Consider the following 255,742-nt stretch of genomic DNA (forward strand, 5'->3'; position numbering starts at 1 on the left):
GTATTATGTTCGCCCTGGAGGAATAAAATTTCGCTTAGACATATAAATGTGTATAGATTAATACCAATAAATAAATTATGTTTTGCATTTTATAGCCTAAAATAGGTTTTAAATGTTTTTATTTTATTTCCTTTGGTGCTGTACAGGTACGTAAAACCTGTATACCAATACATAAAGCCAAAACTCTTCAACATTGCTTAGGTTCTTTGTCTTTTTTTTTTGCAATTGTTTGTCAGTCTTTGTGTGCAGATTTTCAATGATTCTGTTCTTTGCTCTACTGTGAATGTCTGCAAGAAACTGAATCTCAAAGTAGTATATGGTGACATATATGTACCTTAAAAATAAATATACTTTGAACTATGGGTGCACTATAAATTGCTTGAATATTGCGCAGGCAACTTAGGCCTGCAAGTGTTTATATCAGTACCCAGATATCCAGGGAACTGAACTCTCAACCTTATGACTAAAAAGTATAGTAATTAAAAGGTTTACACAAGCTTTACATCTTAAAACTGACGTGCAAAACAGAAATAGTGATCAGTGAACAGGGTGGAAGTTTTTCTGATTAAAGAAACACCTGCGTTCCATGCCTCACTATTAAGTACCTGGAGGGACGTCTCTTGAATGCTGTGATTATATTTGCCTCGACAACCTCCCCTGGCAATGCATTTGAGAGATCAACCACTTTCTCTAGTAAAAACTTTCCACCATAAAAATATGCCCTCTTGTTGTAACAACCCTGCTGTGGGCAAAGAATAATCTTTCTGCCCAATCTGTGCCTGTTATAATCTTATATACATTCATCAGGTCACCCCTCAGCAACCTTTGGTACAGGGAAAAGAAATCTAGCCTATCAAATCTCTTCATACAAAAGCCCTTCAATCCAGGCAACATCCTGGTGAACAGAGTCGTTTCTTTAATTAAGCAATGTCTTCTTTTTGACCTCTAAAGAGAAATGTACCTCTCATTTGGCACCTTTTTGATTTTATACACCTCAATGAATATAACCATGAGCCTCCTTGGTTTCATAAACAGCAACCTGAACCTATCCAATCTTTACTCATAACTAAGATTTTTTCCAGGCACGGCAAGAGCTTCTTGAATCTCTGCACACTCCTCATATCATAGAGAAAAAGATAAAATGAAATGCAATCTAATCTTTCCGATGATGTGGTGTCCAGAACTGTATGCAGTAATTAAGCAGAAGCATAACTAGTGTTGATAATTCTTGTAGCCCTTATGTTTACATTTAATGGCATATATGGTATTGATATATTATGGGTGGCTTAATATGCCACCCAAAATATACCAATACTACCAACACTAGCCTGCAGGTCATCCTTGGGCAAGGTGTACCACCCCGATCAGGGCCATGTGAACCCATGGGACCAGGTGGTGGGTGACCTTATGAGCAGCTGGTACATTTCACAAGACCTGGTTATGCGACCACTGACACCAGGTAGACAACCTCTGAAGAGTATTGATAATGGCCAGGGTCATCCATATTGTAAAGACATTGCTCAAAAGACGACAATGACGACTTCTGCAGAAAAATTTACCATGGCCATGAAAAAACTATGATCACCCACTTCATATAACATAGCACATAACGAACAAGTGATTGGTATATTATTGTCACATGTAGCACAATACAGTGAATAGCTTATCTTGCAGACTGTTTATACAGATTAAATCATGACACAGTGCAATGAGCCAGAATAAGGTAAAACGATAACACAGAATAAAGTGTAAAAGCTACTGAAAAGTGCAGTGCAGGTAAACAATAAAGTGCAAGATCATAATGAGGTAGATTCTGAGGCGAAAAGTCCAACTTATCATACAAAAGGTCCATTGATGAGTTTGGTAACAGTGGGATAGAGGCTGTCCTTGATTCTGGTGGCTGATAAAGAAAAGCACATTTTTATTCACCTGTATTTGTGAACATAGTGCCCAAGAACCTCATTCCTCCAGATTTCACTCATTTGTGGTGTCATTAGTCATGCAGGTTACAGAAACCACTGAGGCCGGGAATGACATTCTGACTGGTTACATCATGGCCTCATATGGAGCCTCCAAAGCACAGGATTGAAAGAGGCTGCAGAGTGTTGTAGATTCAGACAGTTCCATTACAAGCACAACACTCCCCACCATTGAGAACATCCTTAAGAGGTAGCGCCTCAAGAAGGAAGCATCCACCATTGAAGATCTCATCACCTAGGTCATGTCTTCTTTGCATTACTACCATCAAGGAAGAGGTACAGGAGTCTGAAGACACATGGTCCTGAACCAGCATGGATAACTTCACTCACCTCGATGCTAAATTGATTCCACAAACTACAGATCCAGTTTTAAGGATTCGACAACTCATGTTCTCAGTATTATTCTGCTAGTTTTTTATTTGCAGTTTGCCTTCTTTTGCACATTTATTTGTCAGTCCTTATGTATAGTTTTCATAAATTATATTGTATTCCTTTATTTTTCTGTAAATATCTGCAAGAAAATGCATTTCAAGACAGTATATGGTGACATATACGTACTTTGATAATAAATTTACCTTGACGGGACTCAATATTTTAAGAACAGCTTCTTCCCATCCACAACAAGATTTCTCAGTGATCCATTAATCCATGAACACTTGTTATTCATCTTCTGCGCTATTTTTTGTAACTTAATTTTTACACGTTGCACTGTATTGCTGCCACAAAACATATTTCATGACATATGTCAGTGATAATAAGCCTGATTCTGATACTAAAAACTGCAAAGGCATTTAGGTATCAACCACTCTATAGACTTACTTTCTATCAAAGCTTCAGCCTGTTTTAGTTGCCAAATCAAGCTTAGATGTGTAAGCACTCTGGGCAGCTTGGTTACTCTACAGACTCTGTAACTCTGGTACAGACTTACCCCAGGTTCCATACTTCCAGAATTCTTGACCCTGATGATGCCTCTGGCTGGAGATTGACAAGTAACATTTCACTACTTACCATCACAAGGAATGAATTAAAGTTTATCTTTAGGACTCACCAGAAGAGCTCTGGGGGAGCATTCTGTATCTATTACCATTTCCAGTAATACAAAGCCAAATTTATAAGTAAATGACCTGTGGATATTAAGCTGGTGGATGAAGAGGAGTTATTAAATCTTTTTATCCTGCATCACTTTACATTTCTCGAGCAAATTTCTGCAGATGTACTATGGAGTGCATTTTGACCGGTTACATTGCTGCTTGGTATGGAGGCTCCAATGTACGGGATAAAAAGAGACTGCAAAGGATTGTAGACTCATTCAGCACAGTCTCCCTACCATCATCAGCATTCTTCAAAAGGCAGTGAGTTAAGTTGGCCTCCATCATAAAGTATGCTTATTATCCAGGACATGCCCCCTTCTTATTACTGGCATCAGGAAGGTGGTACAGGAGCCTGAGGATGCACACTCAACATTTAAAAAAAACAGCTTCTTAACTTCTGCCATCAGATTTCTATATGGTCCATTAATGCTATTTTGCTTTCTTTGCACTATTTATTTAGTCTTTTATATATTTCTTACTGTAACTTACAGTGGCATGTAAAAGTCTGGGCACTCCTGGTCAAAATTTCTGTTACTGTGAATAGCTAAGCGACTAAGAGATGACCTGATTTCCAAAGGAATAAAGATGACACATTTAATATTTTAAGCAAGATTACTTTTTGATTTCCATCTTTTAGAGTTTCAAAATAACAAAAAAGGAAAAGGGCCTGAAGCAAAAGTTTGGGCACCCTGCATGGTCAGTACTTAGTAACACCCCTTTTGGAAAGTATCACAGCTTGTAAACACTTTCCGTAGCCAGCTAAGAGTCTATTAACACACACAAAATGCTGGTGGAACACAGCAGGCCAGGCAGCATCTATAGGGAGAAGCGGTCGACGTTTCAGGCCAAGACCCTTCGTCCTGATGGGTCTCGGCCTGAAACGTCGACAGTGCTTCTCCCTATAGATGCTGCCTGGCCTGCTGTGTTCCACCAGCATTTTGTGTGTGTTGTTGTTTGAATTTCCAGCATCTGCAGATTTCCTTGTGTTTGCTCTTTAAGAGTCTTTCAATTCTTGTTTGGGGGATTTTCATCTATTCTTCCTTGCAAAAGCCTTCTAGTTCTGTGAGATTCTTGGGCCATCTTGCATGCACTGCTCTTTTGAGGTCTATCCACAGATTTTCGATGATGTTTAGGTCGGGGGACTGTGAGGACCATGGTGAAACCTTCAGCTTATGCCTCTTGAGGTAGTCCATTGTGGATTCTGAGGTGTGTTTAGGATCATTATCCTGTTGTAGAAGCCACCCTCTTTTCATCTTCAGCGTTTTTACAGTGTGATGTTTGCTTCCAGAATTTGCTGGTATTTAATTGAATTCATTCTTCCCTCTACCAGTGAAATGTTCCCCATGCCACTGGCGGCAACACAAGCCCAAAGCATGATTGATCCACCCCTGTGCTTACAGTTGGAGGTGTTCTTTTCATGGAATTCTGCAGCCTTTTTTCTCCAAACATACATCTGCTTATTGTGGCCAAAAAGTTCTATTTTAACTTCATCAGTCCACAGGACTCATTTCCAAAATGCATTAGGCTTCTTTAGATAAACACAAAGTACACTGTAGATGCTGGGGTCAAATTCAGATGTTCCTTTGCAAACATCTGACGCCGAATTTTGTGGTGAGGACGCAGAAAAGGTTTTCTTCTGATGACTCTTCCATGAAGGTCATACTTGTGCAGGTGTCGCTGCACAGTAGAACAGTGAACCACCATTTCAGAGTCTGCTAAATCTTCCTGAAGGTCTTATGCAGTTAAACGGGGGTTTTGATTTGCCTTTCTAGCAGTCCTACGAGCAGTTCTCTCGGAAAGTTTCCTTGGTCTTCCGGACCTCAACTTGACCTCCATCTTTCCTGTTAACTGCCATTTCTTAATTACATTATGAACTGAGGAAACAGGTACCTGAAAACATTTTGCTATCTTCTTATAGCCTTCTCCTGCTTTGTGGCATTATTTATTTTAATTTTCAGAGTGCTAGACAGCTGCTTAGAGGAGCTCATGGCTGCTGATTATTGGGACAATGTTTGAGGAGTCAGGGTATTTATAAAGCTTTGAAATTTGAATCACCTGGCCTTTCCTAACGATGACTGTGCACAAGCCATGGCCCTAACAAGCTAATTAAGGTCCGAGACCTTGGTAAAAGTTATCTGAGAGCTCAAATTTCTTGGGGTGCCCAAAATTTTGCATGGTGTTCCTTTCCTTTTTTCACTCTAAAATTGTACAGAACAAAAAATAATACATGAATCTTGCTTAAAATGTTGAAAAGAATGTTTCATCTTTGACTTTATGACTTTTGGAGATCAGTTCATCTTCTACTCACTTAACTATTCACAGTAACAGAAATTTTGATCAGAGTGCCCAAACTTTTGCATGCCACTGTAAGAGTAATTTTTTAAATGCATTGAACAATGCATTACAATGAACAATGAACTACTGCCATGAACAAGAAATTTCACAACACGAGTAATAATAAACCTAATCATTGAAATCCATTTGCTAGTTTTCACCTCTCAGCCCTAAGACTTCCATGTCATCTGCATCCTTGCTGAAAGCCATTCTGCTTGGCCTGTTAAAACTTTTTCTAGTATTTTGTGTTTTATTTTAGATTTCCAGCATCAGCTGTTTTGTTTCTATTTTCACCCTTTTCATGCCCTTACATTTATGAATCAACTCACTGTTAAAAGAACTGTGCCCTGTGGGACTGCAGTTGTGAGAACCTCCTTTGCACACCTTCTTGACTTGGAATTGGATGAGATGCCCTTCATCATCACTGGTTCTAAATCTTTAAGTCCCTATCTAGCAGTACTGTGACAGTACCTTCACCAGGAGGTCCAAAGTAGATTGAGATGTCTCACATCACTTTCTCCGAGACAGATGTGTGCGCCTGAATGGTGATGCCCTTACCATAAAAAAATAATAAAAATTCCATTATTCTACCTCAGTGCACTGTGCAAGACAAGATTTTCAATGTATCTTGGTACGTATAACAATAATAAACCAGTATCAACACATACAGCATTAAAGAGATAAAAGAAAGATACAGAGATTAGCTTTATTTGTCACATGTACATCAAAACATCCAGTGAAATGCGTCATTTGTGTCAAATCAAACCAGCAAGGATTTTGCTGGGGGCAGCCTGCAAGTGACACCACAACTTACCAACCTCAACCTAACATACATCTTTGGAATGTGGGAGAAAACTAGAGCACCTGGAAAACAACCCATGCAGTTATGGGAAGAACGTTTTACAGACAGCAGCAGAAATCAAACCGATTGGTGGTTGTGAAATGTTAAATATTACGCTACCATGCTGCCCGTACCATTATTCTTAATCAGTTTTGTACCCGTGCTGTAGCTTTCACTGAATGGTACATTTGGACTTTTAATGCAGATTGTTTTCCTCACTTAGATGAATGGACTCATACTTGTACTCAGCCTCTGTAATCTTGTCCACTCATTCCAAGTAAGAAATTGCCTATCTTTTTCATGCATAGCCTCCTCCAGATTGATCAGCCCCTCTGCATGCCTTCACCAGTATATGTTTGCCAGGAGCAACGTCAGCAGCAATGTTGGCAGCCAGAAGTAGCCCCATTAGCTGGGAATACCATTGATGCATCCAGTGTTCAGGCATCATGGTGCCACATGCAATGGGATCTAAAAGAGGAAAGAGGTACTGTCAATGGGAACAGGGCTGGTAGCCCTGGGCAAACTTAGTGCTCTTTATTGAGTTGGCTAGCCGTCAAAAGAAATAGATATTACAGAAAGAATAGTAAAACACAGGAAAGCAAACATGAGCAAATCATTTTTTGTACATTAAAAAAGTACAGTTGCATCAAAATAGACTACAGCTATAAAAGTAATGAAGATGACTTAAGAAAATAGTGTAAATATATAAATCCTACTGTATTTACCATTGTTGATGCATATATTTCAGCTAGCAGGTTCCCTATCATTTATACAATACAGCAAGTGTCCATATTAAAGACTCAGAATTAAGACTTTAAGAACTATGGTAAATAATTACATATTTTAACAATATTAATTTTTCTGCAATTCCTTCAAGCAAAGAGTTAGAAATTAACTTGCAATTTATTCAAGTCAGAATGTATCTAATATATTGATAATTTAGTTTGCACATTTGAAGTATATATATATATATATAAAATATATTACACACATATACAGACAATAGTGTTGTTCCACTTACATGTAATCAATGCCAGTTGTAATATGTTTGAATCAGTGTTTTAAGTTATTTTAAATGTTTTTGCCAGTGTTTTCTACTCTGCTGACATGTTTTAAAATCTAAATGACTCCAGCCACAATCAAAAGTGTACATTGAAGCATTTGTTTCTGTTCATTTCTACTTGAAACCATAAAAAAGTCAAAATAGCATTTTTATTCTGGGATATATTAGCTACTTAGCCATATTATTAAAACAAAGGCCAAAATCTCAAGACAAAACCACAAAGCAAACTGGTCCAACCCCCACCTTACCCCAGTTCAAACACCGTGACTTTTAACCAACATAATGTGTTATTCATAATCAAGGAGTCTGCAATTCCAGCACTGTTTCTACCATTTAATGTGTTGAAAAAAACTGAAGGATCAATAATTCCTATGAATATCTTCAGCTGCAAACTGGTGTAATTGACAGAGTAAAAGGTAAAAAGATTAACCTATTTTTTTCTGCAAATTATCTACCATGATCCACCTTGGTATTGTTAATTGTGAAGGAAGAACAAATGTGTACTAATATTAAACAATATTTGCTACTTTTCCTTTTGTTGTACTTCAATAAACTCATTTTAATATTTTATTCCCACTAATGTAACTCAAGTGTGATAGCACTGATCTATCTGCCTTCTTCAATTTACATGAGTAAGTTTAGGAAGAAAGTATGCAGTTAGGTTTGATGCTAGTATTCTATCAGTCTGGTCAATTTGGTTCAAAGGGAAATACAGTCCAATTACCTCTTTTGCTTCTTAAAGTTACTGAATAAGATTATCAGAATAGTGACCTGGGAAAAATTATAATACTCTGAGATTTGAGACCAAAATCTGCCAAAGATGTTATAAAATCAACCTTTAAAATTGTCACATCATGGCTACACAGCAACAACCAGAATCAACCTACATAATGAGAGAAGGCAGAATATCGACCAACTGTTCAAAAACATTTTCAGGAAATTTGTGGAAAATTACTGAGGCGTTTGCTTCAATTTGGTACAGGACCGTGTTCAAATCTCATTGCTCCCAATACTAAAATATAAACACAAGCATGACAATTCTAAAAATTGGGCTGGTTTTCAATTTCAATTGGTTTCCTGATTTTGTAACTTTTAGTAACAAAATACCATGCATATATTTTTAGACCTTTTCCCAAATGCTTTAGACAAGATTATAAGTGACCTTTTTATAATACAGTGGTCATTTTAAAAATTTGTTTTTAATACAGTGGACATTTTAAAATTTCACGAATGTTCTTCACATCACTTTTTAAAAAGAAGGCAGACATCTTAAAGCAATACTGATTCTGGGATGGTTCTTCTATCAGTCTGAGGATTTCCATAATGCTGGGGACCATACGGACTTGAATGTGGATATTGTGTTTGTACATATGCATCAGAATATGGTGATGTAATTTTATAGATATTACTGCCAGTTACAGGCACACCTGGGTAGCTAAAGTCAGGGATGGGAGTCTGTTGTGCATTCCGGAAACTTGGTGATCTCTGCATATTTCCTCTGGACCTCGTATCAGTTTCCTGGCTCCACTGCCGTTCATATTGCTCTTGCCATTTTTTGTAATCGTGTTGATATTCTGGTGAATGCTGCTGTGCACCTTCATACAGAACTGCATGCCTTACGTAATTTGTTGTGTTTATTGAATCATATTGTCCACTGCGATCTAAAGTGGGTATTGCAGTTCTGAAAGGCTGTGAAGAGTTAGAAAACTGACGACCAATGGTGCGGGAGTTCATACTGGCCTCTTCATAGTTTGGCATATGTGCTACCTTTGTAACATATGGCTGATTGTCATGACTAGGCCGGCCTCCAGACATATTGTAACTGTACTGTGACGATGCAGGCATGCCTTTAGGTCTGGTTGGTGAGTACTGAGGGAGGTTACCATGATACTCAGGAGGACCATTGTAGGAAGGTGGAGAAGAGGGCTGTCGCTTTACTGTAGACCTTTGGTTAGAATTTACTGATGCAGAATGAGTCCGTGCAGGCCGTGCTTGAGAACCTGCACTGGCACTGACTGCCTTGTTTGGAAACTGTGCAGATGACATCTTTGAAAGACTTGTATTTTTCAATGTAGCTGCTTTAGAGAATGAGTTATTTTGTGCTATATTCAATTCCCTATTTTCTATCATTTCCTCAGCACATATCTCATATTCATGATTAACTCCAGGAACATTGTCATATTCCGAAGCATTTGAGTCTCTCTTTGTCTCATCAACTTCAATAATCAGTCCCTTTGTCCTGTCTAAAAACACATCCATCTCCTCTGGACTAGAATGGGAACTTGGTGTATTGTAACTTCCAGTTCTGCCCCTGCTGCCATCTGCAGAATGTTTGGAAATAGCTTCTGAGATTTTCTGACCTGAAGGTTTGTTCCACTTTGGTGCAAACTCCTTTCTGACATTTGAATTTGCATTTGAGTTCTGGTTGGCTGTGGCATTGTAAAGCTGTTTGGGATTGCCATGTGTTGGTACACGCTGTGATGGCAGCCCATGCTGCTTTAGCACATCAAGATCTGGCAAGACTTTCACCTTGCCTCCTTGATTTTCCACAAACCCTGTCTTTTGGGATTTCACAGTTGGCTTTTCCAAAGAGCTTTTCTTGGGCCTGATATCAGGCTGTTTCTCCTGGTGTTTCTCTGGTGATGCCTTTTTATCTTTTCTCCTTGAAGCTGTTGGTCCTCCTTTAATTACGTTATTCTGTCCATTGGTCATGTGATTGAGAACCAGTGGCTCATGGCACTCAGCAGGCAGTTGGCCAAGTGATTTTTGTGGAAATTCGTCAGGTTTACCTGAAAATAATTGGTATAGAAAAATATTGTTACATTGACCCATCCATTTCATACAGGTGAATATTATTTCTTGACAAGCAGGCAATCCAGATAAGAAATATATATAACTGATAGCAAAAAGCAGGAACAACAGTAAGTATTTTCCAATTCTTTGTGATTTTCTCAATATGAGCCTCCAAAGTTGTTCCTGTGAGAGTGGTCTGTGACAAGTTGAGAAAGTAGAATGATACCTTAAGTAGTTACTTCAATGTTTTCAACATGTTTGTTAACATCTCAATGTCAACTAGTTTATACAATTGATCATAAATTACAAGGTTGCATACTTTAAAATATGAACATGAGAGGTCATAGCTTGGGACAACTATCTCAGATGCAGAATCATCTAGACATAGATCAGAAACTAACCTTCAAAATACTCTTATCAAGTTTATGGGGCAGCTTACTTCAGCTTTAAGGGATTGTCATGGCAACAAGAATAATATGTTGCCTTTTGACAACAAAAGCACATTATACACAAATGATGCTGTAAGTCATATAGTCCAATAGCAAGACTGAGATTTATTTTAATTGGAAATACAGTATGCTTCAAGTTCACCAGATTCGTCAGTGAATAAGAACATTACATTGCTATTATATTGAGTACTAAAAGCCCACAAGTTTTCATCATTTGCTGTGTTGGTTTAGTCACAGTTAACAGGTGCTTTAAATGAAATCCAGGTCTTGGAATAGCAATCAACAAAAATAAATTAACACAAATGAAGATCCTGTCCCAGTTCCAATAGTCCAAAGACCAGGTGTGCAAGCCAAGAGTAAAATAAATCGTATATTGGTAACCTTTATTTTAAAGTATTGATTAATTAAAATGGAGGACAAAATCAGTTAGAATGTGTCTCCAGTAAATAAAGCAATAAAGACTAAGTTAGCAAGAAGTGAAGGTGACCACATACAAGGGTGGTAGGGGTAGTATTCTCAGAAAACAGCCCATATCAAAATCTGTGCATGATTTTTAAAAATGCAAGTTAAAACAAGTAATGTTGTCTACCTTTCTTTGTATTTTTTCACATAAATTCTAAGAGTGAATTTTATTCTACATCTCAAATTTTTGGGTAGTGATTTGTGAATTCCATGAGGACAAATTTTCCACCACCCAAACAGCTGCAACACAGAGGTAATTTGTATAGATGTATCAGTTTTAGCGCATTCACTTCAGTACAAGGGCAACTGGTTAAGACTATCGAAATCAGCAGCTAATCAAGAATGATGCCATCAAAGGTGCAGGACGAAATTGACTCTGGGAAATTCGGGTTGGAGGACTGAAATTCTCCAGCATCTCAGATGACAATCATCAATTATTCTAGCACTGGATAAATTAAATAAGAATAGAAAAAAAAAGATGGCATTTGGGGAAAGACAAGCTGATCCAACATCACAGTTGGAAACTGATCAAATAGATGAGACATCCATCTGTGATACTAGAGTTTTTTCCCCTCCCTCTGGGACTTAAGAACCTGCCCACCCTGAAATGCTGGCCATGTCTACATTCTCTATATTCTGCACCTCCGATATTTATTTTTGTCTCTGTCACTCTGTAAACATGCCCAATCACTCATTGATCAGGTTAGCTTGTTTATAGTTAATCCCACCATGATCATCGTTTTACCCTATTAGCTATATCCTCCTCTACCTAACTTCATTGCAGCTTAAAAAAAAACGCCTCTATTCTCTCCTTCCCAGTTGACAAAAGGTCTTTAATCTGAAACATTAATTGTTTCTCTTTCCTCAGATGCAGCCTGATCTGCTGAGCATTTATGGCATCTCCCATATTGGTATTAGATCCGCAGCTTCTAGTTTTAAATTTTTTAACTGCTCATCTATCGCAGTGTCATTACGTGGAATATAGAAAACAAAGAAACATAGATAACCTACAGCACAATACAGGCCCTTCGGCCCACAAAGTTGTGCCGAACATGTCTCTACCTTAGAAATTACTAGGCTTACCTATAGCCCCTATTTTACCAAGCTCCATGTACCTATCTAAAAGCCTCTTAAAAGACCCAATCATATCCGCCCCCACCACTGTTGCCGGCAGCCCATTCCATGCACTCACTCACTCATCATCATCTCATCATCTTGTACACCTCTATCAGATCACCACTCATCCTCCTTCACTCCAAGGAGAAAAGGCCAAGTTCACTCAACCTATTCTCATAAGACATGTTCCCCAATCCAGGCAACATCCTTGTAAATCTCCTCTGCACCCTTTCTATGGCTTCCACATCCTTCCTGTAGTAAGGCGACCAGAACTGAGCACAGTACGCCAAGTGGGGTCTGACCAGGGTCCTATACAGCTGCAACATTACCTCTTGGCTCCTAAATTCAATTCCATGATTGATAAAGGCCAATACACCATATGCCTTCTTAACCACAGAGTCAACCTGTGCAGCTGCTTTGAGCGTCCTATGGATTGGGACTCTGATCCTCCACACTGCTAAGAGTCTTACCATTAATGCTATATTCTGCCATCATATCTGACCCACCAAAATGAACCACATCACACTTATCTGGGCTGAACTGCATCTGCCACTTCTCAGCTCAGTTTTGCATCCTATCAATGTTCCGCTGTAACCTCTGACAGTCTTCCACACTATCCACAACACTTTCAACTTCCTCATCCAGGTCATTTATAAAAATCACGATGAGTAAGGGTCTCAGAACAGATCCCTGAGGCACTCCACTAGTGACCGACCTCCATGCAGAATATGATCCGTCTACAACCACTCTTTGCCTTCTGTGGACAAGCCAGTTCTGGACCCACAAAGCAACATTCCCTTGGATCCCATGCCTCCTTACTTTCTCAATAAGCTTTGCATGGGGTACCTTATCAAATGCCTTGCTGAAATCCATATACACTGCATCGAACTGCTCTTCCTTCATCAATGTGCTTAGACACATCCTCAAAAAATTCATTTAGGCTCGTAAGGCACGACCTGCCCTTGACAAAGCCATGCTGACTACTCCTAATCATATCATACCTCTCCAAATGTTCACAAATCCTGCCTCTCAGGATCTTCTCCATCAACTTATCGACCACTGAGGTAAGACTCACTGGTCTATAATTTCCTCGGCCATCTCTACTCCCTTTCTTGAATAAAGGAACAACATCCGCAACCCTCCAATCCCCCAGAACCTCTTCCGTCCCCATTGATGATGCAAAGATCATTGCCAGAGGCTCAGCAATCTCCTCCCTCGCCTCCCACAGGTAGCCTGGGATACATTTTGTCCAGTCCCAGCCACTTATCCAACTTGATGCTTTCCAAAAGCTCCAGCACATCCTCTTCCTTAATATCTACATGCTCAAGCTTTTCAGTCTGCTGCAAGTCATCACAACAATCACTAAGATCCTTTTCCATAGTGAATACTAAAGTATTCATTAAGTATCTCTGCTATTTCTTCTGGTTCCATACACACTTTCCCACTGTCACACCTGATAGGTCCTATTCTTTCTCAACTTATCCTCTTGCTCTTCACATACTTGTAGAATGCCTTGAGGGTTTTCCTTAATTCTGCCCGTGAAGGCCTTCTCATGGCCCCTTCTGGCTCTCCTAATTTCCTTAAGCTCCTTCCTAGTAGCCTTATAATCTTCTAGATCTCTAACATTGCCTAGCTCTCTGAACCTTTTGTAAGCTTTTCTTCTTGACTAGATTTATTACAGCCTTTGTACACCACTGTTCCTGTACCCTACTATAACTTCCCTGTCTCATTGGAATGTATCTATACAGAACTCTACACAGATATCCCTTGAATATTTGCCACACTTCTCCCGTACTTTTCTCTGAGAACATCTTTTTCCATTTTAAGCCTCCAATTTCCAGCCCGATAGCCTCATAATTCCCCTTACTCCAATTACACACTTTTCTAACTTGTCTGTTCCTATTTCTCTCCAATGCAATTGTAAAGGAGATAGAATTATGATCACTATCTCCAAAATGCTCTCCCACTGAGAAATCTGACACCCGACCAGGTTCATTTCCCAATACCAAATCAAGTACAGCCTCTCCTCTTGTAGGCTTATCTACATATTCTGTCAGGAAGCCTTCCTGAACACACCTAACAAACTCCACCCTATCTAAACCCCTTGCTCTAGGGAGATGCCAATCGATGTTTGGGAAATTAAAATCTCCCATCACGACAACTCTGTTATTATCACACCTTTCCAGGATCTGTTTCCCTATCTGCTCCTCAATATCCCTGCTACTATTGGGCGGCCTATACAAAACACTTAGTAAAGTTATTGACCCCTTCCTGTTCCTAACCTCCACCCACAGAGACTCCATAGACAATCCCTCTGTGGCATCCACCTTTTTTGCAGCCGTGACACTATCTCTGACCAACAGCGCCATGCCCCCACCTCTTTTGTCTACCTCTCTGTCTTTCCTGAAACATCTAAAACCTGGCACTTGAAATAACCATTCCTGTCCCTGAGCCATCCAAATCTCTATAACGACCACCACATCATATCTCCAAGTACTGTGTTACATATTCACAGCTTCAACATGGGACAGTGGGATGATGTAATTGTCTCATAACTGTGGCTTGGTGTTATGTCACGTGATGGCATGTTCCAAACAGTACTTAAAACACGTGACTGTGACGCAGTTCTCATTTTTATTTTTGTGCAACGTTGTTGTTGCTGGTTGGAGGTGTGCAGGCTGCACCAGTTTTGTTTGTTGCACATTTATTTTTCCCCAAGAGTCCAGTATCGGAGAGTGAAGGCATTACCAGAGTTATCAGAGTTGAACGGACTGGATAAAGTTAATGTCGTTCAGCGTCTTGGGAATGATAGACCTTTGTGACTTCATTCAGGAATTGTGGCATGCACATTTGAGTTAAACCCCTGCAAGATCGAGAAGGTTTGTGCAGTGACCATCCTCCAGTCAAAAGGTCAGTCCCTTTTATTTCCTTGTGATTTCTTCGAACAAGGCATCTCGCGGCTGTGGGATCGGCAGATTCGTTGTTACTTCAAAGGAATCATTTCGATGAAGTTTCTCCTTAATGACTGTATAAATCACATGGACTTTTGAATTTATCACTTTAAGTCTGTGTTTGGATGAGAATTCGTTAAGAACAGGTTCTACATTTGACTGTTTGTTCGATATTGCTGCTTAACTGTCAACTTCCGGCTAAGTTAGTCGTTTGTTTACTTTTCTAAGATTTGAGCAGAGGTTAACAAATCTCAGGATTTGTTTTTGAACCCTGTCTCAGTTTCATATCGATTGCTGTTGCATTCGTAACAACTGATCCACACTCTAAGCTCATCCACTTTGTTCACAACACTCCTTGTGTTAAAATAGACACATCTCAAGCCTTCGGTATGAGTGCATCCCTTCTCTATCACCTGCCTATCCTCCCTCTCTCACTGTCTACAAGCTTTCTCTATTTGCTAACCTCCTCTTCCCCAGTCTCTTCAGTTTGATTCCCACCCCCCAACAATTCTAGTTTAAACTCTCCCCTGTAGCCTTAGCAAACCTCCCCGCCAGGATATTGGTCCCCCTGGGATTCAAGTGCAACCCGTCCTTTTTGTACAGGTCACACCCGCCCCAAAAGAGGTCCCAATGATCCAGAAATCTGAATCCCTGCCCCCTGCTCCAATCCCTCAGCCACGCATTTATCCCCCATCTCACGCTATTCCTATTCTCACCATCGTGTGGCACAGGCAGTAATCCCGAGATTACTACCTTTGCGGTCCTGCTTCTCAACTTCCTTCCTAATTCCCTGTAGTCTTTTTTTCTTCACTTTTTCTACCTATGTCATTGGTACCAATATGTACCACAACCTCTGGCTGTTCTCCCTTCCACTGCAGGATATCTTGGACGTGATTGGAAACATCCCAGACCCTGGCACCAGGGAGGCAAACTACCATCCATGCTTCTTTTCTGCATCCACAGAATCGCCTGTCTGAGCCCCTAACACTACTGCCTTCCTCTTCCTTTCCCTACCCTTCTGAGCCACAGGGCCAGACTCTGTGCCAGAGGCGTGGCCACTGCCGCTCCCCCCAGGTTGGTTGTTCACCACCCCCCCCCAACAGTACTTAAACAGGAGTACTTGTTATCAAGGGGTACAGCCACAGGGGTACTCTCTAGTACCTGACTCTTCCCCTTCCCCCTCCTGACTGTGACCCAATTGTCCATCTCCCGTGGCCCTGGTGTGACCAACTCCTCTCTATCACCCCCTCAACTCTCCCTGACCAGGCGAAGGTCATCGAGCTTCAAATATGGCTGTCCAAGAGGCTGGGAGACTCCAGGACACCCTACATTTGACACTGAACACAGAAAACTGGCCTTACACACATACTTCCAACCTTGCCTTGTTCCGTTACCGGCTAAGCCTGTTCAGCCAAAGCCCAACCACTCTGCTGCCTCTCACTCTGCTGCCCGCTGGCTATGGTGGTCTTCTTTTTAAACCTTTCGCGCTCTAGTGGCTGACGTCATGCGTTGCGCAGTCTCCCCTCTCTTTAACTCAAATAGTAAAAAAAAACTCCCTATGCTCCGAAAAAATCAGCCATTCATTTGCAGCGTTCTTGCTCTGAATATGCTGGTGTAGAACTGGTGTAGGGCATGGCTAATAGCTCCAAGTAATCCATCTTATGAAAAGCTACCCCAGACAATTTATTATGTTTTGGTAAAAACTTCAAAGCAAAACTCATATTTATTGCTACAGACCTTAAGGCCATTTCTGTAATAGCGTTTCATGAGATTATTGTTTTCCAATATGACATCTTTTTACCATGAAAATATCAGGACAAACAAAAATTTTACTAATGAATGTATAACCACACCTAATGCAAAATTATCACAAGGTAATATAAAATTAGAAAATCTGGGCATGCAAAATCAAGATGTAAAAATTAATTAGAATGCTTGACTAATGGGGCTGCTGAGAAGTGAAGTGAATCAACACAGTGCATTAGTGCTCTCGTTTAAACCAGAATATTAACTTTTCCCGACACAGCAAGATCCTCATTTCAGTCTGACTACCAAGGTAGACAGCAGTTGGAAACAGGAAAAATAAACGAGAACTGAATACAACTGTGTTTCACTTAAAAACACTTCTTGTATAGACTGACTCAGAGTGATGATACCACAACAGCTCCAAAGCCTCACTTCAAAGTTTGTTTCAATGATCATTGATGCACTGGATACTGCCTTACTCCAGAAGTTAAAATACCTTATGCGCGACTTCCCTACAAAAACCTTTAAAACATTTTCCAACTCAACAAGAATGATTCCTGTCTACTTCTCCCATTATATTAGGATCTGATTTTTATCATAAAACTACCTGAAACATTTAAATGGCTATATTGAGAGTTATTTTCCAAGAAAACTGGATTAATAACAGGCATGCAAGTTAAATAAATGGCATCACTCTTTGAAGAAGGTTGCATGGATGATAAAGAAAAATTATTTTGCCTATGATGTTGTTTTCATTAAACATGTTTTATTACAATGGTTACTTAAAAGAGGTAACAAAGGTTGCTACCATTCTATGTATTTTACATTTGAAGCCTGTTACCTTGTATTGTGTTCTACAAAATTCAGAACCATGCATCTTCTAATTGATGACGGACCTTGGTACTTACAAAACTCAATGTTAAGAGCCAGATAGCCACATAAGCCACAAAGCCAAAACTGTCAATCACTACTTGGAATGCTGACATTTCCAATTAAGGGATTGTGTCACACAAATACTTTGCTTTTCTCCTGAGTAATCCATGAAGTTGATGGGGAAACACAAGAAACAGAGTACAAAAAAGCCAGTGACAGAAAGCCAATAATTCTTGAAGCTAGAGAACATTTATATGTTCAATGACAACAAACAGAAGCACACAGAACGGAAAAAATGTAGTCTAGCTTCATGTGATCAACATGAGTTTATACATTTTTTCCAACATTAATTAAAATTCTTTTGCTTCAAAACCTACAAATATAAAAACTATTTTGGAACAACAGGAACATCTTAAAACATAGATTCATATCAACTGATAACTACTCTGAAAATAGTAATTATTAAAGTATGATGTGTGGATTCCAAAACATCATTCATATTTATTTATTATTCAGAATTAATTCTTGCATCTGACTGAACCAAACCATTGAAACAAAAACTCTTTTGTGACCTTCTCCTTTGTTTTTCCTGCTCAGCAGCAATTGGGATTGCCAGAACGATCAACCCACTCAACAATGCTAATTCAATGTTCAGTAACAACATAGTCCACAGATTTAAAAATGATTAAGTGAAGAATGCAAAAAAGGTGACAGCAACCCAGAGAGAGCACTCTACTGCTGGTGTATCATGACTTCAGTATCTGAAACTCATTATATTTAGAGCCGGTTTGAAAAATTGGAATACAGTGGATTCTGGTTAATTGGGACACATCAGGACCAGTTCATTTTGGCCCAATTAAGTAGCTGCCCCAATTAGCCTAAGTTTCATGGAAATAGTTTAAGAAAGACAAACTACATTAAACTGAGTAAAATATTATGTATTTAACTGAAATACAGAACAAATTGAACACTAATACAATTACTTAAGTACGATAAAATTGTGTATTAGTTCATAATAGTTACAAGCAGTCCCCGAGTTACAGACAACTTGTACTTACGAACGGAGGAAGGAGAACGCCATCCGCCCTTTTAAGTCGGATCACGACGCTGTCCGCCATTTTAAGTTGTTGCCGTTAACAGTGTGTTGAGTGTGTAACTTTGTTAAATATTTCTTAGCAAGATTCACCCTGACTCCCCCCCGGCCCCTTTTCCAGTCAGCTCCGCCCCCACTTGTCCCACTTAACCTGTCTCAGTGCGGGTGGATTTTAGGACCCGGGAGAGCAGGTGACCTGCCGCCCGCGGCTGCTGCTGTACTTTTTGTTATTAAGTGCGATCATGAATAATAGCCAGATCAGAAATGCTGATCAAGTCAACTAGATCCTAAAGAGAACTCTGATAGGCCAATCAGACAGTTCACTGCTGCTCAGCGATAGAACATAAAATCCGCAGTTTTCTGTTCCGTTGATGGAAAATGATCGCAATTGAAAATAAAGTGGAAATAATAATGCGATTGGAAAGAGGTGAAACACCATCGGTCATTGGAAAAGCTTTAGGCTACAGTCGGTCAAAGATTGGAACAACTTTAAAGGATACCGGTAAAGGATAAAGTAAGAATAATGAAGCATGTGAAAGGCCCTGCACCGATGAAAACTACAATTATTACTAAGCAACACAGTGGTTTAATTATTGAAATACATATGTTTCTTAAGTGTTTTATATGCATAGAAAGGTAAAATATATACTATATACTAATACAAACGTTTGACTAACTGACGCTAAATAATACCGGATGTACCTGTTCTGACTTATGTACAAATCTGACTTAAAGACGGACTCAGGAACAGAAGTCATTCATAACCCCCGACTGCCTGTACTGATGGAGAATTCAAACACTGCATGTTGCCATGTTCTTTTGATTGAGTGCAAATCAACAAAATCAATGCCGACACATAGTGCAGATAACTTTGCCTTCCTGCATGAAGTAGTGTCAAAAATCACTGCTTTTTAATTCAGCATTGGTTACCCCAAATGAATAGCATAATGCAAGCATACACTGTTAATGCTATTTAAAAATCGTTCACTGTGAGCACAGTGTAGTGTCTAACGACCACACAAGTGCACAAGTCTGACGCTAGTTGGAAATGTTTGGCAACAGTCTCCTGCTCAATTAAGTGGTATTGTGTACCAAATAAACAAAAGGAACCCTGGCTATTTTCTTGATTAGTCTGTTCTTTAAATGGTGTTCCAAATAAGTGGCTGGCCCGATTAACCGATGGCCCAATTAAATGGAATCCACTGTATTTTCCAATGCTATGCAATAACATTATGCAAAAATGAGCATGAAACATTATATTACCTTTTCAATTATTACTTACAACTGATCCTGAAGATAAAGCATGTAACTTTTACTTCTCTGGATAATACTGAATAAATCTTAGGTTTAATTTACTATCTCCTTCAGGATCATGCCATTTAGAAATAATAAAGAATTCTACAGTTCAATTGGGATACTATGCTATGAAATTTTTAGTTCTGATTCTAATTATACCAAAACTAAGGTAAATATTATATGATTTGACTGTATGATATCTCAAAACCTTAGAAAATAGACTGGTCTCAGTACTCGAATGATTAAAGCCAGTGATTTAAAAATGAAAGCTAACCCTGTAGATACAAATTTAGTGCTTCCTTACCTTGATTTTTCAAGTATAATTTTAAATATCAGAGGTATTTTTTATTAATAACCTCTACACAAATGCAAATACTTGTTAGCACAGAGTATTTGCCTTTTGGGATTTCAGTAACTACATTCTGATTTTTGATAAATATCTACCAAAACAAGTAAGTGAATAATAATTGTTGCAGTAGAAATTAAAGGGACCCAACAAGCAGACAGCTTGCCATACTCTCCTCCAAAATATCAGGGCTCCAGATCCTGACTTTCCTTTAAGATTAGCTGGTTCACTTGAAAACTTATAATATGATTTAACATCTAACATAACTGAATTAGAAGTGCGTTTGGATTTTAATAGGAACAATATACAGTAGACCAAAAAATCTGATAGTTTGGAATCACCAATTCCCAACAATTGGGAGTTTTAGGGTACTGTGCTGTTTGCTTTAGGAACATTCTTGTGGGAAGGAAATCTGCAGTTCTTGTTGTCCTGGAGTACATATTGGAGTGATGCTATAGTGGATCATTCAGAAATACAGTGCAAAAAACTACTCAAAAAATCAGTTCAATAAACTCGTTCTAATGGTTCAGAAGGAACACAAGACAAACATTTCACTCACTTTTTCACTGCCACCTACTGGAAAAGCATTTAACTGCTTGTGATACATTTATATTCAAAGATTTATCTGTGAACAAATTACACTTTTGGAATAACTACAAAACTTGTATGCTTTGTAAGATATTTTCTAAATGTTAAAAAAGCATTTAATTAAAATCTTATAGTTTCAAAGTGGGTCTGATGCTTGTATAATCAAAATGACTAATTAGGATTCCAAATAAGATTCAAATTGTTAAAGATAGGCACTTCACTTCCATTACTTTTTAAGATATTAGAAAATTGAATTGCATCCCAAACTGGAATCAACAAGCAGGTACAACACTTACTTTTTTCTTTAACTTTGTCAAACAAAATCCCTATATTACAACCAATACTTGTCAAGGCAATATAATTTTTAAAAATCTTGTATGCCATCGCTTATAGCAGTATGTTTATTCCACATTTGGAACATTTATTGCTAATTATTAGCCTGCTACTTTGGTTGAACAGACTTAGATTTTTATCTTCTCAAAGTGTTAACCTTTTCTTCATTTCACTGGAAGAAGACTGTCAACTTTGTTTGACTGTCATTGTCCTCAGGTTATAATCTTTTGCTAGCTGTCATATAAAACCAAGCTCAGCCAATTAGTTTAATGGATTAAAAATTAGATTAAATTAAAACAAAGTCAATTTAGAGTATCAGGTTCATTGAAGTTGAAACATTCATACATTATTAAAATGCCTCAGCACAAATGGAGGAAAAAAATCTGAATGCCATCTGCGAGATGCATTAATTGATAACATTGGTCTGTATGATACTATAATCACCAGACCAAACAGAAATCAGTTGTTGTTTCAACACAAAGAGGAATAACAACATATAATGTACCTATAAATGGTTATTTTTCGAAATCATTAAGGATGTGACCACACGGGAATCTTTATTTTGATCACCTGGGTGATATTCTCAAGATCAGGATTTAATGGCACTCCTTAATCTCCCTTGTTGCAAACTTTTGAATGGCTGCAATCCTCATGGCAAAGCAGAGATCAGGCAGAGATTCCAAGGTTTTAACTGAATACATCAACAAGCTGGCAATATTCTTTGAAGCAATTTAGGGTAGAGTTGTAGGAAAGATTTTAAAGCTAAAGATGAACTTTATTTGTCATATGCACATTGAAATATCCATCGTTTGCATCAAATCAGCAAGTTTAGGCTGGGCAGCTCGCAAGTATCGCCACGCTTCTGGAGGCAACATAATATGCCCACGACTTACTACCTTAACTGTATGTCTTTGTAACGTGGGAGGAAACTGGAGCAAGCGGAGGAAGCCCACGCGGTCACAGGGAGAAAATCCAAATTCTCACAGTTGGTGCTGGGGATCAAACATCAGTCTTACAGCTGGCACTAACCACTATGCTACCATGTCAAAGGCTGTAAAACAAAAGGTGTATCTAACTGCTGTTGTGCAGGACAGAAGAATGAAAATGTATATATCACTCAATTTTCAGATGTTAGTTTAGAAGAATGCTCTTCAGGCACAGCTCTCTACTTCTATCATAATCAACTTACAGTGGTGTTAGAAAGTTTATTTTTTCTAAAGTCCTGCCGAAGGGTGTCAGCCCAAAACATCAACTGCACTTTTCTCCATAGATGCTGCCTGGTTTACCGAATTCCTCCAGCATTTTGCGTGTGTTACTTTAGAATATTCTCTATTTCGGCATAAATATAACTTAAAATGTGATCAGATCTTCACACAAGTCCTAAAGCTACATAAAGAGAACCAAATTAAACAAATAACACAAAAAACATTACACTTTTGCATTTACTTATTGAGAAAACCAATCTAATATTACATGTACTTGTTGAAAAAGTAGGTGAACCTTTACTTTCTGTAGGTGGTGTGACCACCCTTGTACAGCAATTAACTTCAACCAAATGTTTCTGGTAACCGTTGATCAGTCCTGCACATTGGCTTGGAGGAATTTTAGGCCATTCCTCCTCACAAAGCTGCTTCAATTCTGGGACGTTGGTGGGCTTCCTTGAATGAACTGCTTGCTTCCGGCCCTTCTACAACACTTCTATACGATTAAGGTCAGGACTTTGACTCAGCCATTCCAAAATGTGAAATTTCTTCTGCTTTAACCATTCTTTGGTAGACCGATTTGTATGTTTAGGGCTGTTGTCCTAACCCTTTCTCTTGAGCTTCAGTTCATGGATACATACCCTTACATTTTCCTATAGAATTTTCTGCTACAATTCTAAATTCATAGTTTCCTCAATGATGGCAAGATGCCCTGGTCCTGAGGCAGCAAAGCAGGCCCAAACCACGGCACTGCCACCACCATGTTTCACAGATAGGATGAGGTTCTTATACTGGAATGCAGTGTTTGCTTTTCACCAAACATAATGCTTCTCATTTATGTAACCATATAACAATTACAGCACGGAAACAGGCCATCTCAGCCCTTCTAGTTCGTGCCAATACTTACTCTCACCTAGTCTCACTGGCCCGCACTCAGCCCATAACCCTCCATTCCTTTCCTGTCCATATACCTATCCAATTTTACTTTAAATGACAATACCGAACCTGCATCTACCACTTCTACTGGAATTTCATTCCACACAGCTACAACTCTCTGAGTAAAGAAATTCCCCCTCGTGTTAGCCTTAAACTTTTACCCCCTAACTCTCAAATCATGTCCTCTTGTTTGAATCTCCCCTACTCTCAATGGAAAAAGCCTATCCACGTCAACTCGATCTATCCCCCTCATTATTTTAAGTTCCTCTATCAAGTCCCCCCTCAACCTTCTACGCTCCAAAGAATAAAGACCTAACTTGTCAGCCTTGCCCTGTAACTTAGGTACTGAAATCCAGGTAACATTCTAGTAAATCTTCTCTGTACACTCTCTATTTTGTTGATATCTTTCCTATAATTTGGTGACCAGAACTGTACACAATACTCCAAATTCAGCTTTACCAATGTCTTGTACAATTTTAACATTACATCCCAACTCCTAAACTCAATGCTCTGATTTATAAAGGACAGCATACCAAAAGCTTTCTTCACCACCCTATCCACATGAGATACCACCTTCAGGGAACTATACACCATTATCCCTAGATCACTTTATTCTGCTGCATTCTTCAATGCCCTACTATTTACCATGTATGTCCTATTTGGATTATTCCTACCAAAATGTAGCACCTCACACTTATCAGCATTAAACTCCATCTGCTATCATTCAGCCCAGTCTTCTAACTGGCCTAAATCTCTCTGCAAGCTTTGAAAACCTACTTCATTATCCACATCACCACCTACCTTAGTATCAGCTGCATACTTACTAATCCAATTTACCACCCCATCATCCAGATCATTAATGTATATGACAAACAACACTGGACCCAATACACATCCCTGAGGCACACCACTAGTCACCGGCCTCCAACCTGACAAACAGTTATCCACCACTACTCTGTGGCATCTCCCATCTAGCCACTGTTGAATCCATTTTACTATTTCAATATTAATACCTGACGATTGAACCTTCCTAACTAACCTTCCATGCGGAACCTTGTCAAAGGTTTTACTGAAGTCCATATAGACAACATCCACTGCTTTACCCACATCAACTTTCCTCGTAACCTCTTCAAAAAATTCAATAAGATTTGTCAAATATGACCTTCCACACACAAATCCATGCTGACTATTCCTAATCAGACCCTGTCTATCCAGATAATTACATATACCATCTCTAAGAATACTTTCCATTAATTTCCACCGACGTCAAACTGACAGGCTGATAATTGCTAGGTTTACTGTTAAAACCCTTTTTAAACAATGGAACCACATGAGCAATACGCCAATCCTCCAGCACCAGCCCCGTTTCTAATGACATTTGAATTATTTCTGTCAGAGCCCCTGCTATTTTTACACCAACTTCCCTCAAGGTCCTAGAGAATATCCTGTCAGGACCCAGAGATTTATCCACTTTTATATTCCTTAAACGCTCCAGTACTTCCTCCTCTTTAATTGTCACAGTTTCCATAACTTCCCTACTTGTTTCCCTTATTTTGGATTTATCCATCCACAGCGCATTCTTCCAATAGCCTTCTGACTTATCCACATGGTCTTAAGCAAACTTTATAACCATATAACAATTACAGCATGGAAACAGGCCATCTTGGCCCTTCTAGTCCGTGCCAAATGCTTACACTCACCTAGTCCCACCGAACTGCACTCAGCCCATAACCCTCCATTCCTTTCCTGTCCATATACCTATCCAATTTTACTTTAAATGACACCGAACTTGCCTCTACCACTTCTACTGGAAGATCATTCCACACAGCTACAACTCTGAGTAAAGAAATTTCCCCTCGTGTTACCCCTAAACTTTTGCCCCCTAACTCTCAACTCATGTCCTCTTGTTTGAATCTCCACTACTCTCAATGGAAAAAGCCTATCAACATCAACTCTATCTATCCCCCTCATAATTTTAAATACCTCTATCAAGTCCCCCCTCAACCTTCTACGCTCCAAAGAATAAAGACCTAATTTGTTCAACCTTTCTCTGTAACTTAGGTGCTGAAACCCAGGTAACATTCTAGTAGACAGGCAGCAATGTTCTTCTTGGAGAGGAGTGGCTTTCTCCTTGCAATCCTACCAGGCACACCTTTGTTGTTTAGTGTTTGCCTGATAAAACTCATGAACCACTGACAACAGCCAATACAAGATAGGCCTGTAGCTTCTTAGATATTACCCTGGGGGGTTCTTTATGACCTTCTGGAATACTACCACCTTGCTCTTGGAGCGATTTTTGTTGGTCATCCATTCTTGGGGAGAGTAACAACGGTGTTGAATTTCCTCCATTTGTGGAGCCTAAACTCTTTAGAAATGGATTTGTATCCCTTTCCAGCCTGGTGAGAATCAATAACTTTTTTTCTGAGGTTCTCAGAAAACCTCAGAAGTTTTTGGCACACTTCCAAAAGCTTGTGGTGAAGATCACACTTTGATAGTGAAGACCCAGGTTTATGTTCTTTAAATAGGACAAGGCCTCCCACACTCATACCTGATTGTCATCCCATTGATTGAAACACCTGACTCTAATTTATCCTTTAAATAAACTAATAATCCTAGAGGTTCACATGCTTTTTCCAACAAATACATGAAATATTGAATCATTTTTCTCAATAAATAAATGAACAAGTATAATTTTGTTTTTTATTTAATAGGGAACACTTTATCTAGTTTTGATAAAATGAAGATCTGATCACATTTTAGGTCATATGTATGCAGAAACGGAGAAAATTCTAAAGGGTTCATAAACTTCTACCACCACTGTAGCTACTAAGTCCTGTTTTCAATAATTTATCAGAGTAAATTAACTTTGGAAGAAATATTGTAGCAATGAAACACTGACTGCCTATTGGAAAATACATAGAATTGGCAATTTCACTTCTAAATCTATAATTTATGTTTTTGATGTTATTATACAGAGTTCACACAGCTGGACTCTATACACTCCATTTAGTTCTAGTTACAAAGCACTAGAGATGCATGTGTCTTTCCAGTAGTGAGGCTCCAAGTGAGTTCTACAAGCACAACTATAGGGAGGTGTCCATTATGGCATCCTGCATGCTGAACAGTTTACTGGTCTTGAAAGGAATACCCAGCATAAACAGGGAATGGCCACAAGGTCGATCCCTTGTATCAGAGAGGACAGTTATCGAGACAAACAAGAACATCTCAGACTTCCAGCTTAAATGATAAACAGAAAGAGATGTCAATGGTTTCAGTAAAACTTTGTCAAAGGAATTTTAACTACAAACTAGAGAATATCATCATCATTGTATGCTGCGTCATATGATTGTTCTTGGCAAATTTTTCTACTGAAGTGGGTTGCCATTGAATTCTTCTGGGCAGTTTCTTTACAAGACGGTGACATCAGCCATTATCAATACTCTTCAGAGACTGTCTGGCATCACTGGTCACATAATCAGGACTCGTGATACGCACCAGCTGCTCATATGACCATCTACCATCTGCTCCCATGGCTTCATGTGACCCTGATCGGGGAAGCTAAGCAGGTGCTACACCTTGCCCAAGGGTGACCTGCAGGCTTGTGGAGGGAAGCAGTGCCTGACACCTTGTTTACATTCTCCACATTTATATTCTCTAGAGGATATAGAGAGGCAAAAGCCAACCAACCAAAGAATGACAACAAAGCATATGCTCATACAACGATTATGCTGGGCAATAGTCCATCAAGTGGAAAGCAGAGGCAGAAATTCCAGAAACATTCAAGAAACGGATGTTCTGAGATAAGATTTCTATGGGTAGTTCAGCTGGTTGGCACAGAATAGCATCCCTTCCCTTGATGACTATTTCTAAATATTTTCATCTCAACTCTAAATTTCTGAATTTATTTGCATTAATCTGGCTTGCTGTAGAGGGCTTCATGGATGTTTTCCATGAAAGCCTCAACTCCATGGAAAACATCTTGAAGTTCAGAGAATTCCCAGGAACTGTACAACATCAAATAAGGCAAACTGTCATACCAGCAATGAACTGAAATCAACAAGTCAACAGACTCTCAAAAACAGAGCAAGAAGCACTTAATAATCTCAGCAAGGACTAGAACATTGTAATACTGCCAGCATATAAAGGACGCACGACAGTCGTGTTAGCAAAGCTGACTGCATCAAAAAGTCCAAAGGGTTAGTCAGAGACACTACCACATATCGACCAATTGACAACAAACCACCCTCAAAACTGAAGTCAGATCTATGCCAGTTGGAAGCCGCAAAGGAAATAACTGAACAGGAACATCTCAGAGTGAAGGCGGATTACATGAACAACCCAAAATTCTACGGACTACTGAAGGTCCACAAAGACGTCATTCCCACCAGAAATCCAAACTTACAAACTGGCGGAAGAACAATAAATACGACTGAAACATCTTGTTGCTTGTTCAGACTATTCAATAAACAACATATGACAGTTTCTACAGAAGCTGCAGAACATCCAGCTGGACAACAATGAATTAATGGTCTCATTCAACATCATCTTGACCACAAATTGGTGAAAGATACACGATCTACTTAAACAACAAACAACCCAGTCGATGAGACTCCAAAGTATACACGAACTTCTGAACTTTTGCTTAAAAACATACTTCCAATTTAACGGACAATTCTATTAACAGCTAAAAAAAGCACCATGGGATCTCCGATATCCGAGTTCATCAAGGAAGGTGTCCTGCAAAAACTGGAGAGTATTACAAATTATCACACCAAAACTAAGGGTGCGCTATGTCAATGACAACTTAGTTATATTCAAATGAAATACGATAAAAGAGGTGCAAAATTCATCTGGGAAACTACAAAACTCCTGGCATAAGCACAGAACAAAAAATAAAGAGAATTCTTAGACATTTGGTTCTTAACGGAAGACTCTATTAACAAGCATATTGAATAGATGCAATTTATGAACCTATACATCTGCAGGATCAAGACTGAAGGGTGAAGCATGGGCGCCTGAGGAATCAATGCTCACAACGATGGATACAGTCAGTGGTCATCACTCAGCTATCCAATTGGCTGGGACCCAGCAGAGACTAACAGCCAGCACAACAGCCAACCAATCAGAACAAGTTGGACCAATATAAATGAGGGCACTCAGCAGAAACAACACCAATTGTAGACTGATGATGTCACCTCAACTGGTGACAGAATGCCTGCGACCTATCTCCAGACCTAGTGAACGACTCTGCAAACAAGCAGTTAACCTGAACACAGAGATGGGTCTCGGTCCGAAACACTGACTGTATTCTTTTCTACAGATGCTGCCTGACCTGCTGGGTTCCTCTAGTATTTTGTGTGTGTTGCTTGGACTTCCAGCATCTGCAGACTGTGACTTGTTTGTGATTGGAGCACCTTATCAAACACCTTTTTAAAATCAATATATCCATGAACTGCATTTCCTTATTATCCTCTCTGATAGGTTATCAGTCTAACTTCTAAAATGTCTTCCCATCGCAATGTTAAAGTCTCTTTCACTGTTTCATCAATCATATAACCAGAGTTTCCACTATTTGAATTTCAAAGGCATGCACTTGAATGCAGGGCAGGCATACAAACCAAACTTACTAGCCTTTTTCCAATTTCAGTTGGTGTTAAGTAAATTCACATTAAATGAAGACTGATTTTGAACCTGGATCTCACAGCTAGGGCTAATATTCTTGAGTTCTCCAGGCGAAAAGACTTTTGTATGCAGAAGAGTAAAGTGGGAACTTAGCTGCTGTGAAATGGTGAATTCCTTATTTACCCAAATAGACATTCAGACTGTGTTACGAGTTAAAGTGATGTCAGGAACCTGGCTTCTACATGCACTGAGACTATCAAATTCATCCAAGTTCTCCAAACTGCCATTAGCCCTTGTATGTATTGAATAACAAATTACTGATATAATTCCCAGAGTCTAGAGTCAGTTTAGGTTGGACTTAAAATCAATAACTGCTAAGTGTTTAATTATTACCACATCTTAATAATTATTGCATTTACAGAATAGAGAGTAAATAATTTAAACATTCACAAAAATAATGAGTGCCAATAAAAAGTTAGTTGCAAAGCTCTACCTTTATTAAGGTTCTTTTGGCTGCTGTGCAAGTTCATTAAATGAAGACCATGGGAAGAAGGGAGGCAGAAGGGGCACCAGAGAGAGGTGACAGGCAGGTGAGAAGAAAAGTAGTTAGAGGGAATCCCAAGGGAGGGCAAGGAGTAAAGGTGGGAGGGGAGAAAGGGAGGAAGTGGGGGTAAGGGATGGCAGGAGGTGGAAAGGTGGAAGGGGAGGGGCTGAAGGTGGGGGCATTGGTAGGGGTGGCAGGGGGGAAAGGGGGAAGGGGGAAGGGGAGGAAGGAGGGGAGTGGGAAGGAGGTGTCCCAGATGGAATACAAGGTTTGGTTCCTCCAACCTGAGTGCTCTCACTGAGGGAAAAATTGGAGAGTATTACAAATGATCACACCAAAACTAAGGGTGCGCTATGTCAATAACAACTTTGTCATACTCAAACGAATTAAGATAAAAGAGGTGCAAAACTCATCTGCGAAACTACAAAAATCCTGGCAGAAGCACAAAACAAGAAATGAAGGAAGCCATGAACTGACACATAGGAATGGGAGTGGAGATTGCAATTAAAATGCTTGTTGCAAAATTTCCCGGTGGCCAACAATTTTAATTCGAATCCCCACTCCCATTCCAATATGTTGGTTCACGGTGTCCTCTACTGCAATGATAAGGCCACTCTCAAGTTGGAGAAGCAACATCTCATGTTCCTTCTGGGTAACCTCCGACCTAATGGCACGAACATCAATTTCTCTAACTTTCTATATTTACTCCCTCCCCTTTCCCTCTTCTTCAATTCCCCACTCTAGTTGACTCTCTTAGCTCTTCTCTTTTTCTCATCTGCCTAACCCCCACCCCCCCCCCCCGTGCCCCACCTCCTCCCTTTCTTCCATGGTCCACTCTCCTCTCCTAATCAGATTCCTTTACCTTTTCCACCTATCACCTCTCAGCTTCTCATTTCATCTCTCCTCTCCCACACACCTTGCTTCACCTATCACCTTTTAACTTGTACTCCTCATCTCCCTCCTTCTTATTCTTGTTTTTAATCCCTTTCTTTCCAATCCTGATCAGGCTCTTGGGCCAAAATAATGACTGATTATTCCTTTCCATCCTGCCTGACCTGCTGAGTTCCTCCTCTATTCTTATATGTGCTCTCATTGGAGATTCTCCACTAATGGAAGCATCTTGGCAGGCACTGTGGAAGAACAATGCAAAGTACTGATGTAACTTATCCACAATTCCTTTGCTATCAATTCTGCTGTCTTGCTCTTTCAGTCTTACAGTTACTTTAGCTATCCTTTTCCTTTTTAAATATTCATAAAAATCATTGCTATTTGTCTCGATATTAGCAGTTGCATCTCATAGTCAATTTTCTCCTTCCTTCAAAACTGTTTACTTTGTTTGTTCTAGTCTTGGATTTAGTATTTCCCTTGATCTCCTTTGATAATATTGGTTCCTATTTCTCCTGAGATGCCTCGTTCTAAATGGAATAAATTTCCACTGAACACCATGAACTAATTGTTTAAATGTCTGTCATTGCTCATCCACCAACTTACCTCATAGCCAGTTTGCCCAATCCACCAGAGAATTCCTTACTTTTAAAATTGCCCTTACACAAATTGAAGATATTGATAATGAACACAGGGCGCTTATTCTCAAACTGTATCTGCCACATTGCAATCAATATTCCCACAGAATCGTTAATCATATCTTTTGCTAAATCTACTTGTTATACAGATTCAAACCTCAAACAGCCTGGGACTCACTTACACTAGGAAATGATCCCTAAAACATGCCATAAATTTCTCTTCCATGGTACCTGTCTCAGTCTGGTTCATCTAATCAAATGCAAATTAAAATCATCCATGATAACTGCAGTTCCTTTCTTACACAATATTGCTTTGTCCATTTTGTTTCATCTTATTATGAAGCAGCACCTTGGCTGTCTGCTTTACCCTGCTATTCAATATTTTCACCCACACAGATTCCACATCATTACCCTGTGCATTGATAATTGCTACACAGTAAGCCTGATTTCTTTCTTGATAAACAAATCTTCTCCACACTCCCTTAGCCTTTACCAAGCAAACAAAAATCACAAACCGCTGAAAGAACTCAGTGGGTAAGAACTATCTGTCTGTAGGGGCTAAAGGATAACCATTACTTCAAGGAGAGATCCTGCATAATGATGATATGACCCAAAAGGTCGGCCAATCATTTGCAGTTTACATTTGTGCTTCAGATCCCAGCATCTGCTGCCTCTTGCGTCTCAACTCCTTTTTGCCTCTTAGAAACATAGAAAATAGGTGCAGGAGTAGGCCACTCGGCCCTTTGAGCCTGCACCGCCATTCAGTATGATCATGGCTGATCATCCAACTCAGAACCCTGTACCTGTTTTCTCTCCATACCCACTGATCCCTTTAGCCACAAGGGCCATATCTAATTTGCTCTTATATATAGCCAGTGAACCGGCCTCAACTGTTTCCTGTGGCAGAGAATTCCACAGATTCACCACTCTCTGTGTGAAACGTTTTTCCTCATCTCCGTCCTAAAAGGCTTCCCCTTTATCCTTAAACTGTGAGCCCTCCTTCTGGACTTCCCCAACATCGGAAACAATCTTCCTGCATCTAGCCTGTCCAACCCCTTTAGAATTTTATACACTTCAATAAGATCCCCCCTCAATCTTCTAAATTTCAGAGAGTATAAGCCTAGTCGATCCAGTCTTTCTTCATACGAAAGTCCTGCCATCCCAGGAACAAATCTGGTGAACCTTCTCTGTACTCCCTCTATGGCAAGAATGTCTTTCCTCAGATTAGGGGACCAAAACTGCACACAATATTCTAGGTGTGGTCTCACCAAGGACTTGTACAACTGCAGTAGAACCTCCCTGCTCCTGTACTCAAATACTTTTGCTATGAACGCCAACATACCATTTGCCTTTTTCACCACCTGCTGTACCTGCATGCCCACCTGCAATGACTGATTTACAATGACACCCAGGTCTCGTTGCATCTCCCCTTTTTCTACTCGGCCACCGTTCAGATAATAATCTGTTTTCCTGTTCTTGCAACCAAAGTGGATAACCTCACATTTATCCACATTAAATTGCATCTGCCATGAATTTGCCCACTCACCTAACCTCTCCTTTTGGACCCTCCAATAACCTAGAATTTAAGCTCCCATTTCTGATCATCCTGTAGTTAAAACATCTGACTTGTAGCAAACACAACATGCATTTAGATATAGAATTAAGCTTAAACTTTTTATACTTTTTTCTTACTTTCTGCTTATCTTTATCTTACCCATTTGGTTATATTTTGCCCTTTCCCATCATATTTTTGATTTTTGTTTTCCTCCTCATCTTGAACACTACTCTCTTATTTTGTTAATTTATTAAACTTCCCATGACCAGAGCCCCTCTAATTAGGTTAAAGCCATTTCTAGATTTCCACTTACTATCTCAATAGTAGCTCAATCTGCCTGGATAGTAAGCCAAGTTTTTTTAAAAACTGTATCTTGGTAACATTGTCCCACTGGATCAGCTTCCTCCTTCGTGGTATTTGCTGCCAGTGTCCCATGAATCAGAAAATCATTTATCTCAAACTAATTCATGAGCCATGGTCACTCATTGTGTACAGGGTCATTGCTATTTATTTCTTCACTGATTCCAATTTGCTGCTCTATTGTTCATCCCACAGATGGAAGAATAAAAGGAGATCCAACTCCACAGATTTCATCTGAACTGCCTTTAACCAATTTCCTAAAAGCAGAGTTCATAAACATGCAGGAATGCAAAAAAACTGAATTTATTTAAATGTTCTCTTCCAACAATACAATCGCTCTGTTTAATGTTCAGTACCACATGGTACAGATCTGAAAAATTATGCCTAGAATGACCTTTACATTTACACATGAGCAACATTGCTCTAATCTTATTACTGATAATTTACTTGCAAGTTGTTGGATTTGGGCGTAAAACTGTTATTGATCTCACAGTTTAATCTTACAATGCTTCCTCATATTTTTATATAATCATCTATACAAGTGTAGTTATTCAGGGAATTAGCCAGTAATTGTAGTATGGCTGATTCTGTAATTTTCCAGAAGTTTCTTAGTTTTTCCACACCTCTTGAATCTTGCTATTTTTAAAGTTAATTGTTATGATTGTCTTAAGTTTTCAGTCTGAATTAATTTTTGTATAAGATGACCATGACTTCTTTGTTCTTTGTCTTTCTCCTTTCTTTGTTCTTTACTCTTATAACACTCAATGAACAGCTATAACCAACAGGTTTAATGTCTCATTCTTGATTTCCAAATTGCTGGATCACAAATTTCACTATGATCCAACAAAATATAGAAGTGCAGTCTGTTTAATGTTGAGGGTTATATTGGAACACTTACCTGGTGGAGGCAAGTCTAGTTTACTACGTTTTAGCTCAGACATTGAATTCTGAAGCTGGTCTATAACAAAGTCATCTTCAAAGAAGAAATCCTTGGCCAGAGATTCCTGCAGAAACTCTATCAAATCTTCCATTGCTAATTTCATCATATGTTCTGTAAAACAAATAGACTTCTCTTACAATTTTGAAGGGAATGGATTTTCCTGCCTTATCTGAAAGATTTACCATGTTTTGTCTGACCACGCCAGCAAAGCATGTACTCTCATATGCAGGTGATTACTGGTTAGATCTGTTTTCTACTTTTATCATACCTGTAATAAATGCCAAGCTTTTGTTTAGAAGCTCTACTTTACAATATTACAGAAATCAAGATCTCCACATGGGAAAAGCACCACTATGAACATATCCTAACTTAATCTGAGGAAAAGATTACTCACAACAAAGATGACAAGGAGACAGGAATCCATTATCATTCATCTATCGTACTCAATCCTATTTTATAAGAATTTTTAGATGTCCCACAGCTAAAAGTCACTTAAAAATCATCAAGCCATCACAACAACCCTGTTATCATTACACCTTTCCAGAATTTGTCTCCCTATCTGCTCCTCGATGTCCCTGTTACATAAAACAGAGTGGTCTGATGGTGGAATATAAAAAAACCCAGTATTTTCATACACAAGAGTCTCTACAGTTCACAGAGAATGGTGTGAAAGACAAAAAAATACATAGTAAGTTGCAGTTCAATGGGTGAAAATGCCTTGTTAACACAATATCAGAAGAGTGTGGCCAAGGTGATCACTCTGTGTTACAAGCGTAGTGTGCAGAAGCACAACATATTAAACCTTGAGTGACTGGGCATGAAACACAGGATAAAATATTAATATTCCTTGTGCCAATGGGTCATGAGCATTTGCTCGAGACTGTCTTGATGCTGGGAGTGGCACAGGGTTGACTTGCAGGGTTTTTCAAGTGGACACCCTCCTTCCTTGGTACTTTCATTGATTAGTCCCCTACATCTCAAGAGGGTTCAACTATGACTTCTGGCGTTCCAGAGTCACCCCCCCCCCCACCCTATTGCGTCCTCCCACTCTCTTGATGCTATCTTGGAACCCAGGAGAGGTCTTTTCACTTGATCCAAAGCTATTGACTGCTTCTTTCTGCTGCCTCTGAAGTGGCTCTGATGGTTTGCCATAGAGTCTGACTATGGATCCCTATCTCCCTAGGTGGATGTGGCTACAAATCCCCTGCAACCCATTTCCAAAGGACAAACTTTCATGTTCTAGCCCTGTCACTGAGCTTCAGCTGCTAGGTCTGCATAGCATAGCCTTTTGTGCTCATATGCTTCAGCCACCGAATCCTCCCATGGGACTGAGTTCCACAATGTAGATGAGCTGTACTGAAATGGACCAGAGAACCAATTCTGGCCTAATATTGTTGGTAGCAATTTCCAGTGGAAAGGTGAGTTTTTTTTTTAATTGATACCCATCTGCATTTAGTCATGGGCCACGTTTATCTGTCCTGTTTCTGGCTTAGGAGGGAGATTAGTTGGTCTTCTCCCTCCCTTCCGGATGAATGATGCTGGTATCAGAGCATTAGTCATTCTTGGGGTCAAGGAGTTGGTTGCTATCCTCTTGGTCTCATTTGCCACTGCCAGACTCTTCAAGACCTGATTGTGACACCACATGTATCTGCCTATGTGAGGTTGATTTTGTAGTTTGCCATGATATGTTTTAGGGCTGCCTGAATCGGTAACCCTGAAGCATATCCTGAGCTGGGTCCTGACCAAACCACTGGTGGAGGTTTTTTTGTGAGGGAAGCATATTATATTTAGCTCTGATGAGAAAGCCAAGTCTGTTTGTTTCCATCTCCCATGTCCTTCCAGCTGATTTTCCTCCTCTCTATGTTTTCCAACCATATCCATGACCCTTGCTTAGCTAAGGAGTCAGCCTTTGCAGCTCTGCCTGACTCTTCTTGTAGCTAGACTTCTTCGACAACTATCTACCTTCACTCTGGAATTGTGGCTCTGTGCCAGGTGGGTCCACTTGCTGCCAAACCAAAGCCAGCCCTGCTCTGTTGGACCTGCCCCACAATGTCTCTATGCCTAAGGGCAACTGTTGCTTGCTGCACTGCATCAGCTGGGGTCCATTTCTGCCTAGTTGAAAAGGTCCATGCAGTATTACTGATGGTTTAGTCATGAGTGCCTTTGTGCATCATCAGTAGTTGCACCTTAGAACACATGAAATCCTCTGTAAGGACAGTGAAAGGTAGTTCAAGGACTCCTTTATCATAGAGACTGATGTTACTGATACATCTTGGGACACCGAGCCACTTGTTTACAAACAACGTGATGGTTCACTCAAGAAGCTTCTTCACGGTTGTTGATGGGACCTTATAAGCAGTGAGTGGCCACATCGCCCGGGGTAGGAGCCCAAACTGTAAGCACCAGAACTTCAGTTTCCCAGGCAGTATGGTCTTGTTGATATTATCCAGGCCATTGGTGATGTGGTACTTCAGTTGCTGCACCTGCTCTTTGTCCATGAAGCTGGCGTTGTACCATCTACGCAGGCTTTTGACTGGCTGTTCAGACACTGTTGAAATTGGGCCATCACCAATAAAGAACTTTGTCTTTCAGCATTCCTTTGACTATGGAGATGCTTTGTGACTTGTGGTACGATTTTCATTCTGGCCCACTTGATGCCTTCCTGCAGCTTTCCAAGTAGTCACTTGGTGCATGCTGCAGTAGTGGTCAGTGCTGTTATATCATCCATGTACACCCAAACAGGGGGAAGATGAAGTCCAGCACTTGTTCTTTCACTGCCTACCACCCATCTCGAAGCCTTGATAATGACCTCCATGGCCATTGTGAAGGCCAGGATGATATAATGCAACCTGCCATATTGCCTACTTCCAGTCTCTGCCATGTTGTGGTAAACTCTGCTATTGTGAAACACAATTGCAGGACTTGAAAGTACAACTTTGCCAGCATTGTGATGGGCTCTGGTACCTGGAAGAAGTCAAATGCTTCCCAGAGGAGTGCACGGGGTACTGAGCCAAATGCATTGGTGAAGTCTACAAAGATCACACAGAGATTTCTTTTGTCCTTCCTAGCTGCTTGGATCTGGTGCCATATTGTACTTGCATGTTCCTAACACCTGGAGAAACCTGGAATTTCTATTTTCTGTACAGATGTATCAATGTACTTGTTTCTCTCCAGATAGCTGGCCAGCCTCTGTGCTATTACAGTGAAGAAGATTTTCCCCTCAACGTTTAGAAGGTAGACTGGTCAAAACTGACATGTTCTCTGCATCCTTTCTTTCAAAACCAGGATGCTGCCAGCCCTTCATCATGTTTTGGGTATTATTTGCCTCTGCTACACTACCCTCAATAAGCCTCCAGCGAAACTACAAGATGTCTGGGTGCATTCTTATAAAGCCCAAGTGCTACTCCATTAGGCCTGGGAGCAAATGCTACTCTTGGCATTGTACTGCCTTTTCTACTTCTCTCCATTTTGGAGTGTCAGAATCCTGGTGGGGGCTGAATTGACGGAACTTTGGATGGAATGATCATATGTTCCTGCACTTTCAAGTCAGTGTGAATCTTTTCTAAGTGCTCTTCCAGTTCCTGTTTGGATGTTTTCAAAGTTCCTCTTTTTTCCGGTGTGAAGAGACCGTTAATGAACTTAAAAGGGTCTTTGTAGGGCCATATTCTTGTTTGTTCTTTCTTTCTGTGCAGCTTCCTTAGATTCTCAGCTCTTTGCAACTTAAGTCAACCAGCTCTTGATGTCCACTTGAGGTCAGCTGAGGCCTTTCCTCTCATTAACTGGGGCTTTCTTCCACTATTTCCTCTGCATAATGTAGCCTCTTGCACTCATATGCTTCAACCACTGAATCCTCCAACAGGACTATGAATTCCATGATATAGAATACAGAACTTAACTTAGTGGTACTTCATTAGGTTCCTCCTGTACTTTATAAAATGGCCACTGAGTGCAAATCCATTGCTATGCATTTAAAGTAAGACAAGACTAGAGACACTAGCTTTATAATTTACATAGTTTGTTCCTCAACTATTGAACTTATTTGAGGAGGAGGTTGGTTCTTACTGTTGATTAATTTCTGGTCTCAATGCCAGTTTCTTATAAAAGCTGACACATTACATTACTTGACTCTGTACTTTTCAACAGTGGAATATTCTTTGCTTGGCAGCTGTTAAGGCTTGTCCTGGCATTAGCAAAATTCTTTTGAGAAACAACCTAATCCAACGAAATCTCTCAAGGCACTTAACAGAATGATTATTAAATGAAGCACCAATCAAGCTGCTGGAAAAATTTGGAAGGTCAAGAAGTATCTGTGGGAGGAAAGGAATTGTCAACGTTTGGGTTGAAATCCTGCATCAGGACTCATTAAAATCCAGCTTATTAAATGAAAGTCACCAGGTCATAAAGATTTATGTAGACAGCTAAAAATTGGGACAAACAAGTCTACTTTAGGATGTATGTTAAAAGAATCACAGAATATTATGTTATGTACTCGTGACACATGACAGTGGTGCCCTTGTCACATGACTGGGGTTGAAACTTTACTGTACTTGAGGAAATGGTCTTGTGATGGTGGAGTGACGTCATTTTCCCGCCAGTAGAGATCATGTGACAGGTTTTTTTTTCAGGTTATAAAAGGAAGACCTCACCCTGTGAGGAGGGGCAGTTCGTGGCTGGATTTGCCAAGTTGACTTCATGCCACTGCGTGATTTAATGTGATGACGCAGTTTAGTTGAAGGATGAAGTTTTTATCTAATGCCTAAAGTTTAAAAATTCATTGCCAGCAGGTTCTTTACGATTCTACTAGTTCGAGAAATCAGTGGAGAGTGAAGATCGAAGTTCGGGAGTTAAAGATCGAGGAGAATAGCTTTCTACGGTGAAATGGGTTTCGACCTTTTTTTGATCCTTATTTGGAAGGATTTCGTTGACTATCTTCGCGTTAATCCCTGGGTTTACCAGAAAGGATTGAGGATAGTGAGGAAGGAAAGGTCAGTGCCTTTAAGCCGCTCTGTTTCGTAAATTCTTCGTGGGAAGTTCGACGTCTGGGATCGAAGCAAAGCGACGTGAAAGAGAATTTAAATCGTCTTATAAAGTCTCTCCTTTTAAATGGACTGTGAGCATATCGAACTTTTGGCAATACCACTTTAAAGAACCGTTTTTGCAATATCGCTTTAAGAACTGTTTGGGCTGCCACACAGCAGCTGTTTCTGGTTGCGTTAGTGTTTGTTTACTTTTGGGGGGTTTGTTTTCTGTGTTTAATAAACGTGTTGTTTGTTATAAAAAACCCTTGCCGAACTCATATATTTATTGTTGCCTGAATACGTAACATAAATATGGGGGCTCGTCTGGGATTGGATCATTTGAGTTTAAATGCTTGCTGACTTTTGAATCGGTGTTTTGGAAAAAGGGGAATACTTGGTTCTTTTGTGTGATTGGCTTGTGAGTGGTATTCGGCAACAATGAATATTGATGAGTTTCTGGTTTCGCCAGGTGCAGAGTTGTTGGCGAAGGCGAAAAAAACTGAGGTGTTTGAAATAGCTCATAGATTGCAACTTAAAGGTATTTTGACGACTGCATCAAAGGCTGTTATACAGAGAAAAGTCGCGTCACACTATGTGGATTCGGGTGTTTTTGATGATTCGGTTTCAGAGTCGTTTCCAATAAGTAATCTGGAGATGCAGTTGCAAATCGAACAAATGAGGTTGGAACAGAGTAAAGCTGATTTGGAGAGGTGTAAATTGGAGGCGGATCAAAAGAAGAGGGATTTTGACTATGCAATGGAGGAATTAAGGTCTGGGAAACAGTCTTCTGGTTCAAGAAAACCGTTTGTTGCTAGTCAAGAAATTAAATTGGTCCCTCCATTTAGTGAAACAGAAGTGGAAAGATATTTTCAACATTTTGAAACTATTGCTCGGATGTCAGAGTGGCCGAAAGATAAATGGTCAGTGTTGTTACAGAGTGTAATTAAAGGTAAAGCACAACAAGTTTACACAGCTTTAACTGCTGCGCAAGCACTTGATTATGATATTGTAAAGAGGCATATCATAAACGCATACGAATTAGTCCCAGAAGCTTATAGGGAAAGATTCAGAAGTTTGAAAAAGTCTGTGGAAAAAACTTATGTGGAATTTGCCTATGATAAAGCTATGTGTTTTGAGAGATCAGTTTCTTCTAAAAATGTAAATGGGGACTATGATACATTGAGAGAGCTGATTTTAATGGAGGAATTTAAAAGAAGCATCCCTGTTGAAGTGAGGACCTACTTAAATGAGAAGGATACTGATAAATTGCAGGACTGTGCTAGATTAGCTGATGAGTATGTTTTAATCCATAAGAATAAATTTCCTCAGGGCAGAAATTTTAAGAGGAAAAATAACATGGAGACTCAAGGTAAATCAGAAATTAAATCAGAGGTTAATGAGAAAGGTAAGGAGGAAGGAAAGCCTGTGAAGGAAAGACAGTTTGGTCTTATTTGTAACTGTTGTAGGAAGCCTGGCCATGTAATAGCTAACTGTTTCAGATTGAAAAAGAAAGAGAAGGAAGCAGTTCCAGATGCTTGTGTGCAACATACTGAAGCACCTGTAAAGTTACAGGGTTTGATAAACACAGAGGCTTTGTTAGAGTCTGACCAAGTTAGTAAGGGATATGATCATTTTATAACTGAAGGGTTTGTATCCTTGAAAGAAGGATCTACTCTGGTGCCAATAAGAATCCTTAGGGATACTGGTGCTTCTCAATCACTGATGTTAGACAGTGTGTCGAAGTTTAATGAAGAGTCTGATACTGCTGAGGTAAATTACATAAGAGGTGTTGGGAGTGATTTTATGCCTGTACATTTACATAAAGTAAATTTAAAGTCAGGGTTAGTTACAGGATTTGGTAAAGTAGGATTACAGCATAGCTTATCTGTGAAGGGTATTTCTTTATTGTTAGGTAATGACCTGGCGGGTGGACAAGTTTTTCCTGAAGTGCATTTGACAGTGGAGTCAGAGGAACCAGAGTTGAATTCTAACACAGATTCTTCCTGTGTTGTGACTAGAGATATGGCTAAGAAGATTGATGCGCAGAATGAGGTTGTTACTCAGGTCTGTTCAACTCAGGATTCGAGTTTTGAGGATGTGTCAGAGACTTTCTTATCTTCGTTGTTTGAACAAGATTCTGGGAGTAAGTCTGACAATAAAGATTTATCTCTGTATCGGAAGGAGATGATAGCAGAGCAGAATAGAGACTCTGAGATTATAAAATTAAGAGAGCAGGCTTTACTAGATAGTGAAATTGCGAAGGTGGCAGTAGGATATTACTTGGAAAAAGGAGTGTTGATGAGGAAGTAGAGATCGCCTACAATTCCTGCAAGTGAGGATTGGAATGTTGTTTACCAGGTAGTTGTCCCGAAAGTTTATCGAAATGAGATTTTGACTTTAGCTCATAGTGTGCCTTTAGGTGGACATCAAGGGGTAAGGAAAACTGTGGACAAGATTTTAAAACATTTTTATTGGCCTGGTCTAAGAAAAGATGTGGCGATGTTTTGTAAGACGTGCCATCCTTGTCAAATTGTGGGTAAACCAAATCAGGTTACACCAGTAGCTCCATTACAACCTATCCCAGCATTTGGTGAACCATTTTCTAAAAGTTATTGTAGATTGTGTTGGTCCATTACCAAAGACAAAAACTGGTTATCAGTATTTGTTGACTATCATGTGTGCTTCGTCTAGGTTTCCAGAGGCAGTACCACTTAAGAATATAAAAGCTAAAACTGTGACAAAGGCCCTTATAAATTCTTTTACTTATTTTGGATTACCTAAGGAGATACAAACTGATCAAGGCAGTAATTTTATATCTGGATTGTTTCAACAGATAGTTTATAAATTGGGAGCTAAGCAAATCACTTCATCTGCATACCATCCAGAATCGCAGGGTGCCTTGGAGAGGTTTCATTCTACCCTCAAGAATATGATTAGGACATTTTGTGTGGAAAATAAAAGTGACTGGAATGAGGGTATAAACTTACTTTTATTTGCAGTAAGGGAATCGGTACAGGAATCTTTAGGTTTTAGTCCATTTGAACTTGAGTTTGGGCATCGAGTTAGAGGACCTTTAGCTTTATTGAAAGAACAGTGGATTAGAAAGGAAGTACACACTAATTTGTTGGACTATGTTTTGAAATTTAAGGACAGGTTACATAAAGCTTGTAGCTTAGCTAAGGAAAATTTAAAGTTGGCTCAGGAGAAAATGAAGACTTGGTATGATAAAGAAGCTAGGATGAGGATGTTTAAGCCTGGAGATAAGGTGTTGGTTCTTTTCCCAGTGCCGACAAATCCTTTACAAGCTAGATTTCATGGTCCTTAAGAAATTGTGTCCAAAATCAATGATGTGGATTACGTGATAAAAACTCCAGATCATAGAAGGTCAACACAACTTTGCCATATAAATATGATAAAACCATATTTTAAGAAACAATCTGATACTGTGACTGTTGTGGTTAGTGAGAATGAGTTTGATTTAACTAGGAACATGATAGACGATTCATCTGACTTTCATTCTAAATCCAACATTGTTTCTGTTAGATTACCAAATTCAATCATTCTGGAAAATATTGATGAGAAATTAGCACATTTACAGTTAGAGCAGAAACAACAGATGAAGAAGTTAATTTTTAAATATAGGGAGTTGTTTCCAGATGTTCCGAGAAGGCTTCACATGATGTAGATGTTGGAGGTGACAAACCTATCAAACAACATCCATATAGGATGAACATGGAAAAATGTGAACTTGCTGAGAAAGAAACTGAATATATGTTAGAGAATAATATCATTAGACATTCTAACTCGAATTGGAGTTTGCCATGTGTTATGGTGCCAAAACCAGATGGTAGTATTAGGTTTTGTACGGATTATAGGAAGGTGAATGCTGTAGCGAAAAGTTGCATATCCAATTCCTAGAGTAGATGATTGGGTAGATAAAGTTGGAAAAGCAAAGTTCCTTACAAAGATTGATTTATTGAAAGGGTATTGGTGTGTTCCATTAACGGACAGAGGTAGGGGTTATATGAGTATAATGTTCTTCCATTTGGGATGAAGAATGCCCCAGGTACTTTCCAGAGGATGATTAACTCTGTGATTCAGGGATTGAAAGATATTGATGCTTATATTGATGATTTAGTGACAGGAAATGATACTTGGGAAGCACATATTATTGCGATGGAGAAATAGTTTGAAAGGCTTTCAAAAGCGAACTTAACTATTAATTTAGCTAAGAGTGAATTTGGACATGCCACTGTGACTTACCTTGGTTATGTTGTGGGTCAAGGTAAGGTAGCTCCTGTTCAGGCAATTTTAGAGATTCCGACTCCAATGGGGAAAAAAACTCTCAGAAGATTTTTGGGAATGGTAGGATATTATCGAAAATTTTGTAAGAATTTTGCTAATGTTGCCCTTCCATTAACTAACCTTCTGCAGAAGAATGAGAAGTTTGTGTGGACAGTGCCTTGTCAAGAAGCATTTGAAAAATTGAAAACAATGATATGTCAACAACCTGTGCTTAAGGCACCTGATTTTGAAAAACCTTTTTCATTGGCTGTGGATGCTAGTGATGAGGCTGCAGGAGCAGTATTAATGCAAAGGAATGAGGGTGATGAGGTTGATCATCCAGTAGCTTACTTTTCTAAGAAATTTAATAAGCATCAAAGAAACTATTCGACAATAGAGAAAGATTGTTATCTCTTGTTTTAGCTTTGGAATATTTTGAGGTATATGTTGGTACAACTCAAAAACCACTTATTGTTTACACTGATCATAATCCGTTAGTTTTTCTGAGTGAGATGAAAAACAAAAACAGAAGATTATTAAATTGGAGTTTGATGTTAGAAGAGTACAATATTGTGATAACTCATATTAAAGGTAGAGATAATGTGGTTGCTGATTGTCTATCTCGATGTTGAATGTACACTGTAATTTTTTTAGGGAGTGGTTTTTTTTCAATTGTAACACTCCTACTGTATTGTGAGTTATAAGCTGTTATATGATGGTATTGTATATTGTGTATGTTATAAAATTTATACCTTTGTTTTTCTTGTAAGCAATTGTTAAAAATTTTTCTTCTTGTCAGACCAAAAATGTTTTTTTTGGAGGGAGGTGTTACGCACTCGTGACACATGACAGTGGTGCCCTTGTCACATGACTGGGGTTGAAGCTTTACTGGACATGAGGTAATGGTCTTGTGATGGTGGAGTGACATCATTTTTCCGCCAGTAGAGATCATGTGACAGGTTTTTTTTTCAGGTTATAAAAGGAAGACCCCACCCTGTGAGGAGGGGCAGTTCGTGGCTGGATTTGCCAAGTTGACTTCATGCCACTGCGTGATTTAATGTGATGATGCAGTTTAGTTGAAGGATGAAGTTTTTATCTAATGCCTAAAGTTTAAAAGGTCATTGCCAGCAGGTTCTTTACGATTCTGCTTGTTCGAGAAATCAGTGGAGAGTGAAGATCGAAGTTCGGGAGTTAAAGATCGAGGAGAATCGCTTTCTACGGTGAAATGGGTTTCGACCTTTTTTTGATCCTTATTTGGAAGGATTTCGTTGACTATCTTCGCGTTAATCCCTGGGTTTACCAGAAAGGATTGAGGACAGTGAGGAAGGAAAGGTCAGTGCCTTTAAGCCGTTCTGTTTCGTAAATTCTTCGTGGGAAGTTCGACGTCTGGGATCGAAGCAAAGCGACGTGAAAGAGAATTTAAATCGTCCTATAAAGTCTCTCCTTTTAAACGGACTGTGAGCATATCGAACTTTTGGCAATACCACTTTAAAGAACTGTTTTTGCAATATCGCTTTAAGAACTGTTTGGGCTGCCGCACAGCAGCTGTTTCCGGTTGTGTTAGTGTTTGTTTACTTTTGGAGGGTTTGTTTTCTGTGTTTAATAAACGTGTTGTTTGTTATAAAAAACCCTTGCCGAACTCATATATTTATTGTTGCCTGAATACGTAACAATTAAGAGAGGCAAAGTTAAGCTATGCTCATGGTAGAAATCTATAAAATGTGCACTGTTAAAGAAGTTACTCATTCCCTGCGCTCACTAGTGCTGTGCTTTCAGTCTTCTGAGTTTTCATTACAAACTGATGAATTGTGAACATACTAATTATTTTTTTAAAAAGTTAAAATTCAGAATAAGAGAAAAACTGACAAACTAATATATAATTTCTACTTAACAACCTATTTGGCCTGAAAATTAATTTGACATGTGGAGCCAATTCCCTCACTGATTTGAAAAATCAAATTATTTACATAGAATTCAACAGCTTATAATATTTGATCTTCTTGATGAACTTGTACATTTTATGCTCATTCAAATGTTAATGTGACAGTTAAAGTGCAAGCAGCTTGTCTGAGCTTAATAGCTCCCTAACTGTCACACTGCAGTCTCACCCTATCAGATATGCTCTCTGTATTCCACCAATGCTCATCCTCCCCACCTCATTTGCTACCTAAAACTAACTTATTATTTTTGTTATTTTCCTGTTCCAACAAAGGGTCTCAGACCATTTCTCTTTCCACAGATCTTGCCTGACCTGCTGAAAGGTTCCAGCTTTTTATTTTTATTTCAGAATTTCAGCATCTGCAGTTCTTTTCCTGTTCACTTATGGGGTACCATAAAAGATTATTGAACATAGATATTTTTCTTTTTCACAATTGTTGTTCAACGAGCTATTTTCTGTTTTTATTTCAACCATACACAGACTGTAGCAGTTCTTAATGCATTTAACAATGTTATTGCCCAGACTAATTCATTATTCCAAGTATACCTTCCAAAGATTTTATCAAAGACCTCTAACAACAAAATTGAGTTTTGCTAGCTTGTTAGATAGGATATTTTACAAAGAGTTAATTGCAGTTTACTGAAGGTACAGCTTCCTGTCAAATGGATAGCATATGGGCCAAAAATTACAAAGAATTCCGAACATTTCACCTAACCTCCCACTGAATCGTCAAAATGTCAGAAACCTTAGTTAGCAGCTTATTGGTCTAGTCCAATTAAGATATAAAATATATAAATAATTGCTCCTTCAAGGCTTTGAAAAATTAAAATATATACTACACTAATAGTGGATCAAGGTTCAAACCCTGGCCATTGCTGAATTTGTAAATTTTATGTTTGCATGGGGCATTGCAACTGGCTTCATTAGACCATAATAAAGGTTTTACAAAGCACAGCAAAAGCATCTAGTTTCCAGTTGCTACATTCTAAAATTACTACCATACATAAATAGACCATACTATTATTTAAATAGTCAAATTACATTTTTAAGGCTAAAAAAGGGGGCTACGATTCCTTAGCATTGTGCAACTGAAGCTTTGGAAGGAGAGCAGAGGTAAAGAAGAAAATTGGCAAAAGAAGCATTTGAAGAATACTACACTTCCATTTCTGCATATTCCTTTTGAGTTCAGTACAGGCTAGATGCAAGTATATTGCACTGTTTAATACAAGCATCCCAATTAGAGTGAAACAATACTAGGTTTAGCAAAGTCAGCCATTAACCAAGATAACTAGACACCATTTGCCATTAATTACACATCATAGTTGAGAATCAGCACATGTGACATGTTAGTGATGCAGTTTGTGGGGGATGGGGACTACATAGCTTTACCTTTCTCTTTTTTAAAATTGAAGATGATAAAACTTCAAACCATAATGCATAATTTCAAATGACTGATGTTATATAACTAAATCGGATAACTTTAAGTGGAAAGACATGTCAATAATGAAGTGATCTTACTTTTGTGCAGTTTAAGAATTGTATATGACATTGCTGTAAGAATCCGGTCTCCTTCTAACATGTAGATATCCCATAGCCTCAGTGTTAGAGTGAAGGGAGTCTGTGTGACAAGGCAAATAAAACAATATTAGGTATATAAATTTATCTTAAATTGGTTTAAGTTTTTGAAATATTGTTCTATAAATCCATTAAAATTTTAAAAATTATTTCCCATCTATTCAAAAATCTGCATTACTTTTCAGCTGTAAGAATAGATAAAATGTACAATGATCCCATTTATCAAGTAAATGCAACTGAAACTAAAATTCATAAAGAACATTCGTTAAAACAGAGAAATAATAAAAGTAGTTACAAACAATGCAGCTCCTACGACTCCCCCCACCCAAGGAAAAAGAGTTGGCCCAACTAATAAGGCACGGGGAAGTGGCATGTCAAGTAGACCATCAGCCTATTTAAATCAGTACAAAGAAAGTGATCTACCCAAAAGCAAAAAGTTATTTTACATTTGATATAATGATGCCTAAAATAGATATTTCACATGTATAAGCTAAGGCGGCAATGTGGCTGCATACATTCATCACAACACAATTATTGACCAGCGGAGACCACCAACTGTAGTGTCGTGATCAAAGTTAGAGACAAGCATAAAAGACAATTTAAGAACAAAGTTCATTGTGATCACTGTAATTTATTTTTCCTGTAAACTGAATTGAGAAATTTTAATCTCTACAAACATATTCTAATAAAATCACCCTCGCGCAAAACTCAATTTTTAGGCATCAAGATTCTCTGATTCATTTCTACTGTACTACTTCGAAGTTACATGATGGAAATAAATTTTGCAATATTCAATGGTTTATATACTTGAAATAGTTCCTGCCTTTAATTCAATACTTAATTTTCTTAACATTACATTGTTCTGTAGCGGTGTGCTACAAGCAGCGCTAAAATTACGACACGGAGTCGGTAACTGCAGTCGAAGGAAAAACTTTATTCGAAAACCTCAGCCTCATTTTTAAGCCTCTGTCAACCGGCCCCCCATGGCGAAGAGGCTCCAAAGCTCTGTGCTCGCAAACCCCTGTAGGCTATCTAATTGTGAGTCGGTTCGGATACGCTAGGAAATGAGGTGCTACATAACCGCCCCCCAGAACCGGCGATACACCCCCCAATGTCCACAGCCTGGGCCAGAACCTGCTTGGGAGGTCGGCCTCTGCGCCGAGGCGCCGGAAACTCGGCCGGTTGCGCCAGGTCCACATGGGCCGGCTTGAGGCGGTCCACCGTGAAAACCTCCTCCTTCCCCCCAACGTCCAGCACGAACGTGGACCCGTTGTTCCGGAGCACCGTAAACGGCCCCTCGTATGGCCGCTGCAGTGGCGGCCGATGCCCGCCCCTTCGTACAAACACAAACTTACAGTTCCGTAGGTCTTTGGGTACGCAGGTCGGGTGCCGCCCATGCTGTGACGTGGGTATGGGGGCCAGGTTACCGAGCTTCTCGCGAAGTCTGCCCAGGACTGCAGCGGGTTCTTCCTCTTGCCCCCTCGGGGCTGGTAGGAACTCCCCGGGGACGGCCAGGGGCGCGCCGTATACCAACTCGGCCGACGAGGCGTGCAGGTCGTCCTTGGGCGCTGTGCGGATGCCGAGAAGGACCCTGGTGAAATCGTTGTCGGACAGCGTGATGGAGCCGAGGTGAGGGGCTGGCAACTGGGCCGCGCCCAGGGAGAACGTCTGAAAGGTCTCGGCGTGTACCAGTCTCTTCCTGGGCAGGTCAACCAGCAGGCTGTGAGCTCGCAAAAAATCCGCACCCAGAAGCGGTTGGGCTACGGCGGCCAGTGTGAAGTCCCACGTGAACTGGCTGGGGCCGAACTGTAGCTGCACCTGACGGGTGCCATAGGTCCTTACTGTGCTGCCATTCACGGCCCTCAGGGGGGGACCCGGTGCCCTGCTGCGGGTGTCGTAACTCGTCGGAGGTAAAACGCTGATCTCGGCACCAGTGTCGACCAAAAACCGGCGTCCCGACCTTCTATCCCACACATACAGGAGGCTATCCCGATGGCCAGCCGCCGTAGCCATCAGCGGCGGCTGGCCCTGGCGTTTCCCGGGAACTTGCAGGGCGGGCGGCAACGGCGGGCTTCTGCGCCCCACCGCTGGTGGTAGAAGCACCAGTGGTCATTGGGCCGGGGGTTAGTGGGCTCTGCGGCCGGGCCTGGACTGGTTTGCTGCCGGGAGCGTGGCTGGGAGATCTGTGCGATGGACGCCCCGCTCACCTTTTTGGCGTTCCACAGCAAGTCCGCCCGGGCTGCCACCTTCCGGGGGTCACTGAAATCCGCGTCGGACAGCAGCAGGCGTATGTCCTCGGGCAGCTGCTCCAGGAATGCCTGCTCAAACATGAGGCCTGTGTGTCCCTCGGCCAGAGACAACATCTCATTCATTAAAGCCGATGGAGGTCTGTCGCCCAAGCCATCCAGGTGCAGTAAACGGGCAGCCCACTCGCGCCGTGAGAGTCCGAAAGTCCTGAGGAGCAGGGCTTTGAATTCCGTGTACTTGCCGTCTGCCAGGGGCGACTGTACGAACTCCGCGACCTGGGCAGCTGTGTCCTGGTCGAGGGAGCCCACCACGTAGTAGTAGCGGGTGTCTTCTGAGGTGATCCGGCGAACGTGGAATTGGGCTTCGGCTTGCTGGAACCATAGGTCCGGGCGCTGTGTCCAGAAACCCGGCAGTTTCAACGAAACCGCATGAACAGAGGCGGCGTCGGTCATTTCTGGTCCAAAAATCGTTTGGACCGTCGGGGTCACCAATTGTAGCGGTGTGCTACAAGCAGCGCTAAAATTACGACACGGAGTCGGTAACTGCAGTCGAAGGAAAAACTTTATTCGAAAACCTCAGCCTCATTTTTAAGCCTCTGTCAACCGGCCCCCCATGGCGAAGAGGCTCCAAAGCTCTGTGCTCGCAAACCCCCGTAGGCTATCTAATTGTGAGTCGGTTCGGATACGCTAGGAAATGAGGCGCTACAGTTCCATATTAAACTTAGGACAAACATTGGATGTCTTTTTTTGCAATTTTTGCGACTTTATATAGACAACTGAGATGTGATAACCAAAAGTGAAAAAAGGAATACAATCGGTGATAATTGAGTCACCATAAGATCTTAATCAACTTTAAAGACAAGAAAACTTCTAATTCAAATGTTAACTGTTTTATAACAAAAGCAAAGTCTTTAGCAGCATGCAGATTATTAATGCAAATTCTATAAATATCCTCCTGCTAAATTCACTCCATTATAGCAGTTAAAAGCTATATTCTCATCCAATGTGAAAGATGTGACTTTTATGATTTAAATCTGCAGGGAGGACTTAAAAAGAAATTCGTTATGTAAAATTATTGAACCTTCAGTCATCTGCTGTGTTTCTCAAAATTGGGGAGCAATATTGTAGAATTATGGCAACACACACAAAATGCTGGTGGAACACAGCAGGCCAGGCAGCGTCTATAGGGAGAAGCACTAGACCAGGCATGGGCAAACTACGGCCCGCGGGCCATATGCGGCCTGTTAAGCTTTTTAACCCGGCCCGCAGAACTTGATGAAATTATATTAATAAACCTTGTTAACGTGTTTTCCCAATAGATGACGCACTCTATATACATTTGTGGCGACCCATTTCCTGGCACATCCGAACCGGCTCACAATTAGCCAGTGTTCCGGCTAAGGGAGATAGCCTGCAGGGATTTGCGAGCACAGAGCTTTGGAGCCTCTGCGCCACGGGGGGCAGGTTGAGGGAGGCTTAAAAGTGAGGCTGGGGATTTCGAATAAAGTTTTTTTCTTCGACTGCAGTTACCGACTCCGTGTTGTAATTTTAGCACTGCATGTAGCACACTGCTACAAATTGACCTTTGTTGAGGTGCAGCGTATTACTCCACATTTACGATTTACTCTTTTTTTGGCTCGACCTATTTGTGTGAACAGGCGTTCAGAATCATGAACATCAACAAAGCCAGCCACAGATCCAAGTTAACTGACCAACACCTCAGATCCATCCTGAGAATCGCCACAACAAAACTAAATCCAGACTTTGATGCGCTGGCTAAAAAGGGAGACCAACAACACTGTTCTCACTGAAATTAAAAATAAGTTTCTTCGTTGTGTTATGTAAAAAATGCATTTGAAAATATTTTTTTCAATAAGTCTTACATGTTACATGTCATTTCTGTTAAGTGATGGACATGAGTAGTGCGCAGGTGCACGTACGTTCTCAAAATAAAAAATGTGCTCCAGATCAAATAACGCGCTCTGCATACTGGCGCGCTGTCACTGTACTGTCCTTGTGCTGGTCGTTGTTGAGTTTTGGCACAGGGGACAATTGAATAAGAAGGAGCAGGACAAGTAGACCTGCATCTCCTACCGTTTTTGAAATAAAGACAGGCAGGAGGAGAGTGATGATGATAATATCCTGAAGGATAACAGAATTTTCAGTGCTTTAAAATAATAACTGTTACTATTAAAAAAAGCTGTATTTTATTCATTTAATTTTCAGTGTTTTAAAAGTCATTTCAATAAATAGCTAAATACCATGGGACTTCAAAGACAGATATTTTGTTGTAATGCATTTGTTCATTTTCAATTGAAATTAAAGCACATGTTTTCTACATATCCCATGATATTTTATTTTCTCTTATGAGGTGTATTACCAAAACACTCCGTCCATCTGCTCCTGGCCCGGCCCCCCTGTCAAATTTTAGAACCCTTTGTGGCCCACAAGTCAAAAAGTTTGCCCACCCCTGCACTACACATTTCAGGCTGAGAGTCAGGACAAAGAGTCTCGGCCCGAACTGTCCAGAGCTTCTCCCTATAGATGCTGCCTGGCCTGCTGTGTTCCACCAGCATTTCATGCGTGTTGCTTGAATTACCAGCATCTGCAGATTTCCTCGTGTTTGCTTGTAGAATTATGGATTGAATTAGGTGCAAGGAAGTGGGTTACTTTAATTTTCAGCTAATTAAAGTAAATGGGAATTCAATGACCTGTCTCAGCATACCACCTTTTTAAAATTTGATCAAGTAATTCAGTGGGCTGCAATCATTTTGAGAGGTTGCCTGTTGGTAAGCAATGCAAAGTTTAAAAACAGCTCAGGGCCTTTCAGAACTCTTCAGCACACTGCAATTATTATGACCTTTTAGGAATTCAGCAATTCAGCAAGGGACAATAAAAAAAGAGCGAGGAGTAAGCAGAGTGGCCACTGTGGGAGTAGCATTGTGAGAGTGGGCCAGTGTTAGAGTGATCAGGTTTTGGCTCAACATGCTTCAATGAGAACAGGTGCAGGCTAGAAATTAAGCTTGAGAAGTTAAGAGATATGGCAAACATAGGCAAGATGGTCGCTCTTGTGAGATGCAGGATTTCAGGGTATCTAATGGTCTCTCTAATTACTACATCTACAGGCAGTGCACCCAACTTCATCTCCTAAATAACAAGCTCAAAGAACTGAAGATTTAGACGGATCTACTCTGGCAGACTGATGAATTCACAGATGAGACTTTTACTGAGGTGGTCACACCCAGAGCGCAGGCTTCAGACAATAGCTGAGTGACCACCATGAGGAGTAATGGGAGTAAGCTGTCAGTGCAGGGTACCCCTGTGACTATTCCACTCATTAACAAGTATGACCCTTTAAATTATGTTATGGGGGAATAACCTATTAGGGTATAGTAGCAGCAGCCAGGCCAGTGGTACTATGGGCAGCTCTGAGGCTCATCAGGGAAGTCAGGCAGAGCGATAGTGAGAGGAGACTCAATAATCAGAGGGACGGTTAGCTGGTTCATCTACTGCCAGGTCAATTAAGGACAGCAAAGTTTCTTCCCAAAGTAACTTCAGTTAATCAGGTGTGTGCTTAAGGCATACTGATAGTTTTATGACTGCTGCTCTTGAAATTACCTTTCTAAAGAAATCCATAATTTCTTCAAACTTGTGTCATTGCATCACGGTTCAGAAATCTAATGTAATAATACAATCAAACAATAGTCCTATACTCATGCAACAGGAGCACAATGCCTCTAACTGCACTAAAGCATGAGCCAAACATGAATTTTAATTAGTAGCTAATTGAGATAACAGCAGACAAAAGACCTTACATATTAACAGGAGTAAACCAATTAGGCCTTGGAATAAGCTCCCCCATTCAGAAGTAAATTTGATTTGATATTCTTTCAGCTCATTCTTGTTCTCTTTTCCTTTTACCTGTAATTCCTTCATTTATTATGTTTTATCTATCTCAACCTTAAATATACACAGAGGCAAGGCGTTCCAAGACTAACAACCCTCAGTGAAGAAACTCTTCCTCATCACAGTCTTAAATCAGTTAGAAATGCCAAAAGATAAAGGCAAGTAACTTATTTCTACCTATGTGAAAAAGGTTCTACATCCTCTTTTTTTTTGCATGCACATATATTAAAAAATGCCTTAGTTAATCTTTTGAAAGTTCTGACATTTTACCTCTTTTACAATCATATGTTCAGAAAACCTGAATAAAGATGCAAGCAAATGCAAAAGGAAAATGTCAGTGATCCCCAGATCCCAGAAACAAGAAAATAAACATTTAAAATTTCAGAACTGCTCTATTACCTGCAAAGTGTTACTCAATTCAGCCGAACGAATGGTAAAGTAAATTCACAACAAAGAGAATTTACAAGCTAAACCCTGGGGATAAATCTTTTTGTGATTTTTCCTGCAGTGCTTAATTATGAATCATTCAGTGATTCTCTTTTGCAGAAGAGGGGGTGGGGTTTAAACCACAAAGAGTGCTGTACTTCTATGATTCTGTTCTTTATGTTCAAGATACTGCTTATACATTGATAAACATTTAGAAAGGTAACTAATTTTGCATGGTGAATATGATTCTGTATAGTAACCAAAAAAAATGTCATAAGATCAGTGCTAACATACCAATAAACCAAGCAATGCAGAAGGCAATGATGTTTTATAAAACAGCATTCTTAAAGTTTAGAGAGGGGGCAAGTCAATGCAGGTCAGCAATGCCAGGGATACAAGTACAGTCGGCCCTCCTTATCTGCGGATTCCGTATGCGTGAATTCAACCAACTGCAGATCGGGGAAACCCGGAAGTTCTCTCTCCAGCACTTGTAGCTTGAGCATGTACAGACTATTTTTTCTTGTCATTATTCCCTAAACAATACAGTATAACAACTATTTACATTGTATTAGGTATTATAAGTAATCTAGAAATGACTTAAAAGTACAGGCAGTCCCCGGATTATGAATGAGTTCCATTCCTGAGTCTGTCTTTAAGTCGGATTTGAAGTCGGAACAGGTACAACTGGTATTATTTAGCGTCAGTTAGTCAAACATTTTTCTTAGAATATAGTACATATTTTACCTTTCTATGCATATAAAACGCTTAAGAAACATACGTATTTCAATAATTTAACCACTGCGTTGCTTAGTAATAATTGTAGCTTTCTTTGGGGCAGGGCCTTTAACATTCTGATTGTTCCAATCGTTGACCGACTGTAGCCTAATGCTTTTCCAATGACCGATGGTGTTTCACCTCTTTCCGATCACTTTATTACTTCCACCTTATTTTCAATCGCGATCGTGATTACTTTTGTGAACAGAAACGCTGCGGATTCAGAGCTCACCGCCAAGTCCTAATGTCCACCACATGGAGACATGTTAAATAAAGTCCAGGGTTCTGCTGGGTCCTAAAGACCACCGCACTGATACATGTTAAATAAGGGACTTGAGCATCCACGAATTTTGGAATCCGCTGGGGGTTCCGGAAACAATCCCGTGCAGATAAGAAGGGCTGACTGTACAAGAAACTAATTTGAACACAAACTCTGCTGCTTAAATAAGACACAATACCATTATTTGAAACATTGGTCAAATTACAAAAAGTTAGAAGCCAACATTAGAAACGTTTTTCTAAATCAAGCAGTTAAAATGCAAAGGAATACTTTGATGGAAAATAAAATCTATTTTAAACAGATTTTAAGGAAAATGTAAAAGAAAATTTTATTTTATTTTCCTTTACATTTTTGGGACTACTTTATTCCCATTGCCATAATGCACGTACAATTGTTTTGCCCATGTTTTCATTGTAATTAACTTAAAATAGGCTTTTATTTACTCATGCCTATTACTATTTCATTAACTTTTCTTCATACATACCTATTTGTGAAATTTTAATATTTTCCTTATTTTTGTTTATGCTCTCACTAAATTTATTTGCTCTATGATAATATACTAACCTTCAGAACCAAGACTATTTCCTCAAAGTGAAATCTTCAAAACCAAGTTGAATTCTGCTACCTGAAACTGCAATTTGAAAGTATCTTCTTACTGGATTGAAGCCTCAGTCTAAGCTACCCTGATATGAAAAGAATCCTGTAGAAAGCAATCAAATTGAAGCTGCCAAGCTGGATTCTCAAAATAAAAGTTCCAGAGGAGGTACAAAATGCAAATCATAAATTATCCTTGCTAGTTAATAATGTACAGTGATTAAAATACCTTATAATATTCATATGTGAATTAGAATAAAACTAACGAAAATTTCTGCTTGACTGCTATCCATTAGCATCTGTTGGAAAATGTGAGCCACCTGATGTTGGATGAAAATGCTTGATTGGACCTTTCCTCATTTGCCATAGTTCTGCAACTATTTGACAGTCATTGCTTTTTATGAATAAGGTAGTCTGTGATAAAAAATACAGAGCAGCTGGATTAAATTAATGGAAAAATATCATGGGAATCGGTGCTAGAACAATGCACACAGAGGCATTCATCAGAGACTATATCTCTGGATCATTCAGAAGACTGAGAGGTAGTTACACCCAAGGGTCAGGTCACAGGAAATTGGGTGACAGTCAGGAAGGGGAAAGGGGTTAAACAGCAAGAGCAGAGTAACCCTGTGGCCATCCCCCTCACCAAAGGTATATTATTTTGGACCGTTCAGAGGAAAGTCACAGCGGCCAGGTCTCTGACACAGAGTCTAGCCATGACCAACCTCTCAAAGAGTTTCATCACCGTAGATGTAAGTACTACTTAGCAATAGTCATTAAGGCAGCTCACACTACTCTTCTTAGGCACTGGTATAATTGTTGCCTTTTTGAACCAGGTGGGCACTTCAGGCTGCAGCAGTGAGAGATCGAAAATGGCCTTGAATACTCCTGCCGTACTCCATTGTGGCCTGCCACCCAGTGAGGGTTCATCCTCCTTCAAGACCGCCTAACATTGGCCTCCGAGACAGATCACAGAGTCACCGAGTGCAACCTTGTATCCTGCCTAAATGAATATTATCCAGTTGCACTTAAATCCACAATGATGAAGTGCTTTGAGAGTCTGGTAATGAAAGATATCAGTTCGTGTCTGAGTGGCAACTTGGATCCACTCCAATTTGCCTACTGGAGCAATAGATCCTCAGCAGATGCCATACTATTGGTATTTCACACAACCTTGGAACATCTGGACAGCAAAGATGCCATTTATCAATTACAGCTTAGCATTTAATACCATCATCCCCTCAAAATTAATCAGTAAACTCCAAGACCTGGGCCTCAATACCCCTTTGTGCAATTGGATCTTAAATTTTCTCACTTGCAGACCCAGTCAGTTCGGATTAGTAAAAAGATCTCCTCCACAATTTCTATCAGCTCTGGGCTGTGTGCTTAGCCCTCTGCTCTACTCACTTTATACCTATGACTGTTTGGCCAAGAACAGCTCCAACACCACATTCAAGTTTGCTGATGACACCACTGTTATGGGCCATATCAAAGGTGATGATGAATCAGCAGGAGATTGAAAATTTGGTTAAGTAGTGCCTTAACAGCAAACTGTCACTCTATGTCAGCAAGACCAAGGAATTTATTGTAGACTTCAGGAAAGCCAATCCAGAAGTCTCATCGGAGGATCAGAGGTGGGGAGGGTCAGTAACTTTAAATTCCTAGGTGTTACTATCTCAGAGGACATGTCCTAGACCCATCATATAAACGTAACTGCAAAGAAAACACAACAGCGCTTCTACTTCCTTAGGAGTCTGCAGAGATTCCGCATGATATCAAAATCTCAGACAGACTTTACTATAGACGTGTGGTGGAAAGTGTATTGACTGGCTGCACTATGGCCTGGCATCAGAACACTGATGCCTTTGAGCGGAACATTCTACAACAATTCATGGATTCAATCCAATACACCACAGGCAAAGCCCTCCCAACCACTGAGCACAGCTACATGAAACACTGTCATTAAAAAAAAGCAGCATCCATCATCAAAGATCCTCACCACCAAGGCCATGCTCTTTTCTTGCTGTTGCCATCAGGAAGGAGATGCAACAGCCACAGGACCCACACCCCCAGGTTCAAGAACAGTTACTAACCTTCAACCATCAGGCTCTTGAACAAAAGGGGGTAACTGTGCTCACTCTATTTCTGGTGTTCCCACAACTGATGGTCTCACTTGTAAGGACTCTTGATCATGTCCTTTCATGCTCTCATTAGGTGCTAACTATTTATTTACATTTGCATTTGAACATTGTTGTCTTCTTTGCTCTTGCTGTTTCATCCGTTCTGTTTACAGTTCCTGTTGAACAGATTTGCTGAGTATGCCCACAAGAAAAAGAATCTCAGGGTTGTAAGTGGGGACATACAGTTACAAGAAAATGTTTGTGAAGCCCTTGCAATTACCTGGTTTTCTGCATTAATTGCTCATAAAATGAGGTCTGATCTTTATCCAGGTCACAATAACAGATAAACACAATCTGCTTAAACTAATAACACATAAACAATTGTACTACTTCTCATCAATAATGAGTGCACCATTTTAAATCACAATCCAGGTTCAAAAAAGTATGTGAACCTCTGGGGTTCTACTTTTGCCTTCTACAAAAGTTATTTGGATTTAGGTGTCACAATCAATGAGATGAGATTGGAAGTGTGGGTTGTAGAGGTGCCCTGCCCTATAAAAGACACACAAAGGTTACTGACAGAGCCTGCTCTTCTCAAGAAAGATCAGTTTATATGCAGCACGCCTCAATCAAAATAACCTTAGAAAAAGAATTGTAGAGATGCCTGAAGCTGGAAAAGGCTACAATAGCATTTCTAAAGACTTGAGTGTGCCTCAGTCCTCAGAAATTGTCTGTTAATGGAGGAAATTCAGTACTGTTGCCACTTTCCCTAGGACTGGGCGTCCTGCAAAGATTACAATGTGCACAAACGTGCACAATGTGCAATGCTGAAGGAGGTGAAAAAGAGCCCAAGGGTAACAGCAAAAGACCTTGAATCTCTAGAACTTCCCGCACACCATAAGAAAAACACTTAACAAGAATCGTACTCAAGGAAGGACACCACAGAAGAAACCACTGCTCTTCAAAAAAGGTGACAGAAGTTTGTATAGGGGAACACTTTGCATCCAGTCTTGATCACAATGCTTTAGGTTCAAAATAAATAAGCAAAAAGATAGGTCTGTTCTGCTGGTTGAGATTCCATTTGGAGAAAGGCCAATTTTGATGGTATCAGAAAGAGTCTGGCAAGTGTAGATTGGGTCAAGTTGTTTTCAGGCAAAGGTGTACTTGGAAAGTGGAAAGCCTTCAAAAATAAAATTTTGAGAGTACAAAGCTGTATGTGCCTGGCAGAATAAAAGCTAAAGGTAACAGGTGCAGGGAACTTGTTTTCAAGAGATACTGAAGCCCTGGTGAAGAAAAAAAGGTGCATAGCAGGTATAGGTAGGTAGGAACAAATGAGGTGCTTATGGACAAAAAGTAAAGCAAGAGAACACTTAAGAAAGAAATCAGGAGGGCTAAAAAAGGGTACAGGGTTGCCCTAGCAGACAAGGTGAAGGAGAATCCCAAGGGTCTCTACAGATATGTTAAAGGCCAAAGAATTGCAAGGGGGAAATATTGGTCAGAATGGTATTCCATGTGTGGAGCCAAAATATTGAATTGACTTTATTTGTTACATCCTTCACATACATGAGGAGTAAAAAATCTTTGTTACGTCTCTGTCTAAATGTACAATGTGCGTAGTAATTTACAATAATTTATAATAAAAAAAATAGAACAGTCTATGTAACACAGAAATACACTCAAATCAATGTGAGTTAATCAGTCTGATGGCCTGGTGGAAGAAGCTGTCCCGAAGCCTGTTGGTCCTGGCTTTTATGTTGCGATACCGTTTCCCGAATGGTAGCAGCTGGAATACACTGTGGTCAGAGTGACTTGGGTCCCCAATGATCCTTCAGGCCCTTTTTTCACACCTGCCTTTGTAAATGTCCTGAATCATGGGAAGTTCACAACAACAGATGCGCTGGGCTAATTCACACCACTCTCTGCAGAATCCTGCGATTAAGGGAGGTACAGTTCCCATACCAGGCAGTGATGCAGCCAGTCAGGCTGCTCTCAATTGTGCCCCTGCAGAAAGTCTTACGATCTGGGGGCCCATACCAAACTTCCTCAACCTTCTGAGGTGAAAGAGGTACTGTTGGATCTTTTTCACCACACAGCTGGTGTATACAGACCACGTGAGGTCCTCAGTGAAAAAAGATTGAGGGAGATCTTAAAATGAATTTTTTTCATCTTTATTTACTCAGGAGATGGACAGAGTCTACAGAAGTGAGGCAAAGTGGCATTAACTTCGTGGACCCGATAAAAATTACAGAGGAAGTTATGTTTGCTGTCCTGAGGCAAATTAGGGTGGATAAATCCCCAGGGCCCTACAAGGTGTTCCCTCAGGCTCTGAAATCAAACCAGGAAATTACAGACCAGTAAACTATACAGAAGGAGGTGAAAGATGCCTCCTTCAGTATAGCTTACTGGAGGAGATGAAGGAGATATTGGAAGGTATTCTAAGGGACTGGATATAATATACATAAACACAAAGTGCACTGCAGATGCTGTGGTCAAATCAAGACGTACAAAAAAGCTGGATGAACTCAGCAGGTTGGGCATCAAGGGGTGGGGGAGGGGAAGCAGGGAGGGGATAGGCAGGAGAGGTGAAGAAGGAATCTAAGGGGAAAGCACTATGGGTAGTAGAAGAAGGCAGAGTCATGAGAGGTGATAGGCAGTTAGAAGAGGAGACAGAGTAGAGGTGGGATGGGGAAGGGAGAGGGAGGGAATTACCAGAAGTTGGAGAATTCGATGTTCATACCAAGGGGCTGGAGACTACCCAGACTGTATATGAGATGTCGTTCCTCCAACCAAAGTTTGGCCTCATCATGGCAGTAGAGGCGGCCATGTATGGACATATCCGAATGGGAATGAGAGGGAGAGTTGAAGTGAGTTGCAACCGGGAGATTCTGTCTGTTGTGGCGGATGGAGCATAGGTGCTCGACGAAGCGGTCCCCCAATCTGCGTCAGGTCTTGCCAATGTAGAGGAGGCTGCACCGGGAGCAACAGATTACCCCAACAGACTCAAGTGAAGTGTTGCCTCACCTGGAAGGACAAAGTGTTGCCTCCTCTACATCGGCGAGCCGGTGCTCCCGGTGCGGCCCCTCTCCCTCTCCTGCCTATCCCCTCCCCCACCCCTTGATCTTTCCTCTGATTGGTTTTCCACCCTCTCCCCACCTTCATTATAGGGCCCCTGCCCCCCTCCTTCTTTAGTCCTGACGAAGGGTTTCAACCCAAAACATTGACTGCTTCTTTCAATGGATGCTGCCCGACCTGCTGAGTTCATCCAGCTTTTTTGTAATAATATACATAGACTGATTAAAGATAGTCAGCATGGCTTTGTGCACAGTAGCTCACATCTAAGCAATCTTATGGAGTTTTGCAAGGAAGTTACCAGGAAAAGTTGATGATGGGTATGTAGGGCTATGGTCCCAGTGCAGGATGAAGGGAGTAGATAGTTTTTAATGGTTTTGGCATGGACTAGATGGGCCGAAGGGCCTGTTTCTGTGCTGTACTTTTCTATGACTCGATGTTCCCACCTTTTAACCAAAAAGTACTCAAACTGTTTTCAGATCTGCTACTTAATAGAAGTTAGTACAAGTCAATGCAATGCCTTACTGTAGGTATGCAATTTGCGTAACAAAACAAAGATGAGTTGTATTACAAATACACAAAGTACTATTTGAATTGAAAATCATTCATGTAGATACAGACCTGCAGTTTTAGTCAATTTTCAACTCTGCTACTGGTCACAAAAATGGCAAGATTCCCAGATTTGAAATCCTGTAAATCAATGCATCAAACTACTATATAAATAATTTAAAAATTCCTATTTCCTACAGTTTAGTGTTTTAAACTTACTCTGTCCAGAAAACACTGAAAGAACCATTTCATTGTATACAAAGATGTAAAGACATCCTGTGCATCCTGTAAATAAAAGAGAAAGCTTTTAATAGTTAAAAGTCAGTGATACTTAGTGACATTTAGAACTTTTAACATTGAAGAGTATAATTAATATTTTTTTTAAATTGGTGAGCAAAGTTATAAATTAAAAACTTGAAACTAATATGGAATAATTAAAGAAACTGCCTTCCCCTTGGCTTACAACTACTATGGATATCAGTCAGATGTCAGATCCTGCCCATGATACAGTCTGGCACAGGATCCAAGAAACAGTTTCACAATGAAAGAGCTGGGAACTTTGGCAGGACTGAATGCACTATTGAATTATTTAGTGAATATGCAGTGATCCCAGTCTTGCTTCCACCTAATGTTCCTGTTCTATGTTGAAGTCAACTGCAAGCCAATCTGATGCCCCAAAATATTTAATAACTGAATAAAGTTTATCAACTACATGAACATACTCACCAAATGTTGTTTAAGTTTTGGCATAAACTTCTTCAAAATCCGGTCATGATGTTCTTGAAACCGCATAAGTTTTGGGAAGCCAGGCACAAAGAAACCTAAAAGAAAAATTAAAAAAAAAATTAAGTACGTATTTAACTTCCTTGCTATGCACCTAACTGGATTGGATCTTTAAAGCTAAATTTGCTAGCTGAAAACTGAACCAAGATACTAGATCCTGCACATGCTAGGGAGCTTGTTGATATAATCTTGCTACTTTAGATGGCTAGAAAACAACTAACCTAAGAGACTGCCAGCAAAACATTTGGTAAATAACCATAATGCTTCTGAATATCCTCAATATGCAGAAGCATTCAAAACCTATTATTAATAAGTCACAAAGAAACCAGGCACAAAGAAACCTAAAAGAAAAATTAAAAAAAAAATTAAGTACGTATTTAACTTCCTTGCTATGCACCTAACTGGATTGGATCTTTAAAGCTAAATTTGCTAGCTGAAAACTGAACCAAGATACTAGATCCTGCACATGCTAGGGAGCTTGTTGATATAATCTTGCTACTTTAGATGGCTAGAAAACAACTAACCTAAGAGACTGCCAGCAAAACATTTGGTAAATAACCATAATGCTTCTGAATATCCTCAATATGCAGAAGCATTCAAAACCTATTATTAATAAGTCAAGAATAATAATTAAGTAATTTTTAATACAAAATTGCCAAAATAGTTTAAAAAACAATCCTAACAATATAATTTATACAAGCTGTAAATTACCTTCTGCACATTTTCCTACAACTCTGGAATCTCTACTGAAGTGACTTGAGTAAAACTGCTGCAGTGGATTCCAGCAATAGATTGGACTGATAGATTCACAATATTTAAATATGTATAAGCCAGTATCTCACATTTGCTTATTCTTATGTGGCTAAATTGACTGTAGTTGGTTGATGGGCTGAATGGCCTAATTCTGCTCCTATGTCTTATGGTCACAGACCTAGTAGAACTTACCAGACCGGCCCTATGTTTCCACTTAGTTATATGTTAGCTGTCAAATCAAATAGCTAATCTGTAACAATTGTATTCCACACTGAAAATATTTCAGGGACCATTTCAGAATCAGTCCTAATGGACTTTGTTCCTTTCCACAGATGCTGCCTGACCTGTTGAGCTCCTTCAGAATTTTCTGTGTTATTTTACATTTCCAGCATCTGTGAAATCTCTTGTGCTTATCAGAATCAAAACCAGGTTTAAGATCACTGACCTATGTCATGAAACTTGTTGTTTTGTGGCAATTTCTTAGTGTATGCACGCGCATGCATACCATCACTATTGCCCCGATAACGCTAAAGCATGAACTGATTTATTAATCACTCAAAAGGAACCCCTTTGAATTGGCCATCAAACATAGTTAAAATATTTCAGGAACCTTTAGTTGCTGGCAACGTAAATTAATACACCACTGCAACGTTCTGTCTTAATTTCATAGAGCCTTCTGGATTGGCGTCATGCTTTCACACATTGCAGTATCAGAAATACAAGAATAACTTCTCATTAACTTACTCAATTTCTCCACTTTCAATTCCACTCTACACAATATAATTCCAATTATAACACGGCAAATCAAATGTGGCATGCATGTATAAATCTATGGTGATTTAAGTGATGCATGCAATAGACTTAAATTCTGTCAGTTTATCTTGGGATTCAGATTAAGTTTTATAGGATAGATGTGAACTTGGGGAAATATGCTATCCAATCTATTCATTCTGGCAACACCCCTGATGGACATGACTGAAAATATTCCAATTTATTAAGAAATAACTTGGTCATTAAAAATTAAACTACATAAACTTTAACTGTTATAATAGCTTTATAAATTGAAGTAGAATGCTTTGCTTTAGATTTCTGGTGGGGAGTCTTTGGTTTGATTATCATGTTGGTTTAAAAAACAAATGCTTAGAATTAGCACTTTCACAATCAAAACCAATTGTCAAGTTTTCAGTATCCTCGTGTACAAAATCAATAGAAAAATTGCTGATTTATTAGGGGATTCGGGGAATAAGCAATCTTGCTGTATGACATAGCAATTCATTTGAAAAATTGAAGTCTGAAGCATTGCAGCACCACAAAAATGAAGCCAGTTCCCAAAATTCACTGACCTTGCCTGTCACGTGTTTAAATATTTAACACTGATAATTATCAGGTATTGATTGTAATCAATTGAAGAAAAAGATGTATTTTTCTGTAACAAAATTAATTCTCCAAGCACCCTTCCATAGCAGTCTCATCTCTCCATGTGTATAATGTCAGACATTATGGCACTTTTATCTCTGATGAAAGTACGTTGCATTTCACCATCTGCCTGCTTTAGCTCTGTTTAAGTCCACGTATGTTGTAAGTACTCCAGTTCTGAGGCTAATCTGACAACTCTACTAAATTTAAATTCAACCTTACATTTTTTTTAGTCTAAAGCCACTCATCCCAACAGTTAAACTCATTCATCCCTCACTAGCTACTTAAACCAATGTAATGTAAAATGTGGTTCAATTCACTGCTTCAGCATCAGAAAATTAATCTAGATCATAATTCCTTTACATTCAATTGTGTTCTTTGCTCACCCCCAGCCCTTTAGTCTAACCCTGGTTTCACTCACTTGTGTATTTCTATATATCCTGGATAAAAGAGCATTTACTGCCCTGTCTTTTTCCAGCAGTATGTTGTCATAGCAGTTCTTAAGCAACTTGACTACTATAATGATGTAGTTCTATAAATATTAATTGGTTAAAAAGGTTAAAAAAAATCAAGTATTTAAAGAAGTTGTTTTCTGTCGCATAAATAACGAAGGGCTCAACAATAGAGGATCTGTAATTTAGCAGCCATTCATTACTAAAATAGTCACAAGGAAGTTTCCGAGAAGGGATCCCCTTTGAAAAGCAAAATAGACACACGCAAAGAACAGAAGTAGTCTATTCCCCCACCTCCCAGCCCTTTATCTGCACTGCTTTCCAATATCATGACTATTCTTCTGCAATACCACTTTCCTGTATAAGTACATTACTTGATTCCTTTAATAACTGAAAATCTATCCCTCTTTGCCTCAAGTAAATTGAACTGAGCTTCCATAGTCTAGCTGGCCAAAGAATTCCAAACATGTATTGTAGAATGGATTAAGAAATATGTTCTCACCTTAGTCCTGAAATACTGAGACTGTAACTCCTGGTTCTAGACACCCAAGCCAGGGAATCATCACTTGTACATCTTGGTATGTTTCAATGACCTCAACTCTCATTCTCGTGAGGGTATGCACAGAATATACTTGGTGATAAGATTATAATCCAAATAAAAGACATTGCAGGTGGCAATATGGCAAATAGAGAAGATATGAATGAGCTGCCAGATGAAGTTGTAAATGCAGGCTCACTTTTAACATTTATAAAAAAAACCTTGGACAGGTACATGGATGAGAGGTATATGGAGGGATATGGTCCAGTGGGACTAGGCAGAAAAAAATGGTTCGGCACAGCCAAGAAGGACCAAAGGCCTGTTTCTGTGCTGTAATGTTCTATGGCTCTATATGCTAAATCCAAGCACAAGAAAGCTGGTTAATGAGGGAGAAGGACAATGGAATCACTATAATTGAGGACTCATTGGCACTTGTACCGATATACAGTGAAAAGCTTGTTTTGCATACTGATCATATAGATCAAATCATTACACAACGTGTTGAGGTCAAAGTAAAACAATAACAGAATGCAGAATAAAGGCAAACAAGTTAAAGGGCCCTAGCGATCCCAGACAAGCAAAAAGCTGTGGTGATTACGTTCCAGTCAATGGTTCTGATTAGAACTGATATAAACTATGAAATTAACAAATAAAGTCATTCAATTTTCCCTCCACTGACGGTCAACAAGTTTTGTCTTGTATTTTAATGGAAATATCCAGAAAAAAAATCTCACCATGCATGCTATGTTTTGGACCAGACAGCAGTCGAACAAGTGCCCAGAAGGCATCCTCCTCATTCAGATACATAAGAAGCAGTGCAGTGATCTGACTCATTCCCTGGCAATAACCTACTTCCTGCAAGTCAACAAAATGTACAACAATGAAATTGAAAGGTTATTCAGACACAAGTCTTTTCTTTTAGAGAAACAAAGTTGGGTATATGATTTATAAAATTTTGTTTATAAAACTGGCTGATAGATATTAGATAAACACGAGGAAATAGGGAGAAACATGAAAGGGCAGTTTCTTTCAAATTTCTTCATAAGTCTAATCTGTGAATTTTGTTTCTATAGTTGTGGTATAGATGTAACACAAGAACTGCTGCTGTCAAAAACTGGAAGATGTGTAGAAAGATGGTGGTGAAACTTGGAGTAAACAGAACAGCCGGACATGTACTGACCACTGAATGAAATTACTTTTCCCTAAACATAAACCACTTGACTTGCACATACTGTGATAAGGCAATTATCAGAGATTAAATTGGAGTAACATTGAAAAAAACCATGAAAGCAAAGCAAAACTACAAAACAAAAATCCTTGTGGAATGAAGAAAAAAAAGAGGAACAGTATTCCACAATTGCATTACCACACAAAAAAAAAAATCAGAACAGTTATACAATTAATTGGGATGCTTACCATAAGGACCAAAAAAGTTGCAGAACTTTTCTCTGGAAAAAGAAGGCCAAGGATGAACAAGCTGAGGTTCTGAGGGATGGAAGTGTTTGACAGGGAAAATTCACACAGAAAAAAAAATTCAACTGCGGGGAACCTCAAAGCAGATTCACAAATGTAATCATCAAGCAGGAAATTCAAGAGACAGTTCATCACCTAATGGACCAGTTGGAATGTCTAACACTGAACAGTGGAAGTAAAAACAACACTTTGATTTAAGAGCAACCATGATAAATTCACGGGGAGAAAAAAATATAAGTACATGATATTGAGTGTAAATTAAGAATTATGTGGCAAAGGACATATGGAGCTTAAACAGTTACAGTACACTTTTAGGACTAAATGCACAGAAAACATTTTGGAACACTTTGAGAATGTTTGTTATATGGTGGAATAGGTCTAAAGATTCTAACTCACCCTTACTTCGAAAATCAAATTATTGCTTCTGACTTGCTTAAATTCAAGATTTCTGTATTATAACATGAACTTCTTTTACACAATGATTTTGTGCTGCTACAAATAAGCCTACTAAGAATAGGGAACAGTTAGCCAAAAAAAATCACACAATTTCTTCATCTAAGCAATTTCCACACAATGAATTACCAGACCTCATTTCAAAATCAAAAGCTGCAACTATCACTTGACAGAAAAAGTGTAACTACCGTAATTGTGCATTTTGAAAGCAAAACTAAATAATTATATTCATTATGAAAATTTATGTATAATACTTTAGGATGAAAATATGAACCCAAAAAACATACCGTGTTGTACATGGAATAAGCTGCTAAAACATGGAACAAAGCTTGCTGCCTGTAGAAGAGAGTCAAGGCACAGAAATGATGTAAAAATTCCTTCAGATGTCACAATTAATACATAAATATATTTTGAATCGTAGTGTTAAAAATATGGTGGGAGCAAGAGTTTAGGGTGTCTGGATATGTAAATATTCCAATGCACAGAAGTAGCTGTTAAGAAAAGTGGCAGTGATGGATAGATCCAAAAGGATCAACATACTTCACTACTGTATTCAACATTGAAATTAAAAAGGAATGATTTTGCTTTCAGCTCAAGGGGATCATATTGCCTGCTCTGTATGACATGACACAAGGGAGCAATGTAAATAAGATCATAAAGTAAAACTGTTAATGGGAAAATCTTAGCGGTTTTAACAATTACCATAAATGATAAGCATTCTACTGTATTATGTTAAATAGTAAAACCACTTTAGATTGACTAATATGCAGTTTATACTGGATTACACCTCCAGATGACAAGATTAAAGCATTCAGAAACCAAAGTCTAGATCTAAACATGGCAACTAGGGAGTTTTAAATTTAATTAAATAACAATGAATTAAAAACACTAGCATCAGTGATGGTGACTTCAAAACTACAACAGTATCATAAAAATTCCACAGGTTTCACCTTTAAGCAGCAAATAGACTATCTTTAACTTTACTGGTTTACATACGACTCCAGACTCTTCAGAACATGGCTGGTTCTCATCAGCTCATGAATAAAACTAGATAAGCCATCTATCACAGAATACACAGGAGAACAGCAAAAAGTCAACTGACCAAAACATAGCCACAATCATTCCTACCACATCAAATTATGAATGGAAGTGGCTAATAATAGAAGGGCACTCCCAACAGTTAAGTGCAAAAGACAAGATAATCATTCACAATCACAGTAACTGCTGTCACTTCGATTTGAATACAACCACTACTGATAATAGGACTAGCTTTCACACAGAGTATAAATGAACAGCATGCTTGGAGAAGTACATATCATCATTTATTATTTCTGCTGGTCAGGGTGACATGGTGATATTCTGATTCTTGTTCTGTTTCCTATGCATTAGAGTCCTAGGCTCTTCCATCATGGGTTGTATTCTTCCAAGTTAATGTCTACGAGGGTTAGTGCACCTATGGTATGCGAGGTCAAGATGGTACATGCAAAAATATGTTTCTTCTGCCTCCCCTCTTTAAATGCCACTCATAATAAACAGATACATAATGATTATCTTTACTGCCAAATGAAGCAGCAAATGGTTTTTTACAACCTGAGAACAGCGAGATGTTTTCAGAGGAAACAGCTCATGCTGGCTTGGCACCAGCAAGACACAGGTCCAGTGTACACATTAATATTTGGATAGTAAATGTTACAATAACAATACTATTTAGAAATGATGCTATTTTTCCAATTGTCTTTATAAAAATTAATATTACTAATTGCTGAAAGGTTTTCTAAAATGCTTATTTTATTTCAATTTGTCTCTATTATTTAAAAAGTCCATAATTATTTGTACTAATTTGTTAATCAATGATAATCTCTGCTCCAAATTACTATGGAACATGAGAGAATTTTCTAAAAAAAATTTAAACTCAGAAAGGTTTACTTGCCCACTGGTCAAAACTGTCAGATTAAATGTGACACTCAATGCCATCCTTAAAGTACTCATTGATCAACACATTCTTCTAGCTTGTCTTTTTCTCAAGTTCCCACCACAACACAATGTTAACATTCATTTTGAGAATATTACAGTAAGGACGCAATGTGAAGATCATGTTTGGAGAAGTGTAAGCAGTTCTGGGCCCTTCATCTAAAAAAAGAATGTGCTGGCATTGGAAAGGATCTAGAGGAGGCATATACCACTGGACTAGATGTGCCTAGGCATCATCCCTGAAGAAGATGGCAGAGCCTGTCATCGAAACATCAGTTAAAATTGATACCTGCACCCGATCGGAAGCCCGAGAAGGGTTTATTAGACATATACATTGGGAAAACACGAGATCTATTTTCATCTAGAGGAGGTTCATGAGAATGATTCTGGGAGTGAAATAGTTAATGTATGAGGAGCATTTGGTGGCTCTGAGGCTGTACTTGCTAGAGTTTAGAAGAATGGGGAGGAGGGTGAGGGAATCTCATTGAAATTCATCGAATATTGAAGGCTTGGATAGAATGAATGTGGAGAGGATGTTTCCTATAGCGGGGAGTTTAGGACCAGAAAGCACAACCTCAGAATAGAGGGATGTCCTTTTTGAACAGAAACTTCTTTAACCAGATGGTGGGAAATCTGTGCAATTCATTGCCACAGACGACTACAGAGCGAAGTCAATGGGTATATTTAAAACAGAAATTGATAAGTTCTTGATTAGGAAGGTTGCAAAAGGTTACTGGGAGAAGGCAAGAGGGATAATAAATCAGCCATGATGGAATGGCGGGACATTCTCGATGGGCTGAGTGGCCTCATTCTGCTCCCATGTCTTTTGGTTAAAGCCAGTCTTCAGTCAATTTATTTTACTCTATGTGATCACAGGAGCTGGTAGATAACGCTGATAATAGACAACTTTGTGATGAGAAAGATTTACACTTAATCAATTGTGCCTTAAGGCAGGTTGTTACTGCACAGTTACAATGGAAGCATACTCCTGAAGGTGAAAACTATTCACAGAAACAGAACTTGTTCAATTCTGCCAAACACATCACAGGCTCATGCTGTTCTTAGCTCAAAAGAAGATAGTGTAGTCACCAGAGGTCAATCTGAGCTCCCAAACACCAGTGCAGAAGCTCCACAAAGCAAAGTCTAAAACTAACCACCTTCAGTGCTGCATCAAAGGTTTCCCTTCCAAATAAAATCAGGGATGTCTCCAGATTTACACTTCAGCAATGGATATTAATACACGGGCCTGTGGGGCTACTGTGAAAATGGCAGTGGCTGAGGAACAACTGAATATGTGGCTTTACACTAGGAGGCCAAGGTAGTCAAAAGCTCTAATATAATTTTCCCCCCAAAAGCAATTGAGAATGAAGTGAGGTGGGGTAAAGCATCTCCAGTCCAGCCCAACTCATTAAAAAAAAACAAACAGGTGGTAACATTGCCTAGCTACTATGCACTTTTAGCTGTGTGGCAAAAGCGATGTTAAATAAACAGAGGTCTGTCAGCCCAAGTCTCTGCTGACCATCAACCACCTGTTTACACTAATCTTACATTAATTCCACATAACTGGCCACTGTAAATTCCTCCTGTCAGTGGTAGAATCAGTGGGGGGGGGGGGGGTTGTTATGAGAATATGGATCTGCGTTTAGTTTGTTGGTGAAAAGGAACTAACATTAATTTCTTTCAATTTACAACATTTTCAGTAATGATAATAAATGAAGGAGCATCACAATTAAAATGTTCTTATCATTTTACAATGCAATAGCAAACTAAAAGTTCACATAGTTGGATTGTAATTCCAATACCTACATCTAATTCTATGCAGGTTCGAAAATAACTGAAAATTGATTCTCATTCATTTGTTCCAAGAATTGCCATCATACAGAATTATTACTTATTTTTTCTTTTGTGCTAACTTGAAATCATTGTTGACATAATGTTGCTGATAACATTATAATTTATATTAAGCCTGATATGGAAGGAAATCTAAATAAAGACCAATCACAGCAAACACACTGGAGAGTTTGAAGGGGCAAAGAGTAATGTTAATTAGTTTCCTGAGAGACGTCAATACCACCCACCATTATCTTTGCCCTAACTAATGAGGTCATTAGTATTCACTGTTCAAATAAAACCTTATAAATATACACAAAAAATGAAGTTCAGAAAGCTGTAAATAAAATGAAATACAGAGACCTACAGTAATTTAATGAGGCTACAATATTTAAAAGAAATTAAAATGAAAGCAGCATTTTTAAATTTCTTGGCAGTACAATGTGCAGCAGCAAGTCACCAAATCATATCCACAATTCTGAGAAGAATCAGGTTCCAGCCACTGCATTGAGGAACTTCAAATCTAGTTTGAAATTAACAAGGGTATAATATGAATATTTAGAAAATAGATGCAAAACAATCTTATGCACAATTTGAAGCCACTTTGCCAAGCATCTTTTTTTAAATTCAAAAGCATAATGTAGGCACTGCTGATAAAGTTATTTCCAATTCCTAATTGAGCTCAAGGACTTTAATAGCACCCTGACTTCTACTGTTGCAATTTATGTGATGAAGATATTCAGGAACAGCAGAACCTTAAGTCAGTTGCTCTTGTTGCTATGTGTGGCAGTGGACACAGGCTCAGGAAATGCAGCTAGATGAAGTCTGCAATGCATCAGTGGATGGAAGAAATAAATACTTATTGTGGAAAATATACATAAATGGAAGTCATATAGTTTGCTGTTCCCTGGCCTGACTGTTATTGGAGCCACACTCATCTAAACAAGATGGATATTTCAATTAAAAGACAATCAATCCTGTCTGATTGATTATTTTTCCCTTTACATGTAAAGACAAGGAAGCAGTTACATCTGTGTGAACATTCTCAAGGTGAAAAATAGTACAATTACTATGACAAGCATATTGTAATTAAATGAACAAAAACAAATGGATAAGATAAAATTCCTTACTTGACTCCATATCTTTCCCTGAACATGATATGGTCCCTGTAAGTACGGTTCACATCGAGGTCAATCTGCCTGATATCAGGAGATGTTGCCCGTGCTCTGTTCTTAAGTTTCTTTGTTTTTTATAAAAGAAGTTAAGGAGAAAAGAAATAAGTTTATAATTTGACCACAACGTTCTTAACAAAATAAAGCAAAGTTAAAATATTTAAAGCTAAATCATTTTACTTTTAATGGACACAAGTTAATGCTTATTTAATAAGCTTCAAATCATTCACATTCTATAATAAACTTCTGTGTAATTAAAATGTAGTATTTGATGTTCTTTAAGCAACCCACACAAAATGCTGGAGGACGCTGCAGGCCAGGCAGCATCTATGGAAAAGAGTACAGTCAACATTTCGGGCCAAGAGCCTTCATCAGGACAGATGTTCATTACTAGTTTTCTTCCAGCATTGAATCACACTAAGTTGCACGTTCATGAGCTTAGTTATCCTTCGCATGCCTTACAGCAGTCAGTAACTTCTGTCATGCTTGAGTCAAGGACCAACAAGTAGGTAACATCAAAGAAAGGGTGTGTGTGTACATCTGTGTACTGCAACTGAAACTGGTTTTCATTCAATATAACTCTTTATCAATTGAATAAAATAACCTCAAGACTTTCATCTCAATCCTCAATTTAGAGATAGGGGAAGTAACAAATTAGCAAATGTGGGTGTGAGAAAAGTATGAAATTAACGACTAAAGACCAATTATAAAAATGCTAACAAAAAGGCACAAAAATCCATAACTACCATTTTATTCTTAACTTATACTTTCAACAGTGAAAGTAAAATATAACATTCTATCACAGTTCTAGCGGTTAAAAATATCAGACATTGCTGGAAACTTACATCATACAAGTCATTTTTCTCCTGTTTTATTTTTTGTATTTCCAGAAGTAATGACCAGACCTGCCCTCTCAGTTGCAGTGGGATTCCCTTATAAATTCTCCTTACCACCTTTGAATCAAAGTTAAAAACAAATAAATTGTCTTCCATCATAAAACTCAGGCAATTTACTCAAACAGCATTATTGTATTTCCTACCTTGGAATGCTGCAAAATGATCCATCTTTTATTAATATAAATCACAGGTAGTTCCAATTATAAAATTGAGACAAGGAAATTTTACCAACTAGAGGGCTTATATCAGGCTACTTAATAATCTTAATATGCTTAGAACAACATTTCGGCGTGAATAGTTTTTCCATTTTCTAGTCTCACTAGAGGCTGGGGCAAAAGAAGTGAAGTGTGTGGTGTGTGGTGAACTATGTGCCTGTCTGGACACGCCCCCTTCTGACTGCTCCTGTGGCTCCTCCCACAGGCCCCTGTATAAAGGCGATCGAGGTCTGATCCTCTGCCTCATTCTCCAGGATGTAATATGATGGTCACTCACTGCTGGTTCCTTCTTCAGTCAATAAAAGCCGATATCTCGCCTTACGTCTCAGAGTGAGTTATTGATGGTGCATCATGGTGGATGGAAAGAGGAGAGTTAAAGTAACTAACATTAGCATGATAAACGGGTCTGACATGGAAATCAAGTTCTCAGCGCTACTGGGTTGAAAAAGCTCCTATAAACTCAAATGTTCTGGTCAATGGAGCCACGCAACACAGAATCTCACAAGTTACCAATACTTCCACTATATGTGTTCTGTGTCTTTTGTTTCCTGGAAAGATTTCCTAGATATTTTGCTAAGGTTTTTTTAAACTTTGCAGTGCCTGTTTAAACAAAGCACTATGTTTTAGGAAGGTGACCTATTGATCTCATCAGCTGTTTAGCTTTTCCAAGAGCAACATTTTGGAATCATGACTTGATTAATGACTGCTTCAGCAGCAGCACAGAGTTACTAAATAGACAGTCTACTCACTGGCCATCAATGGCTGGAAAACTCAAATGACTCTTAATTAACAAACTTACCATCTGGAAAATGGCGTAGGTTAAAAATGACTCCACAACTTTTGTTCTCAATATCATTCATTCATTCATTTATTTAGATTTGGATTTTTATTTGCAGTTTGTCTTCTTTTGCAGATTGGTTGTTTATCTGTCTTTGTGTAAGATGTTCATTGATTTGATTATGCTTCATTGATTCAATTATGTTTGTATATTTATATTTTCTACTGTGACTGCCCATAAGAAAATAAATCACAAGGTAGTATATAGTAATACAAAGTCTATGTGCTTTCATAATAAATTGACTTTGAACTCTGAAATAACAAAAGACCTTGGTTAGACAATACTCTCATATGGAATATAATACAAGAACTAGAAACAGAATGGTCAAATGCTTATTAAGATTGCTCCATCATTAAATAAATTCATAGCTGTTCTAATGTAGGCACCGACTCCACCTGTTCAACATAATCCCTGAATTCCCTATCAAACAAAATCCTGAACACCTATTTTGGCATAGATTCAATAATCCACCCTCCAGAGCTCTCTGGGATAGAAAATTTCAAAGATTCATGGTCAGGTAATAAATTCCCTCTCATCTCCATCTTAAATGTGCACTTCTCACTCTGAAACAAAGCCTCTTACTTCCAGAATCCCTCATGAGGAAAGATCCTCTCAGTATCAACCTTCTTTCTTGTCTGACAGGCTTAGTATCCTATAAGTTTTAATAAAATTACCTCCTAAAGCAGGGGTCCCCACTCTTTATTATGCCTTGGAACTGAGGGTTCTGTGGACCTCAGATTAGGAATATCTGTCCTGGAGGCTCAACCTGCTTAGCCTTATCTCATTAGGCAATCCCTTCAACACAGGAATCAGTCTTCTGAACCTTCTCTGAGCTGCCTCTAATGTAAGTTTAAAGTTCAAAGCTGTAAGTAAATTTATTATCAAAGTATGTATATGTAACCATATTCATTGTCTTGCAGGCATACTTAATAAATCCAAAGAGTAATAACCATAACAGAGTCAATGAAAGACCACACCAACTTGGGTATTCAACCAGTGTGCAAAAGACAACAAACTGTGCAAATACAAAAACAAAGTAGTTCAAAGTTCAAAACACATTCATTATTATACTTTATACAACCTTGGGATTTGTCTCCTTACAGGCAGCTACAAAACTAAGAAACCCAAGAGAACCCATTAAAAACAAAAGAAGACCGTCAAACACCCAGTGTGGGGAGGGGAAGGAGAGAGAGAGAGAGAGAGAGAGAGAGAGTGGGGGGGGGGGAGAGGAGAGAGAGAGGGAGAGAGGGAGAGAGGGAGAGAGGGAGAGAGGGAGAGAGGGAGAGAGAGAGAGAGAGAGAAAGGGGAGGAGGGAGAGGGGAGGAGAGAAAGAGAGAGAGAGAAACAAGCAATATACTGTAATAGATACATAAGCAATAAATATCGAGAACATGAGATGCAGAGCCTTGAAAGTGAGTCCATGAGTTGTGGGAACATTTCAATGTGGCAAGTGAAATTCAGTAGGTTCAGTGAGGTTTTCTCCTTTGATTCAAGAACCTGATGGTTCAGGGCTAATAACTGTTCCTGAACCTAGTTGTGAGAGTTCCAAGGCTCCTGTACCTTCTTTCTGATGGGAGCAGCAAGAAAAGAGCAAGTTCTGAGTGGTGGGGGATCCTGATGATGGATGCTGCTTTCCTGCACCAACATTTCATATAGATGTGCTCAGTGGTGGGGAGGGCTTTACCTGTGATGGAGTGGGTTGTATCCACTACTTTTTGTAGGATTTTCCATTCAAGGGCATTGGTGTTTCCATCTTTCCTCAACCATTGAATCCAAAATTGAACACTTTACCTCAGATACTGCTAACACCCAAAACATATGCAGTAAAGACTTCCTCCATTTTATACACCATCCCTTTACTATAAAAGTCAATATTCAATTTTTCTTTCTCAATGCTTAATTCACTGTTTCATACACAGGAACACCTAGATCACTCTGTACACCAACAATGTGTGGCTTTACAATATTCAAACAATAATGTTTTCCTATTCTTTCTACCAGAATGGAGAATCCATATTGCCCCACACTATATTCCAACCAACTTTTACTTAATGTGTTTTATCAGTATCCTTTTGTAGAGTTTTATCCTTGCAGCTTGCTTTCCCATCCAACTATGTAACTTCAAAGTAGATACAGTGCACTTCATGCTTGCATTGAAGTCAGTAATAAGATTGTAAATAATAGAGGCCCCAGTACCGATTCCTTTAATATTCTACTAATCACAACCTACTGCCCTAGAAAAGGCCCACTCACCCTATCTCACTGCTTTTTGTCAGTAAGCCAATCCTCTATGTTCAGGTATCATTTTCATTGTAGACCTTACCAGCTCAGTCCACTGGAGCTGACTTCACATGCCAGGACAGGCATATCCCTATCTCACAGGGGCATGATTCTGCTGGCTAACCTCACCAGGTTTAGCCCACCTGTCGAAACGGCATTCCAAGGTATGGCCACAGAGGTGCTACCCAATAATATGGCAATGTTAAGAAAATGATGATTATTTCTAAGTGCAATGAAAAGTATCAGGAGCTAATACTGAGAGAATGGAAATAAATTATTTGGTTAAACAGTAGTTTGGCTTTTTTTTATACCTTTTGAACTATTTCCATGAAATGTTGGCTAATTGGAGCAGTCAGTTAATTGGGCCAAAATGTTAATGTGTCCCAATTAACCAGAATCCACTGTACTTGTAAATGTTGTTTCTTTTGTCTTTGTCCAAAGTCACTGAAGAAAGGTGGAAGGAGGTGCATCCAGTAATGACTCCAGCCTCTCCAAGTCCATCAAGGGTAATTTCCACAACACTGCTTGTGATGTAATTTCTATCCTTAATGATGGCTTCCCCTGTACCACAGTTACGACTCTCAACAGTGCCTGTTCCATTTCCAAAACTGCTGATCTCAAACCCCACCCCCTTCTCTCTAGAGGAGGGGGAGAGGTATCTACTGGTCCTCAGCTTCTACCCAACTAGCCACCACTTCAATAACTCTGCTTATACCATCACCTTGGGTTCCCACCAACAGATCCGATCTCTTCTCTGAGCTTTCCAAAGTATACGTTACCTTGGTAGTGCTCTGGCTCACCCTTCCATTTCCACTATCCCATGTAACCATAGGAGATGCAATATGCGTCCATTTACCTCTTTTTTTCTCATCACTGAGGGATTCAAAAGCTCATTCTTTAAAAAGAAGTTCACTTAGACTTCTTTCAATTTAGTTTACAGCACTCCCAGTTCACATTGTTAATACTATTCTGGAGAAACTCTCACTGAGGAACTCCTTCATAAAGAAACCACTTGAACTCATAGAAACATACAAAACCTACTGCACAATACAGGCCCTTCAGCCCACAAGGCTATGCCAAACATGTGCCTACCTTAGGCTTTACCCATAGCCCTCTATTCTTCTAAGCTCCACATAGCCATCCAGGAGTCTCTTAAGAGACTCTATCGCTTCCACCTCCACCACCGTCGCCGACAGCCCAATCCACGCACTCACCACTCTCTGCGTAAAAAACTTACCCCTGTCATCTCCTTTGTACCTACTTCCAAGCACTTTCATCATACACATGAAACTTGTTGCTTTTCTCCCATCCCCCTTCAAACAGATTTTCACTGCAGTGGGAAATAAAAAAGTGGCTTAGTGTGATTGTAAAGTTTGGAATGGCTGGCAATTCACATGTACTATTCTTGAAAGTATCTACATTATTATGAAAATTAAATATGGAAGTACCTGCTAAATTTCTCAAGTACTCCCAAAATTTTCAAATTATATTTGCTTTGGATACTTCACCCTAATACGTGTAAGCTAAATGAATTTCAGATTTCTAAATTTATTTCGCATTTAGACTTCAATTTGAAATTGCCCCTCATATTCATGTTACATTTTTTCCATGTCACTTTAAAACTATACCCTCTGGTTTTCGATTCTTTAACTCCGGAGAAAAAAAATCTATGAGTTCTAAGTATAAAATCTGTCTTTGAGCTTGGTGGTACATACATCCATATTTTTGCTTCTGCTTGAAAGAAGGGTTTGTGGAGAGAAGATGTTTGGTATGGATATGGTCTTTGATTATGCTGGCTGATTTACGGAGGCAGTGAGAAGTGCAGAGTCCAGGGAAGGGAGGCTGCTTTCCATGATGAGCTGAGCTGCAACCACAACTCTCTGCAGTTACAGGCAGAGAAGCTACCATACCAAACCATCATGATCCTCAACTCATTTGGATAATTCCACACACTTCAATACCGAACTAACTCCACAACCAATAGACTTACTTTCAAGGACTCTACAACTCATGTTCTCTGTATTATTTATTTGCACGATATCTTATTTTGCACATTTGTTGTCAGTCCTTGTTATTTATAGTTCTACCATAAATTTTATTGTATTTATTTTTACTGTAAATGTCTGTAAGAAAATTAATCTCAAGAGAGCATATAGTGACACAGATGTACTTAGAAAATAAATTTATTTTGACTTGACTTTGATGCTTCTGAATAGACTGGTTTCTATACTGCATTGAATAAATACCACTTCATAGAAAAAGGCCTTTCAGCCCATCTAGTCCATGTTGAACTATTATTCTGCCTTGTCCCACTGACCAGCACCTGGACCATAGCCGTTCCATCCATGTACTCATCTAAATTTCTGTGAACTGTTGAAATTGAATCCACCACTGCATCCACCACTTCCACCTGTAGCTTGCTCCACATGCTGACCACCCTCTCATATGCTCCCCTTACAAATTTCACCCTTAACACATGACCTCTAGTTCTAGACTCACAGAACCTCAATGGAAAAAGCCCACTTGCATTTACCCAATCTGTACCTCTCATAATTTTGTATACCTCTATAAAATCTCCTCTCATTCTCCTATGCACTGGGAAATAAAGTCCCAACTTATTCAACCTTTCCCTATAACTCATGCCCTCAAGTCCTGGCAACATCCTTGTAAATTTTCTCTGCACTTTTTCAATCTTATTGACTTCCTTCCTGTATGTCAGTGACCAGAACTGCTCACAATACTCCAAAAGTTTTCTTTACGACTCTATCAACTTGTGACGCCACTCTCCTTTCCCTTTGATCCCTCTGTTCTACCATATTCTTCAGAGCACTACCACACTGGTTTTGTCCTCCCATTTATGTCCTACCCTGCTTGTCTTCCCAAAGGAGAATACCAAATTTCTTTAGTCTCCTGAGGAAGTAGATGTGTTGGTGAGCTTTCATGGCTGTGGCATTAATTGGTTGGACCAGAACTAGTTATTGGTGATACTCATTCCTAGGAACTTGAAACGCTTAACTTTGTTGACTTCCGATGTAACAGAAACGTGTCGAATTTGAACTTTCCTGCAGCTAATGACCAGCTCTATTGTCTTGCTGACATAGAGGGAAAGGTTGCTGTCACAGCACCATGTCATGAGGCTATCTCCTTTCTGTGCTCCTTGTTTGCAATCTGGAAAAATTCTGGGAAAGGTTGCTGTCACAGCAACATGTCATGAGGCTATCTCCTTTCTGTACTCATTTGCAATCTGGAAAAATTCACCTCTTGGCCAGCACCATCACCATTTGCACTGCTCAGTTTTTCCTCAGTCTCCACCCCAGCAAAAATTCCTTTTGTTCTCAGCATTCTCCTTCCTCCTCTGCAACTAAGCTTTCCACATTCATTTGAGATTAACTGTTTTTCTCTTTACATGCTTCTTCACTGACTTCACTTTTGTGCTTTCAGTTAATATTTCCAGCCTTTGCAGTTTTTTTGCTTTTAGACTATAAAATGCTTGGTGAGACTGCATCTACCAGGGAATTAAAGAATTCAATGCATAATTAATGATTCTATTTTATTGTGTAATGTGCCTAACCATTGTGTGTGGCAAAGGGGATTATATAAATGAATTAGGTGATAGCAATTTCCGTTTCACTAGAACATTTGCATTTGTGACAATATGTGGATAAGCTAACTACATTAAATTTTCCAATCTTTATTAAGTTCATTTTTGGTGAATATTCAAAGTACTTCATAGATTTTTAAAACTGAAAAGGAAGTAAATATACATCCAACAACAGCCAACTTATTTTTTCATTTTTCTTGTATCAATTCAGGAACTGATTTTAATAAAATATTACTAACCTAGTGTTGAATGTTGTAATTCTTTCATGATTTGCAACAGGCCTGATCACAAAGCTTCAGAACCAACTGAGATGATATGTAACTACTTGCTTGTTTATCAATTCACTACATCATATGCTCAAGAGTGGCCAAGTGGTTAAGGCGTTCGTCTAGTTATCTGAAGGTCGCTAGTTCGAGTTGCGTGTGTGTCCTTGAGCCAGGCACTTAACCACACATTGCTCTGCGACGACACCGGTGCCAAGCTGCGTGGGTCCTAATGTCCTTCCCTTGGACAACATTGGTGGCGTGGAGAGGGGAGACTTGCAGCTTGGGCAACTGCCGGTCTTCCATAAAAAAAACCTTGCCCAGGCTTGTGCCTGGAAACTTTCCAAGCCGCAATGGTCTATCGAGACTAACAGAGGCCTACATGCTCAAGTATGTATATTTAAATAATATTTCCCAAGTTTAGCAATGAGAACAATAGGGTTCTGTAAAATCCTGAAAAATCAAATTGCATGATAGAGATTAAATCTTTCAAGCATCACTAGATTCTGGAATGGTTCTGGAGGATGGGAAAATTGCAAATGTCACTCTGCTCTTCAAGAGAGGGAGGGAGACAGGAAAAAGAAAATTATGGGCCAGTTAGTCTGACCTCAGTGGTTGGGAAGATATTGGAGTTGATTGTTAACGATGAGATTTTGGGGTACTTGGAGGAAGATGAGAAAACGGGCCATAGTCAGCATGGTCTCCTCGAGGGAAAATCTTGCCTGACCAATCTGTTGGAATTCTTTGAAGAAATAACAAGCAGGAAGGTGCCACACATGAAGCTGCTTAGCAAGATAAGAGCCCATGGTGTCACAGAAAAGACACCAGCATGGATAGAGACTTGGATAATACACAGGAGGTAAAGAGTGAGAATAAAGGGAGCCTTTTCTGATTTGCTTTCAGTAAATAGTGGTGTTCGACAGGGGTCGCTTCTTTCAAATTTTGTACTGTCAATCATTTGGATGATGGAATTCATGGCTTTGTTGCCAAGTTTGCGGATGATACGAAGATGGGTGGAGGAGTAGATTGTGCTGAGGAAGCTGGGAGCTACAGAAGGACTTAGATTAGGAGAATGAGCAAAGAAGTGGTAGATGAAATACAATGTTTGGAAGTGTATGGTCATGCACTTTGGTAGAAGGAATAAAAAGTACACTATTTTCAAAATAGAAGAAAATCCAAAAATCTGAGGTACAAAGTCCTTGTGCAGGATTCCCTGAAGCAGTTTGAGCCGGTAGCGAGGAAGGCATATGCAACAATGGCATTCATTTTGAGAGGACAAGAATAGAAAAAACAAGGACGTAATGCTAAAGCTTTATCTGAGTTGAGGCCTCCATCAGTTACCAGAGTTAACCATGGATATTGCATCCTAGCTGTCTAGTTATGCAGACCTGGGAAGTACGATATAGATAGCAAGCTGTTGCTCCTGTAGCAAGCTCCCCCGCCACGCATCTGATGAGGCCAAAGAAACTGCAGAGACCGATACAGTTTGGTACCAGCAACAACACAGGTGTTGTAACATTAAACTCTATCTAAAATTGTCTTAGGGACTCCAGGTCCAATTTTTCCCCCTCCGGATTTACTCGAAGTTTTCCCCATAAGTGGATATAGCAGCAACGCAGTGGAGATTTGAGATCAGAGTTTCCCTTCTCCTCAATGAGCTGCCAATCACAGCTGATGAGCCCAATCTGCCTTAAGCAACTGGTTTAAAGGCACCAGTAAACCATCTTTAACCTTTCTCCTGTCAGTAGAAACAGTTCTGCTGTTTCACATGTGAAGGCAAGGAGCTGGACTTTATAAGGGACTGGCAAGATCTTACCTGGAGTATTGTGAGCAATTTTGGATCTCTTATCCAAAATTGGTGTGCTGACATTGGATAAAGCTCAAAGGAGGACTACAAAAGTGATTCTGGGATTGAAAACCTTATCATGTGAGGAGCATTTGATGGCTCTGGGCCTGTACTTGCTGGTATTAAGAAGAATGAGGGGCTGGGGGGGGTGGGGTGGGGATTATCTCTCTGAAACCTATTGAATGTTGAAAGGTCTAGACAGAGTGGATGTGGAGATATTTCCTATAGGTGGTAGTTTAGGACCAGAGGGCATAGCCTCAGAATAGATGGACTTCCATTTCGAACGGAGACGAGGAGGGTGGTGAATCTGTGGAAGTCGCTGCCAGGTCATTGAGTGTATTTAAGGCAGAGGTTGACCTATCATCGCTAGGTTAGGGCATGAAAGGTAATGGGGAGAAGGCAGAAGAATGAGGTTGAAAGGGAAATGCATCAGCTATGATAAAATGGTGAAGCTGACACAATGGGCCAAATGGCCAATTCTGCTCCAATGTCTTAAGGTCTAAATATTTACACAATATCATTGATACCAGCAGAATTCAGTTGTGAAAAAAAGGAGAATTACCTGTCAGAGCAAACTTAACTTTTAGCTCATTTCATTCTTCTTCAATGTTAATCTTGTTCACAATAAAAGTCATGCAAAACTTCTTCAACACAAAGCAAAACTGTCCAGATCATTTATTTTACTTAACTTGAACCTCCACCTTCACTTACACATTAACAATGGAATAAGATTGTGTGTGCTTCAGATCAATTTTGTGAAAAACTTTCATGATTACATATTAGAAACATAGAAACCTACAGCACAATACATGCCTTTGGCCCACAATGCTGTGCTGAACATATTAAACAGCATTTGAATGACAATGCAACTGTGAAGTTTCATAACCATTGTTAGCGTATTAAGTGACCCTTCTACTGTGAAACTTTCCATGAGACAAGGGGCAAAATTAGGCTACTTGGCCCTTCAAGTCTGCTCTGCTATTCCATCAAGATTGATATCCTTCCTTTTTCATCTCCATTCTCCTGTCTTCTCCCTGTAACCCTCTGACAAAAGTTGCTTTGTAGAACAGAATGATGCAAGCTAGCACACTGGTAGACTGACATTAATTGCTGCAACTTTTATTGTGTGATCAAGATTACTGCAGTTCTTTCAAGATCAAGCTGGAAATTTATATTCTGCCTTCATTGGAATACCTGTTTTACTCTTAGATGGGCAATGGTCCAGAGTTTAAAAAGAATTTCCACAAAACAAATTCTGAACTAAAAAGGAAACTATAAATTTTTGAGCTACACTTAAAATTCTGGAGGAACTCAGCAGGTCAGGCAGTACCCATGGAGGGGAATAAACAACTGAAGATTCAGGCCAAAACTTTTCACTGGGACTGGAAAGGAAGCCAAAATAAGAAGCTTGTACTCCTCCTACCTTCATAATCTTGCTCCAAATGACAGCACATCTTTCCTTAAATAAGGAGACCAAAACTTTGTACAGTACTCAAGATCAATTTCTCGTACCCTTATAGTAAGAGTTCATCATTTTTATATTCCAACCTTCATTAAGTCAAAGCTAGCACCTATTAGCCTTTCTGATATCTTTCAGATCCATATATTAGTGTTTTGCCAAAGGAGCAAGCTTTTAGCATGCATGAGGATTCCGGAATCCTTTGCTTCTGTAGATTTTTGCAGCCTTTCACAACTTATGTAATAATCAGTTGCAATAACAAAACTAAATTAATTAGTTTTATCATTTCTTCTTTCCAAACAAACTCATGTTTTCCTGCATTATATTTTATCACCTTTTTGCCCAATCACTTACCTTTTCACTGTTCTTATACTTGTCCCAGCTTTTCAACATTTTTAACCATTTTCCCGTTCTTTCGATCTCAATTTGTTTTAGCTATAAATACAAGTCAACAACTCATTACAAAGCACTAAAAGTAGGTAAAACTTAACTATGAATTATATACAGTGCCTTGAAAAAGTATTCAGACCCCAACCCCTTGTTCACAAAAGTGAGTATTACAACCATAGATTTGGATTAATTTAATTAAGAATGTTTATTTGTGATTCACACGCTTTTTTTTCCCACAATAAACCCCCCAAAGAGAAAATTGTAAAACATGAAAACCTAAAAATTGAAAAACTGTAATGTCAGCAGTTCAAAAGTATTTACTCTCCCTTGCTCAGTACTTAGTTGAACCAACTCTTGCAAGCTAAGTCTTTTTGGGTAAGTCTCTGTTAGCTTTGCACAATGTGATGGGAGCAGGATTTGCCCATTCCTCCTTGCAATATTGCTCAAGCTGTGCCAGATTAGTTGGAGAGTGGCAGTGGACAGAAATCTTGAGGTCTTGCCAGAGATGTTCTTTCAGGTTAAGGTCAGGACTCTGACTGAGCCATTCAAAAAAAATCAATTTTCTTCATTTGAAGCCACTCCATGGTTGCTCTGGCAGTGTGCTTTCGGTCATTGTCCTAATGAAAGATGAACTTCCTCTTCAGTTTAAGCTTTTTGGCAAAGGCTAGCAGGTTTTTATCCATGACCTCTCTGTATTTAGCAGCATTCATCTTCCCATCAATCCTGACCAGATTTCCAGTCCCCATAGCATGGATCTACCTCCATCATACTTTATAGTAGGAATGGTATTATCAGGCTGATGCACAGTGTAAGATTTACGCCATTCATACCCCTTTGTGTTGAGGCTAAAAAGTTCCACTTAAGTCACATTTGCCAAAATACCTTCTTTCATATCCTTGCAGTATCTTTTAGTTGATTTTTGCAAAGTCTTTATGGGCAAGAATATGCTTTTTTTATAGCCAGGCTTCTTTCTTGCCACTTGTCCATAACTACCCATTTTATGCAAGGCCTCATAGATTGTGGAGCCATGAACTTCATCTCCAGTTGTAGCAACTGCCTTTGGCAGCTCACTCAGTGATTGTGTGTGTCACAGTAGTCTCTCTTATAAGTGCCATTCTTCTTTGGTGACTAAGTTTAAAGGGGTGGCCTGACGTATTGTGGCCATGGTTTCATATTTCCACTTTTTCCACAATGCATTCCAAAATATGTTCAGTACCTCTAAGGTGATCTTGTAGCCTTCCCCATATCTATTATCATTTTGCCTGACTTGTCTTGAATGTTCTTTTTTCTTAATTTTTGTTTGGTCTGTTGAAAATCTATCTTACTGGTAGACCTTACAGACAGTGGGGGTGTTTATTCTTATGAATTCATTGAAAGGAGGTGATCCACCAATTTTCTACATCAACAACTAGGTGAACTGATAAGGTAATGCTATACTGCAGCTGAGGAAAATTAGCATAGTAATTACAAAGGGGATGAAAAACTTTTACAAACTCACAATTTTGGTTTTGAATGTTAAGTAAATTGTTGAGAGGTTCTGGAATTGTTCTTTTGATTTGACCTAATGCACAATGTTTTGTAGATCAGCTTCTACATAAAATGAGACAGTAAAATGTGAAAATAGTTGTAAGGGTTGAATATATTTTCAAGGCAAGGGACTTGTTTCATATTGCCACAAAGAAACAGTTAATACCACGCCAACATTCAAGCACTTGTATAATTATTTAAGGATGATTCCCAGCACAGCTACTGGGTCTAATAAAATATTATCCAAATACACTAAATTAAAAGGCTACATTTCACAAGCTTTTGATTTGTTGCATTGAACACAGGATTGCTAAAAATGTTAAACTGAATTGAAGTCAATGGGCCCTGTAAATTTTAACTGGTTTCACAATTCTGGATATTCACGTGTACCAATAAAAATTTTTCCTTAAGATGAACATGGCATTGTGTTAGTCTTTGTTAGAGTGCCATTATCTTTCCATTCTAATGTAGCTAGAGCAAGCCTTTTTTCGTTCCTCACTTTACTCACCAACATAATCTTTTTCTCAACCAGAAGTTGCAGAGACATTGAGAATAACCTACAAATTCACCCAGCTTGTGCTTATTTTAAGTAACTGTCAATAAAACCCATGCAAATCTTTGTCAGCTATGGCTGTGATTATATAGTGCTCTCTGAGTGACTTGCTCATTCTCTTTGGTCCAAAATCTCTAATATTATCCTGTTACCTACCAAATTTCACTTGCAAATCAATCCATTTTCTTTCCAGTCATACATTTACTGAATGTCCCAAAGTTATTTTTTTCTCTCTCGGTTTTAACATATTTTCTCTTACTCCTCCTCATCCATTCCCCTTCAATTTTTCCCATTCTTATTCACTCTGTCTGCCTACTGACATTTGTTTTTGAAGGATCACATTCTGGAAAATATTCCCAATACTATTTCATATCTCAAACTCCTCTCTTCCTGAATGAGTTTATTTGAACTATGCAGATCAACTATGCACTAGACTATTATAATATTGCACAAGAGCAGCGCAACTACTGATAATCTTCTAAAATAAAAAAGGTATCTTGGAGACCACATAGCAGAAAAGTCATTAATGCTTATAACCTGAAGTTATGGACCATGCAACTGAATCTGCACAACTGTGAGACACATCTGAATAAGAAACGGATGTACTACTGTTGCAGGCTCCCTTAAAATAATTTGATGACTTAAGGGAATCTAATAAACAAGATAACATAATTAAATAACTTGTGATGACAACCACAAGAGATTCTGCAGAGCAACACATACAAAATGACAGAGGAACTCAGCAGGTCAGGAAGCATCTATGGAAATGAATAAACAGTCAACATATTGGGCCAAGACTCTTCAACAGGACTGGAGAGGAAAGGGAAACATTGCCAGGAAAAAAAAGCCGGAGGGAGGGGAAGGGGGAAATAACTTTATGACAAACTCCTCATATTACTTAACATAAGGCATAAGCAGAATTATGCTTGCCACTAGAAAGTAATTTGCACATCTCCTGACTATTCTGTCAATAATAATGAAGTATGCATTACTACTCAAAATTATGAGCACCGACTACAGTAAAGTTATAAATGTTCTGATAATTTTCTGCCTCAGCTATCTAAGAGATTTAGTTACAGAAAAAGTTCCCAGGCCACCTCAATTACTTGGGGTTGCCAGGGAGATGTGTTGACTCTACTTACTCTTTCTTCTAAAGCATCAGGCATTGGTAGCTCCTTCTCACTGTTTATAAAACAAAATATGAATCATCAACAGAACACAATTTACTAGTGTGAACAAAGTCAAGTGCATTATTTTAACCCCTATAACACTTTAAAAGAATGTGATCTTTTATGCCAAGAGCAATTAGCAAAGGCTTGACTCATCGCATTGTCAAATGCAAAAAGCAGTATTTCCTCACAACACATGAACAAAAGTCAGAGAGGTATTCCACAACTTATGAATGTTTGGTTAACAAATTTCTGCTATATGGCATTGATTTTTTGGGCTATGTGTCATTGACAGTGATTTTTTCATATAATAGCCATGCCAGGCTCCATTCATAGTGCAATTCGTAGTACTTCCTCACATCTATTTGATTTCCATGTAACTTTCAAGACGACTTCAAACTTTCTTAGCAGTAGGTGAAGAAGGGAGCTATCCAAATGTCCATCTACAAGCTCTAACCTTAATTCCTCAACCACTCAGGAAAGTCGCAGAAAGAACTCTTGTCAACAATCAAGTTCTGACTAAACAGTAGTACCATTATCGAAATAATAGTGACAACTTTGTCTCTCACCTCTTCCACCTCCAACTCAACATATGAAGCCACCAAAATAAGAGATGGTGGTAAGGAAATTCAAAACATTATGTATGGAGAATGATACTCATTCCACAGAGAAAACTAGCTTCGTAAACCCAGGGCACATTCAAAGACTTAATAGTGTTAGGGTGATAATTAGTAAATCAAGGATTTTTAAATCTTTTTTTTTAAAACCTTGTGTGAAACCATCAAATATAATCAAAGAATGTGGACATTACTGCACTTCACTATATGGTTCAAAAGATACGTGATAAGTAAATGAATGCAAAAATCGAACATCTACGAGCAGGATCAGAACTTATTGCCTTTTGAACCAAGACTCCAAAACATGTCAAGGAGCCAATAAGGGTCTATTGCATGGATGTGACTAGATTCACATTCAAGCCAGAGAGGGGAAAAATGGAAGATCACCCTCCTCCCAAATATATTGATGAACCAAGTGAGCATTTTATATCAAATTCATGGCCATTAAATTCCTAGATATATAGAACTACATGAAATGTCCAAAACACATCCCAGGCAGATAAGAAAAAGGTTCAGGTCAATAGGACCATAATGAAACTCTTCATTAAATATGATTTTGAAACTAAAAAAAAACATGATTTTAAAAAAATGTGCAATGAAATCTGATAAGCATGTTATTTTTCAGAAAAGTAAACAAAATCCAAGGGAAGCATATTTTAGTTAGATAAGTTTATTCCTTAAAAGGGATTTAATTTCTGTCAGAAATCAATTGAAGTGAATGAAGCACATTAATGGAAATAAATTTGTAAGTTTTTACAATAGTTAAACACAATAGAAAATCTGTTCATTTGGAAATGTTGTGCATTATAATGGAATAAATCAATGATTTGACTAAGAATTCATGTTGGATTAGTGACCTCAACTGTAAATGAACCAGTATTCTGTGAGAAATTAAAGTACTATATACTAAGCTCCTGAATAATTAAAGATTTTCTTTGACAATGTACTTCCTTTTATGCACAAATTATAATACCACATTAATCATCATATGAAAAGCATACAGCTTGAAAAGAACTCCTGTGCCTTACTGTAGAAAGCCAAATCGATCAGTGATTTTATAAATATGGAAGTCTGCATCTTCCCATGGATCAATCTTTGCTCCTTCCCGGCCCTGAAATAAACAACAAACATGATCATCAATAAGGTTTCCTGGCACTTAAGTTGGCATTTAGTTCTAAAAGACGAGGGTTAAGGGGGAAGGGATTGCCAGAAAATAAAGCTCGTTTTAGTTTTCAAGTTTCCTTATAATTCAAAAGATAAATGAGACACAAATATCAGAGGTTCAGTCATTGCAGATGAACACAGCTGCCAAGAAAGAAAAATTGTCCAGACTCTCCATTCCTTTTGCATTGTTCTAAGGCTTACATAGCTCCTGCAACTATACTGGACTTTTAACTTGCAAAGTTGTTTAACAAGCCTATTTTTCCCCTACTACACATCTTCCTCAGTTTTAATTATTTCATCAGCCCCTTCCAATTGCTTCTGCCTTGGTCGCACCCTTGGAAAATATTTTAAACTGACGCCAGTGGGTCACTTGTCAGGGGAAAGATTTCCCCTCTTCTATCTTAACTCCTTAGAAGCCAAAGTGAAAATAATCGCTCCAATCTGTTCATAACGAGAACTAAACACAGTGCTGACATGAGAGAATTCAGTTTTAATTAGCTTGACTATTTCATTCTCCATAAATGTGCTGACAGTCTTCATCCTTAAGGACCTACAAAATATGATGCAGCATTTTGACACCATGATTTCATCCTCCACAATATTCAATCCCTCACTATTGAGGAATGGACATCAAATCTTTCATTTAAAAAAAAATTACTTATTAAAGTTCTTACTTTTGCCTTCAATGTTAGTGAATTAGCTTTTCTCCATCAACTATAGATTATCGTTCCCAACTACCCACTATGGTTACATCATTCACAATTACTTTATGTAATTGCCCTAATTCCAAAATTCAAGTTAATTAAGTATTCCATAAAAAATTAACCCACCAGCTTTGCGGGAATGAATTCTACGTATTATATTTCCTAGGCTGCAGAGCTATTTTCTCAACTTATTAGCAAAGTAAGGAGCAGCATTATAGCATAGCAGTTAGTGTAATGCCTTACAGCATCAGTGGTCAAGGTACAAATCTTGCCACTGTCTGTGAAGTTTGTACATTCTCATTGTGACTTCATTGGTTTCTTCTGGGTGCTCCAGTTTCCTCTCACATCCCAAAGACAATATATGTCAGTAAGGTGTGAGCATGCTATGCTGGTACCAGAAGCATAGCTACACTTGCGGGCTGCCTCCAGCGCAATCCTCATACTGTGCTGGTTGTAGATGCAAAAAAAGCATTGTACATGTGACAATGAAAATTAATTGCTTTATATTAAAAAAATCTTTATTTTAACCAGTTATCTGGATACAGATACCTTGCAGTGCCTATAAAAAGTACTCATCCCCCCACCCCCACCCCTGGAAGTGTTCCGAGTTTTATTTTTTGACGTCATTGAATCACATTGGATTTAATTTAGCTTGTTTGACACTAATCAACAGAAAAAGACACTTTTGCGTCAAAGTGAAAGCAGGTCTCCACAAAGTGATCTAAAATAATTACAAATATAAAACACAACACAATTGATTATTACACACACACACACACACACAGACATAGACTTTATCGCTGTCCAGATGTAACTTTCTTCTATATAATCCATGGAAAGAATATGGCACAGCCGTAAATCTGCCTGGAGCAGGCAGTCCTCAAAAACTGAGTGACCGTGCAAGAAGAGGGCTAGTAAGGGAAACCACCAAGATTCCTATGACAACTCTGGAGGAGGTACTGAGATGGTAGAGTGGCTGAGATGGGAGAGACTGCACATACAACAACTGTTGTCCAGGTGCTTCACCAATCATAGCTTTATAAGACAGTGGCAAAGAGAAAGCCACTGCTGAAAAGAACTCACATGAAATCTCAGCTGGAATTTGCCAGAAGACATGTGGGAGACTCCTAAGTCAGCTGGAAGAAGGTTCTGTGGTCTGATGAAACCAAAATTGAGCTTTTTGGCCATGAAACTAATTGCAATGCTGGCATATGCCAAACACCATATATCATCAAAAACACACCATCCTTACCGTGAAGCATGGTGGTGGCTGTGGGGCAGCTTCACTGCAGCAGGCCCTGGAAGCTTGTGAAGGTAGAGGGTAAAATAAATGCAGCAAAATATAGGGGAAATCCTGGATGAAAACCTGATGCAGTCTGCAAGAGAACTGTGACTTGGGAGAAGATTTGTTTTTCAGCAAGACAATGACCCCAAGCATAAAGCCAAATCTACACAGGAATAGCTTTAAAACTTGTCAATGACCTGGACTGGCCAAGTCAAAATCCAGACCTCAATCCAACTGAGAATTGATGGCTGGACTTCAAAAAGAGCTGTTCACTCACAATCCCTATGCAATCTGACCAAGTCTGAGCAGTTTTGAATGGGGAAAATTGCAGTGTCCAAATGTGCAAAGCTGATGTAGACCTATCCACACAAACTCATGGCTATAATTGCTGGCAATGGTGCATCCGCTGAATACTGACTTGAAGAGGGTGAATACTTAAGCAACCAATTATTTTGTCTTTTACATTTGTAATTAATTTAGATTGTTTTGTAGAGGTCTGTCCTCACTTTGACAAGAAATAGTCTTTTTTTGTTGATTAGTGTCAAAAAAGCCAAATTAAATCCAATGTGATTCAATGTTGTAAAACAAGAAAACGTGAAAACTTGTGGGGGGAGTGAATACTTTTTATAAGCACTGAACACTGTATTGATCTGAATTTTGTCACCTTCCATATGAAATATTTACTTTTGATACTTAGTTCCCATGATCTATTCTTAGATTGCCTGTGTGTTACCACATTACTTCTGTTTTCTCACATCAGTTACTTGTTCCACTTTATGTGCCAGAACTAAATTCAACCAGACTTCTTTCCTGTTCACTAGAAACTTATTGATCCAGGAACCAAACTCAAATGTATTTAAAAGGCAATTTACAATTGAAACAAAAACATTATCTTCAGTCTGGTCAACGACCAGTTAACAAAAATCAAAGTCACCACTTTGTTGCTGCATATCCCACTGGCCTGTCTGCAGTACTCCAGCTCTGCCTCATTATTACTCGGTTTTCTTGCATATTCTTCAATATCATTACCCACACTCTTCTGTTTTGACAGCACTCTGAAAATATTACAATCCATCACTCTTTCCTTTCCTTCCTTTAATCCTTGAGAAAATTATGGAACCAGGAATATTAAGTTCCCTTGTACAAATTTACACTACCTGCCAGTTTTTCTTCCATATTCTACCCTCCTATCATATTTCTTTCACTTTTTATCTGTGCTTCTTAACTGATAATTTTTTTCATTCATTGGGTTCAGGCCAAACTCAGAATAACTGCAGGAGAAACTACCCATATGAGTTGTCAGACTGGCAGACACCGTCCTTCTAGCCTTGGCAAGTAACTACTGTGAATTTTGTAGATTGCCCGCAATGCAGCCATTATGTGTCAATGCTGCAGGAAATGAAAAAGTTGTTGGCAGTCCATTAAGTAGTTCTAAAGAATACCAAACAAGAGTACTGTTTTCTCCTGGATGGATTTGAACTTCTTGAGTGTTGTTAGATCTGCATTCATCCTTGCAAGTGGAGATTATCCCACCATACTTAAAATGTGCCTTTGAGATGATGGAAAGCCCCTGAGTATCAGGAGATGAGTCATTCATTGCATAATATCCAGCCTGTGCCTGTATTTTATGCAGCTTGGTCATTTAAGTTCTGGTAGAGATTCCCCAGGATATTGCTGGTGGGGAACTTTGGACTGGCAATGCTAGACAAGTTTGATAGACAGGTCTGTTGGTTAGCTCTCCCACTTTAGTTGTCACTGGGCTAGGATTAACATTAAGGGAGGTGGTCTGATTGTTCATCAAGTCAGCATTGTTATTGTTGGACAGGTAAAATAGGATTCTGAAATATTTTATTAAACAGATGGATTTGTAATGATTCTATTTTCCCAAATTTCAGATGATTAAATTAAAATTTCACAGTTGCAATGATAGAATCTCAACATTGGATTATTTGCCCAGGCCACTGAATTACTTGTTCAATAATAACTGCTGCACCACCACTGCAGTTCAGGAGTGGAAATACTACAAGTGGACTAGCTTTCTTTCTCTTTTATTTCCCATAATTCTCCACCTTTCCCCTAGCCCATTTCCCTCCAGCCTATCACTTCCCAGCTCTCTACTTCACCCCTCCCCCCACTTCTTATCCCCTCTCCACCATCCCACGTTACTTCACTCCTGAAGGGTTTCGGCCCAAAACGTCATCACTACCTCCTCCCATAGATGCTGTCTGGCCTGCTGAGTTCTGCCAGCATTCTGTGTTTTTATATATTTATTTATATTTAAATTTATTTTCAGCATCTGCAGATTCACTTGTGTGATAAAATTGTCAGGTTAAATGATTGACAGATTACTTCAGTTTAACAGACTCAACAGTAAAATAAATCACCATTTGCTGTAAAAGCTTGTCCCACTTGCATGTGTGTTCAATGAAGAAATTCTGACATACTTATCTGCATAATCTAAATCTTATGATGTCTTTCTCATGGTAGATGACAGAAGACTTTAGGTTGCCACCTTTTTCTTGGTTTCTCCTTTTAATTTTCATTTTCTTCCTTTGTTTTGAGATCAATCACTTCTTCAGCTGTTTTGCTCTTCCTTTCTTCTAAGGCTGTATTTTATCTAATATTCATTTAATGTCAATCTTGTGTGCATATTCAAATAGCTTTATTAATTCTGGCATCGGATGCTAGTCTGAAAGCTTTACTTTTAGATTGATACACGTAGCCTTGTGTTACTCACAAAACGAATGGTGCTATTTTGATTCAGGTGAGAGTTGCTCAGTTGCAGAATCAACTCAGGAACACCCAGAGAATATGAACTTTTTTCAAACTCAGCTATGAAAGTGATGACCAGCCCAATCCGATCATAGCCACTCTGAATTGAGCTTAGTTACTTGCAGAAAGAAACTATTTGCTGGAGGAACTCAATGGGTTGAGCAGCATCTGTGGGAGAAAAGGAATTGTCATCTGAAATATGGTTCTGACCCGAACCAACAGTTCCGGCATCAACAGTCTCTTGTGTTTCCATGAGCTACTTGCAGTTTTATTCCCCCCCCCCCCAAACAACACAATCATTAGCCTAGTGTGCAGGGTGTGTCTAGTCTGCAAAGTCCACCTGTAATAATGCTAGATGGATCCTCATGAACTGGATGGAATGCTGTACCAGATGGCAAGATCCCAGCTTACCCCACCATTTTGTTCGATTATACCCACTATCCATGTCCAACGCATAGTTGACTCCATCACAATTGAATGGGGTGGCCAAGCTTTGCATGGAACCATAGTTCCACTGCTCAGTATTTAACATTTGCCTGTCCAGTTTAAAATGAGTAAAAGTTCAACTTGCTATTGTTCAGTCAGCTTCCTCCTCACCCAGCAAGCTCCAGATTGGAGTGGAGAGTCATGAATATTTCAGTTGGGTCTGCAAAGCCCCACAAACACAGTGACCAGGTAGCATGGCGCTAATGTTACTGTGCTTATATTAAAGAGATCTTTATTAACAATTTGGAAGAAATTATAAAGATTTCTGGAATATTTACTAACAATGAGGTTGAGTTAATTAAATAATCTGCAACGGGTCATTTCAGTAATATTGAAAACTAAATCACCATTTACTGTAAAAAGCTCATCCTGTTTATACCGCATGTTCAAAGAAAAAATTCCGACATGTTTACCTAAATGATCTAAACTTTCCAATGAAATGCCAATCAAGTGCTTAGTTCATAGGAAATTTTAAATGGCATTCAATACTAGACCTATCGATGAACAAGTCTCTTTTAAATATATTTCAGTTATTTAGTTTCACGTGAATGAAAGACTTTTTTAAATCTTACCTTGGGAAAATTAAACCAGAACCTTCTTTCAGAATTTAGCAAGAGACTTGCACATCAGCATTTAAATTGTAAACAAAGATACTTCCTGTACTAGTTCTAGTTTCATAGCTTGCTGTTAATGCCCTTTTATGGATTAATGAGATCACAGTAACTTGCAACATTCCTTTGAAGTGAAGTAAGCTTATCAGATTTTTCTTCCTACTGGTGCAACAATCTTTCTGCATTAGATCACAAATTAAAAAAAAGAGTTAATCACAGCACAAAGGAAGTTAGCCCTGTCAAATACATAAACCAACAGTTCTGCTTCACTATCTTGGTCTTTAAGCCACAGAATGTTAGCAAGTCTTAAATTAAAAAAACATAGTTTGTTTAATTTGCTTACTCAATGCAGGGCATTGAATAAAGAAACCAATAGCAGAAGACGTTGGCAACAGATAGCCAGCTGAGCCATCCCAAAACCAAAAAGATAATATTAACCTTTGGAATCTTCATACATTCAGTGGTTGATGCTGCTGGCCTCTGTTCCCTCTAAGCTGCACGGGTGCTCCTGCACACATAGCTACACACACACAAAATGCTGGGGGAACTCAGCAGGCCAGGCAGCATCTATGGAAACAGTTCAGTCGACTTTTCAGGCCTAGACTTTTCTTCAGGAGTAGAGTAACAAGGTGAGGAGAGGGGAGGAAGAAACACAAGGTGGTAGGTGAAACCAGGAGGGGGGAGGGGGGAAGTAAAGAGTTGGAAAATTGGTTGGTGAAAGAGATAATGGGGATGGAGAATGGGGAATCTGCTAAGAGAGGACAGAAGTCCATGAGTAAAAGAAAAGGGGTAGGAGCACCAGAGGGAGGTGATAGGCAGGCAAGGAGATAAGTTGAGAGAGGAAAAGGGGATGGGAAATGGTGAAGCTGGGTGGGGGGGAAGGGGAGTCATTACCGGAAGTTCAAGAAATTAATGTTCATGCCAGCAGATTGGAGGCTACCCAGATAGAATAAGATGGTGCTCCTCCAACCATTTTGAGTGTGTTGCTTGGATCTCCAGCATCTGCAGATTTGCTTTCGCTTGTGCCCGCACACATAAGACTTTATTGCCATGCAGATGTAATTTTTTTATACATATAATTGTGAAATACTCTGCAATTGTGTTAATGAATATAATCCATAAATAGTAATAAACACAGAATGGAAGTTAGCTTATTGTTAATAAACCGCCAACCCGCTGAACACTGACATCGTCAAAACATTTCACTTATGTCATTTTGCCTTTCAGTTGTTTTGACTGCCTGACCTCATTTACTATGTTGCAAGTTGCAGTTTGTGTTTGCTTGATGTGAAAAATTTTATATTCTAATATTTTTAAATTAAAAATTCATTAGAACAAGGTAAAAACTCATTTCTAAAAAATGTTCAAATGTCATTATTTTATGAAAATTATAACATTCTTGACTCGTTAAATTTTTTAAATAATTATTATTTTTAGTATCCCGAGGCTGTTGAAAAGAAAAGCAGAAAAGTTGAATGCTTTGAACAACATAGGTTGTACAAAATTTAAGGAAGAATAGTCTTTGCAAATCATAGATACTGAATTACCATCTTCACATCAAAAACAAAAGTTGGCAATATTTTTACATGGCCACATTGTACAGGTGGCCCCCATTTTTTGAATGTTCACTTTATGACAGCTTGCTGTTATGAAAGGCCTACATTAATACCTTTTTTCGCTAACCAAAGAGGATTTTCGCTTTTACAAAAAAAAGACGCACGTGTGTTTACCCCAAGAAAGACTACAATGACTGTGAAGCCTTGTGCGGGAAGTTGTGTGCGCATGCGTGTACGTGAGCATGCGTCTACTTGCATAGGCGTGTACGTGTCGATTTCTTTTCTCCAAATCGATTCTGGCTCGCTGTCTTCCCGATTTTGATAAGTGAAACTACACTGTCCATACAATACTTTATATAGGCTGTGTATTTATCTTACAATTCCTGCTTTTACTATATGCTTGTGTTAGGTTTTATGTGCTATTTGGTATGATTTGGTAGGTTATTTTTCTAGGTCTGGGAATGCTCAAAAGTTTTTCCCATATAAATTAATGGTAATTGCTTCTTTGCTTTACGACATTTTGTCTTACAAACAGTTTCATAGGAATGCTCCACCTTCAGGTAGTGGGGGAAACCTGTATACACTATTCGCATGGAAGTGAAGGTTGGGGATGAGTTCAGTAGTGGGAAAAAATGGGAAGCAAGGAAGTGAGATTATTTAAAACGACATTTTAACCAGAGAATTCAAAAAGATGCAGTTACCAAATTATGCAACCAGAAGAAATGCAGATTTTTGTGCAAGTTAACTGAAACTCCAAGAGTGTGAAGCAAGAGTGAAACAAGATACTTAAAAGAAGTCTAAATCTGATACAATCAAAGTGGTAACTGACAACATTATCTTAGCAAAATTAATGCTTCTGTGCAAGAAATTCATGCACACGTGGCCAAAGATGTAAATATTCCAGAGAGTTGATGCAGCAAGAGCTATGTTGAACAGATAATGGAAGAATTACAGAAATATGCTTTCCATATATTAACCGCTGATGAAAGTACAGACATTCGTGTACAGAATATATCTATTTTGTATTTCAAGTTTCGACTGGAAAATGAAACTTCCTCTAAGATTGTGTTGGACGGTATTTTGAAACTAACTGCATGTGACAGTATCACTATTGTTGAAGCAATTACTTTTTTTGATATCAACGACAATCTTGATATTCAAAAGATGGCAATGCTTATATCAGACGGGGCAAATATTATGCTTGGAAAGAATATTGGAGTGGCAGCAATTCTTCAATGAGAAATACAGCATCTGCCTGAGCAACACTGTATTGCATACAGAGAACACTGGATTAGAAGGCGTATGGAAAAAAGTATCAATTATGCAGGATATAGAAACACTGCGACAGTGCACAAGTTCACGGTTAAAAGAGGAAAACTAAAAGAATTAGCTGATGTCACAGAAAATGATGTGGCATCATTTAGAGCACTAAACGGAATAAGATAGCTGTCAAGACATTTTGCCATTACTGCTTTAATGAAGGATTACTAAGTTTTGATTCAGTATTGCAAAAAGCAAGCTAATGAATGTAACAATCCAATCAGCAATTACTGACTGACAATTTACACCAATACACAACATTGAATAGCATTAACTGTCCTTAATGATGTTTTAAAAGACCTGGCATCTCTTAGTAAAAACTGCTTGAATACAGCTGAAGCACTGCAATATGTAAAAGCAAAAATTAACAAGTTACAGTCACAGTATCTTGGCAATATCATTTATTGGAATGCCAGTGAAAGATCTGCTTGCATAAGTTCTACGCCTATATTTGATTCATACAATGTGTGTGTAATCACTTTTATAATAGATTTCCATACTGTTATGATCCCAGCCCCCTCCTTTGTGAGAATCGCAAGAGCACCCGTTGAGGGGGAGGGGTCAGTAGACCCAGGAAGAGAGAGAGAGGGAGACGTGCTGAATAGCCTCAGGAAGTGGGAGAGAGAGAAATGTGCCGAAGAGCACGTCCCACCCGGGATGCAAAATAAGGCGACAGTGACTATTGTCTCATGGAGACCACGTGAAAAGCCCTCGGGCAAGGTGGGCTGGTTGAGAGAGAGATTGCATCATCCCAACCTGATTGACACCTGCGACCCCGTGAGGAAGTATAAAGGAGGGTCTCAGGGGGACAGCTCCTTCAGACGCACCAAGAAGACACGAGAGCGATCCCGCAGCAGCGGGAAGCCATTCTGAAGGAAGCCACGTGCATTAGATTCCGGGATTGGAATTTGTGCTGGAATCACGGAAAACCGCTTTTAACTAACATCGGGGAGAGGGAACCAACGCTCCCCCGATTTCACGGAAGCTTCATAAAGACTCGGCAAGTTTTTTCTCTTCTCCCCAATCTCTCTCTCTCGGTCGCCCCACGTGAAACCCAGCGATTCCCAAAAGGCTGAAGCCTGCAGACTTCTGAGTGACTTTTATATTTCCAACGGACAATCTATTAACCCCTAGACAACAGTAGAGCTCACTTCTTAATGATGATTATTACTATACCCGCGCTTTAGATTTAGTATTGACGACGTGCATTATCTGAATGTTTGTATTAACCTTACTTTTGTGCCCTTTTATAAATAAAAACATTTGAAAATAGTGACATCAGACTTCAACGGACCTCTCTATCTTTGCTGGTAAGTTATCCAATTACAGGATACGTAACTATACAAGTTAAGAGAGTGGCAAGTTTTTGACCCTGTGGCTACTGCAAACACAACTAACTTTGAATTCATAAGAGAATGTTGTATGACTGACAAAAAAATATTCAGCTATTACTACAAACTATGATGAAAATGTTGCCTCAAAAATATCGCAGCAATATTGTGATTTCAAATGTTTCTTCTGAGAAAGTTATGACCAGTTCAAATTAAGATATCCACTGATATATTGAAATAAGTGCTCAGAAACGAAGAACTTGAAGAACTGTCAATTTTTAATGACACCACTGGAGCATTTCAAGCTTCTGACCGCGAATGCTGATTCAGTCTTATGAATTTAATCAAATGTAAATCCAGATACAGACTACAAGTGGAACATTTGGATGATCTAATGAGGATTAAGATGTATCTTTCATCTGGATGCAAAATTAATCTGGACAGTGTTTATAGACAATAGAAACAGAGAAAACCTACAGCACAATACAGGCCCTTTGGCCCACAAAGCTAAGCCGAACATGTCCCTACCTTAGAACTACCCAGACTTCATCCATAGCCCTCTATTTTTCTAAGCTCCACGTAGCCATCCAGGAGTCTCTTAAAAGACCCTATCGTTTCCACCTCCACCACTGCCGCTGATAGCCCATTCCACGCACTCACCACTCTCTGCGTAAAAAACTTACCCCTGAAATCTCCTTTGTACCTACTTCCAAGAACCTTAAAATTATGCCCTCTCATCCTAGCCAATTCAGCCTTGGGGAAAAGTCTCTGACTATCCACACAATCAATGCCTCTCATTATCTGGTACACCTCTATCAAGTCACCTCTCATCCTCCGTCACTCCAAGGAGAAAAAGCCAAATTCACTCAACCTATTCTCATAAGCCATGATCCCCAATCAGGCAGCATCCTTGTAAATCTCCTCTGCACCCTTTCTATGGTTTCCACATCCTTCCTATAGTGAGGCGACCGGAATTGAGTGCAGTACTCCAAGTGGGGTCTGACCAAGGTCCTATATAGCTGCAACATTACCTCTCAGCTCCTAAACTCAATCCCACGATTGATGAAGACCAATGCACTGTATGCCTTCTTAACCGCAGAGTCAACCTGCACAGCAGCTTTGAGTGTCCTATGGACTTGGACCCCAAGATTCCTCTGATCCTCCACACTGCCAAGAATCTTACCATTAACACTATATTCTGCCATCACATTTGACCTACCAAAATTAATAGATTTGTAAGAAAAGACAGACAGGAAAAAGTTTATGAAATGTGAAAGAGTTTCTCTGCTGTACTACATTTTATTATATCCTTCAGATAATAAATAAAACCAAAAGTATGTTATTTTTAGACCTGCATTCTAAATAGTCATAGTATGCACATTACAAAAGTAAACATTTAAAGTTTTCAGGCTGTGTAAAAATGTCTTGCTCAGAGCAATGGTTTTATAGCTCACAGCTATAAAAAAATTAGAGGGAACGTTGATGCCGACTTAGAATTGATGGAGATGGCTTAATCATGATCCTAATATTCCAATAATAAGAGGTGTACAAGATGGTAAGAAGCATAGATAGAGTGAACAGCCAGATACTTTTTCCCTAGAGTAGAAATGGCTAATATGAGAAGACATAACTTTAAACTGATTGGAACAATGTATGGCAGGGTGAGAGTGGGGTGTCAGAGGTAGGTTTTCTTATACAATGTGATCAGTGTGTGGAATGCACTGGCATGGGTTGTGGGAGAGGCAGATACATTAAGATTTAAGAGCATCTTAGATAGGTATATGGATAAAGGAACAATGGAGGGCTACATAGGAGGGAAGGTATTAGGTTGATCTTAGAGTAGGTTAACAAGTTGGTACAACATTGTGGGCTGAAGAGCCTGTGCTGTGCTGCACTGTTCTATGTTTCATTGATGGCAGACCACATCATGCAAAATTTTGCAACTATCTCTAACCAGGTTCACCAAGAGGATGAAGGATCTCAGTTGTCTCCATAAATTCCCACAGTGCAGAGGCCAGTTTCCAGCAAAGAAACCAACCTTCAGCACTCCCAATTCATTATACAACAATATTGCAGCTCTGAACCCTGATTTCTCGTTTTGTTCCAATGCAAGGTGCAGTTCTTGTCAAACTGCTCCAGCACAACAAACACACTGATGTGGATCTAACAACCTGGAAAACTGCCCACCAGGTATGTCATGCTCTCAAGAAAAATAAATCCATTCTGGTTAGTGACTCACTTGGCATTCTACTCACAACCAGTAATTTGACAAGAAGTTTCATTGTTGATAACAAGCAGCCCTTGTTCACCAACAACCAGCTGTTCTGTTCAGGTTTCACCAGGAAGAGTTGATACAGACCTTGTAATAACCTCAAGATGGTGCTAGTGACATTTCAGGCAGTTCACAAAACTACTAGATACTCTTTCAGATAGACATCTTCTGCATTACAATTATTGTTTTCTGCATCCTGTAATTTCCCTTTGAGAATGCACTTTTGAATTGTCTAAAAGAACTAGTGATTTTATGATCTCCTGAAGGATTTGGTGAACTTGACTCTCGAGAATGCATGTACACCATTGTCAGGGTAGCCATCGCTGTGGACCATTGCTCTGCTGAGGCCTGAGAGCAAAGAACAAACCTATGCTTAGCTCCATTATTCCATTCCAATTAAAGCAAAGAGCCAGATTAAAGCATCAAGGCCTAAGAATTGAAATAAACAATGTTCAGCGACATCAGCCTGTGCTTGATCCAGCTCTCTCTCTTCTCACTACCACCACTGGGCTGGAGGTCCCACACTGTCAGGCTCAGGAGCAGTTGTTACCCTGCAGCCATCAGACTCCTGGACCAGTTTCACTCGCCTCAGCATTCAACTGACTCCACAGTATTGCATTTTTAGCTGGGCATATCTCTCGGATTTATTTCTCAGCAATTACAGTACATCCATGTCTCTTCAGGAAGATGTCTGCGCCAACAGCTGGAGAACATTTGGACAACAGCACAGGTGAGGGAGCAACAACTGCTACAAAAGTGCTAGCTCATGATCACACTGAACACAATATTCCTTGGTCTTTAACTGGAATTGCCATCACCAAGTTGGAGCATTCTTGGCAGTCACCACTGGATAGCCACAAATGCAGAATGAACAAATAAGAAATTAGACTTTGACTGACTTCTAACCCAACTTACTGTTTGAAATTCTACATACAAGAAGCTCAACTTCATGCAGCACAAAGCTACAAAACTGGACATTTATTACATCCACTACCATCAAACCCAGGCTACTTTGCAAACCCAAACCACAAAATACAACGTAACAACTTAAAAGTTTATTCAACAAGAATTCTCAAATCTGTTAGATCCACTTCCTGAAACACAAGTTCCCATCTAAATCACTTAACACCACTAGGAAATGCATCACCAGTTCTTCATTGTTACCAAATCAAAACCCTACAACTTTTACTCAGCAGCACAGTAAAAACTATTTGACTAAATGGACAGCAGAGGCTCAACATGGTCAGCATCACCTTCACAAAGACTGAATATTAAATGCTGTTCTTATTAGCAAACATCTATACCCGAAAAGAGAACTTAAATAACACCCATCATTTTCCTCCGATGTTGGATAAAAGGCTTCTTTGTTAATAAACCTCATCTGAATCATTAATTGCAAGTACTATTGATGTTAGGATGCTGTTCTAAATGTCAAGGGGATTCTCAAGGGGAAAAGGGGGAAGGTCTGGGGGAGGCAAGGTCTTTGATTATACAGGCTGTTTTAATGATGCAACAAGAAGTACAGACAGAGAGGAGGCCAGTTTCCATGTTGTGCTGAGTTGCAGATTCCTGTAGATATATGCAGTGCAATTGCCATTCAAAGTCATAATGCATCCAGTAATTATACTTTTTCTGGCGCATTGATGTAAATTGGTAAGGCTGACAGGGACATGCCAAATTTCCTTAACCTCCTGAGGAAGTGGAAGCATTGGTGAGTTCATTGGTGTACACATTGTTAATTGTTAAAAGGCTTAACAATGCCTCCTTCATAAGTGTAATAGTCCAGGTCAGGTCACAGATCTGTCGGTGGGTGAGCATCTAGGGGACAGTGATCATCGCTCCCTGACCTTTAGTATTATCATGGAAAAGGATAGAATCAGAGAGGACAGGAAAATTTTTAATTGGGGAAAGGCAAATTATGAGGCCATAAGAACTTGCGGGTGTGAATTGGGATGATGTTTCTGCAAGGAAATGTATGTACTATGGACATGTGATAGAGCCTGATAGAGTTCTTTGAGGAGGTGACCAGGCATATAGATGAGGGTAGTGCAGTGGATGTGATCTACATGGATTTTAGTAAGGAATTTGACAAGGTTCCACATGGTATTCAGAAAGTCAGAAGGCATGGGATCCAGGGAAGTTTGGCCAGGTGGATTCAGAATTGGCTTGCCTGCAGAAGGCAGAGGGTCGTGGTGGAGGGAGTATATTCAGATTGGAGGGTTGTGACTAGTGGTGTCCCACAAGGATCCGTTCTGGGACCTCTACTTTTTATGATTTTTATTAACGACCTGGATGTGGGGGTAGAAGGGTGGGTTTGCAAGTTTGCAGACGACACAAAGGTTGATGGTGTTGTAGATAGTGTAGAGGATTGTCGAAGATTGCAGAGAGACATTGATAGGATGCAGAAGTGGGCTGAGAAGTGGCAGATGGAGTTCAACCCGGAGAAGTGTGAGGTGATACACTTCGGAAGGACAAACTCCAAGGCAGAGTACAAAGTAAATGACAGGATACTTGGTTGTGTGGAGGAGCAGAGGGATCTGGGGGTACATGTCCACAGATCCCTGAAAGTTGCCTCACAGGTAGATAGGGTAGTTAAGAAAGCTTATGGGGTGTTAGCTTTCATAAGTCGAGGGATAGAGTTTAAGAGACGCGATGTAATGATGCAGATCTATAAAACTCTAGTTAGGCCACACTTGGAGTACTGCGCCCAGTTCTGGTCGCCTCAGTATAGGAAGGATGTGGAAGCATTGGAAAGGGTACAGAGGAGATTTACCAGGATGCTGCCTGGTTTAGAGAGTATGGATTATGATCAGAGATTAGGGGAGCTAGGGCTTTACTCTTTGGAGAGAAGGAGGATGACAGGATAGAGGTGTACAAGATATTAAGAGGAATAGACAGAGTGGACAGCCAGCGCCTCTTCCCCAGGGCACCACTGCTCAGTACAAGAGGACATGGCTTTAAATTAAGGGGAGGGAAGTTCAAGGGGGATATTAGAGGAAGGTTTTTCACTCAGAGAGTGGTTGGTGCGTGGAATGCACTGCCTGAGTCAGTGGTGGAGGCAGATACACTAGTGAAGTTCAAGAGATTACTAGACAGGTACATGAGGAATTTAAGGTGGTGGGGGGGTTATTTGGGAGGCAGGGTTTGAGAGTCAGCACAACATTGTGGGTGGAAGGGCCTGTAATGTGCTGTACTATTCTATGTTCTATGTTCTTTTGTCCCTCTGCACATAACCTGTAAAGTCGATGGTAGTCCACTCTGTTTCTGCAACACAATGATATTAGATAGGACTTGAACCAAAATGAGAAGAAAACAGCAACATCATCAGTTGAAATCTGAATCTGGTGTGCATTGGGAGAAGAATGCAGAATTAATGGGATACAGCTTGCTGAACCAAGACAGCTAATGATATATCATTCCAAGTCCAATCTGTTCACCAGTTGATAACCCTGTAACACTAGAAATATGGTACTTAAGATCACAGTTAACTGGACAAGCAAAATGTGCAACTCCATTAGATCAAAGTAAGAAAACAAGGACAACAAAAGTATCACAGACTAAAAGTAACTGAGCTCCATGACAAAATCTGGTACACAAAAAGGATGTACAAAAAAAAAACAGCCAGAAAAAGAACAGAAACATACATGAAAATAATAAAACAATATTTTAAGTTTGGAAAAGGTGTCACCTTAAAACCAAGAACAATTGAGGCTGAATAAAAATAATTTTCAGTGCCAGAGCACCTGATGATCAGCAGTAATAAACACTTAACATTTCATTAAAGGTTAACTTGGAATTATAATGTCATGACAATTTGGAAGATATTTAGTACATCTTTATCATGTAAACACTGCAACCAACACCAATTCACATGTACTTCCATGGTAACATAGAAAGCAGGGTGCCATTTTTGCAAAACCTACTGATAAGCAGCACAGCAAAAAGCAACTTTACAATGTAGCTCTTCAACCATGAGTTTGCTCTTCATTTTAAGTTGCTATTCCTTTTGCACATGACAATGACAACTATTCAATCTTATTATTACTCTCAGACAACGACCTTATTGTCACTTAATTCTTTTTGCTGGAAATGCATTTTAAGTTTTTGTATTACTTTCCATGACTTTGTGCATGTAAGGCCAACGAAATGACTGCTATGCCATGCACAGCATCAACTTTCTTGTCTTGCTGTGAATCCTGGCAGATATTCTATTGAATTCCTACTAAATATTTTTTGTGAAGAGATCAAATGAACCATGACTTAATACAACACAGCTCAATCTCATTCTTATTGAGAGCACATACCAAGGTAGCTCCTGCTTGTGCAGACCCCTCATATGCTAAAAGACAAACTCTTCATTGCCTGATTTACTTCATTGTGACCATTGCATACTATTTTCCAGAGTCATAGAGCACTACTGCAAAGAAACAAGCCCCTTGGTCCATCCAGTCCATGCCGAACTGTTATTTTGCCTCGGCTACCTGCATTACATCAACAAGGAAACACAATATTCTGAATTCTGTTTTTATTTTTTTAAAACCACCTCAATACATAGATGTATGGAATTATCTATCTGCATGATACAATAAAAAGCTTTTTTGTTTGTGTATATGACAATAATAACCAATTTCATATTCCTGTTCTTTATTTTGATCAACATTGGTTCTCATACACTTGGGTATTTGGTTATGGTACCTGATCATCATTCAAGTTAAGGAGGAAAGAGTTGGGACTTTCAAAGATTCCCCGTGGAATGCATGGGCTTTCTCCTGGTCCTCTTTCCTCCCACTGTCCAAAGCTGTACAAGGTAGGTTAATTGGTCATTGTAAATTGTCTCATGATTATTAAGGTTAAATTGGGAGTTGTTAGACTGGTATAGCTCTAAGGGCCAGGAGGGTCTACTCCACAAAAGATAGATAAACAGACAAAATGCTGGTGGAACTCAGCAGGTCAGGGAGCATGTACGGAAATGAATAAGCAGTCGACAGTCGAAATCGATCTTCATGCCATCAGGCTGAAGATTGTCTAGACCGAATACAAGGCATTGCTCCTCCAACCCAAGAATGGCCTCATTGTGGCAGAAGAGGTGGCCATGAACTGACATATCAGAACTAGAATGGGGATAGGATTTTAAATGGTAGACCAGCAGGAAATTCCATTTTTTACAGATGGAGCAGAGATGCTCAGCAAAGCAGGTCTCTCCTCCGTTGAGGAGTCTGCATCAGAAGTACCGGATACAGCAGATGACCCCAACAGATTCGCAGGTAAGGTGTTGCCTCATCTGGAAAGAAGTGTTTGGGGCCCTGAAAGGTTGAGAGGCAACAGATTGGAGCATGTGAATTTAAGGGCAAGGTGGAAGTTGGAGACAAAGTTGTTGAAATTGACAAGTTCAGCATGGCTGCATGAGGCAGCACCAATAAATGTCATTAAATATTTAGGTTGACTGCCAGGGTTTGGTAATACACTATCTAAATTTTTCATGCACCAGTAGTCATAACATGCAAACAACATGAAAGCTGAATCCTATATTTTGCTCTTCCCTAACCATCTGCAAGTGATCACTGATCTTGACAGAATTATCATGTAAAACTCTAAATAAGAAAAAGCTGGAAAAGCTCAGAAGATCAAGTAACATCAGTGGAAAAACTAGTAATCAGCTTAAATCAATGCCCTTCATTGGTGTTTTGAATAATAATGAACAAACCACAGATACATATGAAAATGTTCATGTGATCTAAAATAATATGAACGTAGAAGTCCAACAAACAAACTTAGAACTAAACTCTATTACGGGGGTTCCCAAACTAGGGTCTATGGACCCTAGCTTAATGGTATTGTTCCATAGCATAAAAAAGGCTGGGAACCCCTGCTCTTCTGCATGACCACGCTTACGTATATTGTAGTAGAGTAAATGTGGTGGGAAGGAAGAGGGCTTGGTATGCCAGGAAAGAAAATTAAACAAAAACTTAAACCAAAACAGATTAACAGTGTCTTGCTGGAATAAGTTGAATGATAACATGTCCGTTAACTTAAAGACCATCTACAGGAAATTCCAACTACATCTAATCTTAAAACAAATCACATAAAGAAATTATTTACAGGATGCCTAACTATTTAAGTCCTCAGAAGAAGTAGTCACACTGCACATCAACAATAATGATTAAACTAATACAAATTAGCTAGCTGTGTGCCACAAAAAGCAGAGAACTCTATGACAAACAAGTATGCAACCCTGGAGAAATAGGCCATTTAGCCTGCTCTGCTATTTAATCAGATTATCATTGAATCTGATGAACAAACTCCATATTCCCATCTGCCCATAAGAACTTTTCACCCTGTTGCTTATCTACCTCCAATCTAAAAATATTCAAAAACTCTGCCTCCATCACCCTATGAGAAAGAGAGTTCCAAAAATTCACAACAGTCTGTGAGAAACAATTTTGTCACATTGCTATTTTAAATCTGAGGGAACTCAAACAATCCAGGCCTTCTTGGTCCTACTTTAATGTATGACTTTCTTTCTTTAAAATAAAGAACCGTGGGCTCCCTTTCAAGAGCAATACAACTCAATTTTTTTTTTATGTATTTGCACAGTTCGTCTTCTTTTGCACATTGGTTGTTTGTCCATCTTTGTATGCAGTTTTTTTTTATTGATTCCATTGTATTTCTTTACGTTTACTGCAAATACCTGCAAAAAAATGAAACTCAGGGCAATATCTAGTGACATTTACATACTTTGACAATAAACTTACTTCAAACTTTGAAACCAATAGCTTATATGCAGCTCCAGATGTGGTCTCATCAATGCCCAATCTAATTAAAGTATAACTTCCTCACGTTTACTTCTACTCAATTCCAATCTCAATAAAAAACATTACCATCATCTTTCCTGATTACTTGCTGTATCTGCATACCAGCCTTTCATAAATCATGCACCAAGACTCACAGATCCCTTTGCATCTTCCAGGACTGTTACCATTCATCACTAAGGTATTAAGATTCTTTATTTTTGCGGCTAAAAAGGACAATTTCCACACAATAGTCCATTTGACAGCTCTGTGCCTGCACAGCTGACCTCTCAATACCCTACAATCCAAGTTTTTAAGAAGGGCATGTATCCCAGCATGTATCGTGAAATTTGTTTACTTAGCAGCAGCATTTCAATGGGTTAATATAGAAGAGAAAAAAATAAATAGGTAAATCAATTACAATATACGTATATTGAATAGATTATAAATTATGCAAAAACAAAAAATATATATTAAAAAACTGAGGTAGTATTCACAGGTTCAATGTCCATTTAAGAATCAGATGGCAAAGGGAAAGAAGCTGTTCCTGAATTGCTGAGTGTGTACCTGATGGTAACAGTGAGAAAAGGGCATGCCCTAGGTGCTGGGGGTCCTTAATAATGGATACTGCCTTTCTGAGACACTGCTCCTTGAAGATGTCCTGGGTACTTTGTAGGCTAGTACCCAAGATGGAACAGATTAAATTTACGACTCTCTGCAGCTTCTTTCAGTCCTGTGGAGTAGCCCCCACTCCCGTACCAGACAGTGATGCAGCCTGTCAGAATGCTCTCCATGGTTTTTCAATAGAAGTTTTTGAGAGTTTTTGTTGACATACCAAATCTCTTCAAACTCCTAATGAAGTATAGTCGCTGTCTTACCTTCTTTATAGCTGCACCAACATGTTGTGACCAGGTTAGGTCCTTAGAGATCTTGACACCTAGGAACTTGAAGCTGCTCACTCACTCCACTTTTGATCCCTCTATGTTCCTTTGTCTTATCCTTCCTGAAGTCCACAATCAGCTCTTTCATCTTACTGACATTGAGTGCAAGGTTGTTACTGTAACACCACTCCACTAGTTGGTATATCTTGTTCCTGTAAGCCCCCTTAACTCCATTGAGATTCTACCAACAATAGCCTTCCAATTAGAAAATTGAGGATTCAATTGCAAAGGGAGGTACAGAAGGCGCAGGTTCTGTAACTTACCAATGAGGATTGTGGGAATGATGTGTTGAATGATGTGTTAAATTCTGTTAAGAATGTGTGAAGAGTCATTGAGATTGCCTATTGTGCCGATAGGCAAATTGCAGTGAGTCCAGGTCCTTTCTGAGGCAAGAGTTCAGTTTAGTCATAACCAGCTTCTCAAAGCATTTCATCATTGTAGATGTGAGTGCTACTGGGTGATAGTCATTAAGGCAGCTCACATTATTCTTCTTCGGCACTGGTACAATTGTTGCCTTTTTGAAGCAAGTGGGAACCTCCACCCATAGTAGTGAGAGGTTGAAAATGTCCTTGACTACTCCCACCAGTTGGTTGGCACAAGTTTTCAGGACCTTACCAGCTACTCCATTGGGGCTTTCCACCTTATGAGGGTTCACTCTCCTTTAAAGACAGCCTAACATGGGCCTCCCAGATAGAGATCACAGGGTCACAAGGTGCAGCAAGGATCTTCACGGCTGCAGTTTTATTCTCCCTTTCGAGTGGACATAGAAGGCATTGAGTTCATCTGGTAGTGAAGCATCGTCGCCATTCATGCTGTGGGGTTTCACTTTGTAAGAAGCACTGTCTTACAAACCCTGCCAGAATTGTCATACATCTGATGTCGCATTTGCATTGTTACTGTTCTATCTCAATGCACTGTGTAATGAATTAGTCTGTATGAATAGTATGCAAGACTAACTTTTCACTGTATCTTGGTATATTGGACAATAATAAACTAATTTCAAAACCAATCATGTTGGAGATCAATGTTGTCTGACTTATATGTTATGTTAGATTATAACCTGACCCCTCAAACCTGTTGCCCTATTAAAAAAAGGGTGATTTGGTTTTGAAGTTCCACTTTCTTCCTTGTTCATTATGACCCCAAACTGACCAGTAGACCAAACATTGTTCATCTTGACCTTGAACAATAACATTGATTTAGTCTCGACAGAACTCTAGGATCCTCAGAAAAAAATTCCTCCTCACTGCAATCTTAATTGAGCAATTCTTTATTCAGAAATGAGGCATAGTTTTCAAGATCGCTTCAAGAAGGAAATCATCCTTTTTTCTTGTCAAGCCTCCTCTAAATATGTTCCATCAAGTTTCTTCTAAAGTCCAATGTCCCCAACCTCATAATGACAACTAGCTCCCTATAAGATAACTCATTTATTTCAGGAATTCTTACCACTTACAGATAGATGAAAAATATTTTCAAACTTTTTGAAATTGTTACTTAGCTGAAACACTGCTAAATCTCTTCTGGCTTTGAAACAAATATAACTAATTAGGTTAACAATAGCCAAATATCCTTCAAAAAGAATGCTCTACAAATAGAAATACTAATACAATGTAATACCTGTATCTATTTGCCTAATAAGACTGCTTTTTTTTTTATCTAAGCTGTTCACTGCATCTATAAAAAGCCTGCAGAAGTAATCAGCTTTACTTGATACTGTTCCTTGTGTTTAACATTTATGCAGGAGCAAGTAGCAAAATGCTACACCAAGTGCACACATGTACAATGCTCCAAAAAGCATTTCCTTAGTAGTGTATCCCAGAAAATATTTGTTTTTCTAAGAAATTTAGTAAAACAGGAGGCGAAAGATACAGAAGCTCTCATGATATTGGGTAACATGAACACCTTACCTTGTTGATAGTCAATATTTTATAATTACTGACATCATTAAATAAATTGTTTTGACAGTAGTTTCAAAGAAAAAAAATATACTGCATAAAAATAGGGGGGGGGGGGTTTGGAGTGAGATATAGTTTTGCACTGGATTGGCAGACTGTTCTAGCAGACAGCAATTTTAAAAAATCTAAAACTATAGTACACATTGAAAATACTTGACCTTGTCATACTTTGATACTATTTCAGCACGTTCCAGGGCAAGATTTGTTGTTGTGTCCTGTTCTGCATCTGGATCTAAAAACAAATCATAAAAGAAATCTGTCAGCATTTCATGTCTTCCAGCTATTCAGTGAAAAATATAAAATAAAATTACAACAGATTCCATTTAATTGGTCCATCCGTTAATCAAGGCAGTTATTTGGGACAACTCTGAAAGAACAACTACTAATTGAGAAAATAGCTGGGATTCCCTTCATTTATTTCATACAGGAGACAGTAGTGTTACTCGCCTGAACTTGTGTAACCATTAGACACTACACTGTGCTCAGAGTGAAGTGTTTTTGGATAGCCACATTTGCACGTGCTTATGTTCAAAATCAGTTAATTTTCGTCACTGATAGTTGGAGAGAAATAAGCAGCAAGGCAATTCAGAATTATTCTGCTCAGTAGTCTCAAGCATTCAGGCTTACAGATGTCAGAATTGGCCAGGAGTAAAAAAGAAATGATTTCACAATCAGCTTGAATGTTACAATGAAAACAAGGATTTGAAGATGCAATCCTTGAAAGAATTGTATAAGGGCATTATCTACACTAGGTGCCTGCACTAATTTTATTCACTTACAGTCAAGCAAAAGAACACAGCAGCATGTTGGTTGTCTATTGTATCCAATGATGACAGTGAAACCTGTGTGGGAGAGATTTTAAAGTGGAGGCAGTTGCACTGGGATAGTTTCACTCTCTCGACTTTGGAGGTCCAAGTCCAATGATACAAGCCGTGATCACAAATTGGCGTCTTCCTTGGTTGCAGTGGATAACCATGACTTATTCAGGGCCTTATCATGCCCTTTCACTCATAGTGTTTCAAAACGCATTCTTAGCCATTGTATCTCAATGTTGATCTCATCTGTTCATTCCACCAGAGCTGACTTCACATGCTCAGCCAGGCATGACCCAATTTCAACTAGGCTATCAGCCTGCCAGCTACTCTCATCTGATTTGACTCGCATGTTGAAGTGATGTTCCAGGGTGTGGCTGCTCTCGCATGCAAACAGCTACTTGAAGCCACAGGTGCGAGCTGAGTGACCAGTGAGGACCAAATGGAATAAGCTACCCCAGAATGGACACAATGAGTCCCTCCAGCAATGGTGCTACTCCTCCAAGGACATTGCATAAAAGGGATGAATTTCTCTGTTGATATCTATTTAGGAACTAAATCACAGTTTTTTTGTACTGTAATTCGTAGTGTTCTAACTTGTTCTGATTTTTGTTTAAATACACAATTGGTTACTCAGTTAAATGGTAGTTTGTCTTTTTAAATACCGTTTCAACTATTTCAATAAAACTTCAGCTAATTGGGGCAGCTGCTTAATTGGGCAAAAAAGTATTGGTCGCAATGTATTCCAATTAACCAAAATCCATTGTATTTTGAATCAGCTGCTTTCTCTCAAATAATATACTCCTGCAAGTGGCTAACCTGCTACACCTGTCCATACACCTTCTCCCTTCAGGACTCCAAACAGTCCTTCCAGGTAAGGCAACACTTCACCTGTGAATCTGTTGGGGTAGCCTATTGAGTCTGGTGCTCCTGATACAGCTTCCTCCACGTTGGGTGACTGCTTTGTCAAGCACCTCAGCTCCAACCACCACAAGCGTAATTTCCAAAAGTGGCCAAAAATTTTAATTCTGATTTCCATTCCTGCTCCAACCTGTCAGTCCAAGTCTTCTTGTGTCAAGATGAGGCCACCCTCAGGGTGGAGGAGCAACACTTTATATTCCATCTGGGGATGGAACCAGCCTCCAACTTGATGGCATGAATATTGATTTCTCCTTTCAGTAATCTAACTTCTCCCCATTCCTCTATTCCCAACTCTGACCTTTTACCTCTTCTCACCTGCCTATCACTTCCTCTTGGATCCCCTCCTCCCACCCTTTCTCCCTCCTCTCCTTCTATCACTCTCCTCTCCTATCAGATTTCATCTCCTCCAGTCCTTGACCTTTCCCACCCACTGGCTTCACCTATCAGCTTCTAGCTAGCCTCCTTCCACTTCCTCTCCACCTTTTTATTCTGGCGTCTTCCTCTCTCAGTTCTGAAGAAGGGTCTCTGCTCGAAGCATCAGCTGCTTATTCATTTCCATAGACACTGCCTGACCTGTTGAGTTCCTCCAGCATTTTGTGTTGCTTTTAATTTCCAGAATCTGCAGACTTTCATGTTTCATGGCTGGCTCTCCCATCCATTCTGCTCTCCAATGGACATTAAATTGGACTACATCTGTGGCAACGATATACTCGGTGTGAGTACAGAAACGGATGGAATCCCAGACGTCGCCATTCAGCTGCTTATATTATGTAACAGATTTTCCCCCGAGCCATCAGACTACCAACCTACTGACCTCTGTTGTGCCTATTGCCTTGTTTATTATTTGTTGTAATGCCTGCACTGTTCTGTGTATTCTATGCAGTCCTGGGTAGGTCTATAGTCTAGTGTAGTTTTTGTGTTGGTTTACGTAGTTCAGTGTAGTTTTTGTATTGTTCATGTAGCACCATGGTCCTGAAAAATATTGTCTCATTTTTACTGTGTACTGTACCAGCAGTTATAGTTGAAATAACAATAAAAGCAACTTGAACTTGATAATTTACTTAAATAAACCAAGCATATTTGATACTGAATCATGACTGCCACAACCTAACTGCAGTTATCCACATATTATGCTTGTATACCAGCCCGAGACAATTTAGATACAAGTTTCCTGTATTCCTTTAGCCAACCCAATTGATAGTTGAACTCTTCCTCTGAAACAAAAATATTGTTAATGGATGTCAGAGCTTCAACTTGCTGATTGTACATCATGTGGGAGAAGGATACAACCAAAATCTGGTAAACATAGAAATTTTATAAAAGAATCACATGATGAAATACTAGATTTAATATTTCAGTAACAACCAGTTAACCCATACATTATTAAACTCAACTAAATTAAAGGAAATTATGTTCTGAAAATCATTTTCCTGTTTTCCTATATTTTTTTATATAAGCAAAAATATGTTCTTACAATAATGGAACAAAGAATATTTTAACACAGAATGGTAAAAATAGGAAACCTGCCAAATTGTATGTCTGGTTTCCATTTCATTCTGTACACAAAGAATAGGATTCAGTCTTCCTTATGAGCAATATGCTTGAACTTGCAGTACTTTTGGCTCATTATTACAGTACATGTATTTAATCTAATATTGACCAAAAACACTACTTTACATTACTCCTATGCACAGCCAAACAAAGCAGAAAAGACGATTACTGCTGTAGGTAAATTTTAGAAATTGGCATAATCTGTATGTGTAGCAATCTCCTTCAGAACAAAAGAAAATGCATCAAAGAACAAATCATGTCTGTTCCTTCTGTGAGGGGCAATATCCATGCCGAAAGTTTAAAAAGGGAAAGGTTAAAGTTACAATAATCATACCCTTCAGAATTATCTGTGCCAGGTTCACATTCACATTACCATTAAAATACTAACACTGAAAAAGCTAGGGGAGGGTGATCTTCAATGAGAGTTTTGGTTTTATTCTAATGAGTCCAGGGCACTACCCCTAACGTCATCTGACTGGCACCTACACAGTAATGACAGCCTCAACCCGACTCAAAAACATCCACGTTCGCTCCTGAAAAATAACTAAATTTATTGTTTCTGTGATGGTGATAGCTTCCAGTTGGAAAGATTGTGGGTTAAGATTTAATGCCATAATGATTCAACCCAGAAAACTGCATTCCTCACAATTCGTAGCATTTGAGAAAAGGTCCTGTAAGTAATCTGGGTGCAGCTGGAGGATGTGTTGGATGTTCAAGACTCCACCAATTCATTCAACAGCAACTCCAATGACCAAATACCAAACTTCCTTCATTATCAATTAAAATCTGAGCTATTATTTTGGTGTCAAATTCCTTCTGATCAAACTGCTTAATTTAAAGAAACTAGAGATGGACATAGCCTGGTGTTACACAAAATGACTGCTGTCAGTTTGTTCTGAAGATATATGCTGCTGTACCATTTTTAAAAAGTGTCAAAGACTCTGGTGTAGAAGATGTAATTTATGAGAAGAAAGTAGGGGCTATGCTTGGAGAAAATTTGCAGCAGTTTTACATTTGTTTGGCTTTTATGAAAGCATGATATGGAAGGCTGAGAATGGATGAGGAATTAGACAACAAAAGAGCTGACAAAACAGAAGTAGGTGTCAATGCATATGTGACCTGCCAAATGGCAGAAAACAAAGTTCATCTTAGATTCATGGTTTTGAATGTGACAGTCCAGACACCTGCAGAGAAGATAACGGTTCTATCATTTAATGGCACCATACAAGAGAAAGGAATATCACTTTCAGGCTCTCAGCAATGCAGAGATACTTTGCAAACACTGCAGCAGTTCAGACTCCAACAGTTCACTCCTGCTTCCTCAACGCCAATTCAGAACTGGTATTCACGATGGCCTAGTCAGCAATACTCACATGGAAAGAATGACCCTTTCTAAAATAAACTGGCAATCTCAAAAATACCTGAAATTACCCACTCTCAAATGTTTATCCAGATCAATATGAAATTCTTTTCACAATCAACTGATTCCGCTACTTCCAAAAACACTGTGTCCAAACCCCCAACATCTATTGGATAAACTAACGACAGATTTAAACTCTGAATACATTCCTATTTACATATAAAACATGGTCTTCTAATTCTGGAATAAATGAGAATTTTGCATGTATTCGAATTGAATTCATTCAATGAAGAGCCATGAATATTTGAACACTTAATCAGAATCCCATAAGAAAATTAAGCTCTTCGAATTGTTACATTACAACTAAAGCTGACCAAGAATCTATTCAGGCCCCCATCCTCTTCAGCATTCAAACGAGTAACAATTCATAATAATACCTTGTTTCACTTTCTACCTAACCACTTCTTTAAATCCTCCACAATGTTGTCTAACTATATGCTCAACATCTTTTTAATCAAACAACAGAATTGTATTTTCCAAAGCCAACAATCCCCTGACATACAGCATTTTCTCTAGGCATATAAATCTATATCTCCATGTTCCATGATTCCAGCTTCTTCAATACATTTGATTTAATTCACTTACTTGATCCCTGAGCCTAGAACTTCTCTTACTAAATTGCTCTTGAACGTTTGGAATCATAAGTTGTACAAATCACCATTCACATGAAAGTATTTTACACAGTGGCAGTGGGCAAGGGAAATAACCAGATCAATTAATTAAATAAATAAAAACCTCTGGATTTATAATTCATGTTAAATAACCTTTGCCAATCTGAAAACTTGGAATTTGAAACTGTGGTCATTTGCAAAACGAATCATACAAAAAAGATACTAAATCCTGAATATTACTATCATTGTTGTATTTTTATTTTTTCTCAGCTCAAACTGGTCAAACCTGAGGTACAGGCATAGCCAAGCACACTCATTTCTCAACAGCTAAGAACTTTCAGATCATTCTAATAGTGTTCCAAATCTACTCTTTTTTTTATAAAAAAAACTGACAAACCAATGCAGAAAGCAAAAAAATTATCATCCCAGACAAAATTTATATAAAAAATTACAGTGCCTAGGACTTGCACAACACTGTATATCCTTAGAAGGTTTCTGACTGCTGTGTAATTTTCTTAATATATCCGTTATTCCGCTTTGTCCTTCTGTCCAAGGTAATATTAATCTAATTACATTCCATTTATTATAGTGTTTTCTAAAATTTGTCATTTCAGTTCCTATTTTCCTTTGTAAACTTTTCAGATCAGTTCCGGTCCAAGATATTATGCCAAAAGAATACATTCATACAGGTACAGTATTATATTTTTATTATATCTTTACTACTGAGTTCTGTTTGGCAGATTTTCTTAAGCCTTGAAGTAATATCCTTGCTGGTAGGTTTGCTAGCATGGTTCGGGAGGGTTTAAACTAATTTGCAAGGGGGATGGGACCCGGAGCGATAGAGCAGTGAAAGAAGTGCATGGAGTAAAACCAGATCTAACATATAGAGAGGCTTTGAGGAAAGAGCAGCAGAATAAAGGGTATAAAGGTAGTAAGGAAGAAGGGCTAAAGTGTGTATACTTCAATGCAAGAAGCATCAGGAACAAAGGTGATGAACTGAGAGCTTGGATACATACATGGAATTATGATGTAGTGGCCATCACGGAGACTTGGCTGGCACCAGAGCAGGAGTGGATTCTCAATATTCCTGGAATTCAGTGCTTTAAAAGGGATGGGGGGGGAGGGGAGGAGGGGTGGCATTACTGGTCAGGGATACTATTACAGCTGCAGAAAGGGTGGGTAATGTAGCAGGATCCTCTTTTGACTCTGCTGGGGGTATTCTATAGGCCACCTGGTAGCAGCAGAGATACTGAGGAGCAGATTGGGAGGCAGATTTTGGAAAGGTGCAAAAAATAACAGGGTTGTTATCATGGAGGACTTTAACTTCCCTAATATTGATTGGCACTTGATTAGTTCCAAGGGTTTAGATGGGGCAGAGTTTGTTAAGTGTGTCCGGGATGGATTTCTGTCACAGTATGTTGACAGGCCGACGAAGGGGAATGCCATACTACATCTAGTGTTAGGTAACAAACCGGGTCAGGTCACAGATCTGTCAGTGGGTAAGCATCTGGGGGACAGTGATCACCACTCCCTGACCTTTAGCATTATCATGGAAAAGGATAGAATCAGAGAGGATAGGAAAATTTTTAATTGGGGAAGGGCAAATTATGAGGCCATAAGGCTAGAACTTGCGGGTGTGAATTGGGATGATGTTTTTGCAGGGAAATGTACTATGGACATGTGGTCGATGTTTAGGGATATCTTGCAGGATGTTAGGGATAAATTTGTCCCGGTGAGGAAGATACAGAATGGTAGGGTGAAGGAACCATGAGTGATAAGTGAAGTGGAAAATCTAGTCAGGTGGAAGAAGGCAGCATACATGAGGTTTAGGAAGCAAGGATCAGATGGGTCTATTGAGGAATTATAGGGTAGCAAGAAAGGAGTTTAAGAAGGGGATGAGAAGAGCAAGAAGGGGGCATGAGAAAGCCTTGGTGAGTAGGGTAAAGGAAAACCCCAAGATATTCCTCAATTATGTGAAGAACAAAAGGATGAGAGGAGTAAAGGTAGGACCGATTAGAGATAAAAGTGGGAAGATGTGCCTGGAGGCTGTGGAAGTGAGCGAGGTCCTCAATGAATACTTCTCTTTGGTATTCACCAATGAGAAGGAACTTGATGACAATGAGGACAATATGAGTGAGGTTGATGTTCTGGAGCATGTTGATATTAAGGGAGAGCAGGTGTTGGAGTTGTTAAAATACATTAGGACGGGTAAGTACTCAGGGCCTGACTGAATATTCCCCAGGCTACTCCACGAGGTAAGGGAAGAGGTTGCTGAGCCACTGGCTAGGATCTTTATGTTCTCGTTGTCCACAGGAATGCTACCGGAGGATTGGAGGGAGGCAAATGTTGTCCCCTTGTTCAAAAAAGGTAGTAGGGATAGTCTGGGTAATTATAGACCAGTGAGCCTTACGTCTGTGGTGGGAAAGCTGTTGGAAAAGATTCTTAGAAATAGGATCTATGGGCATTTAGAGAAACATGGTCTGATCAGGGACAGTCAGCATGGCTTTGTGAAGGACAGATTGTGCCTATCAAGCCTGATAAGAGTTCTTTGAGGAGGTGACCAGCATATAGATGAGGGTAGTGCAGTGGATTTGATCTACATGGATTTTAGTAAGGAATTTGACAAGGTTCCACACGGTAGGCTTATTCAGAAAGTCAGAAGGCATGGGATCCAGGGAAGTTTGGCCAGGTGGATTCAGAATTGGCTTGCCTGCAGAAGGTAGAGGGTTGTGGTGGAGGGAGTATATTCAGATTGGAGGGTTGTGACCAGTGGTGTCCCACAAGGATCTGTTCTGGGACCTCTACTTTTTGTGATTTTCATCAACAACCTGGATGTGGGGGTAGAAGGGTGGGTTGGCAAGTTTGCAGATGACACAAAGGTTGGTGGTGTTGTAGATAGTGTAGAGGATTGTCAAAGATTGCAGAGAGAGATTGATAGGATGCAGAAGTGGGCTGAGCAGTGGCAGATGGAGTTCAACCTGGAGAAGTGTGAGGTGGTACAATTTGGAAGGACAAACTCCAAGGTAGAGTACAAAGTAAATGACAGGATACTTGGTAGTGTGGAGGAGCAGAGGGATCTGGGGGTACATGTCCACAGATCCCTGAAAGTTGCCTCACAGGTAGATAGGGTAGTTAAGAAAGCTTATGGGGTGTTAGCTTTCCTAAGTCGAGGGATAGAGTTTAAGAGACGCGATGTAATGATGCAGCTCTATAAAACTCTAGTTAGGCCACACTTGAAGTACTGTGTCCAGTTCTGGTCACTTCACTATAGGAAGGATGTGGAAGCATTGGAAAGGGTACAGAGGAGATTTACCAGGATGTTGCCTGGTTTAGAGAGTATGGATTATGATCAGAGATTAAGGGAGTTAGGGCTTTACTCTTTGGAGAGAAGGAGGATGACAGGAGACATGATAGAGGTGTACAAGATATTAAGAGGAATAGACAGAGTGGACAGCCAGCGCCTCTTCCCCAGGGCACCACTGCTCAGTACAAGAGGACATGGCTTTAAGTTGAGGGGAGGGAAGTTCAAGGCGGATATTAGTGTCAGATTTTTCACTCAGAGAGTAGTTGGTGCTTGGAATGCACTGCCTGAGTCAGTGGTGGAAGCGGACACGCTAGTGAAGTTTAAGAGACTACTAGACAGGTACATGGAGGAATTTAAGGTGGTGGGGTTATATGTGAGGCAGAGTTTGAGGGTCAGCACAACACTGTGGGCCGAAGGGCCTGTAATATGCTGTACTATTCTATGTTCTATACTCAGTCAAAATTCTTCCTTTCATCACACTATGATCTTATTTTCTTTGCTTGCAGATATTCCATCATTTGTTGCATTGTATCCAGCTGCTCTGTTTTAAACTCAACTGTTTAAACTATTGTACCTTTATGTTTAATATCCTGCACTTATCTAGTCCAAAATTGATGGTTATATGTTTAGAAAATTATTACACCATTTGAATTAAATACTTTAGCTTTACTGATTAAGGAGTGATATACATATATATATACACACACACATACATATGTGTATGTGTGTGTGTGTGTGTACATATAAAAAAATTTTAAAACTTCAAGTTGTGTATAGGTGTGTCCTGGTATAATTCGTTTGGTAGTCTCTGATTCGATACCCGATTTTTGTCCGATTCAGTAAATTAGAGAGCAGGTTTAAAGCAAGACAACACCACAGTGGGCTTCAAGAGACCCCCTGGAAAATGCCTTGATTTATTCTGACTGGTTTTCTTTCTTGATCATTAATACATAAGGTGATTATAGTACACCAATGCTTCGTCAGATATTGTCAAAATTTCACAAGTATTGGGTGCAGTTTATCTATATTAAAAACTTCTATTAACCATGAGTGTGGCACAGAATCAAATGCTTTTTGGCAGTCAACATTATAACAACATGAAAGATTTCTGCTTTCCCATCAGGCTTGATTTAGTATTATAGAATTTATTATCAGGTTTCCTTTATATCCTTCCATACCTTTAGGGCATCCTCTCTGCTCTTCCCACAAGTATAATGTTGTTTAACTAAGTGAGTGGTGATTAGTTACAAGATGCATGATGTTACGGTTTATATACAGTATAGTTTTGATGGGCCATTTGCACTTTCCCCTTTAAACAAGAGATATGTTTTACCTTCTGTCAAAAATTTGGGCACTTTTTCAGTTATAATAAAATTGTTGATATGTATTAATAAGTACAGGAGAAGGCAATTAAATTTTTTATGCCAATAATTATGAATATTATCACTGCCAGAACTTTTCCAGTTATAGATAATCTTTCTAACCACTTTTAGCATATCCATTGTAACTTCAGGTGATTACATATCTTCAGTTGTGTGAATGTTCTTTTTTCTTCCTAATCCTGCTTGCTTCTTGATTGTGCATTGCCCTGCTGATTGTCTCTGTGTTTGTTGGTAATTCTGTCCTAGGGTTGGTGACATTTTGGTGTGTTGAATTTAGCTTTAATATCCTGTATAACCATTTTTCCATGTTCCTGAACTGAAAATTCTGATTTCTTCGTCTTGTACATTTCATGTATCTATTTAGTCTGGCTTTGTATGCAACAAGTTTTTACTTTAGTATATCTATAAGTTCTACTATACCTTTGTTAGGTTGATCATATCTTGTATGGATCTTATATTTCATTAGCTTTTCTCTTACTTTTTTTTTGCTCGGGTTATCTATTTTATACTCCATTTGTGGGCTATTCCTGCTCATTAGGTTTCAATAATGATTCTTAATCTCTTCTACCATACTGGAGTTCTCATTTCATAACTCAGTTTTGCGTTTCTATTAATGAGTGCCTCCATTCTGGGGCCACTTGCACTGTACTGCTGTTAATAGCTCTTCAAATGTTTCAAGTTTTCCTAAATATTGTAGTAATAGAATATTGCTGCCAGTATTAACAAATTTTGATGAAGTGGTTTGTTTTGGTATGTAGGGTCTTTTTGTTAGGTCAGTGCCATGCATTCTGTTAGTATCACATTAAGTGTTAGGATAATTTTGTCTGTAAACTCAGTTTTGTCATCGGCATTCTGTAGAGGTTCTACATCTGTGTAGTTGCTATTACCATCGATTATTATTATTGTCGTCACATACACAACGGTCCATGGAAAAGCTTGAATACTGTTCATACAGATCAAGGCATTACACAGTACATTGAGGTAGTACATGATAAAATATGTTGCAGAATGAAGTCTAACAACTCCTCCAATTCAATCCTGGAGATTAACTGATTTCCTCAAATAGACACATGGAAGTTGTTAAAGATTTCTTGACTTGCTTACATAAAAAAATGTGCCCATGAAAATGTAAATGCATGTCATGAAGTCAGAGAAGTACAGCACAGAAACAGCCCATTTAATCCATGCTAAAACCACTTAAACTCCCATTGATCTGCAACAGGACCACAGCCCTCCACACCCATACCATTCATGTACCTATCCTAACTTCTCTTAAACATTTACATTGAGCTCATGTGCACCTCTTGTGCTAGCACGTCATTCCACACTCTCACGCACTCTGAGTGAAGAAGCTTCCCTCATGCTCCCCTTAAACTTCTCACCTTTCACCCTTAAACCATGACCTTTGGTTGTAGTCCCACCCAACCTCAGTGGAAAAGGCCTGCTTGCATTAACCCTATCGCTGTCCTTCATAATTTTGAATATTTCTATTTAATCTCCTCTCAATCTTTTACGTTCTAAGGAATACAGTCCTAACTTATTCAACCTGGTTTACAACTCTGGTACTCCACACCCGGCAACAGCCTTGCAAATTTTCTCTGTACACCTTCAACCTTGTTTTCATCTTTCCTGTAGGTAGGTGACCAAAAATACAGAAAATATTCCAAATTAGGCCTCACTAACATCTTATAAAATTTTAACATAATATCCAATCTCCTGTACTCAATACATTAGTTCAAGGCGGCCAATATGCAAAAGCTTTCTTTATGGCCCTATCTACCTGTGACACCACTCAACAAATTATGGATGAGTAATCCCAGACCCTTTGTTTTATCACACTCCTCACTGCCCTACCATGCACTGTGTAAGATCTACCCTGTTTGGTCCTACCAAAGTAGAAAACTTCACACTTGTCTGCATTACATTCCATCTATGATTATTCAGCCCATTTTCCCAGCTGACGCAGATCCCTCAGCAAGCCATGATAGCCTTCCTCACTATCCTCTACACCCCCAATCTTGGTGTCATCTGCAAATTTGCTGATCCAGTTAACCACGTGTTATCTAGACCATTGCTATAAATGAAAAGTAACAAATAACCTAGCACACCAAAAGTTACAAACCTCCAGAGAGGCAACCCTCTATTACCAGTCTTTGGCTTCTCCCACAAAGCCAATATCTTACCCAATTTACTACTCTACATGAATACCAAGTGAATGAACCTTTTTGACCAATCTCCCAAGCAGGAGGTTGTCTTGTCAAATGCCTTGCTAAAGTCTATGTAGACAACATCCTCTGCCTTGCCTTCCTCCACTTTCCTGGTAACTTCCATGAAAAACTCTTTAAGATTGGTTAGACTTGCCCTGCCACACACAAAGCCATGCTGACAATCCTTAATCAGTCACTGTCTGTACACATACTTAAATATCTGTTCCTTTAGAATACCTCTCAATAATTTTCCCATAAGTGATGTCAGACTTAACGCCCTTTATTTTCCTGGTTTATGGTTAAAGCCTTGTTTAAACAGCAGAACAAAACTGGCTATCTGCTAATCCTCTGGTACGTCTCCTGTCGCTAAGGATGATTTAAGTATCTCTGCTAGAGCCCCGGCAATTTCTGTACTTGCCTCCCATAGGGACTGAAGGGCTCCACATTTGGATTACCATTCTGGTTTTCCAGAGGACCGATTTTGTCCCATGCAATCCTTTTGCTCTTAACGGGGCCCTAGCAGAGTTATTTAAATCATCCTTAGCGACAGGAAAGCAAGAGTGTTTTCCTTCACCTTACTAGACCAGATTCATGCCTTCTGTTAGTCCTTTTGATTTCTTTCTGAAGTGTTCTCTTGCATTTCTCATACTCCATAAGCACCTCATTTGTTTGTACCTGCTCTGCACCTCCCATTTCCTCTTAATCAGGACCTCAATATCTCCTGAAAACCAAGGTTCAATACACTTGTTAACTTTACCTTTTATTCTGACAGGCACATACAAGCTTCGAACTCTCAAAATTTCACTTTTGAATGCCTTCCACTTACCAAGTACATCTTTGCCAGAAAACAGCTGGTCCCAATCCACACTTGCCAGATCATTTCTGATACCACCAAAATTGGCCTTTCTCCAATTTAGAATCTCAACCCGTGTTGACCTATCTTTTCCCATATTTACTTTGAAACTAATGGCATTGTGGTCACTAGATGCCAAGTCTTCCCCGAGACAAACTTCTGTCACACCCTGTCTCATTCCCTAATAGCAGATCCAGCCAATATTGCACACTATCACAAACTGATGAAGGAAACTTTCCTAAACACATCTGACAAACTCTATCTCATCTAGTCATTTTACAGTAAGGGATTCCCAGTCAATATGTGGAAAGTTAAAATCACCTACTCTAACAACGTGTTTCTTGCAGCAGTCGGTGATCTCTTTACAAATTTATTCTTCTAAATTCCTGGGACTGTTGGGTGGTCTGTAATTAGGGCCCATTAACCATTCTTATTTCTCAGTTCCACCCATAATGCCTAACTAGATGAGTTCTCCAGTCTGCCTGATGGAACACTGCTGTGACATTTTCCCTGACTGGTAACACCACCCCTTCTCCTTTAATCCCTCCCTCCGTCATGTCTAAAACAACGGAACACCAGAATACTGAGCTGTCAGTCCTGTCCCTCCTGCAACTGAGTCTCCCTAATGGCTACAATTTTAGAATTTCAGGTGTTGATTCATGTCCTGAGCTCATGTGCCTTTCCTAATTATTTCATTGAAATATACGCAGCTCAACACACTAGTCACACCATGTTCAACCTTCTGATTCCTGACTTTGTCTGAGGTTTTAACAACATGTCTCCACAACCTCTCCACTATCTGTTCTGGCACTCTGCTTTCCATACCCCTGCAACTCTAGTCTAATATATTTAAAAAGATCAAGGTTGCCCAATTTTGTTAGCAGTAGTAGAACCAGCCACACAAATTGCAGTTGTTTTTGACAAACACATGGCTGGAAAACAAAAACCCATCAGTGAAAATCTGCAATTAAATCATTGAGAAACACATTAGATTGTGCATGAGCCTTCCACAAAAATGACATCTGCATGCAACTCTGCAGTGGGCGGGATATTGTGGGAGACATGAAACAAGAACTGTGAAAACATTCTGAAAGGTTACATTCTGTCTGATTCAGCTACAACTTGCAGTTCTTCTCTGTCTAACCACTACTTCCTATAATAGTTGTGTTTTAATACTGTAGATTTCACTTCAGGTAGACAAAAGTTTCACTTCAGATTAGATTGAGAGACTGATAATATTTGTACTGCTTCTGGTCGTTTACTGCCATCAATAACAATGCGCATGAATATTTTTGAAAATTATCAATCATTGGAGTGCTATTTTTGCTCTCATGCATTCTTTCACTGATCAAGCCCATCTCTTAATTCAGTCATTATAAACTCAAATATACAAAGCAAGATAAAGCTAACAATTCTTCAAATTGACAAGAAGAGTAACATGCTAAATTAATTACTTTCCCAAGATATTCACAAGGCTTAACACATAAATTCCAACAGATAATTTAAAACTGTAATGCACTAAACAATCTGATAGGGATTTAAATATAACCCTGGAGTTTAATGAAATTATGAGAATGTTGATAAAAACTGGAGAATAGTTGAGTCAGACAATGCAGCAAAACAATGGAACTGCGAACAGTAATGAAAACATAACACTTAAGAGACTAAGAAAACAATGGATCTCTTGTCCAACTAGAATTCAATTAAAAATCATGTTGGTAAAAAAGATTACAGTTATCTCTACAATTGTTTAATATATAAAAAACTAACTTAGCCTCTGTTATAAGTTGACTCAAGACACAGTGAATTAAGTTCAGTGTAATGTAAGGTAGAAATGTACGAAATTAATAATTTGAGTTTGTTACGTAGACCAGACTGCCTAGAGAACTAATGTTGTAATCTCTATTTTTATAATAATGACCTAGAACTGTCAGATCAAGAAACTGGATTTTGAAATTCAATATAATTTGCTTACATTCAGGAACAAGTACAGTACACTGCATGAAGCAGTGCAACCAAAATCAGTACCTCAGAAGAGCTAAACTTAACAATGGTTCAAACAATGACAGGTGATACCTAACAGATGTGTATAAAACAGGAAGGAAAAACAGCAATTTTTAAATTTTATGAATGACACTGAACTAGTCAAGGATTATTTTAAAAGAGAGGCAGGCAGCTTCTGTGATAGCTAAATACTTTATCTTTCCTTGTGAGATTTACAGAAGCTGAATTTAGTCCCAGAAACTGTTAGTACCTTGATGTAGTGTTTCATAGCCTGATTCTGTTCAACAAGGGGCAAAAATTTCTGGATATCGATATGTTTACATGGGTATGCATTGTAATTTCAGTATAATCATTCCAACATGAAGCTGGCTTACCACCTAACATAGAGCTAGAGTCAAACAGGTTAAGAGGCTCTTCAGCCCAGTGAGTTCACGCAGATCCTCAAACGCACCTTTATACGAATCCTACACTGACATGTTTTATTCTCCCCACTTACCTCCACTCAGATGCTACCACTCACCTACAGAATAGGGGTGATTAACAGTGGCCAACTGACCTACCAACCAGCCTGTCTTTGAAATACAAGAAAATGGAGCAACGAAGAGAATATGCATGCTTGACACAAGAGCACTAGAAGTCAGCATACCACCCAAATCAGTAAGGCTACAAAGAGGCAACTTTACCAGCTACCTCACAGTGCCACCTGAAATGGAAAAACCTCCACAGATCTTGCAGTATCTCTGAAGAGAGAAATAGTGTTATCAGTTCAGGTCATATGTGGCATTATGCACATACCCCACTGTTTTGACAAAGGATCTTCAACCCAAAATGTCAACTACTTTTCTTTCCACAGATGCTGTCTGACCTGCAGAGTCCTTCCTGAAATTTCTGTAGTTTTATGATTTTTAGTCCAGGTTCTCACAGCGCCATCAGCTCACAGCTATGCTCAATCTCTCTATCTCATTGGATATGTGATAGCAGGAATCTGTATATTCTCTAGCAATCAACAATAAGCAATAAACTATCATTTCATTTAAGTTACTGTTATTTTTTGAAAGGGATACTTGTTTTCATCAAGTAGGTGGTAATGTTTTTGATAAATTAGTGGAAAATAAAACTTAATGAATAAAGACACACACTCTACTGGTGTGTGCTCAGTAGCAGAGTAAACAGTCAATATTTCAATCCTTCATCAGATCTGGAAAGGGCAGAAGCTAGAATAAGATTCCTCCAGCATTTAGTATTTTGTTGGCACTCTTCTGTCTTGAAAGGCAGTGGTTAGCACAAGAGGAAAGTCAACTCGTAGTGGTGCAACTCCTGGAGTGGCTGAGGAATCCCACTCTGGAGTGACAATCCCTTCCACACTGGCTACAGGGTGAAGGAAGACAGGATCTGATTAGAGCAGCCCTCTCCTTTCACCAAACCAGCTCATTGATGCGGGTACTTTCTGCTCTTTTGCATGCCTTTTCAAACTGCCAGACTCCAGGCAGCTCGGTCGTCTGATACGTCTTCCCAGTTTTTCACATCTATGTTGACCAGCTTTAGATCTTTTTTGCAGACGTTCTTGATGTGAAGCTATGGCCAACCAGCTGGGCGTGTACTTTCTGCCAGCTGCCCATACAGCAACAGGTCTTTTGGGATTCAACAACAGTCCATTTGCCTGACATGTTCTAACCATCCCAGCCACCTCTGGCTGAGGAGGACAAAGATGCTGGGGATGTCTGTAAGTTGCAAGATGACTGTATTAGTGGCTCTGTCCTGTTAAGGTAGCGAATCTGAATCAGAGCAGATGAAAGCTTGTATGGAATCAGATTTCCACATCACCTGCAATGCCTTTCAGTGTATGTATAAATTGGTTGAAGGAAAACAATCATTTAGAAGTAATTCTTCCCCAACCCCTTGTCAAAAGGGATAAGAAAATCTTGAAAATTATAAACTCTTGCAAAACACACTCCAGGTTATTATTTTCATCTTGCATGGAGACAAAATTTACATGGCAGTGTACAGCAATATTAAGGCACTATCTACACTACTGACAGAACTGTTTAATTTGCAACTTTTCAAACTTCTTTGGTCTGCACTTAACAGAATTTTTGTCTGTTTCATAGGAAAAGGCCTTTCAGCCCACAATGTTGTGTCAAACCAATTAAATTACTAATCAAATGGGCAACAAAACTAATCCACAATGGGAGGTAGGAATAGGTGCAAAAGAATTGAAATTTACCGAAGACGGTGGAACGCTGTTGAGAAGCCGACCAGATAATCGTGGCATCAGGAATAAAATCACCTGGCACTCATGATGGCTGCCTCCATACCAACTCAGCTGCAGACTCTTGCAGGTCCTCTTTTGGAGCTGTCCTGAGTCCCAGTAGGACCCACGGAGATGATTATGCCAACATTCATCCACCACAGAATCTCTCAGAGCAGCCTTTAAGGAGCAGCAAAAGAGTTTGCGTGGGCCACTGGACTGTGGGTGACGTGCTGTGATGTAGCCCGAGGTTCTGGGCCATCGCAGTCCAGACATCTGATATGAGTTGAGGACCATGGTCAAAGGGATATCAGATGAGGTGCCAAACTGAACAACCCATGTGATGATTAACGCCTGAGTTATGTTGTGGTTGTCATTGATGCTAGTGGGACTACTCTGGCCAGCTGGTGGTATGGGCACCATGATAAGGAGGTGCAAACTGCAGGACGTGGAGTGGGGATGGAGAAAGAGGACCTACAAGGCCCACACTTACATGGTCAAACCATCATTCTGGGACCTCAAAAGGTTCCAGTGGGGCCTAACATGGAAGATGAATTCTGGTGATTTCTCAGGAGAGACAGCATGTGGTCCATTAGTTCCAACCGTTTAGCATCACCAAGGCCGGGCAAGGAGGTCAACTGCTTTGCACACTCAAACTCTGATAGTACCAAAGTCTGTAAAAGGTGAGTTTTCAGTTATCGCTATCTATCGTGTTTAGGCAGGCATTCAAGGGGATTCATCACTCTCGCAGTTGTGGAGTTCCCAAGCGGCACCACCACGTGGTAGAATTTTGAGTTGTTGGCGGTGATTCCTTGCAGCACTAACTGGGCCCTGGCTTGTACAGATCAAGCAACGGCATTTTACTCCCAAAACTTCAGTAGTTTCAAAGCAACTGTGTTGGCCGACAGGTTCAATAACTCTGTAATCATCTTACAGCAGCTGGGTCACCAAGGTCAATTTACAAATAAAATGGCATACAGCACTTTATGTTTAAGAAAAGCCATAACAACTCATTTATTGTACTCCAAACTCTGAAGACAAAGCACAATAAAAATACTTTATGTAATTACGTCACCACATCAGACTAGAACCCCAACTCAATGTCAGTGGTTGTGAATTATTCCACCAATTACATTACCCTACTTCACCAACACCCTAGCAGTTCATGGTATTACCACACAGCTCTGAGGGCTTAGAATGGATCCAAACTTTATGAGGAAGTTACATGTTCTTCACAGCACTTCGAGAGACTACCCAAAAGTTGTGCATTAAACAGTCATGGAACTGACTGAGTGGCAATGACCTCTTCCAACTCGCGACCTGCATGACCAACAACAATACTCATAAAGCAATCTGTACAACAACCATACAGGCTGCAGACAAGTTTAGGCATATTGAATACATTAAAATATATGCAGTCAATCGAGATCTATTAATGTAAATAGTGTAATTTCTGTCTGAAAACTTTCTACCAAGATGCCTATTTTCATGTTACTGCAGAATGAAAGGCAGATAGTGCTTCAAACTGCTTTTTCATTTTGTTTTCAGAAAATACCTACCAACATGGTAGATAGAACGATTACTGCATAGTTGGACTGCCTGCCTTGTTAAAGGAAATAAGTTTTAAACAAGACTTGAACCTAACAGGCAGAGCTCATGGGAGAATATACTGATAATATTGGGATTTCAAATTAATAAAATGAAATCCAGCCTGTATCATCAGTAAAATATCAGAACAAGTCGAGTCTGGTACCAGAACCTGAATGGTGTGCAACACACAAAAATTGCTGGAGGAAGTCAGCCAGTCAGGCAGCAGCTATGAAAAGGAATAGAGTCAATGTTTCAGGCAAAGATCTTTACACTTTTTTGAACATGCACACCTGCACCAGTCCCCACCCCAGGGTGGAGACCATGTTACAAGCGACACTGTCACAGATCTTGGCCAGCCTCCAGCCTCCACCAACTTTTTACTCCCAGTTCCCAGGCACACAATGCCCATGCTTCCGGCAATCCAGCATTGTACTTTTCCTGATCTCACCTCAATCAAAGTTCCCACTGGAAAGGAACAAGAATCTGTTGAAACTATGCTGCCTCCACTCCAGAACTGAAGTCAGCTTCAGCTCAGTAAATTGATAGCTTTCTTTATTATTGTCATCTGCACTAAGGTGCAGTGAAAATTTTTTGTGTGCATGCCATCCAATATGATCATCGTCAGATTAATAAAGAGTACAAGGAAAAAACACTAACAGAATGCAGAGTATGGTGTAGATTTAGAAGAGCAGAATGATTAAAATAGAAGCAATGAATAGATCTCTCAGGAGTAGCTTGCAATTGAATAACCATTCTCCAGTGCTATCTTGTAAATTGTAGGTACAGAGCATTTGTGTATACACTCATTCAGGTACCAAGCTCAAGGTCCTCATTGACATGTTCATAGGTGCATACGAGAGAATGGGCTTTCCAAGACAGGATGGCACTGGTGAGAAACAGTGACACTTTGCCAGCAGTTTACAGACTACGAAGTACATTTAGCCTGCAATTTCCCTTTAAGTAATGTACTTTTGAACCATCTTAACGAACTAGCAACTTCACCATCTTCTGAAGCACTCAGCGGACTTAACTCTCAAGAACACAGGCACAGTACTTTTAAGCGGATGAAGATACATTCCATGGCCAGAAGAGAGAGGGAGGATTCCCAAGCCAGACTAAAACATTGGGGAATGAAAATTCCTCTACACAGTACAGGTGTCTCCCCCACCCTTTACAAAGGTACAGCGTTCCTATGAAACCTTTCTTAAGCCGAAATGGCATAAAGCGAAGAACCATTAATTTATATGGGAAAATTTTTCGCAAAAGCAAAAATCCTCTTTGTAATGTGAAAACAGGTTACTAATGTAGGTCTTTTGTAAAAGTGAAGTGGGGGACACCTGTATCTTGCTAGCAAATGTGCAGTTGCTGGAGAACAAGATTGAAGATCTAAGGTGCAGATTGCTGTATCGGAGGGAAATGAGGGATTGCTGCATTCTGTGTTGCATGACAGTCAGACAAGATTTGGTGATCAGACTCAAGGGCTTCTTGATGCACTGGATGGACCAGACTGCTGATTCATAGAAGGCAAAAGGTGGGAGCCTATGTTTTATGATAAAACCTTTGCGGTCCTCGGGTGCAGCAGTCTTATCACACTCTTGTTCCTCCAACCTGGAACATATAAAGATCAAGTCCAACCATTCTACTTACCAAGGGAGTTCTCCTCTGTGAACATGACCGCAGTTTAAATACTGCCAAAGGCTGATGTTAAGCAGGCACTCAAGGTACTAAGTTCAGGCTTGTTTGAAGAAACCTCTGTCCATTATCATCAACATACTGTACTACTTGCAGCACCAGTGGTCCCAATACACACCACCACTGCTATACTTCCATAAGAAATGCCTACCGTTTAATCCTTAGACTGCACTTTAGGAAATCTGATCACTTAGCTGTCCTGCTACCTGTATGCAGGCAAAGGCCAAAGAGTAAGACTCCAGACCAAGGAAAATATAATAGGTCCAAGCCATGTGACTTGCAAGGTGGTAATTCTGGACCAAACGTGAATCATTGATGAATGCTCAACAGATGTGGCAGGGCTTGAATGCTATCACCTCCTACAAAGTGAAACCAAGCAATACAGGTGACAAGAATTCACTTTCAGATAAGCTCAACGCCTTTTATGTTTGCTTTCATCATCAAAACACGGTGTCCCCTTCACAAACTCCCACAACCCATGATGACCCTGTGATTTCAGTATCTGAGGCTGACATGAAAGCATCCTTCAGAAGGGTGAACCCACGGAAAGCATTGGGCCCAGGGAGGTCCTTGCCCAAGTATTAAAGACTTCTGCTGATCAACCGGCTGGAGTTGTTCCTGACATCTTTAAACTCATGCTTTAGCAGTCCAAGATACCCACCCATTTCAAACAGGTTTCAATTATACCGGTGCCTAAGAAGAATATGGTAACCTGCCTCAATGACCACCATCCAGCAGCACTTATGTGCACTGTGATAAAGTGCTTTGAGAGGTCGGTGATGAAACATATCAACTCCTGCCTGAGAAGCAACTAGCATCCACTCCAATTTGCTTACTGTTAAAACAGATCAACAGCAGATGCCATTTCATTGGCTCTTCATTCAACCCTGGAACATCTGAACAGTGAAAATGCATACGTCAGGATGGTCTTCATTGACTACAGCTTGGGATTCAATTCTATCAGCCCCTCAAAACTAATCAATAAGCTTTAAGACCTAAGCTTTGAGGCCATGTGCAACTGGGTTCCCAACTTCCTCACATGCAGACCCCAACCAGTATGGATTGGTAAACCGTCTCCACAAACACCATCAGCACAGGTGCCCTATCACTTTATACTCAAGTCTTTGAGGCGGAACTATCGGCACTGGCAAAGCTCCAATGCCATATTTAAGTTAGTTGATGACACCAGTCACTTGTCAAATCAAAAGAGGTCATAAATCAACATATAGGAGGATGCTGGAAATCTGGAAAGCTGGCTGAGTGATGACACAACAACAAACTCTCACTTAATGTCTGCAAGACCAAAGAGCTGAATATCAACTTCAACAGAAGGAAACTGGTGGTCATGAACCAGTCCTCATCAGGGGAATCAGAGGTGGAGGGTCAACAACTTTAAATTCCTTCATAGTACCATTTCAGAGGATTTATTCTGAGTCCAGCACCTTAAGCGCCATTATAAAGAAAGCACAGCAGTGCCTCAATTTCCTTAGAAATTTGCCAAGTTACCACATGCCATCTAAATCTTTGACAAACTTCAATAGATATGCAGTGGAAAGTACATTGACTGGTTGCGTCATGGCCTGGTATGGAAACACCAATGTCCTTGAATGGAAAAGCCTACAAAAAGTAATGGATACAGCCCTGTCCATTATGGGTATAGCCCTCCCATCAGTAAAAATCCTCACTTTTTTAATATACAGTATTTCTGCTTTTTGCATGTTCTTAAAATCTATTCAATATACATATACCGTAATTGATTTACTTATTTTTTAAAATTTTATTTGGTATTTTTTTCTCTTTTATATTATGTTTTGCGTTGAACTGCTGCTGCTAAGTTAACAAATTTCACGTCACATGCCGATGATAATAAACCTGATTCTGGTTCATGGAGCTCTGTTGCAGGAAAGCATCATAATCAAGGACCACCCCAGCATCCAGACCATGCACTCTTCTCATTGATGCCACACAGGAGCCTCAGGACCCATGCCACCCAGTTCAGCAACAGTTATTCCCCCTCAACCATCAGGCCCTTCAACCAGAGGAGATAATTTCACTCATCCCCATCACTTAACTGTTCCCACAACCTATGGACTTACTTTCAAGGACTCTTTATCTCATATTCTTGATATTCATTGCTCATTTATAATTTATTACTATTTCTTTAATTGTTTATTTTTGTTTTCGGAGTTTATTGTCTGTTTGTCCATCCTTTTGGGTGTAGTTTACATTAGCAAGAATGTCTTCTACCAACCTGTTCCCTACTAAGCAATCACTGCCCTCTGACAATAACGACCCACACAAGAACCTGGAAAATGTAGACTGCTCCCATATCATTGGAACCATATCTCAATTACCGTAAGGCAGATGCTGAAGATGAACTTTATTTATTATGTTAGCGCCTCTGGCTGATTGAAGAATGTTGGAAGGTTTATATCTCATTCATGCAATAAAACTCATTACTGAGCAATATTCCCTCCCTCTGTCTTCCTCTATGCTTCTAGGACTTCGCCTCCTTTCAGCAGGCACTTCTTTACACTACCTCCAATGCTCTCCACAAAATCCTCCAAATTCATTGGCAGGATATGCACCAGCATCAGTACATTCTCCTGGGCTAACATCCCTAGCAGTGAACGCTAATTATATTCCGAAAGGCCTTGTTGGTATGCCAAATGTCACATTCCCAAGCAGACGTCGTTCTGATCTGAGTTCTGTCTTGGGAAAAGATTATCTGCTAAATAAACAAAAAGGTGTAAAAGTCATTCTCAAAGCCTCCTTCCTGGGAATTTGTTGGTCATGACTACCCCAAGTGTGGAAGGACAGTTTGAAATGGCACCAAAACCTCAAGTCAATGCTTCAGGAGCACACTGATACTCCGTACAAACAAAGGAAAGATCCTCCAACTACAGATCCACCCACCCTGTCAAGCATCCCTGTGACAGATGTTCTTTTTGGAGTTTACCTAAGCTTATATTTGTTGCTCCCCATTGTTTGGGTTTTTAGGGTGTAAAATTACTCTTTGAAAGTGTGCATTTCTCAAAATTCTGTACCACCTTTTCATTCAAAGACTTTTACCTCAATATTCACTCTCATCCTTAAATTAATGAGAATTAATTTTACACTTCCATCATTCCAGTTTGATTTTGAAAGCAATATGAACCAGTCAAATTTCCGTCGCCATTTTACTGTCCCAGCTCCATGTTGTATTCCCGCTTATTTACAAGCGATTCAGAAGCAGTTGAACTTTTGTAAGCACTGTGTAGCAACAGTGATTATTGCAAACGACTCTCAACTTTGCATGGTCAATAATATCCCCATGCTCATTTATTAATCTTACAACTAAGTATGCAACATGCCTAAGAAAATGCTGAAGAGTTCAGAAAACAGTTAATTATTTACTGTCTTGTTTATTAATTATTGTACTTTCTTGCACTGTTCTGTGCACTTTATGTAGTCCCGTGTAGGTCTGAAGTCTAATTTAGTTTTGTGTTGTTTCAGGTAGTCTAGTATAGTTTTGTGTTGTTTCATGTAGCACCATGGTCCTGGAGGAACGTTGTTTCGTTTTTACTGTGTACTGTACCAGCAGTTATGGTTGAAATGACAATAAAAGCAACTTGTCTTGACTTGACAAAGTATCCTGCAAGAGACAGAGCAGAGAAATACACATCTGCTCAATCAGTCCAACATTCCCTTGAGCCTGCTCCTGCTTCTCTTCAGCTAAGCCTATTTGCATAACCCACCATCACTTTATTTGTATCGTGTCCAATCCTTCCTAAGTACATCTAAACAATGCATTTCAAGTTCAAGTTCATCTTCGTTCAACCATACATATGTATACGGCTAAACAAAATGTTAATCTGGGACCAAGCTGGAAAACATAGTACATGTATCACATACAGTACATAAAATAATATTAACATAATAATATTAACAGTATTACATAATACAACAGTATTACTTTATTTTTTATTTATTCAGTGCAGAATAGGCCCTTCTGACCGACCCCCTCGAGATGTGCTGCCCGGCAATTCCCTGGGCTTAATCCTAGCCTACTCATGGGACAATTTACAATGGCCAATTAATCTCCCAACCAGTACGTCATTGGACTGTGGTAGAAAACTGGAGTGCCCAAAGGAAGCCCACATGGTCACAGGGAGAACATACAAACTCCTTACAGGCAGCTATGGGAATAGAACCCAAGTCATTGGTACTGTAAAGAGCTGTGTTAATCATGACATTACTGTGCCACCCATTACTATTACTGGTGTGCACTGAGTGGTAGCAGGGTATTCAGAAGTCTCACAGCCTGAGGGAAGGAGCTGTTACCCAGCCAACAAGTCCTTGTTCTTATATTGCAGTACATTCTGATGGCAGAGGATTAAAGAAATCGTGTGATAGGCAGGAGGGGTCTTTGACAATATTGAGGATTCTGAGAACACAGCACTTTTGGTATAAGTACACTTCAAGGCTCCATAGTACCAAGTACCACACTCGCAACATTTTTTCAATAGAGGTTTCTTCTTAATTCCTGTTTGGATTTATTGCTGACTAACTAGCATTAACGACCTCTAATTATGCTATTCTTCACAAAAGAAACTTTCTCTACAAAAAATTAAGTACCTAGATAATGTCACCTTTCAGTCAATACAAAACAGACCCAGTGTGCACATCCTTTCCAGCTGGGTAAACTCTCACATTTCTGGTATATTGTCATGCATCTTTGATTTTTTTTCTGAACCCATTACATGGTCTTAGCAAAACTAAAGCAGATTCTTACTTTTGAATCTTCTTTATAGCTCCAGAGCTAAAACTGTTAAGATTATAAAGTACTTCTACTACTCCTTTTGTTCTGCAGCAGACCCCTAAGGACTACACCACCACGAAATCAAATAATAGCTGATCTTGGTCTTAGCTCCACTCCTGTGTCTATTTCCATATACACTTTAATTTTACGGGCTAAAAGTTGAATTATTAATCAAAAGAAAAATGACAGCAATTACAACTTGACAAATATGTTCAATGAGTCGCTGGATGACAGTTGTGCAGAAGGGTAAATAATAATGAGTGATTTAAGAGCATGGACAATGCAAATCATACAGCAAACTGCACATTCATAATATTACTCGATCATCATTTCCACATTTGTAAATATATGCAAAGGGAGAAAGTGAGGGATTATTTATTAAAGTAAGGTAATTTTTATAATGCCTTTGTTACAAATGCATGTCTCATTTCTGTTTCATTCCCACTGCAGCCTTGAAGTGTTTTCTGAAATAACAGGTGACAGTTGTATTCTGAGAAAGCAGGTCTCCCTGCAATCACTGGTAATCAAAAGTCTGTCAGTAAAGTGTTGTGTGTTAAATGGCCAGAATTGGGTTCTGTGTAAAGCAACTATCCACCCACATTTAAAATCACATTTCTATGTACTGGCAGCTATCTATTCATGTAATTTTTTTCTGCTTAAAAGCACATTACAATCAACATTTAAGTCTCATTCGAGGCAATCTAGGCAGAGAACCCCAAATAATAACATCAGCAAAAGGAAGAAATTCAGCTACAGGGACCTGCACACACTCAACAACTTAGTTTTGCACTTCTTAATCATCAGCACTGTCCCTTGCTAACTTGAGGTTTGTCTTTGTAGAGACATTCTTAAAGTCAAACAAAAACTCAGCAGTCACCTGGGAATAGCATCAGTGGCACAGCTCTTTCGAAATTACATTCCACATGGACATGAAATACACTGCCATCCCTTGATTGTCACCAAGCCCAAAGACTGCAAACTTTCTTCCAACTACTCACTGGGATGACCTTCAATTCGGGGGGGGGCTCAAAGACAATTTCTCTAGTACAATTTTAAAAGGTTACAGACCTCGGCTTTGCTGATTACAACCACATGCCAAAGAAAAAGCAATAATGATAAAGTATTTCATATTTGTTTCAAAATGCATAATGGGTTTTCAAAAGTACACTACTTAAAGGGAAATTACAAGCTGCATATTGCAGGAGGAGTAGTTTGGAAGAAATATATTTCGAAGTTTTGTAAGCTGCCTGCATCATGTTGCCATGGCTCATCAGCATCATCTTGCCTGCTTGGGAAGGAGACTGAAAATCTGGCTTAGTGGTGCCACAACAACCTCTCACTCATTGCCTACAAAAAAAAACCCAAGGAGCTGATTATTAACTTCAGGAGGAGGAAACCAGAGGTCCATGAGCCGGTCCTTCATCAGAGGTGGAGAGGGTAAGCAACTTTAAATTCCTCGGTGTATCATTTCAGAGTAGCTGTCCTGGGTCTAGCATGCAAATGTCATTACAAAGAAAACATGGCAGCATCTCTACTTTAAAAGATATCAATAGAAGTTTGTCAAAGTTTTAGTTCTATGGTGGTGAGTATATTGACTGTTTGCATCATGGACTGGTATGAAATACTAAAGCTGTTTGACAGAAAATACATCAAAAAGTAACGGATGCAGCTCGGTCCATCATAAGTAAAGCCCTCCCCGTCACTGAGCACATCTACACAAAGCTCTGCCACAGGAAAACAGCATCTATCATCAAGGACCACCACCATCCAGGCCATGCTTTCTTCTTGCTGCTGCCATCAGGAAGTAAGTACTGGAGCCTTAGGACCCACACCACCAGGTTCAGGAATAATTATTACCCCTCAATTATAGGTTATTGAACCAGAGGGGATAACTTCACTCAACCTCATTTGCCCCATCACTGAACTGTTCCCACAACCTATGGACTCACTTTCAAGGACTCTTCATCACTTGTTCTTGGTGTTATTTATTTATTTATATTTTAAATTATTATTATTTTGCTTTTGCAGTTTGTTGACTTTTGTATATTGGCTGTTTGTTTTCCTGCTGAATGCAGTCTTTCATTGATTCTATTGTTTCTTGTATTTATTGTGTATGCCTGAAAGAAATGAATCTCAGGGTTGTACATGGTGACACATGTACTTTGATAACAAATTTACTGTGATCTTTTGATTCAGATACATTTAGACACCCAGCAAACTGCAGAGCTATTCAAAATCAATATAAGAAGTATTCTAAAAGCATGCGGCTTGCTCTACATTACTTGATCAAAACATTTTAGTCACAGAACGAACAAGGAAAGAAATTGCATTTTACTCCTCATGAATGTGAAGGATGTAAGAAACAAAGTCAAAGCAATTCAAAATTCAATTCAATTCATTTCATTTCAGAGGATCCGTCCGGGGTTCAGCACATAAGTGCACTTAAAAAGTAAGGATGGCACCACTTCTACTTCCTTAGAAGTTTGTGAAGATTCAACACAGTCTGCTGTGGAGACTGGCTGCATCATGGCCTGGTATGGAAACAACAATGCCTTTGAAAGGAAAGTATTACAAATAGTGGACATGGTTCAGTCCATCATGGTTAAAGCACTCCCCACCATTAAGCACATCAACACAAAGTGCTGTCGCAGGAAAGCAGCATTCATCATCAAGTATCCCCACTGCCCATCCATGCTCTCTCACTGCTGCCATAAGGAAGGTGACACAGGAGCCTTAGGACTCACATCACCAGATTCAGAAACAGTTAATAGCCCTCAACCATCAGGCTCTTGAACTAGTGGGGAAAACGTCACTTGCCCCATTATTCCCACAACCTGGGGACCCACTTTCAAGGACTTCATCTGTTGTTCTTGATATTTATCACTAATTATTTATTATTACATTTTCTCTTTTATTTTTACACAGTTTGTTTATTTGTCACATTGGTTGTCTGTCCTGTTCGGTGCAGTCATTCATTGACTCTATTATGTTTTTCAGATTTACTGAGTATGCTCATAAGAAAATGAATGTCAGGGTTGTAAAGTCAAAATCCGATTTAATATGACCAGCATATGTTCTGAAATTTGTTTAACTTTATGGCAGCAGTACAATGCAATACATGATAATATAGAAAAAACTGAATTACAGTAAGTATACAAATGTATATTAAAAAAAGTATTGCAAAAACAGAAATAAAAACACAATGAGATAGTGTTCATGGTTTCAATGTCTATTCAGACATCAGAACGAGACAGAAAGAAGCTGTTCCTGAATCACAGTGTGTGCGCACCTTCAGGCTTATGTACCTCTTTCCTGATGGTAACCATGAGAAGAAGGCATGTCCTGGGTGGTGGGGGTCCTTAATGATGGACACCTTTTTGAGGCACTGCTCCTTGAAGATGATATGCATACTATGGACGCTAGTGCCCATAATGATGGAGCTGATTAATTTTACAACTCTTTGCAGCTTACTAATGATCCTGTGCAGTAGTCCCTCCATACCAAATGGTGATACAGCCAGACATAATGTTCTTCACAGTACATCTGTAGAAATTTGAATGTTTTAGGTGACATTCCAAATATCCTCAAACTCATGAAATACAGCCACTGTCTTGCCTTCTTTACAGCTGCATCGAAATGTTGGGACCAGGTTAGACATTAACACCAAGCAACTTGAAATTGCTCGCTCACTCCACCTGATCCCTCTATAAGGATTGTTACTTCTTCCCCATCTTACACTTTCTGAAGTCCACAATTAACTCCCTGGTTTTAATGAAACTGAGTGCAAGGTTGTTGCTACAACACCACTCAACTAGCTGGTATATCTCGCTCCTGTATGCCCTCTCGACGGCATCTGACATTCTGCCAATATTGGTTGGTTGGTTGGTTGTATCATCAGCAGATTTATAGACGGCATTTGAGCAGTACCTAGTCATGGGTGTAAAGAGAGTAGAGCAGTTGTCTAAGCACACTTCCTTGAGGTATGCCAGTATTGATTGTCAGCGAGGTGCAGATGTTATTACCCACCCACACAGACTGTGGTCTTCTGGTTAGGAAGTTAAGGATCCAGTTGCAGTGGGAGAAACAGAGGCCCAGGTTCTGTAGGTTTTTGATCAGGACTGTAGAAATGATGGTGTTAAATGCTGAGCTGTAGTCAATAAACAGCATCCTGTTTGTATTTGTATTGTCCAGGTGATCCAAGGACGCATGGAGAGCCAATCAAATCGCATCTGCCATACACCTATTGTGGTGATAGGCAAATTGCAATAGGTCCAGGAGTTGATTCTATCTAAGCCCAACCTCTCAAGGCATATACTCACTGTACTTACAAGTGCCACTGGATGATAGACAGTAAGAGAGCTCACACAGCTCTTCTTGGCCACTGGTATAATTGTTCTTCTGAAGCAGGTGGAAACTTACGAATGTAGCAGTGAGAGACTGATTATGTCTTTGAACACTCCCGCCAGTTGGTTGACACAAATTTTCATATCCTTACCAAGTACTCTATCAAAGCCTACCATCTTGTGAGGGTTCACCCTCCTGAAAGACAACCTGATATCAGCCTCCGAGACAGAGATCACAGAGTCACTGGGTGTTACAGGGATTCTCCCTGTCAAAGCAAGCATAAAAGGCATTGAGCTTGTCTGGGAGTGAATTATCACGGACATTCATGATGTTTCGCTTTGCTTTGTAGGAAGTAATGGCCTTCAAACCCTGTCAGAGTTGGCAAGTATCCAATGTCACTTCTAACCTCGTTTGGAATTGACTCTTCACTCTTGAAGTAGCCCTCAGCAAGTCGTACCTGGTTTATTTGGAGAGACCTGGGTTACCAGATGTAAGTGCCACAGATCTAACCCTCAGAAGACTATGAACCTCCTGGCTCATCCACAGCTTTTGATTTGGTTATGCGTGGTACATTCTTGTAGGCACACACTCATCCACATAGGTTTACTGCAGTCAGTGTCAGGTATGGCGTACTCATTCAGACTTGAAGATGAATTACAGAATATAGACCAGTTCATCCCAAATCAGAGCAGTCCTGTAAGTGCTCCTGCACTTCCCTATACCTTCTTGGTCCTCACCACAGGTCCTGTAGACTTCAGTCTCTGCCTATACACAGGGAGTAGAAATACAGCCAGGCAGTCAGACTTTCCAAAGTATGGGCATGGGAGAGCACTGTTAGCTCTCTTGATGGTGGTGTAACATTGGTCCACCGTGTTGTTTCTTCTAGTACTACAAGTGATTTGTTGATAATAACCACTTAGAGACACATGTTATATGGTGACATACATGTACTTTGATAATAAATTTACTTTGAACTTTGAAAATGAATCTTGAGGAAAATGGAAGGATATGGGTGTTGTGCAGGCAGAAGAGATTTGTTTAGTTGGCCATTTGATTACTAATTTAATTGGTTCGGCACAACATTGTGGCTGAAAGATCTGTTTCTGTGAAGTACTATTCATGTTCCATGCTTCTATGTTCCACTATGAAACCATGCAGTAAAGTAACAATGATTTTTCTGATTTCCTGAAAATGTACTCTTCTTCCCTGTCTATATTACTTTATTTATCAATGAAATATAGTTTATTTTAGTTGCAAGACAACTTCCAGACAGTTAACTGTACATTAAACATTTCCCATTAATGAAAAAAAACTTTTTCTTTTCCTTAAGCAGTCCTTTAGGACCAGCGATGACATGCTAGTACTCCAGTTCTAATGAGCCCACAAAAGAAAAATGGATTCCACCATGTGTATTGTAGGGCAGGAGATGCTGGGCCACTTGAATAGCTAAATGGATTGTTTCCCATCATTTATGCCTAGATTTTCTGTGCTCTTGATGCACGGGCAGTGGATCTCCATGCCACTCCTACTGTTGCTTCTACACTTCAATTCTCAAAATTTAAAAGATATTGCATTTTTTCCAAGCAGTTTTGAAAATGTCTTTAAATTGTTTCCTTGGTCCACTTTATAATGCCTTCTGTAGGACAAATCAGAGTGGATGGTCTGCCTAAGGAGTTTGGTGTCAGGCATGCAAATGATTGTTGGCAGGCTATTTAATGAGATGAACTTCGTGTTTCTATTGTTTTTCTTAACACCCCCCCCCCCCAAATACAAGATCATTATATACAGGAACAGAAGTGAGCTTTTCTGCTATAAAGTGTTGGCCTCCACAGTAGCTTGTGACAAAGAATTCTGCAGATTCACCACTCTCTGGCTAAAGAAATTCTTCCTTATCTCTGTTCTAAAAGGACGCTCCTCTATTTGGAGACAATGTCCTCTGGGTCTTAGACTCTCCCACCACAGGAAACATTCTCTCCACACCCACTCTCTCCAGGCCTTTCATCATTCAATAGGTTTCAAAGAGGTCACCCCTCATTCTTCTGAATTCTAATTCTACAGAGCCATCAAACATTCTTCATATGACAAGACGTTCAATCTTGGGATCATTTTTGCGAAACTCCTTTAAACCCTCACCAGTTTCAGCACATCCTTTCTATGATAAGGGACCCATCACTGTTCACAATACCCCATGAGGCCTCACCAAGTCTTTATAAAGTCTCAATTCGTGAAATTAATGCTAACATCACATTTGCTTTCCTCACCACAGACTCAACCTACAAATTAAGTTTTAGGGAATCCTGCACAAGGACTTTTGTATTTTTGTATGTTGTCTCCATTTAGAAAATCATCAACACTTTCATTTCTTCTACCAAAGTGCATGATCATATACTTCGCAACACTCTATTCTGTCAGTTCTTTTACCATTCTCCTAATCCATCCTTCTGTAGCCCCTCTACTTCCTCAAAACTACCTGTCACTCCACCTATCTTCAAATCATCTGCAAACTTTGCAACAAAGCCATTAATTCCATCATCCAAATCATTGACATATAGCACAAAAAGAATCTGTTCCAACACAGACCCTTGTGGAACACCACTAGTAACTGGCAGACTACCAGAAAAGACTTCCTTTAATCCCACTCTTTGCTTCCTGCCAATCACCTTCTGCTTTATTCATGCTAGAATTTTTCCTGTAACACCATGGGCTCTTAGCTTGCTAAGCAGCTTCATGTGTGGTATTTTGTCCAAGGCCTTCTGAAAATCCAAGTATACAACATCAACCGATTCTCCTTTGTTTATCCTGCTTGTTGTATCTTCAAAGAATTCCAACAGACTTGTTAGGCAAGATTTTCCCTTGAAGATGCTGACTCCAACCTATTTTATCATGTGCCTCCAAGTACATGAAAACCACATCCTACACAAGCGACTCCAACATCTTCCCAACCTCCAAGATCAGACTAACTGGCTTGCAGTTTCCTTTCTTCAGCCTTACTCCCTTTTTGAAGAATGGAGTGACATCTAGAATTTTATAATCTTCTGGAACTATTCCAGAATCTCGTGATTCTTGAAAAATCATTACTAATGCTTCCACAATCTCTTCTACCACTTCCTTCAGAACCCTGGGGTGCACACCATCTGGCGTATGTGACTTAACTACCTTCAGACCTTTCAGTTTCCCAAAAACCTTGCTTCTAGTTATGGTAACTTCACATACTTCATGACTCTTGACACCTGGAATTTTTACCATACTGCTAATGTCTTCCACAGTGAAGACTAATGCAAAATTGGAAAATCTGTCATTTCCTTGTCCCCCAATTACTCCGTCTCCAGCATCATTTTCCAGCAGTCCAATATCCATTCTCACCCCTCTTTTACACTTTTGGTATCCTCCTTAATATTACTGGACACCTTACTTTTGTATTCCATATTTACCTTCATGACTTTTGGTTGCTTTTTGTTGGTTTTTAAAAGCTTCCCAATCCTCTAACTTCCCACTACTTTTTACTCTATTATATGCCCTCTCTTTGGCTTTTATGGTGGCTTTGACTTCTCTTATTAGCCATGGTTGTGTCATCTTTCCTTTAGAATACCTCTTCCTCCCTGTGCCTTCCGAATTGTTTCTAGAAATTCCAGCCATTGCTGCTATGCCATCATTCCTGCCTCTGTTCTTTTCCAAACAATTCTGGCTAACTCCTAATACCTCTGTCATTCCCTTTACTCCACTATAATACTATTACATCTGTCTTTAGCTTCCCCTCCTCAAATTTCAGGGTGATTTGATCATATCATGATCATTCCCCCGCCCCCCAAGGATTCTTTTACCTTAAGACCTCTAATCAATACTGGTTCATTGAACAACACCCAATCCAGAATAGCTGATCCCCTAGTGGACTCAATCATGAGCTGCTCCAAAAACCCATCTTGTAGGCACTCTAGAAATTTCCCCTCTTGGAATCCAACACCAACCTGATTTTCCCAATCTACCTGCATATTAAAATACTACATGACTACTGTAATATTCCCTTTTTGCCACACATTTTCTGTTTCCATTGTAATTTGTAGACCACCTCCTTATTACTGTTCAGAGCTCTGTATACAACTCCCATTAGGGTCTTTTTACCCTTGCAGTTCCTCAGCTCTATCCAGGAAGATTCACCACCTTCTGACCTTATGTCACCTCTTTCTAATTATTTGATTTCATTTTTTAACCAAAAGAACAATGCTGCCCCCTCTGCCTTCCTGCTTGTCTTTTCCATACAATTTGAATCTTGGACATTAAGTTCCCAGTTGTAATCTTATTTCAGCCATGATTCAGTGATGCCTACATCATACCTGCCAATCTGCAACTGTGCTATAAGTTCATCCACCTTCTTCCATATACTGTGCACATTCAAATATAACACCTTCAGTCCTGTATTCACTCTTTTCAATTTACATGCACTTAACTCTCCAGGGAGCTCTCTTGTGGCCATCAAGATATATTTGCTGTCTTTTCCCTACAAAAGCAATGAATATCAAACCTGGTTCAAGTATTCCTCCTGATTTGAGATGGGCTAATTCATTACTGTGTTCATGGTTATGTATGAGCAAAAGTGCAGTGATGCAACATGTGCCCTCAGCTCATTATAAAGAAAAATTACCATCTGCTAACCAAATAAGATGCAAATTTCTTCTGACACAAAGAAGATAGAACTGTTATGTTCTACGTGCAAAAAAAATTCACATTCCCTTTGATAAGCAGATTTTTTTAAAACTTATGTTTCAAGCTGCTCCAGGAACATTCAATCCTTTCAGCCCTTGCACATGCAAACAGTAGAGGATATACTTATTTACTTTGCATTATCAAGTTAAATTCCCCTCTGTTAACCTTACATTCCCTCAAAAAAAGTATTCATCTCAAAACAAAGATCACTGCAAGTGGAAGCTCCAGACACATTTACCAAAAAGCTTTGACAAACAGGATTTGAAATAACATCTCTTTCCCGCTGACAATCAACACTAGTGCACCTCAAGTACATGTGCTTAGCCCACAGCTCTACCCTCTCTACACCCATGACTATGTGGCTAGGCACGGCTCAAATGCAATCTATAAATTTGCTGATAATACAACAACTATTTTTCGCAGAATTCCAGATGGTAACAAGGAGGCATGCAGGAGCGATATAAATCAGCTGGTTGAGCGGAGTCACAGCAACAAGCTTGCTCTCAACATCAGTAAGACCAAGGAACCAATTGTGCACTCCTGGAGGGTGAAGTTGAGGGAACATACACTAGTCCTCATCGAGGATCAGAAGTGGAAAGGGTGAATAGTTTGAAGTTCCTGGGTGTCAACACCTCTGAAGATCTATCTATCCTAGGCCCAACATATTGACACAATTACAAATAAGTCATGACAGCAGCTATGTACTTCATTAGGAGTCTGAGGATAATTGGCATGTCACCAAAGACACTGGCAAATTTCTAGAGATGTACTATGGAGAGCAGTCTAACTGGTTGTATCACTGTCTGGTATGGAGCAGCCACTGCACACGAATGAGAAAACCTGCATAAAGATATAAACACAGTTACCCCCATCATGGGCACTAGTCTCCCTGGCATCCAGGACAGCTTCTAAAGGTGATCCTTCAGAAAGGTGGCATCCATCATTAAAGACTCCCATCATCCAAGACATGCCCTTTTCTCATGGCCATCATCAAGGAGATGTACAGGAGCCTGAAGACATACATTCAATGTTTCAGGAAACCCTTCTTACCCTCCGCCATCAAATTTCTGAATGGACAATGAATCCATGAACATTTTTTGTACTTTTCCTTCTCTTTTTGCACTACATATATACTACAAGGCCCTTCCAGACAGTCATAAAATCATGGCTGTTCTCCATTTCATGTATAGTGTCCTAACTAATCCTCAATTTTCTAGTTCCTTAACTTCCACAAACCTATCAATCTCTGACCTCAATTACAAATATCGGTTGAGTGTCCACAGCTGGAGGTAAAGCATTCTCAAGATTTAGTCCTTGCAGCAAAGGATTTTTTCTTCACTAAACGTTCAACCCCTTATCCTGACACAAGAGGCCCTGCTTGCAGACTCTCCAACCACTCTTGGCAGTTAGTGTGTTAAATCCCATACAAAATCTTATTACCTCGAAAAACAGGTTTTAAAAACAGAATTACAGGGAAAATGACAATCCAGAAAACTGTTTTCCAGCTCAACAGTGATTAAATTAGTTAACATTTATAAAAGCATAAGCTGATCAAGAAGAGTAGCTCGGCAAAGAAAACAAATAATTTATTGAAAATACAAGGCATTGATAGAAAAACATACAACAGAAAATAAAAATAGAGGTGACCTTGAGTGCATGCAAACAGTCCTGCTACCGTATCAGAGCCTGTAGCAGGCTGATTGGTAGTGCTGAATAACATTAAGACAATCTGACTCATCATTAAATACTATTGATGGAGAAATATAAATGAAGCATTTATACTACAACACACAAACAAGCCACAATTTTCAGTACAGACCCAAACTATATGAAGAACTGAGTCAAGTAGTATTATGTCATTGTTTCCCAAAAATTCCTTCTTATATTATATTTCACAGCCAATTAGCTTCTTACTGTAATACACCTAGCCAAAGTGTTCAGACTTGCTTACTTGCGCTCCAGAATCAAACCAGTTACCATACTCTATTACATGAATATTGCACATGTGTGTGTGTATATATATATATATATCTCTATCTGTGTGTGTGTGTGTGTACACACACACACACACACAGTGGTTGAACTTCAAGACATTCTTGATCTTGTCCACTGAAATATATATGAACACAAACTTCATCACAAATATCTTCAGGCAAAAGGTCTGTGAAATTGCACCTACTGCACAATACAACCATGATGAAATGTCAAAAATTATAGATACACTCATCAGCTATTTTATTAGACACACTTGTACACATGCTTGATATCTAATCAGCGAAACGTGGCAGCAACTCAATGCATAAAAGCATGCAGACAAGTCAAAAGGTTCAGTTGTTGTTCAGACCAAACATGAGAACGGGAAAGAAATGTGCCTTTGACCATGGAATGATTGTTAGAACCAGATTAGATGGTTTGAGTACCTCAGAATCTGCTGATCTCTTGGGATTGTCACACACACCATTCTCCAGAGTTCACATAAGAATTCTACAAAAAAAAAGTGAGCAGCAGTTCTGTGGGCATAAAAACCTCGTTAATGACAGAGGTCAGAGGAGAATGGCCAGACTGGTTTAAGCTGAAAGGCGGCAGTAACTCAAATAATCACATGTTACAACAGTAGTGTGCAGAATAGCATTTCTGAACACACATCAGATTGAGTGGATGGTCTAAAGAAGCAGAAGGCCAAGAAAATACACTCAGTGGCCAGTTTATTAAGAACAGGAGGTTCTTTATTAAGAACTGGTGACACAAGTACTGGTGGGCAGCAGTGAACCCAACACTCTTCTATATGTTATAGAACTCTTCTAACTGTTGGAACAATGTAAGAGAGGTACCACCAACATTGTCTCTGCAACATCCTTCAAATCCATTGATAAGTGAACCAATAACTAGTCACTCAGCTCTAATAGATGGACAAAACCCTCTACATACTGAACACCTGATTAAAGAAACAGTTTTTCAGAAACACAGAAAAAAATACTTCAAGTGTCTCAAAAGTCTCATTGAAAATTCATTACAAGCATAGTAACTCATGACTTGGACCACTGAAAATGAAGGAGCATCTCATCTTCAGAATTATTAATGCAAGATCATAGAAGGCAAAGAAAAATGGTGGAACTTCCCTAATTACCCAGTTACCCGCCTCATCAAAAAGCTGCTGTCCCATTTATTGGTCCTGCATAGACCTTATTAGCCTCCTCAGGATTCATAGAACTAATATGCAAATTATATTCAAGCTTGTAGGACTGCCCAGAAAGACCTAATAAGAGTACACAAACTAGATAAATGCATGATTCTGCATTTACTCATATTTGCGGTATCCATTTAAATGGAGGTAGAAGAAAAATGTGACACATTACAACTATAACATATGCTGTGTACAAAATTCAAAAAAGGTATATATTTCTTCATGGAGAAAGTTGTCATTGATAATCTCAGTAACGTTACAAAATACTTAATTTAAATGGAAAAGACTTTCTTGGCACAAGATCAATTCCACCAATTAGTTCTGCATTGTGCAAGGTGTCTCAGGAGTAATTTTCTTTTAATATATTGATTTTGAAAATCCTTTAAGTCTGAAAACAAACTTCTCACTTTGGAAAGCTCTTATTTGGTGTGAAAGTAAAACTGAGAACATTTACCCATAAAAGAAATCTAGAAGAGCAGCAAGGTCAATGCAGGCTTTCATAAATAAAAGCAAGATACACTTTTAATAAGTATTTCACCATCTTCTATGTTTACATTTGTATTGTTTGGACAGTAACAAATAAATGCAAATTGATTAATTACTATTAAACAAGCATCTCTGAGGAAGGGTAGTCCACTGGGCAGCATGTTTCCTCAGCACACACAGCTTCAAGGACCCAGAATCAATCCGGACCTCCGGTACTTCTATGTGGAGTTTAAACATTCCCTTCAGGACTGTGTGGATTTCCTCCCACATCCACAAAAAATGCAGGTAGTGTAAGCAGCCACTACAAATTATCCACTGAGTAACTTAATAACAAAAAGAATAAAGAAAAGGTGACAAGCAAAACAAAAAGAGAATATGGGGGTGGGGAATAGAAGGAGGATGAGACGAATGGATTACCCTTTTGGGAACAAGCATGGACCCAACTGATTCTTCCATTTCAAATCGTCATATCTGGTGAGTGCAATCTCAACGATATTTCTGTCCACTTGCAATAATCCTTCACCCTTCGATTTTTCAGGAATTTATCCTCATATGCCATAGAAAATACTTTGGTTAACTTTGCCTTAAATGGACAAATTTACTTATGAACATTGATTGCAAACTCCAAACTCTCCCAACAAAAAATATATCCTCTTCAAATACACCCAGTAGACACCTCAAGATGGTTATTAGTTTCAATCAAATCACATCTCATTATTACTGAATTTCAGTAGATATAAACCCTAGCCCAACCGAACATTCCTTAAACTGCTCACTCCAGAAATTAGTTTAGCAAACCTTCTCTGAACTATTTTCAAGACAATTCATTCTCCTGAGATCAGACTAACACAGTAAACATACTCAAGGCATGGTCTCACTAAAGCCCTGTATAAATGAAGCAAGATCTTCCTATTTAGTGAATTGATGTCCTTTCACAATAGCCTATTATAGTGTTGACTTCCCTAATCATTTGCTACCTAACACATCCACCTTGAGTGACATGACACCTAGATTCCTCTGCATCTTAGAAATCAGCAATATACTTTTTAATTTTCTCTGCCAATGAAGAAACCATCTCCACCTTACTGATGATCAACATTGGTGCACCTCAGGGATGTTTGCTTAGCATACTGTTCTACTCTCTCTACACCCATGACTGTGTGGCAAGGCACAGCTCAAATGTCATCTATAAATTTGCTGACAATACAACTATTGTTGGCAGAATATCAGATGGTGACAAGAGGGCGCACAGATGCGAGATAGATCAGCTAGTTGAATGATGTCGCAGTAACAACCTTGCACTCAATATCAGTAAAACCAATGAACTGATTGTGGCCTTCAGAAAGGGTAAGATGAGGGAACACACACCAGTCCTCATAGAGGGATCGGAAGTGAAAGGAGTGAGCAATTTCAATTCCTGGGTGTCAAATCCTCTGAGGATCTATCCTGAACCCAACATATCAATGCAGCTACCAAAAAAGGCATGACAGTGGCTATATTTCATTAGGAGTTATGGAGAATTGGCTTGCAAATTTCTACAGGTGAATCATCGAGAGCATTCTAACTGGCTGCATCACTGCACAAGTTTGAAATTACCTGCAGTGTATTATAAACTTATTCAGCTCCATCATGAGCACTAACCTCAGTAGTACATCTTCAAGGGGCAATGCCTCAGAAAGGCAGCATCATTTTTTTTAAAACTTTTTTTATTGCATTTTTAAGTAGTTACAAAATGAAGTATGAAAAAAAAATGTATATAACCCTTCCCCCCTCCCCTTAACCCCTCCCCCCTAACTGCCCTATAGAAAAAAAAGAGAAAGAGAAAAAAAAAGAAAGAAAGATTGCCTGGTTGTTGGAAGATCTCCACATGCTCCATGGAATTCGTAATAACTTTAATATATATATTTATTTATTTCCCCAAATAACCAATTGTTTCATCTTCAGAGCATCTATAGATTTAATCCTGTCTTTTGTAAATAAGGGCTCCAAATTTTCAGAAATGTTTCATATTTATCTCTTAAATTATAAGTAATTTTTTCTAATGGAATACAACCATAGATTTCTTTCTTCCAAGAGTCTATACTTAAACATGTATCCGATTTCCAAGTAACTGCAATAGCTTTTTTGGCTACTGCCAGTGCAATTTTTATAAATTCTTTCTGGTATTTATTTAGTTTGAGTTTTGGTTTTATCCCTTCAATATCACCTAATAAGAGTAATATTGGATTATGAGGAAATTGTGTTCCTGTAATTTGTTCCAGTAAAAGTCTTAAATTTGTCCAAAAAGGTTGAATTTTAGAACAAAACCATGTAGAATGTAAAAAAGTACCAGTTTCCTGGTTACTTCGGAAACACTGATCCGATAAGTTTGGATTTAATTTATTTATTTTTTGTGGTGTAATATATAATTGATGTAGAAAATTATACTGCACTAATCTTAACCGAACATTTATTGTATTTGTCATACTATCAAGACATAGTCTTGACCAATTTGTTACTTCAATTTTAATATTCAAATCAATTTCCCATTTTTGTCTTGACTTATTGACTCCTTGTTTAATTGCCTGTTTTTGAATCAAATTATACCTACAAGATATAAATTTTTTAATATTTCCTTTTTGAATTAAAATTTCTATTTCATTAGGTTTCGGCAATAACATTGTTTGACCTAATTTTTCTCTTAAATAAGCCCTTAATTGAAAGTAACAAAATAAAGTGTTATTTGATAATTTATATTTATTCTTTAATTGATCAAATGACATTAATATACCTCCTTCAAAACAATTCCCTATATATCTAATCCCTTTTTGAATCCAATTATATAGAAGTTGATTGTCCATTGTGAAAGGAATAAGTCTATTTTGAATTAAAGATCTCTTTGCTAATAAAGATTTTTTTGTCTCATCATCAACATTTATCTTATTCTATAAATCAATCAAATGTTTTAATATAGGAGATTCTTTCTTTTCCCGTATCCATTTAGATTCCCATTTGTATATAAAATCTTCTGGTACGTTTTCTCCTATTTTATCTAGTTCTATTCTAACCCATGCCGGTTTATCTTTCTTGAAAAAAGATGCAATAAATCTAAGTTGATTTGCTTTATAATAATTCTTAAAATTTGGAAGTTGTAATCCTCCTAGATCAAATTTCCATGTCAATTTTTCCAACAATATTCTTGACATCTTACCTTTCCAGAGAAATTTCCTCACATATTTGTTTAACTCTTGAAAAAACTTCTGGGGTAATTGTATTGGTAATGATTGAAATAAATATTGTAGTCTAGGGAATATATTCATTTTTATAGTATTTACCCTACCTACTAATGTTATTGGTAATGCCATCCATTTATCAAGATCTTCCTGAATTTTTTTCAAAAGTGGTAAATAATTTAATTTGTATAAGTTTTTTTTATGTCATTATCAACTCTTATACCTAAATATTTTATACCATTTGCTGGCCATCTAAATTGAGTTATTAATCGACATTGATTATAATCTCCTTTAGTAAGAGGTAAAATTTCACTTTTATCCCAATTTATTTTATAACCCGATATTTTCCCATATTCTTCTAATCTATAAGATAATTTGCGTAGTGAATGTAACGGATCTGTTAAATAAAGTAGAACATTATCAGCAAATAAGTTAATCTTGTATTCATCCTGATTAACTCTGAAACCCTTAATATCTGGGTCCATTCTAATTAATTCAGCTAGTGGTTCTATTGCCAACACAAACAAAGCAGGTGATAATGGACAACCTTGCCTAGTTGATCTTGTTAACTGAAATGATGTTGAAATTTGACCATTTGTCACTACTTTAGCTTTGGGATTAGTATTTAAGGTTTTAATCCATTTTATAAATGATGTTCCTAATCCATATTTTTCCAATACCTTAAATAAAAAATCCCATTCCAATCTATCAAATGCTTTTTCTGCATCTAAAGCAACTGCCACACCCATTTCCTCCCTCTTTTGCGCTAAATGGATTATACTAAATAACCGGGTTACATTATCTGCCGATTGTCTATTTTTGATAAATCCTGTTTGATCCATATGCACTAATTTTGGTAAGCATTTAGATAATCTATTAGATAAGATTTTTGCTATTATTTTATAATCGGTGTTTAATAAAGAAATAGGGTCTATATGATGCTGGTTTTAAAAGGTCTCTATCTTTTTTTGGCAATACTATTAAAATAGCTATTGTAAAAGATTCTGGAAGTTTATGCGTTCTTTCCGCTTGATATATTAACTCCATAAAATGAGGAATTAATAAATCTTTAAACTTTTTATAAAATTCAGGTGGAAAACCATCTTCTCCTGGAGATTTATTACTTTGAAGTGATCCCAAAGCTTCTTCAACTTCCTTCAATGTAAAAGGCGTATCTAATCCCTTCTGTTCTTCTGTATTTAATTTTGGAAGAGTTATTTGTGATAAAAATTCTTCTATCTTAACATCATCATTCTTTGATTCTGATTTATACAACTCAGAATAAAAATTCTTAAAAGCCTCATTAATTTCTAGAGGCTTATAAGTAATTTCATTCACTTTTGTTCGAATTGCATTTATTGTTTTGGAAATCTGATCTGTTTTTAACTGCCATGCAAGAACTTTATGTGATCTTTCACCTAGTTCATAATATCTCTGTTTAGTTCTCATAATTGCATTTTCTGTTCGATATGTCTGGAGTGTATTATATTTTAACTTCTTATTAATAAGTTGTCTTTGTTTTTCTTCTGTCATATTTCTTTGAGATTCTTTTTCTAATTTTATAATCTCTTTTTCCAATTGATCTATTTCTATCATATATTCCTTATTAATTTTATAAGTATAACTTATTATCTGGCCTCTCAAATATGCTTTCATTGCTTCCCACAATATAAATTTATCATCAACTGAATGTAAATTTGTAAATAAAAAGAACTGAATCTGCTTTTTCATAAAATCACAAAAATCTTGACGTTTTAGTAGAATTGAATTAAATCTCCATCTATAAATTGATTCCTCTTTATCTATCATTATCATTGTCATTATTAAAGGAGAGTGATCAGACAATATTCTTGCTTTATATTCCACATTTTTCACTCGAGTATTTGTTGATAATAGGAAAAAATCTATCCTTGAGTATGTTTTATGTCTATTTGAATAGAATGAATAATCCCTTTCTTTTGGATTGATTCTTCTCCATATATCAATCAAATTTAAATCTTTCATCAATGATAGAGTTAATTTTGCTACTTTTGATTTTGTAATAGCCTTTGTTGATCTATCTAAAAATGGATCTAAACAAAAATTAAAATCTCCACCTATTAATATTTTATCATGTGCGTTAGCCAAATTCAAAAAGGCCTCCTGTATAAATTTTACATAATTTTCATTTGGTGCATAAATATTCATAAGAGTCCATAGTTCTGAAAAAATTTGACAATGTATAATTAAATATCTTCCTGCCGAATCAGTTAATACATTTTGTATTTTAATTGGTAAATTTTTATTAACCAAAATTGCAACTCCTCTCACCTTTGAGATAAATGAAGCTGCAATAACATTTCCAACCCAGTCTCTTTTTAATTTCTGATGTTCTATATCCGTTAAATGAGTTTCTTGGGGGTGGAGTTTCAAGATGGCGGCGTAAGCATCTGCCTTTTAGGCGCTCTTTATTTTTTTAACTATAATCACCCTTTAATTAGACCTTTTCGAACTTAATCATATGAGTTGCTACCTTTGATTGACCCTTTTTTCCTAAAATAATAGCTGATCTAATCTTGTCAAACCTAAAATGGCTACAAGTAAGAAATCGGCTAAGGATCCTGTATCCATCGACGCAATTGTTGGTCTTTTGGACACTAAACTGGATGTTAAATTTGCGGCTATGGAAAGTAAATTGGACAATAAACTGGATGCTAAATTTGCGGCTCTGGAAGGCAGACTAGAAGGTAAATTGGACAGTAAACTGTTAAGTTTGGAAAGGAGGATTACTTCGAAAATATCCGATCTTGAAGGAGTTGTTAAATCGCTTGAAACTAAGTTTCAGTCGCAGGCGTTAGAGGTTCAACAGCATGGAAATAAGATCACGACTCTTGAACAATCAATTTGTGAAAAAGCACGTACAATTGAAGTGTTAGAGAAGAAGATAGAGTCGACTGCTAAAACTTTAGATCAGTACAAGTTTAAAATTACTGATCTTGAAAATCGTTCTCGCAGACAGAATTTGCGCATCATCGGAATTCCCGAAAAAGTTGAGTCCGGTGATTTAACTGAATTTTTCTCTAAATTACTGTGGGAAATTTTCGGTGGTGAAGGTTTGAAAAATGAACCTGTTATTGACCGCGCTCATAGAGTTGCGAGGCTTTCGTCTGTGTCTGATAAACCACGAGCGGTGATTGTTCGCCTTCATTATCCTCGTGAGAAAGAGCTTCTAATTCGATTAGCTCGTAAAAAAGGTATGATCTCCTACAGAAATTATTCATTTCGAATAGTTGAAGACTATTCGTATGAAGTAATGAAAGCCAGGATCGCTTTTAAACCAGTGATGGCAGAGATTCATTCGATTGGATTTAAACAAGCTTTAATGTATCCAGCGAAACTTAGAATGGTGCTGCCCGACAACAGTCTACACTTTTTTATCACTCCTGAAGAAGCGAAGAAATTTGTTGAAGAATATCGATCCTCTAGTGCAACTTGAACTATGAGTTACATTGAAGATTTTTTTTTTGGAGAGAGGATGTTATTTCATTTTAAGTTTTAACCCTGGAAGTTGGGTTATAACTTCTTATTTTGAACTATGGGTCTGGGTCTTTTTTTTTTACTACTATTATTATTGCTTATAGATGCTGTTTTAATTTTTATAATATCCTTTTTTTATATACGTTTGTATTTTGTAATAATGAATTATTTTTTTTTCAAAATGTCGTTTCTTCTTCCCATAAGTCTTTACTTTTTATAAGCGTTTATTTGCTTGCCTGTATTTAGAAATGGAACAAAGGTTTTGAATTCTTTTTCTTTAGTTTTTTTTTTAAATATGTTGTAGTGTCTATTAAATCTTTTTTTTTATAAAAATATTCTATTTTGATAACTTTTTTACTATATTTTCTTATTAGATTGCTGAATTTATATTCATATTTTGTAATATGGCTTTCTCAAAATGTCGTTTCTTCTTCCCATAAGTCTTGGCTTGTGAAACGTCATCTTTGTATCTGAATATGGAATTTCTTTTTTAAAGGTGTATCACATTTTTAAACTTTAATGTGCATTTTTTTTTATTAATGATCTTTCTGGTTTTACTATTTTAGTTTTTTTTTTGATTTGTCTGATATGGGTGTGTATGTGTATGTGTTTATATATATATATATATATATATATGTAGGTATATATATATATATTTTTTTTTTTTTGCAACTCTATATTTTAATTGGGGTGTTATATAGTTTTTTCTTAAAAAATTTTCTTATGGAGCTGCCATCTTGAAATGGGGGTAATATTAGTATTAGTTTATGCGCCTGCCGCTTGGCTTTCTTTCAAAGGGTGGGGGGAGGGGGGAGGGATCTTTTTTCATGCTTTTGCTTTTTATTTTTTTGCTTTTAGTTTATGGGCTGACTTTAAATTGTTAATATTGTTGAGGTGTCAGGATCTCCGGTTGCTCCTGAATCAATTTTCCTTCTTCCTAAATTGTGGGTTATGTGTCTTTTTAACCTTTTATGATACACACAATTAATATTGGTATGATGGATAAATCTATTAACTTTATCTCGTGGAATACTAATGGTTTAAATCATCCGATTAAACGTAAAAAAATATTTAAAGTATTCCATAGATTGAACGCTAATATTATTTTTGCACAGGAGACCCACATTAGGAGGGAGGATAATCAACGTTTTTTTAGGTTCTGGAAAGGTCAACAATTTCACTCAAATTGTACCGCTAAAATTAGGGGTGTGTCTATTTTTATAGACGCCTCAATTTCGTTTACACATTATGAAATTATTTCTGATCCACAGGGTAGATTTTTGTTGATAACTGGTTCACTTTTTAATCGGAAAGTTGTTTTAGTTAATATTTATGCTCCAAACTTTGATTGTCCTGAATTTTTTAAACGTTTATTTACTTCTCTTCCTAATTTGAATGAATATATGTTGATTATGGGTGGAGACTTTAATTGTTGTTTGAATCCTTCGATGGATAGATCTAAACCTATTCGAACTCTTCCGAATAGATCAGCTTTACTTATTAATTCTTTTATGGTTGATTCTGGAATTACTGAAATATGGCGGTTTTTGAATCCTAAAGGTAAAGAATTTTCATTTTTTTCACATGTATATCATAGTTATTCTAGAATTGATTACTTTCTTATTGATCATCGTTTATTAACAGATGTTATTGATTGTAAATACGATTCTATTGCTATTTCGGATCATGCGCCTTTGAAGTTATCTATCAAGATTTCGGATTCTTCTATCAATACTAGATCTTGGAGACTTAATGCTACTTTACTTCAAGATCCAGAATTTATTACCTTCATAAAACAACAAATTGACTTATTTTTTTCAACAAACTATAATGAAGAGATTGATAAAGGAATACTTTGGGACTCTTTCAAGGCTTTTATTCGTGGACAAATTATTTCATATTCCGCTGGTAAAAGAAAACAAAGATATTCAGATATAGCTTTATTGGTGGATAAAATTAAAGAAATTGATAAGATTTATTCCGTTACTCCTACCAAAGAACTTTATAAGAAGAGAGTTGAGCTTCAAATGGAACATAGTTTATTATTATCTTCTTCAATTGAGAATCAATTAATTAAGACTAGGGCTCAATTTTATATTCATAGTGATCGAACTGGTAAATTGTTAGCTAATCAATTAAAAGCTATTTCGACTAAGCGACAAATTATTAAAATTCGTAAACAAGACGGTAATTTAACTACTGATTATAAAGAAATCAATAACACTTTTCAAGATTTTTATAAATCTTTATATCAATCAGAATTTGACGGTGACCGGATTACGATGGATAATTTTTTTAATAATTTGAATATTTCTAAACTGATAGATGAAGATTGTAGCTTGCTTGATGCTCCTATTTCTATGGATGAAATAAGAGAGGCTATCTCATCAATGAATTCAGGGAAAGCTCCTGGTCCTGATGGTTTTATTGTAGAATTTTTTAAAACTTTTTCTTTATTGCTTTCTCCTTGGCTATGTGAAATCTTTAATGATGCGTTTGTTAAGAAGAGATTACCTCAATCGTTTTATGAAGCTACTATCTCTTTAATTCTTAAAAAAGATAAAGATCCTACCTTATGTGCATCTTATCGCCCTATATCATTATTAAATGTAGACTCTAAGATTCTTACAAAAATTTTAGCCATTAGATTAGAAAAGGTATTACCACAGATTATTTCAGAAGATCAAACTGGTTTTATTAGGAATCGATATTCCTTTTTTAATATTAGAAAATTGATTAACATAATTTATACTTCATCACCTACAACCCCAGAATGTGTTATCTCATTAGATGCTGAAAAAGCCTTTGATAGAGTTGAATGGACATATTTATTTAACGCATTGAGAAACTTTAATTTTAGTCCTAATTTTATATCATGGATTAAATTAATATATTATAAACCTGTTGCTTCTGTTCTTACAAATAATTATAGATCCTCTTTTTTTCAATTATCTCGTGGTACGAGACAAGGTTGTCCTTTAAGTCCTTTATTATTTAATATTGCATTAGAACCTTTAGCTATTGCTATTCGTGAGTCTCCTAATATTTTTGGTATTACCCGTAATGAGAAGTTATACAAATTATCGCTTTATGCTGATGATTTGTTGTTATATATTTCTAATCCTAGTAGGTCTATTCCTGCTATTTTATCCTTGTTGGCTCAATTTGGTAGTTTTTCTGGTTATAAGTTAAACTTAGATAAGAGTGAGTTATTCCCTTTAAACGCGCAAACTTTATTGAGTGATAGGATGCCATTTAAAGTTGTTACTGATAACTTTATTTATTTAGGTATAAAAATCACCAAGAAATATAAAGATTTATTTGGACTGAATTTTTTACCTATGCTTCATCAAATTCAGCAACTTACTACTAGATGGTCTCCCTTATTTTTATCATTAGTTGGTCGGATTAATGCTATTAAAATGATGATTTTACCGAAATTTTTATATTTATTCCAAGCTTTACCAATTTTTATTCCTAAATCTTTTTTTGATAATATTGATTCAAAGATTTCCTCATTTGTTTGGCAAAATAAAAATCCTAGGTTAAGCAAAAGGCAATTACAAAAGTCTAAAAAAGATGGTGGTCTAGCTTTACCTAACTTTAGATTTTATTATTGGGCGAATAATATTCGTAACCTAATGTACTGGAAACTAGATTTGGATTCACCTGTGTGCCCACAGTGGGTAAATTTGGAATGTAGTGAGGTTAAGGGATATTCTATATTTTCCGTTCTTGGTTCTTTTCTTCCTATTGATTTAGCCAAATTCAATAAACAGATATCTAACCCTGTTGTTAAACATACACTACGAATTTGGTTTCAATTTCGCAAATTCTTTAATCTGAAAAACTTTGCTCTGGACAGCCCTATTTTATGTAATTTTTTTTTCAAACCTTCATTGACAGATCAAGCTTTTAGTATATGGAAAAGGAAAGGTATAAAATGTTTTCGTGATCTTTTTTTTGAAGGTACTGTGATGTCTTTTGATCAACTATCCAACAAATTTGAATTACCTAAATCTAATTTTTTTAGATACTTACAAATTAGAAATTTCTTACATAAAATTCTTCCATCTTTTCCTAATTCAACTCCATCGGATTTTTCAGATTTGATTTTTACTTTTAATCCTTGTCAGAAGGGATTAGTAGCTTTTATTTATAACATGATTATGAAGATACAGCCAGAAATATCGGATAGAATTAGACAAGAATGGGAAAAAGAACTTCGATGTAATATATCAACAGATAAATGGGAAAAAATTTTACAAATGGTTAATTCCTCCTCTATTTGTGCTAAACATGCTTTAATACAATTTAAAATTGTACATAGAGCTTATATGTCTAAAGATAAACTTGCCCGATTTTATTCGCATATTAATCCTCAATGTGACAGATGTCACTTAGAAGTGGCTTCATTGACTCACATGTTTTGGACATGTCCCACTTTACATAACTATTGGAAGGACATTTTTGATGTCATTTCCTCAGTATGGAATATCGATTTACAACCCCATTTTATTACTGCAATTTTCGGTATACTAAATGAAGATGGCAATCAGCTTTCCCCTTCAATCAGACGAATGATTGCTTTTGTAACATTAATTGCCAGAAGGTCTATATTACAAAACTGGAAAGAAGTAAATCCTCCTACTACATTTCAGTGGTTCTCCCAAACTATTTCTTATCTGAGTTTGGAAAAAATCAGAAGCACTATCTTTGATTCTTCAATTAAATTTGAAGAAACCTGGGGACCATTTATTCGACACTTTCATATGAATTAATTTGGCTTATTTCAGATCCTTTTCTCTACTTATACTTGTTCAGGTATGGAGTTCTGGAGTTCTTTTCTTGACACCTTTATATATTTATAAAGTGCTATTATTGCCCATGTTAGTTTTAGTTTAGTATTTTTTTTCATTATATATTTTTTCTCATATATAATTTCAATTTTTTTTTCTTTTTTCGACGATTATTTTTGTTTTTCTTATATATTTATATAGACTTGATTGATTTATGTACCTTTTGTTAATGGATGTTTTAATAGGATATTATTATCCTATTACTAATGTAATCTCAAGTTTATTGAATCTGTAATCTATTCATTATTTTGTGTTGTTTTTTTTATATATGAAATTTAATAAAAAGATTGAAAAAAAAAAGAAAGAAGAAAGAAAGAGTTTCTTGTAAGAAAGCTATATCTATTTTCATTTTTTTTAATATATGTTAAAATTCTTTTTTCTTTTTATTGGTCCATTAAGCCCATTAACATTAAAACTTAAAAAATTCAATAGATTAGTCATTATTTTTAATTATGTTACTCCAATCTATAATAATACCTAATCTTTCAACTTTCATTGTATCCTGGGAAATCTTTTTAGAAGTCTCCATGTTGCTATGTGTGTCCCCACCAATCATCCAGGCAAAAGAATAGAAGAAAAATAGAAAATAAAGAAAAAAACAAAATACCCCCCTACTAATGTTGTGAAAGAAAAAAAAACACAACATTACCCCCCTCTATTGTACGGGTCATGGCAATCGCCATGATTACACACGTGAATCCCGTAGTAACCGATTCAAAGCTCCCCAGCCCCCCCGCAACATAAAAAGTATATATATATAAAAAAAACATACTATTCTCAGTTATTATTTCTAAAATTTTACTTTTCTCCCTTATATCATCCTTAAATGTCCATCAGTTCCATTCACTATCTCTGTCTTCATCTTTAACCATTACATTTAGAAGTCTCTACGTTTAATTAGCGAAGAGATGGGAGTTTTTGTGCGAACACCTCCGCTTCTCGATAATCAGGAAAAAATCTTTTTCCCTCCTCCAAAAAAATTATCAGTGTTGCTGGGTGACGCATTAAAAACTTATAACCTTTTTTCCATAAAACATTTTTAGCTGGATTGAATTCTTTCTTTCTCTTCAAAAGGTTATAACTTATATCAGGATAAAAAAGAACTGGTTTCTCTGCTATCATCAATGGACCTTTTCTTCTTTTAGCACCTTGGGCAGCCGCCTTCAAAATCTTTTCTTTATCCTGGTATCTTAAACATCTTATCAAAATTGATCGTGGATTTTGATCATCTTGAGATCTTGGCCTTAAGGCTCTGTGCACCCTTTCAATCTCAATTGAAGTTTCTTCTCCCATTTCCAATTTTTCAGGAATCCATTTTTGAAAAATATTGGGTCTTCTCCTTCGGTACCTTCTTCAAGTCCAACAATTTTAATATTGTTGCATCTACTAAAATTTTCGAGCTTATCAATTTTTCCCACGAGTTTTTTTCTTTCTGATGTCCAAGCATCATTATCATCTTCCATCTTCTTCATTCTTCCATCCATTTCTTCCACTTTGACTTCCAAATCTGTAATTTTCTTTTCCATTTTTTCCTGTTTCTTTGTCATTTTATCAAACATAGCCTCCATTTTTGTTATTTTTTCTTTAATTACTTTTAATGCATTTAATTTTTCTAATTTATGCATTATTTGCCTTAGTCTTTTTTGTATTTTCAGAAGAACTTTCATCTCCATCTTCGTCGGATTTTTCCAGAGAGTCCAACTCTCTCTCAGACTCACTTTCACTGTCGGTTTCAGTCGTTGCTGGGTTTTGTAGTTCTGGTTGCACTCGTTTGCGCATGCTCATTCCTTTACGCATGCGCAGTTCTCGTTGATCCTTTCCTTTAGAAATGGCCGATGCTGCTGCGGTCTCCTGTTCTGTTTCACCGGTGGTGTGTTGTACCTGAGTCCGCGGTTCTTCGGTAGAAGTAGGCCTTGATTCTGTTCCAACTTGAGCGGTCTTCGCGGAAGTAGTTTTCTTCATCCTCTGTTTATGAGGCATAGCTTAAAACAATCCAGAGTAGTTTATGAGTAACCTTAAAAAAGTATTGATTGACTTTTCTTCACTTAAACATTAATTTATTAACTTTTTTACGGGAGGGCTGAGTTCCAGCGTTTCGATCCTACGTCATCACGTGACGTCCCCCTTAGGCAGCATCATTAAGGATCCCCGATAACCCAGGTCATGCCTTGTTTTCATTGTTACCATCATGAAGGGGGTGTAGAAGCCTGAAGGCACACACGCAAAGATTCAGATTTTTGAATGGGCATTGAACATATGAAGACTACCTCACTACTTTCATTTTTTATTTCTATTTTGCACTACTTACTTAACTATTTGATGTGAATATGTTTTATAGGATATATACACACACACCCACTAACACATATACATACACACTGTAATTCACTTTTTTCCTATTACATATTGCACTGTACCCACTGCCGCAGTGACAAATTTCACAACATATGCCAGTAATATTAAACCTGATTCTGATTCATAATTAATTTTTAACAGATTAAGATTAGTTACAATATTAATAATGTAAAACACCAACATGTTTAATTAGCTGCAAATTTACATTTTTAGAAAACTGAACTAACTAAACACAAGTAACTCTTTATCTCAAATGGTAAAGAAACTCCATAATCAGCAATGGATAGATGACTAACAAGAGAAAATCTGCAGATGCTGGAAATTCACGAAGCACTCGTAAAATGCTGGAGGAACTCAGCAGGCCAGGCAGCCATCTATGGAAAAGAGTTCAGTCGATGTTTGGGCAGAGACCAGATCAAGGTCTCAGCCTGAAACATCGACTGTCTCTGATGAAGGGTCTTGACTTGAAACGTTGACTGTACTCTTCCATAGACCTGATGAAGGGTTTCGGCCTGAAACGTCGATAGTTGCTGCTTGGCCAGCCGAGTTCCTCCAGCATTTTGTGTATGGATAGATGACTCTTGCCTAGAAAAGAGACTGAAAGAATTGCCTAATTTAAGACCTTTTAATGAGTTATTGGGACTGGTATAATGAACAAGTTTACACTAAACCAAAACTGATAATTGAGAATTGGTCTTTCTTGCCACATGTAACAAGGTACAGTGAAAAGCTTTAGTTTATGTGCCATCCAGACAGATCATTCCATGCGCAAGTACATCAAGGTAATACAAAGGAAAAGTAGTACAGAATACAGTTTTACAGTTACAAAGAAAGTTCAATGCAGGTAGACATTAAGGTGCAAGGGCCATAACAGGTAAACCAAAAGTTCAAGAGTTAATCCTCATCATCTAAGAGATCACCCAGGCCATGTTCTTTTCTCACTGTTGCTATCAAGTAGGAGATACAAGTGCCTCAGGACAGATACCACCAGGTTCAAGAACAGCTACTACCCTTCAACCATTAGGTTCCTGAACAAAAGGGGACAACCATACTCATTCTATTTCTGGTGCTCCCACAACCGATGGTTTCACTTTAGGGACTCTTTGTCTTGTCATTTCATGCCCTCGTTATTTATTGCTTTTTATTTATTTTTGCAATTGTACAGTTTATATTGTTCATTGATCCTGGTTACAGTTATTTTTCTGTAGATTTGCTGAGTATGCCCACAGGAAAAAGAACCTTAGGGTTATATGTCATGACTTATACTACGCTGATAATAAATTTTACTTTGAACTTTTGAAGGCATTTCAAGAGTGTTATAATAATGGAAATAGAAGCTGTCCGTTAGCATGGTGGTACATGGTCTCAAGCCTTTGTATCTTCTGCCCAATAGAAAAGGCAGAAGAGAGAGAGAATGACTTGGGGGGGGGGGGGGTCTTCATGTTTATGCTCAAAACAGCACGATAGACAGTCAATAGAAGGGAAAATATTTTTGAAGATGAACTGAGAAAAATGTTAATATAAAATAGTTACCAAAAATGCACTACAGAAATCAATACAAACTCTTATGCAATGTAATTAAATGGATTAATAAAATTTTGCCATCAATAAAAAAGGTAATTGAACTGTGTTGTTGCATTCAACATGTACCAAGGAAAGGATAAAAGGTGACTGAATTAAATGAAGATGGATGAGAGCAGACTTATGCGATGCACAAAACATGAGCAAAGATCAGTTGGATCATAGGGTCTACTTCTATGCTGAACTCTCTATTTAATGTAATGCTCCAAATAAATGTTTCTGAAAGCTTGACACTTCTGACAAAGATGTGAATTTTGAAGATCCAGTAGCAGTAAAGAATGCCAGACAGAAATCACAATGTAGATAACTATGTCAATATTAACAGCTTATACTGATGTGGTGAAAATAGCTATACTGACAATTTATGTTCAGGAAAGAAAGGCTTTTTTTCAGTATCAAATCCATTCAATTCAATCAATACAAGTACAAAATTTTTAAGGAAATCAATTAGTAAATAGGGCCAGAACATAAATGGTTAGTTTTACAGAAATGGTGACCAACAGTCCATCTGGGTTTTAGGATAAATGAACGTACATCAAAACACAAAATGTGTCATTCGTGTGTATACTTGTACAGATTGGACAAGAAATGGAAAAGTTTCATTTCTTAAATTACTGTTATTGATTATAATTCAACTGACATTTCTAAACTCTGACCCAATAACTGGTAACAATGTTGAGATACAGCGTATTCTGGGTTCATTGGAACACATCAAGACCAGTACATTTTGGCCCAATTAAGCAGCTTTCCCAATTAGCCGAAGTTCATGGAAATAGTTAAAAGGTATAAAATGACGAATTACTGTTTAAACTGAGTAACAAATAATGTATTTAAATGAATTAGAGAACAAATTAGAGCATTACCAATATGTTGCAGTACTATAAAATGTATTAGTTTCTGTGCACTTGTAATGTTACTGTAACACTAATTTCCTTGGGGATCAATAAATTATCCATAATAGTTAGTTATCGAAAGAGGAATTGTACACTGCCATGTCCTTTTGATTGACTGTAAATGAACAAATCAGTGCAGACACCGAGTGCAGATAACGGACTGCCTTCCAACAATGCTTTCAATGATTGCATCCTCCAAATCCTCATTTTCATTGTTACATTCAAGATGATTGTCAATACCATCAAATTCTTCATAGTTCCTATCTTGTGAAGTAGTGAAATCTTTTCAATATCATTCCCGGCTATTTCTCGCATCTCCAAGCCTGAATGCTTGAAACCGCAGGGAGTGAAACAGTCCAAAATTGTCCTACTGCTTATTTCTCGTCAATTATCAGCGACAAAAATATTATTTTTTTTATTAAAAAACACAAGCACATGCAACTGATGCTATTAAAAAACAGTTTACTCTAAGCACGGTATTATGTCTGATGGCCACACAAGTGCATATGACTAACACTAATTTGAAACAGTTGGGCAACAGTCTCCTGTCCCGATTAAGTGGCATTCTATCCCAAATAAACACAGGGATTCCTGCAACACACACAAAATGCTGGTGGTACGCAGCAGGCCAGGCAGCATCTATAGGGAGAAGCGCTGTCGACGTTTCAGGCCGAGACCCTTCATCAGAACAGGGATTCCTGGCTATTTTCTCGTTAAGTTTTTTGTTCTTTAACAGTTGTCCCAAATAAATGCCTGCCCCAATTAACCAGAATCCACTGTATTTTTTAAAAACTGCGCCAATGATGTATCCTGTTTATTTATAAGGGCGCAGACTCTTATTTGGTGGAATTACTATTTTATCTCATGATTTTACATTTCAAGAATTTAGCTAGTTACCTGAATTGTATAATGATATAATCTGCTAATCTATGTGCTGTATGAAACTCCATTTCCTTCGCTTGTCTATACTAGAATACAGACTCCACAAAACTATTGAAAAAAACAGCATCCAGTACAAATGAGAGGAGAAAACTAAGTTTTATAGTGTTTTGTATCTAATATAAGCATTTCAAGATTTGAAGTTTTTTAAAAATCCGGCTGTGTAATGTTTTTTCAAGGATAAGCATCAAAAATAGCAATAAGCATTTTACAAATATTTTTATATATGGTATTGATTTTTTAAACATAGATTTTTTGCCATTGTAATCCAAATTTAGACCTGAATGATAGACCACCAAATTAGATAAAATAAACTTAGTGAGATTAGACTTCAAAATGATTTTGATTGATGCGAGCACAAGCAGAACTTCGAGGTGGCATCTGTATGTCTGAAGTTTTGACAGAAGACAGAATTACCACGTTTCTTTAATTAATTAGTTGTGCTTTCTGCCAAAGCAGCATGCTTATATCATTACTTTAAAATGTTGTCAAACCCAAAGAACATTGGAAGTAATTACAGAGAAAAAAATCATTACAATTGTGCACAGTTTATCAAAAATAATGTTCTTGAGGAAACTGCAGCTATAAAATCCTTCATGTTTTTGCCAGTCAATTTAACTTTTATTTAAGTGTACACTTCAATGTATTACGTTTCCAATGTTAAAAGAGACAAAATTATATGGCTGATTTAAAATTCCATTCTTTGAGTTTTTATCATTTGAAACATAATTAACTTGACATTTATAGGAAAATCATAGCAAAAATCACTCTACCATGAATTCCTTCATGATATTACTGTACAAATAATAGATTTTCTTTCTTTGATGACCTCTGGTGTCAATGACATTCAATAAAGCCAAAATATTGTGCAAAAGTAGTTGACAGCTGATCTTTCAGGGATGGGACATCAAATGCTGTGTCACAAATTAAAGCTATTATTCTAGTGGGGAATCCAAGGTAAAGTCAAAATTCCTCACTAAAACTTCATAGTAACATCACATTTTCAGAATGGCATTAAATGCTTCTTATAGTCAATAGATTTGCCAATTAAATCTAATTTTCAAGGACTGTGTTTTCATAAAATCACCTTGTGTAAAAGCACTCTGGGTATGAACTGAAAATAGGCTGAACTTCTATAAATTCACATGTCTGCAAACTTGAGTTTACCTTACATTCTCTGGTGTAATCCTACTCCAGACCAATGTTAATTGATTAATCACACAAGTGGTTGACATTACACCTTGATTTCCTTTAACATTTGTATATTTAAAGCATTGCATGATAACCATTCTCCTAGCTCCAAAGAGCATATTCATCATTACCTCAGTCTGAATCAGCTCTTGCTGATTCTGCTCTCCAGTGCTAGTCAGAGGGTTAAAAATAGCCATCGCAGGTCAGAAGAACAGGAAGTATATTCCATTTTAACTGACATCTGAAGGTGACTACAGATGGTCAATTTGAGAATATCAAGTTAAAGCAGGAGGAGCAAGGAAGCAAATCTCTGAGATCAACTGATCACAAAAGGGATGGAACGCTCTCACATGGGGGTACAGATCTGAAATGGTAACTGCTTCAGATGTTGGTGAAATGGTCTGAAAAAAGGTAATTGGCATGCAATCCAAGTAAATGTATTTGGAAGTACTAATGAGGCTAGGATATATGTCAATGAAGTATCAAGGAAAACGGATCTTTGAAGATAGCAGCAGATGTAGTAAAAATGTGTTAAGAAGGCCTTCATTCAGCTGGAGCAGGTAAGATGATTTCTAACTTTATAAAACATTGACTAGACTTTAACTGAAGCTCTGTGCACAGTTCTGTTCACCACACTTAGGAAAGATATGTTAATGTTGGAGAGGGTGCACGAGAAGATTCATCAGGATTTTGCCTGGGATGGATTTCAGTTATGAATAGAGACTGCAGAAGATAGGTCTGTTTTTCTTTGAGTAGATGGCTAGTTAAGAAGGGACATGACCGAGGTATCTAAAATTACGTGGTAATATCAGAGGCAGATAAAACACAGTCTGGCTCAGAGGCAAGAGATTTTTTTTTAGGGAATCCAAGGGGAAACTTTTTTAACCAGAGATTGGCAAGTGCTTCAAATACATTTCTTGAGAAAGTGGTAAGGGTAGAGTCACTAACAGATTTATAAAATGTGCTTCGATAAACACCAGAATTGCCTTGGTATATTGGACTATAGGCCAAGCTCTGGAAGGTGGGTTTAATACAGATGGGTGCCCACAGGCCAGCAGAGATGTGGTGGCTAAATGACCTGTTTCCATGCTGTGTGACTGTCTGATTTTAAAGGTTTAAATGTCACCTTCAACAGTACCATAATAAATGTTTTATTAATTTAAAGGATTTGGCCTCCAGTCTTTAATTGCTCATCCTTGAACTGAGAACTGCCTTCCTGAATTGCTGCAGTTCTTAAACTAAGGATGCAACATAATCTTGTTAGGTTAAGTGTTCCAAGACTTTGACCCAGTGACAATACTTGCAAGGAAGGATGGTGGGTAACTTGGTGAGAAACTGCCTTGTCTTCCCAGCAGGGTTGGAAGGTGCTATCAAAGAAGTCTTGGTGACTTGTTGCAGTTTATCCTGTCGATGTACCAACAGTTGCTATTGTGCATCGGCAAATGAATGAGTTAATGGTTCCAGATATGGTGTCTTTCAAGCAGGCTGTTATGTCCTGAATGGTGTTGAGATTTTTGCATGTTCTTAAGACTTCACCCATGCAGCTCAATAAGAATATTCCATCTTGACAAAAACCTTGTAGATAGTGGGCAAGTTTTGGGGAGTTAGAGGGTGAAGCACTCAACACAAGATCCCTAGCCTCTGGCCTACTCTTGTAGCTGCATCAGTTTTCAATGGTATCTTCTCCCCCCACCCCACCACCCCAGATGGCACCAATGGAAGATTCAGTGATAGCAATGCAGTTGAATAGCAATTACTGATGAATTTTCTTGTGTTGGATACTGTCATTGCCCAGCACTTGGGTGGCACAATTGTTACTTGCCAACTGTCTGCCCAGGCCTGGATATTTTCTGCACTCCAAATTCTCTCTGTACCTTTACACTTGTTTCTCTTTGAATATTTATCATGTATTTATCATTCATTGCCTTGTTTTGCCTCCTTGATGGATATCCAGAAAGAATTCCATTGGTCTTGTTTTGCTCCACTGATTAATCTATTGTCGTCTTCCACATTTGGCAGCATGGTTTATAGTGAAGAAGCAGAGGAGTCAACAAATTTAAAATCATGTATTTAGTTGACCATCTGTAATTCCAAGTACTCTGATAATTTGTCCAATGATTATTAAACAGTTGTGGAACAATGGGGAAGATTTAGCACAACTGCAGACTGATTCAAAACCACTACACAGTGAAGCAATAGCAAATATGTCAAAGATTCCTCAATAAGCATGTTCTCATTTTTACTTATTATAAAACAAATTAACTTTTCCCACAAAGACCTATTCTGATCTTCAAAATAAAGATTAAAGTACTTCCCATCACAAAGAGATTCATCTTCACTTTTCACCCAGGTTAATCAGATCAATGAATATGTACAGCAACAAACATATGGATTTGATTACTTGCTCAAGATCAATGTTCATGAAAAATGTAAATTTTCCAGATATAAACACAATTATAGTATTAGTCTAATCATATTAGATCCAACAGTAAAAGATATTGTCCAGAAATAATTGCATTTTTAACTGGTTTCTACTTTACACTTAAATCAAGTACTCCTACCAATATAATTGCACAATTTCCCAAAGACCCATCATTTTATGTAATTTAACATCAACAGAATTCTTGGCAATGAACCAATATCAGCATTCCTTTGGCAAAATGCAGTTTTGTATACACTTAATCAAATTCATCTTGAAAGCAAAAGCTTTGTAAACAAAGGATAAGCATTCCTGCACTACATCTCATCATAACAACTAATTCAAACAAGGATTTTTTATTAAATGCAAGTTCACTTGAATTCTAATACCACACAAGTCCCCTATTGCCTTCCAAGAACACATTTAATTAGCTCTGTGCATCTCATTCCATAGCATCTCAACAAAGCCAACTTCATAAGACTTCCTTTACTGAAAAAATTCAAAGTGTCATCACACTAACCTATTGCTGCTTCTTCCAGTTAGTGGAAATTTCTTCCACCAATATATCAGGGAGAAAATCTCCAACTCATCCAGCAAATTTGATGAAAAATTTCATCAGTTTAAAATTGAATTTTAAATGAAAATAAAGCTTATGTATGAAATGGTTATTGATTGTATTGCAGTTAAATACGTAGAAGTTTTTAATTGTAAAGATACTGAGTATTAAATATGCTCACTCTTGCAACAAAAATTAAGTATAAACATGCAGCAGGGAACAGGTTACACCAAACTGAAAGGTACAAAACATTCTTTAAAATCATGCAATGTTTTGTGATAATCCTTTTCTATTATTTTTCTGTTGTGACCATTATAAATTACCATCCCTGAACAAAAACTCAAAACATCACCAAAATGAAACGCAACTGAAAGGTAAACGTGAGCGACATCTCACATACTGATAGCTTGACAGTGCTTTACTATTTTATGGAGATGAATTCGTACCTTGTTGATCAATGCTGCTTTTTGAAGGCGACACCAGTTCCTTCATAATCTGTATAATTTGCATCATGGCCGGCTGCCAGGGCAGTGTGCACCAGATTCCCTCTTCGAATTGCAACAGGTCTCATCTTTAAAACACTTCATAATCTTCTTTTCCAGAGCTTTGCAATGTGTGATCCAGCAAAAACATGAACACCACAAGCAAACTCTGCCAGTTTTCTGTCAACAGTAGTCATCAAACCATTCAATACATAATAGGATTCTGAAACCATAAAAATCATAAGGAACAGTCTGCCAGCAACATCTTTATTGCTGTGCTGTAGAGACAAAAGACAAATGCAGTGTGTGTAGCTGAAAAACTGCATCAGAAAAAAAACAATCAAAAACACATCCAACCAAACCAGCATGCTGTAGAATTCTGCCTGCAATCCTGTACACAACTTAAGGAATAAAGGACCACCAAGAATCAGCACACACCCACACTGAACACAGCTTGCAATGCTTCCTTGCCTTCTTCCAGAACGTGAGACAAATTCTTAGTGAACTCTTTTGAACATTTGGAGAATGAGACGGTCAGAGTGAGTGTGACTGAGTGTGTGTGTGTGTGTGTAAGAAAGGGAGCGTAGTGTAGGTTAGAAGGCAATACAAAACTTGTGAAGACAGTGGGTGAAGCTAAAAGTACCTCTTCATTGAACATATTACACGTTGGCATCATACGTCAGCTGCTGAGAACAACAAATTAGTAGAAATAGAAAATGTGTTATACTTGCCAGCTGTATGTGATGAGATAGTTAGTTATTAGCAAAATTTTATGGGCTGGTGTAGAGAAAATTTAAATAGCGTGGGAGTGTTAGAAGCTTTAACTGTAACATTGTGCACCACCAGTAGCAATAGATGAAACACAGAAGTGTAGTTTACAACCAATTGAACTGGTAAAGATCACCATTTAATCTACAAAAGCTTTATGTGTAACAGATGACATTTTATTTGACTTAAAAGAGAATGTTGGACTTCTAAGAGTACAAACACAATCATAAGTTCAACCCGATACCAGGTCAAGTGAAATATGCATGCTGCAAGCAGGGTAAATTTTATTTTAAGTCTTAATTTGTTCTATGCTACAGGGTATCTTCATCATTGATTACTTTGAGATTCAATAATCAAAATCATGATTTTGGTGTCCAAGGTCCTTTCAGGAAGAATGAACCTAACATGGTATAATTCTTCAATAAGATGGAAAGTGAAGCCAAATCTATGGTTCTAAATCTAAACAGAAGAAACTATGAAGAAATAAGGTGAGAGTTATCTCAGAGAGAACAAGAGCTTCATTTGAAGGCACAATAAAAGCCATCTCTCAGGCATTCTAGAAATTCCTCTCTTGGGATCCATCACCAACCAGTTCTTCCCAATCTACCTGCATTTTGAAATCCCCCATGACCATCATAATTGCAACTCATCTTGCTGAATGCAATCTTCCTATATAATCAGCTCTCCTTATTAGCAGTCTAACTACACACCGCCTTTTTGTAAGCTAATGAGCTCATTCTCAGCACTATCACTCCGGTTCCTCTCCCTCAGCCAAATTAGTTTAAATCCCCCACAACAGCTCTAGCAAACCTGCCCACAAGGATATTGGTCCCCCATATGTTCAGGTGTAACCCATCCTTTTTGTAGAGGTTATACCTTCCCCAGAAAAGATCCCAATTATCCACGAATCTGAACACTGGCCCCCTGTATTAGTTCCTCAACTACACATTCACCTGCCAAATCATCCTATTCTTACCCTCACTGGCACATGGCATGGGCAGCAATTCAGGGATTACTATCATGGAAGTCTTGTTTTCCCAGCTTTCTACCTAGCTCCCTAAAATCTCTCCTCAGGACCTCCTCACCTTTCCGACCCATGTCACTGTTGCCAATATGTACCAAGACTTATATCTGCTCACCCTCCCCCCTTAGAATGTTGCGGACCAGTTCCAAGACATCCGTGACTCTGACACCTGGGAGGCAACATACCATCCGGGTGTTTCTATCTGGGATTAGAGTAACATACAACACTTGAAGAGTTATCAGTCGAACAAATAAAAAATGTAAATGCTATAAATCTAAAATAACAATAGAAGGTACTTAAAATACTTAGTAGGTCACACATTTGTGGAAAGAAAGCAGAGTTAGTTTTTTAGAGCCTGAAATATTAACTCTAAATATAGAACAGCACAGATCCCATCAGTGCATGTCTGTGCCAAACATACCAGTTTAAACTAACCCTATCTATCTGGACGAATCCCTCCATTCCCTACTTGTTCAAGTATCTATCTGACTGCCTCTTAAATGCTGCTATCATACCTGCTTCTACTATCTCTCTATTTCTCTTGTAATTTTATATGATTATTAACTTTAAGATCCAGCTGTAACATCCACATTATTTGTTCACTTCCCAAATTAAGTTTTTCACTCCATTGATTTCTCAGCATCATTGCATTTTGCCCTAATCTCGGTTTTCCTTCAAATTCTATTTTTTTAATCTCTATTTCAAATTCAATCTCTATTTTCAACAAATTTCTGTTTTTCTTCACCCTGTCAATGGTTGAAACTAGGAATATGTTCACATTTTTCATTTGCTGAGTACCTCTAGAAATCCATCCAATATTTCCTCACAAAAGTACTACGGCATTCTAGCCAAAGCCACCTACATACTGAACGTAGCTTTTTAAAGAATCTATCCAAAGGTGTCAATTAATTAAAATAGAAGCAGCAAATGCTGGAAATTTCTGTGGATTAAAGCAAAAGAGAAAAATCTGGTGTAGACTTAACACAAATGCAAACTGAATTTCATGGTGTACAATTCAACCATGAATAATCCAAATCAAGGTTACAAGCCAATTTGGTACAGAATAAACCTGCTCAAATCACTCCTCCAGTACTTTTATTCATCTCACACACAATGCAAAATTTCCCCTCAGTAAATGCTCCAATTAACCCAGCAATCCATCAGTACCTCAAGTGATCATTTGCTTCCTGTAGTACAAATAATGGGGTGACATGGTTGCTCACTGATCCAAGTCCTGCTCTTTCCTGAGAGCCCTACACGCAGATCTTATTGACTGGTGTCACCATTGTCTCCACAATTCTCCCAAGGATCGATCCTTTACTCTCCAGTTTTTTGTCTATGCTTTCAGTGATGTCAAAAAATATAATGCTCAAATTTAGCCAGTTCTCTTTTATTTAAAGGTTTTTACTACTGAAACTGTTTCCTAGCCAGCCTGCAATCTTCTTCTTCCTCATAATCCCTATAAACTTGAAAGTTTAAAAAAACCCTGCTTTTTAGGTTCCTCATCCCATTCCCATAATTCACCTTTGTAAACATTGCCTGCACTGGCTCCTGAGATGACAATGATAAAAATTTTCACCCTTCTTTTTAAATCTCTGCATGATCTCTTCAATTCTCATTTCCAACATCTACCAATTATATAACCATCTGCAAACTACATAAGCCTTCAATTCAAGTAGATTGGGAATCTATCATACTTCAAATTCCTAAATAACCATTACCACCTCCTCAAATCCCAAATCTAACCAAGATTTTGGACACCCTTTCTACTGTTTTCTACAAGGTAGGGCATCAAATTGCACTTAATAATTCTACATTCCAAAGACATATGCACAGCTAGATTTAAGATTAGTCAATTGTGGGCATGCTATATTCGTGCTGAAAGCATGGCAACATTTGCAGGCTGTCCCCATTACAAATCTCAAACTGTGTTGGCCATTAATGCAAGCAACATATTTCACTGTATGTTTTGATGCACATGTGACAAATAAAGCTAACCTTTATTTTGAAGTGTCTGCATATTTTAGTCTCAGCTCTATATCAACTAAGTTATTGCCGATTATAAAAGCCTTTAGCAATATTAAGTCTGACCTATTTCCCTGCTTCACATTGCCACCAACAATCCATCATCTCCAAATCACCTTGATTTAGAGAACAGAGTTCAGTTATAAAAGAAAAATTTACACCTCTAACATTCCAATCTCAAGATGTCATAAACCTTTAGCAGCCAATGAAGTAACAAATTAAAGTGTAGAATCAGTCAATATTTTTATTTTATTTTATGTTACTTCACTTAATGTAATAACCTTCATTTATTTAGGGGATGCACACATCAGCTCCATATTTGCAAATTATGTTGGAAAACACGATTCCAAACAGGGTAAGTGACAAATCTGGGCAGATGTTCAGGACAATCTAAATATAATGGTACCAGAAAATTAAAAGACTATGCTGCAGACATTCTGTAATTGGATAAATGAGCAAAACCAAGTACATGCAATCCTTCTGAGCAAAGCATCAAAGGAGAACCATGTAATCTTCTGTGGATGGATAGACAGGTATAATGTGCTTTTGTCAACGTCACACAAAATGATATTTTAAACTTAAATTTTTCACTTTGCAGAGGTTCAAAGATGGAGATGCATATAAGATAGGTTACATTTTCAAGGTAAGGTCTCCAGAAGAGTACAAGGACAGATTTTGATTGTCAAAATCCTTCTCCTTAGATAGCAAAAGGATGTGTTGACACAATGAAGGCAAGTATGAATTTTATCACACAGGTCTGCTTCCTGAGATGCAAAATGTGGTTCATATCTTCCGAAGTGTCACTGTGAACCTTTGTTTCAGAAATGTGTGCGCAAATGTAAAGGAGCTTTGTTCTCCAAGTGAAGAGAGCAAGATACATTCTCTCTTATACTTTGTGAACAAATTGATAATGACTTGGAATTTGGACTCTGAAAGCACACATACGCAAGCATCTTATGTGTACTGGAGCTCAATTATCGAGATTGGGTGACCTTAGTTCTGGAATGGAGGTGACTTGAGCTGAATAGTTTCAATTAGTCATACTGATTAGTTCCATTCCAACAGTAAATTTAATGGAAGTGGAGTGGAAGCAGTGCAGAGAATGTTTACCAGATTGATTCCTAGGATTAAGGAGTTGGATTAAGAAAAGAGGAATGAAACATCTTATTAAGATATACAAAATTTCAACAGAATTGACAAGGAGAATGCTGTTTTCCCTGGAGAGGGTTGTCTAGAATTAGAAATACAATTTCAGAAAAAGGGGTAGCCCATTCAGGCTTGCTGAGGCCCAAATGACATTCAGTTGGTTCACACATCACGCCATTGCTAGACTCCAGATTCCTAAAACAAATTTGCAGTTCCAAGCTCTATCACAGGACAAGAAAACATCATGGACAGAGAAAAAGATTTAGGAATATTTCAAAATCTCCAGTCAATGCAACAGAAGCAAGCAGAAGTGCAGCACCTAATGGATGAAGCACAACACCTCACAATCTCCACATTCACATGTCCCACCAATATGTACTTTCCTACCTGTGGCAAAATCGACAGGCTTCATGGTGTCCTAATCAATCAACTAAGAATCCACACGATGACAATGGAAACAAGTCACCTTCACTCACAAGGAACTAACCAATAAAAATTTTGAGCAGAAATGAAATAGTCTGCTTGGACTATTCATGGAGTAAATTCCATGGAGTTTCCAAATGCTGGGATGGTAATATTTGAGGAGAGGGAAACACCTAACACATCAGTCACCTCAGAGCCAGGGACAGATTTAAGGTACAACTGTGCAGATGTTGCAAATCTGAAGCAACACACACAAAAAGCTGGAGGAACTCAGTGGTTCAGGCAGCATCTATGGAGGGAAAGGAACAGCTGACATTTTGGGCTGAGATTCTTCATCAGGAGCAACAGGTGACTTTTCTTTAAATGCACCTGTTAGGATACAATCTAATACATATTTGAAGACAATTGAGCATGGCATATAAACGTAATGAAATAACAATCTGTTACCATGGAAACATCACTTCCCATCCACCTCTGTACAAAATATTCTGCTGGGTTTGCAAAGAAACTTTACTACAAAGCATCTGAACAACCTAATAAGCTTTCAGATTTTACTGCAATTTAACATGTTTTAACTAAAGAAACATTAGCAAGTCAAAATGTTCCAGCATCCAACAGACATCTGGAACACTGATTAAATATTCCACTCTTATAATGAAATACTATGCTGGTCTTTGATGCTTGCACCTTATTTCAACTCCATAAACATGAAAACTGCTTAATCTTGCATGAAAACATTTGCTATTATATTTGAGCAATTTTTTCTTTGGAAGGCATTGTCAAAACTCAATATGCTTGAAAACTTATTATTCACCATTTTTTTTAAAGTCTGCACTAAATTTCAAGACAAATACTACATGTAGGAGAAGCATTAAAACTTAGGGTATAACAAAACAAGTGTTATTATGGAAGTTTCTAGCTGCACAACTTTGCTTTAACTGCTGGAGGGAATCAACAGGTCAGGCAGCATCAGTGGAGGTTTTGAACTGACACTCTGAATCAAGGACTTTTTGTCTGGACTATTATTGCCTCAGTCATAACACTGCAAACTCAAGAGTGCCAGGCCTTGGCAAAAAAGCTCCTAGGCGAAAAGATCATGGAAATTAAACAGTTGGGCAAAGTTACAGTTCACAAGTAAAAGACCCTGTATTTATTCTTGGATAAATAATTAGTGAAATCATCTGCTATGATCACTTTTCACCATCAGTTTTCGTAACCAAATTTATGCTAATATCATTACAAAAAATAAAGCCTTTAAGAGCTTTGCAACTTTAACTAACCAAATTACTCTATTTTGCTTGGCGTTATCTAAATGCAGGTAAGGGCAGGTGTCATCCACAGTGGCACATGTAACTCTGTGTTAAGGGGATTTTGTGAATATTCAGGAATGACTGTTCTCAATAGGACCTCTAACTTGGATAATTGAGATATTCACAAATGGCCAGCTTTGGCAAGAACAGAATGTTTGTGGTACAAACATGCAATACAATTTAAAATGATAGAATGATAACAGAAGTGTTGCAAACTCTAGGTGAAGCAGAAGCTTTCAGTATTATTTGGCATGCTGCCCACAAACTTATGCTGTACAGCAGTAGTCCCCAACTACCAGGCCGCGGCCCAGTACAGGGCCGCAAAGCAAGGGCTACCGCACTGTGAGGAATATGATTTGGCAATATGAAACGATACGAGTCAGCTGCACCTTTCCTCATTCCCTGTCACGCCCACTGGTGAACTTGAACGCACGCGAGGTCATCAGTTGGTCATTAATCTACAACTACTCAATGAGTAAAAAGCAAACGTTGCTTGACAGTTTCTTTGGAAGAGGTGGTAGGGGACATTAAAAGGCCTAACGATGATGATAATGCAGAGGCAGCTGAGGCCGAGACCACAAAAAAAGAGAAAGCTTCCTTCAACAGAAAATATGACGAGTCATACATAAAATATGGCTTTAGTGTGTGTGATATGTGGAGACAAGCTGTCTAATGCCATGAAGCCCTCAGAACTGCTTTGGCACCATGAGTCCAAGCACCCTGCACTAAAAGACAAACCTGTTGAGTTTTTTGAGCGGAAAAAACGTGAGCAAACAGGACAGAAGCAAGTGCTGAGAGCCACCAGCTCCACAAATGCTGCTGCTCTGAGAGCATTGTACTTAGTGGCTAGCCATATTGCTAAGGCTAAGAAGTCTTTCACTGTTGATGAAGAATTGATTCTGCCTGCTGCCAAGGACATGTGCTGTGAACTGTTGGGAGAAGCTGCAGCTAACAAGATGGCACAGGTTTCTCTTTCAGCTACCACAGTTTCAAGGAGAATCGATGACATAGCGGAGGACATCGAGGCACAGCTGTTGGAACGGCTTAACGAGTCACCATGGTATGCCATCCAGGTCGACGAGTCTACTGATGTCAACAACAAGGCATTACTGCTGGTTTATGTGTGATATATATTTCAAGACAATGTGCACGAGGATATGTTGTGTGCACTGCCGCTGCCAACTAACACAACTGGGGCAAACTATTCAAGTCTTTGAATGACTACACACCAGGCAAACTGAACTGGTCATTCTGTGTTGGAATATGCACAGACGGGGCTGCAGCTATGACTGGACGGCTGTCTGGTTTCGCTACCTGAGTCAAAGAGGTTGCTCCTGAATGCCAGTCTACACACTGTGTCATACAGAGGGAAATGCTGGCTAGCCAAAAAAATGTCGCCTGATCTTAACAGCGTATTGAATGATGTTGTTGAAGTTATCAATCACATCAAAGCAAAAGCCCTTAACTCACGTCTGTTTCAGCAGCTTTGCAAGGAAATGGATGTAGAGCACTAACACCTTCTCTTACACAATGAAGTCAGGTGGCTATCAAGGGGAAGAGCCCTGGACATGGAGAAAGCCGCTACAGAGATTTCTTTCAAGAAAAAAGTCACCACTGGCAACACACTTCAGTGACAAGGAACGGATAGCAAAACTCACTTAAATGTGTGACATCTTCAACCTGCTCAACGAACTCAATTTGTCACTTCAGGGGAGGATGACTACTGTCTTCGAGTTGGCAGATGAAGTGTCTGCTTTCAAAGCCAAACTGGAACTGCGGGGACGGCGAGTGGACAGGGGCATATTTGACATGTTCCCAACATTAGCTGGGATTTTGGGAGAGACTGAGGCTGCACCGTCCTTCTCACAGCTGGTGCACGATCACCTATCTTTGCTGTCGACAGAATTCAAGCATTACTTCCCAACCGCAAATGATCCAAGACGTGCAAAGGAATGGGTCTGTGACCCACTTGTGAAAGTCCCCGGTGAATCATCCATGTCAGCATGGGAAGAAGATCAACTCCTCGAGCTTGCAAATGACGGTGGGCTGAAAAGTATGTTTGACATAACATCTCTGCCAGCATTCTGGATCAAAGTCAAAGCTGAATATCCTGAGATAGCCACGAAAGCACTGAAAACGTTGCTTCCATTTCCAACATATCTCTGCGAAGCAGGGTTTTCTGCAGTGAATGCAACGAAAACTAAATTGCAGAATAGACTGGACATAAGGAAGCCCCTTCTAGTATCGCTGCCTCCCATCACCCTATGATGGGACCGTCTTGTTGCAGGGAAACAAGCCCAGGGCTCCCACTGATTCAGCAATATTGGTGTGTTGCAATGATTTTACATGTTCATACGAGGAAAATATGCACTGTGTGTTTAATATCCAAATGTTACTTAAAATGTTATGATTCTATTGTAAGTGACTTATCACTATATTCATGTGAGGAATATATGCGCTGTATGTTTAATATTAAATTCATTAGATAAACCCTTTTAGAAACGAAATTGAGTGTATTAGCCACTTTTAAGTGACTTATAGTTGACTTATCACCTATATTCCGGTCGTGATTAACACCCCGCTCCCCCCCCCCCACCCCCGTCGGCTGGTCTGCGAGAATATTGTCAATATTAAACCAGTCCGCGGTGCAAAAAAGGTTAGTGACCCCTACTATACTGCTGTACAGATATGCTTGTGTCATTGTTTCTACCATTAAAGGTTAGCTTTAACACATGTACAAAGCTGTAATTAGGTAATATAATAATATTATTATTAAAAAAGTTTAAGGCCAGAGTTTCAGCCTATGTCCCACATTTGAAGACCAGCAACATGGCCATAGGATATATGTGGTCAGATGCTGGGCCGGCAGACCAACATGGACAAGGGCTGGTTGTCCCCCAAGCTCAGTGAATTGTCAACGGGTTCCAGAGTTGGCATTCCATATGGGCAGGAGAAACAAAGTCTATTGACCTCCTGGGTATGCAAATAGGTGAGACTGGAGTTTGATGACTGGTGTACTGTGATTGGCAGCACCTGGAGTCGATACCAAGGTTCAAGGCCTGATGGTCAACTGGAAGTCTGTAATTTAAGGCCTGATGCCCAGAGCCTGTGCCTCGAATCTTGGAGTCTGCTGGAGAAGTCAAAACAGAATGTTTGCAAGCCAGAGTCCGAGTCAAAGTCTGCTGGATGCTGAAGGCAGCCTCTCCTGGGGTTGGAGGACTGTGCATATGTGGGTGGGAGGAATGGGATTTGTTTTGGTTTTGTTTTGTTACTGTATTCTGCATTGCTTTCCCGAGCATTGAAGGCATGTTATCACGTTAAAATCATCTGGATGATGGGGTGGTAAATTGGATTAGTAAGTATGTAGATGATACTAAGGTAGGTGGCGTTGTGAATAATGAAGTAGGTTTTCAAAGCTTGCAGAGAGATTTAAGTCAGTTAGAAGAGTGGGCTGAACGATGGCAGATGGAGTTTAATGCTGATAAGTGTGAGGTGCTACATTTTGGTAGGAATAATCCAAATAGGACATACATGGTAAATGCTAGGGCATTGAAGAATGCAGTAGAACAGAGTGATCTAGGAATAATGGTGCATAGTTCCCTGAAGGTGGAATCTCATATGGATAGGGTGAAGAAAGCTTTTGGTATGCTGGCTTTTATATATCAGAGCATTGAGTATAGGAGTTGGGATGTAATGTTAAAATTGTACAAGGCATTGGTAAGGCCAAATTTGGAGTATTGTGTACAATTCTGATCACCAAATTATAGGAAAGATGTCAACAAAACAGAGAGAGTACAGAGAAGATTTACTAGAATGTTACCTGGGTTTCAGCACCTAAGTTACAGGGAAAGGCTGAACAAGTTAGGTCTTTATTCTTCGGAGCGTAGAAGGTTGAGGGGGGACGATAGAAGTATTTAAAATAATGAGGGGGATAGATCGAGTTGACGTGGATAGGCTTTTTCCATTGAGAGTAGGGGAGAGTCAAACAAGAGGACATGATTTGAGAGTTAGGGGCAAAAGTTTAAGGGTAACACGAGGGGGAATTTCTTTACTCGGAAAGTAGTAGCTGTGTGGAATGAGCCAGTAGAAGTGGTAGAGGCAGGATTGGTATTGTCATTTAAAGTAAAATTGGATAGGTATATGGACAGGAAAGGAATGGGGGGTTATGGGCTGAGTGCGGGCCAGTGGGACTAGGTGAGAGTCAGCGTTCGGCACAGATTAGAAGGGCCGGGATGGCCTGCTTCCATGCTGTAATTGTTATATGGTTATGTTGTTGCTGGAATGTGTGGTGACACTTGTAGGCTGCCGTCAGTATACTCTATTGGGTGTATTGGTTGTTAACACAAATGACGCATTTCGCTGTATGTTTTGAAGCGTAGGTGATAAATAAATTAAATCTTGAAACACTGAAGTACAGCGAAATGCATCACTTTGCATCAATGATCAATCCGAGGATATGCTGGGGACAGCTCACAAGTGTCACTACGCTTCCAGTGTCAAAATAGCATCCCCACAACTTACTAACCCTAAACCATAAGTCTTTTGAATAGTGGGAGTAAAGGAAAGTACCCATAGGAAACCCACAAAGTCATAGGAAGAACATGCAAACTCTTTACAGACAGCAGTGGGAATTAAATCCTGATCTTCCAATTGCTGATAATGAAAAGCATTCAACGCTATGGTACTGTATACCCGTTATTTCAATTGCTCCCTAACTTGTAAAAATGAAGATAATCTACAACTTACACTATTCTTGACGTTTTCTTTTTAAAATATTTTAGGATAGAAATGGTCAAAAAGCCACAAATGTTTATTTATCGATATACAGTGCAGAATAGGCCCTTATGGCCCTTCAATAACCTTAGCCCAATCACAGGTCAATTTACAATTACTAATTAACTTACTAACCAGTACGTCTTTGAACTGTGGGAGGAAATCAGAACAAATAGAAAATACGTGGATTCCACGGGGAAGACTTACAGACTCCTTACAGGTGATGCTGGAATTAAACTCTGAACTCCAACACCCAAATCTGTAACCGCTATGCTAGCTACTGCAGCGCTCTTTGATTATTTGTATTGCACATAAGCTTCATGAAAGACACTGAGGTGAGGATATAAAATTTGTATTTCCATTATTTTATTTCCTTCATTGCCTCCCTTTCCCAACCCTGAGCATTTCTGTCCTTTTGTTCATTAGACTGAGGGGCTCTCCTGAAACTTCAAATGAAGATGGGATAACAATACTACCTTACCATCCCTCCAAGACTTTTCAGAATTTTTAGTGCTTCAGTTATTTAACTCCCATTCTTCTAAACCCTAGAGAACATCGGCCGTCTACTCAGGTCACAGGGCTCCTGTTTGCATTCTCTCTAGAAAGTTATAAGCAAGGAGACCAAAAGAGAACATCAAGTGTGGTATAAGGCCATATATAATTAAGTAAGACATCCTATACCCTTAGATTCAGACAGGATTACAATGCAAGTCAAAAGTTATAGCAACAGATAAAGAAAGGGGTTAAGAAAGCAAATGCAACAGCTGCCGTTAATTATCCAATGTGTCGAATACAACAAAGGAGGCCATGTTTTAATTGTGCAGCATGCTTGTTTGGCCAAAACTGGAGAACTCCAATGAGATCTAATTATCACATTACAGGAAGAACATAAAGGGTCTTAAAGTGGTACAAGAGCAATTTGAATGAGATTAACCTGAATTTGAGGAATAACAGGATAAATGGAAATTATTTTGTGTAGAAGAGAAAGGTGTATGCACATGTGAAAACATGCATGAGTGTATCTTTGAGAAAGTGGAGGAATCTGGAATTCACTGTTTACAGATCATATATGACAGAAAATACCATCATCTGAATACCAAGATCTGCAAAACAGATTAAGACTTTTTAAATTACAGACACAATAGGACAAATATGCTAATTTTGTACTGTGGGAATCAGAGATCCCTACCACCCAGGCCATGCTCTCTTCTTGCTGCTAACAGCAGCGCGTCTCAGGATTCACACCACCAGGTTCAAGAACAGCTACTACCCCACAACCATCAGGCTCTTGAACACTCATTGCCCATCCATTGAGATGTTCCCACAACCAAGGACCTCACTTTAAGGACTCTTTATCCTGTTATCTCATGCTCCTTTTATTTATTACTATTTATTTATATTTGCACTTGCAGAGTTTGTTGTCTTCCGTATTCTAGTTGATCTTTCATTGATCCTGTTATAGTTAACTTTCTATAGATTTGCTGAGTATGCCCACAGGAAAATGAATCTCAGGGTGACATATATGTACATTGATAATAAAATTTACTTTGAACTTTGAATGTCTGTGATCCATAAAATAATTTCACTAACTCAGCTAAATTACTGGCATTTCCAATTAAGGCATCAGCAAATGTGGTGCTAAAGAGTTGCTAGCATTCATTTAACAAATGCTTGATGTTTTAGAGAAAAGTGACATTGGAAAATAGGGAAATTGACAGAATAAGGCCAACTGAATCTCAAGCATTCCTTTAAGAAATCATCTTATCATTTTGTGAAGGATCTTCATTGGGTTTGTGGCAAGAATCTAAAAGGTAATTTTCACAAAGGACACCTTTTTCTGTAGCTTTTCACTAACATTCTTTTCCAAAGTTTGCAAACATGATGTTTAGAACAAAACAAAAAGATATTCAGAATACAAGAATTTTTGCTTCTTAATTAAACATTTCAAAAGTTAGACTATATAATTAAAATGTAAAAAAGTAATGTAATGTACGACTGCACTGGTGGATGTGTACATCACCATTAGTAATATGTAGCTCAAAACATAAATCTTCCTGTCACAATGTATTAACTTAAGAAGCTTCTTCTCTTGTAGTAAGTGAGAGATCTGCTTGTCGACATTTAATCTAACAAATAAGAAACCGCTACCCATCTGCTCAAAAAAATGTCAACAGCAATCTCAATAAAGTGCAACTGAGACACTGAATCTTTGGACACACCATCACTTATGAATTAACTTATCAATTCAAGGATATTAGGACTAGCTTCTTCTTCCTCATCTTTTTCTTCTTAGCTTTTATGGTGGTTAGAAAACAGCTTTAAGGTGCATTGCCGCCATCTTCTGAACTGAGTTAAGTGGGTCAGGATATCCAAATCCTTTTGTATTCTTAAGGAACTGCATGATATATTTAAAGCAATAATCCTGTAATCCTTTCTGCAGAATATTGTTAATGTTAAATTGTATTTTATTCCATGATAACATTAAAATCAATCATCCCCTCATGATTTTATCTTGAACACCTGACCAGTATATGCACAACTGTCTCTTGTTTAATACAATACTAACACCTCCCATTAGTGTTTTCCTACGTTAAAAGCAAAGGACTATTGAGCCCTAACAGGAAGAAATTTGGGGATGCTGCCTGGCCTGCTGAGTTCCTCCAGCATTCTATGGAAAAGAGTAAACATTCAACATTTCAGGCCAAGACCCTTCATCAGGCCCAAACCAATCTTGATATTATCACCTCCTCCCTTCTGCTGTTTCCAGCATTCCTTGACCATCACTTTTTTTGTGAATATTAAAAAGATACCTTCCTGTTCTCTCTTAATCCCATTGTTTCCTCACTTTTAATAGTTTTTCATTTCTCCTTTACTGCAATTTATTTGAATGTCCACACCTGCTTATCTACTTGCTCCCTTTGCTGATTTATCTGCTTGCTCATTCCCGCCTATGTGCTGGAATCCACATCAAACACACTATATACAGAGTCCCATCATTTTAAGTCTAAATAAGGTTTGTATCTCACATATAATGTCTGATCTTGCCTCTGTAAATATTTTAGAATCTTGATTGTCGTGCTTGAATCAGACAATATTACAACTCTCATCAGTTTTTCTTCCTCCACCCACTGCAAAGCTAATGGTACAGCTATCATCCACCTGTATATATACACACTGATAATCACCATTCACTCTCACATGCTTTTTGATGTTAAAATCAGGCACTATGAATCCTAATCTACTATTACCAATTTTGAATCATCTGTGCATGCTTGTAAATATCCATAATAATTATTATTTATGTAAGATTCAACCATATTTTGATTTAAAACCACTTCCTTATTTTTCTGTCTCCTTTCGAATAATTTAAGGTCCACCTCTGGTGCTTCCCAGGAAAAGGTATCGTCTGCCTTATTATTAATTCCTGTCCTTTCTCCTTTACCTTCTTCGCACCATGCAAAACTTCTGATTCGCCTTCTTTTCTTTTCCTAGGATAGATTTTAAAACTGTTTAAATGGATGATTTTCTCTATGTCCTTGTAGGTTTAACCAATATATTAATGCAAACTGTGTTCTTCTCAGTTCCAGAGGTGTCTCTCGCAAATCCACCTGCATTGCACTAATTAACCATGATGCTCGACTTTGAATTATATTCAGTTCCTTGAACAGAGTGTGATGCGGTTCCATATACCATACTTCCATAGTCCAGTATTGATCTTATTAATCCTATATATTGCTTTCAAGGATTTCCGATCAGTTCCTCGTTCCTTTCCTATTGAACATTTCATAACATTTAGCACTTTTTTACTATTTATTATTGTTTCTTTTAATACATGTTGACCATGCGTGTCTTTATCAAACCAAATTCCTGAAAATAAAGGCATCCACGTTTTCTAATTCTATACTAAAGTTTTAGTTTTAAGTGTTGATCTACCCGCTTTCCAGAGAAAAACATTATTTTGGATTTCTCTGCTTAAAATCTGAATCCCAATTTTCATACCTAATCTTCCACCTTAAGCCTCTTGAAGTTTCTGCCTTATAAATTCCACATTCCCACCCCTTTTCCACATCACTCTACCATTCTCAAATAAAGACACTCCAGTACTACTACTTATATTAGAAAATAGATCATTCATCATTTTTGCCAATAACAATTTTTGCATGTGGTTTTATTTTCCACAATTTGATTACTTGACATAGATATCCCTTCTTGCACCATGATATATCTACCAGTTTAAAAATACAGTGGCATGCAAAAGTTCGGGCACCCCAGTCAAAATTTCTGTTACTGTGAATAGCTAAGCGAGTAAAAGACAACCTGATTTCCAAAAGGCATAAAGTTAAAGATGACACATTTCTTTAATATTTTAAGCAAGATTACCTTTTTTTTTATTTCCATCCTTTACAGTTTCAAAATAACAATAAAGGAATAGGGCCTGAAGCAAAAGTTTGGGCACCCTGCATGGCCAGTTACTTAGTAACACCCCCTTTGGCAAGTATCACAGCTTGTAAACACTTTCTGTGGCCAGCAAAGAGTCTTTCAAATCTTGTTTGGGGGATTTTTGCCCATTCTTCCTTGCAAAAGGCTTCTAGTTCTGTGAGATTCTTGAGCTGTCTTGCAGGCACTGCTCTTTTGAGATCCACAGATTTTCGATGATGTTTAGGTCAGGGGACTGAGGGGGCCATGGCAAAACCTTCAGTTTGCACCTCGAAGTGTCCATTGTGGATTTTGAGGTGCGTTTAGGATCATTATCCTGCTGTAGAAGCCATCCTCTTTACCTCTTCAGCTTATTTTTTAAACAAACGATGTGATGTTCTTTTCATGAAATTCTGCACCCTTTTTTCCCCAAACATACCTTTGCTCATTGCGGCCAAAAAGTTATATTTTAACTTCATCAGTCCACAGGACTTGTTTCCAAAATGCACCAGGCTTCTTTACATGTTCCTTTGTGAACTTCTGATACTGAATTTTGCGGTGAGGATTCAGGAAAGGTTTTCTTTTGATGACTCTTCCATGAAGGTCATATTTGTGCAGGCGTCGCTACACTGTAGAACAGTGCACCACCACTCCAGAATCTGCTAAATCTTCCTGAAGATCTTTTGCAGTCAAACAGGGTTTTGATTTCCCTATGTAGCACTCCTACGAGCAGTTCTCTCAGAACGTTTTCTTGGTCTTCCAGACCTCAACTTGACCTCCACCGTTCCTGTTAACTGCTATTTCTTAATTACATTACAAACTGAGGAAACGGCTACCTGAAAATACTTTGCTATCTTCTTATAGCCTTCTCCTGCTTTGTGGGCATCATTTATTTTAATTTTCAGAGCGCTAGGCAGCTGCTCAGAGGAGCCCATGGCTGCTGATTATTGGGACAATGTTTGAGGAGTCAGGGTAATTATAAAGCTTTGAAATTTGAATCACCTGGCCTTTCCTAACGATGACTGTGCACAAGCCATGGCCCTAACAAGCTAATTAAGGTCTGAGACCTTAGTAAAAGTTATCTGAGAGCTTAAATCTCTTGGGGTGCCCAAAATTTTGCATGGTGATTCTTTCCTTTTTTCCCCACTCTAAAATTGTACAAAACAAAAATAATACACTAATCTTGCTCAAAATGTTGAAAAGAATGTTTCATCTTTAACCTTATGACTTTCGGAGATCAGTTCATCTTCTACTCACTTAACTACTCACAGTAACAGAAATTTTTAACACTATTTCTTATCCAATTTTACATTCAAATTCTAATTTTTGTATTATTTGATGATCAAACCTTTCTTCCAGATCATATCATATGTTTTCTCTACATCAAAAGACAGCTACTACATTTTCTGTTCAACTGAGCCCTTCTTACCTAATGCTCTAGACATCAAATTGGATTCAAGGTTCTGCTTCCTCGCCTGAACCCACCTTGTCTCAAACTCTTATCAATCATTTTCCATGGTTTTACATAAAAGCCAGGTTAATGCCATTGGTCCCCTTCTAATTCTGACTCCTCATCTTTTTTCCCTCCAGTCCTGATGGAGAGTCTTGGCCTGAAATATCAACTACGCTCTTCTCCATAGATGCTGCCAGGCCTGCTGGGTAGTTTTCTCATACATGATGAAATAACTTTAAAATAACTTACTTCCCTTTTTCACTCAAATTGGATAACATAATTTATCTGATCCTTCCCAGGGTATTTTTCCTTTGCCTTTCTAAGAATACAATTTAATTCTGTCATGGTGAACATCACATGTAATGTACCCTCAAAATTTTCATACATCTCTAATGCTTTCTACTTCTCTAATAACATTTCCTCTTCTTTTTTCCTTCATTACTCATTGTCAGAACTATGTATTTTAACAGAAGTAAGCACTAGCATTTCTGTTTTCTCTACATTCGATACTGCAATACCCTGGTGATACCATTCATTCTTTTTATTATCTTCCAAACTCTTTCAACGGATGTTTGTATTCCTACGGAATCATAAAACTTACTTCAATATTTTCATTTTGTCTTTCAAATTGTTCTATTGCCTGCATCTTTTTATACTAAATTTTTGAAAATTATGTGTCCTCTTTAACATTCTACATGCACTATTACTATGTCTTATTGCTTCTCCACATTCTTTTGTCCACCATGGTACTATTTTCTTTTTAGCTCTATTCCTTCCTTGGTATATTTATTGTTGTCTTTCTCATTATCCCTTCTACAATCTTAGACCATAAGATAGGAGAAGTAGGCCATTTGGCCCATCAAGTCACATAAAAGATCCACATCTTGGTAGATTTCAATATTCTGTCATTCTGAATGTCTTAGTTCTTTAAATTTTCCCCTGTCAGCCTTTTCCAATCAGCCAGTGTTCCAGCATACTTTCCTGATATATCACTATCTATTCCTATTCTATATAATACTGGGTAATGATCACTACCTATTGTTGTTTCTTTCAACACCTTCCATGAACACTTTCTTGCTAAAGGTGCCATAACTAATGCTGAATCAATTGCTGTTTCAGAACCTGCACTGAAATTTACTTGTCCCACTTCCAACATTTGTGTGTGCTAGATTTTCCTCTTAAGTTCTTCTATCACTGCTCCATTAATGTCATTATGCTGCTCTCACAATGTGTTGTGTGCATTAAAATCCCCACACCATACTGTATGTCTGTGTACCAATTTGCTCCAGTAAACCTATTTCTTCTCCCCCAAGGATTATAGATATTAATGATTTTAGTTGTACCTTCCCTTAGTTCATACTCTGTGTGACATGTGGCCAAGTGGTTAAGGTGTTGGACTAGCGATTGAAAGGTCATGAATTTGAACCCCAGCTGAGGCAGCATGTTGTGTCCTTGAGCAAGGCACTTAACCACACGCTGCTGCAGTCCACTCAGCTGAAAATGGGTATCAGCAAAATACTGGGGGGTTAACCTCGCGAAAGACTGGCGTCCTATCGGGGCGGGGGAGGAGTCTCGTACTCTCAGTCGCTTCACGCCAAGGAAACCGGCATAAGTATCGGCCTGATGAGCCTATTACGCTCGGGACAGACTTTAACTTTTAACTTAGTTCATACTCTGCTTCTTCTTCCTTTACTTCTTTATATTCTAAAACCCTTTTGACAAAAGTTGCAAACCCACACACTCTGCCATTAACTCTGTTATTTCTTACATTATCATAACCATTAATTACAAAATCTAATGTTGAGTTAAGCCATGCTTCTTGCACACTTTATCACATTCGGTTTTTCAGAAAAATCCCTTACATAATGCCTAAATTCCTGTCCATTAGCCACTAAACTTCTAGCATTCCACTGAAGAATTAACAGGATTAGTATTAGTTACTTTGTAAATAAACTTTAAGACTTGAATCACTCTGACTCAGTTCTATCTGCACTTGTTCCCATGGTAGCTCTGTCGTATTCAGAAACCCACTGCTGCCTTCACTATCATTTTTATCTCTTCAAGTTTAGTTTTTGTCTGCTCAGAACAAATAACAATAAAGGCCATAATTAAAACTAGCTTATCTGCAATAATCACTAATGTTGAATTATGTGACTGACCTTGTCTTGCATTTGAATCATTTCTTTCTTTCACTCTTCTCTCATGGTTTACTATTTTCAGTATTTCCGCATATGACACATTATGCTGTACCCTCATCTGTTGGGTTTTGATTGCTTTGTTTCTAATTTCATATTTCTCAAAGGCTACTGTCTGGGCCCTACCACAATTGCAATATTTTACCAGTTCATCTTGACAGCAATGCTCACACACGTTCTCCTCCACATCTACCACATCGCTGCATTCCTTTAAACACAGCCACTAGATGCCCATATTCCTGACATTTATAACACCTGAATGGTGGTGGAACACAGGCTTTCACACCAAACACATGAAGCCAATTGCTTCTTTTTCTGGTAAGATTGAACCCTGAAATATTATCACAGATGTGCAAACAAACCTTCCTCCATTCAAGAGTAGCTAATTGCCAACTATAAATTTCAGGAGGTATTCAGAATCAAGTTTATTATCACTGACATATGTCATGAAATTTGATTATTATTTTGTGGCAGCAGTACAGTGCAATGCATAAAGAGTTATAACTTCAGCACAAAAAGAGTTTAAATCAACGCCCATTCATTTGTGTTTTGAATATTGCTTTCCACTCAGCCCTGTATCACCAGAGCAATAGCAATACCTACATCAGGCTACTATTTATTGATTACAGTTCACTATTCAACACAATCATATCATCAGTTCTAATCAATAAGCTCCAAAGCCTGAGCCTCTGTACCTCACTCTGCAAATGGATCCTTGACTTCCTCACCAGGAGACCACAGTCAGTGTGGATTGAAAATAACATCTCCTCCTCACTAACACGGGCACACCACAAGGGTGAGTGGAGCCCATTGCTCCACTCTCTTTACACACATGACTGTGTGATTAGGCACAGCTTGCATAAGTTCTATGAATTTGCTGAGACAGCTATTGTTCACCGAGTTCCAGATGGTGCCGAGTAGGCGTACAGAAGCAAGATAGTTCAGCTAGTTGAGTGGTGTCGCAACAACCTTGCACTCAAGGTCAGTAAGACCAAGGAATTGTTGACTTCAGGAAGGGGAACTGATCAGAGGGATCAGCAGAGGAAAGGGTAAGCAGTTCCAAGTTTTTGGCAGACAACAACTTTGAAGATCAATCCTGTGCCCAACAGCATGACAGTAGGGAAATTTCATAAGGAATTTGAGGAGATTTTGGTACATCACCAAAGATGAATGCATTCCAAATGATTGCATCACTGTCTGGTATGAAGGGGCCACTGCACAGGATTGGGAAAAGCTACAGAAAGTTATAAATACAGCCAGCTCCATCATGGGCACCAGCCTCCCCAGCATCAAGGACAGCTTCAAAAAGTGATGCCTCAATAAGCTGGCATCCATCAGTAAGGACATGCTCTTTCCTCACTGCTATCATCAAAGTGATGGTACAGGAGCCCGAAGACAAGCACTATTTCAGGAACAGCTTCTTCCCCTTTGCCTTCAGATTTCTAAATGGACAACACACCCATGAACAGTAATTCACCTTTTTTTGCGCTATCTTTTTGAACTAAAGATATACTAACAATTATGTAATTTGTTATTGCAATATATAATAATTTTAACATAATAATTGTAAGGTAATGCTGCTGCAAAGCAACAAATTTCATGACATATGCCAGTGAGATTAAACCTGATTCTAATTGATGGCTTAGTTTCGATCTTAAACATATCTATGTTCCAAATTTCTTTTTGAGCCTGTACAAAGTTTAAAATAGCTAAAAATTGTGCTTTGTGAATACTTTAATATGACAGTCTGTCCAGCCAGCTTGATAATATCACAGTGATTTGACACTAGATAATAAATTAATTTAGGAAAACAAAAAGCTTATTACTATACAGTCAGCCCTCCCTATCCGCAGGTTCCGCATGTGTGGATTCAACCAACCGCGGATCAGTAAAAACCGAAAGTTCTCTCTCCAGCACTCGTTGTTTGAGCATTGTTCGTCTCGCATCTCATTCAGTCGCTACTTTGTTTCTGTGAAAAAATGGCTCCTAAAAAGCAATTAAGTGGTCAAAGTAATTCCTCAAAGACTAAGAGAGAGCGTAAAGTACTTTCTCTCGTCGAGAAAGTAGAAATCTTAGATCTTTTGAAAAGTGGCAAGTCGCTTGCCAAAGTGGTCCTCAGCCCTCAACCTCAGCAGATCCTGACTTTAGTATTAATGAGCCTCCTCCAAAGTGTCATTATTCCTTAAACAATACAGTGTCACAACTATTTACATAGCATTTCCATTGTATTAGGTATTATAAATTCTGTAATCTAGAGATGATTAAAAGTATTGTTCGTTGCTTGGACATTGTTTGCCCCATGTCTCATTCATACACTACTTGTGTTTTGAGTGACAGGAAGGAGTTTAAAGCTAGGAAGGGATGGCTGGCTAGCTATGTAAAGCGCTACAGCCTCAAGAACTTAAAGATTACGGGAGAATCAGGATCAGCTGATGCCGAGGTGGCATCAGCGTTCCCAGAAGAGCTAGGATAGTTGCGTCTGTACTGAACATGTACAGTCTTTTTTTGTCATTATTCCCTAAACAATACAGTATAACAACTATTTACATAGTATTTACATTGTATTAGGTATTATAAATAATCTAGAGATGATTTAAAGTATACTTGAGGATGTGCGTAGGTTATATGCAAATACTACGCCATTTTATATAAGGGACTTGAGCATCCGCATTTTTTGGCATTCGCGAGGGGGTCCCGGAACCAATCCCCGGCGGATAAGGAGGGCCGACTGTATCTTTTTTGGCAGCTCACTTTGAGGTCACTTGTAAGCCGCATCACACAAATCACATACTTTCACTAGTATCCATCCCATAATGTACATATCAGCATTTTGCAATTTTCCAGGCATAACAAAGAGATTTGTTACTTCCTAATCCAAAAATCACAAGGCCAACTATGCTGTTTTCAATGTTTTATTATGATGTAATGCAGCTTTAAAACTCTACTAACCCATTGGGAATCAATGGTGCTCATGTGGCGACCCATTTCCTAGTGCACTCGAACCGACTCACAAATAGCCAGCACGCCAGCACAAAGGCCAATCCCAAAAGGGCGCCAGGTCTGCTTCACCAACAAAGGGAAAAAGCCTGCGGGGGTTTGTGAGTACGTGTCCCTTACAGCATCCATGCCTGGGGAGGGCGGGATGAGGGAGGCTTTAAAGCAAGGCTGTGATGTTCGAATAAAATCATCTTTAATTGCAGTTTACCGACTCCGTGTCGGGTCCCCCCCGAGGGCCGTGAATGGCAGCACAGTAAGGACCTATGGCACCCATCAGGTGCAGCTACAGTTCAGCTACAGTTCAGCTCCAGCCAGTTCACGTGGGACTTCACACTGGCCGTCATAGCCCAACCGCTTCTGGGTGCGGATTTTTTGCAGGCTCACAGCCTACTGGTCGACCTGCCCAGGAAGAGACTGGTCCACGCCGAGACCTTTCAGACGTTCTCCCTGGGTGCAGCCCAGTTGCCAGCCCCTCACCTTGACTCCATCTTGCTGTCCGACAACAACTTCACCAGGGTCCTGGCAGATTTCCCATCAGTTCTGGCACCGCAGTTCACGGCAGCCATGCCCTGACATGGCGTACAGCACCACATCCCAACCCAGGGGCCACCCCTCCATGCCCGTGCTCGGCGGCGTCCCCCGGACAAGCTCGACTGGCGAAGGAGGAGTTCAAGAGGATGGAGGAATTGGGGATCATCCGGCGGTCCGACAGCCCATGGGCCTCCCCCCTGCACATGGTGCCCAAAGCGACAGGGGGCTGGAGACCGTGCGGCAACTACCGCAGGCTGAACGAGGCTACCACACCGGACCGCTACCTTGTGCCAGACATTCAGGACTTTGTAGCAAACCTGCACGGTGCACGGATCTTCTCCAAGGTAGACCTTGTCCGCGGATACCATCAAATCCCGATGCATCCGGACGACGTCCCCAAAACGGCTCTCATCACCCCGTTCGGCCTTTTCGAGTTCCTCCACATGCCATTCGGCCTGAAGAATGCCGCACAGACATTCCAGCGGTTAATGGACACGGTGGGACGCAACCTGGTCTTCGCATTCATCTATTTGGACGACATCCTCATAGCCAGCAGCAGTCGTCAGGAGCATCTGTCCCACCTCCGTCAACTCTATGCCCAGCTGAGTGAATACGGTCTAACAATCAACCCGGCCAAATGCCAGTTCGGGCTTGACACCATTGACTTCCTGGGCCACAGGATTACTAAAGACGGGGCAACCCCTCTGCCCACTAAGGTAGATGCGGTCCGCCACTTCCCCCAACCCACCACAATCAAAGGCCTTCAGGAATTCGTAGGTATGGTCAATTTCTAACACCGCTTCCTCCCTTCAGCTGCCCGAATCATGCACCCCCTGTTGGCCCTGCTGTCGGGTCCGGGCAAGGACATTACCTGGGACGAGGAGTCCGCCGCCGCTTTCGTTCAAACGAAGGAAGCTTTGGCGAACGCCGCGATGCTAGTGCACCCCGGAATGGACGTCCCTACCGCCCACACAGTGGACGCATCTAACACGGCAGTCGGTGGAGTACTGGAGCAGCTCATCGCGGGTCGCTGGCAACCCCTGGCGTTTTTCAGCAAACACCTGCGGCCACCCGAGCTCAAATACATTGCTTTCAACCGGGAACTGTTGGCGCTATACCTGGCAATCCGACATTTCAGGTACTTCTTAGAAGGTAGGCCCTTCACCGCGTTTACAGACCACAAGCCACTTACCTTTACGTTCAAGAAGGTGTCCGATCCCTGGTCGTCCCGCTAACAGCGCCACCTGTCCTACATCTCTGAATACACGACAGATGTCCGGCACGTCTCAGGTAAGGACAATGTCGTGGCGGATGCACTCTCTCGCCCTAACATTCATGCCCTTTCCCAAGGGGTAGACTTTGAGGCGCTGGCAGAGGCACAGCAGGCAGACGAGGAGATCCCGAGTTACAGAACCGCAGTCTTCGGTTTGCAGCTCCAGGACCTCCCCGTAGGCCCAGGTGAGAGGACCCTACTCTGTGACATCGCCACCGGCCAGCCCCGTCCTGTCGTCCCGGCACCTTGGCGGCGACGTGTTTTTGACTCCATTCATAACTTGGCGCACCCCTCCATCCGGACAACTGGTCTCCAGCAAGTTCGTTTGGCACGGACTCCGCAAGTAGGTCAGTGAATGGGCCAGAACGTGCATGCACTGCCAGACGGCCAAGGTGCAGCAGCACACCAAAGCTCTGCCTCAGCAGTTCCACCCCACCCACCAGCGTTTGACCACATTCATGTGGATATCGTGGGCCCCCTGCCAGTGTCGCGCGGAACCTCCTGACTATCATGGACCGGTTCACCAGATGGTCAGAGGCAATCCCACTCACCGACACCACCTCCAAATCTTGCGCCCAGGCACTGATCGCCACCTGGGTGTCCCGCTTTGGTGTACCGGCCCACATTACCTCCGACAGAGGCGCCCAGTTCACCTCCAGCCTGTGGTCAGCTATGGCCAGCCTTTTGGGGAGACAGCTGCACCACACAACTGCCTACCACCCACAATCGAACGGACTAGTGGGTGTTTCCACCTCCACCTGAAGTCGGCCCTCATGGCTCGCCCGTGAGGAGCTAACTGGGATGACGAGCTTCCCTGGGTCCTACACAGCACCCAAAGATGACCTGCACGCCTCGTCGGCCTAGTTGGTGTACGGCACACCCCTGGTCATCCCCGGGGAGTTCATACCAGCCCCAAGGGGGCAAGAGGAAGAACCCGCAGCAGTCCTGGGCAGACTACGCAAGAGGCTCGGCAACCTGGCCCCCATGCCCACTTCACAGCATGGGCAGAACCCAACCTGCAGAACTGTAAGTTTGTGTTTGTACGAAGGGGTGGGCATCGGCCACCGCTGCAACGGCCCTATGAGGGGCCGTTTACGGTGCTCCGGAACAATGGGTCCACGTTCGTGCTGGACGATGGGGGGGGGGGGGGGGGGAGAGGAGGTTTTCATGGTAGACCGACTCAAACCAGCCCATGTGGTCCTGGCGCAACCGGTCGAGTTTCCGGCACCGTGGTGCAGAGGCTGACCTCCCAAACCAGGTCCGGCCCAGACAGTGGACATTGGGGGGTGTATCGCCGGTTCTGGGGGGGGGGGGGGGGGGGTTATGTGGCGACCCACTTCCTAGCGCACTCGAACCGGCTCACAAACAGCCAGCGCGCCGGCACAAAGGCCAGTCCCAAAAGGGCACCACGTCTGCTGCACCAACAAAGGGAAAAAGCCTGAAGGGGTTTGCGAGTACGTGTCCCTTACAGCATCCACGCCCGGGGAGGGCGGGATGAGAGAAGCTTTAAAGTAAGGCTGTGAAGTTCGAATAAAATCATCTTTAATTGCAGTTTACCGACTCCGTGTCGTTACTTTAGCGCTGCGTGTAGCACACCACTACACTCACCTTATTTTTACTGGGAGATGCTGGTTGACTACCTGAATCACTTGAGGGTCAGACAAACACTAGAATCAGAAAAGGCCAGTCCTTGTTCCAGTTAGAACTGTGTTTCAGGACTCTATCTCATGAACGTCTGGCGTCAGGGATCCAATTTCTGGCAACTTCCCAGTTTTGCTGAAGAATTTGGGTGCTGCACTTGCATTGCAAGACCTGCCACAGATTCGCCAGCCAATTCTATTTATTACAATGGCAACGAGTGGATCTGACAGTGCTTGGCAAGCTTCAGGTACTTTAAATGTTTGTGATAATGTCATTATATAACAATTCAGTTAAATGCTTAAATTTTGAAAAAAATTTTTAAAATCTCATGATTCAAGCTTTAATTTTAATTTCTAGCCTTGATTACTTTAACAACCAATGAAACTAGAGGAGTGATTTAGTCAGCTATTAACACTTTCTGGAGGCAGGGCTCATTGTTTTTAAACTGTGCTATTGTGCAGTGGATCATGAATCACAAACCACTTTTGAGGCTCGTTCAAGATTCAGGATTGCTTAACTGTTATTTCCTGTACACAAGTGTAAGGAGAACAACAGAATTGCTACTCCAGATCCAATGCAATACAAAAACACAAAAAATATAGAGCATAATAAAAACACACAAAAACAAATACATAAAATAGCTTATATACATAGATTGATTATACGTCTATAAGAATCAGAATCAGAATCAGACTTTAATCGCCAAGTACCTGTGCACATACAAGGAATTTACTTCCGGCAGATGTTGTCTCTCTGCTCATAACAGATGATAAATATAAATGAAAATATAGATTATACATACAAGTAGTGCAATCCAAGTAATAGTTAGCCAACAGTTAACCGGCAGTCAACTGTTCAGCAAAGTGACCGCGGTAGGGAAAAAACTTCTCCAGTGCGTATTAGTCTTAGTCTGGAGGGATCTGAAGCGCCTACCAGACGGAAGCAGTTCAAACAGTCCGTGCGCAGAATGGAAGGAGTCCTTTATGATGTTCCCCGCCCTCTTCTTCAACCTGGTAGAGTACAGGTCCACAATAGAGGGCAGGGAGGCTCCAATGATGCACTCGGCAGTCCTCACTGTGCGCTGTAGTCTGGTTCTATCCTGCTTGGTGGCAGCTCCAAACCACACAGTGAAGGAGGTGCACAGGACAGACTCAATGATTGCAGTATAGAACTGCAGCAGCAATTCCTGAGGCAGACCATTATTTCCTCAAGAGCCGCAGGAAGTACATCCGCTGCTGGGCCTTCTTCAGGATGGAGCTGATGTTCTGCTCCCACTTCAGATCCTGAGAGATGGTGGTTCCCAGGAACCTGAAGTTCTCCACGGTGGACACAGGGCTGCCAAGGACTGTGAGGGGGGACATAATGGGGGGATGTCTCCTGAAATCCACTATCATCTCCTTTGTCTTGACTGACAGAAAATAACAAGGTGGTGGATTTAGTGAGTGGAGATATTGATCTGCATGGAGAAAGTAAGTGTTTTTGAGTCTGGTGGACCTGGCATGGATACTGCCTGTCATCCTTCACGATGTTACTGGCCCTTTTCCAACACCTTTCTGTATATACATCCATGATGGCAGGTAAGACAGTTTGATGCATTGGGCAGTTTTAACTACCCATTGTGGCCCACTTCCGGTCGACCTCCGAGCTTTTCTATTTCTTTTGTAAACTTTCTTTGTACAGACGGCCCTCCTTACCCACGGGGGATTGGTTCCGGGACCCCCCGCGGATACCAAAATTTGTGGTTGCTCAAGTCCCTTATTTAACATGTATCAGTGCGGTGGTCTTTAGGACCCAGAGGAACCCCAGACTTTATTTAATGTCTCCATGCGGTGGACATTAGGACCTGGCAGTGCAGCTCTGAATCCGCAGTGTTTCTGTTCAAGAAAATAATCATGATCACGATTGAAAATAAGGAGGAAGTAATAACGCGATCGGAAAGAGGTGAAACGCCATTGGTCATTGGAAAAGTATTAGGCTACAGTCGGTCAATGATCGGATCAATTTTAATGGAGAATGTGAAAGGCCCTGCCCCGATGAAAGCTACAATTATTACTAAGCAACGCAGAGGTTAAATTATTTAAATACGTATGTTTCTTAAATGTTTTAAATGCATAGAAAGGTAAAATATGTACTATATACTAAGAAAAATGTTTGACTAACTGATGCTAAATAATACCCGATGAACCTGTTCCGACTTCAAATCCGACTTAAAGACAGACTCGGGAATGGAACTTATTCATAACCCGGGGACTTTTAAGTCATTTCTAGATTACTTATAATACCTAATACTACGTCAATGCTATGTAAATAGCTGTTATACTATATTGTTTAGGGAATAATGACAAGAAAAAAAGTCTATACATGCTCAAGGAATGAGTGCTGGAAAGAGAACTTCCAGGTTTTCCCAATCCGCAGTTGGTTGAATCCGCACATATGGAATCCGTGAATAAGGAGGGCCGACTGTACTGTGATTGTGGCTTGCTTGGCAGATTTGAGCATTTTGCTGGAAGTCTCAACCTCATAGCAGTCTGTGTCAATGAATTTGTTAATTTTGCAATAGAAAAGTCACTGTTGCAAACAGTGCAACGAGCAACACTGTCATTATTTTTGATCCCTATTAGGCAGGGGTACACTTTAGGGTGAAGTACGTTTTTTTTGGAACACTCTGCCATGGTGCTGCAGGACACTAAACTGAACTGATAGACAATGAAAGAGAGAGAGGTCGACTGTAAAGCCCGCCCACAGAAAAAACTGATAGGTCTACTTCGCACAAAGAGAGACCAATCAAGATGCTCTGTCATTCTCTCGCTACATCTGTCACTTGCTCTCTCTGTCTCTCTCTCTCTCTAAAAAAAAATCAATTTCCGGGATATTGTATATAACTTGCGGGCGTCAGGGAGCCACTATCAATATGTAGGAGACTCCAGGAGAGATGGGATGTCTGCTTTCCTGTCTGGTACAGTGCAGTTTCCGTAGCAAACAGTGATGCAGCTTCTTAGGATGCTCTCTACTACGCATCTGGAAAATGACCTGAGTATAGATATGCGAAGTCCAGCTCTCTTCAGCCTCCTCAGAAATTAGATGCATTAGTGTTTCTTGACTGCATAAGATGTATTCTGAGAGGCTGGGTGTGATGTGCACTCCCAGGAGTTTGAAACTTCTTGCAGCTTCCACTGCTGTGCTGCCGATGTAAAGTAGAACGTGAGCGATGCAAATTTTCCTTAAGTCAATAGTCAATAACCATCTCTTTTGTCTTATTGACATTAAGAGGTTATTTGCCTGGTAATAGGCCTCAAGCTCTTCCAACTCATCATTGTAAGCCATCTCATCATTGTTGGTGATTAGCTCCACCATTGCTGTGCCATAAGCAAAGTTGCCGATGGGATTGCTCAGGTGTTTGGCCTTGTCGTCATGTGTGAGTTAAATACACAGCAATGAGCTCAGCACATAGTCCTGGAAGGAATCCATGTTGAGGATAATGGAGAGGGAGGAATGGTTATGCAGCCTGACTATCTCAGATCTGTTCATTAAGAAATCCAACACCCAGATGCATAGTGGTGCTCTGGTGCCACTTCAATTCCATGTGGTAAGGGAAGAGTTAAGAGTACACGGTTCACTACTTACAAAGTCACGCCAAAGGACAAGGATCCCATTGTTGTGTGTGAGGACTTGTTCTATAGTGCTTCCTTCATCTGAGCTACAGGGAAGGTAACAATCACATTTTTTATGCCACAGTTCCCGATGAGACATCGGATTACAAAGAGGGAAGAAAGTTTAAAACAAGTAATCAGGGACAGTCAGTACATTTTGCGTACCACAGATCCTGAGGAAACATTAGATTGCATGAAGGGAGAGAGCATTTAAAAGAGTTGAGTGGGGTTATTGGCAAATATTGTGCTCCACAGTTCCCAAGACACTGGACTGTGCATAATTAGGCACTTGCCAAAAAAAAAGTTAGGTTTAAGCAGAGCGGGTTTTGTGTAAGTGGGCCACCTGAAAGACTGGGGAACTGAGGCTTCAGTGAGAAGAGGCATAACCATAGGGAGATTTTGTACCCTTACTTATTCTATCTTTTTGCACATTTAGAGCACTGGGGATGCCAGGCAGGATAGTGGAATGCTCTTACACAATGTGTGAAAGCAGAGGAACAGACATCCTGTGGCCCTGGCGACCACACCTGCAAGAAGTTCACCGAGCTGCAGCTTCTAACAGAGTATGTTAAGGGAGTGGAGCTGAAACTGAATGACCTTTTGGGAGCTGAGGGCTATTAAACAGGGCATATAGGGAGGCAGTTACTCCCAAGCTGTCAGGAGGGGAAAAGAGAATAGGCAGCCAATGCAGAGTACCCTGTGGATATTCCCTTCAACAATAGGTACAAGGCCATAAGACAGAGTGCAAAATTAGGGCATTCGACCCAAGGAGTCTGCTCAGCTACTTCATCATGGTTGATTCATTTCCATCTCAAGCCCATTCTCCTGGCTTCTCCCTGTAACCCTTCATGCCCTAACTAATCAAAAACCACCTTAAATACATCCAATGACCTAGCCTCCACAGCTGCTTGAAGCAAAAGATTCCACAAATACACCATTCTCTGGTTAGAGAAATTCCTCATCTCTGTTCTAAAGCAACGTCCCTCTATTCTGAGGCTGTGCCCTCTGGTCCTATACTCCACCACTATAGGAAACATCCTCTCCATATACACGATATCCAGCCCTTTCAGTAAGATCCCAAATCATTCTTCTAAATTCCAGTGAGTAAAGGCCTAAAGCAGTCAATCGCTCCTCAAATTACATACCTTTCATTCCCAGAATCATTCTCATGAACCTCTCTGAACACTCTCCAATGTCAGCACAACCTTTTGTAAATAATGGGGCAAACCTGCTCACAATACTCTAAGCAAAGAATCATAGGTGTCTTTGAAAGCCTCAGCATTATATCCTTGCTTTCATATTCTAGTCCTCTCAAAATGAATGCTAACATAGCATTTGTCTTCAGTCTTCACCATTGACTCAACCTGCAAACTAATCTGCAGGGCATCCTGCATGGGGATCCTAAGTCCTTTGGCATCTTGAATTTTTTAATTTTATCCCTGTTTCGAAAATAGTCTATGTTTTCAATCCTTCTACCAAAGTACATGACCATATACTTCCCAAAACTGTATTCTTTCTGTCACTTCTTTGCCCATTCTCCTAATCTATCCAAGGACTTCTGCAGGCTCTCTGGTTACTAAGTTTGGCTCTGTGGCTCAAAAGGGAAAGGGAAAGAAGAGGCGAGCTGTAATCATAGGGAATTTGTGGGTTTGGGGGAAAAAGCAGGTTTTGTGGACAACAAGAAGATTCTCAGATGGTTTGTTGCCACCTGGGTACCAGTGTCAGGGACAGCTCTGATCAAGTCCACAAAATTCTTAAATAGGAAGGTAATAAGTCAGAGGTCATGATCCACATCAGTACCAACGACATGGTTAGTTAGGAGGGGTGACAAGGTCCTTCAAAGCATGTTCAGGAAATTAGGTGCTAGGGCCTCCAGGGTTGTGATCACAAGACTGCTATCCATGCCACATGCTCGAGTGGCCAGATACAGGATGAGAGGCCAGATACAGTTTGACAAGTGGCATATGAAATTGAGCCAGAGGGAAGGCTTCAGATTTTTGGGTCATTGGGATTTCTTCCAGGGAAGGTGGGACCTGTACTGAAGAGTTGGTTTGTACCTGAAAATGGAGAGGGAGGTACCATTATCCTTGCAAGGTTTGCTATTGCTGCACAGGGTGGTGGGGGGAGTTAAAACTAGAATTGCAGGGGATATAAACCAGAACACCAGAACAGACATTGGAGCGTTTGTGGAGAAAGATAATGTTAAGCTTACATACAGAGTCAGGAAGCAGAAGGTTGAGCATGGTGGAACTAATGTTCTGCATATTATTTCAATACAACATGTATAGTAGGAAAGGTGGTTGAGCTTAGGGCATGAATCAGCACATGGAATTATGACATTTAACTATTAATGAGAGTTGATTGCAGGAGAAGCAGGACTGGCAGCTCAATGTTCTGGGGTTCTGCTAATTTACACCTGATAGAGCAGGAGGGATTACGGGGGAGGGGTGGCAATACTAGTCAGTGCTCAGTCAGGACATACTGGAGAGCTTGTCTAGCGAGGCCTTGGGACTCACATCACCAAGTTCGTAAACAGTGGTTTACGAACCCCTCAACCATCAGGCTCTAGAACTAAAGGGAATAACTTCACTTGCCCTGTCACTGAAATGTTCCCATAACCTATGGAATCTCTTTCATGGACTCTTCATCTTCTATTCTCAATATTTATTGCTTATTTATTATTACTTCTTTCTTTTTATATTTGTACAGTTCGTTGTGTTTTGCACACTGGTTGTATGCCCAGTTGGTGCGGTCTTTCATTGATTCTAATTTGATTATTGGATTTATTAAGCATGCCCACAAGGAAGTTAATACATACTTTGATAATAACTTTACTTTGAACTTTATAAGAATGGTATGACCACATTAATGGGATCATATTATAGACCACACAACAGTCTGCAGGATTTAGAAGAACAAATTTGAGAGGATTTGCAGACTGTTGAAAGAAATACAAGGTTGTTATCATAGGTTATTTTAGCTTTCCACCTACTGACTGGGATTCCCATACTGTAAGAGAGCTGGATCGGAAAGAGTTTGTCAAATGTGTTCAAGGAAGTTTCCTTAATTAGTACTATAAGACACAACTGGAGACAGTGCAATACTAGATTAGGAAATGAGGCAGGGCAAGTGACAGAAGTTGTGTAGGGGAACACTGTACAACTAGTGATCACAATGTCATTAGCTTCAAAGTAAATATGATAAAAGATAGGTCTGGTCCTCGGGTTGAGATTCTGAACTGGAGAGGGGCCAATTTTGATATCGATAAAGATCTGGCACGTGTGGATTGGGACAGATTGTTTTCAAGTAAAGGTGTACTTGGTAGATGGGATGCCTTCAAATGTGAAATTTTGAGTATATAGTTTATATGTTCCTGTCAGAATAAAAGGCAAGGATAACAGGTTTAGGGATTTTTGGTTTTCAACAGATATTGAGGCCCCGATTAAGGAGGAAAAGAAAATATGCACAGCAAGTATAGGCAGGTAGGAAATAAATGAGGTACTTAAGGGGTACAAGAAATGCAAGTGTAACATGCTGTAAGGTTTCACTGCTAGTGGCAATGTTTGGGTTATGACTAGAGATAACGAAGCATGTTAGTCAATGAGTGGGATGTTGTTCTTTCTTGTGTGTCTGGGAATTGGCAGTCTTTTGCCGGGGAGAGATGAGGAGAGAAGATGTGAATGTAGAGAGTTGGTAGACCGCTGGACGGAGTGGATGATAGCCCCTGGCCCAGCCAAACTTAAGAAATCTTGTTTAGGTGGATGCTGTGCAAAGTGTCCCCGTTTACAAATCAGTATCACAAAATAACAAACAGTACACAATATGCAATTAAATGGTTAAGCTTTATAATTCTTAATTTGTCTATATGGTTAGTAAAGAAACAAAACAAAAGGGCCCATTTTCATGAAACAGTCTAATGCGCAATGTTGAAGCTCACTGCTAAGGCCATTCGTCCACCATTGACCTCTTCCGATCATCGCTGGCCTTCAGACCCTCGCTCCATCCGGCGGTCTACCAACTCTCTACATTCACGTCTTTTCTCATCTCTCCCTGGCAAAAGACTGAATTCCCAGCTCCCAGTCACACAAGAAAGAACAACATCCTGCTTATTGGCTAACATGTCCCATTATCTCTAGTCATAACCCAAACATTGCTGCTACAGAAAAACCATTACCTTAGCAATGAAACCTTACAGCGTGTTATACAAGAGAACACTTAAGGAAGAAACCAGAAGGGATTTTGAAAAAAGACAAGAGGTTGCTCTAGCAGACAAGATGAAGGAGAATCCCAAGAGCTTCTACAAATATGTTAAGAGTGAAAGGATAGCAAGGGACGAAATTGAACCACTGGAAGATCAGAATGGTAATCTATGCATGGAGTCAAAAGAGATGGGGAGATCTGAAATGGATTTTTTGCATCTCAATTTACTTGGAAGATAGACACATAGTCTATAGATATGAGGCAATGCAGCAGCAAAGTCACAGATAGAGGAGCAGGTGTTTGTTGTCTTGAGACAAATTAGCATGGATTAACCTCCAGGGCCTGCCTGGTAAGATGTTCTCTTGGACCCTGTGATAGGTAGTGCAAAATTGCAGGGGCCCTGGCAGAGATATTCAAAACATTCTTGGCAATGGGTGAGGTGCCAGAGGTTTGGAGGATAGCTAATATTGTTCCGTTGTTTAAGAAAGGCGCTAAAAATAAACCAGGAAATTAGAGGCCAGTGAGCCTGACATCAGTAGTGGCAAAGTTCTTGAAAAGTATTCTAAGGATCCAGATATATAAGTATTTGGACTGACAAGGGCTGATTTGGGATAGTCAATATGGCTTTCTGCATTGTAAGTCATGTCTAAACAACCTTGACGAGTTTGAGGAAGTTACCAGGAAAGTTGGTGAAGGCAAGGCAGTGGTTGTTGTCTACATGGACTTCTGACAAGGTCCCACATGGAAGGTTGGTCAAGAAGGTTCAATGGCTAGGAATTCAAGATGAGGTAGCAAATTGGATTAAATATTAGCTTTATGGGAGAAGCCACAGAGTGGTAGCAGATGGTTGCCTTTCTGACTTGAGGCCTGTGACTAGTGAAGTGTTGCAAGAATTGGTGCTGGGTCCATTGTTGTTTGTCATCTACATCAACATTCTGAATAATAATGTGGTTAATTAGATCAGCAAATTTGTGGATGACATCAAGATTAGGGGGTGTAATCAACAAAAAGTAAGACTAACTAAGCTTGCAGTGGAAGCTGGACCATCTGGAAAAATTGGTTGAAAAATGGCAGATGAAATTTAATGCAGGCAAGTGTGAGATCCAACCATGATAGTTCTTATACAGTAGGTCACTGAAGATTGCGGTAGAACAGAGGGATCTGGAAATACAGATCCCTAATTCCTTGAAAGTGGTGTCACAGGGAGATAGGGTTGTAAAGAAAACTTTTGGCACATTGATTTTTGAAGAGTAATGTTTTGAGTATAGGAGTTGGAATGTTATGCTGAAATTGTCTAAGATGTTGGTGAGACCTAATTTGGAGTATTGTGTGCAGTTTTGATCAAAAGATGTAAATAAGATTGAAGGAGCACAAAGAAAATTTACAAAGATGCTGGTGGGACTTGAGAACCTGAGTTAAAGGGAAAAATTGAATAGGTTAAGACTTTATTCCCCAGAACATAGATTAATGGGTGATTTGATAGACCAATATAAAATTATGAGGGGTATAGATAGGGTAAATACAAGCAGGCATTTTCTACAGAGGTTGGGTGAGATTACAACCAAAGGTCATGGGTAAAGGGTGAAAGGTGAAATGTTTAAAGAGAATGCAAGGGAAATCTTCCTCACTCAGAGGGTGGTGAGAGTATGGAAACAGCTGCCAGCAGGATGGGTTTCAACATTTAAGAGATATTGGATAGGTACATGGATGGGAGGGATATGGAGGGCAATGGTTTAATTGCAGATCGATGGGATTAGACAGATTAATGGTTCAGTACAGAGTAGATGGATCAAAGGGCCTGTTTCTGTGCCATAGGGTTCTTTGACTTTATGACACTAGCATATTAAAAGTAAAAATGAACACAAGAAGATACACAGTACCACATTATTAGGTCAACCTGTATGTTAATGCAAATAAAAATCAGCCAATCATGTGGCAGCAACTCAATTCATAAAAGTATGCAGACATGGTCAAGAGGTTCAGCTGTTGTTCAGACACACATAAGAATGGGAAGAAATGTACTGTAAGTGAATTTGACCATTGAATGATTGTTGGTGCGTGAAGGGGTGATGTGAGTATCTCAAGAACTGCTCATCTCGGATTTTCACACACATCATTCTCCAGAGTTTACAGAGAACGGTGCACAAAAAATCTTGTAAGCGGCAGTTTTGTGGGCAAAAATGCCTTCTTAATGAAAGATGTCAGAGGAAAATAACCAGACTGTTTCAAGCTGATAAGAAGGAAACACCAACTCAAATAACCATGCATTACAACAGTGGTGTCTAAGTGAATCTCTGAATGCACAATACAAACCTAAAACCACACAGGGTTCCACTCCTGTACTTGAGCCACTGAGTTCAAAGATCGAGATGGCTAATGTGAATGGTAAAAAAATAAATTGTAAATTAAGACAAGACATACACAGTGGGACAATTTACAACACTGAGAAGAAACCAAGGATGATCCTGATCCATTGTTCTCAACTCAGAACAATAATTCCTTTCCCCCCAACAGATGTTCTTGAATCCACTTAGTTTGTTCAGCAGTTTATTTTTTTTAAATCCACTCTTGACAACTGCAGGATTTTGACTTGAAACATTAGCAATTCCTTTCCTTCCACAGATGATGCTGATAAGTGGAGACTCTTTGCATGCAGTTCTGATGGGAATCATCAAATATTCCCGATTTGGATTACTGCAGTTTAAGTCCACAGTCACAGCATGGGTACTTCAGTAAGCAGCATCATTTTAAGACGTTTAAAAATATAATCAGTGGATCCCAAACTGGAGACTCGGTTTGCAATTCCCCTTCAAGAAAACAAGTGCAGATGATGACACAACAGTGGCTGGCCTCATCAAGAAAAATGACGAAATGGAATATAGAGGAAGTGGAATGGCTGGTGGATTGGTGTGAAAGAACAACCCAAGCCTGAATGTGGAGAAGAAAAAGGAAATTATTATTGATTTCAGTAAGGTGTACACAAATCATCCACCTCTGCGAATACATGGCTCTTCCATAAAGTGTGTTAAGTACACCAAGTTCCTGGGAGTTCGCATCTAAGCTCCATGCACCTATCCAAAAGTCTCTTAAGAGACCCTATCATATCCACCTCCACCACCATTGCCGGCAGCCCATTCCACACACTCACCACTCTGAGTAAAAAAAACTTACCCCTGACATTTCCTCTGTACCTACTCCCAAGCACCTTAAACCCGTGCCTTCTTGTGGCAGCCACTTCAGTTCTAGGAAAAAGCCTTTGACTATCAACACGATCAATGCCTCTCATCATCTTAAAGTAGAAATAATAAAGCAATCAGAAAGAGGTGAAATGCCATCGGTCACTGGAAAAGCATTAAGCTACAGCTGGTCAATGATCGGAACAATTTTAAAGGATAAAGAATAATGGAGCATGTGAAAGGCCCTGCCCCGATTAAAGCTACAATTATTACTAAGCAACGCAGTGGTTTAATTATTGAAATACTGCACATAATTTCTTAAGTGTTTTATATGCAGAAAGTAGACACAGATATGTAGAAAGTTAACATATATACTATATACTACGACACACGTTTCTCTAACTGACGCTAAATAACACCAGATGTACCTGTTCTGACTTACTCATAATACCCAATACAAAGTAAATGCTATGTAAATAGTTGTTATACTGTATTGTTTAGGGATTAATGACAAGAAAAAAGGTCTGTACATGCTCAAACGAACACTGGAGAGCGAACATCCGTTTTTTTCCAATCCCAATCCGTATACAATGTAGTCTTTTTATTTCACTTTCTTGTCCATGCCAACAAAGTTTCTTATCTGAGCTAGTCCAATTTGCCTAAATTACTCCCACATTCCTCTGTTTCCTGTCCCTGTACCTGGCTAAATGCCTTTTAAACACGTCTACCCTTCCCCAGCCCCAAGCAGAGTAAAAAAAAATCTGAAAATCAAGAAAAAAATGATTCTGCCAGCAATCACATACTGTGTTATTGAAAGTACACAGTTCCAACAGTAGCCAATATTTCATCACAATCAAAACAGATTATCAACTCTGCAAAAATATCCAGTTAACAGTTGCTGCTAAGCAACTCTCAATATCAGTAATACATCCCAGAAGGTAACCCAAGATCAAGGATCTTGTAGGTAAGTGAATGGGACAACAGAAAGCAAAAAGAGCCAAAAGCAAACAACTCAATTTGATAAAATTAATCCAATAGGTTGTTCTGCATTTTAATAATCCTTCAACTAGTCACACTTAAAACTAAGAAATATCAATTTCAATCATCTTTTTATGAATTTACATTCATGTTCACTATACAAACAAAAATTATTCCAGATTCAACTAAAATAATTGATTTAAACTTGCAGTTGCCAATATGTGCATTAAAACCACTTTAAGCAGTACAAGTCATTGTACTGGGGCAAATACAACACTGGAGGAACATTTACACATATTCTTCAGGAACCTTTTTCTAACTTACATAGCATCTTTAATCTTGCAAAATTTTACAAGATGTTTGCATGTCAATTACTTAAAATTTGATAATAAGCCTGTACATAAAGAATGATAGCCAAAAGCCTGAAATAAAAAGGTTGGTTTTAAGACCCAATGAAAATACGGAAAGTTGGATAAGTTTAGGAACTGAAGTCTACAGCTCAATTCTCATTGATCACACAGTGAGAAAACAGGAAAGGGTTTCAAAATAAATTAACAAAAAGACTTCTACAAGATGGCAGTGTATTTAGTTGCAGCAGCCTCTCTAAGTCTAACCCTTGGCCCCATATGAACATGTCTCATTTAGCTGTAGACAAGTGTATTATTGAACAACAATCTTGAATCTGAAAATATACTTTGTTCTGTGTTAAGAGTGCAGTTTTGGTTAACCTCATTATCAGAGAGTAGAATGAGGAATGATGACATATAAAAGTTGAAATACTGCTCCTAATTTACTTTTGAGTAGAATTATCTGAATCAGTTATCCAAGAATTTCCCAGTTCCTTCCACCTAATAAAACTGTACAATTGAAACATGTAGCTATGGCAATACAACTACAGCAACTCAAGTAGAAAATAAACTACTTGTCAAAATGCAATTCACAGTTCAAAGTAAATTTATTATCAAAGTACATATATGTCACTCTACAACCAAGATTCATTTACTTGCAGGCATACTCAACGAATCCATGGAATACTAACAAAATCAATAAAACCCAGCACCAACCTGGGTGTTCAACCAGTGCACAAAAGACAACAATCTGTGGAAATACATAATAAAAGAAATAATAATAAACAATAAATAAGCAATAAATATTGAGAACCTGATATAAAATGTCCTGGAAAGTGAGCCCATGGTTTAGATGAAGTTATCCCCTTTGATTGTTGGTTAATAACTGTTCCTGAACTTGGTGTTGGGAGTCCTTTGGCTCCTGTACCTTCTCCCTGATCACAGCAATGAGAAGAGAGCATGTCCTGCGTGGTGGGGGTCCCTGATGATAGATACTGTTTTTCTGTGACAAAGTTTCATGTAGCTCTGCTTAATAGTGGGGAAGGCTTTATCTGTGATGGACTGGGCCATTTTCCATACATTTTTGTAGGCTTTTCCATTCAAGGGCATTGGTGTTTCCATGCCAGTCTGTGACATAGCCAGTCAATATACTCTCCACTACACATCTATAGAAGTTTGTCAAAGTTTTATATGTCATACTGAATTCTTAGCAAACTCCTAAGGAAGTAGAGGCACAGCCGGGTTTTCTTCGTAATTGCATTTACATGCTGGGCCCAGGACAGGTCCTCTGAAATAACAACGCAATGAAATTAAAGTTGCTGACCCTCTCCACCTTTGATCCTCTGATGAGGACTGGTTCATGGACCTCTGGTTTCCTTCTTCTGAAGTCATAATCAGCTCCTTGGTCTTCCTGACCTCTCAGATGGATTTTCAATCTCCTTCCTCTATGCTAATTCATCACCACCTTTGATTTGGCCTACAACAGTGGTATCATTAGCTCCAATGCCATGTTCAAGTTTACTATGCTTAACCACAGAGTCACAAGTGTAAAGTGAGAAGAGCAGGGGTCTAAGCACACAGCCTTGAAATGTACCTATGCTAATGGAGACCTTGGAGAAGACGTTGTTGCCAATCAAAACTGACTGGAGTCTACAAGTGAGGAAATTGAGGATCTCATTGCACAACTCATTTCACAAGAGGTTATTGAGGCCGAGATCTTGGAGCATATTGATTAGTTTTGAGGGAATCAACTATATTGACCGCAGCACCCAGTGAAAACTCACATAGTCAGAACAGTCGATGGCAGGTTCAAATCTGGGTCCATGGAACTGTGTCACATTATCTAACTTTACCAGTAAATTAACTACAGATTTATCATGTATTATCACATAGATGCAAAGATGGTGTAAATTATTCAAGAAACCTTTCAAATGTAACTCTGGCCATATTTTAACAAAAATAAAATTTTAGTTTTTGTTCCGAATCAAGAACAAATTGAAACTTTTGAATTATTCAAGAACACTGAAAATAATTTATGATTGGGTCCAAAAGATCGCAGCACAAAATCTTCCTTGAGTCATCTTTAATAGATTAAGCAGCATCTGTAAAAGTGGTATCAACAGTCATCATGGACCATTAAAAGTCATTAATCACTGTACATGCAGTTGAATAATTTGATTAGAATTTATTTCACAACATTAAATGAATTACACAAAAGTCCCATCAGCATGAACCACAGGACAAGTAGTAATAAATACAATGGATTCTGCAGATGCTGGAAATCCAGAATAACACATGTAACCCTCTTACCGTGGTTCATAACAAACTAGGCTTGTTGGTTATTCCTGGCTAATAGCCACGTGACTCAGCGAAGGATGGATATGGTGAGATGGGCATCTCCAAAAATCAGCGCACTATATGTCATTATGATTTGGGTTCAACCAAACAGAAAAGATGGAATGTTCTATTGAGAGAACGCAAGTTATGGTGAATGCCCCATGCAAAAGTTATCGTTCACCAGGAAATAACAGAACTTACAATGACATAAACTTAAAGTGGACAACAGAAAAGGGGCCCCATTTCAGTCACACCAGTCTATTATGTGCACATAAACAATGGAGCTCATTGCTGGGTAGCCGGGTGCTTCACTTTAATTACTCATGGCACAGAACCCACACTCTGCTTGAAAGACACCAGCCAGAATTTGAACTTCCCTCAAAGATCTTTACAAACGAACTGGCTAACTCTAAAGTACTGGCACTTCCTCCTTAGAACCATTCATTTGCACAAAGCACTTCTTACAACAGTGCCTCTCCTTCCACAAGCATATTCCCTTGTGTTTTCTCCACACTTCCAATGCCTGTCAAAAAGCCCTAACACCAACCCACTTTCTCCTCGAAATCTGATGCCCCAATCTCTCTTGAATGTTCCATGGCACCCCCACTGTACAGAATATTATCAAGACAAACTCGACTGTCTGGCATAACTTTCCTAAGCTGATCAAATGACTCCTTCTCTTAGCAGAAAGCAAACTACTGGACTGTAGAGTTTAATTAACAGAACATACTGTGGGTTACAGAGAAGCTGTAAAAAAAACAAAATATCTAACACAACAGTACTAATACAAGAAAATATGTTCTTAACCAGGATATTCCACACACAAAATGCTGGAGGAACTCAGCAGGTTAGGCAGCATCTATGGAGAGGAATGAAGAGCCAAGATTTTAGGCAAAGTCTTTCAACAGTATTCAAATATCAAGCAACAAGTAACCCTCCATTCAAATAATCACATTTTGTTTCCATTGGCTCTAGTTGTAGATTTTTTTAAATCATGGCATTTTTGTATTATTTCTATTGAACAGTAGGAATCAATTTCTCATCAGCAAATAGCAGACTACACAGAATCAAAAATATAGCTAATCATTATACTTGCGGTAGATCTTATTTAAAATAATAGGTCCAGAAACTGCCAATTTAAATTGATCCGTGAGTTTTAACTTTATTTTCTTTTTCCTAGTTCATGCTCGTTTTTCCCATGATTTTATTTTAATAGCATTTAGTTCAGCTTTGTATTTACCTCTACATGGATAACTTTTACTGATACCTCTGATTGTGAACTTAATAACTGATTACAATTTGAAATAAAGTAACATGTTGCCTGTATCGGCTGCTATTTCCAACATTTTCAGAATTCATTCTCTTACTGCCCTAGTACCAAACACAATTTTATGTGCAAGTCACATCCAGCTTCCAGAACAAAAAAAATAGATTTTTTTTAAAGTGGAAGTAGCCCAGGATCCAAGAAATAATCTGTTTTAGCAATGTACTACATACAGAGCTAGAGACGACACGCAGTCAGTAAGTCGTTTCGAGACTAGTTTATTCAAACTTCGCGGCACTGGCATTTAATCCCTAGCATCTGCCCTCTCCGGGCAGAAATGACGTCAGAGGTGCATTACCAAAGTCTCTCCGCATGCTGGCTATTTGAGAGCCAGTTCGCCTGCACAGAAAGTGGGTCGCCACACTGTGTTTTCTGAGGGAACATGCACAAGACTGTTGCTACATCCTCCTTCCCAATCACAATACTGCAAAATGTTCACTGTGTCTGGTACACCATCAAATCTTTTCTGAGAAATCCCTAAACATTGTAAATAAGACCATAAGATAAAGGTGCAAACTAGGCCATCGAGCCTGCTCCAGCACTTCATTACAGCTGATCCTATTTTCCTCTCAACCACCCATCTCCTGCATTCTCACCATAATCCTTAATGCTCTGACAAATCAAGAATCTATCAGGCCCCGCCTTAAATATATCCTGTGGCAACTCATTCCACAGATTAATTAATCTCTGGTGAAAGAAATTCCTCATCTCTGTTCTAAATGGACTTCCTTCTAGTCTGTACTCTGGTCCTAGACTCCCCCACTATCCTTGCCACATTGAAGGGACTCATTAATTTCATTAGGCAGCATTTACCCAGACAATTAAGGGTTAAGTTCACAATGTATGTTACGTTGATTATGTTTTGCAGGCGGGTTTTATTCTGACCTTTCAATACTCAATATGTTTCAACGTAAATTCCCCCCTCATTCTTCAGAATTGCAGTGAGTACAGGCAAAGAGCCATCAATCAGTCCTCATATGGTAAGTGCTTCATTCCCGGAATCATTCTCGTGAACCTCCCCTGAACCCTCCCTGATGTCAGCACAGCCTTTCTTCGACAAGGGGCCCAAAACTGCTCACAATACTTTAAGAAGATCTTACCAATGCCTTATAAAGCCTCAACATTATGTCCTTGCTTTCGTATTTTAGTCCTTTTGAAATTAATGCTAACATTGTGTTTGCCTCCCTCACTGACTCAAACTACAAATTAAACCTTAGGGAATCCTGCACAAGGACTCACAAGTCTCTTTGTACTTCAGAGATTTGAATTTTCTCTCCATTTAAAAAAATCCACCCTTTTATTTCTTCTACCAAAATGTATGACTACACACTTCCCAACACAATGTTCCATCTGCCACTTTGGCCCATTTGCTATCTGTCCAAGTCCTTTATCTTTTCCATCTATCACCCCCCCAGCTTCTCACTTCGCCACCCCCCCTCCACTGCCCATCCACCTTCCCCCTCATCTATAACAGACAGACACTTTATTGATCCCGAGGGAAACTGGGTTTCGTTACAGTTGCACCAACCAAGAATTGAGTAGAAATAATTAAATGATAATAAGTAAATTATGCCAAGGGGAAATAAGTCCAGGACCAGCCTATTGGCTCAGGGTGTCTGACACTCCTAGGGAAGAGTTGTAAAGTTTGATGGCCACAGGTAGGAATGACTTCCTATGACGCTCCATGTTGCATCTCAGTGGAATGAGTCTCTGGCTGAATGTACTCCTGTGCCTAACCAGTACATTATGGAGTGGATGGGAGACATTGTCCAAGATAGCATGCAACTTGGACAGCATCCCCTTTTCAGACACCACCATCAGAGAGTCCAATTCCACCCCCACAACATCACTGGCCTTGTGAATGAGTTTGTTGATTCTGTTGGTGTCTGCTATTCTCAGCCTGCTGCCCCAGCACACAACAGCAAACATGATAGTATTGGCCACCACAGACTCGTAGAACATCCTCAGCATCATCCGGCAGATGTTAAAGGACCTCAGTCTCCTCAGGAAATAGAGACGGCTCTGACCCTTCTTGTAGACAGTCTCAGTGTTCTTTGACCAGTCCAGTTTATTGTCAATTCGTATCCCCAGGTGCTTGTAATCCTCCACCATGTCTACACTGACCCTTTGGATGGAAACAGGGGTCACTGGTGCCTTGGCCCTCCTCAGGTCCACCACCAGCCCCATAGTCTTTTTCACATTAAGCTGCAGATGATTCTGCTCACACCATGTGACAAAGTTTCCCACCGTAGCCCTGTACTCAGCCTCATCTCCCTTGCTGATGCATCCAACTATGGCAGAGTCATCAGAAAACTTCTGAAGATGGCAAGACTCTGTGCAGTAGTTGAAGTCTGAAGTGTAGATGATGAGGAGAAAGGGAGACAGGACAGTCCCCTGTGGAGCCCCAGTGCTGCTGACCACTCTGTCTGACACACAGTGTTGCAAGCGCACACACTGTGGTCTGCCAGTCAGGTAATCAATAATCCATGACCCCAGGGAAGCATCCAACAGCATCACTGTCAGCTTCTCACCCAGCAGAGCAGGGCGGATGGTGTTGAACGCACTGGAGTAGTCAAAAAACATGACCCTCACAGTGCTCGCTGGCTTGTCCAGGTGAGCGTAGACACAGTTCAGCAGGTAGACAATGGCATCCTCAACTCCTAGAAGGGGCTGGTAGGTGAACTGGAGGGGGTCTAACTGTGGCCTAACCATAGGCCAGAGCTGCTCTAGAACAAGTCTCTCCAGGGTCTTCATGATGTGGGAGGTCAATGACACCAGTCTGTAGTCATTGAAGCCACTGGGGCACGGCGTCTTCGGCACAGGGATAAGGCAGGACGTCTTCCACAGCAGAGGAACCCTTTAGAGACTCGGGCTCAGGTTGACGATATGGTGAAGTACCTCACAAATCTGGAGGGCACAGGCTTTGAGCACCCCGGGGCTGACACCATCCAGGCCTGCAGCCTTGCTTGGGTGGAGACATTTCAGCTGTCTTCTCACCTGTTCAGCTGTGAAGCCCACCATGGTGGTATCAGGTGGGGGAGGGATGTAGTCATGAGAGCAGGGTGGAGGGCTGTGAGGAGGGGTAGGAGGGGAGAGTGGAGTATGTGTTGGTTGGAGGCCGACACCAGATGAATCATGTGGAGGATGGGCAGGGGGCCACAGTGTCAAATCTGTTGAAGAACAGGTTAAGTTCGTTGGCCCTGTCCACACTGCCTTCAGCTCCTCTGTTGATAGTTTGCCGGAACCCAGTGATGGTCCTCATCCCACTCCAGACCTCTCTCATGTTGTTCTGCTGGAGTTTCCACTCAAGCTTCCTCCTATACCTGTCTTAAGCCTCCCTGATCTTGGCTTTCAGGTCCTTCTGTATTGTCCTCAGCTCATCCCTATTTCCATCTCTAAATGCCCTCTTTTTAGTGTTCAGGATGGCCTTAATGTCTTTTGTTACCCATGGCTTGTTATTTGAATAACAAAGGACAGTTCTTGCCGGAACATTGCAGTCCACACAGAAGTTGATGTAACCAGTAATGCACTCTGTGAGCCCATCAATATCCTCCCCATGTGGCTCACAGAGTGCCTGCCAGTCTGTCACCTCAAAACAACCCTGGAGTGCCACATAAGCCTCCCCCGACCATTTCCTCACTGTCCTCAAGGTTGCAGGTTTACTCTTCACCAGAGGCACGTAGCAGGGTTTAAGATGAACCAGGTTGTAATCTGACCTTCCCAGACAGGGGAGGGGAGAGGAGCTATATGCATCCTTAACGTTAGCATACATCAAGTCCAGAGGGGAGAGGACCCTAGCTTGTATTTCTTCCCCTACCCCCAACTTCTTATTCTGGCATCTTCCCCCTTCCTTTCCAATGCTGATGAGGGGTCTTGGCCCAAAACATCCACTCTTTTTTCTCCATAGTTGTAGCCTGTACCTGCTCAGTTCTTCCAGCATTGTGTCTGTTACCACTGATTTAGTTCATTTGCAACAAGCAACAAGTTCACTATGGAACTAGGCCAGCTGAGATGGGCAATGATGTATAACAAGAACTCCTCCACTCCAGAGAAAAACAGGCCCAGCCCTTTCACTCTCTCCTCAACTGAAACACCTGGGATGGACCCAGAAAATATCCTAGTGAAACTGTACTTAGCATCATCACATCTTTCCTACAGTAGCCAGAACTGATGTTCCAATCGAATGAATCGCATTCACTGCTCAAAATGTAATCGCTCCTGGTGGAACTAAACTGAAATAGGATGATCACTTTGTAGAAGATATTTGCTCAGTCCACAAGAGCACCCCTGAGCTTCCAGTCCTTTACTGAGTTAATTCCCCTTGGTCTTCAATGTTCTTTATTGCTCCCACAGCGCTAACATCAAGGAAAAGCCCCTCATCTTCCATAAGTATTAGTGATTTTAATGATTCCAGGTAAAATACAATTTGCAACATACCTCTCCTCCACCCCCACCACCACCAACCCAAAGACATGGCTGCACGCTTGTTTCAATTTGGATTGGTGATTTCCACCTGCCGATGTAACTGTTACTTTCTCACCTTTACCTTGCACACTGCCACAGACATATTCTGTGTTCTAACTCAGCTCTTTGAAACTTATATATGTTGTCTTCTCACTTTTCCATTTCTAATCAAATTTAATCAAAGTCTGAAATGGCAATCCTGTTCTTCTTCCCCCATCTCCATTGCTGCTTCTTTTACTGTGCCCTTGCAACATTCTGCTTTTGGTATAATTATTAACATTGTTGTACAAGACTATTTTCAAAGAAATCAAAACACTTCTTTATATCTTTAGCTATTACATAAAGTTGTTGACATAACAAAACCTGCCAATTAAAATATATTAAGATATTGTGAAATATTGTTGAGCTGACAAGTCACTTGCCTGCAACTGCAGTCATACACCACGAACTCTCCACTTTGTTCCAGAATGGAAACCTAATCAGATTCCCCTCCACCAACATTTCAACTTAGACACATTGACCAAGTTCTCCTTCAACTCCATTCACTATCCCTGGATCAATAGCTGTAGCTGTAGGAATCTTAGGGGTCCAAGCTATGCCTGGCCAATGTGTAGAACAGTCTTTGATTTTCTGGTACTTCACAACTACATTTGATGCTGCTTCCTGGAACTTAACTTGAAAATTTAATTATTTTTTAATGTCAATTTTTACCCTATTCTTGCTTTCGCCTGATCCATCTGTCTCATCCCTTCCCTTCCTAATCTTTCCCTATCCATCTCAAGAGATGAAATGGCCAGAACCAACATTACAAACACACATAATCCTACAGCCATTCTGATTATAAATTGCTCCCACTTCATCTCCTTTAAGAACCTCCTGTCATTCTCCCTGCTGTCTCTTGACAAATTTATTCTGATGATGACACTTTTCTGCAAAGACTGCATCTCATTTATTTCCTGGACTTCTACCCTCAGTTCCTCCCCACTGGACAGATCAGATATAGAAAGCTGACCTGTATTGTCATAAAATCCTGCTTGCCCTGAAGTTGCAATGATTTTGACTTTTGCTCAAGCCTGAAATGGAGCTTGAACCAATCATCTTTAACAATGAGTGGATATGGCTTATACTGATGCATTTTACTACAAAACTAAAAATATATGTGCATCACTATTTTTTCCAACACAAAAAAGCATGTTTTTCTTATCTTAATAAATTGCAACCAGGTTTCAAAGGCCACAGTGATATATTTTTGCCAAATTATTTCCTGCAAAAACATTCATACATAGCCTAAGAGTTAGCACAATGCTATTACGGCTCAGGGAACTCTGGAGTTCGGAGTTCAATTCTAGTGTCATCTATAAGTAGTCTGTACCTCCTCCCTGGGTGTTTGTGCCATGGTCCAAAGACATACATGGTAGGTTAACTGGCCATTGTATATTATTCCATAATTAGGTTGGAGTTAAATAAGTTTGTCAGGAGTTGCTGGAGCGATGTGGCTTGAAGGACTGAAAGGGCCTAATCCATGCTGAATAAAATCACAGAAAAACAGGGAAGGGGGTGAAAATCATGAGGATCAAAGCTGTATTAAAAACTTTTTTTCATCCCAAAGCTTATCTTTATGATATTTCCAATTTTAATTCCACAACTATTTTTTGGCATCACATTTTTTAAATTAATGCTTATAATAATAGCAAACTTAAGTGGTAGCACAAATAGTAAAGGTGAAATATCATGGAAAATGTGAAGTACCTAAAGTGACTACCAACCCATTACATTTGAGCTGAATAACAAAAATTACTTAACCAAATTTCACTTTTCTTCACTAGAACCATAGCCCTATGGATCATTGCTCTTAATTATACATCAAGAATATTTTAAATGTGACCAGTTTCTGCTTTTACCAACCTATCCACCATTTAACATCTCTCCAGCTCTCTCAATAAAAAAATCCTCAATCACCCCTCTTATCCCTCTGGTAAACACTAGAAATCCATGCCTACAGGATTGTGACACTTCTTCAGGAAAGAGATCTAGGTCCCATATGAAGACTCCACTCATCCTTCTGAGGCAAAAACCTCACCAGCCTATCAAATCCTTCCTCACTGAAAATTTTCCAATACCGGCAACATTCTCTGAAGTACTAAGACAACTTTCCTGTAGTGTGATTAAGCACTTAACGATTCTACTATTTTTGGAATATACTTCTACAAGTATAATGATAATGATCCTATCATGTTTCCCAATTGTGCATGTCTACAAATAAATGCAGTCACTGAATTCAATTTCTGCACAAAAATCTTGTTTCAGCCATTAATTCAAATTACTTCATAATTTAAATTCTTTAGAGCCTAAAATGCTTTTCAACAAACAGAAGACTGGTTGTGATGGTTTTTAAGCTTGTTCCAGCAATGATTCATGTTCCAAATTACCCAACACAAACACGAATACTTTTCTCAAGTCTCTTGGACACAAGATGAACCACATAGATTAAGCGCAATATTATACTGTGAATAAATAAGCTTTTTAGTCTCTTTTTCCCTAGAAGCAAGCCGGCTGGCAAAAGGTCGAGTGAAAACAAATATAAGTGGCATGGAATTACGGGGGCAGTGATAGGAAAAAGAGGGAATGTTGTAGTTGCATGTAAATGTGCCACATTTTTTAAACCTTCCAGTGGAATAATAATAAAATTTGACAAGTAGAAAGAGAATTTTAAAGTTGGAAAAAAATAGGTTCCTTTCACAAGGCTTCAGATTTTCAAATACGAGGCAGTGTCAAGTATTAATCACTCTATGTGTTGATTCCACATATCTACTGCAGACATCTGGGAAAACTGCAGTTTTCTGGACAAAATAGTCACACAGACTATCTCAGAAGTTCATGTTGCAACACGTTTCTCCCAATCAATTGTAATCATCTCATTCTGCTCAACTTGATGCATGGTTCTGCCAAGACTGTATCCAATGAGGGTTTGATTTCCTGCTGCAATTTAACACTGAAGGACCTGATTCTGACTTCCAGCCTCTGATCCACTGCACTATTGGCTGTGGGTTTGATTTACAATGCTGAATTTCTTCTCAAGGTTTATCATTACAAATAGCTTATAGCATTCAAGAATCTCAGATCTCCTTCTATTCATGTTTCCATTTATCAGTTGAAGCAATTCATTATTTCTAGTAGTAGAATCAAAGTCTGACTTTCTTAAGTATTTTGTTTGATGTCCAAAATATCAGAAATCTGTGCAATTGCAGTACACAGGTAAATATGGCATTAAACATTACAGTAAATTCAGAACCAGAAAGGAGTACAATATTCTGCTACGGCATATTTTGCTAAACACATTGGACTGTTCTGAGCATTTTGAAATGATATACCATGTGCTGCTAGCTTGATAGTCAATAGTGATGTCCATTTCTAGAAGAACTCACTAAGTTATATACTGAAGTAATTCAGAAAATCTATCTAATTTGTGATAAAAACCAACAGTTAAGTTTACTTTTTGATTATTTGTGGTAATATTACATTACGTGTGTGTGTGAGTTATATGTACTGTGTTCTATACCTTAGTCCGGAGGTATGTTCATTTGGTGGTTTACGTGTATAGAGTTGAATGTCAATAAAAATGAACCTTGAATATTTTTATATCTTCACCAATTTTGATAAATTTTATAAATGTATCTTTAAAAAGTAAAACTTCTCAAGACATATCAAAAATTACCAGAGAACAATCTGATTACAATGCCACAAGAGAGAATATTGGCACAATTGCCAAAATAAAGCTTGGATGAAAGAAGACTGTAGATTTATGCAGTGCAGCACCTTTTTAATACAAGGTGAGAAAATGGTCATATATGTCCAGAAAGCACTAGATCCTTTTTCAAAGGGAGAAAAATATTATGGAAAGCCTCAATTTCTTGGCATCAATGGCAGAGTAATTAAAATAAGGGAGACATATGAAGCCAGAGTTGGAACAACACATGGGTCTTAAAGGCTATATGGTCATTAAAGAAACAGGAAGAAGACATGACACGACAACAGGCAAAAGAAGGATCAAAAATATATTGGCTTAATGAGCACTAAACAGGGTGATAGATGTAGAGGACTTGGTGCAAATTAGAGAAAGGATAGCAAAGCATTAAACTGGCAAGGTGACAGAGTCAGGTCCTTTCTGAGAAGTGAGAAAGATGGAAAACAAGTCAGTCTGTTTTAAATTGCAACAAATGTGAGAGTAATGAAAAGGACAAAGAAAATATCTGTGATATGGTAAAGTCAGGGATGTATGATATAAAGGTCAGATGGTTGATGGATTAATGAAGGTTATTAGAGAGAGAAAAATAAAACAAAGTTGTACATGAGGGAAGTAGAGAAGATAAACAAAGGAGCACACAAGTTGTTTGACACAGAATTGTAGGACATGCCCAGTAAGTCCAGCTATGGTAATGAAGAAAGAAAACTGAACCAATACAGGAAAGTCACTTGTATAGAAATAGCTTATTCTGATACAGACAGGGAACCAACAATACCTAAAGTTGCAGAATTCAACACTACATTATGTACACTGAATGCACTGAAGTCAGATTGGAAAAAGTAAATACATATGGCAACTTGAAATATAGTATATTATCATTTTAGATTCTTACTTCAAAATCCTGGAACAGAACTATAAGATACCTTTACCAGAACATTTGCAGTAGATGAAAGCCAAGATTCAGCACCATTTGCTCAAAGAAAATTAGGAACACTAATCAAGCCAGTAAATAAACAAGAAAAAAAATGGAGATTTTGCCTTGCCTCGTCCTTACAAACATTAACAAATTTAGAACTGTTAACTTTTACATGGTTGTGCATAAATGTTTGCAATGTCTTTAATTGACCGAGTCACTACAACTACTTACTTTCAATATGACCATAAAAACTTTACTTCCGATCTATCATCATTCCTTCATGATTTACTGGTGTTAATCCCAAATCAGTTAGCACATTCAGAAAGAGGCAGTGGGTTGACCTTGGAAATACATAAAATAGGAGGCATAGATATTCAGAATCATCTTCCTTCGGTAGGGATAACAAAAACAAGAGGACATGGATTTAGTAACAGAAAGGAGTTTCAGGAGCTTGAATAGGTAAAGCAATGATACAGACCTAACATGGAAAAATGGGATTATGTGCATGACCAAAAGCGTCAGGTTAGATGTGGTAGACTGAGGGATCCGATTCTATGTTTTGCAACAATGACTCTGTTCTGTATGTGTCAAAAATGTTATATAATTCTTTAGTTCTCAAAAAGATTCACGTCTATCCAAAATGATTCCTGTAAAATATCTTAAAGCCTTAAACTGTAAGCAAAATTTGTTTCATCCTTGGGCAATAAAACCAGTTACCTTGGTAGTTAAACCAGGCACAAGTCTATGCTTCCACTCTCTTGAGTGATTCAAATTGTTTTCCATTTTTAACATCTAAGTTAATGTACAACGTACACTGTCTGCATTAAAGATTTACTTTTTTAGAAAAATTACTCACTCATAATGGTGTTTTCCTCTGCATGAGATATGTATGGTTCTGATCTGCAATTATTTATCTTGAGAGAGGAGTTCATGCCCTATATTGAAGAAAAACAGGTAATTGTAATTAGACATACATATTTAAAACTTCTATGTTCAATTTGCTCTCAACACAAAGGCAGCAGCTAAAACTAGCCTTAATGCCTCTGGGTTCCAGGTAAACAAAACATTCAGGATAGCTAGCCATTGCTGCTTGCTCATTCTTTTGTATGAAAATGGGGGAAGAACTGTCATGACATAAAACTACACTTTGACCAGTGACTGGCTTGGACTTGCAGTACAAAGTGCAATCTGCAAAAGAGCTGTCAATGGTTGCCATCAACCAATTCCTCCTGTTGTTAGTTTTTGTCACATCTGACACAAGTTATCTTCTCAGACATCTGAAACCTTGATTATGATATAATATCATTGAAATCATGGAATTTTTCCCAACACTTACAGCTAATACCAAAATCAAAACAGGCATTCTATTAGAAGCATCCTTACTACCAGCAGAGTCACAAAGGTGTAGTTTTGAGTTCTATTCTTAATTGCCTTTAAAGAAATGATCCAGTACTTACGTGCAGTACTGAGGGAGCATCACAAAATCAGAAATGCCATCATTTAGAATGATGATGTTTAGCGAAGCCCAGTTTAACTCAGAAAAGTTCAAAACATATGATGAAAACTAAGTGGGAGAAGGGAGAACAGAGGCATTCTTGCTTTATCTCTCGTTTCTCTCCATTGAGATGAAAGACCATTCATTTGTCCATTCCATCAATGCTGCTTGATCTGTTAAGCGATTCCAACAAACGACTCCCCAATATGTTCTGCTTCTGCAATACCTTACTATGTACTTGAAATATTCAGGAGGACCCACAGAGAAAGAATGCTCTGCATCGTTGTAACTCTTCACTAAACTCAACTCTGCATTCTATCCATTTCTACATTTGTTGAATCAAATTCAGATCGTTCCTCCTGCCCTAGTAGTTTCACAGACACATAAAAGAAAGTTCACAGGTCTGATTTTCAACAATTCATTCGTCGTTTACAAAAAAACTCAACCTAAATTTAGCACTTTAAACTATCTTTGTCACCTTCATGGAGAGGTAGAACATTTTTAATTTAACTTAATTTGAATTTCTTTTCTCCAATACCAGTACAAATAAAATAAATTCCCAACACCATGACAAGTATTAGGCATGACTACCAAGATCACAACTACAAGAAACCACTACTTCCTTAATACATGCTTTCAAACTACAATCTGTATTTTAATAATTTTTTCCATGTTTCAATATTCTTATGACAAACAGAATGCAACATTAACATTGTTACAATGGGGTTGTATAGTATGACTAAAAGCCCTTTGGTCCAAGTGCACACTGGTTATTGAACACCTATTTACCTTGATCTTACACCAGCCTTATACTATTCTTCCTTCAATTCATTCAGACTCTACATTCAGGTGCACACTTGAAGCAACTTGCAATGGCCAATTAATGTACCAATCCAAACATGCTTGGGATGTGGCCAGGAACCAGAGTACACCCACACTGTCACAGGGAAAGTGCGCAAAATCCACAAAGGCAGCACCAGAGACCCTATCCAGCTGACTGGAACTGTTCTCCATGCTGCATCACTGAACAATGAAGTACACGTCAAGTCCCGAAATCAATAACGCCACCCCAAACCACTACAAAATAACCACCAGATCTCAATGGGTTAGAGAATAATTGCAGTATTTCAACTCCCAACAGATTTAAATTTAAGTTTTCTGAGAAAAAACTGTCTACTTATGATAAAACTAGATACAGCATCTTAATAATTCTCCTAATTTAAATAGGCCAGTCTTTTTTTTTTGTAATGTTAAGAATCCCACTTAACTCCAAAAAAAACTTACGAGTTGATACATACACACTGACCAAAATTTTAAACTCCTTCAGCACGAAAAGCCATCTGAGGTCTTTACACTTTCCAATGGAAAGTCTCTTGGGCATCACAGATTTCCACTGCTCCACCCTTGGCAGCCATACGTTCAGCTGCCACCTCCATATTTTAAAATTGCCTTGTTAAAAGGTTTCTAAATCTCAACTTTTTCCTTCTCCACTAAAACACTCCTGAAAATAGTTCAGCTGTTGAATTGTGTTTGGTGACAATCCTGGGAAACACATTGAAATATTTTACTACATTAAATGTACAACGTAAATGTAAGTGGTTTTCATACACAGCAATACAAAAATAATTGATTTATCATTAACGAATTCAGTGTATTCACTTTAAATGATAAAAATATTACAAGGTTTAGATCTAAATTACAAGTACTGACCCAAAAAATACCTTATGAATAGAATACAGTCACATATTTAAAATACTCAAATGCCAACTTTGCAAAAAACATTGAATAAACTGTTGAAATCAGAGTTTAAAAATCAAGTTTGACCAAGTTAGATACAAACTCAAAATAAACAATCGTCACCATTGTGTAAAATATTTACGAAACAAGCGCCCTTCCATTTAATGCTAAAATATTCTTCATTTTTCGCACGCATTTGCAGTTACTTGTGCTAGCATTTGTTAAACAACTTGCGGAACACTCACCAAAATTCCTTGGGACGTGTTAAAAAACTAGTGTTTGTTGTGCGGGACCCTTAACATGTTTGCGTCCATTTCTAATCCAGAAAGAAAAGCGGCGTTTAAAGGACTTGTGTTTTGTTTCTTCCTGGTTGTTTTCTCGCAAAGCAGGTTCGCAGCAGGAGTGGCGGGGGATGAATGGTTCAGCCCACAATCTTTTGGGAAACTGCAGTCTGAGATATGGAAAACTCCCAGCTCAACTTTCAGGGGAATTTAACATGAAAGTTTAAAAGATTTTGTTTTCTTTGTATCTTCTGAGATCGATTCTGTCGGCTTCACGAGTTGGATCCTAAAGACGCGCTTTTGAATTTGGGTGGAAAAGTACACAAAATAAAGAGAAAAACGTAACTCAGTGTTTACAGACCCTGGAAACAAAATTGTCCCCTTTTTAAACAGACGATTTTAACCCCCCCAAAGGGGAAGAGGTTAAAATTGGTAGTTACTTTAAAATATTGCGAAATAATAAATTAATCCAAACGCGATCCTACTAACCAATTGCCAGTTCTTTGATTTGTATTAATGACGCGAGCCAACCAAACTTCGCTAGAGGAGGGGAGGGGAAGGTTGAGAGGAAGAGCGAACGGAAACGGCGGATCACCGATTCTGATTGGCGTTAGCCTCCAACCAATAGGAAGAGAGAAAGAAGCCCGACGCCGTGCATAGACAGCCAATTGCAGCAGAGGGGGCGGAGGAACAACATTAAGATAGGTTGCATCGGCCAGTTAGCCCGATGTTCCACTAGGCCGCAGTAGTGAGCACTGTACATAATTTATAAACTGTATTTAGCTAGCATTTATATTTTCTGTTCTTTTTAGAAAGGAAGAAACAAACGCTGATAGGAAAAGTAAGTTAATTAAATTATGCATAGAGTAAACGGAACTAAAATCAAAACTTTTTCCCTAACCTGCTGTGGAAACGGTCCGTGTGGCGGCTGGCGCTACATGTTATTTCAGAGAGGTTAAGAAGCTATTTTCCCTGCTTTTCATCCGATTAGCGACCGATAAGGAGCCGGTGGTTGGACGACAATCGGGAGAACAACCTGGGACAGAGCAGCGCCGGTCAATTGTCGGGAGCTCACGCTGCGGGTGCGCCACTGCCCAGCCAATTACTTCCGGGCCACTGGGCAGTGTCCCATCACCCACACCTGGGACAATGACATATATCACCTGGTGCTGGCCGCCGTCCAACGTATTCTTTCTTTACTATTATCACTTATTGCGAAGTACAGTGGAAAACTTTGTGTGCCATCCCCCCAGATCACTGACATCACATCAGAATATTGAGGTAGTGCAAAAGCAATAAAAGAATGCAAAATACAGTACTATAGTTACAGGGAAAAAGTGCAGGCAGGCAATAAGCTGCAAAGCTTTGTGGTAACTATGAATGCGTTGGAACGGGATAGAGATGGTTGGGGTTGTAGGCTGTTCAGCTTCATAGTATAATGGAAAGTCAAGTCTTTAATGTTGAAGTTGAGTTTATTGTGGAGACAAGAGACTAGATGAAGGAATCTGGAGCAAGTCTATATGAAGGGTCCTAGTGTGATCCACTATTTTCCACCATAGATGTCTGCTGAGCCACTGAGTTCTTCCAGGGCCTTTGTTAGTGGAATTCATTGCATGTGTACAAGTACATCGATGCAAGGATGCAATGGAAGAACTTACTTGCAATTGTATCACAGGCAAAAGATACAGAACATTCACACGAAAAAAAAATGTTTGTTTATACTTAAGTAATGTTGTTTTCATGTGTTCAAGAAAGGACAAAATTAGGACAAAAATAAAGTACATTGTTGTACTAGTGTTCTACTGAGGTAGTGGTTAGGGTTTTAACCATTGCTTCAAGTAAGTACTCTCAAACCTGGTGGTATGGATTTTATGCTTCTGTAGTAGCTGTGAAAAGATGGCATGGATGTTGGGGATCTCTGATGTTGTGCACCAGGTTTCACAGCATTGATATGGGTTATTCGGCAAGACTTTTTAAGAACAGAAGAAACTGTAGCTGCTGGAACTAAAGTCAAAAAACACAGGAAAATTGAGCAGGACAGAGGGCTACCATGCAGAATGAGTGCACATTTCAGGTCAATGACTTTTCACTAGAATTCCTCAGATCTTGGGAAAGGTCTCCCACCTCTTCTTCTCTGTGGAATTGACAACTGCACTGATCTTAATCATTTTTTTTTCTTCTGGTTTCCCTTTCGATCATCTCTCCCATTATAGGGAGACTTGATTGGCATTAGAGGAATGACATCATGAGGAATGTCCTCTTTTGTAAGTATTTCAGTCTTTCCTTTTTCAAGGGTAAATGGGACAATATCGCATTTCCATGATTAGTTGTCCTTTTGAATTCCATCTTGTACTCATGCCCTCCAAGAAAGAGTTCATATTAGTATTCATCATGTTACTGTCAGTAGAACTCCCTACTGTGGATTGAAAATGGACACTATTGATTGGCAAACAGTAGCGATGGTAAACTCTCTCCCATACATGTACTGGTCTATATAGTTTACATCTCAAACCAGTCTCAAGACCTCTCTGTCAATCTGTGTGTAAATTTTCTCTGCAGTGGTAAGGGAATGTGATGCAAAGGTTATGGGGCGTTCACTTCCACCGCTCATGTGACATGAAGGCACCTATACCATAAGGCGAGGTGTCACAGGCAAGCTTCACTGGGCAATGTGGATCATAGTGACTAACTATGAATGCAGTGACTAACATCACCATTTCCTTTACCTTTTGAAAGCCACCTCATACTGCTTTGTCCATTGCCATTTCTTCCCGATTTGTAGTCATGAGGTCAAGGAGTGGAGCACAGTAGTAAGGTTTGGCTACTGTTATAGTAATTGAGAAACCCTAAAAAGGACCAAAACTATGACATTTCCTTTGGCCTTGGAGCATCCACCACTGCTTGAAATCTCTCAGCACACTTGTGTAATCCTTGTATGCCAGTAAGCGATGCTTGGTTTGAAGAATTCACACTTGTCACACTGTGATCTGAGCCCATACTCATTTAAACATTTTCACCCTGTCTTTGATTTTAGAGATGTTCCTTCTCATCCTCACCGGTAAAATAATGTCATCCAGGTAACACGGAGCACCTGGTCCATAGCTTTCTGTCAGAGTGCATGTGCAGATGCTACTCTAAAAATAAGTGGATTATAACACCAAAGCCCTTTATGAGTGTTTATGATGAAAAACACTTTGGACACTTCTTCCAGCTCCATCTCTTGGTAGGCACAACTAAGTCCACTTTGCTGAAGTGTTTCCTTCCAGAAAGTTTACAAAGATATCCTCTATCCTGGATAAAGGGCATTGATCTACTTTCAATACTGGGTTGACGGTGACCTCAAAAATCACCACAGATCAATTCATTTCGGCTAATGAGACCACTAGTGTTGTCTATGGGTTCCACTCTACCTTAGAAAAGAATTCCTTCAACCTCCATATGATCTAGCTCACTGGCTACTTTACCACGGTTGGTATAAAGAACTGGATGGGCTTTGTAAAACTTGGGTATGAACATTTTCATTTAACACTATTTTACTCTTGATATGTTGAGTTTCACAATGCTATTCTTGAACACTGCTGTGGCATCATCCAGAAATTTCCTTAATTCACTTTCTGTTGACTCTTGCAGGGGATGTGTCATTCAAATGGTGCATGCATCTCCAAACAAGTTGTAGTTGTCTCAGCCAATCACAGCTCCACAATGCTGGCCCTCCTGTTTTTACTACATCCAAGCCCAATGTGGCTTGTTTGTCATTGTATTTCACTGTTAAGAAAGTCATTTCCACAAGGAGTTATCATCTTTTCTCCAGCACAAGTTCTTAGTTGGATATCTGCAGGTTTCAGTTCAGTATCTTTGAAACTCATTTTATGGAATGATTGAAACAGCTGAACCACTGTTCAATTCAAATTTAATTAATTAACATTCTCTTTGTATGTATCCTACTATGTTACATTTTCTGCACGTTTCATCTTTAATCGTGCATTGTCTGGTGTATATGAACTCCTGCCACAACAGTAACATAATTTACTCAGTGCACCAGATTTCTGTTAATACTTTGCAATGTTTTTCACGCTCACTTTCATTCCTGACTGCAACTCTATTGTGTCTCTGAATGCTGTTTCCATTGATAACAGCCATTTCAACTACACTCTTAAATGTAAGTTGTGCTTCAGGTGGAATCCATTTTTGAATGCTTTCTTGTATGATTCCACAAACTAAGCAATCTCTCAGGTTTGACATTGTGGGTATCATGGAGTTATGGCTGAAGGACAATTGTAGCTGACAGCTTGATATCCAAACCCATCACTGAACCAACAATGCTCAGACAACCTCTTCAATTCAACTACAAACGTTGAAATGAACTCCCTTCCCTTTGATTCCACTTATCAAACCTAAAGCATTTTCCAATCAACAATGGTCTCGGTTTCAAATGTCTATCACATTTCCAAGGGCTGAAATGGTTGCCACAAGAGGACACAGGTTTAAAGTGCTGGGGAGTTGGTACAGAGGAGATGTCAGGGCTAAGTTTTTTACTCAGTAGTGAGTGCATGGAATGGGCTGCCGGCAACAATAGTGGAGTCAGATACGATAGGGTCTTTTAAGAGGCTTTTAGATAGGTGCGTGGAGCTTAGTAAAATAGAGGGCTATAGGTAAGCCTAGTAATTTCTAAGGTAGGGACATATTCAGCACAAATTTGTGGGCCGAAGGGCCTGTATTGTGCTGTAGGTTTTCTATGTTTCACGATATCAGCAAAGCTCATTTTGGTTGGTTTGGTTGGAGCAGTCAAACTTTGAAGCAAACTGTATGCTTTCCTATTCAATGACTTCAGCAAAACTAGTACTTGTTTCTCACTGGCTATTCCATTTTATTTAAAATACTGCTCAATTCGCTCAGTAAAGATATTCCAGTTAGCTCTTGTGCAATCAAACACATCTATCTTTCCGATGCAGCCACATTGCTTTCTTAAAAATTTGATTATCACCATTTATCATTATTACTCGCTGTTTATGAACCCATGAACTTATTCCATTTTCTTCCTTTATTTAACTTGACATCCCTGTCTGCTTGTGAAGAAGCACATGCAGCACTGCTTTTTCTTTTAACTGTTAACATCTCGCTGCATTTCAATAAATTGGCAATCTCGGGTTCACTTAAAACTTCCTTGTCACCACTGTTATGTTTTGTAATTCCAAAACAAAAAACTAGCTGAAAAGAAAATAAGGGAGTTGGGAGATAACTCATGTCTAATTTTTTTTTTACTTTTAAGCAAGTGGCCACATATCACGTGATGACATGATAATGTATGCCATTTAAACAAATACTTAACATGTTGACAATATTACTCAAATATTAAATTCACAACACTCTGCAGTCTCTCCAGGCAATTACATTTTTCCTACAACTTGATCAGTAATAATTACTATCTGGTACATAGATGGATGGCAGTGTGAAAGGGGAACAAAGCTGAAAAGGGTGACAAATACAGAACTGAAGGTGTTATATCTGAATGCATGCAGTATACAAAATAAGGTAGATGATCCTGTAGTGCAGTTAGAGTTAAGCAGGTATGACATTGTGTGTAAAACAGAGTCATGGGTGAAAGACTCTTGTATTTGGGAGTTTAATATCCAAGGATACACAATCCATTGTGTAATCCAGGTAGTAGGGAGAGAAGGAAGAGTGGCTCTGCTGATTTAAAAAAAAATGAAATCAAATTCTCAGATTTGATTTCAGATTACCCTTGTAGATAGAGATAAGAAACTGCAAAGGTGAGAACACTCTGATGGGAGTTTTTACTGGCCTTCACATAGAGGCCAGGATGTGATCTATAAATTTAACTGGGAGATAGAAAAGCATGTCAAAAAGGCAATGTATTAGACTACAAGACATAGGAGCAGAATTAGGTCATTCAACCCATGGAGTCTGCTGTGCCATTCCGTCTTGGCTGATCCTGGATCCCATTCAACCCCATACACCTGCCTTCTCACCATATCCTTTGATGCCCTGACCAATCAGGAAACTATCAACTTCCACCTTAAATATACAGCATTGGCTGATTGGCAGGAGGCAAGAAGTGGAAATAAAGGGATCCTTTTTGGATTCGCTGCTGGTGACTAGTGTTCCACAGGGTTCTGTATTGGGGCTGCTTCTTTTTACATTTTATATGATTTGGATGATGATACTGATGGTTTTGTGGCCAAGTTTGTGAATGATACGAAGATAAGTTGGAGAGGCAAATAGTGTTGAGGAAGCAGAGAGACTGCAGAAGGACTTAAACAGATCAGAAGGGCAAAGAAGTGGCAGATGGAATGCATTTTCAGGAAATGTATGGTAATGCACCTTGGTAGAAGAAATTAAAGTATAGTCTGTTTTCTTAAGAGAGAAAATTTAAAAATCTGACGTGCAAATGGGTTTGGGAGTCCTCATGCAGGATTCCCTACAGGTTGATTTGTGGTGAGGAAGGCAAATGCAATGTTGGCATTCTCTTCAAGAGGACTAGAGTATAGAAGTAAGGATGTAATGGTGAGGCTGTTTAAGGCATTAGTGAGACCTCACAGTGTATCATGAGCACTTTTGGGCCCCTTATTTGAGAAAGGATGTACTGACACTTAGGTGAGTTGAGATGAGGTTCGCAAGAATGTTTCCGAAAATGAAAGGGTAATCACATGAGCAGTGATTGAAAGCTCTGGGCCTGTACTTGCTGGAATTTAAAGAATGAAGGTTGAAGAGGGGAATCTTATTGAAACCTATCAAATGTTGGAAGGCCTAGATGGAATAAATGTGAAGAGGATTGTAGAAGTCATGTACATGTTCTCTATTTGCTTTGTATTCTGTGTTATGCTTGCATTATATTATGGTAACTAGGCACATTAGTGGTGGCGTAGTAAAAGTGAAGGAAATAAGTTAAGCTCTCTTGCTTATTTCATGGCAGATTGTAGCTTGGGCCAGGGAAGGTTATATCTTTGCTAATCGCTGAGATAATACTTAATATCACTTCAAAATTGTATGTTTGCTAATTGATAACAAAGGGTCAAGTAAAGGATTCAACTCTTTAAAACAATCATTTCATTGAAGCGAGGGTACTTCATGCAAGTATAACAACCCCGAGGTGGTCACAGGCAAGCAACAACTGTTTTGTTGTCATTTTGTATAGTTTTGCTGCTATGAGGATGTTTCATTTAGTGGGGGAATCTTGGAATAGAGGGCACATCCTGAAAATAGAGGGACATCCATTTATAGCAAAGACAAGAAGGAATTTATTTAGCCAGAGGGTAGTGAATCTGTGGAATTCACTGCCACGGGTAGCTGTGGAGGCCAGGACACTGGGTGCATTTAAGGCGGAAGTTGATAGGTTCTCGGTTAGTCAGGCATGAAAGGTTATATGGAGAAGGCAGGAGACTGGGGTTGAGAGAAAAATGGATCAGCCTTGATGAAGCGGCAGAGCCGAATGGGCTGAATGCCTAATTCTGCTCCTGTGTCTCAGAGTCTTTTGGTCTTTTAGCATGGCCTCTCTACATTGTTTCTGTACCTTAACTAATCATGGATAACAAGTTAAGAAACAGCAAGAAGAACAATGAGTTCTGTTATGGAAAAATATAGGTTAATTAAGGAATATTTATATTCCCTACTTTTTCCTGATAGGATTTGCCCACCTACCTGAAAGTAGATGGTGTCCCAGACAATACTTCACTGAACCATCGGATCAGGAGCAGCATCTCCAACACCATCACACTGAGCACAGGGGCTCCCCAGGGCTGCGTGCTCAGTCCACTGCTGTTCACTCTGCTGACCCATGACTGTGCTGCAACGCACAGCTCGAACCATATCATCAAGTTCACCAATGACATGACCGTGGTGGGTCTCATCAGCAAGAACGATGAGTCAGCTTACAGAGAGGAGGTGCAGCGGCTAATGGACTGGTGCAGAGCAAACAACCTGTCTCTTAATGTGAACAAAACAAAAGAGATGGTTGTTGACTTCAGGAGGGCACAGAGTGACCACTCCCCGCTGAACATCGATGGCTCCTCGGTAGAGATTGTGAAGAGCACCAAATTCCTTGGTGTTCGCCTGACGGAGAATCTCACCCGGTCCCTCAACACCAGCTCCATAGCAAAGAAAGCCCAGCAGCATCTCTACTTTCTGCGAAGGCTGAGGAAAGTCCATCTCCCACCCCCCATCCTCATCACATTCTACAGGAGTTGTATTGAGAGCATCCTGAGCAGCTGCATCACTGCCTCGTTTGGAAATGGCACCATCTCAGATCGCAAGACCCTGCAGCGGATAGTGAGGTCAGCTGAGAAGATCATCGGGGTCTCTCTTCCCACCATCACTGACATTTACACTGCACACTGCATCCGCAAGGAAAACAGCAATATGAAGGACCCCATGCAACCCTCATACAATCTCTTCTCCCTCCTGCCGTCTGGGAAAAGGCTCCGAAGCATTTGGGCTCTCACAGTCAGACTATGTAACAGTTTCTTCCCCCAAGCGATCAGACTCCTCAATACCCGAAGCCTGGACTGACACCTTGCCCTATTGTCCTGTTTATTACTTACTGTAATGCCTTCACTGTTTTTGTGCACTTTATGTAGTCCTGCATAGGTCTGGAGTCTAGTCTAGCTTTCTCTGTGTTTTTTTTTACATAGTTCAGTCTAGTTTTCGTACTAGTTTTTGTAACACCATGGTCCTGAAAAACGTTGTCTCATTTTTACTATGTACTGTACAAGCAGTTATGGTCAAAATGACAATCAAAGTGATTTGACTTGACTTGACTTAACCACACAATTCGTGTCCTGTGCGAGATTTCCAACTTGTGATTTAGAAGCAAAAAATAGTGCCAACGAACCAAGTTGACAATACTATTTGACTGTGTAACTGACTCACAGCTCTTCAAAGTCAACAGCAGATTATTCAAAGCATTGCAATGTAATTTAAAGCTATAAACAGTATTTATGTTGTTGTGCCTTATTGGGTGTTAGCAGAACAAAATAATTGGTTATTCTTTTTAAAAGTGTTAGGGTTCAAATTCTCACTTACAGAAAAATAATTACCACAATATTCTGGGCTATTTTAAATAGGGATGAACATTGTATGTTCCTTGTGTCAGGTAATGGTTACACTTTTCTTGTTTGTACTTGTTGAATTGAAAATGACTCAGTTTATGAAACACAAGTGTTAACATTCAGTAGATAATTTAGTTAATAGACGTGAGTGATTAACAAGTCTGGTGCAGTGTTTGGACAGTGAAATTTCTGGTAGCAGGACATAACTTGTTTTCATCATCAGTCTAAACACTGTCAGTCAATGCTCAAAATTTTGCTTATTTTGTGAAGGTGAATAATTAAAAACACAACATTGAAATTTTCAACAGACCGTGTGTTCTGCATCAAATGTCTCAGTAATTAGATATTTCAAGTTGAAGGTAAAGAGAAATAAGAACTGAACATATTTGACTTAATCCGAACTTTCCATTTTCTTTTTACATATTGTCTTGGATAAAAAGTTTTTTCTCGTATTCATTTAAATCCTCCCTTTTCACCTTTTGCAAGTGCAGCTTCCCCAACGTCTTGTACAACTGCCAAATAATATCCCAACTCCTATACTTATTATCCTGACTGATGCAGGTCAGCCTGCTAAGCACTTTTATAAACCATCACCTGTGATGCTGCTTCAATGAACCATACACTAAGTCCCTCTGTTTCCTTACACTCCCTGCTGCCCTCCCATTGTATAACTGTGACATTAGTTTCACTTTCCAAAATGCATCACCCTCACACTTAACAGTATTGAAATCCATTTGCCACTCCTCAGCGCATTTCCCCCTTCAAGATCCTCCTGTAATCTATGATAACCTCCTTCACTATCAAAAACACCTCATAATTTTGTGTCATCTATAAATTTACTGCTCAAGCCTTATGCATTTTCATTCAAATGATCTGTATAAATATTTGAAACTCCTTTTTACCAGGTGTCTCTAAAGATGCAATCCTCTACTATCTCCAAGTCAATTTTAAATCTACCTATCTACCTAACCTTACTATGTGGGATGTTGCCGAAGGCCTTGCTTAAGTCCAAACAGACAATATCCATTCCCCTACCCTCATTTACTTTTTATTTCTCTTCAGAACTTTTTACAAGGTTTGTCAAATAGGACTTCCCATGCACAAAACAAATGGTGAGAAATCCAGTCCCTCTGAATTCCCTACAGTAACTTTTCCACTACTGATGTCAGGCTGATTGGCCTGCAGTTTTCTGGTTTGTCCTTTCTATCCTTTTTCTAAAAAGGAACATTAGACACCTTCCAGTCTTCAAGAACTTAACCAGTGGCCAACAATGAAGCAAATATCTCAGCAAGGGCCTCTGTAATTTCCTCTCTTTAGCCTCTTATAAAAGTCTGAGAATTCACTGAGTCAAGTACCAGGGATCTATCAAATTTAATGTGCTGAAATGCTGCGAGCACCTCCTCCTCAGTAATATCAATGTACTCCAAGACAGCTCTACTTGTTTCCTTTATCTCTTGAGCAATCATGATTTTCTCCTCAGTAAACAAGAGGAAAAATATTCATTAGAAGTCCCAACCATCTCCTGTGGTTCAAGACATAAGCAGTCTTGCTGATCTCCAAGGGGTTTTACACTCTCTAACCACCTTTTCACATAGCTATAGAACCTTTTTGGAATTTTCTTAAACTTACCTGCCAGATCCATCTCATAATGTCTTTTTGCTCTCCTGATTTCCCTCAAGAATATTCTTAATCTTTTTATAGTCATCAAGGTATTCACTTGATCTCAACCTCCAAAGCTCAAAGTATGCTTCTGTCTCTTTCTTGACCAGAGCCTCAATGTCTCTCGTCAGCAAGATTCCCTAAGTTTGCCAGGTTTACCCTTGAACTTAACAGGAACTTATTGCTCCTAAACGCATGATATCACACACGTCACATTTCTCTTTCATGCGTTATCCCTTTCATAGTTGTTAAAATTTTCTCTGTAAATTAATTCTGTCATTGTAAATTACTACTGCCTCCAACTTCCATCTTTCTGAATTCCTTGAATTCTGTGGTTTCCTTCCAAATGCCTACCCAACTTTTCTTCGTTTTGCAAGTCACTCCAATCACCTTTATATACCTACTTCAGTGCTGAAACTACTTGTATCACAACAACAAATGATTTTTAATGTGACTGAATCTATACTTCAACTAATTACAGCTTTTGATTTGGTTGGCGACACCATCTTTCTTCATAGCTTTAAATAAGTGAGACTGCACTTACCTGGTTTCTCTTTTTTCTTTCCTGTCTTAGCAAGTATGAATGTTCATGAGTAGCTTCTCTCCTTTCTCTGCACCAAAGGTCTATCTTTGATCTCTTCTAGGACTTTATCTTTGATCTCCTCTTGTACTTTACCTCCATACTGCACTTCTGAATTTCCTCCATTAAATATTAAATATAGTCATTGTGTTCAGCCCTACAGCATGCTTTCTATCTCAGTCATCAGTTCGTCCTTTCCTTGGCGAAGGTCTGAGGTAAAACCAATGACTGTTTGAAAATTTAACAATGATATTTGATCCTGTGAAGAAAACATTTTAGTACAGATGGTACCACAACCAGCATTCTGACTGGTTGCATCATCACCTAGTTTGAAGGTTACAATGCACAAGATTGAATAAAAATACAGAGGGTTGTAGACTCAGCCAGCTCCGTCATGGGCAATAGTCTCCCCAGAAACAAGGATATCTTCAAAAGATGGTGCCTCGAGAAGGTGGCATTCAATGAGGACAATCACCATCCAGGACATGCCCTCTTCAAAAGGTTCATTTTATTATCAAAGTATACAAAACTGAAATTCTTCAATTCTCTAGGTAGCCATGAAACCAAGAAAGAAAAGAAAGGCAGCACGATCATCAACCCCCAAATCCCTCTTCCCGCACAAAATAAAAACCCAAAACAGATCAGGCACATCGACACCGCACAAAAAGAAACTGAGAAGATTGGGTGAAAAAACACAGAATATAACAACTACAAGACTGAAAGATAGAGTCCAAAGTCCTCATCCAAAACACAGCAAAAACCTGGGCATATTCTCCAGGCACAGCAGCAGGATCTCCCCTACCTAGTACAGATCAGCCAATCAAAAGACAGGCAGCTGGCACTCTCTATGATGCTTCAATCTCCCTCATCACTTTAATCGACAAAGGAAACTATAATCGTCAAAATGGATCCAAACATCTTCTGATTATTACCATCAGAAGGGAGATATCGGAGCCTGAAGATCCGCATTCAAAGTTTTTGGACAGCTTCTTCTCTGTATAATCAGGTTTCTGAATGGTCCATGAATACTACCTCACTATATTGTTCTCTTTTGCACTATTTATTTTTATTCTATTTCTTATTGTAACTCTTTTTTCACTTAACTGCTGCTGCAAAACAACATATTTCACAATTTGGCAATCTCCAAGACCACTTTCAGTATCACCAGTTCCATCACTGCTTCGATCATGACCTACTGAACCTCGCATTTATGCCTCTGTTACATTTAGACTTGACTATTTTGCTGCATCCTAATGGTTAGCCTTCCTTGTTCTACCCTCCATAAACATTAAATGATTGCAATTTTGTTTCCATTAATGCATTACTTTTTCAGTTATTTCAATAATCTGTTGTGCAGGAATTAAAGAACAATTATTCAGGAGGAATTGGAAAACAGCATGTAAATCAATTCTTAATTAAATTAGGAGCACTGGTTCATCTGTGTATTGTCATCTGTAACTCTGCTCACACATCTTAATCATGTCATTTTCATTTAGTTCTCACTCACCCACATGTGAGGTTTCAGTTTGGTACAACCTTGATTTTATAAATAATCAATCATTTTAAGATTCCTCAGTAATTTCCTCCAGCCATACTATCTTCTAAAACATCTGCCTCTCTAATTCTGGCCTCTTGATCATCCCAATTTTAATAATTCCACCAATGGTGGCTGTGGCTTCAGGTTGTGGCTCAAAACTGTGGAATTCTCTTCCTAAACTCAATGTCTTTTTCTTGAGCTTATTAATCTTATTGTTCTCTTCTTGTAAATTGGTGCCAAATCTTGTTTAGTAATACACCTGTAAATCTTGAGATGTTATACCTCTTCAAAGGCTTCATACTAATAAAAGTTCCATGTATACTAATGTTTCACCACAAATTCCTTGTGTTCAATTGAAAATCAAGATCTTCTTGGATATAGAAAGTAAATAGCTGAAGAATATGTTATGGAAAATATTTCTGGTCTAAATAAGTCACAGATATTTAAATAAAATATAAATGTTTGTTAGTCTCCAATATATTAAAGAGAAGGAACACCTGATCAGATACACTACAAAGTCAAAGACAATACAGTATGTCCTCCCAAACCCACATCATATTAACTTTGTATCTTTACAACTGCATTTCCTGACATCAACAAAAGTCATATAGTACTGTACTGCAAAAGGCTGAGACAAAATTGTTTTTTTTCCAATGAGACACAAAGTAATACCAGTTTCAGAAAAAGGGTTTATAAATTCTGTTCAGAAACAGGAAATGTATTTTGTCCCCCAAAGTGAATGCTGGTAAAAATCATATACAACAGAAAATAGTAATAAACATAAAAATAGGCCATTGCCACAAAAAGTGCAAAAGAAATAATCAACAAGTGATTTAATAAGCATCTGTGGAAATTTTTATTTTATGATCTTCTCCAAACCCTTACCGATTGCTGTACTTCCTTCCTGATAGTCCAGTCATTTCAAATGTAATTTTTGGCTTTTCTTTTGCTATTCATGAGCTGCAGTTGATCAAAACATTGGCAGTCTGTCCTATTTCTCGTTATGATTTGTGACTTTAAAGTCTAGATGAAAAGCCTGGTACTAAAGCAAAGACTAATCAACTATGGCATCAAGTATGAGGATCTAAATTTACAGTAACATTTTCTCACCGAGTTTTGAACATTAGATCAAAGCAAGGAAGAATGATGTTGGAGACATTGACAGAAATGCATAAAAGACAAATAAAAGCAACAGACACCTCAAGAGAAGTTTTGACAATTAGGAGAGACTTAAAAACATATCACTTCCATTGCCCTCTTCAGCTGGGGAATAACATATGATGTTATTATAATACTATAATCGCTGCAAATCAGCCCAAGTAAAGACCTGGTTGCTCAAAACTGGACATCTGGGAGGCATTTCTAATTATGAGCTACAGAATAGAATATTGCTCATAAATATACTGTATGAGCCAACATACCTTCTTAATCAATGTTGTCAGGAGACCAGATCTATTTAGATGCATGTTGAATACCTAGAATTGGCATCTGTGTACCTTAAAAGGAAAAAGGAAAACAGACCTCATGAAGTTATCCACCTATGTACAACACAGAAAGAACCATCATTCCCTTAAATGTCCCCTTCATGTCCCCAGTTGTGACAATCCCACCTTCAAAAATGGAATTGCATTCCATGACATTTTCAGAACTTCCCAAAGCATTTGATAGCCATTAAAATACTGCTAAGTCTAGACAAGGTTGAGACGTAAAAAAAACAATGCAGCCAGTTTATGCAAGTTCCTGGAAACAGCAATATGATAACATCAAATAGACTGTTTTAATGATGTTTATAGTGGGATAAGTGTAAGCTGGGTCACTGGAGATAATTCCCCTATACTAAAAAATGGCATTGTTGGATCTTTGATCATCACTTGATAGACAAGAAAGGAGCCTCATCTTAACATCTGAAAAAGTCTAGAACAGATCGGAGAAAAGAACTGCAAAATATTCTGTGAAGTTAAACTATGCAAATAAACCAAAATAAAAGTGTTGGCATATCAAATTGCTTACAATGTTTCTATATTTTGTGAAAAAATACAGAATGGTTTAAAGTGAATTTCATACTAACCAAAAAGTTGCAAGGAACCAATGCATTGAAGGGGCACTGGGAACAAAAAAGAATCTTAAAATAAAAATTCTTAACAACAAAAACTAATTGTCATTGTTTAACAAGTGGTGTGTTGACAAAAGCAGACATGCCTATCCGTACACTCTCTAAGTTAAATAAAATTAAGAATCATATGAGGAATCAGAATAAGTGTCCTTTGTTGATGGCATTTTATCCCAAAGATCCAAAGAAAAAGAATAAGATATATGACATACAACCAATACAATAAACAATACAAAATGTGAGAAACTAACACACACTGGTATGTTTGTGTCCCAAAAAGAGCACTAAATGGAGACACACAACAAACTATACATCATTCAGTTTACTTCTACTTTATGTAAATTAATGAAGCTGATCATCAGGAGCAAATCAGAGACTTCTCTCTACAATAATAACCCAGCAAACAGGTATTGATTCAGAAGGTTTGAATTCTGTCTAATGAACCTCAAGTACAGGCAACAATATCACAACACTAGTTAATGAGTGGCAAAATTCCTCTGGGTGTCTGATCAACATTTATTCCTTAATTGTGTTATTTGGCCATATATCTCTGTAGTGTGTGGGACCTGTGTGCAGAATGGTTTCTACAATGCCCTACATAATAAAAACCTGACACAATTAGAGTTATTTTCTGTTTCTGAACTACTTTAGGATACCCTGAGATCTTGAGAGGTGATACTGAATTAAATTTCTTTTTCAAGTGAATGCAAAGATGTCACTGCAAAAGGCATAAACAAACATATTCTGCCTTTGATAGTCAAATTTTGGGTGTTGAACAGATTGCTTGAAGAATTTTCATCATTTACAAAGCAAGCATACAAAGCAACATAATGAATATTCATAACAGTAATAACAAGAAGTAGATTTGAGAAGGATTTTGAAAGCTATTGAAATGGGAAACACTGTAGCCAATGAAATTTAATTCAAATTGATACTCTTTGGAAATATAGATGAATTCTGTATAGCATATAAAATGTAGATACCTGAATTTTATGAACATAAAATTTTTGAAAAAGGCAATACCAATTCATATAATTACTAATAAAATTTGCAGGCTCACAGGCTTCATAAACAGTAATGAAGCACAAAAGCAGAAAGTTGGTGTGAATCCTTGTAAGTGGTCATAACATTTTCAATTCTAGTCACTGGACTTGAGAAAAAACCTGAAGTCTCTAAAGATTTATGCAAAGCATTCTAGGTTTTCAATCATTAACAGGATTTTACCAAATTCTGTTAACTCTCAAATTTCCAAACATGTTGTTATTGGTAAATGTTCAGTTGGTTGTTCAAAACTTTTATATATTGTAAAAATGCTTTCACCTGTGGCAAAAGACAATCATCTGATTAGTGAGGGGCTGGTGAGGATTTTCCACTGTTTAATTTCTACTTCAAAATGTACAAGCTACAAAGTCAAGGAATGGCAGACCAGCTCAGCTGAGTGGAATGTGCATCCGATGCAATGTAGGAAGTCACGAACACTCATAGCAACATAGACAATTACAAGTACAGGAAATGCCTCCAGCTGCAACAGATTCTCAGTTTTGGAGCTTGTACAGCAACCAGTTACTAGGGGATATCTGTACATCTGAGAACTCTTTGGATCCTACATTTGGAGAAGTCGTCATACTGCAGTCCAAGAGTTTGCCCTTTGGGGAATGGCGACTGCCAAGGCACTAAAGGAGGAACAATCAGGTATTGCAGGAGATCCCCAAGTTCTTCAGAAAATAATTTTCCCTTTCATATATTGGGCAAAGGTGATAGTTCCAAAGGGGAGAGCGACCTGAGCCAGGGGAGTGGCACCACATTCAGATGCACAGGAGGGTAGGAAGACAAATGAGACAGCAATGGTCACAGGAGGTTCAATAATTTGAGGGACAGAAAGACATTTGTATGGTGATAGCCATGTCTCCAGGATGATATGTTGTCTCATCTGGTTTAACAGCTATTATTGACAAAATGTTAAAGTCAAAAAATTAAAAGTGAAATAGCAGAGAGTGTAGGAAACCATTATAATTCCTATCCCCATTCCCTTTCCTAGTGGCCACCCATTTCAATTCCTAAACCTTTCTAACATATCAGTCCATGGCCTCTTCTTCTGCCGTGATGAAACCACTTTCAGGTTGGAGGAGAAACACCTCATATTCAGTTTTTTAACCAACTTGATGACATTAACATATATTTCTCCAAATTCCAGTATTTCCCCACCCCCCTTCTCTCTTTTTCCTTTCCCCACTCTGGCCTCTTACTCTTCCCCTCACTGGCCAATCACCTCCTGCTGGTGCCCCTCCTTCCCTTTCTCCCATGATCCACTCACCTCTCTAATTAGATTCCTTCTTCTCCAGTCCTTAGCCTTTCCACTTATCTCCTCCCTGCTTCTTACGTCATCCTCACTCCCCCTCCCCCCCAACCCACCTGGCTTCACCTACCACCTTCTTACCTCCCTTCCACACAACTTCTATTCTGGCATCTTTCCCTTTCTTTTCCAGTCCTGATGGAAAGTAGCTCATTTTCAGTTTATTGGTAGAATACCACACAGAATAAGAAATTACTCAGTACTTAATGATTTAGAGCAAGGAACAGTACGTCAGCTTTCAAAACTTGCTGATGATACGAAAAAAGGCGGAAGGGCATGTTGTGATAAGGATACTATAATTCTGAAACAGGATATAAAAAGATTGAACTTGTGGGCACAAGATTGCAGACAGCATTTAGTATCAGAAAGTGTGAGGTCACGCACTTGGATTAAAGAATTCAAAAAGCAGATTATTTTCTAAATGCAGAGTGAATGAAAGTGAGCAAAATACAGAGGGATCAAGGTCCACATGTTAAGGCAAATAGCATTTTGACTTCTGTTGCAAAAGGATGCTGTTTAAAAATAGAGAGGTTTTGGTGAGGCCGCACCTGCAATACTGTGTATAGTTCTTATCCTCTTACCTAAAGGAAAAGTAACATTGGCGGCAGTCCAAAGGAGATTCACCAGGCTGATTCCTAGGGGAAGAAGGCTGCCCTAACAAGAGGGACTGAATAGTTTGGATATGTATTCCTTGGTATTCAGAAGAATGAGGACGCAGTGCAAATGATACTAAAATAGATGGTATCATAGATAGTGAAGAAGGTTACCAAAAATTACATGAGAAACTTGTCCATCTAGGTAAGTGGAATGAAGATTGGCAAATGGCTTTAAATTTAAACAAGTGCAAAATCTTGCATTTTAAGAAGTCAAACAGGATAGGACTTAATCAGTGAACAGTCAGACCTTGGGGAGTGTTGTGGAACACAGGAACTTAGGAGTACAAGTATTTAGTTCACTAAAATTTGGTCCACAAGACAGGTGGACAAGGAGGTGAAGAAGATGCTTGGCACGTTGGTCTTCATCTGTCAAGGCACTAACTATTGGAGTTAGGACATTATATTGCAGTTGTACAAGATATTGATGAGACCAGACTCGGAAGTAATTATGTAGAGTTTGGTTGCTCCTTTATAGGAAAGACAGCATTAAATTAGAAATAGTGCAAAGCATATTTAAAAAGATGTTATCAGAACTTGAAGGACTGAGTTATACAGAGATTGGGCAGGTTAGGGCTTTATCTCTTGGAACAAGTGCGATTAAAGGGCAACTTTATAGAGGTGTATAAAATCATGAGGGACCCACAAGGAAAAAAGAACTAAAAACTAGCTGACAGAGATTGAAGATGAGAGGTCAAAGATTTAAAAGGGACATAAAGGGCAACTTCTTCACACAAACAGTGGTGCATTTCCAGGTATAATAATATGCAAAAGACATTTGGATAAATACATGGATAGCAGAGATTTAGAGGAATATAGGCCAAACACAGGCAAATGAAACTAGCCTGGGACTAGTGCGCAATGACAAGTTGGGCTGAAGGGCCTGTTTCCACATTGTACTACTCTGGAACTAATGAGGAGTTACTTTCTGTGAATGTATAAGATCCTAAAGGTGGTTGACATTGTAGATGTTGGGATGTTTTCACTGGGGGAAGAGTCTCTTATAAGAAGGCATAACTAAAAGATAAGGAACCAATCATTTAAAACTGATGTAGAAATTACTTCTTGCACAAGTTGGAGAATATCGAGAATTCCCTTCCCTGGCAGATAGCGAAAGCTAAATCAATGCAAGTGTTTACAATGAACCTGGATAAATATTTGATAGTTCAACGAATGGAGGAGTATGGATAAATAGCAGAAGAGTTGAGGCCGGAATAGTTCAGCCATAATCACAATAAATGGGGTGCAGGCTTGTTGGACATGATGGCCTACTCCTGCAGTTACTTTATTATGTTCTTTTATGCCACTGTTGCTAAATAGCTACATATCATTTTTAAAAGGGGACCACAGACAGTGAGAAGTTGCAGAATATATCGTTAGGGTTTAGCCAGCTAGTTTTAAAAAAATTAGTAATCAGGACCACAAAGGTAGTAGACTCCAGATTAATGCCAGGATGATATGTGAGTGAGTACAGAGACAGGAAGATAAAGCAGTTGAATGAGTCACTGGAGAAATGGTGGGAGACAGGAGAACTTTAGATTCCCAAGGAATTGGAACCTTTTCGGGGGAAAATAGGACTTTCATAAGCCTTTCAAGTTGAATTTCCACAGGATTGTTACCAATTTCCCAGTTAGAGAGTTTGCAAGTGCTCTTGGTGAGTGTTAAACTGGTTTGGCAGGGATAGAAAAGTTTATAAAACACTTGCGGGGCCTTAGCTGGAGTGATGTGTTCAATCTGGTCACCATATTTTAAAAGGATGTGAACATGTATGCAAGATTTGTAATTAACAGAAGATTTACAAAAATGGTTGTTCAGGTGAGTAATTACAAGGATAGAGAGCTTGGGGCTGTTTACTGATGCACTATCAATAATTCTCGGAGACGGGAGGTGAACGATAGGCTTTTATTAGCAGCAAAAGGGACCATGACATCTTGGAGACTGAGGAAGGAGCCACAGGAGCAGTCAGCAGAGGGGCGTGTGCAGACAGGTATAGTGTACCACATTTACGTTGAAGAAAAGGTTGAGTGGAGATTTAAAAAGAACTAAATTAAATGATGCAGGGTCTGGACAGAGTGATTGTGGGAGAATGTCCCCTATGATAATGGGGTCAAGGACTGGAAGTCACAGGTATAAAACAAAAAAGGAACAACATCATAATGATGTGAGCAAAAACAGCTTTATATAACATTTGGTGAACTCAAATTCTATTGTGACCTTAAAGAGGGAACTGGATAACTATGTACAAATATATTAAAGAGGTTCAAGAGGCAGTGCCTCAAGGAGGCAACATCCATCGCTAATGACCCTCACCATCCAGGATATGCAAATGTAGCAAAAATAGATAACTATTGTTGAAAGATTTCCAACCCTTTTGCTGTTATCAAGGGCTAGTTAAAAAGTATGGAGCAGGAACTCTCAGAGCATCATATAGCTCCAAGCCTCAAGATAGAATGAACTCTTGTTTACCATGGTAAGTACATGATTGACAAGTATAATAGCTTATAAACATGAAAAAAAGGCTTACTTGTATTGTTAATTCAATGAAATCAAGGATACAGTAATTTTGGATTAACAGCTTGCTGTTACTAACAATTTATTATCAGTTCAGCAAAGGCTTCTAGGTAGTGCCAGCTGACAAAGTCAAAATCAGGGAACATGCTGAATGTTATTCCCAAGACTACATGAGATGAGCCAAACCAATGAGGAACTTGTCATACTGTTTGAGGATTTCTACTATTCTGTGAACAGTGTAAAATAAGGAAGTAATTAACAAAAGACAGTAGCTTCACTGGACTGAGAGTATTTTAAAACGAGAATTTTATTCTGTTAGAAACATGAAAGGCTTGCAGTGACCTCCAGAGGAACTATGGTAAACATAAATAATAATCCTATTCTTTCTCAAAGCATCTATTTGTTTTTTAATTCAAAATTACTCTTAATATATTAAGGTTAAATGAAAGGATAACGGTATATATCCCTCAAGGCTGAACAGTAGTTCAATTTAATTTCCCCTCCTGATCCCCCAACCTCTTACTTTACATGTGTTTCAAAAATTTATCTTGTTTTTAAATTATTTCTTAACTTAATTTATTTTATTTTGAGACATATGTGACTATTGGGTGGACTGTAGATATGGTCTCATTCAGTTTTTCTGTGTTTTCATCCAATTGGTGGGTGGGTGATATGTTACTTTTTGGGCAAGGGAGGGGTTGGGGATTCAGGGTTTGATGTTTTTCTGTGTAGCCAATCTATTAGTTTTTTGTGAGCGAGAGAGAATGTTGGGGGTTTGATACATTAGCCACCATTTTCCAGATGGGCGATATGTTGGTCCTTGTGTGAGGGATGGGTTAAGGGTTTGTGGTTTGCGAGTTTTGTTTTTCTCTTCTTGTGAACAACTTCCATGGGTTTTCTGTATTTTGTGGCTATCTGGCAAAGACAAATCTCGAAGTTGTATTCTGTGTACATACTTTGATAATAAAATGAATCTTTGAACCTTTTAATTCACTCCTAAATGGGTGTCCCTTTATCCTAAGCTGAGAATTCCCTCTCTTTCTGCATTCTAGCACCAGGAAAATCATCTTCCTGTCACATAGCTTGTTCAGCTCCCACAGAATTGTGCTTAACTAAGATCAACTCCCCATTTTCCTTAATATTGTATTGTATAGACCCAGTCTGCAAATGGAACTTCCTAATTTTAATTCTGAGAATTATAGGTGTTCATCAACCAAAGAATAAGGGAATATGAAGCTAACGTGAATATTTAGAATTCAGCTAGCGATAAGCCATTATCTCAGAGTTAAAGAGCCAAATTGCCTCATCCCTTGTTTCAATTTATTCAGAAAACACTATTTTTGCTGACGAGACCTGCATCTATTTCACAGACCATATTGCACAGGAAGTGAGAACTTACTGAGCCTTTTTCAAATACCAGTTAAAGTCAACGACTTTACTAGGCAAGATAACATATTCCTTCAGTTCAGTTCAAGTTTATTGTCATTCAACTATACATATGCATACAGCTGAAACATCATTCCTCTGGGGTCAAAATGCAAAGCACAGTGCATATAGTTTAGACACAGCACATAGTCACATACTGTTCCTTGAACAACATGTTGCAGAACAATACTGATGCTGGAAATCTGTAGATACTGCAGGTCAATCAAGACAGACAAACTGATTTGATATTTCTGTCATCAAATCAGGCATCCAGCATTAGTACTGATAATCTGATAACTTCATGGCTACCATAAGTGATAATAAATTTTAATTTTATTTCAAAATTATTTATGCTTGGAGGTGCTGTAGGGGTTTTTTTTAAACTCACATATCCAGAGCCTCTGGATACCAGTTTAGTAATTTTACCAGAATTCTATCATACTATTTACATTTTCTTACATTCTTGGCTTTTGTGGAAAGAGTAATCATTTTAAAATGTGTGTGAATTCTTTATGCGAACTTGAAGCAGTGAAGCAGAAGCAGTGAAAGGATTAATGCTTCAGTGGAAGACTGAGAGTGCCAGAAGCGACAAAAGAAGCAGTAGCAACAACAGGACAGAAAGTGAATGATGAAAAGGGAGAATAGACAAGTTCATAGACATGTAACAGAATGCTCCTGTAGCTTTCAGTTTTTGACTGGTATTGTTTCTCATCTTGTGAGTTGTGACCCAAAGATAAATCAACAGAACTGTGTGTCAGGAACACATTAAAAAAACATCTGTGCATTTTTGCTGCTCACCATCAAAAAGTTGGAGGAACTCAGGAGGTTAGGAAGTATCCATGGAGGAAAATGGACAGTCAACAATTCAGGTCAGGAACCTTCATCTGGCTTGGACTTAAGGATCAACTTCCAGTTCCATGAGAGTTCCTCGAAGGCTATCCCTGCCTGTCGACCTACTCATTTCTTGGTCAAAAATCAAGCGACTTGAAGAGTGCACAATAACATTATGATAAGGTCTCTGAAATAGTACCCAAAGACCTGAACTATCACATTGCAGACATTTCATATCTGTAATGACAACTTAAAAATTCAAATTTGTTAAGGAAACAAATTGGAATGAAGTTAGTTTTAGCAACGAAAAGCATACTGCTGGATTGTCATAAAATCCATAATTAAAAAGATATAATTTATAAGTTTTGCACTACACTGCAAAACAAATTTCATGACATATGCCATTAACTTTCAATCAGTGATATGCCTGATTTTTAAACTATCCCTTCAGAGAAGGAAATGATAACCAGCTTGGAATGCCAGACTTGTGTTCTGAAATGGTCCATACAATCACTTAGCCAGCATCATTCATTGTAAGCTGACCCGTGATTATGCCATGGTTATATAAGGGTTGTCAGGGTTTCTGGGTAACATGGCCCAAAAAGTTAGAAGAGCCAGTTCCACAATGTATCTCTAAAATAAAATTAAAAATTAATTTGGGACAGGCAATGGGTGATATGCACCAGCACAAGTTTATGTTTTATGTCTAACATTAGGCTTGATTTACTTTATGTATTAATGCCTCTTCATGAAGAGGGCACTTAATTGCCATACACCTTTCTGACAATACTCACCCTTGCAGCTAAATATAAAGACTAAACATCATCCCTACTAGCTAAAATTGGAGTCAATATCCATAAATAAAGGAAATTATATTTTATTATTAAAATGTGCAAGCTCTCCAATTTATACATTCCTATATATGAACATGCAACTGTAATATTCATTAATTTTAAAAAGTCTAAGGTATGTATACATGCTTGATCACACAAATAACAAAACTAAAATCCTTTTTCAAAGGATTTGAGGATGGCAAATATTGTACCTTTGTTTAAGAATGGTAATTGGGATAATTCTAGGAAATTATCGACCAGTAAGTTTTACAGTAGTGGTGGGCAAATAAATAGAGAGAATTCTTAGGAACAAATAGTTGTCGAAGCAGTCTTATTAAGGATAGTCAGTTATGGCCTTGTGAAGGGGAAGAACAAAACAAATTGTTGCATTTTGGAAGGACAAATCAAGCTAGGACATACACAGTAAATGGTAAGGCACTGAGGAGTGTGCAGGAACAAAGGGATCTGGGAGTTCAGATACATAATTCCCTACAAGTGGTGTCACAAGTAAACACGGTTGTAAAGAAGGCTTTTGGCATCCTGGCATTCATAAATCAAAGTATTGAATATAACAGTTGGGATGTTATGGTGAGGTTGTATAAGATATTGGTGAGGCCAAATTTGGAGTACAGTTCTGGTCACCTAACTATAGGAAGGATATCAGTAAGATTGAACGAGTGCAGAGAAGATTTACTAGGATGTTGCCGGATCTTCAGGAGTTGAGTTACAGGGAAAGATTGAACAGGTTAGGACTTTATTCCTCGGAGTGTAGAAGAGTGAGGGGGAATTTGATTAAGGTTTACAAAATTATGAGAGATATAGATAGAGTAAAAGCGAATAGGCTCTTTCCACTTAGATTAAGAGAGATAAGTACGAGAGGACATGGCTTTAGGGTGAAAGGGGAAAGGCTTAGGGGGAACTTCTTCACTCAGAGGGTGGTGGGAGTGTGGAACAAGCTGCCATCTAACGTGGTAAATGCGGGCTTAAGTTTTAAGAATAAATTGGATAGATAGATGGATGGGAGAGGTCTGGAGGGTTATGGACTGGGTGCAGGTCAATAGGACTAGACTAGAAGGGCCGAAAGGCCTGTTTTCTGTGCCATAGTCTTCTACGGTTCTAGGTAGATTGCGTACATGCACTTTAGCAAGGTGTTGGATAAAGTTCCCCATGGAAGACTCGTCCAGAAAGTCAATCATGCATCAGCATGGGATCATGGAAACATGTCAGTGTGGATTCCAAATTGGCTAGCCCACAGAAGGCAGCAGCTGGCAGTAGATGGAGTCTATTTTGCCTGGAGGTCAGTGACTAATGGTGTTCCACATGGATTTGTTCTGGGACCCTTGCACGTTGTGATTTTTAAAAATGGCTTGGACTCCTCCTACTGGCATTGCATGGAGTAGACGTGTTTCTCGAACGACTCTTCTTTTTAAATTACTGAATCCAATCTGCTTTGAAAACTTACTTTTGGAGTATTATGATGACTTCTGCTAAAACTTCTAAAAAAGAGGATCCTTGTGTGACTATGGAAGCTATTGAGCAGCTAATTCGGACAGCTCAGAGCTAAACATCTGAACAACTTTTGGATGTGTGTTTAAAAATTTAAAAGCTTAAACAAATGGAGATTCTGTTGCAGACTATTCAAAAAACTTTACAGGAACATACTACTCAGATTCAAGAACATGAAGATGCTTTAACAAGACTCGATACTAAGACGAATGAGTTGGAAAAGTTCAGAGATAAACAATCAAAAATCGTTGAATCTTTAAGACAAAAGATTGTTGCCTTGGAGAATAGATCAAGAAGAAACAATATATGAACTTTGGGTGTTCCTGAGTTGGTCAAAGGCAATTGACCTTCAGAAGTTTTTGCAAAGCTGTTGGCTCGTTTGTTTTCTGATGTTTTGGATACCCCACCTAGAATAGACGATGCACACTGAGCCCCAGTGTTTAAATCCTCTTCTCAACAAAAACCTTGACCTGTGATAATTGCTTTTCATGACTTCCAAACAAAGGTTACTATAATTCGCCAATCTCATCGGTTAGATATGATTAACTTTGAAGATTATAAGATAAAGCTGGTCAAAGGTTATTCACCCGAGGTATTAAATGTACGTTTTAAGTATAAAAAAAGTCATGGCTGAGTTATATAACAAAGGCTATAAACCTTCACTAAATTACCCTGCCTGCCTCAGGATCATTTTGAAAAATGGGCTCCTAAGTGGTTTCTTTCAGTTGAGGAAGTGCAGGATTTTCTTCAGACTGAATCAAGTCCAGAAGATTAATTGTTTAATAGTATCATATAAACTATGCTTCCTGTGTTTGACTGATACTTTGTTGTTGGAAGTTTGCAGTCTAATGGTTTAGTACGTCTTTCTTTTGAACTATTCTCTCTACTATTCTCGTATACTCTTATAATTAGTTTCAGTTCTTATCGTATATTCCTTGCCGAGTTAATTTTTTTTTCAACATGATGTTTTGAATTCTTCTTTAGCTCTTTTGAATAATAGTCTATCAACTCCAGAAGCTTAACTGTTTATTTCTGCTTCATATAACCTTGTTCCCTCAGTTTGACTGATCAATTAGTTGCATTTTTGTAGTTTATTTGTTTATTACTTCTTTCTTTGAACAATTCTTTTTTCGATATATTTTCATAAATAATCCTTTTTCTTGTTTTTTTATTTCTTCCTGTTCAGAAAATTAATAGACCTAACTTCAGTAAGTTTTCTTTGTAATTATTTTTTGCAAACACTATACTGTATTTTGAATTGTTTTTTAGTTCTTTTGAAAGTTATTTAATCTAAGTTGGAATTTATTTTGTATGAATCTTTTCTTCTCTTGGAGCTCTGCCAGTAGGATGTTAGGGGTGGGATTTATCAGTAGATTAGCTTTTGCCCTCACTTGGGTGAATTTTTTTGGAAGTGGGCTGTTTTCTTTCTTTTTCCTTTATCAGCTGTTTGGTTATCCCCACCTCATCTATTGCTTAAGTATTTTGAATTGTAAGATTTGGATTTTTGGTACATTCCAGTGGTTTATATATGTTTAACCTCTGTTTTAAACATATTTAAATGGCACACAATATTAATTTTCTTAGTTTAAATGTGAAAGGTTTAAAACACCCTATGAAACGCAATAAGATTTTTACCTATATTAAGAAATTGAATGCCTCAATTTTTTTTAAAACAAGAAACACATGTTCACAGATTTGACTGTGAACATTTGTTCAAACGTTGGAATGGTCTAGCTTTTCATTTTTCCTTTCAAGCCAAGGCCAGAGGTACTTCAATTTTGATTGACAATTCAGTTGCCTTTGTTCAACATGATGTACACTCGGCCCTCCTTATCCAGGACCCCTTGCGGATACCAAAAAACGCGGATGCTCAAGTCCTTTATTTAACCTGTTTTAGTGCGGTGGACTTTAGGACCTGGTGGAGCTCTGAATCTGCAGTGTTTCTGTTCACAAAAATAAGCACGATCATGATTGAAAATAAACTGGAAATAATAAAGTGATCAAAAAGAGGTGAAACACCATCAGTCATTGGAAAATCGTTAGGCTACAGTCGGTCAACGATTGGAACAATTTTAAAGGATAAAGTGAGAAAGGCCCTGCCCTGATGAAAGCTACAATTATTACTAAGCAACACAGTGGTTTGATTATTGAAATACATATGTTTCTTAAGTATTTTATATGTATAGAAAGGTAAAATATATACTATTTTCTAAAACAAACGTTTGACTAAGTGATGTGCATAGGTTATGTGCTAAGTAATACTAGATGTAGCTGTTCCAACTTAGTATGAGAACTTAGGTTTTTTTTCGATCCCGATCCACGATAACCTATGCACATCCTCCCGTATACATTAAATCATCTCTACTTTACTTATAATACCTAATACAATGAAAATGCTATGTAAATAGTTGTTATACTGCATTGTTTAGGGAATAATGACAAGAAAAAAAGTCAGTACATGCTCAAACAACAAGTGCTGAAAGAACACTTCCAGGTTTTCTCGATTCGCAGTTGGTTGAATTCGCACATGCAGAACTCGCAGATAAGGAGGGCCGACTGTATTGTCTGACCCCAAAGGGCGGTTTGTTATAGACTCTGGGTAATTAGATAACAAACTAATGGTTTTTTTCCTTTTTTACCAAACTTAAATTTGTACTCTTTAATCTTGGGAGGTGATTTTAATTGCTGTCTTGACCCTGTTTTAGACCGTTCATCTTCGAAACGACTGAATATTAGTAGATCTGTCTCCTATATCTAATCTTTTCTAATGAAATGTGACATTATTGATGTTTGGCTTTTTTTTTTTTTTTTTTTTTTTTTTTTTTTACACACACCCAACAAGTAGAGAATATTCCTTTTTTTCTTATGTTCATCATACCTATTCCAGGATTGATTTTTTTTGTCGATAGTCATTTGATACCCTCTGTTCGATGCTGTGAATATAAAGAAATTGCTGTTTCAGATCATGCCCCCATCTTTTTATCTGTAAATCTTCCGGGTGTTTCTCAATCATACAGATTTTGGCATTTTAATCCAATTTTACTATAGGATAAGGCTTTAAAAAAATTTTTTAGAGAGTCAAATTACTTTTTTCTTTGAAGAGAATACACTAGATGGCACTTCTACCTTTACTATTTGGGATGCTTTCAAGGCCTATATTAGAGGCCAAATTATTTCCTATACAGCAAGTATTAAGAAAAAAGCTAATAAGGAGAGAACTGATTTAGCCAATCAGCTGAAACATTTAGATCAAAAATATGTTTCTGATCTGGCAAACACGAGGAAATCTGCAGATGCTGGAAATGCTCGAGTCCTGACGAAGGGTCTCAGCCTGAAACGTTGACAGTGCTTCTCCTTATAGATGCTGCCTGGCCTGCTGTGTTCCACCAGCATTTTGTGTGTGTTGCTTCTGATCTGGGTCCTGTCTTATATAAAATACGTGTTGAAGTTAAAACTAAATATGATCTGTTCTTAACTTACCCTGTTAAAACTCAACTTTGAAAAGTTAAAAGTCAATTTTATGTTCATGATGATAAAATGGGCAAACTTTGGCTAATCAACTTAAAACTTTAATAATTATACGTCAAATTAAGGAAATCTCCAAAGTGAATGGTGATATAACTTCTGATCAATTAGAAATAAATGATACTTTTAGAGAATTTTACTCTGAACTGTATAGCTCCGATTCTCCTAAAGCCACTTTTGCTATGAATAATTTTCTAGATCATTTAAATATTCCCTCACTTTGAGGTTAATCAAAAATGGTTAGATCAACCTTTTTCTTCTGAGGAAATTACCCGGGTTGTCCATTCTCTGAGTTCAGGGAATGCTCCCAGTCCTGACAGATTTTCTGGAGGTTCTATAAGGTTTTTGCTCCTTTGCTTATTCCTCACTTACTTTCTGTCCTTTCTGACTGTTTTAAATTGGGCAGGTTGCCACAATCTTTTTATGATGCCTCTATTTAACTTATTCTCAAAAAGAATAACGATCCAACTGATTGCTCTTCATACAGACCTATTTCTTTACTTAATGTTGACGCTAACATTTAATCTAAACTTTTGCCTCATAGGATGGAGAACATTCTGCCTTCTATTATCTCTGATGACCAGACTCGATTTATTAAAAATCGTTACTCGCATTTTAACATTCGTCATTTACTGAATGTTATTTATTCTCCCTCTAAAGAAACTTCGGAATGTGTGATTTCTTGAGATGCTGAGAAAGCTTTTGATCAAGTTGAATGGAATTATTTATTTAAAATATTAGAAAATTTAACTTTGATTCCAATTTTATTCAATGGATTAAATTACTTTATTTATCTCCCACTGCACAGGTTCTTACTAACTCTCAGAGTTCTAAACCATTTAATCTCCAACCTGGTACCAGACAAGGATGTCCTTTGAATCCTATGATTTTTGATTTGGCTTTAGAGCCTTTAGCCAGCACATTTCGTGAATCTGTTGACATCTCGGGTATTTTAAGGAGGGGTATCACTCATAAGTTGTCGCTTTATGCTGATGACCTTTTGCTCAACATCTCTAATGTGGAGTCCTTTCTACCCTCAGTACTTCCTTTACTTTCTGAATTTAGCCAGTTTTCAAGATACAAACTTAATCTTCATAAGAGTGAACTTCTTCCTTTGAATAATTTGTATCAGTCAACTCCGACCTTCCTCTTAAAATTTTAAGAACTCATTTTACTTATTTGGGTATAACTACTATAAATTATATATTTCTTTTTAAAGAAAACTTTATTACTCTTTTGGAATATGTTAAGAAGGTACTATCAAACTGGTCTCCCCTTTCCTTATCGCTAACTGGGTGTATCAATTCTATTAAAATGAATATTTTGCCTGAATGTTTATATTTATTTCAAGCCCTACCTGTTTTTATTCCTAAACCCTTATTTGACTCTTTAGACTCGATTACATCTTCTTATTTATGGAAAAATAAAACCCCCGATTAAACAAAGTTCATCTTCAGAAAACTAAAAAAAATGGGCGATTAGCCCTACCCAATTTTAGGTTTTACTACTGGGCAGTCAAGATACGCTACCTTACGTTTTGGTTTTATTATATTAATCGTGATGACTGTCTGGTTTAGGTTTCTTCAGAAGTTAATTCTGTGAATAAATTTTCTATTATTTCTGTACTTGGTTCTTCAATTCCTCTATCCTTAAGTAATTTAACTGATAATTATGTAGTTAAACTTTTTTTGAGATTTGGTTACAATTTAGAAAATTCTTTAGGATATTTGGTTTTTCACTCTCTAGTCCCATTGTTTCTAATTATTTTTTAAACCTTCTCTGACAGATGTAGTTTAAAGAGTGGAATAGACTAGGTATTAAATGTTTTCAGGATCATTTTGTTGGAGATAGTCTTTCCTCATTTGCTCAACTATCTATTAAATATAATCTTCATAAAGCTTACTTTTTTAGATATTTAC

General features: G+C 38.9%; 2 protein-coding genes across 9 annotated transcripts; one reads left to right on the plus strand and one right to left on the minus strand.

The window, feature by feature from the left end:
• Positions 1 to 6,096: 6,096 nt before the first annotated feature.
• Positions 6,097 to 239,557, minus strand: usp6nl (USP6 N-terminal like). Of its 7 annotated transcripts, none has more exons than XM_059987360.1 (16): positions 226,137 to 226,436; positions 225,200 to 225,521; positions 222,579 to 222,657; positions 110,655 to 110,728; positions 88,340 to 88,422; positions 86,668 to 86,707; positions 83,410 to 83,490; positions 72,503 to 72,610; positions 71,616 to 71,725; positions 66,972 to 67,020; positions 65,493 to 65,613; positions 61,543 to 61,637; positions 61,036 to 61,101; positions 46,796 to 46,895; positions 33,995 to 34,147; positions 6,097 to 10,097 (listed from the first exon to the last, which is right to left on the minus strand). In XM_059987360.1, the coding sequence occupies exons 3-16, from the start codon at positions 222,652 to 222,654 to the stop codon at positions 8,578 to 8,580; spliced, it is 2,676 nt and encodes an 891-aa protein (XP_059843343.1). In that variant the 5' UTR covers positions 222,655 to 222,657; positions 225,200 to 225,521; positions 226,137 to 226,436; the 3' UTR covers positions 6,097 to 8,577. The 7 variants fall into 7 exon arrangements, with proteins under 7 accessions (XP_059843343.1, XP_059843341.1, XP_059843340.1 ...); XM_059987358.1 differs by having other exon boundaries at positions 225,200 to 225,532; XM_059987357.1 differs by lacking the exons at positions 225,200 to 225,521; positions 226,137 to 226,436 and adding an exon at positions 239,498 to 239,557.
• LOC132403733 (uncharacterized) lies at positions 167,640 to 234,597 on the plus strand. 2 transcript variants are annotated; one of them, XM_059987366.1, is made up of 2 exons: positions 167,640 to 167,713; positions 232,880 to 234,597. In XM_059987366.1, exon 2 carries the CDS (start codon positions 233,084 to 233,086, stop codon positions 233,759 to 233,761), a length of 678 nt encoding a protein of 225 aa, XP_059843349.1. In that variant the 5' UTR covers positions 167,640 to 167,713; positions 232,880 to 233,083; the 3' UTR covers positions 233,762 to 234,597. The 2 variants fall into 2 exon arrangements, with proteins under 2 accessions (XP_059843349.1, XP_059843348.1); XM_059987365.1 differs by lacking the exon at positions 167,640 to 167,713 and adding an exon at positions 225,951 to 226,076.
• Positions 239,558 to 255,742: the final 16,185 nt, after the last annotated feature.

The sequence above is a fragment of the Hypanus sabinus genome, chromosome 13 (genome assembly GCF_030144855.1).
Source record: "Hypanus sabinus isolate sHypSab1 chromosome 13, sHypSab1.hap1, whole genome shotgun sequence".
NCBI lineage: Eukaryota > Metazoa > Chordata > Chondrichthyes > Myliobatiformes > Dasyatidae > Hypanus > Hypanus sabinus.

Excerpts from the sequence above, each read along its gene's own strand:
- usp6nl (XM_059987357.1), bottom strand. The coding sequence starts at position 239,542 with ATGCATCTAAATAGATCTGGTCTCCTGACAACATTGATTAAGAAG. Across the intron at positions 46,896-61,035 it reads TTCAGTGTTTTCTGGACAGA|ACTCCCTTCACTCTAACACT; the intron begins GTAAGTTTAAAA and ends CTTGTCACACAG. Across the intron at positions 34,148-46,795 it reads AATTCTTAAACTGCACAAAA|AACATATGATGAAATTAGCA; the intron begins GTAAGATCACTT and ends TTTGTTTTACAG.
- LOC132403733 (XM_059987366.1), top strand. The coding sequence starts at position 233,084 with ATGACCGTGGTGGGTCTCATCAGCAAGAACGATGAGTCAGCTTACAGA.